General features: G+C 36.3%; 6 protein-coding genes and 1 long non-coding RNA gene across 12 annotated transcripts; 4 read left to right on the top strand and 3 right to left on the bottom strand.

Annotated features, from left to right (window-relative positions):
* Positions 1-3,194: 3,194 nt before the first annotated feature.
* LOC128990562 (ER degradation-enhancing alpha-mannosidase-like protein 2) lies at positions 3,195-14,840 on the top strand. The gene is made up of 11 exons (XM_054412987.1): positions 3,195-3,364; positions 3,839-3,949; positions 4,279-4,464; positions 5,027-5,270; positions 5,783-5,933; positions 8,878-9,057; positions 9,857-10,022; positions 10,152-10,242; positions 10,549-10,741; positions 11,081-11,236; positions 11,330-14,840. The coding sequence occupies exons 1-11, from the start codon at positions 3,243-3,245 to the stop codon at positions 12,823-12,825; spliced, it is 3,096 nt and encodes a 1,031-aa protein (XP_054268962.1). The 5' UTR covers positions 3,195-3,242; the 3' UTR covers positions 12,826-14,840.
* Positions 14,841-15,624: 784 nt separating this feature from the next.
* On the bottom strand, positions 15,625-19,401 carry LOC128990811 (28S ribosomal protein S27, mitochondrial-like). The gene is made up of 2 exons (XM_054413399.1): positions 17,993-19,401; positions 15,625-16,059 (listed from the first exon to the last, which is right to left on the bottom strand). The coding sequence occupies exons 1-2, from the start codon at positions 19,088-19,090 to the stop codon at positions 15,721-15,723; spliced, it is 1,437 nt and encodes a 478-aa protein (XP_054269374.1). The 5' UTR covers positions 19,091-19,401; the 3' UTR covers positions 15,625-15,720.
* A 3,088-nt stretch (positions 19,402-22,489) lies between these two features.
* LOC128990169 (uncharacterized) lies at positions 22,490-26,136 on the top strand. Of its 5 annotated transcripts, none has more exons than XR_008490496.1 (4): positions 22,490-22,591; positions 23,620-23,739; positions 24,225-24,325; positions 25,980-26,136. It is a non-coding gene; the product is annotated as an uncharacterized LOC128990169 (long non-coding RNA). The 5 variants fall into 5 exon arrangements; XR_008490498.1 differs by having other exon boundaries at positions 22,552-22,585; XR_008490497.1 differs by lacking the exon at positions 22,490-22,591 and adding an exon at positions 22,745-22,831.
* A 3,789-nt stretch (positions 26,137-29,925) lies between these two features.
* LOC128990266 (LIM and senescent cell antigen-like-containing domain protein 1) lies at positions 29,926-55,380 on the top strand. 2 transcript variants are annotated; one of them, XM_054412581.1, is made up of 9 exons: positions 29,926-30,038; positions 41,090-41,138; positions 47,285-47,401; positions 47,954-48,066; positions 49,227-49,419; positions 51,549-51,690; positions 51,938-52,054; positions 52,674-52,815; positions 53,117-55,380. In XM_054412581.1, the coding sequence occupies exons 2-9, from the start codon at positions 41,131-41,133 to the stop codon at positions 53,314-53,316; spliced, it is 1,032 nt and encodes a 343-aa protein (XP_054268556.1). In that variant the 5' UTR covers positions 29,926-30,038; positions 41,090-41,130; the 3' UTR covers positions 53,317-55,380. The 2 variants fall into 2 exon arrangements, with proteins under 2 accessions (XP_054268556.1, XP_054268557.1); XM_054412582.1 differs by lacking the exons at positions 29,926-30,038; positions 41,090-41,138 and adding an exon at positions 46,408-46,560.
* A 33,733-nt stretch (positions 55,381-89,113) lies between these two features.
* LOC128989527 (uncharacterized) lies at positions 89,114-90,404 on the bottom strand. The gene has a single exon (XM_054411424.1). The coding sequence runs from the start codon at positions 90,332-90,334 to the stop codon at positions 89,114-89,116; it is 1,221 nt and encodes a 406-aa protein (XP_054267399.1). The 5' UTR covers positions 90,335-90,404.
* Positions 90,405-93,841: 3,437 nt separating this feature from the next.
* LOC128990111 (cadherin-99C-like) lies at positions 93,842-217,217 on the top strand. Its single transcript, XM_054412365.1, has 30 exons — positions 93,842-93,952; positions 126,290-126,328; positions 151,690-151,729; positions 174,301-174,373; positions 178,066-178,131; positions 183,122-183,300; positions 189,118-189,240; positions 194,496-194,759; positions 196,316-196,465; positions 200,162-200,380; positions 200,773-200,967; positions 201,593-201,730; positions 201,858-202,172; positions 203,006-203,158; positions 203,528-203,668; positions 203,830-204,114; positions 204,402-204,575; positions 205,725-205,934; positions 206,094-206,225; positions 206,577-206,693; positions 207,246-207,495; positions 208,002-208,150; positions 208,378-208,521; positions 211,890-212,114; positions 212,510-212,775; positions 213,145-213,369; positions 213,514-213,610; positions 213,950-214,082; positions 214,738-214,864; positions 215,661-217,217. Exons 3-30 carry the CDS (start codon positions 151,727-151,729, stop codon positions 215,791-215,793), a joined length of 4,686 nt encoding a protein of 1,561 aa, XP_054268340.1. The 5' UTR covers positions 93,842-93,952; positions 126,290-126,328; positions 151,690-151,726; the 3' UTR covers positions 215,794-217,217.
* Positions 217,218-218,487: 1,270 nt separating this feature from the next.
* Positions 218,488-220,891, bottom strand: LOC128989526 (uncharacterized). The gene is made up of 2 exons (XM_054411423.1): positions 220,567-220,891; positions 218,488-219,149 (listed from the first exon to the last, which is right to left on the bottom strand). Exons 1-2 carry the CDS (start codon positions 220,889-220,891, stop codon positions 218,503-218,505), a joined length of 972 nt encoding a protein of 323 aa, XP_054267398.1. The 3' UTR covers positions 218,488-218,502.
* Positions 220,892-231,819: the final 10,928 nt, after the last annotated feature.

The raw sequence follows: 231,819 nt of genomic DNA, 5'->3' as shown, positions 1-231,819 counted from the left end.
TGTCAATGATTATAGAAAAAAATATTTTATAACCATTGCTGTATCAACCTTCGGCTCTGCTTTGGATTTTTTAAAGCGTCTTAAGTTAATAATCTTAAGTGAAAATAATGTTATTGATATGTTTTCATAAAAAAACAGTATGAAAATTACAATGTATAGATTTTGTGTATGAATTTGGAGGCTACTTTAAATAAATTCTAACCGCTTCACATGTGTTAAAACTTAACATAACTTGCACATTACATTGTTTTTACATTTTATGTATATTTAGGTAAATCAAATTATTGTGTTTTGCTAAACCTATGATTAAATTAAACTAAAGAATATCATCAATAACTAAATTGTCGTTGATTTTTGTTTTCTAAAATCTGTTGTATATGTGTAACTATATTTAATTATCAAATGGTAATACAAAATACTCTTATTTTATCATAACATAGCTTTCAGTTCACATTTACTTTATTAAAGGCAATAACATTTTTATGAATTTAAATTTATTATTAAAATTTAATTATTAAATTTAAATTTAATGTTAATGAAATTTAGTAAAGGCAATGGACGATGGAACTGATTAAAAGAACTGGTTTGTATATTAAGTTGTTTGTTGATATTTTTGTATAGTAGAATCAGAGATGCAATGAAACATATACTGTATTTGCTATTACATTTTTTAGTCCTTGATGCTTTGATAATCATATTAATGCTAAATTATTTGTTTGAAATTTTTTATAGTACATATAGATATAGTTTCTTTAATATTTCAAAATACTGTATTGATAAGGCACAGCAATATTTATAAATTGTATAACAGCTGACTTAGTTTTGCTAATGATTTAATGTGAGTGGAAAAACTGAAGATGAAAGGATTTGTGATTTAATACTGTATAAAGAAGAGTGAAGAGTTTAATATAAAGATATTTAAATTTAATAATTAGTATTTTTGCAACTTCAAAATTGAAATTTAAAATGTCAATAATAAATTAAAAGATGTGTAGGCCTAATTGAGGGAGATGAAGGTAAATCTGGTAAATAATGTATGTCAATGTTTTACTCGAAGATTTGGTCAGTTTTTCTCATATCAGCCTAGACAAGATTTAAAATTAATCAAAACCAAAATGGTGGTATCCACTACTTACCAGATTTAAAAGTCATAACTTAAACGTTTCTATTAAGGCCAGCATAACAGTGAATTATGTTTCTAAAAGCGTTGGCGGATGTGTAACTATTATATGCAAGAGATAAAGATTAAAATGTTTCTATTTTGTGTCCTCTTCCCGTTGCAAAGCACGGGTACAACAGCTAGTATCATATATAAAATTCTCGTGTCACAGTGTTTGTCTGCAAACTCCTCCGGAACGACTTTACCGATCGTTATGAAATTTGGTGTGTAAATTCTGTAGGTATGCGAATCGGACGTAAACTATTTCCCGTTTCGAAATTCTTAAAAGGGCTTCGCCCCAGTGGCTCTGGAGTTTCCCATGTTAACCTTATGAGAAATGGAATTAATGAATCTTAACAGCTGTTTCAATTAAACAAGTTGGTTCTGTTCTACGAGCGCCAACCTAAAGGTGAGTGAGCGTAGCGAACGAGCTCCAACCCAAAGGTGAGTGAGCGTAGCGAACGAACTTCAACCTGGAGGCGAGTTAGCGTAGCGAACGAGCTAACCTGAAGGCAAGTGAGCGCAGCGAACGAGCTCCAACCCAAAGGTGAGTGAGCGTAGCGAACGAGCTCCAACCCAAAGGTGAGTGAGCGTAGCGAACGAACTTCAACCAGGACGTGATTGAGCGATGCGAACGAGATCATCTTGAAAATTAAACGTAACGGTACTTTCTTTCCATCGGTCTGTCTTAGGGGAAACCTATAACCATAGATTAAACATACTCCTCAAGCTATAACTTAGGCGATACGAAGTTCGCCGGGTCAGCTAGTATCATATAAATAATTTGTCTTTCAAACACTGCACAACACGTTTTTTTTAGATTAGGTTAAATCCAAACAATGATCGAAATGGGAAACGCTGTACCAGCTGATCGTAGTCGTAGTATCTTTAAGTGTTGCCAGCCTATTTCCTAGAGCACACGAATTACTTGTATAGTAAAAAGAACGCTGTTTTGTGTTTTTTGGTTGGAATACTGGTTTGCGACAAAGTAAAAGTGTGCGGCAAAATAAGTAGGCTAAATGCAGCAATTATAACCATCGATCTCTATCTCTATTATTACATAGAGATCGATACAATTAACAGCTTTCTGTACTATAATCAGTGCAAGGAACCCCACTTTCTCGGGTGACTGTAAAAAATGTGTTATTTTTATAGTTTTGTTTTCTTGTTTCAATTTTTGCATTGTTATTGTACCTATGTATTGATATTTCTCGTTGACTGATCTGTTATTGTTTCTATTTCTTGCATCGTTTGTTAAGCATATTCATAGACTAACCAACACAAGTAGACTTCTCATCCCATTGTAAATTTTGAAGCACGTTTTTCGTGTCTAGTTCATGTACGTGACACAAAGGCGTTAGTGTCGATGAAACTTTGTTTCCATTATTTTAGGGTTAATTTCTTGATTAATGCTTTACTGTTTGGTTATATAACTAGGGAACAAGTTATTGTTTATGATTATATCGTATTATTTGGTTAAACGAGGTTTTAAATGGCTGTAATAACGGGAAACAAATTGTAAACAAAACGCGACCTCTTCATAAACCGTACATGAACTAACAATAAAATTGTCTTCAGTTGTTCCATAAGGATGAGAAATCTACTAAGGGAGTATGTTTTATCTATGGCATATTGTTCTTTGCTTTCCTTGTGAAATTTTTGCACAGTTATCATGTCTATTTTGAATTGTGCATGTATAAATTGGAAATTTGCCGTTGAAATAAATTAAATGAAATGTGTAACACGAGCTCGAGTGCAGCAATGTACCACTTCCCCCAATAGTTACTCAAATAAACTATTCTTCGTATACTTCAATGTTTAATAATGTATTCCCAGCTTAGTGAATCCGGAAAAGATGTAGAATGTTTTCATAATCAATAGTAACACATAATTAATACTTGATCAAACTTGTTGAACAAGCTTCACTCAACGAACAGCTGGAGCTGATCTGCTGATGTTGACAAAAAAAAAACAAATGGCTAATCTGAAACGTCAAAGTTCCAAACACAACACAAACAGAACTATGTTTGTTTAGGTTATAAAGTAAAATAGCAAAATTAATTATAAATGTTAGTTTGTTACAATGTCAGTTTTAAAGTGGTTAGTTTTTCAATTACACCTTATAGTAATATTTCTAACTGTAATCAAACCAAATTTGGGATATGGAGGAAGGAAATACACCAAAGATGACTTAATAAAATTAAGGTGAGATTGCTATGAACCTAAGACCTATATACATTTTAACATATTCCTTCGACCTTGGTATGATCATTGTAGTTTTGATTATGTATGTTTATGTACTTATGCAACAACTTAATTTTTTGCCACTTTCCATGGCCTCCGTCTAGACCTTACTTAGACTCTAATAAATTTGTCTGAAAAAGTTTAATTTTTACCTTCCACTGTTTTCAAACTTAGCTTGTTTATCAAATTTGAGGAAACTAATATCATCACATCATAGAAAAAAATGCTTGGTGTAAGTCAGACCACGTTTGATGTGTTCATCACATAAATAGGTTATTTAGGCCTACGATTCAAAAAGTGGTGGCTATTTTTAGATACAATTTCCCTTGCGAAACCAACGGCCTTAGTTAATTGAATGGTTAATACGGGCAACGGGTCTACTTGTATTAACTTACTGCTACGAGTCATCTAACTGAATAAGTTGGTTTTTTTCAGGGAAGAAGTAAGAGAGATGTTCAACCACGCTTATTCAGGGTATTTGAAGTATGCCTACCCTTATGATGAACTCAGGCCTCTAACATGTGATGGTGTAGACACATGGGGAAGGTAATTATTAATTTGACGTAACTAATATGCCAGCTTAAAAAAATAACCCTACTTATTTCAAAAAAAAAGGTTAAGTAAGTTACTGGTAACTTACCGTAATTTAAAAAACTTGTCTCAATTTAGGTACCTAGGCCTAAAAGCCGAACAAAGGATAGTAAAATTATTAAGTAATCTGAGTACAGGTAATGTATGTAGAATTAATCTAACTTACTCAATCTCACCCGGGAACCAACCAAAGTCTTAATTTTAAAACAACTAATCCATAGGCCTACATTATCAATAATGCAAATAAGACACTAGAAAAAATTTTGATTTGTCTTTTCTTTCAGTTACTCATTAACGCTAATAGACGCACTAGACACTCTAGCAGTTATGGGCAACTACACAGAATTCCGCCGGGTGGTTGACATCGTTGTGTCAAACGCCAACTTTGATGCTAACATCAATGTTTCTGTGTTTGAGACAAACATTCGTATTGTTGGAGGACTGTTGAGTGCCCACTTACTGTCTCAAAGGTAAGTAGACCTAGTATTACACCTCTCAGCTCAATAGTTATCAGATAATATTTTAGAAAGTAGGTAGCCTAATGGTCATTATTGTAAACAGAAGTTAACTTAAGTCAAATTCACAGTATTTAAGTACGGTAACCTAAACCTTTTATCCTTTGTAGACCTATGACATTTTGGGGCTTTCCACAAAATCAGTGGAAACGGCTATCAGAAATGTTAGTTTTCCTACTTGCCAGGTGGTAGTAGGCTATATTAATTTTAATTTTAAAATCTGTGTGCTGCTGGTTTTTTTCCCAAGCAGGTGTCTTTTATTCAGAAACCTTTTAGGTTGGATGGTTACAAGACCAGAGTTTGGATAATCCTACATAAAATAACTTTTAAATATTAACACAAACAAATACTAAGTGTAACATATATTTCAAAAAGATACAAATTGATTAAATTTACAATAATTGGTTCTGATTCAAAAACTTTTGTCCGATGGTCTACTAAACTAAGCTTTTTAGTTGTGCTACTAACTTTTAGCCTAGATTTTCAAAATATCCGGCTTACAAAAATACTATTCCAGGGCAGGAGTAGACCTAGAGCCAGGATGGCCGTGCAATGGACCACTGCTGAGGTTGGCTGAAGACGTTGCTCGTAGGCTGATAGCAGCGTTCGACACAACCACAGGCATGCCGTACGGCACTGTCAACCTACGACACGGGGTGCCGCCGGGGGAGACCAGTGTAACCTGTACAGCTGCTGTGGGGACGTTCATCCTAGAGTTTGGCACTCTTTCTAGGCTCACTGGCGACCCTCTATATGAAGAGGTAAATTACCTTCAGATGTAATCTTTAAATCTTGGATACATGTGGCTAGAGATGAAATTCACTTCATGTAGTAACGTATGTTTAATTAGAACAAAGTGGAAAATCTAGGCCTTACAATCTGACGTTGGTAATCACTTTTTCTCACATCGTGGTCTGGGTATTTTAGATTACCGGTAATTGGGTTTGCTCAATCTCTGAAAATGTTTTGACGTCTGCCGACTCTATTGTAAGTAAAGATGGCGTTATAAGAGTTGTGGACATAAAAACAACCAAAGGTACATTCGGGCGCCTACTTACCAAGGTCGCAGTTCTTGGGGGGGGGGGGGAGAAAATGTAATAATCCATGCCTGCCTTTATTTTATTTTAATTGAACTAACATATGTTTTATTAAAATAAAGAAAAAAGGCAGGCATGGATTATTACAGATGGTAAGTGGTTTTTTGTACTTCTGGGTAGTTAAATTACCTGTATGGTGCTGATTCAGAAGTTATTTGACAACTTATCTGTCGCAGGTAGCCATGAATGCTCTCCATGCTTTGTACAACCACCGGTCATCCATCGGCCTGTATGGGAACCACATTGATGTGATGACTGGACGATGGACAGCTCAGGACTCAGGGATTGGAGCTGGTGTTGACTCCTACCTGGAGTATCTTGTAAAAGGTTAGCTTTTCAAGTTTTTTGATATAATATTATCTTCATGTTTTTAAATATGCTATAATCTCAGCTTTAGATAGAGTGTCCAACTTACTTCTTAAGAGTATACCTTACTGAGGCTCAATGTTCTAGTTTGAACTAAACTAATGTTTTTAAAACTCAAACTCATTATTATACTCTGGTGTAACCTCATAGAACACTACTTTTGTGTTGAGTAAAAACATTAGGTAGGCACCAGTTAGAAATTATGCTGTTTTATCACTTATGTTGATGTGTTTCTTTATACCTGATCAGGGAACACTTAGTCATGATATTTAATCTTAATACTAGTTAACCGCCCGTGCTCCGCCACGGGAATATTGTCAGCAAAAAAAAAAAAATAATTAACAAATACTGTTTATCTTTGTATTTTATTTAGGGGCTGTTTAATTTGTACATGAAATAGAACTGATAGTTTGCCTGTATAAACTATTTTATGTTAATCAAACCGATATATTATTTTAACCAAATGAATGTTTTATATTAATTCGAGTTTCATTTGAAAAATAAATAGTATACGAACTGGGCAATGCTGATAACCTAATAAGCAGCTATTTATGCTATTTAGATAATTTGCTCAAGTATATTCCTTTATTCGTAGTTTTTTTTTCATTAGGCTACATTTGTTTTATGGAATAAAGATAGTCACTTAGCCTACATGTAAATCACGCATCAGCAGTTGGTCGCATTTCACGAATCTTTGACCCATACTGTGAGTAAAAGCTGTGTTTACGTCGTATGTATAAAGTTGGGCATACTTTGTTCAATGTTAGAGGGTATTAACGATCCAATTTGATGGAAAAGGAGTTGTGGATTTTAAAACTATGTAGACTACCACTACCAGAAAGATGTTGATTCAAGTGAGACTTAGAACTGGCCATTTCAAATGCAGATTTGTATTATATTTTACTCAAATAGTTTTTTGTCTCTTTTGACCCTTAATACTTTTTTTATAGTCACTGTTGATAAGATTTTCCATAAACTCACAATGTTGATAAGGAGTTCATTTTACCTTCCCCTTGTGACAACATAAGGAAAAAATATTTGTGTCCCAGTTAGTCTGTTCTGACTCAAAATTCACAGAACCAGGCTACTGACAAATCCAATCTAACGACCCCAATTAAAAAAATTGGTATTTTTTAGAAGGGACTTCCAGAGCACATTTAACACCATCACTGCTCTTTACCTACTTAGTTCGATGGTTCACATTCCATACTCAAACTTAAACTCAATTACCACTTTCCTTCAGATCACTTTGCAGGAAAACTAAAACATTTTTGTGTCCCAGTTAGTCTGTTCTGACTCGAAATTCATAGATTTGAAGTAGTGACAAATCCAATCTAAGGGCCCCAATTCAAAAGAGTTGGTATTTTTTTGTAGGGACTTCCAGAGCACATTTAACACCAACACTGCTCTTTACCTTTTTAGTCCGATGGTTCTCTACATTTTTTTTCGTTCGGTATGTCTCTTTACGCCCGGTTAATGATTACCTTATACTTTTCACACCCTGGGGTTAATGATAAAGTTTTATAACGCTATAATGACCCGAGTCAACATTGCCATTAAACATCAAGTCGTCACATACTTCTTCGCCAGAACCGAATGGTAAGTCACGGTTTCTCAAGCAACTTCCCTGTGTACTTGAAAAAAATATTCACTGATATATTGTAGTTCCACGTATCCCAGCGTACTCGCCATCTCGAGAAGGTAAAGTTTGGTACCACTGAACGTCTAACACTGATCTTGAGTAAGATTCGTCACCTACTATAAAATGTTTGTATGTTTCCCACTCATTAGCAATTATATGTACAACTTGCAAGCGGATTTCCCCATGATTATTCTGGTGGCCGTACAAAATAAATTATATTGATCAAAACATTAAGTTTCCGTTCCCTACTATGGGTATTATTTCACATTCCATACTCAAACTTAAACTCAATTACCCCTTCAGATCACTTTGCAGGAAAACTAAAACATTTCAAAAATAAGTTAACAAATACACTTTCCTTGATCAAAGTCTTGTGTTTACAAATAGAAACTCCAGGTTTAATAATTGCATACTGAAAGTGAGGTTATAAAAATAATAACAAATGTCTGACAAACATTAAACAGCTGACAAATAATTTATAAACTGTGTATTATATTCTTCAATAAGAATTGTATTGACTCGACCTTTAAAGGGCTGTAGGTCGTAGCCCTTAGAAAAAACGTAAATTCTAAGGAAGTTCGGCAAATCTACACACTATCCCCTTTAATTTGAGACATAAATCTTGTAGATCGGTCCAGTAATTACTGAGAAAACAGTGTTACAACTGTGTATTAAATATATAGATTGTGGAGAAAACTAGAATTATCCCAGAGCACTCAACTCACAACATGGTTCAATGGCCATAACCTTGGCAGACTACCTCCATAGACTAACCAACACAAGTAGACTTCTCATCCCATTGTAAATTTTGAAGCACGTTTTTCGTGTCTAGTTTATGTACGTGACACATGGGCGCTAGTGTCGACGAAACTTTGTTTATATTATTTTAGGGTTAATTTCTTGATTTGTGCTTTACTGTTTGGTTCTATAACTAGGGGACAGGTTATTGTTTATGATTAGATCGTATTATTTGGTTGAACGAGGTTTTAAATGGCTGTAATAACGGGAAACAAATTGTAAACAAAACACGACCTCTACAGAAAACCGTACAGAACTAACAATAAAATTGTCTTCAGCTGTTCCATAAGGATGAGAAATCTACTAAGGGAGTATGTTTTATCTATGCTACCTCATAGAATCACTTGTGTATTATTATTATTTTTATATGTACAATTCGTGGTAATAACACTGGTGAATTTTTCTGATGGCTTTAAAACATTTTAAAGAGTACGGTACAGTAATTTAATGGCTCACTGTTAAAAGGTGCTCTGCTGGTTCAAAAGCCAGAACTGATGGCCATATTCAATGAAGGGCGAGTGGCCATTGACAAGTATCTCAAACACAACGATTGGTACTTGTGGGTCTCCATGCACAAAGGTCAAGTAACTCTACCGGTGTTCCAGTCTTTGGAAGCTTATTGGCCTGGAGTCCTTAGTCTTATAGGTGAGGAGGTTGTTTAACATATATCTTGGATTGCCAGTCCAGTACTTTACTTGCTCCTGTTTGAAATAGAGTCACGATGTTTCCAGATAAAGGCTCGAAACAGTCCTAGACTTACTTTATATTTCATTCTTAAAACATTTTTGATAGTTGAAATGCTGCATTACGTAATAATAGCCCAAAACACTGTTTAAGTGAAAATTTATCCAGGGGAGGAAATTGCTAGTGTGAGTGTACTGATTGCGTTAAAAAAATGAGCATTTAAACTTAAAAAAATATCCTTAATGTGAAGCTGGCGTGGTAGTTATATTGAAGGATTTTTTTACTTGAGTCCAGGGTACAAGTTCCACCAATCACAGAATGCTTTTAACGTGTTAATGCTGTGTATCCTGATAGTTCAGAGCCCATCTTATACTAAGTCTTGTAGGTTATTTAAAAAAAAAGATATAACTCTTAGGCAAAGATGAATTTGGTTTCAAATTCATTTCATAGCTTATTCTTTCTGTAAAGGAAGAGGAGCTAGATTACATTGGAAAAAGTCTAGTTAGGTTATCATAGCGCACACACAGAAAAGATGTAATGTTTTGTCATACTTGATAAAGTCTATCATGGGACGAAACATTGTGAGCTTCTGTGTCTTCTAAGTGTACAATAGTTTACCTGAACTTTGATTTTTATCCCTTCATTTATTATAAAAATCACAATCCTGGCCTAGAGTGTTTTGTAAAGATGTTATATTTGTAGGGCTACTATTTGAGAACTAGTCACAAGTTAACACACAAGTTTTATCCTCGTGTTTTAGGAGACATAAGCGGAGGTATGAAGTCGCTTCACAACTATCACCAGGTATGGAAGCAGTACGGTTTCACTCCGGAGTTCTACAACATCGCCCAAGGTCAGGTTGGCACCAACAGGGAGGCCTACCCTCTGCGACCCGAACTCATAGAGAGCACCATGTACTTGTATAGGTATGCCATCCTTATCTGACTCTATACTTACGTTTAATCATCACAAAGTAATTTCATGACTATCAGATTATCCACTGTACTTTTATATACCATCATTTGTGCTGGTTGTAATTATAATCTATTTCATAGGGCTACTAAAGACCCCTTCCTGCTGGATGTTGGCCTAGATATCTTACGGAGTATTCAACACAGCAGCCGAACCAAATGTGGATATGCTACGGTGAGTTCAAATGGATAGAAAGAAACATTTAAGACCTCCAGATTCCCTTTAACTAAAACAGGAATCAGCCTGTGTCTCAAATTGATTATTAATGAATTTTAGACAATCACAACCTTACTTGGCCTAACTAGATCCTGAGAGTAAAAGTAGGATTACCTTTTCTACAGGATGACCTTTACTTCAATTTATATAAAATAAAACAGACAAATTGTATAATATATTATTGCCTTTCTGCTAAAAATCTAATTATAAATCTTGGGGTAATTTAGCTTTAGGCCTACTAAATTTTTTCCAATATTTTTTCAGGTAAAAGACGTTAGAGACCACAGCTTAGAGAATAGGATGGAATCTTTTTTCCTGTCGGAGACAACAAAATACCTCTATTTGCTGTTTGACCCAGACAACTTCATACACAACAATGGACAGCAAGGGTCAGTGCACACACTGCCATCAGGGCGAGAATGCATCTTGGATGCTGGAGGATATATCTTCAACACTGGTAGTTAATTTTTTATTGTTTTTTTTTACTATCATCTCACCTCTAGCTTTTAGTTTTAGTTCAATTATCTATTAGACTTTGAAGCGGGTGTGCTTCAATGTAGAGCAAGATCATTTTTTGTACTGATTTTTGCTCATGCTGCAAGCTGTCTAAATCATATGGTTTTGAATTCTTTTAATATTGTGATAGTTTTTGAAATAGTAAATTAAAATAAATACTTATAGACGCTTTCTCTTTTAGTATTATAATATATATTTTTTTTTAATATAAATTTTCAATATTCAATTTAACCGCTAATTTGATCAAAATGTCAAAATTAAAATATATGATTTCTTGCAGAAGCTCATCCAATTGATCCAGGAGCATTACTGTGCTGCAGTGATAACAGTGAACCAAAGCGATACAACAGAGAAGCCGCTCGTGGCGAAAAACTTTCTTCCTTTGCAAAATTCAATCAAATGAAAGAACCACCCTCAGTCCCACAAAGCACTTCTGGTGAGTACAGTAAACCATTAATACAATTAAGCTCATAGGATTTGTAAAAACAAAATTATCTACTCTAACCTAACATTTGTTTGCCTTTTTCAGGAAACGATCGACAGGAAGTGGAAGATTTACCTTCAGCTTTTACGGATGACGAACCAGTCATTGAGAAAGGTGATGCCTATTTTAAGAAATTGAAGAAGAACAGAGCAGTGGATATTGTCACGATTCCTCCTCCCAACCCGGGAGAAGTGCAGCCTATAGTGGATGGAAAACAGAAAAGGTTGTCTCTAAATATGCTGCAGATGATTGAAACTCTGATCAACAACAACCTTGATAAACATCTCAAGCGAACTGCTTGGAGTCATGACCTGCTGAAGGAACTTGTAGACGTCATTGAACATGCCGAAGAAATCCTGAGTCGTAAAAAACGAGGTCTGGACGGAAAAGAAGTGATAGAAGACAACAAAGTTTCTGCTGAATCAAAAGAAGAGGATAGTGAATCTGTTAAAGAAAAGGTAGCAAAAGACCGTAATGCCAGTTCTGATAGTTCAAAGGATATTAATGAGGAAGGAGAACACATTGCAAACAGTAGTCATAGAAATAAGATTGTTAATAAAGGGGAAACCGAATTATTTGAAGGAAGTGAAGACTCAGAAGAATCTACTAGAACGAATGAAGAAAAGAAGGAGAAGGGATTGTTTGAGTTGGTGATGAGGCAGCAATTTAACAACATAAAAAAAGCCGTCTTAGCTGAGGCAGAGTTGATGATGCTTCATCTGACAAAATGCTTAGAGAATTTGGAGTTGACAAAAAGTTTGGATGAAGTTATCGACAGTCCTGAGATACGAATTCAGTTTCATACACAAAGGCTTGAAGTTACTGTCTTAGCAAACAATATGAAAAGATCTCTTGAGGAAACAAAAAAACTCCTAAATCAAGAAGGAGAAGACCAGAGTGTTACTATGGAGCTTTTTAAAAGGTTAATAGAATTGGTAGTCGATGGAAAAACAGTAAAAACATTTTTGGATGACTATAAGCAGTTTATGGACATAACAAAGAAGATAATTGAAATCGAGAAGGAAAAATACAATTTAGAAGACAAAAATGAAAATGAGTCCTCGGATAAGGAAAGTACAAGTATTGAAAATAATAATTTGGTCAAAGGAAACATTGAAACACTTTCTGTGGAAGAAAATACCATCAGCAACACTGACAAGGATGCTGTTGAGAATGACAACAAGGAGAATAGTTACATAAGTGATGAGGGTAAATTGTTGCACAATGATAATTGGAAAGCTGATGATATATCTTACCAAGTGGATGATAAGGATAGAAATGAACTAAGCTCCAAGAGTAATGATAGACCTTTGTTTACAGACAAGTTAAAAATAAAGACTGAAACTGTTGTGGGACTGCTTCCCAAATCACTTGTATCAAGTGATAGCAATTTTGATCCTCAGGTTTTATTAGAGCGGATACGTAACAATCCAAAGTATTACCGGAACTCGACATGGCCAATGCAGTATGACTTGTTGACCTGTCTACCTCAATCGTATTTTATAAAAATTATGTTGTCAGGAGAATTTTTCAGCGACTAAGCAAATATTTGTTCCTTAAATTGGTTCGGAGAAACACTCATGCTCTGTACTATTTTTACACTAAATCCAATAGGTGGAGTATGCCAAAGTAGTTGAAAATATTATGTCAATAGATACTTCTAAAAAGAAACCAACATTTAAATTTAATTCTGTTCAATTATCCTAGCCATGACCAAACTTTGTTTTCTTCAACAAATTTGTTTTAAGATTTTAATTTGGATTTTCAAGCTTGTATATTGTATGGTACTTTTCTTTTTTAATCTAATCAAACTACGCTCTTGAGCAATTCATTAAGATTTTTAAATCTCTATCAATAAAGAGGAAAATCTTTCAATTCAGTTTAAAAATGTATCAGAGATGATCACTAAAAACAGTCTAGTGCAATAAGCACAGTTTCAGCTTGACTTAGTTTACCGTCTAATGTGACTGTTGTATATAATAATAATGGGGTAACGAGCTGGTGTAGAGGTTAGAGCATGGGACTTTGGTGCCTGAGATCCCGGGTTCAAATCCCGCCAAGTCACCAATGGATTTTATCTAAGTGATAATGCCGCAAACCCTAGGTCTAGCCTGAAGTAATGTGAAAAACAATTCCGGGCTCGTGCCTAGCGTCTAAGACAAAAAATTTTTAGCCAATACTGGTTATAAGACACTTCAGAGAAAGGAGTGGATTTTCCATAATACACACCCAACATTTCCAATAATAGGTACTTTAGAAGGATCTAACACTTGGTTGTTCAATTCTAGAAAGGACCGTTCTGATTTTGAAGACAACTATACAGAAAGAATAAGTAGATAAACACTAAACAGGTAGGTAAAGTAACAACACAGCTGGCAGAGCCTCAATGATTTAGCAGTCGCTGTTTAAAAGCCATGCACATTGCACATATCCTATGTTGGTTTAGGGTGTTTTTTTTTTTGTTTTTTTTTATAGTAATGTTGGATGTTTGTAAAAGTTTCACTAACTGTATGTAGTGCTCAACTTTAAACCCTAAAACAGTTCTTTGACTGGTGACCAATGGTCTTTGGGGTCATTAGTTATGGTTTCTAAGAACAGGTCAACGTAAGGTAATATACAAGACTACGTTTGGCACTTTTCTCTAACAAAATCCCAAAAAATCCTTTGGTATTTAAATACACAAATGACCTCATTATATTTTGTTTATTTCAATAGCATGTAAAATGAATATTAATTGTATATTTTAGGGGTCTTCAAAGATGTATACAATCAAATGAAATTACTATTTTTTCATTAGAACTTGGCAGGCCCGTAGGTTGGAGACCCCTGGTAGGCTATATTTTGCCACAAGAGCCCCCATTGGCTCTTTCAGCCCGAGCTCAAATTTAACAACCAAGACGAGGCTAAAGATAGAGACTTTTTGCCCTTTTGATGAACTGTTTTGTGTCAGACTGCACTATTCATTATGCTAAATAATTCACGTAATGTAGATTCGTACATTGTTTACCTTTAAAAGGTAGCTTGGAAAATGGGCTTTTTTGTTTCCTCCTTTACAAACAGCTGTTACGCACGTACGCAGTGTGAAAACACATAAAAATATGAGCAGCATTAGATGTAATGAGGAATTCCACACGCAGTGAGTTTTCCGCAGAAGCGGGCATGTATCCGTTTTAATTCTGCTCAAATGTTTTGCGTGTTTTCACACTGCTTTCGTCCATGAAAAAAAGTACTTGGGGCTGTAGACTCATATAATAATTTAAGCACGTAAATGTATTATAATAATGTAATTTATTTTAGTTTTCTGTGCTTTGAATTTGTAGAAATACTATTTCTTCCTTGGGGCACAACCTAGTCATGATATAAGGTTTTTATTTTCTATTAATTATTTATAGTTTGATTTGTATTGAATTTATAATGTTAAAATTTTAATTATTTTATCTCTGTAATGTTGATAATGGATCGATACCAATTTACTGTGATACGATATTCTCAAAGTCTATGAAACTAGTTTTAAATCTGTTCAGTCATGTAATAAATAAGTCTCTTTTGTAACATCAAACCAAATCTGTTTTAACAAAACGATTTATCATTAATAAAACTTTATTACTGATTGAGTTATCATCATATCCTACTGTTTTATGTACGGTAAGTTAGAAAACAACTGTAAAATGTATTTTTGTTTAAAAAATTGATCAATAATTGGTATGTTTTTATTTTTGTGCAATTTTTTATAACCATAAGTTCAAAAACTTTTATTCTTTTTTGTAATACATTAACTTGTTTACATAGGGGTCATCTAGCTATTTTGTATAAATCATTTATGTATTGGTTAGGAAAGGCACTCCAGCACAGTAACTTTTAAAAGTAAAACTGTATTTTCTCTATTTCTGTAAGGCAGGAATCATTAAATTCATTGAGATGAATTCTTAAAGTAATGCTGACTTTTAAATAGGCTAGTGAAGCCGAGTTTACACTGAACTATTTGGCAAGCATTCTACCTTCCTAAAGGTAACTTGAAATACACTAGAGTCAGGTAACCTACCAGCTCTATTGGCCTGTGTAAAAACAGCCTTATAGACAGCTGATAAAATTAGCCTACCCTTAAGCAAGCAGTTAGTTGTTTTGTAATTTTGGCATTAGTCTAAGGTAGTAATACAACTGAGTGTTTAATGGGTATATTTAATGCTATTTGAAGATACTTGAAATTATGCAATTGTTAAATTAATAAACACCAACATGTTGGTCCGACATACTAACAAATTTTCTAAATTTTAGAACGTCAAGTTTTTGCTATTCTTATTGGCTTGCCGGACGTCCTGGAAATAGGATAGACAAAACTGTTAATAGTCAAGCAAATTTAATTTATTTATTTACAGTTTTGCTTAAAAAGATACCTACTTTTCAGTACAAAAGATATAGGCCTACACAGTACTAAACTATTTTGTTTTCACTAACTTCAGAGGGATATTGTCGTCAAAATAATCTTCAATTGTTGGTTCTGGGGGTATTGGCTTGTTCCATTTTTCAATTTTCTTCGGAGGCTGCAGAGCTTCTTTGATCTTCTGGTTTCTCTCTTCCTCTTCAGCTCTTTTCTTTTCTTTCTCTTCAATAATTAAGTCCAACTTAGGTTCATTTTCAAAAAAGAAAAGCTCCTCCTCTTTCTCTTGCAAGAGCTGCTTTTGCCGTTGCACCTCTGCTAGTTGTTTTTCCCTGTTTATTTTTTCAACTTGTTCTATTAACAGCCTTTCTCTTAGTCTCTCCCACTCTTTATAGGCCTAAAAAATACAAATAATTTTGGTGGGTAAGTTGATACTGATAATGAAATTTATCATTTAATAACAAAATGGAGTCAACTTTGATACTACGGAAAACTCTTCTATGACCTAAGTAACAATACATACTATTGAGTAGCGATACTTTGGAGAAAATTTATACCCAAGTTGCATAGAAACTAATCTGATGATCTTGACAACCCTGTGAGCAACCCTAGGGGCAAACAAAATTTTTATCTAAAGGCCTATCTATATATTAATAGGCAAGTATGTTTCTTTAAAACCTCTTTTCTCAGTTCATGTGCATTGCAGGGAAAACTTATGCATAATAAAGATATTTTCATGTAGGCCTAGATGAGCAGAATTCCTTTAATAAATTCAAATTGACTCAAAATAAGCACAAAAATGAATTCAAAACTCAAAAAAGTGGACACGGGCCTTATGGGTTACTATGCTGGTGACAAAATAACAACAAAAATCAAAACAAATGGAAGAAATTCCAATCACATGATGTATACAGCTTGGGGTGAATATAGAGAAGTCTGTACATTACATATTTTTAGTTGAGTTTTCTATAAAACGAACCTCTTTCTTGGACAACCTCTTCTATAAAATAAATGCCAATGGCCAAGTTCTAAAAAGAAACTACTAGAACTCTGAACCTTCAACAGTTATAAAGTCCACTGCCTTTTCCAGCTAACTACCTTGCTAGCATAATGACTGAGATCTATGCTGTGAATTAGGTGGGAAAAATTAAATAACTTATTGTATTCAACAGTTTAACAAGTTTAATTTACAATTTCCAATGTTATGATGTGGATTGATAAAGGTTGTCCATGCAACACTTAATGCATCAATCCAAGTGCCATGTTCTTTAAATACTGGTCTGACTAACTATGTTTAGGGAAATCTATGCTCCCTCCAAGCAGTCTCTGAATCGTGTTTTGTGATTAGATTTCTGAGGTTTGAGGTGTTCTATTGAAATCTATTGCCAGAAGAATTGAGAAAAGTATTTGAACCTAGAAAATGAGCGTAGGACAGTTGGGTGGTGGTTGTAAGCATTCGTGCAATAGTGAAAATGTTTTGCATGATGGCTTCAGTCATTCACTGGATCAGTTTGGTTTGAGGGAGTAACCAAAGTTAAGTGCGGTTCGAGGTGTACCTGAACGATGAGACTATCAATTTAGGGACATCTCTACGACCAGCTAACTAAAGACAACGATAACCCTGGTAATCTTAATCATACCAATTTTTATGCATCCGCAACTTAATTAGGCTGTGTAATAAATTAAAAAAATAATATTCTCGTCCTCATCATGCAAATGTGTAGGGTACGGCTTTTCTGTGAACTTCTTGAGACACTTAGGGTATAATTGCTTTTTGTATAAACACTTTTCTGCATGTAAGTTACACACCTGTCACATGGAAGCAGATTAATAGGGGTGATTCATACTTGGTGAGGGCATCAATTTTCTCTTAAATACTTATTGGCTACTGTAGCGAGACTAATCGTCGCATGGAGGATGGAACCAGATAAAATAGTAGGCTAGTGAGTGCAGATTAAAGAACACAACACGGGTGTTAGATTTTGACTTGATTTACCTAAGCAACCCTATACCGGTAAAATTAAAAAAAAATTTACTTAGGCCAAGGTCTCAGTATTGAATTCCAGGTAAAGAAGAGGCTGTTTACAAACTCAGCTCCCTTCTGGTTTACTTAAAAGTTAAGAGTTTGTAAGGTAGGCTAGCAGAAAAAAATAATAAAATGTTATTGCCATAATCCTTTAATATTTGTGAGCAATATTATTACTTTACATCCATATATAGAGTACATATAGAGTAGGCCTAGTTATATAATATAATAATGTAGGCTATAAAATAATTTAAAATACTATGGTTAGCCTAATTATTTTTATACAGTAAAAAGTTTAACTTACGTCCAATTGTTTATCAATCTCTACTTTTTCATGCTTTGAAGTAAGTTCCTTGATTGTTGACTCCAACTCTTCCAAGAGGTTTCTTTTATTGACTTGAGTGTCGGTAAAAGACGTATTCAAAATCTCTTTCAATCTATTAACAGATGCTTTAAATGATTCATCTTTACTTTCAGTTTTGGATTTCTCTTCTAATATCCTATTTGCCAGGGCTAGCCCTTCCTCGTAAACTAAATCTGATTCTTTTGACGATGAGAGTGCAGTAATGTAACTGGTTGCTTCATCAAACTTTTCATGCAAGATCAAGCCAAGAAGTTTGTAAGTTTTTCCAACACAACTGTCTATACCTGATCCAATATACGTCATTGTCTTCCCTATCAAGTGATGAGGTTCTACAAGATCAAAGTTGTCGTCGAAATAGGGATTACGAAGAAACCTAACTCTAACCTTAACAACTTCGTCTTCATCCTCTTCCTCCTCCCCTTTCTGTCCATCCTCAGCATCTTTCCACGGAATAGGGTTTTCCAAATACTTGTGACAAGAATACAGTGAATAATACTTTAACAATGGATTTGAAATCTCTTCCTGTAGCATGCCTAAAATACTAACTTTGGCAGCGTCCCTGAAATTCTGAGCTTTGACAAAAGAGTCAATCATGAACAAACTACAATAGTCATCTGGAAATACACCATAGTTGAGTCTGTCATCGAGGACTCTCATCAAATCCTGAGTTTTATTCCATTCCATGTACAATCGAACAATAGCATGATGAGTTGAGGGCAACATATTAACTGCCTCTGGACTCAATCTCAACTTATAGAGGACATCCTCTATTTCATCAAAATAGGAATCATCGTTTACAGCATTTACAAAAAGATCGATATCCAAAGCACTAGCATAAGCAAAATGTTGAAATTGGTTATCCAGTTCATAAAACATATCACTCACATTGATTCTTTTGAGAATAGGGGATTGCAATCTTTCCTTCCACACATTATCCAGTTTATAAGATTCTGACAAAAACAGCCTAATTTGAGGAACTTTGAAGACACTATTACGGCACAATAGGTTTTTTGATATGTGGGGAAGTAGTTTCCACATTATAAAAGATATTGCGGTCACAATTATCACAAGATACACAGTGAAAGTCTTCTCAATGAATCTACAAAGCAATGTATCTATTCCAAATTACATGGTTAAAAGAATGGGTTAAGTTTCTTTTCTTTATCAACCAAACCAATTTGATATACAATCTGCCAATCTCTGTTGAACATAAGCCCAACTTAACCTAACCTTAATGCATTAGGCAAAACAGAGGTACAATTATTATTTTTATACCACTAAACAAATATTATATTTGGTAACTGTAAAACTGTTAAAATGGGTAGGCCTGCCCAAAACCTTCTGATACTGTTAGGCAGTGTTCCCAGATTGGCCGGAGTCAAATATCGTACACGCGGTCCTAAATTATCGTATTTCAGGCAAAATTATCGTACAATTTTAAATAACCATCGTAACTGGCTTGAGTATTGATGTTATCAATAAATACCTAATAGACTTATATATTTTTTTGTTATAAATCTTAAAATTGCCATAAAACCAAATTATTTTTAGTTTTGCACGATGTAATAATCATAGTAACTGAAATTATGTGAATACAGGCAATATAATACTCTAATGCTGTACCTACCCAGCAACCTAAACACAAACACTACACCTGTATTTTCCTATTTTCCTTCCACCATTCTTATTCCATTTATTCTATGCTCTGTGCATGCACTACGCCAATAATCACGGCCGCCTTTAACTACAGGCGGCGGCCTGGTAGAATTGGCAACATCGCAGTGGTGTTGTTCAGTGACAGACGTCCCATAAGCCAAACATTGCAGACAGGTGACATCATCTCATTAATTCGCACTTTATTGATTTAATTTTTAATTTATGAACATACATTTATTAAAATATTGAAAATAAAACATACAGAATTGAAAATTGAAACATTATGAATTAAAATCTATATCTGTACATTTTTAAGCGGAGTCAATATTGTCATAGTCCAGTAATCATTCTTTCGTAAATACACAAATACCATTAGTTGCTTCCAAAAAAATCAGCTGTTACAACATCACTTGCGACGTTGCCAGTTCGAAGGCCGCGGCCCAATAATTCGCCAATTGGGCGAGATTATGTACGGAAGGTCTATTCTTATGGTAACAGACTTTCCCGCGGTGTAGGGGAAGCAGAAGAAGCGAAGAAGCAGAAGCATTCAAGCAGAAGTTCAGAAGCACATATAATGGAAATGTTTTCCTTTTAATTTTTTTAATAACAGTTAACTTATAGGTTTCATAAGATTGATTTTTTTATGTATTGATTTTTATATCCCATCTCTAATAAATTCTGAGTTTTGATTTAAAACAGCAAAAATGTTTCCGAATTACTTGGTATAACCTCCCAAACCAATTTTGTAAAAGAGTACTTCAATTGCCCAAATTATCGTACAAATAGCATTATCGTACGGTGACGTATCGTACATAGTACGGGAGGCTAAATTATCGTACAAAACGATAATTATCGTACGTCTGAGAACACTGCTGTTAGGGCTCAGGGCTCAGCAATAAATAATATTCAATCGGAAGTCAAATCAAAATTTTAGCACTAGCACATAGCACAGCACTGCAGACGAAAATTTCTTCTTGTTTTCGTTTCGCCTCTTCTTCTTGTGTTTGTGTGTTCAGCCACGGCCTCCTTTAACTACAGGCCGCGGCGTTCGAAGTGGCAACACCGCATCGGATGGCTGGATGGCTAAGCTACGCTTCACCACAACACCAGTGAACGCTCGCGCTCGCGCCGCGGAGGATTGGAACAAGCACGCGAATTATCTATTAATTTAGATGTTTTATATCTGTTAACACTGATGTGTAGGAAAAGGAGTAAATAATTATGTGAGGCTTTCGTGTCAATGCAAGAATGTAATACAATATTTATTAAAACCTTTTACGGTACATTGAACATGATTGAACGTATAAGTAGGCGCATGATTGTAGTTTTCTTCCGTCTCTTCTACGTATTTACTCTATATGATTTATTAATTGTTAAACACTTAAAATGTAAATCCTATCTGCAATGTTATTTAGTTACAGCTTCTGTGTAAGCTATTGTTTTATCATTGGAATGATGACGTTTACTATACAAAGTAAAAATTAACAAAAGCAATAAATAAAGTTATTTTATTCAAGAAAGGATTGACATTTTTCAATGGTTACATTGGCTATTATTTTGGTCTTTTTTACTTTCGTGTAGATATTTAAAAAATATTGCTCATTCTCAAAATAATTTTTGATACTATTTCCTTCAAATTATTTATTCCAAAAATTCAAACAGTTTCAGCTATTTCTAAAATATCGATATCTGACATAAAAACCACTAGTCACTAAAAACCAGCCAACACAGAAGAACAACTGCACGCTAATTATAGGTACAGGTTGTCGCTAATTTTAGTTATTCGCTAATTCCACCTAATTCAATGAAGATGGTGGTCGCCACGCCACTATTGGTTGATGAGCGCTAAATTAAAAGTTTTCGGTAGCCCCAACTTCCGATTGTCTGTTGCAAGAATATTATCAATGGATTAGTTATTATAATGGTTTATTTCTCATAATACTACATAATAACGTGTAAATAAAACACTTACTTAAAATTCATAATAAACTACAGCAAAATTATTAAAACTAAAAGGAAAAGGCATTTTTGTTTTAGGCTACGGTATTTAATTATGAAGACATTAAGTCGTGCAGTATTTGATACAAAAGTAATATTCTTGTGGATAACCAAAAGGCATATTAAAATGCTTGAAATAATTCAGTTGGCCTACATTAATTAATTATTAGCTATGCGATACTACAATACAGTTGCGAGCAGCGCTACTCGCCGCGCCGTGCCATAAAACTGAGATTTGGTCACTCTGTTCAACCCAAAATTTTAACAAAACTAAGCATGATAGAAAGAAAAGTTAAATACAAAAATTAAAGTATATTTAATTATCTACAACTTTCTCACAGACGAAACTTCTCTGACCAACAAACAAAAATTTTAGTAGGCGACTAACTTTTTCACTTCACTATTCCAAAAATTTTCTATTGTGTTAATTTTAAAAATATATATATGTACTACCAAATAAAATTTTAATTTTCAAAACCATACCATTGGCATGAAGGGTTTATTCCCTAGCTCTGTACAAAATTTCAAAATTTTATCTCAATTGTAAGGGTGTAAAAATGCAGTATATTTAAACCACGACCACTAGTTTCGTACTACCGTAATGGTGAAATGGCCGGGAGTTAATGCTCAGTGCGACGTTGCCAATTCTCGCTGGCCGCGGCCTGTAGTTAAAGGGGGCCGTGGTTCAGCTCCCGGTCGCAATGAGGGGAGGACTCGTAGTAGGACGATGACGTCATTAATTAGTTCAAATTTGTTCCACGGGCAGCACTCTAGTCAGGCAGCCGACACCGTTATGACGTCATCAACTTTACTTTTTTTTAGGCTTGGCTTGATGTTTTGTTGATGTTGATACATCGATCGGTGCAGCAGAAGACAAGAGTTGCAGTTGAGTATTTTAGTATTTTTATTATTATTGCAAGATTTCTGTTACTACTGACACTTACTTGTTATTTGCTACTTATTTATCAGTTAGGCATAGTTCATAGTTTGAATTGGCATTACAACAGTATTATTATTGCAAGATTTCTGTTACTAAGTTACTGACACTAACTTGTTATTTGCTACTTATTTATCAGTTAGGCATAGTGTTCATAGTTTGAATTGGCATTTGAAGGCATTACAACAGTAAGTTATTTAGAACTTTCAGCCTCATGAAGGTCTCATCACCTAAACAAGGTATTGCTGGAGCTGCCTGCTTTTTGCTGTCTTGTAATGCGGAGCCGATTCTAACAGTAGCGAAATTGTTAAAACTTTGTATTGTATTTTCGGAAATAAAGACAGTGCTTTATACAAACTGTCTTGAAGATAGGCAAATACTTACTTAGGCCTATTAAGTTACAACTTAGGTTTTAATCGTAGGCCTAACTGACGGATGTGGTTCAGATTTTATGAAATGCAAGTGGCTCGTCAAATGTTCTTTTATAAAATAAATTACCAGGGCCTAAAATTAAGAGTAGGCTCCGCAAAGTATATACACATTTAAATTGTTTCAGGTAACATATAGGGCACGAACACTTGTCGGTAAGTTAGCATAAAACAGTTTGATCGCAAGGGATGGATGAAGGATGAATAAATTGTATGACTAAGCCGATAGCGAGTTTGATCCAGGAAGCTCTGCGGGTGTCAGTATAAACTGGCTGTACGACAAAGTTACTGAAGTGGCTCATCCAACTATGTCTTAGTTAATGAATTAAAAATGGCTAGCCTACATGCATGTTTGGTTACATTAAGTCAAAGCATTATCTTGATCCATTTTAAGACTAAGTTAACTCACCTTTCACCTCTTTGAGACAAATGATATATGTTAACCCGATGAACTTGACCACCATTTTACCTAAAATTTATATGCCTCGACAAAAAAAAATCGATAACTTATGTTTAACTTACACTAAGTTATTATTGTCTTGTTACAGATTCCTTGAAGGTGGCTCAACAAAATGCAAGGCATCAAAAGTAACATCTGATCAGTACGGTTCAAGAAGAAACGAGTGTTGAATTCTGATCTTTGTTTTAAATCAAGATTACCTTATTTGGTAAGAACAGTTAATATATTATTTTGTAATCATATCCATGTGTGCATTAATGTCAATAGTGATAAGTCAACGGTAGTCTCTTGCTGGATCCCTTTTGGCTTAGCCAATCAAATACGAGATCACTGCAATGGTCAGAGCCGCTATCAATTTTTGCTGAAGCATCTGACAGTCGAGGCTTTCTTATAGTTTTATGTACCAACATGTATTTGGGAAAAATTAAATCATGTTTATTCCAGCTAGAGAAGATTTAATTTACCATTTTAATAAAATTGTAGGCTATTGCAAAGCTATCCTCTTAATGTTTCTTCAGGTAGTCACTCATCACATTCAAAAATATGTAGGCTGCCTATAGACTATAGAGGATCAAAGTAAATGTTTACCTAAATTTGTTAATGCCAACAACTTTTTTAGATTTATTTTTGATTTTATGATCTTAATCATAATTCAACCCATCACTAACAAATTTGTGTTATTTTTATGTTTAGACTCATGCATCTTCGGCTAAAGCGACAGACCCTGAGTTAGAGGCAGTTAATCAAAGACTGGCTCGGACAAGCCAAATCAAGAGGTCTGAGCCAAATACAAGGTAAGTCTTAGTAGTGGTAAGTGAGTAGGCTTAAAGCCTGGTTTACATGGGTAGAGTAGAGTTTCTAGTATAGTAACTCTACCCGTGTAAACACCCACTGGCGCCTAGTAGCTAGTATAGTAGATAGTAGGTGGTAGAGTAGAGTTACTAGCAACATGTGGCATAGTAGCTCTACTCTACTTCCCCCACCACTAGCGAAATTGTCACTCTCCTGCACACTATACTTGTGTAAATGAGATCCGCGGCAGTAGAGTAGAGTTTCTGATAGAGTGACACTGTCTTGTAACTGGTTTATAACACTCATTTTGGGAATGGAGGTGGAACAAACAGTTCACAAACTATCATCAACACTCTACTATGTGTGAACAGTCGCTTGCTTAAAATCGGTAGAGTGGACAAGAAAGTAGCTCTACTATAAACTCTACACTACCAACAACTCTACCCGTGTAAACCAGGCTTTAGTACAGTAGAACTTAGCTTATTCGAATTTCAGAGGAAAGAAAATATATTTCGAACTATGGGAAGTTTAAAATGTAAAGAGTTTGATTTATAGAGGTCAGAAAAATAAAATTTGAATTGTGGAGGTCCCAGTTTTAAGTGTGGAGTTTGAGAGAATGGAGACTAATGAACACATCTTGGGGGACGGATTGTCAGTTCATGTTTCAACAAAGATATTTTTTGTCTTACGGTAATGCAGTTCGAATTGTAGAGGTTGACTTCGAATTTTGGAAGTAACAGTTTTAATTATGGCAACAAAATTCAAATTGTAGAGGCTGTATTAAGCTTAAAACTACTTTGTACTACTTTGTACTATCGGTATATTATTTTTTTTAATTTTAGAGGCTTTGTGAGGGGAACAGACAAACATTTCTAATTATATAGGTTTTCGAATTACCGTAGCGAGGTTCTACTGTATAGGTACGGTTTATGACTAGGCATAGTGAAAAATATAACACTTAAGTTCCAGAACATAAAAAATTGACGATGAATGTTTTTTACAGAGTGAAAATTATTTCAAGTGTTGCAGTCAGAAGAGATGTGTCTATTCTGTTTCTTCCTCTCTAATATAGTTATTTGTGCAACTAGTGAGAAAAGGGAGCAATTGACTCACTCGAGAGAAATACTTACTCACGAGCCGTAGGCGAGTGTGGAATGGTTTCTCGAGTGAGGCAATTGCACTTTGCACTCGAGTTGTACATTATATTTTTCCTACAGTTACCATAAAACAAATAAATGGTAAAGAAACGTGACATATTTTTACACAGAAGTGAACTTTTAATATTACATTTAATGATACAACAGCTGACCAGCTGATTTACAGCCAGTGCTGCCAACGTATATTGCGCGCATATGACCTTGTCTGCATGTTACACGCTCACTATTTCGTGCCTTCACGTTGCAAATCTGGAGTGATTGAGACAAAGTAATTAGAGTGAGACAATGTTAACATTGTCTCACTGATGAGCGAATTGGCCACTTTGCTTTCTAAAATCAGTGAGAGAACATGCACATTGTTAGGTAACTGTAGGAAATATTTTGCCAACAGCCGATCAATTTGTCAATGTTTTAAATCTATGCCAGTCTACAGACCAAAAATATTGTTACAACAATGTACATTGCCATATTTGTACTATAGTTTTACAATTTTTTTTAGGAACAAATGGGACAATATTCCTGGTTCTGGAGCCAAGCAACACCCAACACTTGGAAACAAAGACCAAGAATAGTTATTTTTAATTTAACAATTTATTCTTTTACTTTACAAAATTAACACCTACATTTTAAAAGCTAGCTTTGGAAAATAAATATGTGTGTTTTATAAATAAAACTATATTTCAACAACTCTTTTGTTTCAATTGATTAATATTTACAATTTGTCCAAGGTAGGCCTATATTGCTATTTTTGGTTTAAGTAGTGAGAAAATATTAGTCTTAAGATATATTTATGTGACCCTATCAAGCATATCGAATGTATTGAGAGAATTAACTATCACTGTAGGTGGCACGATCAGACCTAGACCCGGGACTGATATACTTTTTCATTTTGATGTCCTTAGAGGCCAAAAAAACTATTCATTCAAATTGTTATATATATATAACAACTATAAATATGTCCGTGAACGTGATAACTCAAGTCATTTTGTCTGGTTTTGATGAAATTTGGCTTGAAGGTGTAGGGCAGGATAAACTTGAATGAGTTCCCGAACCAGCACGATCAGACTATGGGAACAGGGTGTTATGGGGTTTTTCTAATTTTTGACCCTCAAAACATAAAAATTCCCAATTCTTCTCTAAACCATTTTGAATAGCTTAAAAATATAAAAATAATTTAGTACATTAAAGTGTTTGTACAATTATTGGTAACGGAGAAAAAAAAAATTCAAAATTTCCTTTTTAATCTTTTGGAGGATACTGTAAGTAGCCTAAACTGTTTTACGTAGTTTGATTGCTTAATGCTTATGGATATATTTTGAGAAGAATCTGGCAAAATAGCAGGAATCCAATTGATAAACATTTTAATAGGTCATCTTAACATTTAAAGCAGTTGTTATATAATATCAATAATCACTGGTATGAGAAGTACATCAGTGAGAAGTACCCGATCTCTATCACCTATGGCGAAGCCTAAGATTATTCACTATGGGGAGTGGGTCACCGGAAGACTGTCCCCCGGACAACTACCCCCCCCCCCCCCCAAGCAGGTTCCTACGTCATGTTGACATCAGAGATCGGGAGGGGGGGGGAGTTTTCCAGTCACGGAAACACAAGTTTCGTTGTCAAACTGTTCTAATATCAAACGGAATTACCCAAATTAAAAATTACTATTACATAGCATCATATTTTGCTAAGGGGGTGGATAGCATTCCAGTCGCGAACACGGCTCCCATATTGGTAAGTTGGCAGATTTCGCGACGTCTTGTTTCACCGGGGGAGCCTGCATTTCCTGGTGAGTTATGAAACGACCTAAACTTTAAATTAACTTTTTTTTTTAAGTCTAATTGCCTGGGCCAAATGTAACACAGAGAAGCCTTTGCTCAATACTTTGAGGATGTGTTCAAATCAAATGCAGAAGTAAACAACGAGGAAGAGATATTTGAGTATTTGTAGTCTCCATTACAACTTGACTTCTCATTGCAGAAGTAAATATCATCGTAGGTGAAATCAATCATCGTCAACGATCTTCATTCTGACAAGGCTCCTGGTTACAACCTCATAACTGGCAAAATATTTATAGAGCTTCCACAAAAAGGAATTAAGTTTTTACCATGTTATTTAATACAATGTTAAGACTGGAATATGTACCAGCTCATTTCAAAACGGTACAATCAATTGTCATCCCAAATCCTGGGAAGCCTCTTTGAACAGGTAAAATCATACCGACCTAAGTCTTTTACCAGTAATTCCCAAGGTATTTGAACTGGGTTCCCACAAAAATATCTTAAGTGACGTGAGTGTATTAACAGAATTCCCTGACGGAATTCTGTTAATTTCCCTGACCACAGCACATTTTAGGTACTGTGAGTTCTCAATATTTAGGTATAAGCTTTGACTATTATCCAATAGACAATGGTATAAGGTAAGTATTTATCGTTTAAAAACTACTTATTTTTATTTAATACGGCCTCCGCCATTACACCTAATTTTAGTGAATTTTCCAAATGGGGAATAAGCTGTTACCGCAGGTCTCTTGATAAGACCTAGACCACCAACCGATTTACTTTTTTGTTTTGACAAATTTGTTTATTTCATATTAAGCGTTCAAGATTTGAATAAAAAACACTCATTTTATTTTCTGTAGCAACACACCAACCTATTGTAGTGCAGAGTGTGGGAACCCTTTGTGTCAGTTAGATTCAGGCCCACTTTTATAAACGGGCAGACTGCGCATATGCCCAGGGGCACCGGAGGTTTAGGGGTGCCCCCCAACCACCGCCCGCCCGCACTAGGAAAAAAGGGGGCGCTGCTTTTGGGTTTGACCAGAATTTCACTGACCCTTAACGCTGCCCTGGTTAGACTAATGTTTCGGCAATCCTAAAATGCTATGGGAAGGGAGGGAAGAGGGAATTAGGTCCACGAGGTAGGAAGGGGAAAAGGAAGTAGTGAAGGCTAGCAGTGCAGAGTGGGAACCGTTTGTGGCAGTTACATTAAGGCCATGGAAGGAAGGGAGAAGGTCCACGACGTAGGAAGTGGTGAAGGAAGTAGTAAAGGTGCTGAGTGTGGGAACTGTTTGTGGCATTAAGATTAATGAATCGGCTATCCTAAAATGCCATGGGAAGGAAGGGAAACAGGTCCACGACGTAGGAAGAGCTGAAGGAAGTAGTAAAGGCTAACAGTGCAGTGTGTGGGAACATTTGTATTTTGTATTATATCCATAAACATTTTTTTATATTTATTGTTTCATTAAAAACCATGAAACATGATTGCTACACTCAACTGGTTTTCACTGCTATAAAAGCAAACCTAGTTTTCAAGTCGAGGCTTGCTTTTTATTAGAACATTAGATGCTAACTTACAGTATTTCCACAGACTATATCTGGCATCTTAGTTTCAGATCAATTCTGACCAAGTAGGCAAGGTTTTTAGATTTATCTATCGACTGATTTGTTAACAACTCAAATGAATAAGCTAGGCCTAAGTTAGATAGCCTTAATTCAAAGGCTTCGAGCTTGTTTTTTAATGTTAACCTAGTTTTTTTTTATTTTACTGGTTACAGCCAAGTAGTTATCAAAATTAATTGGGATAGCTCTAAGTGTAACCAACTAAAGTTACTGACTGGATGTTATTGAAATGAAATCGTTAGGCCCTAAGTTATGCATACATCATTTAAAATTTAAGGGTGTTTTGTCACAGTGTCATATCTTCACTAATGTAAATGTCCCACACCCACAGTTAAAATAGTTTTAAGGCCTAACTTACTTGAGTTTAAGAGCTAACTTAACTTATTAAATTAATTTACATCGATAAATTATGTTCACTTAATTACTTTCAAGAGTTAAACTGACGTTCTAACATCCACTTAACTTAATTAATCAAATTGTAGGCCTAATTATTACAAAAAACCTTATTGCAAGTAAATTAATGCTTCTTAACCTAACTCAACAGTTGACAAATCAAGTAGCAGACGAATTTGATTACGCCTGCTCTCTCCGCTCGCGAGTCGCGAGAAACGGTGACGTCATCATCTTCATCCCGAATCCGTCTGGCGCGCCGCTTGTGGAGCAAATTTGAACTAATTAATGACGTCATCGTCCTACTACGAGTCCTCCCCCCATCGCGACCGGTTCAGCTCCAGTCGGCCCGGGTCCACTAAGACTAAGACTACAGTATAAAAATGTTGTACAGGAACACAGACATAGAACCACTGATTATATATGTATATGGATTATATCATAGATAAAACATACTCCTCAGGGACTCTCAAGGATACTCCTTGAGGAGTATGTTTTTTTATAATTGACTTTATATCTACACAGTTTAGATGTAAAGTCAAAGTTATTATTATAGTAGGCCTACGATAACAACTTTTTATAGTCCCCACTACGGGCATGGCACTGCAATGTCACTCGTATACTAGTGGCTGTGGAGTGTGGAAACCTCAACAAATATAACCAAATATGGACTGCTGATGGGCGAGGTTTCATTCATTAATTCTTGGTAAAATAATTCTGTAACAGTGTTCAAGAATTTGTTGAATTTACTAATTTTTATGGAGGTGAGGTATATTAATTGCTTGTGTTTATAACTTTTAATCGCGTCTCCGCACGGGCATTTGTTTTAAAACTCCATTGATTTATAAGTTGTCATCCCAACTATTAATTTTAGGCCTACTGTTTGTACTGGGCCACTTTTTATTGTTGTCTCTATTAAATATTGGTTTTAGTTACAATAAATATAAGATTTAGTTTCACCCTAACCCATGGGGGAGTGCCCAAGAACCCCATTTCTGGGGTTTCAACTCATAGGCCTAATTTCTAATAAACTAAGTTAGATCCAAGCTTAGTAAACTTATGAGTCCAGTAAAAAAAACCCTGAATATAGGGCTTTAGGGGGGTTGCACTTTTTAGGATTGGTGTAGTTGGATTAGTTTACGTCCTACATTTACTATTATACATTAACTACCTGCTGATTATAAAATGAAACTGTTAACCAAATGATGACCTTAACCAAACTGCAGTAAGTCTGGATATTACCTGTGAATCCTGTGGTATAACTTACCAATTATTTTAATATTTCTAGGGACTATTAGCAACAATTGGACCTTGGGCCGCCTTCCCATAAGGGTCGAAGCCACGCTTACCTTAAGTCTTGTCCCTTCACACATGGTGGCTGTCGTACACTTAGTGACTGCAAACTTCTTGCTAAAAAGTACTTTGTTTTATGTCGTAGAATATGATTCATTCTCCAAGATAGAATTTAATATTTAGCTTTTTTCCTCGTCAGAGATTTTTTTTTTCTTAGTTGGTTTGCCAACAGATGCAGTAAGTTACCGTAAACTTAACGGCGTGGCGGCCTATCTAAATCTAATACCTTACCTACTTCGGATAACCTTGTACTCGTGACCCCAATTTTGCGCTCAGGCGCAGACCCAATTATCTTCACCCAATTATAACAGGGATTAACACGTTCACTGCGGGCATATCCGATCGGATACGGGCCGAGCGCTGTTCAGACGCTGCCGTAACCGATCGGATACGCTCGGCAATGCCTTTCGTATATCATCGTTTTTGCTCTAGCGTCGGTCGAAGGCAGACCAATTCCACGTTAGCGTGTAGTGGGTGACTTGCTTTTTGTTGTGTTGTAGGTTGGTGGTAAAATTTCCCCATAAAATCCCCGTCTGGCAAACTTAAAAATCAACTTGTTGTCCCGTCTTTCTCCCTCCAATTGGCAATACGATGGGACTGGCTACGTTCCAAGCAGTGCTGCTATATGTGAGTGTTTAGTGAACTACGTCGACTCTTGTTATAAAACAGGACATCACCGCACGTTATTTGCTATTCGTCATACCGAAATATGAGAGCCAAACACCCGGCAATCGGGTTTGTTCGACGCTGCGGGCTGCGCCGCTCTGAGGCTACGCCTGCCATTTGATGGCCCGCAGCGAACAAGTTAAACCCAAGGCTTCGCGAGTCCAATTAGACAAAACCCCGGGCCAAACAAATTAACTTGTTGGATTCACGAGTCGGGAGCGTTTCATTAAGTCCAAATTTCACAAAGTCCAACGGTTAAAGTAATAAATAAACAGAGCGTTTCATAAGGTCCAAATTTCATTAAGTCCAAAACAATAACATCCAAATAATCACCGTTTTACAATGTCCAAATTTCACAAAGTCCAATGTTAAAATATCAAATATACAGAGCACTTCACAATGTCCAAATTTGACAAAGTCCAATGTTAAGATATAAATCAAAAAAACAGAGCGCTTTAAAAACACATGGTCCAAATTTCATAAAGTCCTAAACTAGGCCTATAACATCCAACTAATCAGCGTTTCACAATGTCCAAATTTCACAAAGTCCAATGTTAAAATATCAAATAAACAGAGCGGTCAAAATTTTACAAGGTCCAACGGTACAGTCTGGGCCAGAAGTCTCTACAGTAGTTGCCCTGGTCAGATAGCAGGCACCGTCCGCCGACGCTTAACTAGGCTACTGATCATTTTAATGATTGAAGAACACTTAGCTGTTTGACTCAACTTTGTGTTAACACATAATGTGCAAATCAAATTTACATTTTTATATTTTTAATAGCTTTGATTCAAGCATTCAGCTGAGTTTCTTAACTGTTCCGTCTCTCAATTAAAAAGCGATTACATATATCGGAAGAGATATTTTTACCGATGAAAAATGTTTAAATATTTAAATATATTTTTTATAAGTAGGCCTATATTGTCTTATAGCTGTCAAAATGTCATGATGATTACATCGGTTTTATTTTTTTATATCAAATGTCAAAATAGCCCGTTGTTAGAAAAGTGCCAAAAACCTTGAACTTAATTCATTCTACCCACTGAAAGAATGAGTTGAAACTACATCAAAAGGTAGAAAATAACACACATAAACGCTGAAATAAATTTTTATGAATAGGATTTAACTCATATGTAGGCCTAGACATCATATTGTATTTTTTGTATACTGCAAGTATAGCCTATGTCAATATAAGCTGAAACTCGAGTATTAACACTTTTTTACTTGACATCAGTCTCGTTTTCTCTTTGCAACTTAATGTTGCTAGTTCAATAATGTTAAAGTTTTGACAACACAATAATTTATATTTGGATTTGCCTTTTCAGTGGAGAGCTAAGGATTGTAAGTTATAGTCCTACCTTTTATTTACCAAAATGCGTAATCACAAGCAAAGGAGTCTGTGACTTTCGTATAAAATATTAAGGTACCTATGAAGTTGTTGTTGCTGTTGTATAACGATTATTACATAAAATTCTAATAGGAAATAGTGTTCAAATGTAAATAATTCAACGGTTATTAGACAGGTACACTACCTTTTTATAGTTTTTAGATTCTTTTTTAGTTTGTCCAATAATCGTCTACATGACCACTACTAGGTCTGGCTAGTTTTTGCGCGAAGTTTTCAGCGACCGCCGCTTTCCAATTACGATATGACGGAAAAAGAAATTACGATACTTTGCTGTAGAGGGGGTAAATACCAAACTACTTTACACTCTTTACAATGCATCTACGTACCCACAATGATGTTTTGTGATGTGCGGCTACAACACTAGATCGTGTAGTGCCTACATGCCGAACCGAACCACGGCAACCTCTGCAGCGACTTCTGGCCGAGAATGTACCGTTGGACCTTGTGAAACGCTCTGTTTATTTGATATTTTAACGTTGGACTTTGTGAAATTTGGACATTGTGAAACTGAAACAGTGATTATTTGAATGTTATAGTTTTGGACTTTGTGAAATTTGGACCTTGTAAAACGCTCTATTTATTTGATATTTTAACGTTAGACTTTGTGAAATTTGTACATTGTAAAACGGTGATTATTTGAAAGTTATAGTTTTCGACTTTATGAAATTTGGACCTTGTGAAACGCTCTGTTTATTAATATTTTAACCGTTGGACTTTATGATATTTTGACTTTATGAACCTCACACCACGAGTCATGGTTTAGCACAAATAAGAAAATCTCGGTCGAAATAACAACGGTTTTGGACTTAAACCCACTGGGGGGCAGGGTTAATTTGACATGTCGGGATTATCTCATTTGCTCGTTTTTTTTTTTTTTTTTTTTTTTGTTAGCATAAAGAATGATTAGAATTCGCCATTAAATTCTGTACAATTTCATAATTGCACAATTTTACTTAATTTCCCTCAAAATAATATTTTTTTTTTCATTTTTTTTTTACTAGCCTACTGATTGTGAAAAACATGCAAAACATCGTAAAAAGTTTCTGTTGTCACATTTTAATTAATTACTTTTTAAAAATAACTTAGTTAATAGCTTAACATATTTATATAAATTTAAATTGCAATTAAGTTTATTACTTAGGTTTCATTTAGCACTTTTGCACACTTTATTTCAGGCGAATAATTGCAAAATAAAAATGGTTCCAACAAACACTATTGTTGGGTTTTGTCTAAGAGTTAAAGACCTTTTTATCTAAAAATTTCTTAATATTTGTCATATCGAATTTTACAATAAATTGCTTCAATTTGCTGAGACAAAAGATAAATTCTATAGTTAAACATTCAAAACGTTGTGGTACAACAACAAAAAAAAAAAAATTATAACCTGTTTTCTTGCACCTAAGATCTCTCATGCTTAAACCTGTTTAAGTAAACCTCAGCACAGAAAACATACTTACCTACAGTACCCAGAATGCTATCTGGACGTCGAACGTGATGTCGCCGCAACCGCCGCCGCCAACGTCGCAGGACAACACGACTACAAATACAACAATACGTACACGATCTCAGAGTGCCAGTGACTATCAGGCTTTGGACAAAAAACTTGATTTTATCATCGCACAGCTTGGTGAGGTCAAGTCTGACAGTTCATCAATTAAAGAGGACATAGTTGGTCTAAAGAATGAGCTTCAACAATTTAAGGAAGATGTAACCCGTAGTACAGATATGTGTTTTGAAGAGATAAATTGTGTCAAAACTGGTTTACTTAACACTGATGCTAAATCATTGATACATGATCAGGAAATTGATAGATTGAAGTCGGAAAATAAAAAATTGCAACAGGATCTTGGCGTTATGAAAAAAAGAATGAACGCTGCTGAGCAATACTCCAGGAGCAACTGTCTGGAAATACAAGGAGTTCCGGAAACACCGCATGAAGATATAATGGGCATAATTATTCGTATTGCATCGGTACTCGGTATTCGCCTCCAACCTTCATGTATAGACGCTGTTCACCGCCTAGCGCCAAACAGAAATGAAAATATGCCGAGAAACATAATTGTTAAGTTTTGCCGTAGAATAGATATGGAGGCAATGCGTCGGAAGGCTATGATTAAAAGGGGATTTTCTGCCTCTAATCTTGGCTTTACCAGTGATAATATAGTTTATATAAATCTGGCAATGACTCGTGAAACTCGAATTTTGTGGTCAGACACGCGTAAGTTTAAAGATGAGAATAATTACAAATACGCGTGGATAACGAGCAGTGGGAAGATATTTCTCCGGAGAACTGATAACAGTCGGCCTATTTTGATTGAAGATAAGACAGATTTACCCCGCAGCACACGACCTTCGAAATCACCTGTCCAGTTAACTGCACCTGCCTCTGAAATTGACAACTCGAACATTGCCGCTTCCACTGATGCCGCCTCCAACATTGCCGCCTCCACCGATGCCACCACCACCGATGCCGCCTCCAACATTGCCGCCTCCAATATTGCCGCCTCCACCGATGCCACCACCACAGATGCCGCCTCCAACATTGCCGCCTCCACAGATACTACTTCAAACATTGCCGCCTCCACCGGTTCCACCTCCAATATTGACGCCTCCAATATTGCCGCCTCCAACAACGCCGCCTCCAACAACGCCGCCTCCACCGAAGTCGCCTCAAATGTTGTCGTCTCTCTGCCTGGGAAAACTGCTATCGCCCACTAATGGATAACTTCAGTACAGTATCTACTCACAAAAAGGTCTGTTGTGATAATGTTTATTGCTGTGTTGTTTATTTACAATGGATCCTAAATTTACTAGTCCCTATCGCTATGTTTGGTGTAACTAATTGTTCTAAACTTTTGATTGTATTTATATTACTGTTAAGTTTGTTAATTTATTTTATAGCTGTTATTATTAAATTGTTTAATAAGTCTTATTGCACCAATGTCAGTTTTTAACAGTTTTAATAGTGTAAATATTTATTACCAGAACGTTAGGGGCTTGAGAACAAAAATCCTACCGTTTAGATTAGCTGTTGTTGAGCATAGTTTTGACATAATTGCAATCACAGAAACCTGGCTAAATGAATCCATTTATAGTTCTGAATTGTTTCCTCCTGGCTATAATGTTTACAGGAAAGATAGAGAGGGAGATAATGTTGTGGGTGGGGGAGTATTGCTTGCTGTTAATGATCAAATTAAAGTAAGTCGGTTACATGTTTTAGAGAATAGTGGGGAAAATATTTGGTTGAAAATTACTTTTTCTGTTAATAAGTCAATTATCTTGGGCCTAGTTTATTTCCCTCCGCACTCTGGTCCTTCAGTTTATAAAGCATTTTTTGATAAACTCGAAGCTTATGATCTTAACAATCAACAAATTATTATTATAGGGGACTTCAATTTGCATATTTATGGCACTAATTTTAATTTGCTGTCTGGTGATAATACATGTAGACAACTTATGTTTTTTTGCGAGTTGCACGGCCTTGAGTTGAAAAATGATATACTTAACTGTAATGATAGAACCCTAGACTTAGTATTAACAAATATTAACAATTTATGTGTGCATGAAGAATCTCCATTTGGTCGAATTGATAGTTATCATCCACCACTGGGCATTGAATTTCAATTGGTGTATAATAAAGTTGATTATAATGATCCTAGCGGAAAACCTAAGTCGTATAATTTTAATAAAGTAGATTACTTGAAGCTTTACAATTCAATCAGAAGTATCAAGTGGGAATCAGTTTTACAATGTTCTAATGTTGATTTAGCTGTAGATAAGTTCTATTCATTGTTATACTCTGTTTTTGATAGCCTTGTTCCTCTGCATGTTAAAAAGAAACGCAAATATCCACCATGGTTCTCTATTCATTCGATTCAATTAATAAAAAATAAGGAAAAAATAAGAAGGAAATTGAAGAAAAACAATATTCCATTTCATTTTTATGATGATTACAAAGACCTGCGCACTCAGTCCAAACGTAGTATTAAACAAGATTATTTAAATTATATGTGTGATATCGAAAATAGTATTATAAAAAATCCGAATTCTTTCTGGGGAATTGTAAAGAGGCTGAGGTCGAGCAATAATAGTTCCGCAACAATGACACTGGACGGGGAGGAGGTGGAGGGGGGTGAAGCGATAGCCCAGGCATTTGCCACTTATTTCCAATCAGTGTACGTACCTTCCAATCTTGATAGTGAGGAGTTATGTCGTCAGGCAGTTTGTTCTCCAGTACATAATTATATTGACGAATTCACTTTGCATGATATATCTGAAGATGAATTGATTTCGGCTTTTAAGAAGCTCAAGACAAAACGTTCTTCTGGTCCGGATGGCATACCTTCGTACATCTTCAAAGGCTGTGCTGAATTGTTAGTTCCACCTTTATTAAAGATTTTTAATCTTTCTATTAGCAATTCATATTTTCCTGATCGCTGGAAACGCACGAAGGTTGTCCCTATTCACAAGAAAGGAAAGAAAAACGACCTAAAGAATCACAGACCTGTTGCCATTTTATCAACCCCAGCGAAAATTTTGGAATCCTTGTTGTACAATAGAATATTTCTTCATATAAAAAACTACATCACTCCTTTTCAGCATGGTTTTTTCCCGGGTCGTTCCATAAATACCAACCTTCTTAATTTTTCTAATTTCTGCATATCTTCTTTAGATAGGGGAGGTCAGATTGACGTTATTTACACAGATTTTGAAAAAGCGTTTGATACAGTCAGTCATTTGATCCTTTTGTCTAAACTGAATTATTACGGGTTTTCTTACGATGTACTAAAATTTTTCTCCACTTATTTATTTAATAGAAAGCAATATGTCGTATTCCAAGGCTATTATTCTAATAAATTCATTGTTTCATCTGGTGTTCCGCAGGGTTCTAATTTAGGTCCTCTACTTTTCACAATTTTTATTAACGACATTGTTGAATGTATTCATCATAGTAAAGTTCTTCTATATGCTGATGATTTAAAAGTCTTCAAAGAAATAAACACTGTTAATGACTGTATACTTCTTCAGGAAGACCTAGATCGTTTAGTAGGCTGGAGTAATAAGGGCTTAAAATTTCATCCAGATAAATGTGCTGTCGTGAGGTACACAAGACGTATGCAGAATATCATTAATTTTCGCTACTCAATGAATGGTGCTGTCCTTCAGTCTCTTTCTAAAACCAAAGATCTTGGAATTACAATTGATGACAAGTTTTCGTATGCAGATCATATTGCTGAATCCTGTAAGATGGCTTATCGTAACTTGGGTTTTATAATCAGATCTGGGAATTTCCTGAAAGGCATATATGGACTCAAGCTACTATATTTCTCCCTGGTTAGGTCTAGACTTGAATTCGGTTCAATAGTGTGGTATCCACATCATGCTTATCTCATTGAGATGATAGAACAAATCCAAATAAAATTCCTACGGTATCTATTTTTCAAAAGATTCGGCTATTTCACATATGACATATCATATCCTATATTACTGGATCTGTTCGAAATGAAGAGCTTAAAGAGTCGTCGGGATGTACTAATGCTGACATTTCTCCACAAATTGGTCAATGGAAAAGTTGATGATAGCGAGATCTTATCGCTGTTATCTTTCCTCGTGCCTCGTCCCTCGTCCAGAGTCCGTGTTTTCTTTGCTCCTACATTCGCCCGGACTTGCCTGGGTGCCCAGTCTCCTGCCAATGTTTTAATGAGGCTTTATAATACATTACCCCAGGGTATTGATTTATTCAACTCGACCCTAGCCTCTTACAGAAATCAGTTGTTGAATGATAATTTATTTTAAGAATAATTTCATAGTACCATGGCTATAGTCTCAATTCAATTTGTTGTCTTTCAATTTAATTTAAGTTGCTCATTTTCTGTTGTTGTTGTACTGTTGTTTATGTAAAGTGTAATTTATTTAATATTGTGTTGTTGCCTACATGATGAAGAAAAGACATTTTGACACGTGTTCACACAAAGTATATGCTGTATTATGAGTATTTGTACTATGCTGCAATGTAATTGGACGTAAGTCTGTATTGTAGCATTTAAATAAATAAATAAATAAATAAATAAATAAATGCTAACCGCATGGTAAAAAGTGTTAAGTACTTATATGAGAGCTTTTCCTGTTAATTCGTAGGCAGCGTCACCATCGTTGCTATGCTGGTGGCGCTGCCACGAATTGACAGGCAAAGCTCTCTCCGAGTACTTAACACTTTTTACCATGCATTAAGCATTCTGGGTTATGGTAGTATGTTTTCTGTGACCCGAGTGAAACAAGGTGTCTAGACATGCTGATGAAATATTGTAGCTTTGTAGTTTTTACATGTAGTTTTGCCATCAATCAAAAAAACTTCGGAATTCCATCAGGGCTCTGCCCCAGTGGCCTTCATAGTTCCCATGTTATTCTTAGAGAGAAAATGTTTGTTAACATTTGAACAGATGAATACTTTGTAATTGACACTAATATTTGAAACAGCTGGTTGTACTAAAATTGGAGATATTTAGGATTTATTAGATTACCGTAGTTGAAAAGATTGATGTTTCTTTTAGATCAGTTTTGTATTTGCACAAAATCAAAACATAACAAAAAAAAACTTTTGAAATAATGGAGACTATAAGACGTCGACCAGGACGGCCAGGCCAATAGGAGGAGGACGACGAAATTTAACTGGTAGACGCGAACGAAATACAAAAAATACTATTGTCGTTGATAGCCAAATACAGCAACCACCCTTCTGTGTTGGGTTTAAGTATACTCTCCAACAGCTGCCTGAAGATTACGTACATTCAATTTTGGACTGTAGGATAATCGCTGCCTATAAGCTGTTAATTTTGGAATACAAGGAAATCGGAAACAGAAGAGAGGAGATATTAGATGAGTGGCAAATGCGTTGGGAGCAGAGTGTTTTAAACGTTTTAGGCCTATAGATAATCTTTTGGATATATACCTAACATCAGAAAGAGACTGGAACAAGATTGGGAGATGGGCCATTATGAAACACAGTTTGCCACAGGACATGGAAAATTTTAAGATGGATTTGTGGAGATTTAACCTGGTGGAAGAGGAAGTATGTAGATGTAAAGAAATAAAAACCACGAGCCATGTATTTATAAGTTTTCCACTTCAGGAGACAAGTAGGAGAACAGGAATAAGTCTTGGATAAGATAGGTCTAGAGATGAGAAAATAAAACATGATGAGTGACAAGGAAACAATTGAGACGTTTAGAAAAGTAGTTAGGGAAATAGGAAAAACCACTGATACATACAGCCTTTTAAATTAAAAAAAAGAAACAAAGAAAAACCAAGAAAGAAAAGGAATGAAAACTTTTCCATGAAGGGGAGAGGAAAGGTTAGAGCGAATCTCAATGTTTCCTATCGCTCAGGGCGGTATGGGGAAGGGAGTCGTGCTGTTAGGCTTTTGGACACATAATGTGTCTGGACGAGGATTGAAAGTAAAAAGAAAGAAGATTTTCATGGTGAATTGGCCTGGCAAATAAGTCCCAGGGGTGGTGGTGGGAACGAGGAGTTTGCTACAAAAATTTACTGACTTGGCTGAAATTAAATATTTACTGTGCCCGAGTATTTCCATAATCTTTTAAAGTCATCAGAAACTATGACTGTTATTCGTTTTATCATATCGCCTGTAATAGTTAACAATTGCTCGAATTCGAGCAACAGGTACCGTACACTAGTTACGTCTTATATTATTACTTAATTACATATGAGGGCATCCCAACTCTTATAAATGTTCCTCCAACTTTATTTTTTAAACAAATTACTGATACATAAAAGATAATCACAAATCTTTTAAAAGAACAGTATGATATAACAGTATGATATAAAGTATTATTTAAAAATAATTGGTGATCAAATTTTAGTTAGTTGGTGATTGATTGGTTGATGTGTTTGGTTTGTGGTTGTTAGTGATTACCAAGATTTGTTCAAACAAATTTTATTTAAGTAGGCTACTGGCACAATTGTATTTTCCCCATTCAATGACATGTACTCAGTAAAAGTGTATTTTTCATAATTCAAGGAATAATCCAGTAACTTAACACTTACTCTACAACCTTTTATACAATATCAGTTAACACCCTGTATAATTATAATAATTTATGAACCAATCATAATAATGTATGTTCCAACAAAAATCCCCTGTTAATCCCTGCTGTTGAGCGACGGCCAGCGTTGGTCTCGGCTAACACTCTATATTGTTAACCCATTTTTTGGCCGTCCGTTAAAATTGGCCGAAATCAATGATAACCGCTGGCCACGAAACCCCATACTCGTAAACTGCCTCTAAATCTCATAGCTGAGGTCTTATTTATTTCTTAATTTTCATTAATGAACATAACTCTAACATATCTCAATAGTACAATTGTTTTCAGGTTATCTTCCTATCACAGTTGGAGCCATTTTAGTGTGACAAATGCCAGGGTAAGCTAATTACTTTTGCTACCTATTTTGATATTTTATCTATCACTAATATTTTATTAGAGAGCTACTAGAGAGGTACCATAGCCTAAAAATAAAAATTCATTAGGATCGATATTATTTTTAATGTTTCTATGTTTTTCATGGTGACAAATTATCTCAATTGTTCAAACGTTATAAAGTAAAAAATTTAAACATAGGCCTAATTCATTTTCCAATTATGTTTTTCTCTAGGATTTTTTTAAACTTTATTATTAATTTAAAAAGCTATAAAATCACTAAAATGTGGCCTACTGCCAGGAATATAATTCATTTCCTAATTGTTAAAACCTATATGTTGCAATGAATATAAACCCTTAAAGAAGCTTTATATGCTTTAAAATGCTTGATAGACATGTGGTGATCCAACAAATCCATACAGATAATCACGATGGAACCTCTCTATGTCGACCTAATTGAATAAAACATGGAACTGCCGCTGAGTTGCAACGACTAAATCATAATTTTTTTTTAAATGTCTCGATAACAACCGCATGTAGCTCATACGACCACTGCTCTATGACTCCAAAAAATGGCATTGTATATAGACAAATGAATTAAAGGTTAAAATACCTGCTTGTCGCCTTGTGGTCCAAAGTATTGTCCTAGTGGATTATGTACATTTCGGCGCGAGCGCCATCGTCGGATCCGTATAAGAACTGTTAACACCAAACTTCCCTGAAGAGGTGCGTAAAATGTTCACAACACAAAACACACATAAAAACCGGTCGACCGTTAACTAACATTTTGTGTTGTGAACATTTTACGCACCTCTTCAGGCAAGTTTAGTGTTAACAGTTCTTATACGGATCCGACGATGGCGCTCGTGCCGAAATGTACATAATCCACTAGGACAATACTTTGGACCAGAAGGCGACAAGCAGGTATTTAACCTTTTATTTATTTGTCAATCAATTGGTCCGGAAACACCACAACAAAATATAATTGTATATAGGTTTTCCAACGAGTCTACTCCCACCACCCTCAGAAGACCTGTCGCTGAACAGTGCGCTGCAGAAAATGGATCGGTTTTTTTGCCGCACCCTGTAGTTATCTTGGTTGTACTGAAAGTTTTTATTTATTTATTTATTTATTTGTATTTTTTACCTACATTTGGTAACATAAAAAAACCATCCAAACTTTTATAAATATCTATATATATACTAGCTGACCCGGCGAACTTCGTATCGCCTAAGTTATAGGTTTCCCCTAAGACAGACCGATGGAAAGAAAGTACCGTTACGTTTAATTTTCAAGATGATCTCGTTCGCATCGCTCAATCACGTCCTGGTTGAAGTTCGTTTGCTACGCTCACTCACCTTTGGGTTGGAGCTCGTTCGCTACGCTCACTCACCTTTAGGTTGGAGCTCGTTCGCTGCGCTCACTTGCCTTCAGGTTAGCTCGTTCGCTACGCTCACTCGCCTCCAGGTTGAAGTTCGTTCGCTACGCTCACTCACCTTTTGGTTGCAAATTAGCTGTTGTCATAAATGTAAAAGAAATAATAGTGCTGCACCCTGTTGGTAATCCTTGTAACTTAATGCTATTGAACATCATAGAACAGAACCAACTTGTTTAATTGAAACAGCTGTTAAGATTCATTAATTCCATTTCTCATAAGGTTAACATGGGAAACTCCAGAGCCACTGGGGCGGAGCCCTTTTAAGAATTTCGAAACGGGAAATAGTTTACGTCCGATTCGCATACCTACAGAATTTACACACCAAATTTCATAACGATCGGTGAAGTCGTTCCGGAGGAGTTTGCAGACAAACACTGTGACACGAGAATTTTATATCCTTATATATAATTCTGTAAGACAAAATCTTTACCAGAAAATTGTGGACGTCTGGTAAGTGGCAGAAAAGTGGGAGGGGTCTTAAATTAAAGGTCTTGACCCCAGGGACTCGGGAAAAATAGCAGAATTCCCATAAAGTTAATAGAAAACGAGATATAACGTAAAATATCCACCATAAAAAAGCATGGGGACTGAAAAACTACTGAAAATTTATTTGTAATGTTTACATTTATTCCGAAAGTCAATGTGTTTCAAAATGAAATGTATTCGTTTAATTTTTTGGTTTCCGTTTTTAAAATGAGTGAAGTAACTAGACAGGGTAGGGGAAGACCTGCAAAACGTGGAAGAGTATCCAGGAATTCAACTAACACAAGAAACGCTGAAAGAGAACGTCATGTAAGGCCTAAATATGAAAATCCACAAGCTGGTTTACAACCTGCCTTCTGAAGAACGCTGGAAAAGGAGTTGAGTGTTTTTTCTCACAATCTATTAGGTCCTCCTAGCACTTGCATGCATTGTGGCGCATTATTCGCAGAGGAGGCCACAAATGGACATTTCGATGCATGTTGCCATGGACTATTTAACATGCCACAACCACAATTAAATTACGAACTAAAAGTCATGTTTTTATGATTCTAACTTCATAAAAAGTATAAGGCAATACAACCGTGCAATGGCTTTTGCGTCGCTTTCCGCTACACATAAAGAGATTCCAGGGAAATGGGCCTTCCTGTTTTAAAATTCAGGGACAAATTCATAGATATATTTCTGACTTACTACCGCGAAATGGGGAGTTGCCTTCATAATATGGACAATTGTGTCTAAATTAGGGGCTATGGCCCCTACAGGCCACTAGTATTAGATAATAGGCAAAGCCCTCACTGACTGACTGACTGACTCACTCATCACTAATTCTCCCACTTCTCATTTACCTAGGAGGCTGAAATTTGGTACACTGATTCTTTAGGCATTAAATAGGAAAACTAAGTTGTTTTTATTCTGATCGAACTCTCGGGCTCTGCCCCAGTGGCTCTGGAGTTTCCCATGTTAACCTTATGAGTACTCATATTTAAATGGAATTTATGCATCTTAACAGCTGTTTCAATTAAACAAGTTGGTTCTGTTCTATGAAGTGCAATAGCAAGGATTACCAACAGGGTGCAGCACTATTATTTTTCTTTAATTTATGACAACAGCTAATTTGCAACCAAAAGGTGAGTGAGCGTAGCGAACGAACTTCAACCTGGAGGCGAGTTAGTGTAGCGAACGAGCTAACCTGAAGGCAAGTGAGCGCAGTGAGCGAGCTTCAACCTAAAGGTGAGTGAGCGTAGCGAATGAACTTCAACCAGGACGTGAGTGAGCGTAGCGAACGAACTTCAACCAGGACGTGATTGAGCCATGCGAACGAGCTCACTTAAAAAGTAAAACGGGGCAAAGCCCTATATCTATAAAAAAAAGGAACTATGTATGTATGTATGTGTGTGTGTGTGTGTGTGTGTGTGTGTGTGTATATACGTTATGGACTCCGAAACCGCTCGACAGATTGTAATGAAACCTTCAGGCATTATGAAGCATCTTTCAAGGATGGTTCGAGTGAAGTTTGGTGCAGATCCGTGAAAAGGGCTCTGCCCCAGAGTGTTTTAAGTGGGCCAATGTCAGACTTTTTGATCTATAATGTTTAGAAATAAATATAATTTAAAAGCAGATGTTTACTTTCACCAACTGTTTTGTAGGTTTGAATAATCACAACATTCTTTATTAGCATTAGTGATGATTTGAAATAGTGCCACAGTGTTTCTACAGATTGCAGCACAGAAAACTATTTTACTTTTGAATAAGTCCAAATGTATTAAACCCCAATCGCATCACACCTGTGCACCTAACAACGTTTAAATTCTCCAATGTTAAATATTAAAACATAAAAACCTTTATCAAAGTACTGTACTGTATAATAAACAATAAAAGGGATGACTTTTAACAATTTTTGACAACAGCTAATTTGCAACCAAAAGGTGAGTGAGCGTAGCGAACGAACATCAACCTGGAGGCGAGTAAGCGTAGCTAACGAGCTAACCTGAAAACAAGTGAGCGCAGCGAACGATTTCCAACCTGATGGTGAGTGAGCGTAGCGAACGAACTTCAACCAGGACGCGATTGAGCCATGCAAAAACTTATGAAGTTAAGCGGGGCAAAGCCCGCGGGTACAGCTAGTATTATAGCCTATATTTATAGGCCTATTTTTATTTCAGTTCTAGAAAAAAAGGTTTTATCAAAATATTTGCAAAAATAAAAAAGTTATATCTTAGCCATTTTATATAAGCATTGCGTTTTAGTACAAAATGGCCTCAGCCGTTCTCGATTATAGGAATGATAAAATGCTGGCGACAAAAGGGTTTTAAGCCGACTCTTTATCTCACTCTCTCTCACTCAGTCAGCTGACTTGGCTACGCACTCACATTAGTCTACCTAGCATCGGTTGCGGGAACTATCCGAAATTCAAATATCCCCAGACTGAAATTTAACAAAGGCGTTGTGCTTCTTATAGGTTTTGTAAATCATTAGTGTAGGTCACTGATAAGATATAATGGATGCTACATATTACAAATTTGAATTAGAATGGTTAGGCCTATTTTGTATTTTAGGCCTAAAGGTATATTTAATAAATTTTTCTATTGAAAACGTCTGTGACATTGCCATAACCTTGATGACTAAGCAACTTTATTGAAAATTATTTTGAAGGTTATCAAGTGATTGGCTCAGAGTAACTGGTTTTTGCCTAGACACAAGCCATGCAGTTGAAGGTGGCTTTGAAATAGAGAAACATCTATTGATCTGTGTTTTGTCTGATTATACAAGTTATAACTTAAAACCCTATTGAAAATTATGTTCAACTTAATTGTTGGTGAATTCACCTATCATTAGTGTCCTCTCCAGATCAATGAATCAGTGTTGTAAAACACATGAATAATACCATTTTTTTATAATCACTAAAACATATTTAAAAAGTATTTAAAATCACTAAACAAACTTATCAAAACAAAATTTATTTTGATTTATTGAAACACTTGTGAAAAATATTCAACACATGTAATAAATAGAGAACAGAAGAAAATAACTGTGCCCAGCTATATGGAGAGACTAACTGTCAACTTCTATTTGAGACCGTGAGTAAACAGTTGATAAGAACGACAGTTATAGCTCTGTGAGGGAAGGGAGGGGAGGCTACTGATCACAACTCTTACTTCAGTTTGTTCTGATAACTCGTGATAACTAAACTGTCGCAACTGACTTTCATTACAAGTCAAGTAGTGAGTCATCAGCTGCATTTAGCTTATAACATCAAGTGTGTAGTGAAATGTCAGAGACACAGAGAGATCCAGATTTGAGTCCAGAACCAGTGGAACTCCTAGGGTTGCCACATAGCAAGCTTTATCTGAGAAGGAGGAAGGATCATGATGATGATTACGAGGACATTGATGAGGTGTCACCTTTGCCTTCGCCTCCTTTTAAGCCTGCTTCAAAGCCGAGAGTGTTTTTCCGAGAGAATAAGGATGAATTTAACTGGAGGGGGGAAAATAAAAATGTTCCTAGGTAGGCCTATAAAAATTTTCATTTAAATATTAGTATATTTGATAGGCCTATCTATATTATTACATAGTAGCCGAAAGTTTTAAATAAATATTTTCTAAAACAACAGCTTTCCCGAAAGTTTTTAGTAGTAAAATAAATCTTTTACAGTAGTTTTAGTTTCAGGTAGGCCTAGCTATACATGGTTACGATTTTATGTGATTTTGCATATTAGGAAAATTGAAAATATACGATGTAAGTATCTTCTAAAATTAAGTTCATGAAGCTTTCTTTACAGTTAGAGGTGGTAGTAACAGATTCTTAATATGTTACGCCTATATTGATTAAAATCTTATGTTTGAGTGTAATCTAACTTGGCTGTGACCAACTTTAAAGAGCAATGATACATTCTTGGAATGTACTAATTTGTATAATGATTATTAAATTATTTTGCCACATTATAAATCGTTTTTTACCACCCTCATTAACAACCAGTAATGATGTTCAATAGTTAATAGTTTAGTTGAAACTACTTACATGTACCACTAATACCCCTATATTAGACAAAGAGGAATCAAGTTGACTCTCACATAAATTAGTTACTAGTTGCTAGACAGGCAGTTGACTGGTGCTCTCCAATTGACTCTGTTTTGAATGTTGTAATTAGATGCCAACTCATCAGCAAACTGGCAATTATTGTTGCTACAGTATCATGAGTCAGCTGCTAACATGTTTCCCTCTCTTGCAGTGTGACCAGTAACATGAACGTGGGCAACATGTTCTGTTCCCGCTGCGGGGATGGATTTGAGCCCCATGAGAAGATTGTCAATTCCAACGGTGAACTGTGGCACACTCAGTGTTTTGTGTAAGTTGTTAAAGTTACTAATTGTGTAGATTACTTAACTTTGATTTTCTAAGGTTGCCCCTTTCAAGTCAACTCTCAGTTGATTTTTATATGGATTTCCTACATGAACTCAGATCCTAGCAAAGTTAAAAATTAAAATCCTCGAATAATCTTTAGTTTGCAGTCTAGAACCATGCCACTCCGCATGTGTTAGAGTCATTATTTGAAATTGTTGTACCGTACATTGTTCAATTTTTTTCTGTTTTCATTATTTTACGAAAGTTTTTAAATAAATCTTAAAACATAAACAAAAACAAAAATTGTATAGAACCCCTGAAAACAGTACAAGCAATTTTCATAAGACTTTGAAAAAATGTTCTAAACTATTCAAAACTGTAATATTGTCATTTAAAAGTACTTCCACATTTTTGAAATCCTATTATTTTATAAGCGTTCTTTACTGAAAGCTCAATTAAAACCTTGAGTAATTACCAACAAAAAATGGAATAGGCTATGGACTTAACTAGATGTATTTAGTTTTCACTCAATAACATTATATTTGTTGTTTTATAGTTGTGCCCAGTGCTTCCGTCCATTCCCAGATGGGACGTTCTATGAGTTTGAAGGGAGGAAGTATTGTGAGCACGACTTCCACGTACTCTTTGCTCCATGCTGTGCCAAATGTGGTCAGTACTTTTTAATTGGTCTGTTAACATTTTTAATGCTTTTTAAAACAACGACCAATACATTTTTTTGTATTTTATCTATAACAAACTTTATTTTAGAAAAAAAATGATTCTTTGTGACACGCTTCTTATTTTTTTAGTGTGGTCAAGCATGTAACAGATGCTCTGTATTTTTATCTGATAAAAAAGTGTAGGGAGTCTTGTAATATATGTTCTGATCTTAAAGGTAAAAAATTGATGAATATTTAAATTTATTGCTTACTTTTAGCTTTTGGCCTCATTAATACAGATCTCCTACTATAGCAAGTTCAGTTTGGTCTAAGTTTGTGTTGGAGATTGTATATGTTAGGAATCTTTGTGTATTAAATCAATTGGTACTGGTAGTAAGCTGTAGATATCAGTAACATTTTGTGATAAGTCTCAACTAGAGATATGTGCAAGAAGCTCAATTGTTGAGCCTAGCCTACTAGTTCGAACTCCAAGCTGGAGCCAAGGTAATCGGGATCTCAGATGTTGATATAATATTAACTCAATAACATTTTGCCTTAATAATAATAATAATAATAATAATCTCTTTATTGCTTTTTGACAATTATACATTGTATAGCAAACGTCAGTCAGTACAAAAAATGCAACAAATAAGATAAAATATAATATGTAGCTGTGTAAACTAAGATCGGAAATTGGGTAGGTAGGCTATTTATTTATAGAATCTATATATTTAATTTAGGAGAGGGTGATGATGTATGAGGATAATTTAATAACAGGGTTTTGCAGCGATCACAGAAGATGATGATGTTTTTTCCATGAGTGTGAGAATTGTCCAAGATTGTTTTGCGATGGCAAAGTCGACGATGAATTTTCCATGAGCATAGGATTTCTCCAGGATTTTTCTGTGATCACCGAAAACTTTAATGATATATTTCCGTGGCCAATGATGCATATTGCACTAAATTTATGATTACCAAATTAATATGGTACAAATAGGTATGTAAGTTTGAATTGCTTTTTTAGAGAAAAGATTATTGAGAAAATAATTTTGTGGTATTACATAGAATTAATTAATTAAAAAAGCTCGGATTGAAAAAAGGTTAACGTTCAATAATTTTCCCGAAGCTCAAAACTCGCACACTTCTAGTCTCAACAACATCTATTTCCAGGAGAGTTTGTGATCGGCCGGGTGATTAAGGCCATGAACGCCAACTGGCATCCGCGTTGTTTCCGCTGTGAGGAGTGCAGCAAGGAGTTGGCAGACCTGGGCTTCATCAGACACCAAGGTCAGGCTCTATGTCATGACTGTCGTGCTAGGGCTAGGGCTACTGGCTACGGCCGCTACACCTGCCACAAGTGTCAGTAAGTATCCTGCCGCAGTGTTGCAGCTATAAACATTCAAATATTTATCACATTATTAATGTGACAGGATTCTTTAATTTAAGGAGAGAAATCAATTCCTGAGGCTGTGAATTTTCTTAAGCCTAAATGAAGTTACATTTTATTTTAAACGCACAAGCAGTGGCGTAACAGCAGACCCCGCGGTGCGGGGGGGCCCGCGAGGTTTAGGGGCCCGCGAGGTTAAGATACCCTTTTCTCATAAAACCGTCCGTAAAACCGATCCTTTGTTCACAAATGTTTTTCTCTCCTGACAAATTATAAATAAAAAAACGATGTGTTGGTAGATACTTTTATTCTGCCAAATCTACTAAAGTTTTATCTTTTAATTAACAATATTGTTAACGAAACGCCAACGCTCACTACGATCACCCGACGATGTGTATTGTCAGTGTGGTTGTGTAGCTTCATGCTAGCGCTAGGAGCTGTGTGCCGGGCCTGCCTGCCGGCCTGCCGCCGCACCGTGGCGACACACACTCGGAGCCAGCCCCTCCGCCTCCCCCCTCCCCCACTAACCGCTCACGTGTACTCAGCTGACCGTAGATCACCTGATTTTGGAGATCCATTCCATGCGGATTGCGAGTGACTCGTCAGTAGTGCATGTCGCGAGAGTTTCTCAATCAGGTGGCATGTCATTAAATTGGGCTAATTTAGTGAAGCACTAACATTTACAGTTGGGACCACGAAAGTTTGCAGTTGGCGGCAGCCAATCACAAGACTAGTGCGACGTTGCCATATCGCCCTTTGACGACACTAATTAAAATACTAAATAACATTTTTTAAACAGCTGGTATTATTCGATTTGGCAACACCGCACTGCCCTCATTGGCTCATTTGAAGTCAAATGGTAAATATGCTACTCCCTCAACTGCAAACTTTCGTGGTCCCGACTCAAATTATAGTTGGAAGCTTGGTTGAGTTTAGTAATGAATGTGAATGGTGGAGTAATGGAGTAGCCCATATATATTAATCACGGACATAACTCCCAAGTTTATTATCACTGTGACAGTGACAAAATATAAAATATGTTTCAAGGACGACTCTGGTCGTGTGGTTGAAGAATAGGTAAATACTTGATATTGCTAGAGACCATCCTCTGCCAGTCTGATCGTGTAGGCCGTATGCCTGCCGTCACCTACGTCATGTGATAGTTGTGGTGTGGTGATGGTTGTGGTATATAGTGCTGTGGTGGGGAATGGGAGGGGTAGTAGGGGGCCCACAGACATATTTGCGGGGGGGCCCGGGGAAATACTGTTACGCCACTGCGCACAAGAAATATCTTAGAGGCTTGATTACACAAGGGTGGGTTTACGAGACTAGCTGGAGAGCAAAAATAGCAGGTTTTTAGCTGTTACATCATGCAACTCCCACTACTAACCAAATTCTCTGTCATTATTAAGACTAATGCTACCTGTTCAATTTGCACTGGCAATTGTGATTGTACTTGGATAGTTTTAGAGTTTAGTCAGCTCAAAATCCGATGAGTGGTGTGTAAAGTTCATAGCAGAGTCAACTTTCTGAGGTTTGACAGAAAAGCTATCATCCTAGTGCAGCGAGTACACTGGGTATCTTTCAATTTTGGGGTCATAGCTCTACAATAAGCTAATTTTTGTTGAGAGTTAAAACTTAACACTGGATTAGAACCTTGGTTTTCACATTTTAGAAACAGTTCTTGTAGTTTTAGTGTCATTGTGTACATCTTATCATAAAATTGTTTTTTTAAATAATTTAATTTCGCAAAATTTTGAGATGAGCTAAAGTGATCAGTTAAAACTTGTGTAAGTAATTTGGAAAGAACTTAATATCAGAATGCCTCGGGAACATTCTTGGATTGAGCTGTTGGTTTAGAAAAAGAGCAGTTTTACCTTAAAAACACAAAAATAAATGCTAAATAAGGGAAATAAAAACAAAAAAATATACTACAGTAGGCTATGGTAGGTAGGTATTAAAGGTATGTTACATTGTTTGTCCCTGCTTTTATACTTTAAGATTTAATATTTTGGTTACTTGTACAGTATTGCAACATATCCCATGTGAAGTTTTTTTAGTCACTAGACTATTTTGTGATACAATTTGTTTGTTTTTTGTTATAGTGGTATGATTGATGACAAGCCTCTCCGTTTCCGTGGTGAGGTCTACCACCCTTACCACTTCAACTGTGCAGCGTGTGGGGTGGAGCTCAACTCTGACGCCAGAGAGGTCAAGAGTCGTCCTGGCTTCACTGCTAATGATATGGTTGGTGCCTAAACTAGTTAAATTTGCCAAGGCCTCTTTTTAATTGTGAAGCTCGCCCAAGTGGTTGACATAATTTAGATTAAGTATTTCTTTTGGTTCCTGATTCAAAGGCTGTCAACACTGAGGCACCAATGTCGTGCTTGTTATGTTATGTATTTGGTTTTTTTAATGTTCAGAGGTAGTTTCTACTGAAGTTACTTTGTGTTAAATTGTTATTGCTGTGTTAATTGCTATGCTTTGTTGACAGAATGAGCTGTATTGTCTGCGCTGCCATGACAAGATGGGTATCCCTATCTGTGGTGCTTGTCGTCGGCCGATAGAAGAGCGAGTTGTCACTGCTCTTGGCAAACACTGGCATGTTGAGGTGTGAAGATGTTCTAGAAATATTTAAAACCATGTTGTAAATTTGTAATAAGTAAAACAACAAAGACCACAGGCATGAACAAGGATTAATTACTTTTATGTTCGTGTGTAGACGAAACATAAGTCTATGAAATTAAGTTGCTTATAACATTTTTTCAAGTATTTTTGACCTGAAAATACAAAAGCACAAATGTACAAAAAATAAATTTACCATAGCTGTTCCTTGTTCAATTTTAACTCAAGCTGGTTTGATCTCAAAAAACTTTAGTCTCCCTAATTAAGTGTAGAGTTCTAGTGATCTTGACTAAAGAAGCATTCATTACACAAACTTAAAAGTAAACAAGTAGTTAGCACAAAAATACCCACAACAATCAACCCTTAGTTTAAAAATACCTACCATAATTCTACGGAATGAGTAAATTTTAATGAAACAATGTTCAAAGTCTTTGTGTCTTCTTAAAGGTTATCCATTGTAGAAACACTCCCAAGACACTGTAGTATGAAGTCAAACAAGTACAAATTGCTATCCCACTATCATTTTGGTAAAATTTTATTAAAAGAAAATGATAATACCTTGTGGTTCCTTAAGCTGGTTTATTTGATTTAAACGTGTGTTCCAGCACTTTGTGTGTGCCAAATGTGAGAAGCCATTCTTGGGACATCGTCACTATGAGAAGAAAGGGTTGGCATACTGTGAGACCCACTACCATCAGCTGTTTGGTAACTTGTGTTTTGTGTGCAATCAAGTCATTCAGGGAGATGGTAAGTATTCATTTTAACAGTTCAATATTTGTATTGTATTTTCTATATTTGTAAGAAACATCATTGGGTTGTACATCAAAGATTGTGCAAACATCATTGAGCACATGTGGTTTACTCTTGATAATGTCTCCAGATAGCCGAACGTTTTATAGCTAAACTAAGCTGTAAAAAGTAGAGATAAAGACATTTGAATGAAGTCTGTCAAGGTGTATACCTGGCCTGTATTTTGACATTTCGTATCACATTAGGTTTACGTTGCATTTGTGAATGTATGGTCATTTTTCTCCTTTTCCATTTGCAGTATTCACAGCCCTCAACAAGGCGTGGTGTGTTCACCACTTCGCCTGCTCTGTTTGCGATCAAAAGATGAATCAGAAGACCAAGTTTTACGAAATCGATTTGAAGCCAGTCTGTAAGAAGTGTTACGACAAGTTCCCCGGGGAGTTCCGTCGTCGTCTGCGTAAAGCTCATGAGGCCACACCGAAGAAAACAACTCCATAACATCAACATCAGCCGGCCTGTTTATTCTGCAGGCACTGCAAGGATTGTTAACCTCGTATACCAAGGAAAACAAAATAACTTTGTTCCACAGGAACCTTTCAACATTCACAACAGAAGTAAGATATCCTTCATATTTGTTGGGTATGTAAATGATTTTTGAAGTCTATTGTCCTTTTTATTGAAAGGGTAATGTGGAACAAAGTATGTTTAATAAAAAATGAACTAACAGTATTTAAACATTAGAGTTAGTTGTAACAAGTGAAGTGTGTTCAGCTTTTATCGCTATATAATGAAGTTGCCTTGCATATTTATTTAGTTGATGGGATTGTGGTTACAGAATTTTGATTGTTGTAATTTAAGTTGTCATTAAGAACTTGGGTTAATTCACTTGAAGTAAATATCATTGATAACCTTAAAGACGAAAGTGGTTCTGAAAAGCAGTTTCACTGAGAAACGCTTGATAAATAAAGGAATTTTTAGTTATTTATTTGATTTATTTAACAGTGGCTGATATTTTATTTATGACTATCTAAGACCATCGCAAAGGATATGACCTCTCTTTGATGTTATTTTGACAACTTGACCTGCTCGCACAATGTGTTTTACATCATCTGGAGTGGTGAGGGAGGGGGGATTAAATTGAAATATGTTATACTTTTCCCCTACAATACTTGGGATATACTAAGTAGCAAATATTGATTATCAGGATCTAGTAGGTTATCCTCAATGATCCTCCCAACACAATTGTTCCGCTTGGATAGGTATTTCAGACTGTTTTCATTTATACACGATTTATTAACACATGGTGCCTGTTGTATTATTGTTAGCTATATTGCTAGAAAACACTGTTTTATTTATTGTTATGAAAGTTAAAGAAACATTCTTGACACCAGTACTTAAACTAAACTTCAACTAATAGCCATTCTCAAATTGTAATACTAGGCCTAATGTTATTATATGGATATATTGTATTTAGATTAAAATGTCTATTGAACATAAGCTCCACATTTAATTGTTCCTTATTGAAGAAAGATAAATCAAATGTGTTATTTACTGTAGAACTTTTATTGTTATAAATGATAGATTGATAGTCTGGTTAACACTGCCTTCCTAGAAATGTGTCTTAGTCACTTAGTCAGTGTCAAATAAATTAAATAAAAAAAAACCTTATTGAATACAGTTATTGCTATAGTAGTAATATTATATACAGTTATTAGTCTAAGAGGTTTAACCGGTTTTAAGAATATAGAGTATTTATCTAGCTGTTTCCCTATTCTTTACCATTATAGCCTACCATGTTTAATGTATGATATTTTATAATGAATGGCCTAGTTTTTATGAAGTTGTTATTTTTGTTCTCTGAATATATTTATCAAAAACTAATACGTTATATTTTGCATACAAGTCTAAATGTAGACTAAAACACTACTGGAAACTTCCAAAAGTGTTCTTAGCCTACACATTACATCAATCATGAGTCTTGGTACAGATATTCAAACCTTTGACTTACTAGTATTTAAAAATCCTCTATCAGTGGCAAGACACTGTTGTCTTGCTACTGATAGAGAATTTATAAATACTAGTTAGTCAAAGGTTTGAATATTGTAGCATAATTTGGTCACCCTATTTTGAGCCCAAATTTGATTTGGTAATTACTGACATATTTTTTAAGTTGACAATTTTTTTACTTTTGATCTTTACATAGTTAAACAAAATTGAGGTTAAAAAATATTACTTTATACTTTATATATTTACTAACCTAGAAAATGTGTTATAATATTTATTGTGAATTTACTGTAAGCTACAACTTGATGAATTTGGAAAATATATGATAATTTTTACAGGGATATTTATTATACAATTTGTTATTTGGAACAAGAGGTTATAGTTAATTAGTTAACATGTGCTGTACGGTAACAAATACTCTTTAATGCAATGGTACATAAGAGTGTTATTGAAAGCCCAAAGTAGCTAAGTGTGTTGTGCACAAACTGTTATAACTAATAATTTATTGTCTTTTAATTATTATACTAAAATAAGCATAAATAAAATACTGACCATGTATATTGTTGTTTTATAAACCCCATGATACATTTAAGGATAACATTAAATTGAGTTACTTGCCTTGTTCAGGAATATACATACATTTTAAAATATATTTTAATTAAAATAAACAATTATGAACTGTTATACCTGTGATTCACAACGGGAAGAGCCCAGCCATGCAAATATATTACTGCTCTTTAGATAGGCTGTATGAAATAGTTACATTTATTATTCATTCTAGAAACAACAAACAATACTTAATTATCTCTTGATGTAAATAACTCATGTAGTTAACTCCGTTAAGGGAAGGTACAGTTGTGTTAGTATTTTTTTTTTAGTATACTCTATATGGCTATTTTTGGCCTCAATACATCCAATATATCAATACATTCAGTATCCAGTTGGAACCCTTTCTCACGCCGAAGAGCCTTTTTTTGAATTATCAACAGATTGGTAGTAGTAGTAGACCTCCCAGTAACACCATGCTAATTATCAATTATTGCAGTAATCCATGCTGACTGTTGTCAACTTCAAATGAGCTTCAACAGAATGTCCAAAACCAAGCTCTTAAAGGCCATAGAGATTGCAGATAAAAATAAAATTATTACGTGATGTAACTCTTTAAGTCAGTGGGATCACCAGATTTAGACACCGGAACAAAATTACCAGAGGCATTGAGGGAATTTCTCACATGAGAGAGAGCATTGTTAACTCATTGAAGAGGCGCAGTCAAAATATCACAGCAACAAAGAAGGAGGAATTTGACCAGGGTCAGCATTCTATTAGGGATGCAACTGAGATCTTGCGCTTTTGATTTCATCTGTGGTGAAATTAAGTGTGCTGATCAAATTATTGGTCGGAGTATCAAAAACAGGTGCCTTTTGTACTTTGGAGTGATTGAGTGACATTATTTGTGAATCATTTCTTACGCAGAGAGCAGAGGCATTATTGAGACAATTATGATCAATGTGCACACTGCAGAATCGATTGAAATATCCTTTGAATTTTGTAAGTCTATTTTTAACGATTTGTATTATTAAATCAAAAAATTAAATTGTTTAAAATCAAAATGCTACCTCTGCAGGCATACAAACATAATACCAGACCTGTACAACCTAAGAATTATAGCTTGATAGAACTAGAAATTCCATCCCCACGTTAAGTTGTCACCATAATAGTTTGTTAATCCAAATTGACGGATGTTGCTGAATTGAGCCACGACAGAGTGTGCTGATTTCAATAAATTATTTTTTACAAAAAATTATAATATTATTATTAATAAAATAAATACATATTTATAAAATAAATAAAATTATTGTATATTGGCCTTGTTGAATTTGTAAATTTCATGTTTCATGTTGTCCATACATTTCATTACAAAAAATTATGCCAACTTTTTTATTAAGTCAAACTGATATGACTGACGTCTTAGCTAATTGCTAAAATATATTTTTATGCCATATTGCTTTTTCAGTAACAAAAACAATGACAGAAAATAGCATTTTAGACTGTGGCGCATTCTATGAGTAATTCATTCAACTACTGTACCTTCTACTTAACCATCGATGTAGTCTAACGATATAGTTAGATTATAATACATCGATGATTTTAACCAGAAATAGGATTTGTACTACTGGTCCATGGATGGGATTTCTACTTAGTAGTGTCCACAAGTCTTTGAGTGAAAACTAAATACTGATGGTTAACATGTTCGGTTCCATGAGAACTAGAATTTGAATTTTGGAGAAATTTGTGAAAATCACATGACCATGCAAAACTAAACTACCTCAACATAATATCGATGCCACGAATACTAGAAAAAACCTACGGTACACAAATAATGGTTCGGTTGCGTGAAACTAAAGTGTATTTTAAATTATGGTTTTAATTTAATTTGACTTTGAACACATTACAATAATGGAAACTAATAAAATAAATGTAACATAACAGTTCTTATAACCAATTTTATAGCTACTAACTGTTCGGGTGAAAGAACAAGTACAGACAATTACTTATATTCAACAAAAAACGTTCCGATCCAGGTCTCCGACCACATTGCATTGCAACAGTTTCACAACCGTTGCAGTTGTGCCTCTAATTTTATAATCACAGTGGCCGACTTTTTGCTCGAACGGGAGCGGAACAATAAACTTTTTCCGCCGTTGATTATGGAGTTCGACAGTTTAAGTGATCCTGCTAAATCACATTAGCCGTTGACTAATCGTACATTTGAATTCGAAATTCCCAATGAGTTAGACTTCCATAAATACAACGCCTACAGGTGGTCAGTGCTGTATCAAGATTTGCAAATGTTTTTAACTCGATCATATCGGACTGAATTTGATTTGGAGTTTTAAAATGGTCCACCGTGCCGGATGTTAGTTTGTCTCCACTCCTTGTTTTCCGTGTGTTACACAGTAATTACCCAGTAGGTGGCAATGACACACCCAACCGCTACTGGAATACTTGTACACCCATTAATCTCCGTAGGATGATTTATTTTTTTAGTTCTAATCGTCATTTTTATAGCCAGCAGAACATATAGGGGTACAATTTATTTTTAATGGCCAGACTGTTTAATGTAAAGCACTCGTTGTAAATGATATCTGTAACATAACTTGTGCCTGTTTTGCAATTATGCGCAATTAAAACGGCGATAAATTAATAATTTGCCATGCGCCGTTACTGTTGACAGTGTATCAATGGCGTTGGTGAAAATCCTTGAGCGGTAACAATATATGACAATTCCTGTACCTGGCAGGCTATTGCTCAGAATAGTCATTTGCATCCATTTTTCATGTATTTGTGTATGATTTAATGCATCGAGAGTCTTCGTTAAGCGTGGAAATTTTATACAAGAGGTTAAGTTACCCTTATTCCGTTTAAGTCCCTAATCCTTCGTTATTAAGGCAACCGGTTACGATGCCTTTTATTGTCAAGCGGGACGTAAAATCGCTCCTAGGAGGTCGTCATGAGTCTTGAAAAATAAGTAACACATATACACGTAAGATTACATAACACAAAAGGGCAAAATGCATGGCCACACAAACTAATTTACAACCCGGTGGCGGTTACAGGGTGTAAGTCTAGACGTGGAAATGTCAAAAAAATTTTGTCTTTAGTATAATCACAGACACTAATTGGTTATATAGTACGCTAAGTTAAGATTTTTCTCTTGTGAAATGAAATCAAGTTTTCACAAAAACCTTAAAAGTAATATTACACAACATATTTTTCTAGAATCCTTCATGCTTTTTCAAGAGCCAATTTTACTATTAACGTTCCCCGCACCCGAAATTTCGGTATTCGTCTCGCCTGGAATCAATTAATAGTACTAATTGCGGAACAAATCGTTAGTAAACCTGTCTCAGTGGACAAACCAACACCACCAACACATGCCCACTAACGGGTCAACATTAACCCTTTAACGATCGACCGCCGCATTCGATTCGCCGTTAAATTGGTTGTAGGAATGCCGTAATGAAGTTATTCTCCGTCAGCAATAACTAGAACGGGCGATAAAATCTAAGATCGTATCCGGGAAATATCGCGTCCCCTGTATGTAAATCACCTACGAACGGGAATGTTCGATACCCCACAGTACACCGGCTATTTGCATAGAGTACAAAAGTGTCCGAACGCGAATGCAAATGGACACTATTAAAGATGAAGTTTATGCGTGTTTGGACCTCGGATTCGGTTTTAACGATTATATCCGAAATTTACGGCCAGTCCTTAAGAGCTACTAATGATTTTTGTCGATAAGGTCGCGCGGTGTTTCTGGTCCGATCTTATCGAGTTTCCCTCGTTGGGTTTGTACAAATTGCGTTATCTGTTTCGAGATCCTTGTTAGTCCGGGAAAATATTGAACGAGTTACATAAAATACACATCCTTGTTATGGCTCACCTACACTTTAAGGTTTAGACCCCTTGAATTTCAAGATACAGGTCAAAAAGAGCCTTGCTAATTCCACCGCAGTAAAATGCGAGTTTTAATTTTCACTAAAGAAAATAATATTTAGCATCAAATTTTAACGTCAGATGAAACAGTTTTTATGCACATGTTTGTTTAAGACTATCAGCCATTACTCTTACATTTTATTGGCAAATACATGCCATCGTATTCAGCAAATACATGCCATCGTATTCAGTAGATGTGGTATCAACTACGCATAGATGCGGTATCAACTACGCATCTTTCACGGCTAACGAACGTTCAGTTAATTACAGAGAAGAGTCGTCTATTTGCAAACCAAATCCATTCTAGAGGAGTTGTTGAGGTTACTACACATAAACAAGGGACTAAAGGACCAAGTCCGCAGGCCATCCGAGGGGACTGCTTGCTGTAGTCTAGAGGTCACGGGTTCAATTACCGGGATAACACGTATCTGATTGATTTTTGGGAAGTTTAAACATTCATGCACTCTATACTAATACTACACAATAATTGTCCTTCATCATTAGGCTTTTAATAAATGAGAATTTTTATATCAGCCGCGGTTTTTCGATACGGACGAAATGAGCCACTACACCACAAACCCCGATGGCTACACTTCGTATCTTTGCGGTAATGGTGTTTCCCTCAAGAGAAGAGAGTGACGTTTCGGCATGACAGCTGACAGCCAATACTGTAAATATAATGCTCTCGTCCGTATCGAAAAACCTCAGCTGAAATCAAAATTGTTCATCCTGCACATAGAACCAGCTGATTTTCCTCTGAAACAAAGCAATCATTTGAAATTTCACTCATAGACCGCAATATACTCACGCTGGAAGTGTATGCGTTGAATATCAGATCAATCCATCGGGGAAATTGAAAAAAAAAACTATCTGAAGAAAAACAGTTCATCAGAGAGTAAGTGTTTCAGCTAAAACTTAGGTCCGGAACCAAATATTAAACAAGGCAGATCTGATTAAACGACACAACGAAGAAACGTTATACATTTTTGGAGTGTTCCCCCCAAAGCGCAAGTAAAGCCACCGAGGTCACAGAAAACGCTGACATTTATCAACTAATTCCACCATAAACACGTGATAATTCAAGGAGTAAATTCTACGTTATATTGTGAGAAAGTCTTCGTGTAATGCAATAAAGAAAGCGCATATTGCAAACTTACGTAGGTAATAGATGCGTGCGTGAAAGTAATAAGCAAACTTAACTTACTGCTGCGCAATGTGTATTAGTGTTCAGCAAAGAGGTTCCCACGTAGTGCATTGCCTTGATAGTACAAGAGGATTTAGGAAGATTTAACCTTGAGATCACTTCGCTCGTCATGGTTTTAAAGTGATTCTATTATTTTTGGCAACAATTCGTTTTGCAACTCTTTACTACGAATTAACGTGTGTTAACATTATACTCCGGTTCAAATGAAATCCTGAATAAATTGTAAACTTTGAATAAAATGAATTTTTAATAAACATGTGGTTCGGATTCCACTATAAACTGTAGGTCCCTTAGCTGTATGGGCTATCAATTAACGGCTGTGTCTAAGGAATGTGTCAGCCTTATAGTCACTAACAAGACTACAAGATCGCGCCACTCATCCTATACACTCATCCTTCATCATATTTGGGTTAAAATACGCACATAGTGACGTACCCATCTTAAATAATAAATAATTGATAATTGAATTGATGGACATAATCCATACATTTTTAAACACACAGTCGAATGAAATCGCCATATACCACAATTAACATTGATTTCACATGAAGTTTCTTGCAATTAATTAACTTACTGAAAGTAATATACAAAAAAATCTGGTATACGTTTTTAAATATACAAGTGGATAAAATAACTATTTTTCTATGACTTTAATTTATTGAGCGTCGGTAAAATGGTTTTACTATAAAACAAATATACTAGAATAAAGAATGCAGGATCAGTTTTAAGTTACACCTTGGTAAAATGAACATTTATTTTGTCCTTAATCTAATCAGTACCATGAGTTTGGTAAGTTATTTAACTAAAACTAAAAACACAGACATGCACACGGTATCCTACAGTATGAAGCATATTCGAATACGTTTGTAGCACAATGACAATGTGAGCAAGACTACAGCTCGACATTGACCAACTACAATAAGGCATGATAGGGTAATAAAACAGCACTGAAATACAACAAATCATTCGAGTACAATTGCTTACTGAACTGTGAACTTGCGAAACTCTATTTAGTGAATAAAACATGCAAGTTAACGTTGGCAATACTGCAATACAGCAATACAGCCTCGTCGCCCCGGGGTAGAACGTGAACGCTGTGATATCTTTATTAGAGAAGGGATCCTAAACTGATTGTTTGTCGGTGTAAATTTGTCCAAGACACGATAAATCACGAGTTTTAATGTTGTAAAACTATTCCAGATGAACACACAGCTACGAGGGAACAAACTGGTCTTGGACTATGAAATACTGTAGCAGACCAGCTCTAGCGAGACGCGGTTCAGAGTGTGCGCGTACTGAGTGATTTTAAATTATGAAAACTGGAAACTATTACTGATTAAATTGCAACTTTTAGGTGTGACTAGCTGATACTACGGAATCAATAGCGGTAGGTCTTGCTGGAAATAAAAAGAAAATGTGATAAAATATAATGAAATTTCAACAAAATTAATAACAATATTAACACAAAGCCATTTACTCAAAATCACCCTGTAAAAATTTGCTTGATCCTTGCATACTGCGTGCACTAAAACATAAGCAAAGTTTATATCCAAGGTTAGAAGTACTTTAAAAAAGTTGAATCACACTTAAAAGACTTTTTTAAATCTTGCTCCGACAACTCCAAACCGGGGTTTATTAACCATTCGCAATGCGAACTGTTCAACAATTTTGATCTTTATTACATAAGGCCACATTTAACCGCGTTTCAGGAAACTGTACACTAGGAGAGGGTTAAAAAAAGCTGAGTTTTGCAAACTAAACAAACAATAAAACAGTTTTAAATATGATATTTCATTTCACAGGTTTCGTAAAAGTCCATGTTTCTTCCAACAGTTCATAAATTCACTTTTCTTCTGCGTATATATTTTCAAAACCACCATTTTCCTTTTATTGTAGGCAAAAATATAATTATGTCTTGATAAATTTACAAGACTTTATTTGTGGTATTTAATCTATGGTCAGATAAAATCGTTCCCATCAAAATCTACCATATATTAAAGCAATTATTTTTGATAACAGCACACTCTAAAGAATTTTTGCTAAAACAACTCCAATTTTGTGCAATGCAGTATATATTTTACAAGTATACAATGTTGGTTTTATTTTTGTGGTAGAAATTGAGATAGTTTTTGAAAATATTATTTAGCATCTAGCTTTGTCAATCAGTTCAAAATATTTTTAAAACATCTCACAAACAGTTGTCAAAAATCCATGACCCATATACATATTAAATTACAGAAAATTGGAAAGTAAAGTTTTTAGATCTCACTATTAAACATTAACTCTCATCAGTATACATATGTTTTTAGATTAGTTGTTCTTTATGGTGTTTGGCCTGGTGCTCTATACAATCTCTGAAATCCAAATCCTCGAACTTCCTAAAGGAAGTAAGAGGATGATAATGTGTATTAACAACTTAGAATATCATTCACTTTTGCCCACATCACTTGGAGTATCAGGAATAAAACCAAGAAACACGTTTTAAACCTATTACCGTTAACGTCTCCATTGAAAGATTCAGTACTTGCCTATTTTTACCATTTAATTTCTTATCAGTGTCAAACATCGTCCCACAAGGCACAACTTGTACCAAACCACAGTGAAACATACAGACACCACTGAGCCTTTCTCTTAAACGAGATTAACAGGAAACACTGACTGAAATGTGGAACAATTGACTACGAAGGTGAAATCAAACGTAAAGGCGGTGAAGTCGTTGCAGCAAAAACAACGATAACACAATCCGAGGACCATACAATCCAACGCTTAATGATACAATCAAGTCCGTTTTTGGAGATCAGATAGCAGAGTGAAGGTGGTTTGGAAAATCACCTAAAAACTCCTTTACTGCAGTGCCCTACTTGTGTATGAAAACTGAGCAACTGTTATGGCGAGAGTGGTCCCCGGCTCGTAATACAAGTGCAGACGATGACAGTTTCAACAGATGGCTATTACATTTCGTCTACACTGAAGTCTAGGGTTTAGTTAGAGCGATGGTCAATAAAAGTGCATTTATCAACAAGACTGTTACGTAAATGCTATTCAATTCCGTTGTTAAATTTGGTCTAGATGTAATCTAATCAATAGCACTTAAACAAGAGTTTTATGTAATGCTGTTAAATTGTGTGCTGATTTTTATTCCAGAGAAATGTTCACTAAGAAATTAATCAGCAAGATTGTTGCGTAATGATGGTACATTTCTTATTTATTTAAGTCCAGAGGTACTTTTAATACAAAGACAGTACTTAACCTAAAAAACAGTGACATAATAAATAAATGGAATGACTGCTTCAGTATCCCAAAATCAAATACAAAATATATTAAAACCTCCATTGCGTTGGTGAATACAAAATAAAGCAAATAAAAAACTAAAACAGGACTTGCTCTGGCTGAGGATGGCGTAAGGCACCCCAAACCTCAAAAAACTCAGGATAAACCAGATCTAGAGCCTGCGGACCTCCTTGGTTTATGTCGCCGTATCCACTATAACTCGACTTGGACTGGATTTGGATTGCAAATGGACTCTCCTCAGTCTTCACTACAATTAAGTGAAGGAGGTTCGTTAACGGTGAGTTATGAAATCAGGTTCACTTCGAAGCTTTTAGGCAACTTTTGTCTAGAATGTAAGGAGTTGATTTATTTGTACATGGGAAGCTATTGATCTGTTTAAGACAAATACCCAAATCGTATATTTTCCAAGTATCACACTTACAGAACTTTTTATATCGATTTACTTAAACATATTTTCTCCTTACACACAGTTGGATCTACTGTATTACAAATTAGAACCCATGTAATGTGTATCTTTCAAAATATTTTCTCGTGATTAATAAGTTACTGAGCATAGGTTATAGGCCAGTAGAGTGTAGAAATGTGCACGGTACAATGCATTTGAAAAACTATTACCTTTTAGCCGACTTAAGGTTTATATCCAGGCACTTACTGTATATTACATCAAAAGTTAAGATTGGAGTTCTTATTGTCTGCCTAGTGTACACCGTGAGACTTATACAGATACAGATTTTTCTTCACGAACATTAGTTGAATTCACTATTGAAGATTGAAGACACGAGGTCTTTGGACGATGTAGGAATAGGATACTCGATACGGAGGAAGGACCGTGTACGACAACCTACTCTGGGATTCAGGAAGTGACAGAGGATGTTTATGTAGATCTTGATATGATACTGGACGCTAATTATACGTTAAATATATACCATCCACGTGCTGTCGGGACGTTAGAAAGAATTACAGTTATTGTAGGCTAGAGATAGTAAACACTCCTTGCTAGGAAAAGCAGATATGGAGGAAATGCAAGTTAGTTTGAAAAAAATACCATGCAAGACGCTTAAAATGTTCTGTTTTGGTGGATGGGACACTAGTTGTTCTTCTCATTATGAAACTATTATTTAATTAGTTGAGAATTATTGCACGATTGTTATTGATCTGTTATTCTGTTTTTAAGTTGAACGATACTTGGGGTCTCCAGGAAGATTGGAGTGAACATCGGAACATATTTTTCGTTCAGTACGTGAATTATTGTTGTAATATTTGATTACTGTACGTTTTTTTTTTTGTATTTACTGTAAGAGGTTATTTATCAATATTAGTATTGTTCATGACACAACACAATGTTTAACAACACACAATGTGTTTAATTAACACAATGTGTTTAATTACAATGTGTTCACAATGTGTTTAAACACAATGTGTTTAACACTAATTTTCAGGATAGTACTGCGGATAGTCGTAGTACTAACTCGTGCGTACGTTAATCCACACCGGGGAGTATCGCATCCACAGTAGGCCTACATGCCTCAAAATATCCACAATTCGTAACCTCCTAGTAGTTGGATTACAGGACGACGCCACCCGTCCCAGTCAACATTACTAAAACGTTAATTTCACTAACTGAATTCCTTACTAACATTACTTTAAACTACAGTATCTCTAGTAGGTACCATTAAAATAATCACTTGACTTAACTCCCCCACAAATTGTGACTGAGGTTTATTGAATTAACGCATTGGTATGTTTTAACATACAAACTGTCCAATATCCTAGAGGACATGCGAGAGAAACTATCAAACCCGTGGGTGAATGTCTGCTAACTAACTAACCTCTAAACTAACCAGTTCTTGTGTCCAGCCCGCCAAAACCGCGGTCCGTGTAGGTATTCCCGTGGAATTTATCACTAGACCATGTGGGGTCGTCTGTTGCAAAGCATTTACATAAAATAAAAACCCGCTACTTCATATTTAACACCGCATTATACGCATATCTTCTTCTTTGTATCTCGGCGTATTGTAGCCATGTAATTTAATACACCAGTTTTCCAGCTGCGGTTTAACTATGGCAGGTGTTTTCCTTAGATTGAATATGAATACGTTTGTTCCTTTCACTACATTTTTTTTAATGTAGCACGTGCGTTAAGTAGGTGTTTTTTATATATTTTTAGATTTTTTGTCTAATTTGACTTTTAATTATGATTTTGACTGCTTACAGTCCATCTGGTAAAGTATACATTATTATTATATTATGAGATGGCAAGAAGAATAATCAACATCAAATGGATTTGCTATCTACAATTGGCTTTACTCATCTTCTTCATGCTCGGTTTGTAAAGTCCACACTTCAAATAACATTTCTCTGGTACTCTATAAAGCCAACTTCGTCCCCTTCGTCCCCCTCACAACACGCCTTTCTTTATATTCAGCGAATGTCTAGTTGCCCCATTGATTATTTCATAAACGAGATCTTTACAAAATAATATACAGGGTGTCCCATGAAGAGGTTTAAATGTTTATTTTATATTACTTGCCCATTTGTATACCGAACATTTTGAAACTTTGCACAATTTCTAAAGTAGGGTTTAAAGATTTTCTGGGAAAATTTCTGATTCCTAACCCTTGTAAAAACAAAATGGTGGCATATTGAACGAATAAAAACATTGAAAATGTTGTTTTAGGTTTTGTAAAATATTCGTATTGTAACATTCTAGGGAATTAAGGATTCTGTTCAGGAAACTAGCAACTAGGAAAACTTTTTCATAGCCTAGTGAAAAACCAAAAAGTAGAGTACATTATATATTATGGCCTATTCAAACCATGATCCATAATCAGTTTAAAAAATCATAAATTATTTTAATTTATTAATTTATTATAATTAGTCTTGTTAATAAAAAATTTTCAATATGTGACTATCTTGGTTCTATAAGAGCTAGGAAACTGAAATTTTCCATAAATATTTTTTAAACCTACTTTATAAATTGTGTACAATTTCAAAATGTTCCGTCTATAAATGAGCAAGAAATACAAAATAAAACTTTTAAACCTCTTCGTGAGACACCCTGTATACACTAAAATTCTATACCGCCAAAAAATGAAAGAAAATCAGTTTGGTGAATTTGCTAGGGTTTGCTTCTTAGGAACAAGCATTGTGGATAATTTTAAAACACTTTTTGGAGTACAAAACCCCCTGTAGTTTAATTACGGTTAGTGAACACGTACATAGATTTCCCACACTATTTTATGCCCCTTCACATCCTAGGACGTTAGTTTTCTAGTCCAGAACTGCTTTACACATTACCACAGGCTAGTACCTCAGAGTAATAAAAAAAATACTCTGAGCTAGTGCCAATACTAAAGGGTTACAACATTATCACATGGATAAAATCCCGGGATTAGCTGGATTTTAACCCGTGACTTCGAGCACCAGCTCGCTCCCTAGATTTCTAACACTGGTTGGCACGTTTATTCAAATTAGATAAAAAATAATCAATATATTACAAAGTTATTAAAATATATACTAGAAATACTATATAGCAATAAATTGCCCATCGTACAATATATTGATAGGTAAATTCGCTTGGAGATTATTCCCCCAATCCCCGAATTCCGTTCATCCAGCACTTATCGGTTTTTATCTCGTCAAACATCGATTCGTTGTAATTTTTACTGATCACTTTCGTCATTTCTCAGCAAGATAAGTGATTCAGAGAAGTGTTGAGCAACGGCTGACATTTGACTGCTTTGTTCTGCTGTGAATGGACGCCGAAGGTTGGCCCGATAATTGCCACTTGGTCTGTTTCACAACACAAAGACCACCGGTGGCCATCACTTTTACGCCGAGTGTCCGAGGAAAAATATTATTACCCGGAGAATAATCTGCGACCTGCGCACAGACCGCCGCGGGAGCTGAGCTGCAGTCAAATCGTCTCTTGATATTTTACATCACTCTTCAAACTATACGATTTAACACAACGCACAAGCACAAGGTAGAGTTTGTAAAGCATGCTTAATTTAGGATGTTATAGATAACATCCGCATAAAATTAATTAATTCAGTTAGGGCTCATGTTTGACTTATAATCACCAGTTGAGTATGGCCTAAAGAACACTGTCGCGTTCTAGATCCTGCCCCCAAATGAAGTCTCGACTGATGAACAATGGTCTCTATGAACCAGCATTTTGAAATGATTTGTTGAGATAAGTAAAATAGATAATATCTCCAGCCCCGGATTCTCTGAGTCATGTCAAATATAGATACAGATAATACCGGGCAAGAGGGTTGTAAACAACTTGGTGTTCGGCTTGAAAATAAATCTCGAGATTCTGAACTATTGGTCTCCAACAGGGACAACATGATGACAGTATAGCAAAATCATCTAAAACAACAAAGATTTACTCTTTACTTTTTCTTCATACATACAAGTAAACAATCTACAAAACACCCCTGCTTCAGTTAACTACTTTGAATTGTTATCTAAACGAAACATCCACGAATCAGTGTTAAAGGTCAAATGATAGTAAACGAAACATCCACAAATCAGTGTTAAATCTCATTTGATAATTAACCACAAGACGTAAATAAACTACACTGTTGCAGTCCTGACAAGTACAACGGAAATGCTCGCTCCTACTTTTTCACCACTCATCACTATCTTGTTCTCTTATCCGATGCCAAACCGCTAGGTTCTTACATCCGACGCGACAAGTGAGACAAAATCAAGAGTAAAAACTATAGATTTGCATACTCGCATGAATTAGCATATTTATAGGCTTCCTGTACACAGCACGAGTGTCCACGGGCAGTCATCAGGTGTCAATTAATTCCTGCCTAGAGATAGAGACATTCAGGGCACCAAGATGTATTACTTTGTTTGGCCAGACTTGCTTGCAACTTGTTATTATCTAGTATACAGTTTCCTTGCAGAACATGTGAGTCGGTCAGAGGATATCAAGAAGCTAACTACATAATGTATTTTAGAATTCGATTAAATCTGTAGGTTCCGACTGTCTGTGTCTAATGGTAAGAGCGAAGCAAGGACCAATGGTCCAAACCTAGATAAATTAAGACATTTCAACCTATTAAATCTTGTAATCTAGTAATCAACTGTGTATGAATACTAGTAATAGGTGAAGTTGTGGACACCGAAGTAATATCACAGTGACGACAGTACAACAATTGCAGACCGTTCACTGTTCTCACTCAAAAAAGCAGTCTAGAAGACTGTATTTTACATTTCCTCCCGGAATCAGTAGTCAATCAGTTTATAATTAACACAGTTCAAAAATGCGTTTATGAAAAATGATTGTGAAGTTATTAACTCGGATTCATGATAATGTATGTATGTATAATGAGGTATAGTGAACAATTGAGGTATGGTGGAAAAGTACTTTTGGCGCAGTTGAGTACAGTTGATCAGTAGTTAACCTTTCAATGTTATCTACTGATCAACTCTACATGTACCTGATGCGATGGTGTTTTAACACCGAAACATGCCCTGAATTGACATATTTTATTGAGCTGTGACGGGATTACGTAAGTAATTTAGTCCAACATCATGTCCAACAGCTCAGGGACTACTCACATGGATTTCAATTTTAAAAACTGATGGAACCGGATTTTTTTCAATATTTCTTTGCAATAGAAAAATTATTAAAAATCCCAAAATGTTTCAAACAAAATCAATACCAGTATTTATTATAACCTGAAAGATTTCTTGTAAACTAGGAAAATTGTACATGTACATCAAAACAACTGTATTACACTGCAGTCACAACACAAGTCGCACCCGATAGTTCACGGTAGGAGTATGACGCCGGCGGCCACGTTCTGCGCATGTGCTGTAATTGCGCTCAGTGACTCGCAGTTATCGAACACCGAATCGCGTCGTAAACATCGATATATCGATCGCAAAATCGTCGTATCGTGCATCAGGTAGTTAGCTCCCCAATAATGGTGCGGAATTTTATGACCGCAAGTAACCAGTGTAGTTAGGTTTTACGTACAACACCGTGGAACAAGAGGTGGAATTCTTATCGCAGAAGTTTGCGGATAAGTTATAACTTAGTTATATCTTTAGAAGTAGACACGCCATTGCAATTATAAAACTGTAGCTAATTTTAAACTAACCAAGGGGGGGATCGTATTTTGATTCTAGCTATGTTTGGTTGTATAAACTCAAAATTGGTTAACATGAGAAAAATGGTAAACAACCAACCACTACTTGTCCTCTGCATGACTCAAACGAAACTGACATTGAAATTGTCTTCAGGTGACCAATCAGATGATTTGACGATGACGATGATCATGATCATCATGATTATACGATCAATAAAATAACTTTATCTGTTTATATTTTTGTTGTACCACTAAAATAGTGATAACAAAATATTTTTGCGTTTTAAACACTGATTGTTATATTATTTTTTTCAACATAAATGTTCTTATTGCGTGGTATGCACGTTAACTTATTTATTGCAATTTCCATAAAAAAACTCGTCGGTCAAATCTTAAACCATACCTTTCATAAGATTCAAACGTAAAATATGAATACAATAACACATTTTGTATATAGGAAATAAAATATGAAACCCGGAGACGTAAGTCGTAGTAAGTACAACCTATGATCGTTTCCAACACAGGATATGCATTTCAACGGTGTACCACACACATAGCGGGTACATTTACATTACAAAGGTCCAGTACCATAAGTTTCCAGTAAACATAGTTATGACAGCCCGGCCATGTGTGCTGGTAACAGTATTACACTGGGTGTCGACATGAACTAGCAACTAGACCTCTAGACTTGACTAGTTATCTGGGATTTACATAATGTGTGAAACACCGTTATTATACCCAGAATGTTGTTAACATGTCGCGGAAAATTAGAAATATGCTAAGGAAATGTGGTAGGCAGCGTTATATTGATAAATTATTATATTATTAATGTTTATTGGAACAAAAATTACTGTATAGACGCATAAATAGTCATTCTAAGAATGTTTTAATATGTGAGATTTTCTTAAAGTAAAATCGAACTGTAAGGTAGTAGAATATGATTTAAAGCTAAACTTATGTGCTTAGTGTGAAGCGTCCAATAAGAAACTCCAATAATAAAGCTTTGCCACATGTCTATTAAAAATGCTGCCATGAGGAACGCTGGGTGCGATAAAATATACAATAATCATACTTCCGAACAATTAAACACATTTGTAGTAGCCATATTGCAAATACTATCAACGTGTCGTGAATTGGTATTACTCTAACACATAATACAAATACAATTATTTTTAACTTCTAACAGAAGCCTCTCCTTTAACCAATGGGGTTTCCTATTTCTCTTTCGCCGGTAACACCCAAAACACATGTCTTGGGTCGAAGTTTTCAAAATATAAGATTGTATATTTAATACCATACATTGACTACACAGTAAATAGCTGAAAAGAGTTCATCGTGCATTCAAAGAGAGTCTATCTTCCTCGAGTTAATTGATTAAACAAACAATATAACTGAACAATACAGTAGCTCAGCGTGTGGTAGAGAGGTTTGCTCTTGTTATTGTTGAGCTTGCCGATCACGTGACCGTTGAGCTATGGATGATGATGATGATGAGATCATCAGATGTCCTTGGTTACACCTAACCAGGGACAAGTGTCTGTCATCGGGCAAGAACTGATGAATGATGACCATTCAAGTTTAAAAAGACATAACATAAAACGTACTCATTGGCAATGGACACTGCATATCTAGTTTGTGTATGTTCACAATTTGTTAAGAAATCTATATTCAAAACTAAGAACGCTAGAAGGGTCTATCTACATACCCCTACAAAACTGTTTAACCTGAAAAAATACTTTAAAAAATTTTAAAAGACAAAATTTTAAACTATTTCATGAAAGAAAGACAGTTATTGAGTGGTTGAGGATCAATCTATTATTCAGAAATAAAAAAAAAATCATCGAAACTCTAGCAGTTAAAATTGAGTCGGGGATTTCTTTACAGAAAACATTCACTCACACTCACTTCACTCTACATATACCTTATTACTTACTTGATTGAGTGATCTTTTTTGCATGGAGCCCAAAAGTTTGCCTTAAACATAGCAAAACCATTCATTTCAATCCCCCACATAATCTGCACTGAAGCTTCAGTAATAAGAAGGAATATCTCCCACGAAGGTATCGCCTTTCTATGAGTCTGAGGTCCGAGGAGGGGCTTCGACTTGTATATTTATTGAGCAATTTAAGGCGGATTGCGCGGATCGTTGCGCTATTAACTGCGAGATCGGCCGCATTTCAGCGCATCGCAGCCTCGTGCAGCGTGCACAGCGCACTGCAGCTCCGGTAATGGTAATCTATATTTATTCGTGGTGAGTGGGCAGGAGCATGGCACGCAAGGTGGACACACTCACACGCACGCACACTCAATCAGGGATTCAAGGTACGGAGGAGGGATGTCCAACAATATGAAAATGGTGGAAGGTTCGGACTAATTTTAGGCACTACATGCAGACATCTCATCCTAATTTAAAATCTGAAGCCTATTTTTATGCCCGATAACAATATTGTTTTAATGTCGAATAAATTAGTTGTATTATTTAAGGGTTAAATTACTCGTTGACCTTTTGATCACACTCTCTGGGGTGATTATTATTTATTTAATGTACTGTTATAAGTGCTCGTAAATTACCGTGGAGTGAAATAGCAACAGATAAAAATAATATATCAAAGCCACAAGTTTTACCGGTCACACAAATACCCTAACGGTTTCTCCAGTTGACAGGAGGGAAGTCATTTATAGAGAAGCAGTTGTAGTAATATAAACTTGGGCGCTCACCCCAATGGAGACTTCAACAGGTGGCTGCACCGAAGTCGTCGCTTTTCACTGGTCTACGCTGATTATTTAAGTAACGGTGTATACCCTTTCTTCTTATACCTATAATATGTATAGGTTTATGGGTCTATTTGATGAACAAAGCGATTTTTTATTTTAAGTAAATAGCTATTACCAAATGTAAAGGGTTTTTAATGATTCGAAAAGATTCTTCTTCGTTAACAGGATAGCCTAGTTTGAGCGAAAGAGGAAATGAAAATTGATATCTTACAAGTTTAAAAAAAAAATCATTCTCGAGGGAATATATTGCTGGAACTGGAACGTTTCCATACCCAAGCGCCGAACCTCTTATCTCGGGTTTCTTGTAATGTTGGTGAAAAAAGGATTCTCTACTCATTCACGTGGATATCCGATATATTTAACAACTATATGAATCCAAGTCAGACGCTTCCAACTATAGATCCAACGGGTGGGCATTAATTGCGCCAACTGACCTGAGTAAGGTAGTCGAGTATTCCTGAATTGCGCCAACTACTCCAGGGAGCCACCCGATACGTTAATTAACTGCACCAAGTGGCGGCCCTCCTTGACTGTACTCAATTATACAGGTTAATGGATAGGTTAGGATACAACGTAAGTAAGAACATTCCTTCTGCAACTCACTACTACCTGGCTTGGACTTGGCGCAACTAAGGAACATTTTTGGGAACATTTGAGGGCTTGGCGCAATTAATGCACGACCAATCCAACAACCTGTTAATGTACATTATAAAAACTGCAAAACTCGAGTTACATAAGTGACTCATCCTCATCCCTAATGTGACTCTGTGACCTGCTCTGATGCAAGACGATCAATAGAAAGTGCTCTGGTGACAGTGGGACGAGGCTGGCGGGCAGGTGCGGCGTGTAGGAGTCCTGTGGGAGTCACGGGATAGAGTTGACCGCCCGGGATCATATCCGGTTGTCAGTACGACGCAGTTGAGTATTATATAGTCATTGAATCGTTCTAACAGAGCGGATTGCTTGTTTAGATCACATATGCAAACTGCGAAGTGCTAAAATTGCATTATTTCTCCGGTAGTAAATCAGTAAACTTGTATACTTCGTGAATTTTCAATCGCTTATTATAATCTTTGCACAAAACGGAATATATTTATTTTATAAATAAAATTAAAACTATACTTAAATCCACACTTAGTGTAAATCATATACCCAATCAATCCTTATATTTGCATGGGTCACTACAAGGATCACCCAAAAGTGACGATGAAAATAATCTGACATCAATTTTAGGTAGATTTTGTTAATATAACAGGAGGAGAAATATTGAGCTTACTTAAAAGTTTAATCAGGTTTTATCAGGATGTATAGAGTCATTATGCTATTCACGTGTTTTTTTATTTTTTTTATTTTCGTTATATAGTAGCTTGATCTGGTGGACGACCTCATTTTAAAAATTTAGCAATACACCTTTTTTCTCTTTTTAATGTTCTTACTTCAAAGAACCCTTCAAATCTGCAAGCATAATAACATTTACTGCAGGAGTTCCTTCTTAGTAAATGATAAATATATCGTCATAAAGATTAAGGGATTTTGTCAACGTATACACGGAATGCACAGTTGGTATATTCGAGCCCCCTTTTTCAAGTAAAGGGAGAACTTATGATGTGCTCTAATACGGCCCCCCACAAACTGCGCTAACTACAACTTACTTAAATACACAACTATGCTTTTATTTGTTTTATCATCGTGCATAACTGACCGACACATAATCTATCTTATTTGGGCACCTCATTGTCAGATACAATATTATAGCTATATCATAAAGCTATATAAATCAAGATACATTTTTTAAATTCAACAACATGAAAATCAATCGACCGACACAATAACTCAAACACGCCCACTTGTCAGTCTTAAGTATGCTCGGTCTAGTCGGAGTTATTATTTTGCACGATTCATAACTCGCAATTGAAACCGTAAAGTCTCTGCGCAACTACTGAGGTGCGCCTACCGCACCCGCGGCGCTGCCACACCGTTTACCGCATCTCGCGGATATTTGCGAGTCAACACGAGTTGTCGAGGTGTTCGTGAGTGTTCGCCGATCAGGAGTGTTCATCATTGTTCGCCAACACGTGAACACGACTCGACGTCCAATTTTCGAGCAGATAAATCCTCGCTAACCGGCGCGACCGAGGTAATTAACGGATCGGAAGTGTTTATCGAGTAATTGATTTCACTGAGGCGATATCAATCATTAATTACGACTCGGTAATAATCGGTTGTGCTGAGCCGATATGGCAACAGTCGGATGCGTGGTAATCGCAGGGTTTATCACGAACATAAACTGTGTGACTGCATTACGCCGCAGACGATCGTATCGCAGACATCGCAGATCGCAGACTCGGGATTCGCCGCAATTAACTATGTAATGCGCTCACCGGGCATTCCCGTTTTGAGAAATTGCTTATGATGCGGGAGTAATGTGGTGTTTGCGCACCGGCGTTCCGTACATATGAAAAAGTGTAATTAATAATTGTTGGTTGTTTTGTAAAATCGAGCCGAACAATGTTATCGAGTAAAATCATGTAGGGTGTAATAGATGATTCGCCACTGCTTTTTTAATGGGATCATCTCATAACTCCAAGGTTTCACAACTCCAAGTGATCATAACTCCAAAGTTTCATAAGTCCAAGAGATCATAACTCCAAATTATATTTAATCCAAAGTTTCACAACTACAAGTACCCGAAAAGGGATAATTTCATTACTCCAAGAAAAATATAAGCGCAAGTGATCATAACTCCAAAGTTTCATAAGTCCAAGTAAAATTAAACCAGAGTCTCATAACTCCAAAAGTTGAGTGGAGTCTCATATCTCCAAGTGGAATGTGTAGTACAGTCAGCGCCACAAGTTCCTGCGCTGTCCGCTCCGCTGTAATACTGTCAGCAGCCGTTGCCGCACCATTGTACAGTATCTATATACCTACCGTCGCCTGTCAAACGATTATGTAATTTTGTTATATACTTACAGATTAATTAATTGCTATACTTCTTACTTCTATGCTAAAGGGACTTTAACCTTTAACTACTCGCGCGGGTTTTACTAACGTATGTACTCGCGTGGGGTGTTTTTGACACCCCGTTATTACATTTTTGTTATAATTGTATTAACACTAATAATTGGTAAATAACATTTTTTGTTGTTATTTAAGTTTATTTTACTGTATACTGTTTCCAATATGAAAGAGTTATTTATTTTAAGTTATACAATGTAAATAATATATTTCTTTTACCAATTGTAATTTGTGTGTGTATTTGATCAACTTTTGCATATAAACCATTTGTTGTATTAAAAAATATGTATTTTGTCATTGAACTGTTTGATATTGAATAACTAGCATATGTACTATCCGGAAAATATATAATTTTTAAAAGATTATATTATGTCTGTGAATGGTAAAGGTATTATTTTTTCCTAAAATGTACTACTAAAAAACAGTTTTTAGGGGTGGGGGGATCGTAATACACACAAGTTTTGTGCAAACAAATTTATTTATATGTCAAAAACACTTGTTTGTTATCGAAATAAATGTAAATAAAAAATGTCCTTTCATTACTTTTAGAGTCTTTCGCAAAAAGAAAAAACATTACCTTATACAGGAACTTGTACTTTTTACGAAACGTTAACACTCACGTGGGGAGTTGAAAACACCCCATACTTGGTAATACACATGTATTACCAAGTGAACACTAGAGATCGCACGGGGACTTTGGATGAGAAACGTTCACAGTTTTAACTTTACATTTCAGGTAATTTACACTAGGTGTACAATGCAGTTGTCTGCTTGCAATATTGAGCAGATATCAGACATAATAATCAAATAATTTTCTAAAGTCAATGTTACATATGTTTCTCGTAAATGAAATGCATACTTGCAGTATCCAATCTCATTAGTATATATTTTGTTTCAAATGAATGAAATGTCTAATTTTAATGTATTGTCTACTTCAAAGTATATATGTTTCATCTGGTTCTCATAAATTAAATGTCTATTTGCAGTAGCAGTATCCTAAATCAATAGTACACCAGCTTCACAAAAATGAGAAATTTACTTGTAGTATCCAATGTCAATGGTCCATTTGGTTCACATAAATAAGATGCCTATTTGCGGCATTCAAAGTCAATGATACGTCGGGTTCACTTAAAGGAATTGTTTACTTGAAGTATACAAACTCAATGGTACATATCGTTCACATAAATAAATTGTCTACTTGCAGGATCCAAAGAAATGGTTAATTTGATTCCCATAAACGGAGTGCCGATTCGCAGTATATTAAGTCAATGTTACGTCTGGTTCACGTCAATGGAATGTCTACTTGCAGCATCTAAACTCAGTGGTATCTTCGGTTCATATTAATGGAAGTCCTAATTATTGCAGTACCTATTCTGCCTAAGTCTGCATTATTTAATTGTAAGTCTAGTTCACTGAAATGGAGAGCCTACTTGGAATTGCAAGTTAAATGGAAATATAACTCAATGGTAGGCTTATATTTGGTTAAAATGTAATGGATATTTAGATTATTTAAAGTCAAAGGTGTTTCAGCCTTATTCCGGCGACCATAATTATTGGTTGTTTTCATTTTGTAGTAAACTAGTTAACCGCCCGTGCTCCGCCACGGGAATATTACTGTTATTGTTTTTGAAATAATTTCTGTAATACCAGTACCTTGCAATTGCTCGAATTCGAGCAAAATGTACACTAGTTAGTATTGGTAACAGATTCCTTACTCTCATAAACATATGGTTTGACGCCACAAACAAATTAATTGGACAATCCGTTCTCTACAAATTATTTAAGTATCATCCACTTATTAGCGCTTGCAACATAAATAGCTCCATAATATCATATTTTAATTTGTCAAAAAAATGTAACAAAAAATGAACGGATGGTGTTTTTGGCCTCTAGGGATCTCAAAACAAAAATTAATTCGGTCCGGGTCCAGGTCTTACATGAGTACTACGGTAATAGCTTATTCCCTATATGGGAAATTAGCTAAAACACACAACTGATATTGCTTACATATGTTGTGTATACAATTAAGTGACTCTCAAGGCCCATAGAGTTTGGATGAAGAATTATGTGTTCCAACTAGGGAAACAAAGAGGTGTGTGGTCTCTGTTAAAATTTTTTTAACATTTGCCCGTCCACATAAGACTACAGATCTGTGCGTGTAACGTATCCAGCAAAGCAAGGGATGAGCCAGTACTACAGTACGAAGGTGAACAGTACTGATAAAATGTTTGCGGCAGTTAACAGAATCCTACTAATTTTACTATATACTTTCGATTATTATTACTATTATCTCTCTTGTGAGGTTTACAAAAATAAATTTCACTGGCTATTAGAATAGCCTGCATGAAATTATGTGTCTTAAATAAGATCCTTCTTGTGTCTGCTTATTTATTCTCCTTATTGGTATGACAAGTATTAGCTATATCTATATACAGGGTGTTTATAAAAAAACTTTACAACTTTAACATTCTCCCATTCATGATCCATGGGACATAAACGTTTCCTATTGACACCACATGAAAGGGCTGCTCAAAAAGTTTTAATCAGCTGGCAGTTCAATCAGCTGATGGCCTTACATTGTTGTTTGGTAAACAAAAACAAATAATTGAAAAGTCTCATTAGCATCGCAATGGAAGCACGAATCAAAGCGGAGTGTGTGGAGTGGTTCATTGAAACGAAATCTGATGTTGTTGTTCAACGGAGATTTCGGACAAGATATAATAGGAATCCTCCTTCAAGACCCACAATTAGGGCTTGGTACTATAAGTTTATGAACACTGGCAGTTTGAATCACAAGAGAGGAAACGGTCGACCCCGTGTAAGCGATGAAGATGTGCGGCGTGTTCAACAATCATTTGTGAACGACCCGAAAAAATCCACCAGATCTAAGAGAAGAACTTAAGAAGAATCTAAGAAGAACTAAGAGAAAGGATCAGGAGAGCGTTTGATGAAATAGATCATTCAATTTTGCGTCGTGTTTGGTCAGAACTGGAATGTCGACTTGATTTTTTGCGAGCAAACAACGGGAAACACATTGAAGTTAGGTAAACTTCTTATCATGTAAATAAAACTTGAGAAAATTTCCTAAATTTTAATTTTTGTTTCATAGCTGTAAGTGAAAAAATAAAGGTTTTATGATTGTTTAAAGTTGTAAAGTTTTTTTATAAACACCCTGTATTAATAGGCAAATATGTTTCTTTAAGGCCCTTTTCTCAGCTCGTGTGCATCGCAAGGAAAATCTACGCATACTGTTAGAAACATATTTTCCTGTAGATAAACAGAACAACTTAATAAATTTAAAAAATGATGAAAAATAAGTACGAAAACGAATTTAACATAAACAAAAAACTAACATTTGGATTATGAGTTAAAATTCTGGTGACGCAATAACAACGATAAATATACAGAAAATCAAAACAAATTGAAGACTGGTACACAATCATCACATGTTTGATTTTCAGCGCGGGATGAATATAGATAAGTTCATATTTTATTTGGATTGTGGTCGGGTTTTGACCACTGTACGACATCAATTCTTATGTTAAAGTACTTAACTCATTAAGGTACTTAAATAATACCTAAATGATAAATACCTTCTATTTAACTCAAATAAAACAATCTGGTATTAAGTATAGATGTATTTACTCAAAAACATATTTCTATGATAATTTAGTCTCGAAATCCAAATTTTTAGACCTATCTAAAGATTATATCCGCTTGTTTGGATCATACAAATCTAGATAGTATTTTGAAAATTGTAAATATGGTATTTTTTTTGTTAAACCCATTATGCAATATAGACATTTTGCGTACAATTTACTTTGCTAACATACACTCTCATATTTGTTACGGAATAAAGATTTATGAGGGAACAAGTAATTGTAACTATAATCAAATTTTATATTTACAAATGAATGCTACAAGATGAAACCTTAACGTGGATTAATCCTGTGTAAATTTTTTCCGAAAAATATGAGATGAAAAATAGTGGAAAAAAGGCCCTACGACTTATTTGCGTTGTGCATCACGAATATTATGTAGAAAAAATTTCGAAATTTCGTACATACAGCTGAAGAAGTTAAGACTAAATATTTTTCATAGTTTAGAAATTTTAAAACGTGAACTAATACTGTATTTCCTTAATATTGTTGTTGGAAGACGGCAATTGCTAAAATACCGTGCGCGTAAACTAATTCATTCATACCTCGTGGTGGTCATCTAAGTCGATTATTGGACAAACTAAAAGTCTTACGAAAAAATGTTGGGAACAAAAATTGAAGAACATCTTATTATCTATACTTTTCTCGCTGAAAGTTTTCATCTGACCAAAAAATAAAAAAAATCCTCGCTCACTTACTTTTTCATGTTTACATTGAACAACCTTTTCATATTTTCCATTATTAAACATTAATCATCTGCACGAACTAAATTGTATTTATATAGTATTAAACATCAGTTTACGCAGAATTTAAATATGTAAATTTCATCCTCTCACTATTTGTATTACAATTTAGACGAACTTGCAAAGCGTCAGGGAACGCACCACTTCGAATAGTCTCGCCAACATCGGAAACTCTCTTCCAGCATAGCATGTGTGTGTGTAATGGGTGCGTGTGTGTGTGCGTACGTTATCGTTTCCTGCACGGACTGTACCCATTGTCACTTGGAGTTATGAAACTTGGTGTTATGAACCCTTGGAGTTATGAAACTTGGACTTGTGGTCCTTGCAAATCTGTACGTTTGGAGTTATGAAATTTTGTATTTTAATTTACTTGGTTTTATTTTAACTTGGACTTATGAATCTTGGAGTTATGAACGCTTGGAGTTATGAAACTTGGTCTTATGATATTTTGGTTTTAATTTACTTGGACATAATTTTACTTGGAGTTATGAAATGTTGTATTTAAAAGTACTTGGAGTTATGAAAACTTGGAGTTATGAACCTCACCCTTTTTAATGTTATAGCCACTTCGTACATCTAAAGATGGATACTAGCATAACAACAATTCTGGTATGACTATGTAGCTATGGTAGCTATAAAGCTGAATGGTTGTGCAAATCGCTAATTAAATAGAAGATAACCGGTTCGATCATAAGAAGATCATAGCTGTTCTAAGCTTGATCAATAGACGCTTACTAGATTACTAGATGGTTTCATCATTGACTAAGGAAATAAAAGTTTCCGTTTTGTTTCCCTTGTCTGTGGTTTCATTAAAAAGCTGATCTTATCTATGGTCAGTAACAATACTACAATAGGAATCTCACACACACTCTTATCTTCCATTTTGTACTTGGGTTAAATTACGCCTCATTTGCGTCCTCATCTCATTGTAGTAATAAAACACATAACAAGTATGTACAGTACCCATAATTTGAACTGTAATAACAGTGTATTGTGAGAAGTCGTCTTCTGTAAAATTAAATCTTGCTGTATCACTAAAACCTTAAACCCTTAGAAAAATATGTTCCCTCTGCATTTTCTAATTATAAAGCGCAAAATGTGTTAAAAGCTAACCTTTTGACAAAGCCTTATGAGAGAACTAATAGTTTTTGCAGATAATAAATCTTAACAGGACATTCTGTCACCTGTGTATGAACATGTGATGTTCAGCAGAAACACTTCTCTTAATAATTGTTTATGCCACGCTGCCAAAGAGTAACCTGTTTGCATGCGATGTGCGACAGCTGTTGCATAGAAAAAATAAACGGCTGTAGTATGGTTTGAGCAAGAGGCGTCTACAAATTTTTCAGGTTTAGTTTAGCGATGATGTCAAGAACTCAACAAATGTTTCAATTCATTTTCATGAGATTGACACAGATTTATATTTTACCTCTATGTAAATGTTTTACTCTATATTTCAAGTTCAATGCTTTGATATGGCATGGCATATGAGAAGAAAATCTATATTTTAAAAGAACTAAACAAATAGGCTAGCTTAACCATAAAGCAATTATTATTATTAAATCAAAATTCAATTAGTAATATTTATCAATCATCTTAACTCCGATGGTTCATATATGTTTGTATCGGATTTTACAACTTGGAAATCTCTTTCAAAATAATTGTCTTTACGAAACAACATAAATCTAGACTACAATATGCCCTCTTGCAATATGGATTCAGACCACATGACAAAAATTGAATTCTTGCTGTAATCAGACAATCAACATAGCGGTGCAACAATATCGTGACGTAGGTATCATCACGGGGGCGCGATGGAGACCGGAAGAGGAAAGAGCGAGAGTTCATCCGGAAACACTTAACACTCACGCGCAACCGGAAGTAACTCAGGCTGGTCATTGTCATTGAAATACCAACAGGTGCGTTTTGTTTTCGTTCATAGATTGGCAAACGTTTACGAAAGTATGCCAGATTTTTGTTTAGTTATACATTTAATTTATTAAACGAACTAAACGATTTTTCAAATTTAAAATAACCTAACAAAAATACAAGAGATACTATAGGAGATTTGGGTTGGAATTGAATGAGAGATAATTTGGCTGAGGAAAACATTAAGGAAAAAATTAATGTTGCACGACTTTCTCACCCAAGAAAAAAGTTCCTGAGTGAAAAAAACTACAACAAGAAAAGTAGTCAACATCCTTCTGAAGAAACCAATCATAGAAACTAAATATTAAATTGTATTGTGAGTTTTATGTATGCTACCACAGATCAAAGAATCATTGCCTTATTCTGTGGTGGAATCAAATGCCTAGAATATTGTTTTTATTTTCATAAGTTAGTGTATCCTTCCATAATTTAACCAATGATCATTGTAATAAAAAACAGATAAGCATCGTGTTGACAAGGTGTTAAGCCTTCTTCACTACCTATTTATTTATCGAACACTTTCGTGAAGTTCAAATATTTTGATCTGTTTCCAAAAACATCAATTCCAGGTCGTATTGCTGTATTTTTAGTATGTGAAGAGCAACCAACGTTCCACTCGACCTTATTACCATTGAGTTTTAAATACTGAATTTAACATCTCGTCCACGGGTATATAGATAGACCAGCTGCAGCCAAATTGTATACAAAAGAACTGTTGAACAGCCATTCATACAGAATACTTCGATATTTGTAAATTTTAATAAAAGATGGCGTGGTTTGCATAGTTGTTTTTCACATTGGCTTGGTTAAAAAGTTGTAGTATTCATCAGAATTTGTTATATCAGTGCACTCTATCGTCGGCTTAATCCATACTTCCATATAACACTGGCCGCAGTTTTAACATTAGAATGTCGTGTATACTTCTATCAATAGTTACATTTTTAAAAAGTTCTCCATGATAATTAACTCAGTTCTACTCAAGAACTGTCCTTCACCAGCGTATTTTAATTAGTCCATAGCAATAGACAGCGCAAGGCTAGCGCATGCTCAGTGAAGTAGTGTCAGTCGTGAGTGCGCATGATCGGTGAGGTCAGAGGTTACACATTCACACATTCAGGTCAAGAGTGACACACCCTGGTCCAGATAGTACAAGGTGCAATTGTTACTGACACTGCCCGGCTTTTCAGAGGTTCTCACATGTAATTGCGTACTCTCGAGACAGTCGTGCATTAATTGCGCCCAAGAGTTCCTTAATTGCTAAGGCCTCAAAGGGTCCCAAATAATGTTTCTTAGTTGAGTCAAGACCAAGTCAGGTAGGGGTGAGTTGCCGGCAGAAGGAATCAATGCCCTTGTTTACATGTTATCCTAACTTATCCTAACCTAACCTAATCCAACCTAACTTAACCTATCCTAACCAAACCCAACCTAACCTAACCTACCCTAACCAAACCCAACCTAACCTAACCTACTCAATTATACATTCAAAGACGGCCGCCACTTGGTCCAGTTTCTGAACGTTTTGGGTGACTCCCTGGAGTAGTTGGCGCAATTCAGGAATACCCGACTACCTGACGCAGATCAGTTGGTACAATTAATGCCCGCCCCTCGTGACAAGGAATCATAAGTATTGCAGAAGATATTCCCTCACACGTCGCCAATCCTATATCTATAACAGCAGTGAGGGTCGACCCCCTGGTGTGCAGCGGCTGATATAACCTGCTACTTGCTGCCGCACCCTGGTCGTCGGCCACCAGTTGAGCACATCTAGATGTTCAGATATCTGCCGCCGTCATCTCCATCATGACATTATTTGAAGACTTTGCAAATAACACTATTACAGGTTGGGTAAGATTTTAAAGTTTTCAGGATTGAGATCGTATCTGTGTTGTAGGTAAAGTTCAAAATGCTTTTGAATAGTCTGCGGGTTGAGTTCAAAGGTTAGCTGTCGAGTCTGAAAAGCCAACCGTACAAAACTAAGATAACAGTATAAAGTAGTTAAATTTGTTCCTAATTACGTAACTATGTGCTATGGTGTATTCAGAAGTGTTTAGACCATTGTACACAAAACAATAAGTCGAATGTCTTTGTGTGTATGGTACCTTAATAGGCCTAATGTATCCTACACTCTAAACTATGTACTAAAGTGACTTCTTCCCACATAGGAGATAACATATTATACTAACACCATGCATTTACCAATTAGAAGTATGTACTTACATCATGTAGACTTACAAAACATAATTTGATAAATCTTCTATATATTCTTTACAACATCATCTGTTAAAACTTATAATGGTAAAACCTACCACTTAGGTTCACGAGATGACCTGATAGGTTTCCAACATAACATGCCTGAAACATATCCTTTTGCTAATATGCCATAGTCTGCTAGGCCTCATATCTTGGTACATGAGCAAGATGCTAGGCTTACAATCTTGGTACATATTACGAAATGCCTAGGAAAGATTCCTATCTTGGTACATTCCTAAGAAATCTTCTCTCTTGGTACAGGAGATACCTGGGTAAGCTTCTATCTTGGTACAGGGCACACCTAGTCTACCATATTCTGTCAGGCCACCTTGCTTGGTACACGACCTACCCAGGTAGCTTGTCTTGTACCCTCGCAGATGCGGGCGTACCTTCCCCAGGACCTCGTCTCCTCACAAGCTTTAGCACTTGTCTACTCCGAGGACATGCTCACGTCGGAGGATGTAAATTTCACAGCAGTGTTTAGGATACAGGGTTCTCACGATCGCGTGCTGTTGGGGAGTTAAATAAAAACGGAAGAGAAGCTTCCACGAGTGTGAAAGATTTGCTTGGCTTTACACATTTCATTGCTCTTCCTATGTAAGACTTTTGTTCAAAACTGTCTTGGCCAGAGAATACAACATTGGGAAATATATGTTGTATTTTTGTTGCTTTCAGGCTTGCAAATAGTACATACTATACAGACAAATACTTTGTGAAGTGCAATTTAAGCTTTTAACATTCAATATTTTCCATTTCAATGTGTTTCTCGGCTTGATAGACAATGGCTCTCGTAGTTCTTTAATTTACCTCATGTTTCAGACACAATATAAAAAGAATGTAAATCAACATTAATAATTAATTAAACTTGACACTCTCTAGCTATGAAAATTTTAGGTAAAACCCTTACTCGGTCGGGTAAAATTAGACAGTCCTCCCCTTCCAACTCTATAGGGCTCTAGAGGAGTATTTTATCTATACTGTACCCTGTACCTGTTTTAATACTGTATAAATACCCCCGCCGCAGCAAACCTGCAGACTAAGCGAATTTCAACTTGCCTGATTACATTTTTACTCAAATATTTAAAATAATTAAGCCATATTTATTCATAATATAAATAACTTTAGATTCAATGAGTGCTTAGGGTTGCTGCTACGGGGAAGGTAAAAAGTGTTTTTTGACCATACGTCAATAGTATAAGATGACATAAATAAATTTGCCAAATTTTATCAATATACATCCATAAACAAGTAAACTACAACAGTTTTCATTTTCTCCATAAGAATAACATAGGAATTTTTAATTACACTATTTTTGAATTTTCTCCGTTACCGTTAGGCACAAAACAGCGCTTCAATATACTAAATTATTTATTTTTTTAAGCTCTACAAAACAGTTTGAAAAGAAATTGCGAAATTTTTTGTTTTTAGGGTCAAAAATGGGAAAACCCCATTTTTACCCCATAAAACCCCCCATAAACCCCCGTTCCCATGGTCCGATTATGCTGGTTCGCGAACTCGTTCAAATAAACGTAGGTTTACACGTTTGTACCAAATTTCATCAAAATCGGATCATTTTTGCTCGAGTTATCGCGCTAACGGACACATATATATATATAAATATACTAGCAGTCATACCCGTCCTTCGTACGGGGTTGGCATATAAGTATAAAATGATTATTCCAGTTATATTCAAGCTTTGCGTTTGCAATGGGGGAGGACACAGTTTGATACATTTGTTTCTTTAAATTTACAGTATACTATAGTATGGCACATCTACAATAGTCATAATGTTCTACCACTTCACCTAAACAATAGATAAAAACAAATTATAAAAAAATTTGCTAAATATCACAAAATTATTTATGAAATAAAAAATAAATATAACTGTAAACAATCCTACTTTGACAGTTCTCATTGCTTATCACAGTTTTTTGCTGCTGCTTAGTTCAAATTAGCTGTTTTCATAAATGCAAAAAAATAATAGTGCTGCAACCTGTTGGTAAATCTTATAACTTTTTAATGCTTTTGTTTATCATAGAACCAACTTTTTCAGTTGAAACAGCTGACTAAATACTTTAATTCCCTTTAAATATGAATACTCATAAGGTTAACATGGGGAACTACAGAGCCACTGGGGCGGAGCCCGAAAGGATTTTTGAGATAAGAATATGCCTATATGTTAATCAGGAATGTGAGCTATCATCATGCCAAATTTCAGCCCAATCCGTCCAGTAGTTAATGCGTGATTGAACTTCAAACAAACAAACAAACAAACAAACACACAAACTTTCACATTTATAATATTAGTAAGATATATATATATAAATATATATATATATATAAATATATATATAAATATATATATATATAAATATATATATATATATATATGTATAAATATATATATATATATATATATATATATATATATATATATATATATATATATATATATATTAATTTGAACGGATGGTGTTTTTGGCCTCTAGGGACCTCAAAACGAAAAATTAAATCGGTCCCGGGTCCAGGTCTTACCATGAGTACTACGGTAATAGCTTATTCCCTATATGGGAAATTCGCTAATATAAAAACTAAAACCCTAACCAAGTGAATAAAAAGTTCACTAAACGTTCCGCCAAAGAATAACTTAATACGCTCGACCTGTGACTTTGATTAATTACATGTACCCATGTACCATGTACATCCAATGAATAAAGATAAACACTGTGCAACAAGAAATCACATAAAATTTGTGTTTAAGTTTGCATTAAGTAAGCAGTAATTTATTACCCATGAAGAAATTTAATGAATCTCACGCAACAACACAAATAAACATGTGTTTTTAACAACTCATATTCGAACCACGATACAAGATCGAATCCATATTGGAACTACTTTTCCATATCGAGTATATTCCTTGTGTGTTCGAGATTGAAAAAAATCACTTCCAGTGTCGCAGTTCTCGGTATCGTTGACAGATAATCAAAATGCAGTTTGAGACTAAAATATCCTTAGAAGGCAGTAGTCAAAGGGTCCGGTCGTTCGTGTCATTTGTACTGATTATTTATTCAATTGTTTCCATTCGACTCACGTCAAGCCAGGCTGGGACTGGGTCTGAGCTCTTCAAGTTACAAAGGAAGGTACGTAACTCCGGTCTAGTTTTAGAACAGTTTCTATATTTGCGACTTGAGTGTGAGTCATCCTGCACTAGTTTTGTTCGACAAACGATAAAAATACTTATTTGATTTATACTTAGTGTGCCATTTACTCATATGCATAATTTATATTTGTAATGTGATCACTATTGCTTTCCTTAGAGGAGTTCTCCAGCATAAAGAAAGTTCTCCTCCCCTGAAAACATATTTTAAAACTGTTCTGAATGTTTGTAAGAACAGCGGTATTCACACTGAAAAAATATTTTTGTTGAAATAGCCTACACAATAAAAATGGCTTAACTATTTTTTATAGTGTGTAGTAGGCTAACAAAAAATACAAAAATATGAAACGGCAAAAAAGTTGTCACCTACAGGCTACAGCAAATAAAAACTGATTTTTCACGTTTTTTAGACCATATTTCAATGTCATATATCTAAGAAACTATGCAAGATATTGCAATGCTCATGGTCTAACTTTGAAGATAATGATCTAATCTAAATATTTAGGTAGATTTATCATGGTAGCATTAGAGGTTTATAAAAAATCGTAGAGTAAACTTAAGACTTTTTTCAAGAAGACATCCATATATATAAAATTATGTTTCCAAGCAACATATTTACGTAAAAGTCTAATTCTACCTAAATATTTAATAAAAGATGTACTAAATAATATGGTGAAAATATGAACCCTCTATCTCAATTGGTTCTCAAGATATTTGTCGATTTTTGTCAGAAAATTTGTTGAAATTCAAAGTTTCGGAAAACCACGTTTGAAAGTAAAAATGTGAAATTTCGGACATTGACGTGTATGCAAAAAATGTTATTTTTTCATACTTAGGTTAAGATATAGGTCTTAGGGTACTATATATTTTCGTTCAGTAGGTTGTAAATGACGAAATCAGGCAAAAAGACTATTTTGAAAATTTCATGATTTTTCACTATTTTCAGTGATGAATCCCCTTACTAATCATATACTGTATAATCTAATGTGTATTAAAACCCCCGAGTTACAGCATTGCTAGATGCATTGTAGAGTAGGTAAACTCAATTGGTGATTGGCATGATTGGAACTCGGACCTACTGGATATAAATCCTCTGTTTAAACCAATAAACAACCCGTGAACCTGTTTTCCCCCAATATTCTACCTAATACATTGATTTTTGTTCGTGTATTGGTAATACGATGTAAAATCTTGATACTGTTTATAAATATTGTTCGCTGTACAGTAAACACTGCCTAATTTCAATATCAATGTTATGTAGGAGTCGAAAAATGATTATATTCCAATACTTTCTATTGGCTAAATAGCCTAAGTGTTTATGCGATAAAAAGTTTGTATTTTACATTAAAAAATACAAAGTTTATATTTGTGCTTTTTATTTTTCAGCTTGAATAAAGAAATTAAAATAGTACCATAATGTCATTTAGATTTGCAGTAGAGATTCTCAAGCGTTTTTACTTTTGACGTTTACCTATTATAATAGCCAATTTCCAAGCTATCTATTTTTAATACCTACCTCTCACACCACACAGGACAGATAATATCTTGAAGATAATGAACGTATTGTAATCAAAATATGAATACAAAATAATTGTCATACAAATAAACACACAAAATGTATTGGTAGTCTATAATTAATAATTTAAAATTTCCTGTTAAAAAGTTTTAATCAATCTGGCGCGATCTCTAACAGACAAATATGTTAGAGACAAAGCATCAGTCTCTCCTATGTTGGCGACGTTGATTTTCTTCACACAAGTGATGTATTGCAGGACAGACCACGCACTACATACAACATGTTTCATGGGATTTACCTTCATTTCATCGTATGCTTCAGAAGACCGCACGTATCCGCTGTAGTTCTCAACAATACACCGCTCAGCTTCTTCTATCTCTGTGCTGTTCTTTAGAAATCTCTGCAGTAGCAAACGGAGCTCGTTTTTACTCAGTCCGTAGTACTTCAACAGTCCGGGATAGTTGTCCAAAGCAGACTTGACCCTCGGCGAGTATGGAAGCCCCCCACGAAGTAAAGACCCTGTAATTATAACTCGGCTAACGTATTTCGATTCTATAATTCGATTATACATATCGATTGTAAAATTGTAAACTGAATCTCGGCAGTCTTCGGACACTGGTGCGTCTATAATAATGTCATAGTCGTCCACCAACACAACTAAGGGTGTTTTAAAATAGTTGTGCAATATTTCCGCTAATAATGTAAACCCCTTTTCAACATCTTCTTGCTTCATGTTTTCCAGTGAAGTTTCATTGAAATACTTTTCAAAATCATCTTTACAAATGTTTGTAGCTTTCCAAATTTCGTGGTTTTGTAATAAATATTTGTGTTGTAAAAATGTTTCGAGTAAAACTATTTTATACTTTTTAAGGAGAAAGTTAAATTTCGTAACTGTTTCTAAAGGCTTGTAAGAAATGAAAATGACTGGGTACTTTGCAAAATGTTCATCGAATAAATGTTTATATTGAAATATTTGCAATTTATTGGTTGAAAATGTTTCGTAATTAACTGAACTTTTACTACTCACTCTTCTTCCTTTTTCATCTACGTTGATTTCTAAAAACCGTCTAATCATGTCTAAGTTAGTAGATTTACCAAAGTGGGGGGCTGCAGAAATCTCTAGAAATGTTGACACTTTACTGTCCAAAAGTTCTTTTATCAATAGCGACTTATCGATGAAGAAATCACTTTTGGTCACCTCGGTAAAGTTACTAGAATCTGATGTGTAGAACTGAGCGACGCCACTTACAATAGTAGGCTCAGATGTGAGTTCATAAACAAAGTTCTGTGCGAAAAGTTCCTCTATTTCATCACAATTCGTAAACGTTACACTCACCACAAAAACTAAAACTTTTATCATAATGTGGTCTTCAGCTGGTTTTATTTTACAAGATTACTTTTGACGCGTGTAAAAAAGCACAAATATGAAATTGCAGTACCTCCACTAAACGTGTCTTGTAGTAATGTATCTGAAGAAACAAACACTAATTTGTGTTGTAACATCTCAACGCCGACTGAACTCTCCAAGATGAGATAAGATCAAATTTGTGATATGTGTAGTTTTACTGTGTGATTATGATTCATTACAATACGTCAATCAAATGACAATTAAATGGCGGAATGAACACATCACAATCAAAATAACACACGATATTTGTTTATAAATATTGTATATTGGTAGTGATCAATTATTGCAATTAGAAGTCCCATGCATAGAAGAAGTGTAATTTTAAATAATATCGTTGGGATTGTTAATTTTATATAGTATTTATCGAGTTTTAAGGATTATATTTAACTATTAACATTAGGTACCACATTTTCATTTTAAAATCTTTATTAAAACACAATTTCCTTGTCATATAATTTCGATGCACAGAAATTTAATTTCATTTACAGTTACACATTATTGCACTTGCGATTTATAAAATCCGTTATGTAAGGCACAACGTTTTTAATTTCTTTTGGTTTTGGATTTTCTTACAAAACGTGATTGGAAATGGTTGCAGTATTTGTAAACAATATTTAATGTAAACATATCCAGTGACAGCTAGAAAAAATAATCTTTATCCAAACAGCTGTTCGTACTTCATAGATGTCGTATTCTCCAAACAGATGAGTATTTCAAAATATGACGTATTATATTGTAAGCGTTAAGAGAAAACTTGACAAAAATTGCACAAAATTGGGGGTTTGAACGTCCGTTATTATATTTCAACAGTAGTGAGGTAATATTTTAATGGCTAAGGACACTCTCGCCAATCCAGTGAATACAAAAAGGCTATTTGAATCCCGATCGATGCTCTTTTTTTCAGGAGAAGGCCGCGTAAAATGCCTTCTGGGCCGTGACAGACAGAAATTGAGATAAGACTAGTTTCGGCTTGTATAAAACTATTGACTAAACGTAAAAATAACAATATATATATATAATTCTGAGCAATGAGCAGACTGAATTCTAATTTTCTTTATATACATTGTTGGGGTTATTAATTTTATGTAGTATTTATCGTGTCTTAGGGATTATATTTAACTATTAACATTGGGTACCACATTTTCAGTGTAAAATCTTTACTAAAATACAATTTACTTGACATATAATTTCCTAAGTTCCAGATTTAAGCACCGCCAAACCTGACAACGCCCAGACTAACAAGACACTCTAAGGGAAGTTCAGATAGATTTCTTCCGGCGAAACCAGTTGGCAGATTTTATATTTCATCAGCCGACAAGAAGGATAATACGCTGTAGACTGAAAACCCAGCACCACCAGCGACAGCAGAAGTCAACACAAATTAAATTTTCAAATAAAAATAAACAAGGGAAAATAAAAGATTAGATGCGGCTTGCCAGTAGAGACTAGGGAGATAACATCGGGACATAAATTTGCAAACCAACTCCTATTAAGTTGGCCGCCTAACACAGCCCGGCTCTCAGTGGTGATGGCTTATTTGTTAACAAACAGTAATGAAGGCATTCCATCGGACAGACCATGTTTTCGGGACAGTGATAAATAAATGATATTCCCTAAATCGAACCACTTTGGTGTTCAGCGAATTCGTGGGAATGTGAAAAAAAGTTATAATACTATGGATCGAAGTATAATCATTAAAATGCAAACGCGAGTAAAAATTATGTATTCTAAAACTGTAATCTTATGGAACTACTTATGGAAATAAGTAAACACGCACTACAAAAATAATAAAGTTTGCTGAAACCACGACTGATGATTTAGAGGCAGAGATGGGTCATATATTTAACAGTTCAGAAACATAACAATTCACCAGCATTTATAAAGCTCGGGAGTACAAGAGTTATCTATTATGGGACATTGCAGATAGATGCTAGCACACAGTTTAAAACTGAACTAAGAAGCCAAAGAGCTCTCTTTGAAATCCAAAGGTCGGTCCTGTGATAATGTTTGAACTTCTTCTAGATAGTACAAAGCTCGACCAAGCTCCTCATATCAACAAGATTTTTGATGAGTTATCTTAAAAGAATATTAGGAATCTTATGTTTCACCATACACTCACCATTAAATCATTTTAAATTAAAACAAGCTCTATTGGGCATGGTTATAAATTCATCAATCAATTATTGGAGGTTTAACTTTGCTACTCTGCTCTCCTATTTGACCTGCCACTCTGCAGATTGAGAGGCAGGTGATCGTGATCGGAGATGCTCTCATTTGACTTACATCTCTGCAGTTTGAGAGTACTTAATTGCTCGTCATCGGAGATGCTCTAATTTGACCTGCAACTCTGCAGTCTGAGAGTGCAACTGCTCATGATTGGAGATGCTCTAATTTGACCTGCAACTCTGCAGTTTAAGAACAAGTGCTCGTGATCGAAGATGCTCCCATTTGACTTGCATCTCTGCAGTTTGAGAGTACTTAATTGCTCGTCATCGGAGATGCTCTAATTTGACCTGCAACTCTGCAGTCTGAGAGTGCAAGTGCTCGTGATCAGAGATGCTCCCATTTGACTTGCATCTCTGCAGTCTGAGAGTGCAAGTGCTCGTGATCAGAGATGCTCCCATTTGACTTGCATCTCTGCAGTCTGAGAGTACAACTGCTCATGATTGGAGATGATCTAATTTGACCTGCAACTCTGTAGATTAAGAACAAGTGCTCGTCATCGGAGATGCTCCCACTTGACCTGCAAATCTGCAGTCTGAGTGTACAAGTGCTTGTGATCGGAGATGCTCCTATTGACCTGCAACTCTGCAGTTTGAGATTACAAATAATCCTCGTGATCGGAGATGCTCATATTTGACCTGCAATTCTGCAGTCTGAGAGTGCAAGTGCTCGTGATTGGAGATGCTCCCATTTGACCCGCAACTCTGCAGTTTGAGATTACAAATAATGCTCATGATTGGAGATGCTCTAATTTGACCTGCAACTCTGCAGATTAAGAACAAGTGCTCGTGATCGGAGATGCTCCCACTTGACCTGCAAATCTGCAGTCTGAGTGTACAAGTGCTTGTGATCGGAGATGCTCCTATTGACCTGCAACTCTGCAGTCTGAGATTACAAATAATGCTCGTGATCGGAGATGCTCCCACTTGACCTGCAAATCTGCAGTCTGAGTGTACAAGTGCTTGTGATCTGAGATGCTCCTATTGACCTGCAACTCTGCAGTTTGAGAGTGTAAGTGCTCGTGATCGGAGATGCTCCCATTTGACCCGCAACTCTGCAGTCTGAGAGTGCAAGTGCTCGTGATCGGAGATGCTCCCATTTGACCCGCAACTCTGCAGTGCGACGGCGGTGGCGGCCAAGGTCTGGCGGCGCACCTGTCGCGGTGTTTGCCCTCTCTCCCTCTCCCACCCCTCTCACTCTCTCCGTTACTGACTTCAGTTCACGTTCACAGTTCAGTGTCAGTAGTGCGTCTAGCAGGTAGTGCCGTGCGTTCGCGCCTCTTTTCTTATTGTGTATAACCTCTTCTCCCATATTTTGGATTACATTTAGTCGCATCCTTAATTTTTGGTAAGTGGACTTTTGCACTGACATTAGTTATGCCATTGCGCTTAAATTTTTATTTCTTTGCTGAATATATACAGGTATTTTTGTCGTGTATTTGATATCTTTTCGTTAGAGGAGTGGCGTCCTCTAACCGGTTGTGATGTGTTTTTATTTGAAGAGGTAGAGGAAAGTTTTATTTTGTAGGCCTATTATTTATTTTGGTTATTTATCGATTACTTTTGTACACGATAATAGGTACTTTATGATTCGAAGAATTGGAATACAGTACTACTGTTCATTATAATATTTAATTTTATTATTTATATGTGTACGGGTTTGTAAATTAAGCACTGCATTCTTATATGATTAACCTACATTTGTTATCTTTCAACTCGCCCTCTCTTGTTTCCATCTATTCTTGTTCTACTATTATAACATATTGTTATAATTGTTGCGGGAATTGATAAACGTCACGAATTAGCCGGCGAGGAAGCTAACAATTATTTACGCGGAGTATGTATGGTAATTAAAAAAATACTTATTTTAAAACTATTTAACTGTGTTAAGTTACTGTGATAAGTTATGTGCTTTGTACGATTCTAATCTGCTCCAGATTCTAACCTCAGTACTAAAAGATAATACGTATTAATGCAACAAGTGAGATTAGTTCTCACAATTATATTGTAGCCTGTGTTTACAGTCACTCATCGATGTCTTTAGTTTATCCATCGTCGTAATTTATGTTTTTTATTAATACACTATTGACCAAGAGGTCTAACCTAACCTAACCTAACCCGACTCAATTATGTTAGAGCCTGTTTTACTTCTAATAGGTATCTGTAATTTTGTTATACTTGATTGCTCCTCAGACATAGTTAGGAACTTAATTTTGAAACTATTATATTATGAAACTATAATATGAATGAAATGAATGAATGAATGAATGAAATGAAAACAGTGCTTTATTTTTGGTTGGCATAATTTTTTTGTGTACAGTACACTTTTAATTTAAAACTATAAATTCAATTCTGGACTAAAATCAAAAGTAAAAAGTCTGAAATCAACATTTTTAATTAAAGCAAATTAAACTAAAGAAATAAAATAGCTGGCTCACAGCCCAATATATGTTTTAGATACATATATACTCATATACACATACATGTACATACATACATATATATATACACACACACACATATAGGCTACACACACACACACATAAACATACAAATATAAAAAACAAATACCCCCACCAAAAAAAATCTTGTCAAAGTCAGTGAATTTTTCCTTGAATCTAATTCAGGAGATGAATATTTCAAATAATTTTTGTAAGTTAAATTCGATTATCAATCCCCACCTAAAATGCCAAGCTTCTTTTAAATACCCACCCAACGCGCGCCAATCCCTCCCATTCATAAAACTAAAATAATCTTCCCACTCCAATACGTGTTTAGAAAAATGCTTCTTTCTTATATTATGAAAACTGGCAAATTACAACACCGAACAATGTATCTTTAATCCTCTTGCTTATTAAAAAAATCGTTCGCGTTCTCTTTTTGTGTATGCGTAGGCCTACATCATAGAAACAACGAAGGGTCAGCCAACAATGCTACTCCACTTGCTAGACATTTTACCATGCAACCATGTAGCCTATCTACACGCTAGGCATGTGCCAAGCGACAGTGTACCTTGTCAACACCTGCTGAATACGACCGTGTATGTCATAGTCGCTTGACATATCGCGTGGCTCTTTGCCTGTTGAGTAACAAAGCGTTCAACTCGGTTCGTTAAACTCTGACTAGTTGCTTGAAAAAAGCATCTTGCTAAGCTGTTTGTGTAAGTTTTGTATAAGCGTGCTTAAATAAGCCTTTGAACTTACACTAGTCTAAGTGACATATAGGTGGAAACCACATTGGCGTTATCTACAATATATTGTAAATACTATGTCGCCTGAAGCGGCTTAGTTTGCTCGAAAACAGAAAACAGCTTCATTACAAAATTAGCGATAAATCCCTAATTGCATGTGAGTCAAGATATTATTATGTACTGTTCCTTCTGTATTATTACTGTTTTAAATTATGTTTTATTACTTTGGCCTCTAGGCCTAAAGATGCTTATGAGTTGTGTCTCTCCAGTAATATAGGAAAGTATCACATAGTCACTCAATTCGTTCAAGAGTGAGAACTAATCTCTCATTTAATTTATGTCTCTAAAATCGAAGTAAAAATAAATAAAATAAGCGATTTTAGGTTGCCACGCTTCACTAGGCCAGGTCATATTGCCAACCCCTTAAGTTTTGAAGCAAAAAACTCCTTTTTAAAATCAACCCTAGAGGAATAACATTCAATCGAACAATCCGTCTGTATCACTTTTGTTACATGTTAAAAGGCTAATTTCTTCACATAATTTTTGTTCCAAGGATCAGCAGGTAGATTTCGGGGCCGGCCGAAACATTGCTTTTGTTCCGCGGACATCTCTCTTGTTCCGCGAGAGAGGGGGTTAGACTCTCCATCCCCCAACTCCTCTCTTTCGCCCTCCTCCTAATTATTTCTTTCATGCGGGCTTTAAAACATTGATTTTCACCTGACAAAAATATCTGTAATTTAAATAACTTAACCTAACCCAACTTAACCTATGAAAGAAAGAATTAGGAGGAGAGAAAATAGAGGATTTGGGGAGGGAGAGTGCAGCCCCCTCTCTGGCGGAACAAGAGAGATGTCCGCGGAACAAAAGTGATGTTTCGGCCGATCCCGAAATCTACCTGCTGACCCCCGGAACAAAAGTGATGTGAAGAAATTAGCCTTCAACCGCGGAACAAAAGCAACACATGCTGCAATCCACCTAATTGTAACCGGACATAAGTCATATAAACAGGTTTAGTACGCAAGTCGATGTACCGTACCCGAGTTCGAGGAGCCCATATAGTTGGTACCGTAAACAATAGCCCATAGCTATGAGTACAGAGCTCAGTCGCTCAGTGTCTTTGTCTAACGGGTCTACACATTAGCCTAGATATGCGACAGGGACAAACCGTGGGCAGAGGGTAGACAAATACCTGCATATATGAAACATACAGCATTACGGCCGCGGTGAACGCACTTCACTTCATTCTGCATGTTATGGTTACGGGCTTTTGATACGAGTCATACGTTCTGTGTACTCGGGGACATTCTGGAGTACATTTGAATATCGGTGAGTGATTTGCAGTTGACAATATCAGTGAGAGAAATATATAATTTTCCTCGGAAGCAAAGCCAAAGTAAAATCTGTACAAATGATTTGTATCTTGGTAGGAATAGTAAAAAAAAATAAAATAAACAAATCCAAATTGTATATTTTATGATTTAATTGAAAAAAAAATTGAAATTTCGAGAAATAACTCGTTAGCAGTATACATTAACAATTACAGTAATTTCGATTGTACACTATTACTTCAGCATTTACAGTGGAGTTAGAAATAATTTATTTATTTTCTTTTATTCAAAACAATTGCATAAATTATACATTTAACAGCTCTCCGCATCACTGCATGTCTAGTTTTAACAGAACGCTCTTCATCAGCCGTTGTATATCAGTCATAGTCTTTGAGTGTAAACTTTGTATGTGTAACACAAAGTACATCTTCATCGTGAAGATATATGTCTATCCTTAAAATATATGAAGAAGGAACATTATTAAAACGCCTAACTTATTTTAAAACCTGAATGCAGATTTTGATCAATCGCTTTTAATTAGTGTAGAAGTATTAATACAGTATCAGCTATTTTTCAAAATTTTTAAAAGAATTCTTCTGTTTTTTCGACGGAGATTAAATTTTGCATTACACATTAACATAGTGGAAAAAGAAAAAATAGCTGAAAGTACAACATAAACAACCAAGTCCATCATAAATCCAAGGATACACATACAGTATACTGAAATGCAATTTATTCAACAAAAGAAATTAATTATCTAGCTTGCTGTACCTACAAAACCTCTTTATGTCTTACAAATACTAAAGTACTTGCGTGATCGGCGCGACAGACGTGTAAATAAGCTTTAAGATACGATCTCGATACAAAACACGTCCAGAATAAAGAGAGGAGTGACGCCGCCTGCTTCTCCCATTGTGTGGTCGTAATTGGCTCGAATTCGAGCATTCGATGGTGCATTGTCTGCTCGACATTGAAATGTCAGTCTGCGGTGACGCCACGGTCAAGGTTGCTGATAGCTGACTTGTACAACTACCTTTCGATTGTGGGTCGAAATCGAGCGATCAATTTCGGCCGATAAGGAGCTTATAAATGTCAGCTTCGCTAAACCCGATGTCAGGGTCAATCTTGCAGAATTTTGCTGACTTGAGTGGCTGCCCCAATGTTGCAATGTAGAGTTTGATTATTCGACTGTGAACTGACTTGAGCATTAAAATGCCAACAACAATCACCAATGTCACAAAATGTTAGTTGTTGGATGATGATCAAAGTTGTTAAATTCTTATTGTGATCAAAATTGAACCCTCTCCACTCACTGTACTGACATCTTAAGTGAAAGCTCGATTCCTCAGCAGAGTTTCTGTGAACTCTTTAGGATTTTAATGTGATAACTTTGAATCCGATGTTGTCATCTGTAGTTAATATGCAGTGAAAGCTCCTTTGCCGCCAGTTTGTCTCTCCTTTGTAGGTTATATTTGGCTCGGATTTCAACTGCTGTCAATTATCTTCTGCAGTACAATGTCTGCGTGCTGACGCCAGGGTCAAGGCTACTGACTGCTGACTTAGGCCGGTTTTATGCACCGCGACAGTCGCGAGTCGCGAATCGCGCCACGTCTTGCGGCTGACAAAAATGTCACGCGACAGCGACACTTTTTTGTCGCGTAAACTCACATCCGGTGGTGGGGGAATTAAAGAAATCAGTCTGTTCTCAATCCAATGTTGTGTGTTGTGTTTTGATGTAGAAGTGATTATTAAGTTGTTTAAATATAGACCCTGTAGTGTTGTACACGTTAATGACAAAACCCCAGTTATTTAAACAACACATACAATTTACAGTTGGGATTGGGTCAACCCTCTTAAAAATGTCATTACACAATATAATGATGTAATTTATATTACAAATAAAGAGTAAAGAACTCATTTATATACTAATTATTAACATTAATCAATATAAGTATATGGAGAATATACCACGTGGAGTATGAAAAATTCTACTGTCGCGCCGCGACTGTCGCGGTGCATAAACGTGCCCATTTGATCCAATAGAACTTGAACCGCGCGCGACACATTTTTTAAAGCTGCGATTCTAAAACCTGTCGCGGGTATTTAGAGTCGCTCCGCGGCAGTTTGTCGCTGTCGCGGTGCATAAATGCTCCCATTTAAAGGTGCATTGTCCCTGAAGCGACTCTTGCGATAGTAGCTGAGCGATAGTAGCTCAGCGATAGTAGTTGAGCACTGGTTAGCGTTGTTTCAAATGGGACCATTGTCCTTGACGCGACTGCGACTGGAGCGGCTAGCGGCTGAACACAGCGACTGTAGCGGGTCTGCTCTGAGGGCAGTCAGAGTCGCAGTCGCTGAGCGATTCGTGTTGTGTGTAGACTTGTTTTGCTCGTAATGTCTTCAAAGAAAACAAAACTGTTTTTTACCCATAAAGAAGATATCAGATATGTACGTAATATTAAATCGCTACTATTATAAATTATAAATGAAAATACTTTTTAAAAATGCAACGTTTTTAAACGCACTATAAAGTAAAAAATAATTTATAAATATGTGGGGAGAATAAATACTTGTAAGATTAAAAAAAAACGTGGGCGCATGCTGATTTACAATTATCTTTACCTATTGAACTATTATTATCTATTGCATGCACCCCACGTTTTTAGTTTTAAATATTTTAAGTATTTCCCTCCACATATTTATAAATTATTTTTACTTTTTAGTGCGTTTAAAAACGTGGCATTAAAAAAAAGGATTTTTATTTATAATTTATTTTCTACTTTTTAGTCTTTAATGTGTAAATATGTTAAATCTATTTTATATGGCCTGTTAATACATACCAAACCCTTATTATCTGAAGTCATATGTTTTATATTTCCTTTGAACTGCTTATTTTATATTTAGAATCTCTCGGGAGCAGAACCTGTACCTCTACCCAAGCTTTTCGAACTGTCGAATTTAAGTATTTACGGCTGACTTCAAAATGTAAACATGGAAAATTTGGAAGCCCATGGGGCTTAGCCCAAGGAAAATATGAAAATTAAATGTTATAGTATTACATTGTCATCCATTTGTGAGCTGTGTTCTCTAGTTTCATTTCTCTAGCTCGTCGGGAAGTTAGTTCTAAATTTATTGCAAAGTTTGTACCGGACAAAAAAGCGAGCTAGTAAAAACGTTTTAAAATTAGGAGGTGTCATGGCACTCATAGCACCAATTCACTCGAAAGTCAGCAAACTAATATACAGAATCGCTCTGGAACAATCGCTTCAGGGACAATGACATGGTTAGCTACTATCGCTGAGCTACTATCGCTGAGCTACTATCGCTCAGCTACTATCGCAAGAGTCGCTTCAGGGACAATGCACCTTAACTCAATAGAACTTGAGTCGCGCCGCGACACGCGACTCGCGACTGTCGCGGTGCATAAAACCAGCCTTATGTAACCCACCTCTCTACACAGATCGTGCTGATATGATGGACGTGGACGTGCCCTGCCTCCGTACCACGGATGCGGTTGAAATCTCAAAAGACACAAGCGTCTTTGTTTTCAGAGCTTGACTAAATATTCGTAAAACTACATATAATCTTCTAAGCCTTTGGATTCCTTAGGAGTTCCTTACGAGTTCCTTTTTGCGGTTTCCAATTTGTATTTTAAGTTGGTGATCCAGAATGTGAAACCAATCAGGAATGGCTTGGGATCTGCTCCGTTGCCTCCATAAAAAAAGGTTATGGCTTGTATTAACATACTTTACATTTTATTCGCCAAAAAAGTGTCATAGATAGGTTTTACAGAAAATGAATTCACAAAACACTCTTTTTAATCATGAAAAGCCCAAAGAATATTGTGATTTCAAACAGTTTATCTTTTTCTAGTACTTCGCTGAATTTTACTAAATAATAATATATCCATATAAATAGTTATTAGTTAATGAAAGGAACGATTCAAAATGACTTAACAGTAGTAGTAATCCGTATTACATTGATTTCACTGTAACTTACAATTTCTTGCAAATACCATACTGCATTTAAAAAACTTAGTATGTTGAAACAAACGTTTTACAAATTTCATCCCAAGCAGCTTGGTCTGTTTGAATGCAATATTTGCTTGCTTGAGCAAGGTCAGTCCGAGGCATCGAGGTTTTCGTGAAAACCAAAATTACAAGAGGTCACTCCGAGTACGTGCCGCCATCATTAGTGTAATGAGCGCAAAGATTGACGTGAAATGTCAAACAGCACGTGCGAATAGCCAGAAATTGGTGCCGAGGCTAGTGTACACTTATTTTGGTAACGTGCTTAAACTTTATCACAAAGGTATATTTGAGCAGAACATTAATTGTGGTTTATTGTGATGTTGTAGTCTGGTACTAAACTATTTAATTCTACTGTAGCTTTTAATCAGACGGGCTTGAATCGACAATCTTCCTACATTTAACATCACGTTTTCTACATTTAACATCACGTTTGATAAAGGATTCAGTGCTACGCAATCTAACAACTAGGCCTATTTAAATTTTTATTCCAAAGAAGTTACGATACTCGGGAATATATGCCCCATCTGGACTAGTCGAAGCCGTTTTGTATTCAATTTGGACTTATAAATGCCACTCACTAAGTTTGCTTCTGCTAAAACCCTATTTTATGTCTTAAGTATTCAATAATTTGATAATTGATGTGACATAACAGATGACATTGTTTACGAAAGTTTTAGTTATCCTTACTATGGTTTATGTATTCGTCAGAAATCAGTCATTAAAATCAAAACACTCTGTTGGTCAATTATTTTAACCTCTCGTTCTAAGCCTGGCTACAGTTTAATAACGTTTTTCTCCAACTGTCGCTTGAAATTATCATTCGTTTTTTAACATAGATAAGCTCACCTATCTTTTATACAGAAAAAAACAATGTCTATCGGTAAAAAATTAATATTTTGTAATCTGAAACGAAGATCAAGAAATCCGAAACATTGAATTTCTTATACGATTCAGCTGCCGACAAGAGTAGCTCCAGAACCTTTGGTAGCAGACTCCCACCTGCCGCGCAGGTAGCCTCATCTTCCCTTGCAATGGTCCCAGGTCTAGTCTAGCAGCCACCTGCAAGGGTGAGGCTCTAGATGAGACGGTCACGATCTCCCTTCAACCATAAACATAAATCTGATGAATAGACCCATTCTACAGGTCCTTCCAGAACTCATCTCCTGAGCTCCTTAGGAGTATTTTTTACAACGCATTCCTAATAAAATCTAGCCAAGGTTTTATACACGAGCAACCTAGGCGGAAACCTTAATAGTACAAAAGATTTATTGCAATTTCATTCATAAGATGCTCTCTCTAGTAACATTTGCAGGAAGTAAATCACAGAGCAAAGTTATCTTGTAGTTTGTAAATATTCTAGAAGACTGCCAAACGTGTATTATTGGTATTATGAAAATACTGTATTGCAGTGCAATTTTGTTTTGAGTAAACTCGCCAACTTCGTCAACAGAAGACCTTGCAACTCAGCAAGTTTTTTCCTCTCTATTTACTATTTACCCTTTACAAACATAAAGTTATATTGGCAGGAATTGTTTACATACATATACCACGTGACCGCCCATCTCACCTGGATGTCAGTTGCACCAGTGACGTAATATCTATCAGCTGATCATCAGATGACTACAGCGTCCCAGATCTCCCGTATCGTATCCCGAGTGTGCTACATATATACATACCACGTGACCACCTATCTCACGTGGATGTCAGGTGCACCAGTGACGTAACATCTATCAGCTGATCATCAGCTGACTACAGCGTCCCAGATCTCCCGTATCGTATCCCGAGTGTGCTACATATATACATACCACGTGACCACTTATCTCACCTGGATGTCAGGTGCACCAGTGACGTAACATCTATCAGCTGATCATCAGCTGACTACAGCGTCCCAGATCTCCCGTATCGTATCCCGAGTGTGCCCTAGATATACATACCACGTGACCACCTATTTCACCTGGATGTCAGGTGCACCAGTGACGTAACATCTATCAGCTGATCATCAGCTGACTACAGCGTCCCAGATCTCCCGTATCGTATCCCGAGTGTGCTACATATATACATACCACGTGACCACCTATCTCACGTGGATGTCAGGTGCACTAGTGACGTAACATCTATCAGTGTTCCAGATCTCCCGTATCGTATCCCGAGTGTGCTCCAGATATACATACCACGTGACCACCTATCTCACCTGGATGTCAGGTGCACCAGTGACGTAACATCTATCAGCTGATCATCAGCTGACTACAGCGTCCCAGATCTCCCGTATCGTATCCCGAGTGTGCTCCAGATATACATACCACGTGACCACCTATTTCACCTGGATGTCAGGTGCACCAGTGACGTAACATCTATCAGCTGATCATCAGCTGACTACAGTGTCCCAGATCTCCTGTATCGTATCCCGAGTGTGCTACATATATACATACCACGTGACCATCTATCTCACGTGGATGTCAGGTGCACTAGTGACGTAACATCTATCAGTGTTCCAGATCTCCCGTATCGTATCCCGAGTGTGCTCCAGATATACATACCACGTGACCACCTATCTCACCTGGATGTCAGGTGCACCAGTGACGTAACATATATCAGCTGATCATCAGCTGACTACAGTGTCCCAGATCTCCCGTATCGTATCCCGAGCGTGCTCCAGATATACATACCACGTGACCACCTCTGTTACATAACCACACTCACGTCCACTGTCTCTGTCACTGGCTCTCACGACTTATAAATTTCCTGAATCTTGAAACAGCTGTGTGTAACCTCTCTCTTTCTGTTTATGTTTCATGAGATTACAGAGTTTTATTACTCAAGTAATTTACAGTGTCGATGCACTCCCGAGATATGTGTGAATATCTTGGACATGTTGGTGGATGTGAACAGTTTTATGTGAGAACGTCAGTCTTTGTTTTTCAACATCTTGTCATGTGTTTGGTCTCACGAGCTTGTACAAGTGTGGTCTATTAATATTATTATTATTATACAAACAAACGTATCTTTACCTTATAATTTTTCAATTATTCATGCAATTACGTCCTTTGCGTCGAGGAATCAGGTTAAGAAATGCAAATATACAAGGGAGTTATAGTGTATCGAGGTAGTGAAAAAAATACTTACTACTATAAATTTTGTAGCAATTTTCAAATTTACATACCATTTTGATTTGCACATACACTACAGTGTTTAAGGCTTTAAATCAGATGTATGTTTGAGCCTACAGGAAGCGTATTTTGGTACTCCTCTCATTTTATTCTGTAGGAATATTACAGTACTCCAACTTTAAAAAAATCTGCAATTTTATCATATTTGCTCACGACATATACAGTTACACATAAATATTTAAGCTATTTCTACTGCTGTCACTCAAAACTGTGACGAAATAACGTGTTGTATTAGTACCAATTGACTCCACCTCGGAGTCCGCGACACAAAACCCAGACGGATGTCAAGAAGCTCCAAAGTAGGCTGAGGCAGCCTCTGACGGACCGTTACCAGCAGCCTGGCCTACTACAAGCCTCAGACCCGTCTGCCTACATACCACCACCACCGGCCTCCTTCAGCGCCGAAACTTACAAATCGCATCCATAAATATCTGTGATACGTCCGATGGAAATTTAATTACTAACGTCGATGAGTAAATGAAATGAAACGAAACTCGTCAGCAGTACATCAATAACAGGTTCACCCGGTCGCCCTTCGACGCCTGCGAATTGGAAACGTGTCATTTAATATGCTAATTTAATTAATTCACCTTATAATGTGTAAATATGCACGGTGACAAATGTGCTCTGGAATGTGGGGTATGATATAGTGAGGTCAGTTGATAAATGTCAAGTTCCCGCCGAATGTTGAAGACGCAATGTATATTATATTGTAATGATTGGTTTTCATGTAGATCTAGGTTAGTTGTCAAATGATATCTAGTATGATTTTCGGACTTTTCAGCACCGAAGTCTCTGCATCAAAGGAATACAGCCCATTTTAATCAGTGAAAGTTAGACATATTGTTTAACTCCATTGTACACTCAAGTTGCAAACATTCCCTTGCACTATGCACTCGTGCGTGTGATGCCATTTAAGAATAGATAGATTCACCTAGTACAGTATAATAGTTTCAATAAAACAGCATAACACACATCTATCATTCAACCAATTTAATCCCCGCAGCTTTCATATATCCCTCTCGTTTAGTTACTCTTATCTGTTTCGGAGCTCAGGTGTTCATTAGCCAACAACAAAGGTTTGTTTGATTTGACAATTTGTCCTTCAGTCAAGTCACTCTCGGACAATCACTCAGTTGTCTCAAGTGCTTCACACATCAATGGAGGTGGTAGAAGATAACAAACGAATATGAATGAGTCTATTAAGGTTTGATCGGACATTGTATTACACTATAGCTAGTTCTACTGAACAGTCAATAAAGGCCAACAGATCAATGAGGGCTGAACAGTCGCTTTAAAGGTTACAAGTGCTAATACACGGGACCAATTAATTACCTGTATTTGTATGTTTATCGATAAGTGACGGATGTGTTAGTACTGGAACGGGTGGCGTCGTCCTGTAATCCAGCTACTTGGAGGTCACGAATTGTGGATATTTATAGGCATGCACTGTGGATGCGATACTCCCTGGTGTGGATTAACGTCCGCACTAGTGAGTACTACGACTATCCAAAGTTGTATCCTCATCCTGATTATTAGACTAATTCGTTAATACCAAGGCAAAAATGTCGTTCGGATTCCACTATAAACTGTAGGTACCTTAGTTGCCATTAGCTGTATGGGCTATTAATTAACAGCTGTGTCTAAGGAATATGTCGGTACTAACAAGACTACAAGATCGCGCCACTCATCCTACACTCATCTCCATTCATACTTGGCTCAAAATACCTACTTTGTATGGTTGGCATTTCATTGAAAAGTATTAAAGTATAAAGTACATTATGCGCAAGTTACATTATGCGTTTGTTCGTGGTATAAAACATTTTAATGTATACTGTATCATCATCTCAAAACATCCAAAGCTATATGTACACATTAACATAGCCAACCTAAATCCTAATTAGATTGCAGTTATGACTCAGACCAGACCATCAGTAGATCATCACTGGGTTTTCCTACGATCTACAGTATTAGTAAAGGGAATTGTAAAATTAAAATTTCCTACTTCGTTTCTAGCATTATTCTAGAAGGCTGCGAATAGAATTAACCCACGATGATTTACCGTTTCAACCGTTCACAGTTCACGAACGTTCGAAACCCACAACACGATTCGTGTTGGGTTTAATGAATATTTATTCCTCAGTCAATCACGACCAATCGATGCTCGGGCTGGAAAAGCGGTGCAGTATGTCATGTCTACTCAATGCTAAAACACCCACGACTTGTTTCCCCCATACATTTTCACGGTGAAACTGTTTGATACCAGAAAATCAGATTGTATATAAATGAGAGATTTTTGAATACGAACAGAATGGACTATTTCTACTTAATTACCCATAACATAGAGAGTAGTGCTATCCAAATGCGCATTCCGATCAAAATGAGTGTAGAATGGTGTGAGATGATCTGCGTGGCGTTGTTAGTGACTAGGATGAACTTTTTCTTAACTAGGACCATTAATTAAACGCCTAATGATCATGGACTGATGTGTGAGTTGCGTCCAATTTCAAATCTTCAAAAAACGTACTGACTATTATCATCACTGACTCAGGGATCAGTATCGAACTTTTTGATTGTCAAGCGACCACCTTAACCACCCAACTACCGCGACTGGTCATATAAAGAGAAAAATACTTGTCTTATGTGCACTATTCAATAATCAATAACAACCTATCAAAACAAATAAATACTATTCCTACATCCTATTTGACTGCAAACTCAGCCAGAATATCCCGTTTCATGCAATAGGTTCCGAAGAAGGAAACATAACGCGGAGCTAAATATCCACTATCCAGACCGAGACTGAAACCACTTCCTAAACATAACTGCCGATAATCGTCTACGACACGACAAATTTCTCCACATTCCGGCCAGACAGGACTACTTGCACCTGTACTTTCTAATATACGGTCTCCTTACATCTGTTACAAGCTTGGCAAAACTTGCACCCCATCATTTGCATGTAGAATGTTTGCATGCGATCGTAAACATCAGACCTTCCTGTGGACTTCTTAGTTGGTCAGCTAGTTTCTGTGTAGGGTTTGACATGAATGGCTGACATAATTGACACGAATCAGGGCAAACCTTGAAATGTTGACCTAATAATGTACGGGTAATGTTTATTAAAATGCCTATGTTTGGTCTTGACAATTCTTAGGGTTGGAGAATAAATTGCTTGAGTTGTACGTTCTATTAGTGCGACTTACAATCATTATACTGTCTACTCCTTTTATCTATGATTATACTTAGAACTTTGTTTACCTCCTTCATTCCCATTTTAACTTCCAACCTACCTTATATGTAGAATCACATATCTAAAACGGGACATGTTTGATGTAATTTACTCAAGTCAAACATTCGGACCGTTATATGATCACTTAATGGCTGCGCTCTTAATCCTAAATTGATAGTTATTTTTGCCAATTGTAATTTGATTAATGATACCTCCCAAAGTCAGAATAACGTTCAGTAGTATAAATAAAGAGGGATTTTTTTTTAGTTATCTTAGTAGGTTTTGAGTTTGACAGCCCCTATACAAACAACTCCAAACGCAAGAGGCTTTGAGCGATAACTATACGCTTTGAGATACCAAAACAAGACTTAGACTTTTCCTGATGTGGAAATTAAACTTTTACAATCAACAAAAGCTATTGTTATGTTTAAACTTTGCCAATCCTGTCATCGGACTACAAATATAACTTTGCCAGTTACTTCTTACCTAAACCGTTTAGTCACTGAACTGTTACTCAGCTAACAGGCACAGGGAAGCTATTTATGTTAATCAAGCTCTATTAATAGAGTAACCAACCTGCGGCTGGGTTTGTCAAATTATCAGTCACCTTGTCTAGTGACCATTTATCACCTCGGTTATAGTTTGCGGCTTCAATGGACGATTAATCAGTGTGGTTGTCTTCGCTGGGGTCGCAGACTGGAGGCGTAGGCTACACAAACCACCCAACGCGAAGTCCCAATTTGCCTATCCTTAATTACCGCATCGATTTCAAGATAACACTTTGATTGAACCGGTTTCGAATTTCATTTGGTATCAAACTTAATGGCACTCAAGATGCGTTTCGTCTGCGTCACAGTGGCCTGGTCAACTGAGGATATTGAAGCTATAAAGATGATTTGAATAGGTAGCATTACCATATTTGTATTACATTCAACCTTCCCCGCTGATTATTTATTGGTAAGATCAAAATATGAAGGTATGATTGAAGTAAACATTGGCATCATCCTAGTCGATTAAGGACACGTTTCTGTAATGGAGACCTTCGTGGAGGCCAAGGCAAAAGACCACAGAACTACTAAATTATTTCGTTCGTAATCGTTGTATCTCATCATGCCGGTAAGGTGTAAGTACTTCATCTTATATTCATCCTTCTCTTATATATGCGTTTAAATGCGAACTTAGATGAGTCCCCACCCCATCTCAATTGGTATTGTATCAGCACCAATAACCTTCAGAAAGGTTATGTGGTTGAATCTTTATTTATTGATACAATTTTGGTCAAGTCAGAAAGTACAAAGACCATACTGAGAACGACTTATTTGAATTTCAACATCGTCATAGGCTATTCGTAGTGAAGCTATTTCAAACGACCGTCATTAAGAAGATCTACTGTGTCAACGAGCAAAACCTAGAAATTGAAGATGTCCTCCTTCATTAACCAGGGGAAAGGATGCTGACAGCATTAGATAACTTCTTGCTGATGTCTCCATCCCCTGGACAAAAACATGTGATGGAACCTCTATTGTCAACGTCGCCGTCGCCGAGAATTCTCCACGCATTCCTCAAAGATCCTCGGTCTGTAGTCTCATCTCTGGGGCTTGGCGAACTCATTTATCTCATGGTTTGACAGCCGGGGATCTCTGATTACCTGACCTCCCATCTTCACTGATTGCTCGCCCAGCTTTGCAAATTATGATTGCCTTTTTGAGGGAGGTGTGTTTTGATTGCGCAGAATAACCTAGACAATTTGTGCGGTTGAATACAGATTCAGGGCCCTTCGAAAGTGTTTAAAAGTCGAAAAACATGTTTATTATGAAGTAGCAAATGCTGCAGAGGTATAGTAGTAAGTAAATACACGGATAGTAGTAAGATTAAATAACTTAGCTCTAATATAAATGTAGCCTTTGTGTTGGACACAATACTAGCATAACCACACTTCTACTTACTGTACATGCTCTAGTAGATTCCACAAAAACCGCTGGTTAGCTATATCTGAATCTGACATGACGTAGTGCAACATTTGAGTTAAAGTAATGTTTAGTCATCAAATGATTTGTCAACTCTGAAGTCTGGGATCTAAATATCCAAATTTCTATAGCTTGACATTTTTTGCTCATGACATCATGGTTTTGGTTTGAGTCGGCGTCGTGATTGAATTCACCACAAAAACACCCACAACTGCCTTTATAGATAAAATAGCCAACTAGTTTCTTCCTAAGCCCTTAAACATGTCGCGATAACAATCTAAAGTCCGGGAGATCCCCCACCAAGAAGAAGAACGCCGCGTACTTGGTATTGGTGACAAATCAGGACGCACGTTTCCGTTTTCCATCCAAACGAGCAGTTTACTGTCCACGGCCATACGTATCCATTCGCTGCACAAGATCCGACCGTAACTCCTTATTAGCTGTAGGACGTTGGACCAAACCAACTAATCCTCTAATACCCAACTCGCTCACGTGCCGCGCTTCTTCTAATGGCCTATCTTGTTAGTTGGCGCATAAAAGTGGAAAAACTTCACCTATTATTGCTTTCACACTTTTTTGTGGTTTTTGTTTTTGCTGGTGTTGTATTGGTCCAGTTCAGGTGTGGGCATCAGTCTGAAACGGGGTTTAAAATGCTACTACAAACATAGAGTATGGTAGAATCTTTTAGGTTTTTACATAAAACTATATTACAAGCTATAGTTTGTATTTTTGGAGATGCATACTTGCATTGTCATATTTTTATTACTTAGTACCAATTTCAAAATAAAATTCATAACAGATCAAGAATACACTCCCTAAATATTATGACTAGAGGTAAGAGAATGTATTTATGTTAGGACTTTATCATTGTTTCCATGATTTCACACTTTCAGAAAATCAAGAATGCGGACAGTGATAACGCATTAACGACTCAAACAAACATTATCATAACGAGGTTCTTAATTTTCTACAAAGAATTTTAAAATATCCAGACAGTTAGTCAACTGTAAACACTGTAACAATCTTTTATCAGGTGTTTATCGTCGTCAGCATCTATCAGTTTATACACAACTTTTAACCGTTACTGTGATATATTTTTTTCATCATAGAAAAAAGTTAATGTTATGATAATGAATACGTCTTAAGTTATATTACAGACCCACAGCTCACTTTCCTTTTAGATCAAATCTCCCCTAACAAATAATGTTAATGGAAACTTTTGATTCTATAAGTATTGCATCGTGGTGTGTAACTCATTTGCTTATAATGAATGTTAAACATCTATAGATTGTTAGTAATCATACATACTTATCAAATAAATCGATATCCTGAATAATATGCAAAAAATGACTTGTTGAAGGTTAGCTAGATTAGCAAATTGGAAAATGTTTCTCGCTCATCGGTTGTGATCGTGGCTATCTTCAGTGAGCCGGCACGACTCTTGGGCCACTGTAATTTCTACAGCATTTACGTAACTTTTTACTAACCTTGATTCCTATATGTGATAAACCCTATTTAATATTACAATCTTAAAAAGCCTTCGGGAGTTTGTTTGCTTTTAGTTTTACAAGTTATGCAACGTATGAAAGGTTAAAACTAATCAGTTTTGTTAACACAACAGTTTTTCTTCATTTATTGTGTCTTGCATAAGGAAATTCCTTCAGTGGATCTAGCAAAATGCAGTTTTTTAACTACAGAAATGATCAACGGAAATTTACACATACATATTGTTTATTAGGTTCTTTACATTAAATTAATATCGTCTTTAACGATCCACAGGAATTTTGTCAAACCTGATTTGTTTTTGCTTATTTATTGAAATTCCTGATCTAAAAACATTAGGTTTTAACCAAACTTTTGGTTCAATAGTAGTTAAAAAACTTCTTCCCAGCTAACCATTTTTGAAATACATAGTTTGAGGTTAGATTTGTCGACAATTTCTCAATCCCGTGAAATTATCAAAAGAAAAATACATTTACCATAGGTTAAAAGTGTTGACGTCCTGAGTAAAAGAGAGCGTGGCTTACACATTACGTGAATGGCTTGTGCCTCGACAAGAAACAATTGTCGTTTGAAATTACAACGTAAAGGCGACGCTCTACAAAGCGGCACATCAAAGAAACCCAGCTCTCTCAGCACAACATTGTGCTACATGCAACTACAAGCGCGTGTCTAAATATGACTACTTAATAAACACAAACCTGATCAGGCCAGGAGCGGCGGATATCTCATTAAAGGGACCTCAGTTCCATCACGTAAGCGACTGGTTTAATGCGTACAAAAACTGTTTGACCATCGGAAGCGTCCAGACCACCGTGTAGTCGGACATACCTGCGTAGTGGTGTAAACATACGTGGAACACTCTGTTGTGTTGGCAATTGTGATTGATGGGTGGATATTGTAATAGGCTATGTGTAAAGAATTATATAATTTCTGCAGGTAAATATTAGACTAAATACTGGAGATATTTATTGAGCTAAATGAGAAGGCTGAGTAATTGGGAGAAGTTCTTGTGCTAAGCAAGAGATAGATCGGGGCTTAACACTGTTGCAAAACACTAGATTAACTCTTGGATAATAATGTGACTAAGTTATAGTAGAGGGGAGTTCAGTAGTAAGCTGCAAATTAACGTTTCCTAATTATATATTAGCACTTAAATAATTACCAATAACCGGGATGGATTTAAAAGGGAGCTATACTGTCACCAACCTCATGCTGTGATCTAATGGATTATTGTGACCCTTAAACATATAATGAAAACGTTCCATCTCACCTATCGTGTGTCTCGTTCATGTACATCATCTTTGTAACACCAACTTGCTATGAGCAGCCCATATAGATTCCAATACCCAGTACAAAAACATGATAAACCGGCATACAAGTAACCTTAAACCCCAGGAGCTACCAGCAGGAACTCATGACGCCCATGGCGTAACAGCGCTCATTCTTTGTGAGAAAGTGAAACCAGAAGGGCAGTCAGTGACGGTTTGATGGTTTGGATGGCGGATGTTCCAAGTTGAATGTCAGTGACACAAACAGATTGGGCGTTACGGTGAGTGAGTCTGGAACACTGACTCTACTGGGGCAATAACCGCGTCACTAACGTCACCAGACCGTTACGTATCTAACTACTATGTAATTATGGTGAAAGACTTTGTTAAATTATTTTGTGATTGCATGTCTTTAGTTTAGGTAAACAACGTTCGTGGTCCTCATTTTGGTTATCACATATGCCTAGACATGATGGTAACAATAGTTTACATACGAGTTTGAGGTGGGTGGTTTACCACTGAAACGATTCTATGTTGCACTGACTACACTTATCAACAAAGATTTGATCCCTTATAGGATTTTAACTGTCTGGCTAAAGAATCAAGTGAGAGTCGGTAACAAAGGTACGTAAAAATGCCACTTTATTCAACACTATTTTGGTCATTTTTGAGTTAAATTACCTCCCCCCCAGTTGAATCTCTTTCTCAATTAAGTATCAAATGATAAGTACATAACCGTACACAAACTGTTCTTAAAGTTGAGGTCGTCATAATGTTATTGGTTCATTGTTGTTATTTTCCTGGCAACCGTAGTAAATGTTACACACTGTTTTCTGTCACATTCCTAATATAATCGGTAGAACAAGTCTAACAGAATTATTATAAAACACAATCATCTACTGTGTACACATTTCAAAACTGATCAGGCAAAACTGCAAAGCATTTTAATTTCCAGATATTTTTAAGTTGTTACTCGTAGGACTTGTGTGAGAACGGTTCGGCTAAACTAATACAGATCTCAGCGGTCTGCCAATTATAACGACTCGTGAATCATTGGCTGCACGCCTTGGAACCCTAGCTGCTATATATCAATGCCGCAGTGCCATGGACCCGTTATGGTACACCGTTCACCTATATATAGTGTCACAAGTTCAGTGCATTCCATGGTGGAAAACAAATGATTCTGTGGATGGATTGGTTTTTAACACTCTAAATGATGAGGCTGTGAATCGTTCACTGTTTTGTGAGGTAAGTTTTTCAACGATGTCTGAAGATCAATTTGGTACTGTGTATTTCACAATACTGTATGTGCAAAACCAAGCATATTATTTGCCGAATAATCAAAAAGAAAACTTTGCAACTATTTATATTCTTTCAGGTGGAGAATGAACGCCTCTCTTGTTTGCCAACTCTTCAACTTAATAGGTTATTTTATAGATTTTTTCTGGGGTAATGATTGGCAAGTAAAGTTCAAGTTAGGCATCTGTCAAATTTATATTCTGTGGATAACTTACCATAATTGGTTATGGTAAGTTAACATAATTTATATTCCGTAGATCGGTATGAATCAACAAAAGATCGAATGTAGTAAAAATTTAAACATAACTTATCCATGTTCAGAAGTAATTTTATATAGTAATCGTATAGTGCACATGAATGTTGTTATTCGAGTATAAAATGATAGTCCCTTTTATACATCCGACATATAAATTCAAAACACTTGAATTTAAAAGATAGTTGTCCCACAACCAGTTACGTTTCATGTAACCGCCTGAAATAACAGGTTCAAACTTTCTGAATTCTATAAAATGTTTTATTTACAAGCGGAATTTACAATTTAATTACTGAGTGAGGAGAAAGGCTAGATGATTTACACTTGATAATAAGTGAGCGGATTGTTTAATTTGCATGCGCGCCTACGCCAAGGCCTGTTTCCTCCATCTCCTAATTTCTCTCTCGAATTTTTCGATTCCATAAATCATTTACACATTGCCAACCCGATTTGTATAGTTATAAATAATACCACGCCTCTGATTATACTACGAGTATAGTGTTTATTTTGTCATAATTTTCAAAGAACAGTCCACCATTATGATATTTACAGTCATTATGATACTTAGTATCGATGAAGATTTGGTAGCACAATAAAATTGATCGGTATTATTAACTAATAACTCATTACTGGGTCTCGATTAGGTTGACTGACTGTTGTACAATTTATATTTTTGTCAAGCATGACAATGTTTTACACAAAAATACTCTGTGTTAAATTTTGATCCTTTACAACATATCTCGGGAATTTAGTCCACATAATTATTTGATATGGGATACATTGATATGGGATTATTTAATATACCCTTACTTTGTACTTATCACTTTTTTCAACACCCCGAAAACCACACGATTCTTTTGTATTTTCCCAAAATGAAAACAACAGTGTTGTATTGTCCAGACTGTTGTGAATTCTCGAATACAGTTCCGAATTCAATTACCGACTAAATTACAAACAGCTGGTGAAAACCACCACCTCAGGGAGTCCCAGTGACAATGTCACCCACAATGGTGTATTGTCCGAATAATTACTTCTGACTTTCCCTTATTACCGGAGTCTCGGCGGCAAGTGCCGGAAACCAAATTGCAATTGCTGGGTTGCTAGGATAGTTCATTAGCCTAGATAGGAAGTGTCCTTAGGCGCTGAGTGCGGGACTCTAGTTGGTCAGTAGGACTGTGGGACTCTCGGACACAATTGTTGTCCTCTATGACTGTGGAAGTCTAGCGTTCTAGGACACTGTAATGTATATCCTTTGTGAACCTTACACATAATAAGCACTAATTGATTGTCCAAGTACTAAAGGGGTTGCAGTGCTCACCTTCATATCTGAATCTGAAAGTCCCTGGTTCGAACATAACAGGGTAGATTCTTGATACACGTTTCATTAGGTTAGCAAAGTGTGCTTTCTAATAGGACTAAAAGGTTGCATGATGAATAACTATGTGCAGATTCATGTTTAAGTTCAGACGAGTATACTTTTCATATATGGTGCTGAAGCTCGGTACCTCGGAAATTTCCATCAAAACCTTAAGACTTCAATATTTGAGCACATTTAGATGACAAAGTATTAACAGACGCTAAGATTATGCAGATGCAAGATTATTAGACGCTAAGACTATGTTTGATTGGTGTACACTCTCGATTTACGATTAAACCACGCATGAAGTTTCGTCTGTTCTACAGCAAGGTAAATGAATTCATCGTTCAACGCTCAAATTAAATGGTTCAATGATAAAATCTCCTCCTAAACACTAAGTTCCTCGTCTCGGCCCTATATCCAGACATGCAATGACCAGTTTATGATGGAATAAAACAAAACCGGAGATTTCTCAAGATAATATTTGACGGAACGTACCATTACGCTTAAATTTTAGAGGCATCCGTCGCGCGGAGGGTCTAGGTCTATGAGAGGGTCTGGAGGGTATAATTATTTTTGTGGAAGGGGGATGAAAAAACAAATGACCATGGCGCCCGGTCCTGAGTAGCGGCGGGTTGGATGCTGCGCTGGACCAAACAGTGGTTACAATATTTCAAACTAGAAACTATAATATTTGGAAAAGTTACTTGTTGGTCTTGTTATTGCCCTTTAACAATCTTTATTCAGGTCAACTTCATTAACATAACGATTTGCATGGATTTAAAGTATTTTAGTCTTTTATTTCTTGTTCTTGTGTGTTAATGTGATTCTAAGCCTTTAAAAAGATATATTTTCATACCAATAAAAGTTATCTGTTATCACAAACCACGATTACTAGAAAAATACCATTATGGATCATAAACATAAACAAAGTGACGTTTTTGGCCCGAAATTGCTTAAATGGAACTGCCAAAACATATGTTCAATGCTATTAGTATAGGATTCGGGCCAACAACGTCACTTTGTTTATGTTTATGATCAATACCGGTATTTTTCTAGTAATCGTGTCACAAACTAAAGCTATCCGAAAAATTCAAACGTTACCGGAAACGAAACCCTCCTCAAATCAGGCTGCAAAATGTTCATATTGGATGAGAAATATAGTCACAGCATCGAAATCCAATGGCGCTGCTCAAAGGTAAATAACCTTTTAGCTCGATCTATATGGACATTTACCGCCAAGTTGAGTAACACATTTGCAAGTAACACATTACCACGTTACTCATGCAGATGGATGGCTCGTGGCTCACGACGCATGCATGAGCATGAACTTCAGCATGAGCTTTAGCATGAGGCTATCGTGCATTAATTGGACCAAGGTGTTGATCCTGATCAGCGGCGCTCGTGACTGCGGCGACCGCGTAATAATGTGGTAATTTAATGTAACCATCGCACGGAACCGCACGGACGCACTATCTGGCTCAAGGTCACGGAAAATAGCTGTAGACAGGGTTGAATAAGTATGGTCAGTTAGAGGAGCTGTTATCACTGTATGTAATAGCACGTTTCGGAACCAGATTTAAATTTGTTCTTCAGGAGGAAATAATCTCCTCATCACCTTTAAATTTAAACACAACATGTTTTTCTACCACCTCAACTTAAAATTTTTGCCTATTTACGCTTTTATGTTTTTTTGCTACTACTCTTAGACACCCATAGTTTTCCTGACACACGTAAATATAGCTTTAGTATAGTATAGGTTAACACCCAGTTCATCATCATACCCCGAATATTTTTATGTGTGAAATGTTGTAAAAAATGACGGTATATTTCTTTAGTGGTCTAAGTTAGGTACAGGTTTATATGTGTTTGAGACTTCTACTCTATTATTGTACTTGGTGAACAGCCGCCATTATAAAGAATACAAACGACAAACGCACTCCCTGCCAGCATCAAGTAAGAATATTGATGATCCTAGACAAATGTCAAAGGTAGCGTTTAACATCCATTTAAACATAATCAACATACTTGCAGTGTTTGCATATAGATGTAAATGGGCATCCGTTATATTTTCTGCGGAATGGGTTTTCTTACACAACATACTCGACATTATTTATTACTGTAGCTTCAAGGATGGAAATATAAATAAAACAGAGAAATAGTGTACAATACAAAATGTTAAGTGAAACATTACAATTATTATTTCCTCAAATTGACTACACCAATCCTCCAATAATTTGAAAAGTTGGGTAGAAGTTGTTTTAGTGCATCATTGGGCTTTTTAATAAATAGTTCTGCATAAAAATAGCTGAACTTAAGATAATATCATAAGTAGAGAATTTCACTCCATTCTATACTCTCATTCAGGTCGTACAGTGTGTCAACGTCTTAATACATTAAGTGAACATCTGCAGAACTTTTTCTAACTGGTATACAGTTACCTGTTTCTAATTATAAATAGGAATTGAACTATTACAATAATAGTTTTTACAAATATAAAAATACTTTTACATTGCTAATACAGTGAAGGTAGGTCCTCTACCCACACATGTTGGCTACATGGTGTACTCTATTGCTCCAATGTCGCTTCCTACTACGCATGTTGCTATAGTAACGTACACCGCATTAAACACCTTACTAACTAATCGTGCCTCCGAAGGCCTTGTATTTAGAAAACAGTTCCGCTGTCATTACCAACTTGTCATTCGAAGATTCGTGGATCAGAAGTATACTGCGTGGAGACCTCGGAATTCTAAATACAAAATGACTGTAGTTATGGATTTGGTTCCTAGGGAAAGTGAGGGTCGTACTTCTCGCCAAATCTCCTCTATCAAGGACAAGTGTGCATCAGTTTATATCCACCATACCTAAGGCCTTGGAGGTGGAAAGATCGGCAAATGTCCAACTACTTTGGTGACATCAAGCTGATGACCTTGCTTTTATTTCATCTCGTGAGTGAATGGTGTCGTAATCGTAAAAACGACGCAGGAAAGGATAAGGTATAAAATAAATTAAACCAGTTTCATGTATTTACAATTTGAATGGTGGAAATGTTTTTCACCATACTGCAAGGAAAATTAGTAGTCTCCAACGATTAAATACTTATTGGCTATATTCCTGAAAATTTCAAGTTATTTCAAGAACTAAAGGAATTTATTTCGCGTTATAGTATGAGTTACACAAGAAACAAATGGGTTGCTGGTTTTGATATGACAAGTAATATTTTTTTTAAGAATTGTGTTTGCTTCGTTAAATTTTATTATGTAAACGATTCTAATGTCATGCACAAGAACTTAAATTTAAATATAAGATGTCCCGAAAATCATGTTCCTAAGTTTCATTTTCTGTGCATTCTCGGCTTTGACTCGTTCGTAAGTAAAATTGTCTTGGAATCAAAGTCTCGAAATGTAGAAGAAATGTGCATACAGTAATAAGATATCATTATCAGCATTGAAGGTTATACAACATTAATTGAATGTGGAGATTGACTAAGAACTGGAAACTGTCTATAGAGAATTCAAGTACTTGGGAGTAAGGATTAGTGTTATATAGTCAATGATTATAGCTCTCAAACAATTATCTTCCATACAATATATCCAACACTCCAGTTGAACGCCTGGTCTAAATTAGTACCTTTTATGTCAGTCACTACCCCCCTACACGGAAGGTAATGAAATTAGGAAAGACATTTTTATATACAGGACAAAAGCTTTATGTGCATTAGAAATCTCGCATATTCCATACAACTTTGTTACCAAATACAGTTATGTCTTCACAACAACCGCACAGGTATTCCTTAGAATCTTCCTTCGTAGGGGATCCGCACAACGGTAGCTCAATGTGTAGTCTCCTACAGCTGTCAGCGTAACTCTAGCGGTAGAAGACTTATGTCCAGAGGAAGTGTGGTCATCACGTCAGCAGCAGAGTGACGTAGGCCGGCTGAAGGCCACTGGCCGTAGGCTGAGCGTGGGGCGAGGACCTACAACCCGCGCATGTAACCCATACATCTACTTCAGCACCTGTACCTACCACTACTGGATTTGCATCTCAGGAAGCGACACAATTAGTTCTTTGTTGCGGAGTTTCAATTGACTTTTGCCGATCGTGAACAATTGCTATCTATGATTGTTTTAAGAATGAAACAGACGTCCCTTCTCTTTTAAACGTTTGGTTGAAAACGGCTGATGAGTATCCAATCAGGATGATTGGAACCCACGAGGAGGAACCAAGAAGATTGTTCGGGAAAGCAGCTTGGTGAATATCTCTCTGGACTCAAACCAAGAGTCAAAGAAAGACTGTGGGCTTCAGACAGTCATATCCCTTTCAAACGTCTAGGACAAGAGCATTTAGCCTCTTCAGCTCTGAGGCCATTACTATAAACAGTAATGAGAGGCACTTTCCAAGCTTTATTGGATTTTCGTACATTTATTGAAACTAACTCCTGTTTAAATTTCCTATGTAAAATTTTAAGGTACTAAATATAACACGCATTTTAAATTCGTTACAAATGTTTCCTATAAAACATTTTGAACCCGCCAACCACTAAAAGTCGTCACTAATATAGTCCTGAATATGATCTAAGACTCAATACAAAAACAAAGCTTTTATTGATGATATATAAGCAAATTTGGGTTACAAATTAATTTCCTACAAGGGATATTGCTAGATTGACGTTTTTACTAGAACCTCTTAGCGAATTTTGTTGAATGAGAAAAACTGCGTGATCATGACTTAGGTTCGAGACCATTCAGCTTTTTACTTTAGAGCCACCAGAAACAATTATAGATGAAACGACAAAACTCATACGTCTGGAAACTGTTTCAAACAATCCAGATTTCCATTCTATTGAAGATGAGTGTAAGACTTAATAAAAAGTTGAAAATTTGCATAAATTTCAAATTTTGCTCAACATGATCCTAATCCTTTTGGTACGAGGCGAACATTCAAATTTTGAAAGACATATGTTCCATACAGGTCCATAATTCCAAGATGCTCGACAGGTTCTACCTCACAAGTCTGCAAGCTCTAGCTCCATTCATCAAACAGCTAAATGCCAGTTGTACGGGCGTCGGCGTCGGCGCGGCAAAGACATGGACACTCCAGCACCTGTTGGTTATGTGTGCGACAGACGTTGCGACACGGACACTACTTTCTCTGCTGCGACATAAATAAAAGTATTTACCTTTACTTTTGTCCGGTGGTTCAAATGCAACCGAGTCTGCACTACACGACTCTTCGAGAAATCCCATTGAAATGGTTCCTTTGCTTGCGTCGAGTACTGCTCTGGAGATTCGTCTGGAGGTGAAAAACTTAAGTTGGTCCAAAGTTATACCAAAAAAATCAGTCATACTGATAGGGAATATTATAAAATAATTATTTTCTAGCTTCATAATGAATTGGTTGATTCACTTGGGATGATATTGGACTATCCGAATGTTGATGATACACCTCGAAATGTGACAGGCTGAGTCCAAGAGTAGTCGGTTCACTGGTGAAAAAATCGATAATCACCTGTGCCTTTAAGTATTCGCTCCTCAACTCAATGGTTTGTTTAGACACCTTGTTTATTTGTAAGTTCATCCTTTATCTAGAAAACCAAATAAGTTGGGTAACTCGGGGTAGCAGAACTTCATCTCTATTGGAACTCTCCCATGTACGGCCCTTCTAATGAGTATGGACGTATGCATTTCCTGAACGTAAATATTTCTAGACAATTTCCACTCTAATTATAACATTTTTATCTATTGGAATTTCTTCTATAGAATGTACTTCTTTCGAGTTCGATATAGGACCAGATCATAGTGTAGAACTACAGTCGCAGTTGGGCCCAAAGCGTGATCCACCTTTTCATCTTAAATTCTCTACGTGCGGATATTTTCCCTGGCTGCAATTATATGCGCACTTTTTATATATCGTCGGACACCCTATTGTTACGCGGGCCACGTAGTTATTACATGTAATTCATTCTGTGGTCCGCCTCCTCTATTACAATGAATTGTCCGGGCATGCATTACATTACAGTTCGGCTGTCGAACATTCGGTCTCACAGGTGGAGTGAGGAGCCAGCTGACTGCAACAATGCAAGCTGAAAAGGGAGAGTAGATTGTAAAAGAGAACATATCTTTTCCACCTCTTTATTTTGTGGTGAAGTTACAAAAAAAAGATATGAATAAAAAATATATCAATATAGTATTTAGATAAACTATACACAGCCTGTTAGTGTTTTTGAATTTGTTTTGTGCAGTATACAGCCAGTGGTGTTCTCGAATTCTATTCAAAGAGATTTTAAGAGTATAAATAATATGTTTTATCCTAATTAAAGCAGGTTAACTCTTACGAAACTGTATCAATTTACACTACTGACGAGCATGGGATACTCTATCGAGCACCGAAATGGGATTTTCATATAATTTTTATCACGATGAAAAAACTGAGCTAACCGGGAACTTCAGTTGTAACTTTGTTGATGTCAGGCATAGTATTGTTTGTGTAGCGAAAGTAATGTTTATGTCAGGTAAAGTCAGCTGACTACTACTTTTTTGGTGTATGGAAGTTGACGACTTTCGAAGATCTCAGCTGTATGGAAATGTACTATTTTCGAATACAGAGAATGAAAAGATTTTTTTTTAACTTGTGTCTAGTTTGAAATCAAATGAAACGCTTCAGTGACGAACTTAATACCTCACGGATCTTTTTTCATGCCATGGGCATGAGTTTTATTATACAGTATTGTGTTGATAGGTTTGTTAAAAATAGTATAAAACCAGATTTCTTCTTTTACAGGTAACCTCTAAAAAAAATCATAATACCACTTCATGGACGAAAACAAATTATTTTTGCAACCTATTAGTGCTTTATTTATTTTAAGAGGTTTAGTGCTTTGAGCAGTAAGTAAACGTTGTAGTAAACTCGAATAATGTGTTTCATAGGTCTTTTAGGCTAACTTTAGTGAGTTTTCTAAAAACTATTCCACAATCAAAACAATTTTGGGTTGGCTAGCTAGTGGATTATATAACACTGAATTCCAAAGAGGTGTTTGGGAGAAGTATACGAGTGGTCAATAAAAACCCAATATTCCTCCGAGGTTTGATGAAGGAGTCCTACCGGTTTGCTAGGAACGGCCAGTCGTAAGTGTTTGGCTCTTGGCGATTTCCTCTAAATGGTAAATATCCACCACTTTGTAAAAATTGCTTTATTAGAGATGTGAAAGTGAGTAATAACGTGTTGGAAATGTTTACCGTATAATCTATGAGGAAATGTCCTCGCGAGAATTCATATGATTGAAATCTTTATCTTCTAATTGTATCCATGTAAATGATGAGAAAACAGAAATTTCTTGTGTAACCCTTAAAATTACTGTTTATTACTCACGTTTAAACACATATACATCTAATATACCGTTTGACCATGATGATGTATGGTTCTCTATATAGGTGACTTTTTAGGTATGGGTTGCTCTTTCAGCCCTTCCTCACCAAATCAAGCCTGATAAACTAGACATGTCCATCGGCTGGAATCAATTGTAACAATCCACAAAACTAAAAAGAGGACACAAACTAAATAACCCTAAGAGTATGTTGTAATATTATCATCAGCTAGGTTCCATTCTGGACACGAAGATGCGGTGGGTTGCTGCCGACTCATGAATTATGTATGGATTATTAATTGATTTGTCGCCGTAGTCAGTGGGTGACTGGTCTTTGATCACGTTCTACAGCGGTTAGGTTACCAACATGGACCAACGCGAGCTTGCCTTCTGTATTGGGTTTCTGCATCTACATCTCGAGTAGAGAAACATCATCTGGAGCACGCAATCGCCAAACGCGCATCTTCTGAAACATCGTGGACTGAAAGTTTTAAGTATTTTTAACGACACTGCTTTGGGTTCGATTACGTAAAATGATAACACAATTTGAAGATATTTAACTAGGGTAGATAATCCATCGCATAGGGGACTAAGACGCTGTCAAATTGTCGGTTAACTGCATTGGGTTGGTCGGTATAAAAATGTCATACTTAACGATTGTCTGAAATAAATTTAATGTAAAAGTATATCAAAAGGAGTAAAGTTTTTGAGAGGTATATAACAGCTGCTGTGCAGAAGAAATTACGTTGGTGGTAGGTACCACATTTGCTGCAAGTTTATAATTTTCGGAAGTACAGTTTTTGGCCCAACGCGCCGTATACCACCTGGCTTCGTAAGAGAGAAGGTTGCTGACGACCTACCTTTCCCATCTGTTGCCAATGTTGTGAACCTGTGTTGATATTGGGTTACTGGTTTGATGCGAGCCACGCGTTCGTCGTCTTTCCATTAAATCTGAGGATAGTTTGCGAGTAAATACAGGACATACCACAATTTTTAGTTTGTCCCTATATGTGCTTAAAAAATTTTTTTAACTTTAGATCCACAGTTATACAAACTAGAAACTGTGTAGGGCAGAAAACCGTTTCTAGTGATGTGAATGTACCAATCGTGGATATTTACCTTGTACCTTTTTGTTTGAGAAAGTTGTTTTTGAATACATTCTTCATTAAATAGAATACGAAGGTCTAATGGGACGATAATAAACACATGCATAACATTGTGATAACTGCGATTAAATAAATTCACAAATAAGTTATTATTATACATACAATGATTTATTGCATTACTATACACACACATTTATAAAAAATACATGAAAATATCTTTGTTCTAATCACACTTTTCATTGGAAAGTTCGTCATGATTTGTTTGAAAAAATTTAAAGAACAACTAGAAAGCAAGTATAATATTTTAAGTCCAGAAAGTTAAAGCAGCAAATATGTCACAACTGAAACCATCCCTGCATTTAAATACATATCTAACGTTTGTACGATGGAGGAATCATATTTATTCCTTATTTAGCAGAATAATAAATTTGTCACGGAGACTTTCCAGAAGTCCCCTTAAAAGGAGGTCGATTGCGATACTGTATGTAAATCGGAGAAAATAACAACATCGTCGATCTAGCGGCATTCCTTTGCATTGCGGGAGCGATGGAGTAACTGTGCTGAACTTCAGCAGGAGATCAGCATTATTGGAAACGATCTCTGACTGCTTCCATATTTATTGGCCGTTCTAAATACAACCGTAACTACATTCCCATAGCAGTCAATCTTGCTTCTATTGAGATACCCTAGTGTAGTAGATTTTTCTTTACTGTTTGAGAAATGTGGAAATATAGAAATGGGTCGATAATTGATGTAATACACAAGGTCACCTTTTTCAGTAGGTAATCATTATTCAATGCTACATTATCTAATTATACTTAGTGTGTGGTTCTCATGTGACCACCAGCAAGTGAATGGACCACACACACTCAAGACGAGATAAAACTATCGCAGTATAGTATCCACTTTACACACGGGCCACGCCACTCTGTAACGGATATAGTGTGTGCTGCGGACCCTGGTGTCGGCGACAGCGTGGGACTTGAGGGGGACTTGTCGAACTTTATAGACAGCTCGAATAATTTACTATAGTTTCCATAATAATGGTTGTTTGGCTTATTCCAAACAATAACTATAAATAACATTAGGTGTTACATACGAATCGAGTGATCAGCAAACGCACTTAAGATATACCATTTCTAAGCAGCATTGACATATAAGTGAGGTTTAGGATGTGTGCGGTACGTACTTTTGTACCTTTGAAACTAAGACCACCATTATTTACAGAGAGAATAAGTTACTTATGATCTGCTTGGTACATTATAATCAATGAAGACTTTAGATACTTTACAAGTTCAGACTACAACCACTTAAATCAAACTCATGTAAGGTCAAACCTGTTTACAGTTTTGATGTGTGACTGAAATATAACGCCTTTGGTAATCCTCATACTAGCCAAAGGTATTCTAAATTGTCACTGTACTATCACTATATCTGACGAATCACTACATTACATTATTCAAAGTATATCGAATACAAAGTCGACCACAAGTGAGGAGATACAACGACACTCGTGAGACTCATCTCGAGAAACCTATAAAAACCAGTTGAAAGACAATCCTCGAGTCTGAGCCGCGCGTGGCTCTCCGACCGCAGCCGTCTACACTCTACAGGGACGGTGTTACCATACAATCATGTTACTATATGTTACAACGCTGTTACAATATGTTACAATCGTGTAACGATAGGTTATGATGTTATGACATGATACATTGCAATTGCGATATGGTAAACTATACTTTACCTACGACCGTTTCTTGTAGTAGACCTTTCAGTTCAGTTCTTGCAATTGAAAAGTTTCACATTTACTTTCATAAGAAGTTTTACTCATAACAACACTGGTAACGGACCTGAGTAGTGATTTTTAGCAATTATAACACTGTCGTAGATAAAGTATTGCACACAGCTCGCGTAAATAGTGTTAACGACACTCGTAGTAGTTTTTAAGGCACTTGCCAAAGTTCGTACCTTACAACGTGTACAATACAATGTTTAAATTTAAAAAGTTAAAATAACCTAATAACATTTGCAACATCTAATGTGTTAAACACGCCTACGTGTGTACTAATCCTATAGTTTAAATTAGCCCTGTCAATATAACGGTCCCTAATGTCCACCGAGTTTCCTCATTATCTATAAATAAACCGAAGTGAAAGCTGCTAAGTTACGACTCCTGGTTGTGGAGTCAACAACTCTGTGTGGTAAACACGTATTATAACACGGATTTATTTTAGCCGTGATAACATAGTAACTAATAGCTTAGCTTATTTTCGTGTAAAATAATGGATGGAATAAGGCTATAACAAACGATAAGCCATGCTAAACCTACCATGATACAGACTAACCAAAATACCATTCTGCATCATAAAGTGTCGAAGGTGTGTCAAGTAATTCACAAGTAGTGAAACATTCCAAACAGGATTAATTTTGTATAACTTTTAACATAACATGAACTTTTATAGTAAAAGTTGATATCTTCTTGTTAGTTTTTTGTTTATAACAATTGTTATAGTATATAGGGGGTTTTAAATGTTTGCACATAGCATTGTTGTAACATTGTAGTAACATTTTGTTACTAAAACTTTGAGCTGTAAACTTTATTGATGTATGTTTTGTTACAGATTCGATTGTGCCATGAGACCCATCTCAATTTTCTAATGGTAAGTTTAATATTTCATCATGTAGTATTACATACACAAGTGTCAAATATCAAATAGTCCAGCTGACAAACATTTTACACGTTGTTTTTTGGGGAGTTAGTTCTTTCATTTGATCTAATGCTTAAATGAGAACAAAAAGCGCTATTGAATTGGTATACTTGTATGATGTAGGAAAGTCTTGCAATAAATGTTCTTAATAGTTTTAGCATAATTAATTTTGATATGCAACGAATGAGCTATTATACTCACTTTTTGAACTATTACATTATTGATGTGTAGTGAAACTCATAAGCAACAAATAAATCAGACTCTTGACGTTAAACTCTTTCTCTTCATCACTTCTTAGATGGAGGATCGTACTCGATTGTTTATAGATGAAGCCAATTTTCGTACATCTTCTCTCTTAATCTTAGACACAAATGAGACGAAAGTGCACATAAATATATTGTATTCATCCATCATAATGATTTGATAATCAGGTTTAACTATTTAACCCTTCTCTTCTTCTCTTCATTGATATAAGATCTCACCAAATCGTTTATCGTCAAACACAACTTTCCAAACTCATTTTTAACAGTCACAAATAAGACGATAGTGCACATAAACATATTCTAATCATCCGTGAAGACTTGATTCTATTCTCCAACAGCACTTGTGATCGTTAACTGATCGATTACCTCTGTAAGTGTGTGGATAGAGTCATAAAAGAAGGGGGAAAGTCGGTGCCAACAAGTGCCGTAAAGATATCTACGTCGCCCACACTCTCCGTGGGAGTGGCTAAGAGCTCAATTTGAGCAGCTGAGCTCTCCTTAAAGGTCTATCGATCATTATCAAACGGCTGAATGGTCAAAATGAAAGGGCCAAATGCGTTGATTAAAAAGACAAACGCCTACACATTTTGTAGCTCAATTTGCACCATTGCACAAGTCCTCTAACATAAATTTCGATATTTTTGAGCCTCAACTAGCAAGATTACTCTTCTGATTTTCTAACTATTGGATAATTACCTAGGTATCTTCGTAGATTCGCATAAAACTATTAATTTAATTTTCTTTATAAAATCTTCTTTCACGTAATTAAACAGTGGTATGTACAAATAAGTTTTATGTTTATGATCAAGTTATTTGAAAAATAATCATAAACTGAGACGAGTTGAGGAACTTGTGGGAAGTTACGTTGGTACGTTTCTGCACAAAAACTCTTTTAAAATCCTGCAAAATAACAGTTATTTGGCGTCTTGATGTACTGTACATGAAACCCAATTAGGAAGAAGATATGTCAACAAATTGTTTAAACTACATAATTAAAGCTTAAAACCAGAGTATAGTTTTTCTACTCGTACGTAAATTTTCTTGAAATTCTAAATTGCATAACTTAGATTCCATCAAACTGTATTCTACATGGGAGTTATTATTGTATGAGTCTATAGGGAGTAGAATCATTACCTCTCAATAACATGGCTTGAATAAAACAAAATAAACCAAACTGAGACTTACATTTTCGTCTATCATGAGTTATCAATTAGTAGTGATAAGTGGGGGTCGAGTGTCAGACAAATTGGTACCTTGTAGTCCCAGTTTATGGGACGGCCTCCACTTAGAAACACGTCCCGAAGTCGACTTTCTATCTCGTATTTTGGCGGGTAAATTAACACCCGGACTGTGTTAAACGCGGGACTTGCTGTAGGGTGTGTATAAGCCGTAGTCGTCGATCTTTGCTTTTTGTGCCTTTCGAAAGCGGCCCTAAAGCGGAAGATAAGGAACAGTGTTCACAACAAAATTATCTTGCCTTCATATATTGTAGCTTGAAAAAAGAAGAGGAAATGAAAAAAAATATGCATTCTTTTTTTCGTACGGACAGAAGTTACAAAACCATCATTTGGGTGTTAGGAAATTGTTACACACATGTTACTGGTGTAATTCGAACAGTATACTTTCACAAAATAACAATAATGAAAAATTTGATTTCAGGGTACATGATGAATTCTTAGTTCGTAGGTTATGATTGCAAAAATGGAATATTAAAATGTGGACGATAAAACTTACATTTGAATAGTGAGCACCAGTCATATACCCATTACTTTTAAAAAGGTTAGTCGTATGTTCAGTATGATGATTGTTTTGTTACTACGTCTACATTTTAAGTAATACTTTAAAGAACCAATAGGTGTAGACAACAAATGCTCGCCGTCCACAAAAGTTCAAAATCAATTTAGGTTTGTGATATTTCTAGGGTACAAAACACCGGGTTTCTAAAAGAGAAGAGGAAAATAAACCCACAGCTGTGTCAACTCAACTTTTCTAGTTCTGGGTGCGGGCAGATATCATATCTTTACTGCTCTGGTTTGGGCACTTTCGAGGCGGCATCCTTTGCTAAACAGGGAACGGGAAAGTGGCTTAATGGACTGGAGATTGTGTGCTGACAATAATACTTACACAGGGAAATTAACAGTTACTTAATTGGACTGGCGACCTGAATCTGAAAAATTTGAATTAATTTTAATTTAGAAACCAATTACTTGAACAGAAGTGGATTATCTTCGAAAGTCAGAAATTGTAAGAAAAACGATTTGCAGCCTTCAATATGTGGAACCTATCAGAGCTTCCCTCGTTCATTGACTAATTTAAGGAAATATATTTTTGTATTTAACTGTTTAAACTAGGTAAACTGAGATAACTCCTTTCTGACTGGCGTAGCAATGATAAGATCTTTAGGTCGACCCTATGGTCCTTGTCCCTTACTATTAAGGGACAAGGACAAAATGAATCAATTCGGGTCAAAACTTAGGCAAGACTTGGAAAAAAATTATGCCAAATCATTTTTCACTATACAAACATTTGTTGAAAAGTTCGAAATTAACAACAAATTTAAACCTATGTTTAAACGGATAAACAATTAGTTAGGGTGTATACAAGGGCTTAAACTGAAGAACGTGCTAGAAATGTAATAATACTCACTATCCCGTTACCCGTAACGCAAACTCAACACCAAAGCTCCTTAGTAATCCACACAACATCATTCATTGTAATCCTCAGACCAACGCCTTGATGACCTCATTCTAATACTTTGTCGGTTACCGAGAAAAACCACCTCATAAAAACAAGAGAAAGTACATATAAACCCATGAAAGTTGTACGGCTGGTGCGACCGGTAAAGTAACTATGATAATCCTACAAGGTTCGCTCAAAGTGGGCTGAGCAGAGTTAAACCATTAGTTTGGAAACTGGGCAAATGATTGATTCGCAGGGTATAATATAAATTGTCTTGACTCGACGGGACTCCGTGTGAGGTGTAATGTTTCAAACAAGTCTGGGGTTGAGCAAGAACTGGACGTAGTGTGAAATAAAAGGTCCATTGGAACTCAGAGTGTTTCTTATCTTTTTAATGGCTTTAGGTATAGTTTAGAGTTATGGTACCACGGATTTTTAAGTTGTTGTGTCCTTATGTCTCCTTTACTTGTTGAAAGTTTAAATAGAGACTTCTATTTTTAAGAGGTAAGCTGTGTCTTTTAACCTTGCATTTGTCTATGTGGGCTTAAAAATTATGTACGTACACATGGGGAAGTAGTAAAGCAAGGAGTGAGGCGGAACAGTAAGAGAATGAACTGTACTACATTTCTTTTACGGAACCGGGACTCGAACCAAAGACATCGCTGGTATGTTCCACGGTCCATCACCATCTCACCCACAAAGAAATGAACAACCCTGTAGAAGGCCACCCCTAAATAAAAGGAGAGCTAAGAAAAAACTCGAATTCAATCTTCTTGGTTACGGTAGTGTTCTGATAGTCAAATATAGTGTGATCAATGAACCATCGCCAACAAGGTCCTGCAGCGGTTACTTAACCGTGATGCGTGACCTCAGCTTCCCGTAGGAAATATCTTGGTTACTGGGAACACACAGGTCGCCCCCTTCCCGGCTCATGCACTCAAACTGGGTTATGTAACCTGCATCGACTTATATCCTGCAAGTAAGCCTCTCAATGTAAAATAGTAAATATGAGTTGACAAGTGTCTCATGTCTAGCTAAGATTGGACACACTTCCATGGGTAAAATGTTTGTGCGCGTTACACTCCTCAATTATTGTTCCTTAGAAAAAGAAATGGATTATTTGGTAAACATATGTCTATGATAGGCGAGATAACAAGAAAAGGCTAGTAAAAACCAATCTTAAGTTTCTTATACTAAATTGAAACGTTCTTTAAAATCTTCCTCGTACAGTCAAAGAACGTCCATGAGGAATGAATGTAATGAAATGAAAATACTTTTTAGTCTACATTGAAGATCTCTTCCTACTAAAAATAATGTCAATTCAAACGACATGTACTCTTCACCCTCTAGTATTTCCATGGTTAATGCACAATCAATACATTTGTAGCTAATAATTTTCAGATTAGAAAGGTTAAATTAAAAACAGGTGTTATGTTGCGCTATTGCCAGCTTCAACAATGGCGAACCTGTTTAATAGAGTTTTGTGATTTCTTCCCGAGACCTTATTGCAAGAAAATCAGGAAACAACGTAAATATTAACCCAATGTGTGATTTATCATGCATTGATTGACATGTAACATTTGACCTCATTCCTTACGAATGACAAAATATTCGACACAAACATTATTAATGTGAGGCTTTATCTTGCCCAGTAATTGACATGCTATAATCAGACCTTGGAGATCAGCTGTTCAGCAATTAGCGTGATACGAGCAATCCACGCTAAGTCACGTGATGAAGGTATTGTTAAGCGGCTCGCCCGAGGACCACTGTGAACCAGTCTTGATTGCCGAGGTGCACTGTGAACCGGCCTTGATTATAGGCATTGAATATGTGAGCATTTGATATCTTGTGATTGTGTGCACCGGTCTACCACACGGTTGGTAATGGAGTGTATTTATGTTGAAAATTTATGTAAGAAAATTACGTTACTGGTTTGAGGGACTGGAAGGATTCTTCTTATCTTATAGTGAGAACCTTCATTGCTTGGGGAATCTACTCGATTAGTATAAAACAGATAGTTTTAGGAGTACGCTTGAGTGGACTATTCACAAGAAAGGCAGTAATGTAGCTTTGAATAGTCGTTTGATCAACTAAGGAAGGATGTGTAATTTTAGGAGTGACTTACGTATTGGTAGGCCTATTACTCATCTATACAACACGTTATACAACACATAAATGAGTCAAGTGAACAACCAGAATCCCGGAACCTTTTTTCGACTAGTTATCTTTCCACCTCTGTGCTCTCTGCTTTCCACAAATAAAACCTTTCTAGACCAACGCCTCTCTTGTCTGATGGTTCAAGCAGCAGTTCTTTCAACAATAAAAGGATTTAAGGAAATCTTTAAATTTCGACGATTTTATCTTTTTTGTTAGATGCCCTATTAAATAGAGCGTTTCTACGTTTAATAATCAGGTTCAATGAGTTTTGCAGCAATTTAATAACTTATGCAACATTGGTAATTCTGCTGGTTCAAAGGTTACTCGTAAAGTATAAACAATACTTGTTTAGTATTTGTTCCTACTTATTTTTAATGTTTGTTTACCTATTAGCATCAACTAATCGTGTAAGTGGAAAGCATTTACAAACGATTCTCTTATAACCAATCCAATTCCATACGTCACAAACACATTAATCCTAATCCCGGCTCAGGCATGATTGTGTCAGATGCTACAGAAAGGATTAGAAGCGTCCAGGAGAGGCGTCCCTCGTCTGTATCCAGGACTCCGGGACACAAAGGACTCCCAGGACACACAGGACAATGAGTAGATTACAGTTGGTCTGTCTGTATGCAAATAATCCTGACAGAAGGAGGTGAAGCTCTGGGAATTACAGCTGCGATTGCTGTCTCGTTAGTTGGTTGATTCGTATGAAGAAATCAACGAGTTATGATTACTATACTCAGTCGGTAATTACTGTTATTTACCAGTGAGATTGAAATTGTATTACTTGTTTTATTACGTCAGTAATGACTTTGTTTAGAGAAATATCCAAGGATTGCGATTGATTTATGTAGAGTAGAGAGTGTTATTCACAACACTCTGACATATCTTCTTCCTAATTGGGTTTCATGTACAGTACATCAAGACGCCAAATAACTGTTATTTTTTTTACATTATTATGAAAAAAGTTTGTTGACTATATATTTTCTTAAAAGTAGATTTCAAAAAACCAACGTCTTCTTAATTAGTATTGCACTCAGAATTAACAGCCAAATACCTTTCAAGAACCAAAACAATTACTAAACATTATACCTGATTGATAAAAGATAGTATGGAACTGTTTACACCGAAACTCTTTTGCATTTATCTCTGTTTCAACCTTCCCAGTTTGTAATTAAATTGAATAGAATTTATTTTATATTTTAATTAGTTGTAGATTCAACCGTATTTTGCATATTTCGTCCCATTAAATTAGTCATCAGTACACTTGTCTGTACCTATGTTAAAAAACTTCTACATAGTTTTTTTTTAATATGCTTAATGGAATTTTAAATATAAAATATAGAGAGACGTTGTATGACATTGCAGTTACTACTGCCAGCAGTTTGAATTTATTAGTCGTAAGAACAGATTAAATATTCACCCCCTATACTAATATTACCCTCACTCTGAACTGTAGCGATAATAAATTGGCTTCGACGTGGCACAACACTATAAAACCAATAATTATTCCATTACTTAGGGAAATGTGACCATTCAAAGAGAGTTTTTGTGTGTAGATATATGATTTTTACAACAAATCCCTGTATACAGGGTGTTTGTGAACTCTCTCGATAAAATTCACAGGATTATTCCTTGGGTTAATACATGAATATTTTACATTATAAACATGGGTCGCCGGAGCCTCGTTTTCCGTCTGTCTGTCTGTATGTGTTTTTTATAAATAACCTTATAACTCGAGTTTGAATCGAGGCACAAACTTTAAATTTGACACACATGTGTATTTTAACGTGGTACACAAACATGCAAAATTTCATTAAGTTGACTATAGCCGTTTCAAAATGGCGGCCATCTAAAATCTTTGACCTCAAATTACATGAAAACCACTAGAGTTACAAAAAAAAACAAAAAAAAAACACAAGAATGACAAAATGTAGGAAATTGTATGCCAAATCAAAAGAAACATAGATTTTAAAGATCGGACAACAAACAGCTGAGTTATTATTTTTTTTAATAATTAATAATTTCTTTGCTGGCTTCTAATTGTTATTGTTTATTCATTAAAATCATCTGATACAGAGTACATTACGTAACCTTAAACAGATCTCAATAGTTAAGGTAAAAATAGGACACTTAATACATTTACCATCTAGTAAAAAAAACTAAATGTTGTTGTTAGGGCAAACCAGCTGTCTTACATTGTTGTAACAATTTTGAAAGGATCAGATGATTTTAAAGAATAAACAATAACAATTAAAAACCAGTAAAGAAATTATTAATTATTTAAAAAATTAATAACTCGGCTGTTTGTTGTCCGATCTTTAAGATCTATGTGTCATTTGATTTGGCGTAAAATTTCCTACATTTTGTTATTCTTGTATTTCTTTTGTAACTCTAGTGGTTTTCATGTAATTTGAGGTCAAAGGTTTTAGATGGCCGCCATTTTGAAACGGCTATAGTCAACGAAATGAAGTTTTGCATGTTTGTGTACCACGTTAAAATACACAAGTGTGTCAAATTTAAAGTTTGTACCTCGATTCAAACTCGAGTTATAAGGTTATTTATAAAAAACACATACAGACAGACAGATGGGAAACGAGGCTTCAGCGACCCATGTTTATAATGTAAAATATTCATGTATTAACCCAAGGAATAATCCTGTGAATTTTTTCGAGAGAGTTCACAAACGCCCTACAGCATAACGGATGTTAAGGTTTTTTGACACACAACAGAACTTTCGGCCTCTCCTGACACCAGACTCACATTCCTCTGGACGGCTGAGGCTTGTTAACACTCGCGTACTCCAAAGTGGGCCGCACATTTGTCATGTGATGTGAAACTGACCTTAATTCACCGACAAATCGTCACCACCTCGGCTTGCGTCACCTGCCAAATTCTAGTGCTAATGCGCCACCAAACACTGCCCAACTTCTCGTCTAATTGCTCGTTATGATCCACGTTACCACTTTTTCCTCTCTTGCACAACTTTTACTCGTGTCCTTTTGTTGTGTCATTAATGAATTACCACTAATTATGCACTTTTTTCGCCGACTGGTTTGTACACTTGCGGCTTGATTAATCGAGATTTCCACTTTAAATCAATTCTCGGAACAGGTTTTAACTGCAACAAATTAAATGGCGAGAGGTCCATTTTTGAGATTTGCTTTTAGAATCGGTTGAGTTATATGTTGTGTTTCGATGTTTGATGATGTAAGAGCTAGACTTCGTCTTAAAAAGCTGCAGTTTAAAGAGAACTAAGTTGACCAATACGTTTTAATTTTGGAATAATGTAAAATGAAATTGTGTTATAATATTGCATACAATACACTGTAGTTTAAGCCCCCTTTACTTTTGCTGATTATGTAATCGAAAGAGAATGGTAAATTTTATACCTGTTGCGAATTATTTTAGCACTCTTAACTCTTATGCTGACACTACATGACTAATAAAACAAATTTAAACTTATTTTATTGATAACTGTAATATTTGATCACGACGCGCATTTATCTAATATTCAAGTTCGCTTAGTCCTATAAAACATTCATCATGATCCGTCATCAATGTGACTCAGTTTAGTGCATTCGATGAATACATTGGTTAACCGAAAAGTGGCCTTAAAATGAGAGTTGATGATGATACAATATTTATACTACCCTTTTTAAACAATCATGCGAATCCAGTTAACTGATCGAGGGGGTTTGAACCCTCGAACACATCTACAAAACGTTTCATCTACAACCTACGAGACGCACTCGCCTTTCTAATCCATGTAGATTAATATATCCCCGAAACGCTAGACCCGATACCAAATCCGGAACGAGATTCCATCGAACTATCGGACAGTAGTGTAAACGGTAGTGACCATAAAAATCGAACTGACCGTAAATATCGTAAGATGTGGCCAGTGTAGTGGGCCGGGTCCCCTGTGGGCTGACACTGTAGATATGTCAACAGATATAGACCAGTGGCAATATACAGATCACACCTGCGATACCCCACTTTCGCATGTTTATGGACGAACTGACACGATTTATGACGTCAAATCGTGGAGTGATACAGTTCGTGTGTGGTGAAATATACATCATAAAAGAAGACAAAAATAGTCAAACCTCACAACGTTGATCAATTCATTTTTACATAGAACTGTATGAAGTATTGGGTTTCTAATACAAATCACCATTAAAGAATTCAAAAAGAGTTTGTTGATTCAGTCTTGGAACAAAATACAACTTATTCTTGACATATTCAGCATATTTTTCTGAAGCGAATTGACGCTGGAAAACGTGATTAGAAATTTGGTGGTTTTTCATAAAATTAAGTTACTAGGAGTTTGCTAAAGTATTTACCTTTTTCCCCCTGAAAACCCAAGCACCATATAAAATTCCTCAGACAAAATGGCTTTGATGAATAACTCGGTTGATAAGTCTTGACAATTCTTAGACATCAGCTAAACGCTCTACTGCCCCTTCCAAACGCACCATTGGTAGGGGTGTTTTTAGATTGAACTGGTTTGTTTTAGTGTATCGTAAAAATAAAAATTGGCAACGATTTACAAAAGAGTTTTCCATTCTGTGTCACAGGCTAGACAGGTCCTCCTGAAATATACTATGTAAGGCTCGGATGGAAGAGTATGAAAAGTGTTTACGTGAGTTGCAGAATCTGCAAATCTCAAAACAGGCACTATTCTACGTTTTGCTCATCTTTTCTGTGTGTCCACAATAGAATTGTTTTTAATGTTTTTATATTTGTCGTACAAGTTGAGGGGAAACTAAATAAACACATGGATCACTAAATAGTCCATGTGGCTCATAGGATTAAAAGTCATTTGCTATATAATATAGTATTTACTTGTAACCACCTGATATCCAGCCATTTGATAAGTACTAGCCAAGGCCCAATCAACGCCCAATCAACTTGTAACCTTAAAGACACTTCCATTTTCTCTAAACACTCTCACCGACAATAATTAACAGTCGGTTTCCACTCCCACGACAGTATGAAGTTCGTGGAGGCAGTCACAATACAAGTCCGCCGGTGGCACAACACCACACATAAATTACCCGCCAGTTCAAAGGTCATATAGAGCAAGCCTCTAATTGAGAGTGTCGTCAGCGAGCAGAGAGCAGCGCGGCATCTCAGAGAAAGTCTCCGTATTCAGTCATTCGCGCGGATTTAGGACCCCACATGCCATTTCAGACATTTACATAAACGCTCGACACACTTTGCAAGATTCGCCATCCATGGGAAGATTTTGACCTTAGATTCGGAAGATTGAAACTCACTGAGTTTGCGAATTTTGTTGGGAATCGTTTTTGGGTGGGTCTTTGGGGTAATTTCCAAACGTGAAGCATACGTCAATGTTGATGTGGAGAGGATGAGCGGGATTAAAACCGTCCAATCAATAGCATCTACCTTGAGGTGATCGTGACGTTACGGTAGGTGATGATGGTATTGGGGCTCTAGAACTTAGCCCTCTTCCAGTGCATGGTTGAGATCACAACAGAGAGCCTAGAATAATAATTGCGAAAACGCACACCATAAAAGGATTGTGACACAAAACTCAAGTAAATATTATTGTTTTCCTTAACCAAACGTAATCATAGTTCCCACGGTAGCTTGGCCAATTACTCATAGATTAATGGCGCTGTAGGCCAAAGTAGTGTTTACAGCATATCCCGTTTTCATAAACCTTCCTTCAACTATTACACGTTACGCAATGTGTTGTGGCTTGAACTTACCTTCACTTGGGGTTTTGTCTTGTCTGCATGAGTGTTCAAAAGTGAGTGTTCTTTTTTTGAAACTTCGTCTCATCGTCTGAAGAGACATTCTGTGATCACGCCTACCCCTTTGTAAACACCAGCACAACAGCTTCAGTAGTTAATCTTTTTCCAAAACAGACAAGGAAGCATCAGTGAGGTGCGACCCAAGGCTAACAGTGACCACAAGTCCAAAATAGGAAGGCAGTCTTGGTCATACATCAACGTAGCCTTGCTGAAGTAATTGTATGTTGGTACAGCTACTTCAGACACATTACTGCGGTTGGTACCACTGTTTATGCCAGTATCACTGTCACGGTCTTCAACTTCTGGCTCTGATATTATATGGTTTTGATTATCCTGACAAATTGCTAGTTTATCTTTTATCTGATAGGACTACTTAATATTGCTGTTTAAAGAAATGTTTTCAAGTTGGTACCACTGTTTTAAATGCCAGTATCACTGTCACGGTATTCAACTTGTGGCTCTGATATCATATGGTTTTGATTTATCCTGACAAATTGCTCGTTAATATTTTATCTGGTATGACAACTTAATATCGCTGATTAAAGAAATGCTTTCAATAACTAAGGTTGGTACCACCACTGTTTATGCCAGATTTATTTTCAAGGTGTTCAAATTCTTTCTGATTAATAAGAATGTTGATTTGATTTACCCTGACAAATTTATTGTTGATCTTGCAGATATAAATATTTGATATTGCTCATTTCAAAAAGAGGTTTCAATTACTGAGGTTGGTATCACTAGTTTTGCAGGTTTAAATTCTATGTTGTCACAAAACACAAAACACTATAGTCTATAAAAGGTGTAGGGTAAACAACTCACACAAAGGTCTAGGGTAGGGTAAATTCTATGGTCTAGAACTTTTATTTGACGGATATTATGTTGTTTTGAATAATTTCGACATTTTGACATTTGGTATTGCTCATATGACGTAATCTATTCTCAGGATACGAAGTTGTAATCCATATATACTAGTCTGAACTTGTTAGTTTCCTGTACTGTTGTTGATCGTATCTTTTCCATAAATGCAGAATATTTCTTGTGCTTATTCTATATACGCATTTTATGTACCCTATAGAAATATTTTCAGGAAACCAACAGGAATAGCTTATTCGTTATGGGAAATTTTCTATGAACAGCTTATTTATTGACGCTCTACGTTGTGTGGTAGTTGATTTAAAATTAACATTTAAAAAGTTATGAATAAGTAAAATCTGTCCAGATGATAACTTATGGTAATTTTTAAATAATCACGCTAAACATAAAGTTTGACATGTAAGCACAGAAAACGTACTACGTTTTCTGTGATGTAAGCTGCAACAGCTGTTTACTTCCTGATGAAACGCATTACACTTGTCTTCGTGCCCGCATTGCACACTGTGATTTAGAATCAGCTGATAAGTCTCAGCACCTGGTTATTATCAGCTGTTCCACTTAGGTGAAACTGACAAGTCCTTGACAGTGCCCTTACCTCCTCCCCCTCCCAGATCTGGTCAACATACTCCACCGTGACTGATTTGAGAATTCAATCCTCGCTTCCAGGGTCAAAAAGTATCGCAGTAAGGCGTTCCCCGATATTCAAATTTCATTTTATCGACCGCGTCCCAAGGTTTATCGCGGTTTAAATGTCGGCAAGTGTTATTAGCCTCGCAGGACCGCCCAAACACTGTCCTTTCTCCCCGACACACAATGGATTTTCACCGGAAAATATCCTCGGGTTCACGAACTTGAAATTATTCTGATGAGAATAAGCTCACGCTTCAAAATACTTAGTGTAATATCTTTTAAGGTGTGGAGTATGGGACTGGTATGTTCACTGAACATCTTAGAAAGGTTTTAGGTCGTAAAAGTACCATATTGAGAATTAACATTTACAACATATTAAGTTATTCTTTTACATTTTTTTGCTGAACCATACTCATTCTTGTAAAGCCGATTGAATTCCCAATATCTTGACATAAAATGGCGTGAGAATTTACTATCAAACGAGGGAGAGAATTTACACTAAATAGATTGTATGCCCCAACGCCTAAAGCTTTTTAGCTCTTTTACGTGGGTTTATTCGTTCTTGTCAACTACAACAACTGCTCTTTGATTTTTAAAACGTAATCTAAGGCAAACTATAAAACAACAATTAGATGAATTATGATTGTCTTGGTAGAGGAGTGGTTAATTTAGTGTTGTAGAACAGTCATCGCTTATAAAAACAGTAAATACGGATCCGGGGTCGCCATGTGCTGGAGATTAGGGTTTGGACCATTACCCGACTAAAAACCTAAAATCACCAAAGACGTGGATAAAAAAATACTAACGAAATTTTAAAACCGTGATGGTTGACAGTTCACTAAATTGATGTCTTATTTGTCGTTAAGAAGACATACCTATGTTCTAATACGGTACAAAATACGACCATCCTTCATGTAGTTTACAATTTCCCAAACACAAGTACAGTCGCCAAATACATACCACCTTTACAGGGCGTGTCCTGAGTGATTCACATGGAAATGTAGTCCCCTGCGAGCTATACATACAATGTTGTGCCATGTATCCTGACATTCATTATTTAAGATGGTCGCAAAAATGGTTTCACATGGGTTCGAATGCATAATAGATCTGGGAGGCTATTGTTGTAGCCATGTGGGAAGTGGGAAGACTTTAGCATGCTGGGCGAGCAAGTGTTTTGACAACAGAACAAGAAGACACGGGACCAAACATCTTAACATTGCTACCGTCATAGGTGTTTGGCGCGGGTTCAACAATTGTTTTGAATAACTTTATCGTGTTCGGTCTGTGGAAACACCTTTGCTCGTAAAATGGCTCGATTTATATTTTTAATATTATTAGGCTGTTTTTGAATAAAAGTATTTGGCTCTCCAAAGAACATCGTGCTGCGAAGTTTATTCTGTGCAACGTACAGTCAAACATTGCATTTGAACTTTGTTTCCTTTATTTTATTTTTATATCCTTGTTTATTCAACTGTCCCTGTGTTCAAGTGTCCAGGTTGCAACAAATATTTATTTAAAACGAGTACTAAAAGAAAAATATATAACCTGCAGCAATAAACATGTACAAACAAATAGATTAGAGTTGCTGTGTATCAATACAACCACAACCAAAAACCAACGTCAATAACATAAAAAATAATGTCAATCATTGGCATGTTTTGGTGTTTAAAATATACTATGAGTAATCATTCCATAATTGCGTGAACCGATTCCTTAATTTCCTTTAGAATTTTTTAAGAAATCAGTTTCTCAGAATTGAACAGTTTAAACATACAATATCATAAATTTTCACATACACCAAGAAACCACTGTACAAAGTAACCAGCAGAGTGTTGACGAGACGGGTGGTCCAGCAACAGTTATCCACACCCGGTCATGTCAAACTTCACGAATTAGGGTTTGAGATATTTGTTGAATTGCCAATTGTTTGGATGAAGAATGGTCTGAGAAATATATCACCTCGCCACACCCAGCTCGGTGCCTTTGGCTGTTGGTTTTGGCGAAATGACCCATTGTTGATCTGGAAAGTCGCTAACTTGTCATCGTAATGTATTGGACTTGTGTACTTCAACGGGTTGTCCGCGACGAAACTTGAGACCCGACCAATTCAAACAACCACGTTGACCTTCACGACCTTGCCTCGATGGTCCATCAAATAATCAATATGGTTCACTCCTTTGTTGAGGATCAGTAATCATAGCTTTTTCCATACATTGTTTGTGTTTCCTAAGGGTCATAATTATTGTTTTATTAGTATAGTTAGCAAGGCTCATCAATAACTGTATTTTTTTTTTTAATATCATACGAGAACAAAGTTTAAATATCTCAGAACTGTAGTTTCAGGTAGCCTAATCCAAAAACTTGACTATGGGACAACAATTTTTTCCCGACAGAAACAATTCGCAGTAAAAATGCATACAATGCACTGTACTGATGGTATATTTGATCAAGTTGGATATACTTAATGTCTCTGATTATCATACTATTCACAGAGTTTTTTAACTTTACAAATTGTTTTCCTACACTATTTCTTTGTCTTTGGTAACGCTTTAAATTTTAAAACTCATAGCTCTGCAAACTTGGTCAAGACCTATTACCTGCCAGAAATTTTATACGATACATTTATTTCGAATGAGACAAATTTCTCGAAACGGTGAGAATATAATCAAGAAACTATCTTATCCTAACATAACCGTTCACCATACAAGTCCTAACCCAAAGTACATGCGATGTTTTTATGGTCAACAGCTTTTGACCACCGAACCACTTGGTCTTTTTATTTTATCTATTTTTCGCACTTCCCTCCATTAAGCGGTTTAATGGATTTATTAACTCCGTTATAATTACCCGTCTCCATTGTTTGCGCAAAATTTCAATTAGATCGTTTCGTCGGACAATGCGTCGCCCTGGGCGTCGTATTACAAGTCTACCACGGGATCATTATACCTTCTAGGGGCCTTTGTGGCCAACAATAGCTTTATTGGCGTATCGGCTTGCCTCTTTGATCGTGGCCAGTTTTTGTTGATTTTCGTTTAATAGAGGAACGCTGCACATAAAGTTGACGAGGATGGACACTAGACACATCAATGTGCCGTTAGACGGACCTTGACCAGTCGTAGCGCCTTAGCTGGCCAGCTCTGTACAGTATATAGTTGCATGTGCCGTGTAAAATCTTAATTTAACTCATAGCGTTTTCGTGGAGAGAAATAATATATTCTTTTTTGTGTAGTAAGAGACCTACTTGAAGGAGAACTTACGTTGTCGGGCATTGAACCACTGAGCGTCGAGGGTCGCTGAAGTAACACAGGTTTTACTATCACTGATGATTATCAAGATTTCTAACCGATCTGTAAAGTCCCTTGCTGAAACGACAAACGTTCCTTAATTAAAGGTAAAGCAATATTTTACTGAACATAATCCACGCCTACAGGTCACAGGTGTATGTTAAGGATTGCCAAAAGCAACATATCTAAATTATTCAAACCCCTAACCATTATAAACATGAACTAGTACGCCAGTACGCTAGGACAAGTATGTTTATAATACAATTCATCAAGCCTCGGACAAGTGCGGTAGGTTCGCCTCGCCCAAGGGAGTTTCTTACGACTGTTTTGCATCTAAATATGATTGGTCATGGTGATTTATCTGAATACCAGTTTAACCTTTGGAATGAAGCAATTTAAACTTGAAATATAGACAAGACCTCAACGAAAAAGGACGTTGAGCAAAATTTATGGTAATAGCTTTATTGAAACTGTTAATACACTAATTTAATTTGTAAAGTATCACTTGCCATTTCGCCCCCGGGTTATGTAACCATTTCAGGTTCGAGTACAAGCGGGAGTTACCAATATGAAACAGGTTGTGGGGTAATTTAACCGTATAACTCTATCAATTACACTTTAGTTTTACAGCACAACATTCATCCCCCCGCATTGTTTCACAATAGTTTAGTTCGTATATTTAGTATTGAGGACGGACCTTGCGAAAATATCTTGACACCAAATCCGGACGACGGACGGCGATTTAGGGCAGATTTTTATCCATGTTTGGCGCCACCTAGGTGTGGTAGTGTGCGATAATATCGGACTATAGCTTAAACATAGTCTCATCTTAGTCAACCCTTGAATACAGTATAGGGTACAAACATCTCTATTTGGCTCCTGTGTCAAACATAAAAATAATCGTAAATAATTTTTGACGACAATGAAGATTTGATTGAATTTCCGAACTAGTGTCCATCTCTTGTGAAGAAGTGAGTATTGCAGCAATGCCTAGCCAAGCACATTCAACAGGAGCAGTGCATTTTTTATTATTTTCGGAGCAGTGTCGTATAGTCTCTTAGCCTTTTCGGAGCAGGGTCCAAAGTCCTTATTATTTTTGGATCAGTAGGGCCTACCTTGGGGCCTCATTCTCTCCAGAGCAGTGCCATAGATTCTTACTCTTTTTGGAGCAGTTACTATAGGAGTAATGCTCTGCACCAGCAAATAACACTCTACTTCGATGTGAATAACAATTTGCCCTCGTGAAAAACCCTTGCACCGTGAAATAGACACTCACCCGATGCAAAATATCCTGTCGTCCCCACAATGAACTGTGTTCATTAGGCGAGTGGTAGGTGTATATTATACCGAGTCATTTATTTATCCGCCCCCTCGGTCGTGATCCGTGTGGGCGGGAGGCCGCGGGTTCGAGTCCGGCGTGTACTGCCGGCTCGTGGCCTGAAGATGCTATCTAAGATGCGTCTGACTCCGCGGAATTAGCATCTGCAATGTTGGCAATCATTTACCTCCAGTGTGACCAATCTTGTTCCGCACGATACCAGCCAATACAACGGATGATTACCCGCGCTTATTAATATCGCTCTTCTTCACTTTCACGTGCGCGCTTTGTTTTGTTAGTCCGCAAAGATTGTATTTGTGGATTTTGGAGGAAGTCATCTCCCTCAAAAAAGTTATTTTGTCTTTTAGAATATATGTTTTAATTCAATGTATGTTAAATAACAATCGGTTCTACATCTTTTAACGAGGAGAACTTTGTAAGTTGACCAAAGTCGTGTCATAAGTCCAAAGTGCAAACGGTAAATATACAGTTTTCATACTAATATTTTTGAGATTCATTTGTTATACCATAATTCATTTGGTTTATGTGAATGAGTCATTTTTGTGAATAAAATTGGTTTTTTTATCTTAATAATAACAACTTAACAGCATTTCCTTTAGTGAGCTTATTTCCCCTAGGTAGTTTGCTAGAGTCCTCTAATAACAGTAACGCCCTTCTTAACAACCGTTTTCAGGCGATAATAAAGTTTACATCATTATTAGAAGACTAGACTCATTCAGTTTGATCGTAAAAATAAATAGTCTTGTTTCTAGCAGACGATTAGCAGCTATTTTCTTGGTATAACCGATTCCCGATGTGCTGACCCACTAAGCCAGTCTCCGTGAAATACAGTAATTATTACCACTGTCCAGGTATTAGTATCCAAGTGGTGGCTGTAAACGCGTAGCATTTCAATTAAATGCTTAGTCTTAGTTCAATTGCTAGACAGTGGAGTATTAGACACTCATAAATCTACGTACAAAAAATACGAACCTCGGGAAATCTGGAAGAAGAAGAAATGCATTGTAAATTTTATAAATTGATTGATTAACCTCAAAATGTGTAAACATTTTTATGATCGATTCTCGAGAAGTTCGTATTTAAAAAATCCAAATTGGTTACACCCAACAAAGATTTCCGGGTTCTATTTTAAAAGTGAAATAGTTTTCTCTGATAATGTTAATGATTAATATTTCACTAACCGATCAATTATTAAATACAACCTTTGACTTACAACTTGAGACAGTAGTACAGTAGTACAATAGACAGAACTTTACAATAGTTCGAAAACAACGTGCTAGAACCATAGAACCATTCCATACCACCACTATACTATACCATCTGTATAGTATAGTAGTTAGTAGTAGTAGTACTATAATATACTCTTTCATTTCTTGTAATATTTTTTTCCATTAGATATAACAAATTTTAAGGGACAAGAGGTTAGAGCTGATTATCCAAAATACGCACTGACGTACTGAGCTCTCAAAATTCTGTTGTAACACTTTTGTGGGAGTCTGTAATTTAGATTTTCATTTTTTGCGGCAATTTCTGAATATATAAAATCAACACAAACAGTGGAATATTGTAAACTACAACGTCATATAATGTTAACAATGAACATAATCATGGAGACTAACAAGTCCGATATGAACAATGGGTCAGTATATTTCAAGAAAGTGAAATTGAGACATTCAAGCTCGAGTGAGAGAGAAAGAGACAGTGAGACAGTCACGGACGACTTCCTATCTAATCAACCTCCAGTTATCCGCACTCCCGTTCATCCGTCACCGCCTAAACAAGAGATTACCCTGTCTTCCTGGACACCACACCGGTGGTTAGACTGTACGTGCCAGATACCCCTACCAGTGTGTTGCGCTTGCGCTTGGTGTTCGGACGAGAAGTTGAGGAATGGTAATGATAAGTTAAAATCTAAGTTTGAAAATGTATCAATTGTAATTTTCTTTTAATATACAGTACTCCAAAGTATACCCCTCGAACTTTTATCGCACTCACCTAGTTACAATTCTCTTAATTTATTTACATTCAACATACCAAAATTTACTGGCCATTTTATTCATGTACGGTTTTTATTTTGAACTAGCTGAACTTACACATTACTCTACTTACGGAATCCACGTCTACAACTCGTATACAGGTTTGGTATTTTTACGTTAATACATTTAACAACTGTTACAGTTTTTTAAATGTGCAAGGGAATACTCTTCATGTTATTCCCATACTAACTAGAAATACGGTCCGAAGTCGCTTATGGGAATGAATGAAAACGTTTCCTCGCATACGAACTCCTATATACTATATATTAATAGACAAGCATGCTTTTTAAAACCTTTATTGTCAGTTCATGTGCAACGCAGGCAAAATGTATGCATATTACCTGTAGATGTAGAGAATACCTTTACAAATTAAAATAGGCTAAAAAATCAGGCTCTAAAAAAATATATATGCCTTATAGGTTGCTATGCTGCTGACGAAATATAAACAGAATCATTACAAATGAAAAAATTTCCAATCACATGTTTTCTTTACAGCGCTGGGTAAAAATATAGGAGTCTGTAAATATTCGTGGTCTGTACATTACATAATTTTTGTCGAATTTTCGACCACTGGACGACCTCTGGTGATATTAAACAGATTGTGTTTCCTCCAGTAAAATTCAATTAAACCAACAACGACATCGCTTCAGACTTTTCCACTGCTTGTTTCGACAATATTCAACAAGATGACAAGTCGCCACTGGTGGACATATTTACCGCAACAGACAGCAATTTTTATATGTTTAGACGTCGAAGGAGATGGTTTGCACCGTAGACAGTTCCCGTTGCAGGTCAAGGAGTTATTTTTGCCGTTTCATCCCCCAGACCTTGACACATCCGTAAACATCGTTAGAGGATCACGGTCACAGCTGTACAGTTACCTTTATAGGGACATAATCTTTACTGTGCAGTATTGCCTTTGTTGCTGGTCGTTTCCATCAATTATACTGTGTTTTAGAATATCTCATCCGGGTTAGTTAATATGTGATGCATCAGTACTACTAATTGTTAATAAAAGCCTATCTTTGCACCATACAAGTAGTACTTATTATTCTGAAACTGATGAAACACTGGCCAATAATTAATTATTTACATAAGTATTTTGCCTACATTTATAAATCTATTTCATCTACTTTAAACAGTTTAACATTAAAGTTGTCTACATTGTTTACTTATAATTGTCAATATGTTTCTGTTGTAGATAAATAATAGCTTTCTTCAAACGTGGCTTAGAAATTATGTAAGACGAGATTTAACGTAATAACCCTTAATTTACGATGTATTTTGAGCTTTTGGGAACCTGAAATTGCTGACAGGAGGTTACAACTTGGTTGATTTTCGGTTTATTTTTACCATACTATCTAGAGATTTTGCACCAATACTCTTTCGAAAATATATGCCATTTCAAAGCTAGTTAGAGTCTACTACTAAGACCTAAACATTATATTTTTACAGACTAGTTCGTGTGAACATAATTTTTAACAACAATTTTAATGTTGTTCAATGGTTTACTGCGGACATTTTCCATCACGAAAAAATTAATACACAACGTTTCGGGATCTGGAATCTGATCCCGTCCTCAGGTGAACAAAAATTAACTAACACATTACAACTAACAATACACAAACGCACGACCTAAGTTGGAATACACTACAGAGGGCAGCAGTCAAAAAGCTAAGTTTTTTGCACCTGAGGACGGGATCAGATTCCAGATCCCGAAACGTTGTTTATTAATTTTTACATTCGTAATGGAAAATGTCCGCAATAAACCTTTGAACAACATTAACTCACCATCACCAACAATGAACTTCAAAAAACTAATTTTAATGTGCACTGATTTAAAATATAGCCAATAAAATGAAGAAGTAATAGATGGGTCAAAGCATAAAAGATATTTAAAAAAAATGACTCAAATTTCTTTAGAGATTTAAGAGCTATAACATGTACATAAGCAACTGTATCAACAGACAAAATATTTTCTTGATTGTTTCTCCTTGATAAAGTTTCACAACAATCTCCAGGCCTTGACCTCGCCTCTAGGCTGTTGCTGATGCAGTGCTGAGTGTCAGAGTGCTGACGAGGTCCTCACATTGGCATTGCTGATGTAGACATTCAGCTCTGCCTTCGCATTTGCTGAATTGTACGTTTGAGCTATTGTTTCATCTGAAACCGTCCTAAAGATGAATGTACTGAACAACATATACTTACGCTTTTTTTTCTACATTATAAGGCTACTTTTCTAGCTACCCTGATTTAATTTAGATTAAAATTATACTAAGCAGCTGTCATCAAATAAATTTGATTTGGCGTGACGAAACACTAATAACCTACGACCGTATGACCGGTTCAGCCGGCTACCGTAGCGAATTACGGTCTAAGACCTTTTTGCGAGAACCACATAAAAGCCCAACCACAACGATAAATATTTTCATTACCAAGAAAAATGCGTCTAATTTACGATATTTTCAGTCTCCATCGCCATTACCAGTGTCGTAACTGGCGTCACTCCTTCAAGTCAAACTTATTTTACGTTTTTGCTCGCTCTAAAACGAGCGTCTACTGGAGTGCCCGATAAATTATAAAGAAGTGATAAAAGTTTGACGAAGGAGCCAGAGGTGAAAGGAGGCTTTGGGTGGGCGAAATATCGCTTGTAACCCACTCGCTCCGCTCCGATAATGAGAAGTACGAGCGAGTCGTGTTTATGGCACTTCTGATTGGACTGGACTGACTGTATTTGGATTTGGAAGCATTTATCGTGGACTGAAAACGGGTTGTGTGGAGATATTTTGTGAAATATGTGTAATGCTGGGATTTGTGTGGTTGAATAATGGTGCAGTAAACAGTGCATATACTCCAATATATAAGAGGTGACCCAGATTTTAAACACTCACACGATTTTATACTTTGATGTGTGTAGAAAATGCGTGTAGCATGGTTGAGCAAACAGTTCTTGTAATTATTACTGACACCATAACCATTCTCCTACAGAACTGAAATTGAACACCAGAAATAAATTGCCATGGTGCAAGATAAACTACGATATCATACTACGGAATGAATAGTAAAAACTCCTACAGAACGAATATTTTGCGAAACACTGTGGTCGAAGTGTCTACATATCAAACACGAAACCCCAGGAATACAAATTCATACGTTTGTGGATATCCACTCTTCCTACAGGAAATATCAGGAGTGAAGTATCCCTTTTGTCATACAGGAACTACCCGAAAACATTATCGTAACTTTGAGACTACGGACGAGTATGAATGCTCTCCTATTTTTCAAGGAAACTTTGACGATGTGAGTTTTTACATATCCTACAAGAAACATAAGGAAGGGTCCTATAAATTTTACAGAAAATACCAGAAAGGTGTTTTTGAAAATTAGGGGTGCGAGGGCACTCTACCTAGAGCTCTGAAGTACCTAGGTTTGATAGTGACCTCACCTCGTACAGGAAACAGTGGGAAAGAAATATCTATCCTACCGGAAAGAGCAGAACAAGACCAGGAATCACTGGGTTTATATCTCTACCAGGAAACACTAAGAAGAGTCGTGGTCATCGGAGAGGACGACTACGAGGGGAAAGTGCCTACTGAGACCAGTGGAATGCGTCGGTAAATTTATCAGCGTGATGACCCAGAAAGCTGCACAGGGGAAAGCAGGTGTGGCTTGAACCCGACAAGTGGCCAATTATATGGCGATTAAACCCTGGACCTCCTTACAAGCAGACGGGTTTATTTACGGATGTTCAAACTCTCTTGATTTATGAACTGCTTCTCTTGCATTTCTGATTGAAATTAAAAGTTTTGAAGACCACAGACGTATGGTATTGGATTGAGGAACATCTAACATGTTAGTTTATAATATCAATACTCTACTTTAAAGTAGTGGCAAAGTTTCTTGAGTTTCAATCAGAGTGTGTTGGAGTAGGTGTATTAGAGTACCATTATCACACATGCTGAGACGCTACAACGTGCACTCCCTGTGTTAAGTTAATGATCTTATTTCACACTGACAGAAATGTTTACGATTTAAATGTGGTTTTAGCACATATTTGCCAATCTGTCCCGTTGAGTAACTTAATGATTGACCTCTGAGTTGGATGAGTAACTTGCCACTTCAGGTTTCAGGATTACAGTTATATCAATGACTTTTCATCGAGTGCATTTTGCTGTTGGGGTACATTGGCTTACCCACCTTATTCCGAAGTTCACCGTATACTTATTATTTCAATGAAATAAGTCTAACCTAAATCACTAAAGCCCTGTATAGTAATAACTAGTTGATTAAGAATGATTTGAAATAATCCCGAAGACTTAATCTAAGTAAAAGTAACGTAGAGTGCATCTTTAATGCTATTCCTGAGCGAGACGCCTCTTTACAGTAAACATTACCAGTTTAGTGGTGGAATCCCCCATAATCCTCTGTGCAGTGTCGCCACTGGTAGACGATCATTTCCCGTAACGAACGACACCTTCGAGATCTGGCGGGAAGCCAGGCTCCACGCAAATTATTGGCGGGTTTTATACTTTATGTTCAACACGGGATAAATCGGCGACCAGACTACGTGATCCTCCTTGTTTATGCGCTCGAAGGCCTCAGGGTTCAATTCTGCAGTGAACACGCCGCTAAGTGTAACCAGTCGTGCAGTGTTGTCAGATTCAAGTCTGAGGTAATGTTACGTTATGGGCTAGGATTGAAGGGAACGTATCGAACTGATCGCATTAACTTGTTTATGAACAATTGCCATAAATTTTAAAATTTAAAGTTGATTTGTTGGACTAATTGCAGTAGGCCTATCCCATGAGAAGTAGCTTCATCGCCCTATGCAAACTTTTCCAAGTGCCCAATACTTTGATATACGTATTCAATTTTACAGACATTGTTATATAGGCTGTCACATTCTGTAATCATTATTCTATAGCAGTCAAAGAATATAACATTATTATACTTTGAATAATCCAGGCACATTCCTATACTAAAGAAACACAGAAATCGTAACACTTAAACATAACAACACGGGTAACAGACCAATGAGGTTCAAGGATTACGAGATAAGAGATAAAATTGTAATGATTCAAACTTCAACTAATCAGCTGGTCAGGCAAATTTAATTGTTGAGTGGTGCAATTAGTGTTTGGTACACTGTTTCTTTGCATTACTATTAGTGGTAATGAGAGATTATAAACGAAAACAAAACCTCTCCTAGAAGTTATGAGTAGTGGTTTTTAGTGTCTAAAACACTGTCGCATGTAAAGTAGTGTACGCAGCTCACGTAAATAGTGTTAACGACTAGTTGTTTCACTCCCAAAGCCGTAAGCAATTAAAACCACTCTAATCTCCAAGATTCGCTCATTCATCCGGAGACTTAAACGAAAGGGTTTACTAGTGATGTGTCTTCCACGACGCAATCCACCCAAAACAGTAACATTCCAGTAGTGTTATATAGTCAATGATTCCAGTAACAAACAGTCCAGTTGTCGTATTAAAACAACTTTTCAAGATACGATTCGCTCATTCATCCAGAGACTTGAACGAACGGGTTTACTGACTGCGTCTCTTCCATGACCCAATGCAACAGCCAGCCTTCGCAGATCTGCTAGCTAATGAACGAGTCTGCAATTTGCATCAGGAACGAATAACAGTAAAGAAGGAGGAACAGGGATGATAATGGAGGGTGCCTCAGGCAGAGGACGAGCCGAGGAATGCATTACAATAATTAGCATATGAAGTCTGAGTACAAGGTTGGCCTCGGTCAGTGTTCGATGTCTGCCCAGCCCTGAATGACAAGCTGTGTTTATGGGACCACTGGGACCATCACTGCTTTACTGCGGGACCAAGGCCGCCTGCAGCCGTCATTAGGGGTTTGGGCGATTCCACGCTTCCACACCCTAAACGTTTCTGCCTTTATTGCTTCCTCAAGCTCTCATAAGCAGTTCATTTTTATTCGGTTATGTTAAAAGTACCTAGATTATTAGGTTTGATATTTCGTAAATTTGTGACTTTTTCCTACAGGTAGCTGCAGTGATATCAAATGGGTTTTAGAACTATCTATTGTGGAAGTAAGAAGCTCTGGTGTATGGGAGAAGATATTGTTTGACAGATACAACTTTTTACGTGGATTACTACATTTATTTAGAATAACAAATGTTATGCATTTTCAAATATTTTATCGTAGGCTATGTAAGGTTTCCATACGAATAGTTTAAGCTTCTATGAACTCTATGTTTCATATTGAATTCTAATTCTGTTTATATTTTCAGAACTGATGGAGAAGACGTTCCTCTGAGCCGGATAAAAATGGTAAGCTTCAAGTTTTACTATATGTCACTTTGTGTTAATTAACGGTGTTTGGAACATATATCTATAAGTATTAATATATTGGTGTTTCTTATAAAAAAACTTGTTACAAAGGTCCCGCTAGTTAAGATCAGTAATTTTATCATGTAAGCCCAATGTTTTTATTCCGCCAGTCTTCAATGGTCAATGGAGCTCACATCACATTTTAAACTTAAATCCATTTATGTATGGTAAATTAAGATTCTTGGCGATAAAACGCTATATGATAAGACCCCTTCCCACTAAAAGCCAAGCCAAAATTTAAACTAAACTGTACTAATATATTAATCCGCATACGACACAAACCACCAAATGTAAATAGGCCTCCAATAAAGTGCCATCCGATTTACCAATGTACAAGCGTCAGCACTTCCTAAGGAATTTCCAACTTGTAAAATGCCATATACCAATAAAGCTGGTGAAAGCACTTAAGAAACGCGACCCACTTATCAAGCAGCTGCAGCATAGCGCATTACACGTACTGTGGCTTAATGTAATAATGTCGGGTAATTACATTAAGCCAAAGATGGCCTGAGGCGAGCAATTACAATAATCAGACCAAGAGGCTGCATGTAACATTTAATACTGTGTTATTAGAGGGGGAGGTCGTGTCAACGGCAAGATCTCGTGCGGTAAACTGTGACCGACTCCGAGTGTGGCGGTCTGCTCTTATATCGAGGTTATCCGTTGATGTTGGGTCTCAAGAAATATGTTAAGTATTGCTGAATAATATTATTTTGTCATTGAAGAAAATAAATTTTCGTTAAAATGTATGAATGACCTGGTCTTCCAACGTAGTAGCTTTTTCAGATTCAAAAGTAACCCATTTAGATCTGGGTTGTAATATTATGGACACCTAATTAACATAAAATTCTTGAACCTTTTTAGCTTGTAAAACAAACTTTTAAACAATGTGATGGTATTAGTATGGTTCATATTGTTTATTAGGCTATTCATAAAGGATTTTTCCAGCAAAGTGTGTATCCGTGTGACTCCATTTAAACTGAATCTTCGTGACCATACGTTAAAACTTGGTTAAGATCACTTTCTCAACGTTATTATTGAGAATGTTTTCAAGCAAACGATTAATGCAGGATAAGAGTAAAACACGTGTAAATTATCCGTGTTCCTTTGTTACTAACAAAAATCAGGCATTGTTCTGGTCAATATTGCTAAGGGACAATGATCAATAATAGCTAGGTTCAAGTTTCGATTGATCAACATGCTACTGAAGTTTCGATTGATCAACATGCTACTAACTTTTTCAGCATCGAACTGGCGACCTTTTATGAATCGAGTACAAGAGCAAAAAATAATTTACCAGCTTATCCTACGGTTGTGATTCGCCCTATGTATGTAGTGCAACAATGCAGCTTGTACTAGATATTTGAAACACTCTTTTCAAGAGACGATTCGCTCATTCTCGGGAACTTGAACGAACGTTTTACTGACGGCGTCTCTTCCATGACCCATGACATCACCATATGAAACCTTGAAAATATACGAACAATAAACGTAAGGGAGATAACCCCTACTTAACCAGGTGAAATTTTCGAATATATTGACGAAATACTGACTGTAACCCTTGGGTGTACGGAGTCATTGTTGCACACAGTTTATTTGCCTGATCCTGGCGCAGGACTCGTGCTGTTGTGAAGATCAGGACACTCTGGACCGGTTCTCTCCACTTCATTGATTCTGCTAACGCCGTCACCAGCGCTGCCAACTTGCCAACTACAAAATAAGGAAAATGTTTTAAAATCAGCTTATTTAAATTAATTAAGCCAGGCTTACCATAACAAAATCGTTACACCCAGACTTTAGTTGTTGAGCTCTTTTTAAAATTTTAATATTTAATATCAAACGGATTGGTCCTGATGGTGATCGGGTGTGACTAGTCGAAATTGTATGAATTTATCAAAATAGTGTTGTTATTATTGTAATTGTGTATAATGTTTAGTCTAGTGTTGGAAAATCTCTTTTCCTACAGTTACCTAACAATGTACATGTTCTCTCACTGATTTGAGAAAGCAAAGTGGCCAATTCGCTCATCAGTGAGACAATGTTAACATTGTCTCACTCTAATTACTTTGTCTCACTCCAGATTTGCAACGTGAAGGCACGAAATAGTGAGCGCGTAACATGCAGGCAACGTCGTATGCGCGCGAAATACGTTGGCAGCACTGGCTGTAAATCAGCTGGTCAGCTGTTGTACTGTTGTATTTGTCACTTCACATTAAATTGATTAAATGTTATATTAAAAGTTCACTTCTGTGTAAAAATAGGTTATGTAGTCACCAATTTATTTGTTTTATGGTAACTGTAGGAAAAGTATAATATGCAACTCGTGTTCAAAGTACAATTGCCTCACTCGAGAAACCATTCCTCACTCGCCTACGGCTCGTGAGTAAGGATTTCTCTCGAGTGAGTCAATTGCTCACTTTTCTCACTAGTTGCACAAATAACTATTTATTTCACTAGTATTATTCGTTATTAGTTTACATGGAAATATGACATCTATTAATTTCTTGTCACTTTCTTCTCGTAAAGAGTCTAAAGTTTTTGGGCTTTCAATGTTAAAAATTTATATCTGGATTTTTATTTTCTCGTTTCTCGACTTGAATTACATAGTTTTATATTTTGAATATCTTGATGGACCGTTCTCAGAACATTTGCAATATGTTGGTGAGTTAAGAGGCATTGACTATAAACAACATTTTGGACGAAGGAAATTGTTTATAACAATGGAAAATTGATGCATTCGACTTGAGGTAGTACAGCATGGTTTTATACACAAATTGTGATTCAAATAAACTTTCGAAGAGTACTGGATAGTAACAAGATAACGACTGATGTTTTCTCTCTTTGTCATTCATATAAATCTTTCAGAAACCCACTTAGTCCACGACTAAAATATTTGGTCAGTATTTTAAAATTAGATATTTATGTTTCAAAACACTTTTATGTATTAATTATCAGCTATTTTAACGACGTCTCCGGACAACGCCAACAGATAAGTCGTACAGAACGAATGGTTTATTTTTTATTTTCACGAGCACAAGAGACTGGCGGGTTTTATTGGGCCAAATTGGCAAAGTTAAAAGCCTCGGTGTAGCTTGTAAAACGTAATTATCTTACAAACGTGTCCGGACGATTCGGCGCCATCAAAGCTCTTGTCAATAAACTGTTAATGCATCTCTGGAGCTGCGAATGCGGTCGCGTTTTAGAGTTAATTGCCTCTGAAACCTCCGACAAAGAACCTGAGTACAATGGGCAAAAGCGTTCTTTACCACGGTAATATAGTGGATGTGGGATATGATTTTGAAGACCCATGTTGAGTTATATGCCTCTGGCTATTGGTGAATACAACAGCATACAAAGGTCGGTGGTTATGCTATGTTTACTACAGATGGATCAAATATTTTGTTAGATACATATTGTTGATGTATCTACCAAGGTTATAATCTATTTTATTGGAAAATATATTATTTAATTAAGTAAACGCGTAACAAAGATGAAGTGCTTACGTATATTTAGACAAAAGATAAACCATACATGTTGTAGTCTAATTCAAAAGTACTATATTAGTTATTGGTTTGATTTAGTTTCATATAATTGCTGCATGGTTGACTGGTTATGAGTCAATGCACTGGCATTCAGCCTACTTCTCGGACTAAACTACAGACATCAACTTACACGACTTAATTTGAAACCCAATTCATAATCTGCCAATCATTCCAAATTCGTAGAAGTCCAAAAACTGAGAGGATTTCTCGGCCACCCACAGAAGCGATCAAAAACGATTTCCTAAACAATTATACCAAAAGCAGCCCGGGAAAGGGGGGCGATAAATCAAGGATAATCTGTCTCAATCGCGCTCATTAATACGTAGGTAATGAATGATGTGGCTTGGAGGCCTGTCGCGGGATCTGCGTGTTCCGTGTTACATATATAATAGTGGATTGATACCACTGATTCATTCGCATAAATCTGTTATTAAGCAGAAGCCGACTTTGCTATGTAAATGCGCCCTTGGACGCATCCGCGCAGGTGTTTCAAGGGCGAGGCTATTACTTTCAGTCTTTCCAAAAACAAAGATTTATGTCGAGCTTAACACTGTGTTTATATTTTATCTGGTGACGGTTGCGTGTGGTTCTAGTAGTGTTAGTTGGCCTGTTAATCAACTCTAGGCGGGGCTCGGTGTGGCTATACTGTAGCGGCGAGATAGCTTACGTATAATGTGGAACAAAAAATACTTAGGGAAATATAACAGTTTGATCTCAATCCGTAATCATTTGTTAAACATTTTCCTAAAAGATATACCTGGGCATTTGATTCCCACCGCTGTTTTACCGATCTATCAGTGATAGGATAACTTCTGTAACGTCAATCAACTATCACATCACCTAAAAATAAGTGACAAAACACTTTTTTCTGAAGTGGACTCAGCAAGTGGCTCATTTAACTATGTTTATTTTCAGCAAATGATTTGCAGCTGGTCCATATAGATGGGATGTCTGCTTCATACAGAGTCAATATGTTTTTATGTAGGAGTAGGTAACAATTTTGAAAGATCTATGTGGTTCACGAAGCATTGACTCTGAGAAGTTGTGAAACGATCATAGTCATAAAATTATGATAAGTTAAACTAATTTCCAAATAAAAAATAAATCATCTGGTTGAAACTAAACAATTTGATGACTTTTATATCATCTGCAAGATAAAATAATTGTCCTGGGATAAATATAACAATCCAAGGGGTCAATACAATGCCTATCATTTCCCCCCGAAAACATTAATCTATTACATAATAATAATCATTTACACACCTAATATACAATATGTACACAACGGAGACGAAAAATACCAGGTCTGGACTCTAACGTAAAAGTTAAAAAAAGCTCATAACGGTTTGTATCACTTTTATTATAGACGTAAACGTAAATATCCCCCAGCTACCAGACCACCCAATGACCTATTGTATGCGACAAGTAATTGAGGAACCTATTCCGTGTAACGGTTACATGGTAGTAGGTTACGACGATGTAACTACTCTGATATTATCTGTTACCTGCCTGCAACCTGTAGCGTGCACGGTACCGCACACACGGTGTATTAATAACCAACTACTTTATGGCTGGTTGTGGCTAATTGAATGATTAAACTGTAAAGTGTGGTAATTACTCGGTAGTCGCCATTAGCACCACAGCACTACACTAGAGCAGCCCACAATGTCGAGTACTTTACACTGGTTGCTGCTAGAATTATGGAACACACTGTAGACATGTCGTGGGGCATTTATACTGGACAAGTAGTTAACTCGTGCGTGTGTGACATTAGTGCTCGCCATTCTACTAGTAACTTTGACTTTCAGTCAACCTATTTTGCTAGTTTTTTAATCATTCAAGCTTTTTTATAGTATTGGATAATACAAAACAATATTCGTTATTGGTTATAATTTACCAAAGTATGAAGTGCAGCACGTAAAGTATGGAATTTCTAACATTGATTGGCTATGAATAGTACAAAGTAAACTTATCATCCTACTGTATCGGTTAATCTGAAGCCCTTCTTATATTACTTACTTTAAAGTGAGTTTATGTCGACTACAATGTTGTCCTCTAATATAACGGACAACTAAATGTATCTATCTCATTCTAATTTGGAATTGTGATTTAATCTTCAGTCATAGGACCAGAGAACAATCACTACTTCACAATACATTGTTATATTTACTCACAATAGTTTTAAAATACTGTAGTCAATAATAACAAGAAACCAGTAAAATATGACAAAACTCCCGCTGCACAAGCCAAACTGAACTAACCTTAAACACTTCTTAATCCATAAAGAGGATAAATCAAGAAGATAGAAATATAAGGGAGTATATTTAATCCATGGAATTTAGATTATGGAATCTTCCGTAAAAAGGAAAATAAAGTATAACCTATGGTAAATAATAAAAAAAATAAATATAAACAATACGTCGATTGCAATGGTTGTTATTTCAAAGAGAGCATCTTTTCTACCACACAATGTTACACAATATTATTGCAAGTCGTCAAACTCGGGAAATAACATTTCCGTCGAAATATTTCACTCAAACCGCTCGTTCTGGTTAAGCCACAAACACTCGTTAAAAGTTACAGTCGACATAAGTTGTCCAGACATAAAAGCAGACTATGAAGACGTTATCTTAAGTTATCGCTGGTAATCTATGTAACCTATGTCAAACTTGGCGTTATTGTCGAGGATGCATCATATACTGCATTACGTTTTATTCTCTACTCTCGGGTGTATTCGATAATAGGTGTTTACACAGACTAGACGAAAACTCTATTAGGTTGGCTAAGTCGACATAAGTGACAATAACATGATAACGGTTATTAGTATAATCACAGATAAAAAATATAAAGCTGCTTCCACTCTTTAATCTTCGGTATAATATGTTATTAGGGTCGCTGTGGACACAAACAAAGTATTAAACAACGTAATTAATACAAGTGACTGGATAAAGCAATTGTTATTTGAATAAATATTGGGATAGGCATTCCTTCCTTGACTAAATCATTAGTTTCGTACATAGTAAGATTTTTTAATTCCATAGTTCATTTTCCTACTACTGGATATTGAAGATTTAAATAATAAAATAAACCTTGTTCAATATCATCTATCAATCATCTATTTGGTCATCTAACAATACCAAAGGTATTGAACAAGGTAACTGTTTATTTTATCTATATATTAATTTGAAACAGTTTTTCTTTGTCATAGCTATTTTGAGAGAACGGCTGGGTGTAGAAACTCGGTAGAGGTGTCTAAAGAAAGGTCTTGGTCTGTAGATGAGCCATCAAAAGAGAAAAATGGTGAATTCCCTTGGGGCTCTGCCCCAGTGGCCTTTAAATTCCCATCCCATGTTATTCTTATGGAGGAAAACGGGGTTTTTGTCACAGCTAATTTGAGAGAACGGCTGGGCGTAGAAACTTGGTAGGGGTCTCTAAAGAAAGGTCTTGGTCTGTAGATGAGCCATCAAAACAGGAACGAGGTAAATTCCCTTGGGGCTCTGCCCCAGAAGCCTTTAAAGTTGCCTCTTCAGATTTGTTTACATTACGACCATATGCATAATTCTACACTACTTTTTAATGAAACAGCTGTTAATATTTAAATTGTGATTTATTGAATTTGTCAAAATGAAGTACAGTATTTGCAATGGGTTTTTCTGATTGATAAATTGGATTTTCTTCTGCATCGTGTCATGTTTTGCAATATAATGTTCTATTCCCAAATCAGTGGAAAATCCTAATATCACAGTAACTCTTAAAATTATTTCTTTTGGAGTTAACTTATATCTATTGTATGGGTTGGTTTCTGCCTTTTTTACCACTTCTTGGAGATTGTACGTAGGTGATATTTGTTGGCATATTGCATCTGTAGACGAAACTTGGGTTGGTGTAATTATTACAATCGAAAAGAGCGAGAAATCCTGGACAATTTGATATGGGCTAAAAATAAAACTGAATTAACACTGTTATACATTTTTTGAGCAATCATTGAATTAATCGATTTGCAAACAATGGAATCATAGAAAAAGTCATAGAACACAACCAAGTAGAAGAATAGAAATATTTTTTTTTCATTTATAATCGTTGTCATAGACGACCTAATGCGGCTATGAGAGGGAAAAATTTGTAGAAAACACTAAAAAAACAAGATAAGCTTTTTGAAAAAATATAAGCTGAAAAAATATACTGTATTTACAAAAGATTTTGATTATATCTAACTGTTGTGTAGATCGTGAGTATTTCCATAAGCTTTGAGTCGCCTGTAATGCTTCGCAATTGCTCGAATTCGAGCAACAGGTACACTAGTTATTTTTAATTTCAAACGTATCGGTGTCGTTGAAAAAGTTATAGCCTAATTGATGAAATTTTAATTAAACGTGGTTCTGAATTGGTTGTTAGCTAGAAAATGTAAATACACCCTTTCAGTCCAATGCAAACTAGAATGTTCAGAACGAAGAGTCTTGCCTGAAGAAGCAACAAACTGTACATATAACTGCATAGGAGAGGGGTTTGACATGAAATGTCATTGCAGTTAAGATGCTAATGCATCTGTAGAGAAGCGACTGTTGTAAATACCGTAGACAAGTCAAGGCACTGTTTGTCGCTGCTAATAGTCCATTCATGTGTTTACTGGCCAACACTCACCTTGAGGTCTTCAGTGTTCTGTGTGAGGGAAACAAGGAATAATACTGAGCACCAGGTGTCTGCCAATAACGAACGATTAGTTTTACTGTACCACTTATTTTCTAGTCCAACTTGACTTTTATGACAAAAACGATCGAATGTTCTCGTTCCTTGCCTTATTGGTTCAGTGGTAAAATGTTGTGGAATGTATGGAAACAAATAAGCATTCCATTCCTAGACCTTATAAGCTGGTAACAAATCTCAATCGTTGTTCTTACCAAGTACAAACCCTTTTAGTGTATTGATTTCGACAGAAAGTCGAAGCTTTTAGTGTAGTTAAATAATGTTTAGTTGGTTAACAATGGTTGTAGTAAAGATGTAAATTGAAGTTAAGATTGATTTCGAATTTTGGTCTGTGCAAATACTAGCCTAAGGTAACGAATGTGTTGCTTCCATCCATCTTTGTTTGAGATAAACTACAGTTCACCCTAATCCTCTTCACTTGGAGTTGTTGTCAGAAAATAATCAGTAGTAGTGAGATATAAGGTTATACATCCCAAAAGATCTAAAAAAAAGGCAAAACATATTTCGCTTATGCAGTGTTGAAGATCTTTGTACAAGTTTTTATGAATTACCCTGTCAAACCCTATGTCATCATTGGCACTCTTCTCTCAAATACCCAAATACCTCCAGGTCTCTGACCCTCTTGAGGTCAAACCGACTAAAACAACCTGAGCGAAAGTCATTAAGCATTTATATATTCAGCTCACGGACACACTGCGGAAGTGCTATGGAATTATTCCGAATGACAGAGTAAGTTGGCCAAATTAAGAAATAATAAATGGGCTAGGAGTGGATGAGGTTCGACCGGTTGTAGAATGGACCCAGAGGGTCGGCGGGCTTCTTAATGTGTTTCTTGGTCTATTAAGTTAATAGTCTCGCGATGCTTGGACGTGGGAGCGTCAACCTGTTGTGGCGCGGGACAAGTTTAGCAGTTTTTTATTGTCTCATTTTGAAAAATTTTGGAATTTAAGATGCCGCTGTGCTTCAGAGATGTGGTTGTAGCTTAACTCCATGCCATTTTCTATTTTAAACCCTTATATGCCGCCATATGTTAATTACAAATACCAACGTCGTAAGTTTTCAACAAATAAGCATCAATATCCTATCTTCTTTCATGTATGGAAGAAAATGTAGAACGTTGATAATCAACATATCGCGTACATAAAATATTCAAGACAAAAGAAACTAATGTACGTTCCCTAGGGGGTTCCTTCCGTCCAATACGTATTTGATTATATGACACCTCTTTTCAGGAAAAGAAGTACTGTTACCTTTTCTGGAATTATAGTTTTGGAGTATCCAAACGCTGCTACACACGACTTTTAGTTATTTAAAACCCACGTACAATATAGGCCAATTATAGTTTGGGTCAGAAGTATGCATTTGTCTTTCCTGAAAAATAATTATTTGTCACCTGAAAGTGAACACACCTACAAAACCGTCATAAATCAGAACAGAATTACAGTGGTTTTGAACAGCAAAGTCATTCACAGATTAATCATTAACAATACTTTTCCCAAAATGGGTTGATTCATTTACACAATCTTCTTCATACTTAGTAGTCACATCACATACACGCAGTATATCACTTTTGTTGCAGACACTAGACATTACGACAAATGCATGTTGGTCTCGCAAGATGCATCTCCATTTCGCGACCGCAACCTCTGAGGTAATGGAAGACATTACGTGCTTCTCTCTGTTACGTATGTAGTCTCATCCAACCATCAACACGGCTACAAAGCAGACACATTTGATGCAATAGTTCAAGTTAACTTTCTATAACAATTAGGAACATGCTTGTCATTTCTTGCACTCTTTTTGTGTCTACAGGTTGCTGTGATTATTCAAGGAAACCATAAACTATAAAATTTGAAGATACGATTTTCCGATGATGATTGAAAAGGCTTTCATAAATTTGAAGCTTTCAGCAACGTAAGAACCATTCAACTCTGTAGCTTTTGTAAAAACTAACCTTCAACGGCAAATGCTTGACAATTCTTGTGCTACTCTCACAATCTCACAGGCTAGTTTGCTGTATCACAAACATCTTACACTACATGTGTTGAGGAAGCGATTTCTCCGATCTATATTGAAAATGTCTATATCAATCTAAAGCTTTGATCAACAGTAGTCTGCCCAGTATTTTTCCGCTTATAATCCAACCTTACCACATCAGACGCGCCGCGAGTAAACATTTACACGAGACGTCCATTATCCATGACCAGATGGCAGTTCTGGTCAGTTTTCACATCCATTAGGACATTTATCTGACCGCACTCGGCAGCCAGAGGTCAAACGGAGGCGATAAGTTGGAACTGTATCAAAGACAGCTCGAGGGCCTCAGCATTTCTCCGTGCTTTCTCCCACCTCAGCAGTCAGCAGCCTCCCGTCATTCATTCAACATCTGCTGCAGAGCGTGGAGGCGAACTTTAATATTTCGCAAGGTCACATAGTAAGGTTGTAGAGAATCAGTATCAGGCTTTACAGCTGACATTCGTAAACGCACTATGAAATAAACGATAATTAAGTTTACGCTTTGGTCGAAACCTTGCTGACGACGTAATATACCAGGGTTTGTATCGTTTTCTTACAAAGTGAAACCATTTCAATGGGGAATAACAATATAACAATCACAAAAGTCACCTTTTGCTTACTGATTTCTTTCTAATGACCGTTTTCGTAAAAAGGTTTTTTCTATTGTACATTTTCATATCCTTAGCAAATTTCCCTACTGGACAGAATGAAGATTAACTACTTTTCGAAGAAAAATTATCATTTGTTGGGTTAAATACTACAGATGGAGTTTCCTCAACGTTCAGTCTTAATCATTAAAAGTGGCTAGAATTCAAATAGAATATCAAAGCCATCTTTTTGACCGTACACATGAATGATTTTCAAACAGAAACAAGGGAAAATAACAAATCAAGTGTTAGTGTTGTGCTAATAGAAAACTAAACGTTGCTGCTATATTCGGCATTAATTTACGACAATTTGATTACGATTGCACGGCAGCTAGCAGTGTACAATAATTGATTGCCTACAGTGATTACAACACCGCAAAGCTCGGATTTCAAAGCCAACTGTGATGTATCATTTCAGCGACAATCAGTCAAGTCTTCGCCGTTCATCAAACGCGCGTCGACGTCGCTGCTTTCATCGCATTCCTCGGCGACGGAAGGAAAGTTAATAGATAAAGCTAACAGTCGACGACGAATACCTGTCAAGCTAATAGTGCTTGGCTTTCACCTGCAAATCAATCTAAATTACCCTTTCTTTTATGTTGCTTCAGTTCGATTGTGTTTTACTGGAGGTTTACCACGGTGAACGCGAAGTAAAGTGAGCGTGAGAGCGTTCAAGACAGAGGGATATGATTTTTACTAAAACAAATTTATGTCTAGTGTATCTGTTGTATAGAGTAGGTTATCTGTTGTAGGTTCTTATCGACAATGGGTTTAGCTTGTTGACAAACAAGTTTCAAAACTCGTCCCTATGAAAGATTTGTATATTTAACTGGAGCGTTAATACGTTTTATATATTCGTGAAATGTATCAATGGTTGGTCAAATATAGCTATAAATAGTGCAAATTATATTACGATTCGTTTTGTTTGTGCTTATGTAAATACCCCGAATACTAGAATAAACCCCGGCATGGATCATAAACATAAACAAATGACGTCGTTGGCTCGAATCATACTAATGGCATTTTTGGCAGTTCCATTTAAGCAATGTTATTGTTTATCCTCGAGCCAAAAACGTCATTTGCTTATGTTTATGATCCATATCGGTTCCTGTCAAGTATTCATGGTAAGTACCATTCTTCCAGCAATTTATACATAAAAAATATATTTTAGGACACAATTATACATATTCTACGATCTAGTTATAATCTGGCAATGAAAACACTCAATTATTTTAATACAAAATAAATTTAGTAAAACCTAAACTACAAAAGACTAGGTTTGGTTTTACAGTAATTCGACACCCACTTGTTTTCTGTGGCCCGAACAATAAGAATAACACTTCATATCATTATAAGATGTACTAAATAAACTATGCTTTGTCACAATGCCACCGATATCAACAGCAAATTCAGTTTCTTAAGTTTTGTGCCGTAAACCGGTTAACGTATAACCTCAGTTAATAGGTGAGTGCGGAGATTGATTTAGACTGCATCAAATTGCGAATAAAAAATTTAATTTTGATTTCCATGAAAATACTATGGTATGGTATAGTGATTGTTTTTTTCTCACTCTCAGCGCCACTGTTCCTGTACCACCCCGGGGCGAGAGCCTTGTCTCGACGATACAAAATCTTGTTCCCAACTCCTCAGGCCAATCTCAAAACCGATGTCGGTCTTTATAACCTACATTATATTCCAGAAACAGAGATAAAAAACCCATAACTTCTATGTTTTCTCAAAATTAGAGCCCCGTTTAGAACCCATTTGTATAAAAACTCCATCACGCACGAGCTTTGTAATTTCACACTAAGTTAAAACTTATGGTACTAAATATGTAGTTAATTATTGCTAAGGAAGTTGAACAGACAAAGTTTATGTTTGCATTGTTTTGTTTTGGCAATCTAGGTTTCTAGTGGTATTTGAGACTTAAAGTTATTACTTTTGACAACAGTATTACTAGACCTACTCTTCTTAACAAGTAAGATTTAAAAAATAAAAGCACAAAAAGGTGAAAACGGGATCAACAGAGGAACTTTTGAATTTAATATTATTTCCATTATTGACACAACTGCACCTGATCTTGTTAAATATAAATTATCATCACAATGTCTATTCATTAATGTTACACTTCTGATCTCTTTTGAATAAATTGCATAGCTTGAGATTTTACAACTCGGATTTTAGTTATTTGTTATGAAAATTTATTAACAATCAAGCAAAATATTGAAAATCCTTACTTAACTTCATTGTGATATGGATTAACGAACGAGGGTTTTACTCATATTTATATCAAGTTTTTGGACAAAATATCTGCTTAATTTTGAAAAACATACTGTCTTCGTTTTATTTTCAACTCTTCTAAATATTAACCGTGGAAACCGTGCCTGTTCCAGCTTATGTGGTCATATATGTGGTATTGCAACTTTATTTGATCATTTTGAACCAATAGAAATGTGTTACGTGCAATGAGAAGTTGAAAGTCTTTAGTAATCCAACGATGTATATACTGCTCATATATCGTTCCAAAAATTCCAACAAATATCAAGAGGCTGCTTTTGAAGGAATGGTCAAAGGTTTTTACACATAATCATTTGTTCATAATCCACTAATTTACTATTTGTAAGTGAAGCGCTCAACAAATATCCAATACTATTGTTACCACACGAGACGTTCCCGTAGTGAATCAAACTCCATCACACACTATCTAGAAACGGTCACGGCCAAATCAGCCTTGAATATGTATGAGACGAGATTGTTTTCTAAGTGATTACAAAGAAAACACCTGGAGGCGGCCGTAATGATAATATCATAAACTGGACCCGGACATCGGGATCTTCGGACTCTGACCTCTGCGACCTTGCTAAAAACCTCAGTAAATAAACATTAACAACGGTGAAGACCCCGTGGACATCCAACGACCGTGTCTGTTCTACAATTAGTAACCAAATCTCCCAACCCTTGTTGGACCGGCTCATTATGTAAATTTTCTCGTGTTCTAATTCCGTATGAGCATTTCTCTTTGTATTTGAATGCTTGTTGGATTTTAAATGATTTTCGACGTTACAGTTTCCATTTATAAAGTTAGGGAAATAGAGGGATTAATGGTAAAGATCAACGCTTAAATTGACAGACTGTGAAATATCACGCAATTGTGTTCGTAGGAGAAGACGTTAAGTGGAAGGTGCTCAATGAGATTATATCTAATTTGTAATCGGAGTTTGAGAGGATTCTAGTATTAAATGTTCAATTTTATTAGTCAATTTTATCACTTGCATATCTTGAAATGACCAAGAATGTTCACAGCAGATAGAAGAAGCTGTCAAACTCAAACAACACTGTTGAAGATACTATCAACACGCTAATTATCAGTTAAGATACTATCACTAATTAGCTTGCTTCAAAATGTTCAACAAGCAATTAAATTTGCAGTTAATGCACTGTTGTCCGAAACGTTTGTTTTATTCCCTACAAGATGGCAATTTAAGAGCTGCATGTTTATGACAACAGAATGACCATGATAATGATCTGATCTGACCAGCGCTATCACTACATCTACGTCGCGAAAAGCTCGGTGAAATGGATTTACATACAATAACTCGGTCTAATTAAGTGCGATGACGTCAGAGACTGGACTAATGGAACGGTGGTTCTGAGAAGTGGGTGGCGGAGGGATAACCAGCCAGTTCTCACGATGAGGAACGGAGGAATGGACTGGGACAGGAACAGATTAATCGGATCAAGGGAAGCAATCGCATGCACGATGGACTATTTGTGAGAAGACTATTTGTTCTTCTTCTATCTGCTGCGAACATTCTTGGACAGTTCAAGATATGCAAGTGATAAAATTGATTAATAAAATTGAACATTTAATACTTGAATTCTCTGTGTGAGATTGGATTATTTTGATAGGGGTTTTAAGTGGATATAGTCTCTAAATATTTTATAGCACACGTTAAGGGATACGTTTGAATACAAACAACATTATAGTGGTCTGGCATGACATGTTTGGAGCCAGTTTTAGTGTACAAATGAGAGTAGTGGGATTCAGGCAACCATGAAGTGCGATGATGTAAATTTTTGCTCTTTGTGAAATTTGCCATAATCTTTACCAAGGTAAATTAAAAGTACTTTATTACAGGGGACAGATAATTATAGGATCTACCATAGTACAGTATAACTTAGGGAGGAAACAATATTATTGACTGTATTCTCTGAGGATCTTTTCAAACATGTCCTTCTGAAAAAATGCCATATCTGGTCAATATATTGCAGGAAAAAACCAAAGTATTCAAAAGTCAAAACAAATTTCAATAGAACACTTTCTTTAGAGCCCGAGTAAGAAGGTTTCATTATATTTCATCATAAACTACATAAGTACACTAAGCCGCAATCTTCACTCTGACATAACCTACTTGGGGCGGCACATCTCCCTCCAATTCTGACGCACGCTGAGGCATTCCCGCCATTTCCTGCGGTCGTGAGAGACGAGCTGCGGAAATGCCCGAGGGGTTCAGGTGCGAGACCTTGACAGTATGCAGATAGAGCTATTGGACACCAGAACAACACCTTCGCTTATCACTTATCACAGGCGGTGGCGGTGCTGATAATGAATAGGTTCAGCAGCGGCGTGCATTAGCCACTATCAGATCCACGCTGACCAATTAAACTGCGGCTGCTGACTGCTGATGTATTGCGTATTGCTGCCTCTGCTGATATTGTTTTCTAATGCACTGATTACGTCACCATTGTTTCCTTCGGGGTTTATTGAATTGTGTTTCTTTGTTTTGTTTCTCTCCGATCTGGTGGCGTCTGAGATGTAGACATTCTGATACTTGACGATACAGCTGATGTTAGAAGCTATATAGTAAAATTTTTGAGGGTAACTACCCTCAAAAATAACGATAAACTTATCGTGATTTTGATGCGTACAGTAAAACTTACGTTATCGATCATCAAAGCTGTTTTGACTGTAACCTCATAAATAATTCTTACAATATTAGCTTTTACGAATGCAGGGGATACTTTCTTCGTGGTGTTGATATGGAACCTTCAAAAATCTCTCAATTCACATATTGCATACAGTTTTAGCTATACAAATTATCTTTGGGAGATTGTTTACGTTGATAGTGAGATTACTTAAAATTATTTTAGAAGTGTAGCTGTGTCTTTAGAGGTTTTTTTTATCAAATTGATTGATTCGTTCACGATACACTCAAAAACGCAGAGTCAAATAAATCTGTTGACATAAATACCATTGCCATGTCACTATCTAGTTCTGCACAACTCGTAGATTTTACATCAATTACTAAATTCTATATCCTGTAGCAATGAAGAGTCTCTCAATATTCGTCTGTGGAAGGTATCTTCCTCAGATCCCTCCTAACTTTGTATTCCACGACTCCAATGTTCCCACTTGACTCTGGATATTCAAGAATGCGCATTGCAAAGTAAACGCTGCTGTAGCTTCAGAGTTCAAAAGTAAAGCTCGACTGTACTCGGTCTACCGGTACATAGAGTATAAAGGGATTAGCTATTCATCTATTGTACGGCAGCTTACTCTGTGCACGACTGTCTGTAGTCTAATTGTCGTTAATCTTTGCATTGTCTTTGTTTTCCGTGACACTCAGACCTCGCCTTCTGGTAGATTCAGCTTTCTAGGAAACAAGTCTCGTTAGTCACATGTAGCTTTCCTTCTGTATGAACTGTTGAAAGCCAGGAAGTAATACCAGGAGTTGTACGTCATATAGGTTTATGTCCCTTTCCGTTGATACTACGGCAGCTTTTAGGACAATAAACAAAACCCCTATTTTTTCACATATAAATAAGTTTTGATTTGATGTCTGAGACGCCAACATACTAAGATTTCTATTTTAAGTCGAAGAGGTCGAATGATGGAGGTTTAATGAATGGTATGACGACTTTGTTACTGATAAGTTGATCCTTTAGCCAAAGACATGAAATGCTTATGTAGTAGTCTGATCAATACAGACCAGACTAATGGAGTATGCAATCGATTCCGTAAAATTTTCTACAAGATTTTGCCTGTGACATGCCATTTCACTACCTACGCAAATTTTACTGTTACCACCAGTTTCCTGGTGCTTTTTCGATTCCACTTACTCATTCCCAAATGCCCAATTGCCCATGTTAGTTGGCCAGAGTTCATTGTGTCACAGACTGCAGGAAGCTGCTATAGGGAACTATGGACGTCCGGGATGAACATACCGAGCTATCTGTGGCTGTAATCAATAACACTCATTAATAGGTGTATGGGTCTATGACACATATTCCGGTTGATCGTGATTCGAAGTGGATGTTGCGTATGCTGCTGTAAAGACCTAAGCCAATATTTTTAGAATACAAAAAGTTTTAGTGAAGTAGTACGTAAATGTATACCTACCAATATGTGGGCAAGCTAATCATCCAAAATTCCTTGACAGATTTACTGAAATGATTTCCCCTCATATATTTCCATCTATACCCTATCTACTTTACTTTCGCAACACATCCCCTTAAGGAACGTCTAGTAGAACCACATAGACCTGAGGTAAACGCAACATTGTCACATTGACCAATACATCTACCCAAGATCACATCAGATCACATACAATACCGCTTTCTACCTGTGGGCAGCAGGCAGGATATACGCCCAGGATAAACCCTAACGGATGGTAAAGCAGCCAGTCCTTATAGGAGGCTGATAAGCAATAATGACCACCTTACCAATGCATCGTAACTACCATAGAATGTCCAGGTGATTAATACCAGCTAATACTCAGGAGATAGCGGGGTCACGTGATACCTTGTGACCTTGACTATCTGATTAGATAAAGGCGAGAAACGTAAACCTGGAAACTTACTGAAGAGGAGAATCGCCTGTCACACGCTCTGTCGTGGTTCTGGGCTCTAATTGAAGTTTACGACTTGTTTTGATAGTGTTGGCTGTTATAGGATGTAATTTCTTGTAAATAGTTAGTTAATTTGGTTTCTGTTGGTAGGTTTCCTAACATGGCACCTGCACGTCTCACGAGCCTGTGAATGTAATACGCGTTGTACTTATCGTAAATAATTAAATTACATTTATTTCACTTTATAAAACTTATAACTTATAGTGCGTGAGAATAAATGACCTTAGCACACAGTTGCCAAAAAATTTTACAATAGCATGAAAGTACTGTCGATTAAGTACTAATTAGGTCTTCCAATCAATTTATTGCTCGAATTCGAAGTGTTGGTGGTGTGGTCATGAAAGAATCAATTCATATACTAGTTGCCAATTGTTATTGGTCTATTAGTTAATGAGACTTTGAACAGGTTGATGTTATATGTTAAGAATACATAGGTTTGGAAGGCTACCTTAATATTGTGCAGGAAGTAAATAGACAAAAAATAAGTTCGAAAAAGATAACTTTTTAAAATAATCTTTTTATTCGAAAATTGTCTGAAACAACCTTAACTCCAACCACAAAATCTTTGACGTTGTTAACATCAACGTAGTTAACCAGGAAAATCCTTGTTAATGTCCACGACTGTATATTAAATAAGACGTCATAAAGCGGCCTCCTACTCAACTGTGTAATTGTAAATGGAAACATCCCCAGACAATGACAAACCATTGTAATAACAGGTGACAAATGTTCGCCACTGCCACGACACAGCAGATGCTATCAAGATACAAGGACATGAGCAGATATCGTGATCGTGATGGCAGTGATACCTTGGCAGGTGTAGCACTGGTATCCGTGATGGATCTCAGATAATGCAATTGCGGCTCGCTAAGTGTTAAGGATAATGGTTTGTAATAAGCACTGCCTGCAGGATTATAAACATTTCTGTATTGTTTTTGCCAGAGACATTTTTTATGTGGTAAGTGAATTAACCAAATCCTGGTCCTGATACAGTGGATCCTCAATGATAATACTCCTAATAGCAGATCACCCTTGATAATAAGTGTAATTTTCTAATACTCTTGAATTAGTGTAACCTTTACTCACATGTTATAGCAAAACCTCGATAAGAAGTCTACTTTGATGACAAGTGGTTTTATTATCCCATTAGAAACTTGCTGTGGAGGTTCTACTTTACTACCTTCGTCCTCCTGTTGTTATAATTAATAGTCCAACGAAAAATTACATCTAGGTTCAGAATTGATGCGGCTCGGGATATAACCACCAAGCTTCGAATTTGAAGGTGGAATTGCATACTTATAACGAATTCATGTTCTTATATAGCAGTTTAAAGAATTATCTTAAATTATTCTACTTTTTAGCCTACCGCTAGAGTACTTAAAATACAGTGCTTGTTAGAAGGAGAAGCAAAGTTTTCAATGAAAAAGAACTTGAAAATCGTTGAATCAACGGACTTTTTGGTTTGAAGGAGCGAAGTAATATATTCGGCGATAGGATATCCGTAAATTCAGTCGTATTTGATTACATCGCTGACTGTAAAACCTATATCGCATTACATTTTCAATTAATAAATTTATGTTGGGGGAATTGGAATTCAAAACGAATAGTGTCTATCATCCACAAATAATACGCTTGATTCTGATTTTTTAACCATCTCAATGATGTAATTTATGCCTTTAGGATACCGCAGAAAAAAATAGTTTTATTTCTCTTACCCATGCCTGAACGAAATATGCTTGGGAACATAACGCATGTAGAAGAGAGGATGGATGGTGTGAGAGGGGGGGAGGCGGGAGTGTCGGAGCGATGAAGGATCGTCCAAGTGGTCGCTTCTGAACGCAAATTTGGCTCGAAACTGAGACCGAGGGACATCGACCTCGGGCTACTAAAACAGGTCTTGGACACTGGACACGCGGAAGCGGTCATCGGGCATCCGACGTGACGATGATTGGGAGGTCTGGGACTGACGGGCGGCTCAGTGGTCCAGAGAACATGGTAAATGGATCACGTGGTTTGTCAATGAAGCGGTTAGATGGGTGGGTAGGTTCTCAGAAGGTAGATTGATGATGTGTACAAGTTTGATATAGTCTACAACTTGGTGCTTGTTCCAACAGTGAGTTCATGGTGAAATGTTTCACTTAGTCGATAGAACCAAATAATATGGCTTATTCAACAAATTGTTGATTTGTATAAGTTTTAAAACAGCAATCATTGAAAAAGGGATTTTAAGATAAAGCATCAAATCAAATATCCTGTATTAAGGTACAGTTTTGTACACTGAATACTAAATTAAATCAAAATCTGTTTGATTTCAAAAATTTTTACAATACATATACATTAGAAATACGAAAGAATAGTCTCGCATAGGCCATCCAACACCAGTGCGCAGAATCTAAATCGTAGATATAAATCATTGCCCTACGCAGACCTTGTACCTTTGAAGGGAGCCCGGATAGCTCAGACGAATGTTAAATATAATGCATACAAATATATCTCCATAATACTGAAGTGCTATTGGGGGAAATATGGTATGGAAATTAATAAATGCTTAAGTTTTCAAATTAAAACCCCATTAAAATCTTTAGACGTTTATATTTTGATTAATTCACTTCATCAAACAATACCATCATAACCAAATATTAACAGCACCGTAGTGTTGAACCCCGACATAAGATTGGTTTATTTGGAACTTTAAATTTAGATAAATTCACGATATCTAGCTCATGATAACCAAGTATCGACTCCTTACATAACACGCATTACTAGCATGTACCTACCAAGACATTACTAGTAACCTCTAAACAGTGCCTATTCGTTTCATTACGTAATGCTTTAACGACCATTTCAACCTTAACCTTGACAGCTACAACCAGATCATCTCACATTCCCCTGTTCCTGTTCCATTCTAAACCATTTCAATTCCACTTGTCCGCTTGTTCCGCGCACGTACAACTCGATTGTGTTTCGATTCTATCTTTTATATAGAGTTATAAATTGGACTGCTGTGAGGTCCAGTTTTAATTTCTCAATTTACAGCCGAATAAAGTGAGTGGTAAGATCTGATGGAGGTAATTATATAAATAAAGATATCGTAAAGACCGGACCACCCCATTGTTGTCTTGATAAAGTGCTTGGAAATAATTACAGTTGTTTCGACCATCTGGTATTAAATGTCTCTGCAGAACGCCCTTCCTGCGTTACTCGTTCAACAGGGTCGCAATTCGCAATGGTTGTAATGTGTGTTTAGGCTAACTATACCTGCGTGCATCTGATAAAAAGTTCTTGATGGCATGAAATTATTCTCCTGAAAATCGTTTTCAATTGTCACAAGGCCTATCATACACACATTAAGAAGGTAGAATAATAAGCAGAAAACTTATATTTTACTTAGCATAATGTGACTTTGTAACAGTTAAAAATGTGAGGATAGATAAAATTACCTTACTATACATACTGTATATATAACATTTAACGTGTTTTTATGGTATAACTGGGGTAAGACTTATACCGGGATCAATATATCTTTTTGTTTAAGGCTAATCTGGAACCAAAACGACAGCTTGTTAAAACTTTTAATAGATGTACTCACATTCTTGATAACTATTTTAAAATGTCTTTGATTTAATTAAATTTGGATGGAATTGTGTTTGAATGGACTTGCGAATGCATTAATATCCTCCTCTCTTGCCCTAATGGTTGGTAGATAATTAATTTATGTTTGTTCCACGTAGGAGAATTTAATCGTTGAGAATTTAGTCTACTAAATTGCTGTTACTTTGTAGTTTTTTTATATTTTTTATGTAAGTGAAATTGTATGGTCGCAACACGTTATGCGCGCGTGAGATAAATAAATATTATCCAACTGGAATAACATAAATGCTACAAACAAACCAAAAAAGGACCAACACATAAACATAACATAACAAAACATAAAATAAACACTCTCGTAACATTTTAATATTCCTGACTAATCGTCGTTTCTTGAATAGGGCCAATGCAATAACCAAAATAACGATATAAAACCGGAAATTCTACCTTTAAATTTCAAGAAATCCCAATAGATTGAAAGTTGTCACAGTGAAGCAACATGGCCATGGGCCAGTTTGTGATCAGGCGACACTTTTAGCCCCCCCCCAACCCCCACACAGCGGGTCATTAATGTGACATTTGAGTCCGTCACCTCACCGCAGTTTAGGTCCCGGTTTCGATTTTGAAACTGGGCGTTGCTGGACGGTCGTGTCAAATTACTCCCGTTGACGCTCAAGTCTAACATTATTCCGATTCTGAAGATAAATGCTTAAAAATACGCTAGACGTGAAATACACATCCGTCTTTATTTGACTAAGCAGTACAAAGAACCTTGTCCAATATAATTTGTAAGGCTGACGAATGTAGTTGTAGTTCGAATGGACTTTGAATGACAAATACCAATGTTGTACGAATATATAAACGTTTCTAACATCAAAAAGACTTTGGACGAAATATTTTGATCTGGGTTTAAAATGTTGCTATAAGTTAAGGGAAGAAGTTTAGGGAAAACACTGTTAGACGTGTCCTGTACATGTACAGTCCACCAAACACTACACAGCACAACCATACTACAAATTATCTTAACGCATAAATTTATCAAAACTTGTCAATTGATATTTTAGTTGCAATGTGTTTTATATTATATTTATAACTGAATGTTTCAGGGCGAGATGGTGCGAGCGTCTCTGTGGTTGCTGTGTTCCTTATGTCTTGTCGCCCAAGCCTTCGCCAAAGCTGGTGAGTTATTCAAATTATTCACTATCAACTAATTTTACATCTGAATATAATGGTTTCTACTGCTTGTCTCTGTCTTTAGTCTCCAAATCGATGACCACGGTATTTGTATGTACCATGTGTCTTGTTTAAGCAATACTAAAACATTTTGTGAGTTTAAAGTCCATGATTGGGAAGGATAAATTATTAAGGAGGTTAATTATTAGAAGTTTCCGTATCTCCCGAATCGTATTGTAACAAACACCTGTAGTAAATATCCATTTAGTTTATCCGATGATTAAACAAGAAAATTGGGAGCAGTGCGTCGGGAAGCATATGTGAAGATCATGCTGGACTCAAGTGATCAAGGACCTTCTGATTTTTATTTTTGTGGCTTGTATGTTACAAATCTCCCAAGGACAGCTGTTTTATCAGATATAGTGGTTTTTTGAAGAGTAGTGTTCACGATTTCAATTTAAGAGGTGATTAAGGTAAATTTAAGAAACGAGAAAATAATTGTTTTCGAATTAATCATATATTTCTGTATCATTGGACAGGTGTGTTCTTGTTGGTCACCCCAAGCACCTGAGTAGGGACATGCGTGCCACTAATCATGCCTCCTACAGCCAGCAATCCGACCTGTTATATTATAGTACAAGTTTTGTGTCCTCCGGGGCAAAAGTCTCGTGATAGACAATCGTCGCAACACGCACAGATACAAGAACCGTTACATTCAACCGTTAACGATCTGGTTTGGAATAGTTATCTTGTTATATTTTTAATCGGGTCTTTTCATGTTGATGGATTTTAGCCAAGGATTTTTTTTACCAGAAAACATTATGATTTAGGTAGGCCTAGCAAAAAGATGTTTTAAGCAATCGTATTACTTAAAAAACGCAATTTTTAGCAAACGATTTAAGTGAAAGAGTTAGGTTGTAGCAGTAAAGAAAAATATATTTTAACGGTTAGGCTACAATTAAAAGTACCTAAAAGTACAAAAATACGTTAAATAACACTTGTAACTTGTGTTATTGTCAACCGTGTTATTTGACGTATTTTTGTAAGGTAATTTAATGCTGATCAAGAAGTAATTTAATGAAAAGGATACATATTAAATATGAAGTGAAATATATCGAAACACTCTATTTAAAACCTCCCCCTTATTATGTACAGAATTTTAAAACCAGACAATAATACAACGTCTATGTACAAACGAAGTTAACAAATCGATTTAGAAAGTCCCAAAACCCTAACTTTCTCTCCCTTATTCATCAAAAATTATTCAAAAGCGTCACCGCATCGCTAAAATACCACATTGTTTGCATACGCAATGAAATGCAAACAAGCAATCAGCCAAAGAAAACGCTTCGTTCATCAACAATAGCCAGACTAGCTCGCGGCGCGTCGTAGGCTCAAGCGTTACAAATTATCAAACAGTCAAATGAGTTAGCGGGGTAATATTTCCCTTGTAGAGGAGTCGAGCAAATGGCCAACCATTTATTGTATAATGAGGTAATAATGGGCAGTTGGGAGGCCATTACAGTGATGTATGGTACAGGGTTGTCGCTGTGCAGCTCAACTACAGTCGTTAGTCAAGAATACCCTCTGTAGCTAGACTTGAATGTTTTTTTAGTTTGTGAAGTAATGGTTGTACTAGGGAACTTAAAGTACACGCACATAAGTAATATGAAGTAGCTTTCTAACAAAACGTGTTTAAGAGGCAGATAAATTCGCATTCAACTGGCTGTGTAGTCATTTTTAACAAAGTGTTTATGCAGTCGTACTCCGCGTACTTAGAAATGTTGTTTAGTTAATTTATAACTGCAACTAAGTACCGTGACGGTCCTGATGTACGAAATGGTATTTATGGGTTTGCACTTTTTCTTTCACCCCAATAAAGGTATTGTAACTTTCTGGTCGTTTGTTATATTTTTGTGATGTTTTTATCAGTGATTAGACGTAGTTAGATTCAAGTCAAGTTACGTTTGCGAATATTTCAAGTCGTATTATATTTAAATATGTAATCATATTGGAGACAGTATGTCATGTGGAAACAGCAAAGCATCTTATTTCTGCTATGAGATAGGTCTAAATATAATTTTCTATGTTTTGCGTCTGTAACTAAACGTATTAGCATTGAATATATGTATTAGACACCTAGCTCTCACAGCTTCGCATGTGAACATCCAGGACAATACTATACTGGTCATAGCTGTTGCTTTTTGGCAGATTACTATTTAAAACCTGACCATGATTAGTTTATAAAATTTTAAAATATTTTATCCATACTACGACTCACCAATACAACTTTTAACAAAATGACTCATTTAACCATTTGGTCCATAATTCCTCACTCGTGGTCTCCGTGAACTTCAACCAGATCACAAACAGACCTGCAAGTTTGAATTTACTACTGTGCTCATCTTTTAAACCACAATTTAACAGCCACACAATACTAAGATAATTGGATACGAATTCACCTCTTAGATTTTTCTATATCCAAACCAAACGGTCACACAACAAACAGAACTGTAAATTTTAAGGCTCTAGTGGTTTTCATATATCAAAATCCAACGGCCACACACATTGACCGGACAAGACGAGGCTTATGCTTGCACAAACACAACTTATTATCACTCGTTTGTCGAGGCCAGTGAAAGAATAGCACTGGTGAGACCAGGTTGTTTGTACTTGGTCAACATTCGAGTGGTCGGCGCATCTATAAACAAAGCACGACCACAGTTCTGGCTCCACTCGGCGCTGCGGGCCCATACAGACTATGTAATCCGTTATGTTTCCATCCAAGAGTGCGACTGTGAAGCTTATATACTTATGTATTAATCTATTCATATCAACTGATACACCAATTACAACTATTACATGTTCAAGGACACAAGAGCCAAGCAATGTTAATAGCATTACAAATAACAATATCAATAAGCATTGATAAAACAGCATTGCATGAAAACTAACAACAACAAAACATCAACGTAATCAAATACAGAAAATAGCAAGAAAAAAGTATTGAATTCCTAACAACAAAATATTTAATATTATTAAGGGGTCTAGAAAAAGTGCGAGATAAATACTTTGAACGCAACAACAAGATAAACTATTTCGACCAGATGTAAAAATAATAACTAAGTGATAAGAATAAAAATAGGATCGATGAATCTATGAAACAATTAGGTCCCTCGCCCACTATACGATTTCGGTCGTACGACACTGTGACGGAACGACAACATTCCAACAGTGAACCATTGGATCTTATGAGCGCTCGCCCTGGTGCAGTCGTTACGAGTCGGCCTATAAATGAGATTAGGAGTAACAATCAAACAAACTACACGAAGCGATAAAAAAGACTAACAAACACAATGTCAGAAGTATATAACTTTTACAATTGTAGTTTACAATTGATATAATAAAAGTTCATGCATAATAATTTACCTCATTGTTTGATGGATGGATTCATATCTATACTTGCTAATAATGTCACCTGTGATAATCGAGAGAATTTAATTGATTATTGTATTAAAATCATTTTTGTATAGTTATTTGATAGCCAAATAAAAAAAAAATATGTACGCAAAGAAAGAATGGTATGTTGGCTATGTTTTTGTACGATGAGCCTTTTTGGCTAGCACCTTATAATTTTTCATTTTCTGGGTGTAAAAATATATTTATCAACTAATATATTGGTTTCTCTTCTGTTGCAGGACTTTGCGAAGTGGAGGGTGGCCACTCAAATATCATCCTGGACATCGAAGAGAGCAGAGGAACACGTGAGTTTATTATTTAAAACTACATCTTTTAGTTATTAATTTGCTCTTCGTTGAGTTCACGCCTCCAGTCATACCGACCGTTGAAGTCTCCGGTGACTTAAATGTTCTGAGACTCGCGCAAAACGCTTACCTGATTACTGAAGGTTTGACTATTGTATACATCATAGTTGCACATACTGTATAAATTATAATAATTTCAAATTGGTTCTTTTGTGTTTAAATACAAAGTAAGTTGTTTTGTGGTCAGCTACATAGACTACAAATAGTTTCGATAGCATATAAGTATTTTCCTTTATGAACAAACTGTTCATAACAACAAACTGTATTAAAAAAAATGTAGTTTGACAGTGACCAATTCCGTTTACTGATATTTACTCAATCTAAGCACCCATATGGCCTAGAGGATTAGGTATTAAATATTACTTTATTGTCATTGGTGATTCGAAGTTAAAAAATCATATTTCTTCAAATAAGCAAGTAATGTTTGGTAATAGTCACACACCTTCATCATAGTTTTGTCAAACTCGTTCTATTTTCTAGGCTAGAATTGCACACCAGACAACAAAATGTCGGTCTGTTCCTAGCTTAGTCTTATTGCGAGTTCGATTCCAGTATATTCACAAAACGTCAAGGGGGTTGGACCACTTTCCAAAGGGATTTAATTTTTTTTAACTTCTATATACTTCTGGCATTGAAAATAAAAAAAAACCAATAAATGAATACGTTTGGTTGGGAACGTCGAATCATGGTCTTTGGCAGATGACTACGTCTCTGAACTGGTGAAGATAGTGACCAATGATTGTAGCATTCACTTTTGGATACTGAAGAATAGTTCTATCAATAGACAAAGGTTGTAGTTTGCCCAAAGATAGATTGCTGCAACGTATCCGAAACGTCAACAACTAGCTTCGCTAATTAACGACGCGGTTTATGTCCCTAAGACCAACATTGACAGTTCATTCTAACCTTGGAAGCAAATCAAACTAGTTGATAATGTCTAGCTCAGTACAGCTCATAACTCGCTATGCCAATGCTCAAGTTCATCTTACACCTTCATATCCTGATTCCCATGTTCAAGCTAATCTCACATCTACATATCCTGATCCCCATGTTCAAGTTCATCTCACATCTCCATATCCGCAAGTTCAAGCTGCTCTGGACTACTTGAACAGTCCGAGGCGCGGTGTCGGTGTCCTGTTGTATTAACGGTAGATTATTTACACTGTCTGTTCTCACGGAGTCTGAACAATATCGCCAATTACTCGTTCACTCGCTCACTCTGGACCGGTCCTGTGTAATGAAGCTGCGGAGTTCTACAAACATCTCGGACCTGATACACTCCTCCAGTCACCCTCAATACGCTGCCGCTATACTACAGACACTGCGATCATACGAGAACGTGTACATTGATAGATGTAATCTCTCGCTTCTTTATACGACATTAGATAGGTAGCTGCGTGTATATAGTGCTCATCTATATCATGAGAAAAGTCTGTAGCATTTTATGTTTGAGAACTGGACCAAACTGTCCTTGGTCATGGGGGTATTCCAATGGCTTAAAGACTTCATGATCTTACTCGGTAACAAAGTTGTCATGTCATCCATTTAAATCTCATCCTTCACTCACCTTCTCCTTGTGTGTTGGTGTAGTATGAACTTTATCAAATAGTTCAGCTGGGAACCGATTTTAAACGTTAAGTAGTAGTAATTGGACACGATTTTAGTACTACAAGTAGGAGTACATAAAATCTCGTATGCTTGTCTAAATCTTGGCTTGTTTTAGACCAAAAACACAATTTTTACTAATTACAGTTCCTTAAATCAGCGTATCTTGAACAGGTTACCCAACCCTGCTGAAATCGATTGCCTAACATTGTGAACAGTTGTTCAAACATTCTATCTTCTGCAATAAAATCGAATGCAAACACGCCCTCCTGAACTTGAAAACCAGGAACAGAATCAAACCTTACGATCAAGGACCTGACCAGAAAAGGTAATCTTGGTAAATTCGGCCACAATCACGGAGAGAGAGGCTTTAGGCGTCGTGGGTGGAGATGATAATTGCAACTCTCCGGTTTCTGGAAACAATTAATTGCGGCCCGCGAGCCGGGGGCTGGGCCGAGATTTGGTGGTCACTCCCCCAACAGCGTCTATCTGGACCTGGGAATGCGTGTGGTCTGATCAGCGGCGGCGATGGAGTCGATGCGTGAACTGCTGGGTTGAAACTATTTGATGCATGCCTTGAAAAACCCAACATAAAAATATATATTTTTACTGCCGAAAATTTACCTTTGTGATGATAATTTAGTTGGGAAGAGCCTAAGTATATAAATTTGACTCACTTTGATGTCCACCAAGACACCACCTCTTCAAATAGTATCAAGTTGTCTTCAAGTAACTCATGAGGACATAATAATCATAACTTTGTATACTCTCAAAATCATAACAATTACATTTTCTCTTGTACAACAGATCAAAAGGAAGACAGAGAAGATATTTTTCCCTGAACAAAACCTTGTCTTACTTTAAACTCGTAACAAACAGGGAAAGTAAAAAGTTGATTTATCGTGGCACATGTAATTTTTTTAACTAATAGAACGCCTCTATCATAATAAAATAGTATCAAAAACTATTAATGATGGCATTGTGCCATAGTAAACTAGTTTTTTAAACTAAGCTCTGTTGTTTCTAGTAAACCTCAGCAAGGATATAAACAATCGAAAGAATCAAATGATTGCAGATACATCACAGCTACAAGTGCCACTTGCCGCAGATCTTATCTGCATAGTTTACTTCTAACAATGGATTGCCAACCCTGAACTTATCCTTGACGTTGGACTGTCCAATATTAATTCGATAAAGTTTAGGGCCACCGAAGCTGTTATTACAGTGGCGTGTTCTGCATACATTAATCAGCTCCAGATTTAGATCACTATCGTTCCTTACGCTTCAAGGGTTATTAAAAGAGACCAGGGATTTTATCGCTTTAATTTCGAATCGGAATCGACTTGTTCTAAAATTTAATGAGACACCCTTATTCCGCTGATAGAACTCGATCATTAAGACGTTAATTCCGAGCGAATTTTGTAATCTAAAAGTGTGAATTGGATTAAACGAGTTGTGGCTGTTGCTCCTCCCACTACGGGCTAATTACTCCTTTACTTTTATTTTTGGCAAAAAGTGGCAGGTGATTAACTAGTGATTACATTTTTGAGTAATGAATATTTGGCAGTTGTTGATGTAATTTAATAATTATAGCTACTCTTTTGCGAAGTAGACATTCCGTTCACAAGTTGACGGTACTGTAAAATAACTTATTTATAGTTACATCAATTTTATTTTTTCGCCAAATTTGTTTTCCAGCCAACAAAAGTACGATTACTTTTAAGTGCAATGGATACAAAGATTTAGTATTGTAAGTGTTTATCAATATTTTCTGTTAACTTGTGTACAACGTAAAAACAAACTAAATAAAAAATTTTTGCAGCCACAAGCCTTTTAGATGAAGAGGGTTTCCTTGGCTAATCTCCTGGATTGATTAGAAACACTTAATAGTACCAACTTATCGAATATACCATTTCCACACTCCAATTTAAAGCTAATTTCTCAATCTAAGCTTAAACGATGTTTACAATCACGTGCTTAGCGCCAGATACATGTATCTAAATGATCATCTAAACAGCCAAGACAACACCGTCTCTAATGGAACAGAACGTAAAGTAGATCTCGGCAGCACAGTTAACACAGAACAATCTGTAGTGTCAATGGTACTACAGTACTTGTACGCGCCTAAAAAGGCACACAGCCCCATGTAAATGTGATATGTCGGTGCCAACAACAATACAAAATACAAGCACGGCAGTGTGAGCTAACGGTGTTGGATTGATTGTCAATTGTTGAGGGGTCACGGCCTACTTATGTCTGCATACATACGCACACAGACACACACACACGCACGTGCCAACTCACTTTATATACGTGGGAGTTGCCCGTATCATTTCTGCTGCTCTTCAAACCACCGCAAATTGACAGGTCTGACAAATGCCCCACTATGTTTCCACCAATTATTTCAATTTGTTCAGACTGAACTCCCTGACCGGGATGGATAATGCAGCCCACAACATTCCCCTGCTGTGTTTGCATCTATCTATGAATAATTCCTGATAGACTAATGCTTGTGATTGCCCCGTAGCTGTATTGGTTTGTTTTACGATCAATTACTTTATGTATTATTTTGGTTTAACTGTGTGTTATTCACTGTGTGTTATATTTTCTCAGCAAAATCTTAATCAGCAATCAAATTTATATGTATATTTTTTATAATCGCGTTAAAATTTGAGAATTCAAATAAGAGCTTCTGAAATTCTTTTAATTTATCAAAATATCTTTGTCCCTGGCTTGTTGATAAATTTCATAATTGGCCTTCAACCTTTATCATATGTACTAAATCCTATATGTCTTGTAGTAAAATGTTGTAATCATGTAAAAATAGTGTTCCATTTTCACAAAAATTACGTGTAATGGTAATGTTTCTTCGGAAAGTCTCTCTAATATTGTTTCGTCGACCAACATTTTCATAATTCTTATGACAGATTTATGAACCTGCTTCTTGATTGTATACCTATGTTTTAAAATACTTTTACTAACAACATTGACTAATGACAGAAAACTAAATTATTTTTGTGTGATAAACAAACGATATCAAATTCTAGTTGTTATTTACCATTACAGTATTAGGGTTCCCCAAATACCTTTTTTTTGTACGTAAATGGCTTAAAACAAGTAATTCTTGGTTACTGAGGTGCCAACTAGTTTCAGTACCTTCTTTGAACCACCTTAGGGCCTACGAGGGTATAATCTAACTGCAACTAATTGCAAACAAATTAACCTTAGATTACTTTATGCAGGGAATCATACTATACACATTATAAATAACACTTTATAATATCATATTTGCAGTCGATATCAAAAGATGTATGGTGTTTTGCAGAGATCAGCCAAGAGACGATGCCCCGGGACCTCCCTGTGGTAGGAGACCCCTTCTCTGACATCGCCCTGGACCTGGTGTTCCCCAAGGGGAAGGCTGTGTTCATCCTGAATGGCAAGAAGCTCCAACTGCTCATGCCTCTAGACAGGGACAGGGATAATCTCTCACACATTGTATTTCAGGTGAGTTCACCAACTCTTTTAACTTTTGCACTTTACTTTTAGTCTGCAGATTGTTGAAATATTGCTGTATTGCTCCACACTCTACAGGCTTAGCGGGACGAATAATATTTTTGAATAAACGCTGAAGTGTTGCTGCCGGTTGAAGTGAAAAAATAGTGGCCGTAGTTTACAGTTAACATCAGGAAGTTTATGCAACCGATTTTTGGTTGGCTAATACACTGGACACGAGTGCTCATTTTGTGCCGACGTACATTTTGTTCGATCATTTACTCTATATTGGCAACGGAACATAAGATTTATACAAACCTCCCGCAGGTGCCTATACACCCTACACGTTCCTTCTCTTCAACGTACAGATTAAAGAAATTACATACCATTCTAATGTCTAAGTCTACTTTCTTTAATTTTTGCTTCAACTAACAGCGCCACCAATACTAAAAAAATCTAAATTACCATACTCCACTGTGTACCTTTATCTATACATTTACCGTTTTTATTGTAGGTAATTAAACGTAACATAGTGTTTGATTAATATAATTTTGCCAGTTTGTTTAATTAACTTGAAAAAATGTGTGCCAAACGAGGTAATATTTCAATTATATACTATTTATTTTATATTTCCGCTAATATTCTCTTCAACACAACACAATAGTATACTTTTATCAACGGAATAAAATTATTTTTTTTGTGTGCTAAGAAAGAGGGAAAACTAAATGTTTATATCACAAAGTGTAACGTAGTTCTTTACATCGTTGAGTGTAACATTTTCTAATGTTGAGATTCACTTTCAAAAAGTTAATACAAGATTACTAACCTTAGAACTATTAACGAATTTCCCTATAGGGAGTAGCTATTTTATAGTTACAATATAACAGTAATTCGTCTCAAATATTTTTACTTGTTATATATAAGTTGGATAAACGTAGTAGCATTTATCAGAAATCCATCCTAGATTTATCTGACAACGCATGAGACTACGAATATTTTGGATGAGAGCTATGAAATACGAAGAGAGTCCTAAAGAAACATAGAGATAAATTACAAAATCATATAATTAAAATAATTGACAGAGTTTATTTTTTATTTCGAAAAAAATAAGATATTGTAACCTCCGATATACTAGACTCTCAAATATTGTTTAAACTTTACATGTTAGTTGATGTTGGGTCATTTATAAGGTTTTGACTCGAATTACTTATCCCTTTAAACTTTTGAAAACTTAAATATTCAAATGTCAAATTTTCATTTTCAATCTATCTAAATCTCATACACAAAAACTCCATGTAAAAGAACCATGTATTCATTGCTTATTAGTATTACTCAACTGTCATCTAGCAATTTATAGCTGCATGGATAAACACAGGCCGCGCCTTGAATGGAGAAAGTCGCAAGTTGGATTATTACAAGTAGATACGTGACGCTGATAACCAATGGCTTCTCTAATTTGACTATTTAAATTCAGCACACATTCAAAAATAATAATCTCGCTGTGAGGTGGTGCATATTAAAGTTTTAAATCACAAACAAATCGATCAAAGTCTGTATTATTAATCAAAATTCAATCAGCAAGTGTTTATGTTGTTATAGTTTAGTTGACGGGGAAGATTGTTAACTCAAGGGATAGCAAATTATCTTTACTTTGTTCAAGTTACTAAGTGAGGATATTACATTGATAATCATTTATCTGAAACAACGAAGAACATATTTAACTGTTAAAATCTTTGGCGCCAACTCTCTCGCGCCACTCATCCTTCACTCATCTCCATTTCATACTTGGCTTAAAATACCTACACTTGTATGGTAGCAATTTCAGAATAAAGTTTTTGAAGTAAAGTAAAGTAAAAAAAAGTATTTAGGAGAAATGGTCTAATGTCGCTCGACGTAAGGGGGACACGAAAATATTCTAACATATACAGTGTTTATATTAATTTCATAAGACATATTTGAGCTGCAAAAAGTGTTATTACATTGTTCCAATAGAGTATAAATATTTAAATATTATCCAAGCTATTGCTACCACAATAAACTAACATGTGTTCTGAATTAATTTAAAATAATTGTGTATAAATCAACACTTTTTCAACGAAAGTAGACAACCATACAAAATAGATTATTTATATGCGCTCCATGCTAAATTTATTAGGATCATTATTAGAGAAAGCGCATTCTTACAATGTGTGAAACAAAATTTTGCAATAACTTGTAATAAGATTTCACCCTCGTCAAAGCAGAAACTTGTTTAGTCAATATGTCCAGTCAACTAATGACACCCTATTGTAAGGAAAATTAGTTTTATTTCCAAACATCCTTCGTTTAACGCTTATTCGGTGCTGAAAGCGTGTAATTTATTCGGATATCTCCAGCTGAGGCTCGGCACAAGCAATTACATCAAATGAAGCGTGTAAAGGCTCGCAACGCGGGTAATTCGATAATTACTAAGGACTCCATCAGGTCGACGTTATTTCAACTTTCGTAACTTGCGGTTGGTTCTGCTTGTAAATAAGGAAAGGTCGAACTACTTGGCGAAAAGTTCAGCTCCGGTTATATTTAAGGCTGGATGTTACCGGGACTATTCGTAGCTTTTTGAAAGTAGAACCCCGAAGTCCGTTGTTGACATTTTATCTAACACAGATTTAAATATTTATATCTGTGAGATGGAAGCCCACTTTGTCGGGCGACTGTAGAAAATATACATTTTCCACACGTTGGTTGGATTCTTCATAATAAACTCCGATCAGATTGATTAATTAGTTATTTCATTTTATGAAATCAAATCAATTGAATTAACCATCAACCACATAAGTAAATTAGAAATTTCAATTAACACAGTTTGCCATTTATGTGGAAGTATTTCCAGTTGTGTAGGTTTGTAATTACAATCACCCACCGCGGGAGATGTACTGCCGTTGCCATTAGTTGTATGTGAGGTTTACATAACTCTGACATACACAGGAATTACTCAAAACCAGTTCCCAACAGTTTACGTAACGCTGGTGTGTTTAGAGCACAAATCATCCTGTAGGCCTCGTAGAATATAAATACTATGTTTGTGTAAACAATTAATTAGGATACTTTAATAATAGATTCATTAAATAAATAAATAAAAACTTGATCATAGGGAACAGTACATACTGTACATCTCGTGTGTATACGTTCAAAGATACAGAGATAAAACATGTTTAATAGAATGCAAAATGATGTAAGATCCTAAAACGATTGTATCTGTTCCTATTAAATTCTGTAATACTTCATAGAAGGAACCAGCAGATTATGCTGGAATTACTCGTGTGTCCACTATGTTAATATAAAAAGAATACCTTCTTGGCCAGCAACGTACGTGTTATTAAATTACATTAAAAAAAACGTCTAATAACACTCGTAATAATATATTTACACTTATACTGTTGACACACAAGACAGTAAAATACTGAAGGTGGGTAAGTGGTGATCGATTTCCATTGGACACTCCAATCATCATCAGAACCAATAGGCGAACGTATATCTTTTAGTTTTTTTCAAGTAAACAGAATATTGTTGACTAATTTGCTTTGATCAAAGAGTTAATTTAATGAGATAGAATTTTTTTTAAAAGGTTGCTTGTATATAAAATTGCATGTATATTAAATGTAGGATATTTTATTCCGAAACGTGTGATTTGGATATACCGGGAACCAATAATTGTATATATTTATGCTCGATGTGGAATCATTGTGGTAAAATATTAAACTCGTGTGTGAAAAATTTAAGAAGCGTAACCTTTGTTTCATGATTACTGGTTGATTTCTGATCTCACATTTAAGTTAATTCTTAACTAACATTTACCAGAACTCTATTGATAGGTTTGCCTAAACTCTCAGACAGTAACATGGGATGAAGTCAATTAAGTGAATTGTTGTAGACTACATTAACTATTAACTTAAGGGATTATAAAGTTATTATTAGAAAGCGAACAAAGTCAATAAATTTATTTCGCAATTGAAGAGAAAGATAGAGAGAGTTTAAATGTTCCACTCCAAGGCACGAATGTCAACTCATATTCTTATCCCACGATAATTCTTAATAATAAACAAGTTGCAGGCGGAAGCAGTTAAAAGAGCGTGATATCATCAAGTGATCTTTCATACATTCAACAACCTAATAACATGCGACTCCCACGGTCGTATCTCGCTCGTATCTGCGACACCGTGGGCCTACTTGATTAGCAATATTAATTACTGTCTTGTTTAATTAGATCGTACTAATTACTTTATTATTAAACTGCCTACATGTGGTTATTTCTATTTAAAATCAACAGGGATCAATAAACCCTCATTGGTCTCGTGAGTAATTTAGGTGTAATCAAGTGGGTTTGGAAATGACATTATTGTCAATAGATTTAGGAGTATATTTTATGCCTTAAAGTATTTAATAGAAATAGGATGTTAGTACTAGGCTGTACGGCATTGAATATTCAATTTTAATACTTAACAATAAAGTGTACATAATTTAATAACATAGGAACTGTTTTCTTTTAGAAAAATTTATTAGTTGCCACAAAAAAAGATGTATGAAACATTTGGATTTCAATGTACCCTAGTATATACATAGTATATCACATCGTCATAATTTACATGTGAAACTAATACTGAGAAAACAGTTCAGTATTTAGGATTTTTTTATTTCATTAGACGTTGTTTTAAAGCAGCGATATGGCTTCAAGAACATTGACGAGATCATATACAAGCCAATAAGTAAATTTTTCAGAGACACCGCAATTCAATTTCAACTAAATGACTAAATATATTTGGTCAACATCTATAAAAACTTGTGGATGTTTATAGGATTTTTGGTTTTTTAACGTATCTCTACATTTATTTTTTACTCAATCGATGTCTTCGGCATTTCCATAGTATCCACTTAGTTGTTTGGCCTATTTGAGTTTTTTTTTTTCTATAACTATTAAAATCACTAAATATACAAGTACGTATTTCAGTAATAAGAGTTTACAAATTTAAAGAATTTGTTTAGCACTACAGAACCTACGGCATATTTCCAACCATCTTCGTTAAAATAGTTACTTTAATGTACTTTGGAGCTAAAATATTACGAGAAAGCGTTGATGGCAGATGGCAATAAAAGACGAAGTAAGGTTTACCATGGAATGTTATTGGCTATAAAGATACTTCAGGCCATCCACAGTTGTTTATAACACCCGAATCCAGACCGCTTTTAAAATTAAGCAATAAAAAAGTGATAAAAGCACTTTTTGCGAAAGCATTAAAATCCTGAAACTTGAGAGTGGTGATGACATTTCACATTTGATGCTTCTACTTAAAGTTTCACTTCATTTGGTACTAAATCTAGCTAATTTATCTTATTAGTCAGGTTTTAAGCATTGTAAACAAAGGTGGTAAATTTTAAAATAGTGTTTGTAGAGATTATTTATTTTTACCGTTGAGTGTTGGATACTTTTTAGTTTATTATCGTTTTGAGCTCCGAAATCCTTCAAGCAATGCATGTGATATGCTTACGAACTGAAAATGTGTTTTCTGGGTTAACTGTAAGTTTTGGTTTCAAAAGACAAATATTGTTTAAGCTTTTTGTTTGTTTTAAAATGGTCCCTATTGTTTTTTAAAATTGATCTTTTATTGACTGGCTCCAGCGAAACACCTTTTTAGCAGATAGCAGGTTGAAAAAACTTCACAATTTACATATCACCCCATTCTGTAAACTAATTCTTCACAGATTTGCTCATCGTTGAGTTAGTTACTCAATGTAATTATGATAATGGTGAAACACTCATACAGTTAAGTTTACGGTATACTCCCCCTGTTGCAGCTGACCTGCACTGTCAAGTCGTCCAACAAGAAGAGGACCATCCCCGTCATCGTGAGAGTGTCCGATGTCAACGACAATCCTCCTATGTTCCTGCACGAACCGTACGAGACCACCGTCTCAGAGGTGAGGATCTGCTGTAAATCTCGCACGAGTCATATCTAATGTGTCATCCATATCCACATATCCTTTACTCTATCCGTTTATCTAAAAAAAAACTCCAAATTTTGACACGACTACTGTATTGCCAACTCGTGAAAGGCAGGATACTATAATAAACTAGTATAACAATTTGGATTATTTAGTTTCTGGTTTGAAATACTGTATGATGAAGTTTTTATTGCACGAGATATAACGAACATTCGTTATTATTGTGTGTACGCGTTGCTTCTACTCGTTCAAACCATCGCGGACAGAGATAGTTTGGCGAAGAAAAGTCTCGATTCTTCTTCAGCACAAATTTAAACTCTAACAGAAACCCAGTAAATAAAGTTTGAGACACACAACCAAATATCTCAAGCTCAGTAGCAGTGGCGATTCCATTATCAGCATTCTCAGCTGCACCTGACACTGTCCCCAGGCAACCGAGGACAAACGGAGGACCAAGAGAATTTATGGCCTTTAATTGCAAGGATCTAGTGACCGGCACATATCAGCTGATCGGCGGCGATATAGTCCCTTCAGATGCGGCGATATCGCGGCGCAATTTATAAAGGAACTGTTGTCAGGGTGGATCTAGAGCTGGATAGCAACAATATCATCCCCTGATAGCATCGGCTGTCGACACTGCTGCGAGGCTAGCGTCATGACGATGGGCGAGGCTAGCTTGCCATTTGTCTTGGCTCTTCTAGCCTCCAGCCGCTCTCTGGTCTCTGCTCTGGTTCTGGTTCTGGTTGTGGTAGATCGCAGACTGAGATACTCCTTGTTTATGTCTTATGTCACTCGCCTCTAGCGTCCGTCGTTGCAGTTGCCGCGGTTGTGTAAGTGGTGACTGGTGAGTGCCATTACTTCATTGGAATATGTCTATAAATGACCATTTTTTCTTGAAACAACCCTGCAACATATGATCACTGAAGCTTAGCAAACCTCTAGAATGTGTTGTTGTTCACAGGCTCTGGTGCCTACAACCATACAACTCGTGCTCTAGTGTCAGAATATTTGGTTACAAATGAAATTTTCAGAGGCAATACATTGTTGCTTACTGATTTCCCTTAATATTTTACAAAGAGTTTTTCTAGCTCTCTGACACCATGTTTGGTGGAGCCTTTACCTTTACTTCTTTCTTTCTGCATACCAAGACTACTAGACCAAATTACCAGACGCCCAAAAGGCAATAAATGAAAACAAATTCAATTTCATCATAAACAATATCACATTGCATTGAAGCACCCTTGTGTTTTATTTATTCAAACACTATTAAAGCTTGGTCATCTAAAATTAATCATACCATTAACATTAAAACACTATACATTACCCAAAGAGGATATCTCTAAAGGTTACGCGGCAGGTTGATGCAGTCTTCTGCGGCAAAGCGTTATTTACTGCTCGTGACAAATTGGTAATCCTCCTTCTTTAGGAGGTGCTGTGACTTTTATCGTTCTTGTAAAATACGGTGGTTTATAACTTAATGCTGATGTAATATATTTCTCGAGGTTAGCTTGAAGCAAGTTTTAGATAATTCAGTACTTAAAACATATTCTAAATATTGATGAAGTGCTACAGCATGCATAGATGAGGATGACCAATAATTAAAATCCTGAAGAACTGAAAGCGAGAGAATGTTTACGCATCTTTTGTAACCTCTCAACACTTTATAGGACTCTTCAGTTTGGAACCTTTGTACACATTACTTCGGGCTAGAACTAGAAGAACGTGATAGCATCACATAGCTTGCCTTTAGTCTTTGGTGATTTGTGAAATTTGATCCCGGGACCTCGGGGTTTGAAGACCCGTGATCTACCACAGATAAACTCACTCCCTAGTGTTTACACCACTAGCACTTATTTAAATTCGGCTTTAGAACATGCTCGTGCAACCAATTAATCAAAATCAGAATGCAACGTGTGCGGTAGTAATTCCGAAATAATATCCTCCGCTGGTATTAACATTGATTATAGGTTGTTTAACAGCGGTCAAAAAAGAAATGGAAGCAGCACGACGGGCAGTAACAAAAACTAATGTCCACTAGGTGGCTTTGGACTCCAAGGCTAGCCGAGTGCGTCTGCGTAGTCAAGTCACTAATGGCGTACTGCCGAGTAGCCAATAGCAATCAGCCTATCATAAAACGCGTGCGAACACCGTGTAAAGTAGGACCGGCGAGGCACGCCCTCTAATTATATTAGTACGCTTCCAATACCTGTCTGTCAACTGGAAAGCTTCTTGACAACTGAGCTGCACTAATGGCTGATTAAAATCATCTAGTAATGAGATAATTTGTTTTGACAGTCGTTTCATTGCCAAGAAATAAAGAAAACCAGATTTGAGTGATTTTGGTTGTATTTGTTGTACTAAACCTAACCTAACCTAACATAAAAAAAAAACATAATATGTGTGTTTTGGACCGCTTTCTTCTAACTAACAGCGTTATGTGTACACTCTACAAGACATCCTGCCTAAAGCGTAGACTACAAGAAACGAGGAAGGTTTTATAAACTATCTCAATTAAAGAGTGTACGGATTATATATTTCCGTTGGAACAAGGCATTGCAGAATATTTGCGTAATGGTGCGGTGTTTATTTATTATTTATTTGTCCAAACGAAATTAATTCGTTGTCGATTCGGAAAGTACTTCTTAGACCTTTTTAGGTTAATGTCAATGAGTATTTACAATGAAAAAATACTACATATTTCAATAGAATAATTGATTGAATAGTTCACCATAGTGGGGGTTTTCAATCTGTGAGAGTGATGATATCAGAGTCATCACCGTTCTTTAAAGTCTTTGCGCGACGGCCGATTTGTAGCGAAGTCATCAGCATTCCACCATATAAACGTAGATAATTGCTCCAGCTTTCCTCACCTTTCACATGATTGTTACCCCATAACTAGCGCCACTATAATCGTTAGCACAAAATGCCAATTCCCAGCACGAGGAAGATTCTGCATGATTCAAATACTTCATATTATCAGGAATCCTGTAAATTGACTTGACGGCTACGTGGGTACGGGTTGAGGATTGTATGAGAATCTGCGGTGAAAGTATCATCTAGCTGCAGGATTCGAGAAGTAATTTTTGTGTCAACGTTTAGGTACTTACTCTATGGATATGTAATCATTAGTAGACGATGAACCTCGAGAAGGATATTAGAGCAATGCGCATGCGTCACCGCGCCTGCCTAATGCAAGCAGTGGTACCAAACTAACCTCACCACCTGTCAGTGCCAGGACTACCAACCGTCGCCATTCTCCTGTCCATGTAACGCCATCTAGTGTCGATACTGTATGCAAACTCAGCCACTAGATAAACACCACGGTAATCACAGAATCACTCTTAGCAGATCGTAATCGCGATTGGTATTCTTGGCCTCACGGATTAGAGTTTACTTAGTCTTGGAACGTATAATCCTTTATATCCAGAATGCAGATAGAGATGACTGATTCATATTAATACAGTAGTACTAAGCCGTTGATTATATTCTAGAACTACGTTTTTTCCCCAGCAAATTCGAACCCTCACAGATAATAACTCTTATCTTTTACAGACTACAGTTAAACAAAGCCATACATTATTTTTGGAGTACGTGAACAATCGTTTTACGCCTATCGTCAGATTGGTAAAAGTGACTTAATTTTAGTGATGACGTCAATAATACATTTTATGTCATGTCATAGAACGATATAAAATGGATTATCGACATTGATGAGACAAAAACTTCCAAAGAAACTTCATAAATTGGCCTACTAACACAATACAAAAAATTCTTCTTCGTAGTTATTGCATAAAAATTGTTTTAGTTTATCTTTCATCACCAAGGAGCCAGAAGCCAATATGTGCCCCGGTGTGAGTGTGCGAGTTCCCGCGCAAGCATGCGAGTGTAAAGCTCAGCAGCCAAATCTAATGGCCCCATCTCACCTTTAATGATTCACCGTCTTCCGACTCAGTGCCAATGGAATCTCATCCCTCCCAGTACGGCCCCAGCAGCCGACCGCAACTCATAATTTGGGCGCCAAACGACATCATCTCTGCCACTGTAGGAACAGAGTTCTTTGTGGAAATGTCCCAGAAGCCACATGAAGTTTTCTTCAGTGTTGGATTTGATTTTATCACAACTTAAGACAATGTATTGAAATCATTGCCTAGTACTAATAGCACTCGTTTTCTTCTTTATTTTCGTACTTGTTTTGTTAACATTGATGGTAAGGAAACATAGCTTTTGAACGATGCAAAATCCATTTTCAAGTTAATATGTGACATTTCCCCCAACATCGATAAAATAACTGAAAAGGTTCCCTTATAAAGTTTCGATTGCAATTTTTGTCAAAGTCTTCTATCACAGAGGTTATTTGGTCATTGTGGAGGTTGTTCTTAGGATTAGGAAAAATTTACTTTGGATGATTGTGGTGCTTCTCTTGGAGTGTTTGTGGTATCAAAGGAAAGTTGGAGGACTGCTTCGTTTTCAATTAATTATTAGTACAAAAATGATTCTAACCTGGAAGAATTTTGTTTATAGATATAGATAAATAGGTATAGGTTGATTGTTTCATGTACTCAAAGTTTTTGAGGCCAATATGAAAGTGGTGGATTGTCTCATTGTGCCAAAACACGGCATACAAGATCCAAAGCCAGTTCGGCATGATGCAGTTGTGCCACATGTATGGGGAATGGAGTGGTGGTCTGTGGCAGGACGGCCGTTGACTCTGCTCTTTAATACATGAGAGAGAGACCTGTTTGTGTCCACAGTTTAATGAACACTCTACATTTACACGCCCGGACATCGAAACTGCATCTCTAATCACAACACTTATACCTCTGTGAGGAAATATTTAATCATGTTTTTCGCAGGACGTACGCTCTAGCTATTACTGTGGTTGGTTCAAAGAGCAATGGGTCTGTAGGGTGAAGGCCAAAGAAGGTAAAGTTTATGGTTATGAGTCTATATTTTACCATTAAACTTGTAGGTACCAGTAATCAAGCCTCTAGCTGTTTTCTAATTTTTTTTATGAGTAGAGGGACTGCTCTGGAATGGCTTTTGAGACAGAGGATTTGAGTGCCTATAGACCGTTCACAAAATTTAGTCGGTTAAATGGGACGTTTTCCTGGGTTCCCCCCAATTTTTATAGCTAAATGTACTAATCAGCTGGCAGGTATTGTTCTGCATCGAACTATAATCCCAAATAATACAGTTAACATTAACTTTGTTAATAAACAAATTTTTTTCAGCTTACACCAGTAGGCACCACAGTCTACCAAGGTCTTAGAGCCAATGACTTGGATGCTGGAGTGAATGGCCTGGTGGAGTACTCCATCATCCCCGGTGACGGGCGAGGAGTTGGGACAGACCAGGGGGTGGGCAGGAGCAGAGTCACTGTGGCTGACGGGTACGGCTACTTCGCCATCAACCTTCCTCATCAGGGACAAGTCACTGTCAACAGGAGTCTGGACTATGAGAAGACCCAGAGATACCTCCTCACCGTGGTGGCTACTGTGAGTATATCTGGAGCAGGGTGAAACACTGTTACCAGAGTTACGTTGGTTTAGTCATTGAAGCGCTTCTCATCCTTAAGCTCGAAGGTAAAATCTCTACTCTGGAGTTCTTGAGTTTTGGGATTAACTCGGAAAATCACACACGCGATATGCCCTGAAGTTGAAGGCAAAATCACTATCCTGGATTTTATGAGTCTCTTTTCTTGAGTCCTGGAGTCTAGTCCCATGGTTTGGATTTATTTACATTTAATTAAGACTATATAAGCTGTAAGTTCTCAAAAAGAGGAAAAAACTAGATCTCTTAGACAAAGAAACTGTCTCTGTTTTGATGGTTTTCCTCCATTTTTGGTAAAAACAAGAAAAGTTATTTGAATGTAGGGACGAGATTACAATATCCGATTACTTTATGTGTTGATGTGTAACCAAAAAACCCCCTTAATTGCACCAATCTGTGATGGTTAACACAAATTCAATCATGTTTATAACAATTGTCAACATTCCGTTGTACATAGTGTACAATTTATTCTTCAAATTATATTTTCTCCTTAAAAAATTTGAATCCATACCCAACCGCAATGTTACACACTCGACCAGCAAAAAACAAGAATTCCAAACCACAATCAATTTAAAGACTAATAACACCGCCAATAGTTCCTCAGTTTTTTCACACTTAGGATTTAGCCAGTTAGATGCATATCTCCCAACGCCTGGGGATAATCCTGCCGACCGAACCGACAATTACATTGATGAGATGCAGGTTTGAAGGTCAGCGTTTAGCCACAGGTGTCTGGCTAGACTGCTTGACTCTTGCTTGCGCAACCGCCCCAATTAATCTTTTGTGCAGCTTTTTATAATACATTTCAATTGATAAAGAGTCTCGGCCGCACCTACCTTGTCAAGCTACCCACCTGTCTCACACTTCATTCACAATGCTCTGGTTTCTGGATTAAATTAGCCTAAGCCTTTTATTAATGGTGAAGAGGACTTAACTAGCACTTTGTGATTATCGTGTGCTATTTTCTTGCTTCTAGTTGTGTATTTTCTTGGTTTTTGTATACAGTTGTTGTCCTTGTATACATCCTTTCTTATGTATACAAAGCATTTTTTAGGATTTTATCTATAAGACAAGATGAATTTCTTGGCTCTGCTTTCAGCACGTATTTGCTATCCTCCATCCTCGGTAATGTATGTTATTGTTAATACATATTTAAACTGCAATGGACACTTGATAATCCGTCCAACATTTGATGGTATGCTATATAAAATAAACCATTGGGAGGTGTCTGTATAGTCATGGATTTTATTCATGTTTTGTAAGCACATTTTATTCATAAAACTTAAACTGATTCATTTCCCCTGATAGTTGTCAAGTGCATAGACTTTGTAAGTTGAGTTTTTTTATCAGATTGGTTGATTTCAGGTCTTTTCCAGTATTCCGATGTTTTCAGTGATCCAACAGCCGTCTGGTCCTGTAGATGTTGGATTATCCGGAGCAAACTGTAGTTGATGAGTTTAAATTTTCTATTTCGAATATTACAAGTTGTTGCTTTGTACAGGACCGTGCCAGGAATCAGTCAGAGAGATTCTCCGCCACAACCACCCTCACTATCAATGTCAGAGATGACGATGATCAAGATCCTTCATTCATCTATCAAGGCTGCATGCTACTGGACGGATCCTGCATCAATCCGGAGTACTACGCCACTGTAAGTGCATCATAGTTTTATTAGAAAATAATAAATTGTTATATATATTGATACTTTTGTTTAGTTTACAGTAAAGTTAGTAGTTCCTCTCAAAATATGCTGAATACAAAACTCCGGTGTTCTCATCAAACAAACATTCCTTTGTCTAGAAAAAATTTTAATTGACACATGAAATACTCTTTAGCTTAAAATATTGCACAGTTGCATAAACCAATTATGACCACAGTTGGTAATCACTTTTCAATCAAACTAATTTTAACCAAATAAAACTATCTATTTGTGAAATTTATATTATGACAAAATAATGTAGTTCATCACACAGCCCAAAAGTACCTTCTCTCTAGCCTTGCTATTCGTGTTTGCCTTAGTCCTTAAACTCGAGCTTCTGTCAAAAAGAGGAGGTATACAGTATTCATTTTTATCAATAAAATTACAAGATATTGAAGTACCTTTATTTTTGGAGCTGAACAGTGGCGTAACAAATTTGTACGGGCCCCCCTGCAAACTTATTTTTTGGGCCCCCCCTCTCATGAGTTATTTTTAGACCACCGATACAACATAATCAAACGCTCTCTCCCTTCCCCCTCCCCCCAGAGTTATTTTTGGACCACCGATACAATGAGCAAACAGATTAATCATAAAAAGAGTGGTAAATAAATAATAAAAAAAAATATTAAATTACGAATTTTAATATTAAATTATGGGCTATGTTCCATACAAGTATTAAGTATTTCAGTCGTGGTTTGATGAAAGTGTTACATCACTTCATCATTATATCAATATTAGTGATTGTAAATAGTTTTGAAATCAAATTTTAAAAACCCTTTTTCCATCGTCTATCAGAATGTTTATACTGTATCAAGGAGGTTAAAAATTTTACATTTAATTTATCACACATGTTATCAATTTGTTAATTACAAGGCAAAAATGTGGTTCGAATTCCCCTATTAACCCCCTTAGGCCCCTTAGTTGCCTTTAGATGTATTGGCTATTAATTAACATCTGTGTCTAAGGAATATGTCGGCCTTAGTCCCTTTCAAAACTAAAAGGTTGGGCCACTCATCCTACACTCATCTCCATTAATTCTTGGCTTAAAAATACCTACATTGGTATGGTCACCATTTCAAAGTAAAGTATTAAAGGCAATCAATCAATTATTTAAGATGGGGACGCCACTATGTGCGTATTTTAACCCAAATATGAATGAAGGATGAGAAAGTGTTAATTTATTAGGTTAGTTTAATCTTTTACACTAAAAGCTGGTTAATTTAATAGATTAACGTACTTTTATCACAGGCTAAAATAGCCTATTGCATTTTATATTTTATCTTTGTATGGATTTCAAGCGTCTTATTATGTTGTGTTTATCTTACAACAAATGTCTTTAGTATTGGTTAATTGTGAGGTAAAATAAGATATGGGCTAACAAACACAGTCAGCAGAGTACCAGTATATTGTATTTAACAAAATACAATCAATATTAGAACAAAACTAAAATGTAAAATAATACAATATTAAAAGCCCCATCCAACGTTCATGACTACAGGCTCCAAAGTAACAAAATGTTTGCAGACGACTTAAGCAGTGTACGAAATCACCGAGAAGTAAAATATTTCTCGGTGACGAAAGTAAGATTGCATAATAATCAAAAACCCATAAGCACTTTAAATTTGTTACCCTAGTTCGTTATCACTGAAGAGGCCTAACGAAATTAAACGATAACTGATAACAACAAATTATTAATAACATCAATGTTATTACTTGTTCAATACAATTATTGAATGATTTATAATACATTTAAATAAGAATGAACTCCAATTTTTCGGCCCCCACTCGTCTCACGGGCCTCTCTGCTCGCCGTTTCCCGCTCACCGGTTTGCGGGCCCCCTCAGCTCCCGGGCCCCCCCGCATCGCGGGCCCTGCGGGCCCTTCTGTTACGCCACTGGAGCTGAATGACTAAGATAATTTATTGATTTATTCATTTAGTCGTAGGATCAGCTCTGGGGCTAGGAAATATGGATTTTAGCAAGAAAAGTAAAAGTCAACTACTGAAGATTTTTTTGTTATGAAGGCTTAAAAATGTTGCTCAATAACTTGTGTGCTAATCATTGCAAACATTTGTATTTGATCAAGGATATAACCACACTAATACAGGCCCACTTTTATAAACGGGCAGACTGGGCATATGCCCAGGGGCGCCGGTGGTTGGGGGGCGCCCGAGGGGCGCCCTGCACCACCGCCCGCACTAGGGAAAAAAGGGTTTTATCAGCCGGGATTTCAAAAATAAAATGGGTGATTTCAACTTGTAGTCAAGTGATTTTCCCTTATTGCAAAAGTAAATAAATACAACAAAATTAAAAATACTCGACTTTCAGGTTATACCTCGTGTAGTCAGGGAAAGGTAGGCAGCAGTGTGAACCGGGTGCACTCACTATACTATCAGAGGCTGGGAGGCCTGCATGGTGGAAGGAAAATACATAGGTGTGCTAATTCCCGTCGTATGCTGACGTCACTCAGATTGCAAACACCATTTTACCATTAAAAAATTGTAAAAACAATAACAATCAAATCAAAACAAATATATACTTATATGGCAATACATCAGCTGATTTTTTGTTTGCAATTTGGGTGACATCAGCAAATTACGGGAATAGCACGTAGGCCAGCTGTAGTTGTAGTCTACGGGCCTACGGTTGACTTGCACCTCCTCTCCCTCCCAGTCCCACCCCCATCCCCACAAGTCACAACTTAACTACCAACTACCGCGCTGCGCCAGTCCAGTCCAGTACACTTCTGTGCCCGTGGACGGGTTGCTACTAGCCGAACTAAAACATACGGGTGCCGGCTATTTTCATTGCTGGGGGTAGGAGTGCTCTCTAGGCCTGAGGGGTGAGTGAGTAGAAAGACACAAATGTTTTCACAAAAGTACCCCCGCCAACCCCATCGCCTAGACTCAACCAGATCTGGTCGCGCGCACAGAAACTTTGGCCGAACTGTACTCCTCAGTAGTAGTCAGTAGGTTGTGTTTGTGTTGTGCCTGCTGCACAGTCGTCAAATCAGTCACAACACAACCTAAACTGTGACAGTCACTAGTCAGTGTTGACACTCACACTGCAGTTAGTGAACCAGTAATATATAAATAGAGAAGTGTTGATACAAGTAAGTAGGCCTATAAACAGTGAAAAATGCATAAACCTAGTGGAGCCGAGAGCCGCAAGTGGTTGGCTCAAAGAAAACAAACTCAAGAAGCAGTTTTAAAGAAAGTTAAATGTATTAACCAGTATTTCCACTGATACGGAATTGAAAACTCCCTCTCGAAACATAGTAGAATCTCGTTCAATACGTGTGTGTAATGCAATGAACTGCACACTGTACTGTACAGTAATCAAATCACTGCGTAGTGCAATAAAGCTGCTGGCGTAGGCCAAGAGGCATTCGCATGGCGACTACTGTCAAGTTCATTGCACTCACCCCAACCCCCAACCCACCTGCTGTGAATTTCGGCGAATATATATATATAAAGGGGGCGCTGCTTTTGGGTTTGCCCAGGGCGCCACTGACTCTTAACGCGGCCCTGCACTAATAGAAGTTTCACTGACAAGATTCTTTTGTTTAGTCAATTCATTCAATACAAACTGTCATTTGTACTGCTAGAGGACATGTTAAGGTTCCTGATGTTTCATATCCAATCACCAGGTATCCAGTGGCGTGCTGGCTGGTATCCTAGGCATCTCTCCTGAGAAGATCCAAGCAGTGGACATGGACTCCATCAACTCCCCGATCTCCTACAGCTTCCTCTCTGGAGTTCCTAGCTCTTACCGGGAGTTCTTCGAGATTAACCCTTCTACTGGAGCTGTGAGGCAGATAAAACCTGTTGACACTACTGTAGCCAAAAAGTTTGAGATTATTGTTAAGGTAAGGTACTTGTTTGTAAAAGAATTAATAAATTGTTTAGTTTGTTTTTGTTCCTGAAAAAACACACTAGGTGTCAAGAAGATTATTTTAGACCACTCATTTTAGTATTATCTTAGGAATTACGTAGAGTCCAGAAATTGTGAATGGTAACCTAATAAACTATCGTTACAATTTTATATTAACATTTAATAAAAAAAATTTAAATAAAAAAATACCTTTGTCAACAACTTTATGGCATGGAGGTACCGTAGCTAACTCACTCAATGAAAGATATTTTTTTAGTATATGCAATAGCTGGGACCAATAGACATTCACAGAATGTTTAGGTAAAAGGTTATCATAGGCGCCTTACTAAAGCAAAACGTAAGTGCTAACGTTTAATAATGGTTCAGGCTGAAGAGATGTCGGAGAGTCGAAGGTTCACCACAGCCAAGTTGTTCATCACAGTGAAGCCAGTGGACAGCAGCCCTCCCAGGATATCTGCTTCCGCTGTGGAGGGGTTTGTGGATGAGAACACAGCAGTCGGGACCAAAGTGTTGGATGTGGATGGCAACCCTATAGTACTCACTGTCACTGACACAGACTTGGTATGTTAAACCGCTCAAGTGTCAACACTAAACATTTTTAAGTTTTTAACTCATATAGGTATATTGTTAGGCCTATATCCAAAATTAAACTTAGTTTGCTTCTATACCCAAGGCTGTCATAGAATTATAAGTGCTTATAGTGAAAAGTAATGTTTAAATAGCAGGAGTTAATCAAATTCGAAATGTAAAATAATGTAATGAAGGATTTTTTTGGAAAGTAGCAGAGTCAGCTAGCTGGAGGAAATAAAAGGTGGGGGGGGGGGGTTATACATATACACAAAACATAAAAAAACACAGTGATTTTATCTAGTTTATGACTCTTATAGAAAGAAGACTGATAACAATATGTATACCATAGTGGTTTTAGAATATGTAACTATTCAGAAATATTCTATGTATTGAATAGCTATAATCAAGAAATTTATTTTAGATTGGCTTGGACTTTAAGTGATGGTTAATAAACTTACTGGTATCTTTACTAAAGTATCCCCATACTAAACATTGTAAACCATACTCTACCAACCACACATAAAATATAACATCTTTTCATTTTGAGCATTATTACTTTACTCATTATCTATATTTGTATTGTTTCGTAAAATTATATACTTTTTATATGTTTCAGGGACCTGAAGATCCAAAACCCTTGTATTCATTTGAGCTTACAACGACTTTCTTCCAAATTGACGAAGAGGGAACTTTGACTGTTGCAGAAGAAAATTTGGACAGGGACCCACCGAGTCCTGGAAAATTTCGTTTTCAGGTAAACATGAACGAGATAACAATATTTTTGTGTTCTTATCTATGGTATTTAGGAAATGTGTAAATTTAACATACTTCTGTCATTCCTGTGTTTGTTTACGTAAGATAAAACAATTCTTGTTTCCTAGGTGGTAGCACGAGAGAAGATGGGCAATGCAGCCAGTGCTCCAATGACCATCACAGTGGCTCTGAATGACGTTAACGATAACGCCCCGAGATTACCAATGATTCCCCCAATCACAGTGCAGGCTGGCGAGGGGAGAAGAGAGATCGTAAAGGTGGTAGCAACTGATAATGACCTAGGAGAGAACGCAGAGATAACCTACAGCATCTATCATGTGTCCAACAACGGCAGAAATAGGTTCAAGATTGACCCTCAGACCGGTGCTATTGAGGCAATCGGGAAACTCAATGCTGCAGAGCAATACAGCATCACTGTACAGGTTAGCTGTGGTTGTTTACTGTGGTGAAAGTAGTGAGAAAAGCGGATTTGATAGTCTTCATTATGATGGACTGTAGTGTTTTTTGATCAAAGTAATCAATTTAGAATCAAAATTTAGATGGGCGTTTGAGAGGATTTAAATATTTATATGTCTGATATCCCAGTATTGTACTTTACTACTTTACTTTAGTGAATTAATACCACAACGATTCCTTTTGACATGACTATTTGAATAATGCAGTCAAACTTATCGATATTTTATTCTGAACTTGATTAAAATCTCCCAACAACTCATCCATGCTTCCATAACTTACATAATAACCGAATTACCTTTACTAAATAACTTGTAGCTCCTAGTTGAGGCTTAGGGCATTTACCACTTTCATCTAACTTGGTTTCCAGTAGGGCCCGTACCTCCCTGCTTGTACCTTTTCCCTACATCTTCTGTTATTTATTTTCTTTTAATACTCCTGTTTTTTCTTTGTCTTCCTCTCCATCAATGTTCCTGAAGGTTACAGTCCAGAACCTTATTTTAAGTCACCTTTCTCTTTCCGTTTAGGGTGTGAATATTCCCTGTCATTTCCTCCTTTTTACTCGCTGTTTCTTGATAAAATCTATACAGAAGTTAGAGCTAAGTACTCATTTTACAAAAGCAAAATTTATGGATTAATTACTCGTATTTTTAATAAACCTTATTTTTAATACTGAAAAATATTGCTGCTCTGAACCAAAACTTCAAATCTTCTGCCATAAGGATCGTTGTGGTTCAGATAATTTATTACTGTGCTACCTAACACGTATAGATAGTGATAGTTATTTGTGTTTGCGTCGTAGGCCACTGACCATGGAGGCAAGTACAGTCAGACCATTGTAGAGGTGACTGTAGTCCCAGGACCCAACACTCGCAGTCCTGTGTTCCAGCAGTCAGTCTATCAAGTGACAGTCAGTGAGGGAGCGCCCATCAACTCTACAGTGGCTACAATAGTTGTGAGTAAACAGCTGATTGGATAATGTTTGGTTGGATGTAATGTTATGATGGGAATAGTTTGGTCCCCAATATCTTGTAAAAAGAATTCAGCAAGTTGATATACTTTTGGAGTTGGGGTTTTTACCTCTAAAGTCCTTAGTGATATTCTAAATTAAAATATTAAGGTTGTTTGTACTTAAGATATATCCAACAAGCTCTCGCTGTACCGAAGGGAGATGTATCAAATCACTGTGGAACTGTGAATTAATTGTGTTCTACTATGATTTCTGTTGAAAAAAGGGGTTATAACTCCAAACCTCTTTACATCAAAATATTTCTTGCCCATAATATCAACAGTGCTAGTATTAATATGAAACTGTAATGTTCAGGCAACCGACCCAGAAAATGACCCTGTCTCATACTCTATCATCTCTGGAAACGATCTGAGACAGTTTGGGATTGATGACAAAACGGGAGTTCTGAGTGTGATCCGTAGACTCGACAGAGAAGACTTGACGAGATATGAACTGGTATGTTGTGATTATTTTTGGATCCATCTGATAAAAATATGACATTGTTGTATGAAAGGGAAAGACGAAAATGGTTGTGAACTAATGCTACTGTTCTTCAGGTCATGAAATAAAAAAGTCACTAAAAATATCATTGATCTAATAAATGTTTGTAATTTCAGCTGATCAAAGCCGAGGATGAAGGAGGTCTGTCGAGCACAGCGACGGTCAACATTGTTGTCAGTGACATCAATGACAAGAACCCAGAGTTTGTCGGGTTGCCATACGAGTTTACAGTACAGGAGGGCATAGCAGGGGCGGCCGTAGGGCAAGTCAAGGCTACCGATTCAGACGAGGGCATCAACGCACAAGTATCGTACTCTCTACCTCACGACGTTCCTTTCCTTATAGATGAAACAACCGGGGAGATAAAAACAAGAGCTGCTCTGGACTATGAGACAACTAGGGTGAGTAACCTGTCTTATAAAACTATTGCTGTTGCTGTACAAACAGAGATCTTTAGATACTCTCTTCTGTTAGATACAGCAAATGTCAAAATTCAAAGAAAAAAAACAAATTCTTCTTTATAGTTGCAAAAAAATTGCTGTTTCTTTACAATCATATTTAATGAGCAGTGTATGAATAGATAAAAACCAAAAACGTATATTCTTATTTCGATAAACCTATTTAAAATCAATATTTTTCCTACTTTAAAATTTAAGTACAGATTAAATACCATTTTGCTGAATTGCAGGAATACAGGTTTGTGGTGACTGCCAAAGATGGAGCCTCAGAACCTAGGATAGCCACTGCAACCGTGGTCGTCTTTGTTACTGATATTGAAGATGAGGCTCCGATATTCCACCTCACCTCCTACGAGGCTTCTGTTCCTGAAAATGTACCAAATTTTATGGTCACCCATGTTGTGGTTAGTATTGAGTTACATGCAGGTTTATTCATAGGTATATTCTGAAATGAAAATACTCTAAACACAACATTAAGCACAGTGATAGTTTGAAACTTCTGCGACAGTTTTCAAGTTCGATAAGAGTAATAATATGATAGTTTTGACATCATAAGATGTGGAATTGCCCCTGAACTGGTTTATAACTAATATAATGGTTTAATTACCTTCAGTCTCCAGTTCAAAGTAAGTCGATTAATGCGACCTAGGTTTCAGCACGACATTGTGCCATCATCAGGCTTCCAGTCGAAAATGTTCAGTCCATTGGACGTCGTTTAGTAAAACTATATACAGTTCACAAGACACAAACACATACACATTCATACACACTACTAAACGACGTCCAATGGACTGAACATTTTCAACTGGAAGCCTGATGATGGCACAACGTCGTGCTGAAACCTAGGTCGCATTAATCGACTTACTTTGAACTGGAGACTGAAGGTAATTAAACCATTATATTAGTAATAATATGACCTTGATCCTTGGTATTATCCTTCACTATCCTTCAAATAATTTCCACTTCAATAAATTGTGCTTAGAATAAAACAAAAGAAGTTAAACATCAATCAGCATATTATTCTGTAAGATAAGTTCTTAAAAAAAAGGATATTCTTATTAATAGAGACGAGAGGTCGTCCAGTGGTCGAAACTCGACCAAAAATATGTAATGTACTCACTTATCTATTTTCACCCCACACTGTAAATAAAACATGTGATTGGAGTTTCCTCCATTTGTTTTGATTTTCTGTTTATATTTCGTTATTATTTCGTAACCAGCATAGCAACGCATAAGATCCATGTTAATTTTTTCAAATTTTTAAACTCATTTTTTGTGCTTATCTTTGAGCCTATTTAAATTTATAAAGGGATTCTGCACACCTACAGGAAAATAGCTTTCCAACGGTATGCGTAGATTTTCCCTACGATGCACACGAGCTGAGAAAAAAGGTTTTAAAGAAACATGCTTGCCTATTAATATATAGATAGATAGGGAGGTCCTGGGATGCCATTGCACTACATATTCCATGAAACACTTGTCCTTACTACGTATGGTTGATTGTGAGTAAACAGTTATCATCACCTTGTAAAATTATTATTTTTTCCTTGAAGGCTGCAGACCCAGATACAAAGAAGCAGATAACCTATGTGATCCGCCAAGGCCCCACCGATCTGTTCACCATTGATCCTCAGCTAGGAGTAATCCGCACACTGCAGGGGCTGGACTATGAGAGGGAGAGCCAACACACCCTGGTGGTCGGGACCAAGGAGAACATGGGCAACAAGCCTGGGGCCACCACCAAAGTGACCATCTACGTGCAGGTGATTATGAGATTCAACATATGATCTAGGGTAATCAGTAGGGTACTGCATGTAAGCCAAAAATACAGTTTTCTGAATATGTAAAAGTATTTAAGCACAGAACAAAATGATTTAGATGAATAACCTTCGATTAACTGGGTATTACTTGTACTCTTGTAGGACCGCAATGACATTCCGCCAGTGTTTCTCACGCTACCACGTCCCATCACCTTGGACGACGAGGTCGCCATCAGCACTCACGTCACCACTGTCACTGCTACAGACTCTGATGGCACAGCCCCTGGCAACAAGGTGGGTGAATATGAGACCAAATCAGTTCAAGATGTGAATCAGTGTGTTGCTCCTAGTATGTAGGGAGTGAAATGTATGTCATTGAAAGTTATATCAAGTATTCTGAAATTTCACCGGCAAATGTACCTATGAGTTTTTTGGAGTTACATAAGCCGCGTTTACTTGAGGCCCGTAGAGCAGACAGGTTACTTGTTTATAAAGTATTTCAAACTACTTGAGTAACCTGTCCACCAACTGGCCCTGTGTAAACGCAGCTACAATAGTAAGTACATGCTGTTCAAATGTATCATCGTGTAAAACATTTAATTTGAATGTTACGTTGAAGATTTACTGTTACTTTTATATTTACAGGTTCGTTATGAGATTGTTGGTCGAGGCAAGGCTCCAAGATATTTCCAGATTGATTCTGACTCTGGCGATATCCATGTGAGAGATGATTTGAGAAAGGAAACTGACAACGAATATCAGGTAATATGAACATGATGAAAACTCAACAGTTTTGTTGGATATATAACTCTGTTGTTGATTTGTGTAGATCAAGGTAATTTTCATATGGCTACAAACTATTTTACAAGGGAAATCAAAATTGTTACTAGACCCTGACCTGCAGGTTGTTCTATAATGTTAAGCATGTACACTTTCACATTATACTATTGTGACTTTGTAATATCTGTTTTAGCACTCTACATAACAGGAAAAAATTCTTTGCCTTCTTTCAAAATGATTCCTTTTAAATTACTAGTCAAATCATCATCTTGTCAAACACCTTTAACCAAATAATCGAGTTTGTAAAAATCTTTCATAACTGTATTTGCTCATCAGGTTAGCAAAGGAACTCAAGAAAGTTTGAGTAATATTCTTCTTAAAACAACACAGTATACAAAAAATATTAATAAGCCAAGCTGACTCTTATCTCACTGCATCAATGAAACGTGTATTTATATTTAACCAACTGTTTCGACTTACAACTCCATGAAGTGACTTTGAAACTTGTAATGCAACACAACCCTCTATCACCAGGTGGACGTAAGAGCCTACGACCTTGGGGATCCTCAACTCTCTTCTATCATCTCGGTGCCGGTGTTCATCCGTCACGTTGCCACAGTTCCTCCTGACATTGGACTCGGGTTCTCTGACGACCTCTACACCCTGGAGGTTCCGGAAGACACTCCCTCAGGAGCCTTGGTCAAGGTGTTCAACGTGATCCACGGCAGAGTACAGTCTCACACAGTGCCCTTCCGGTGCTCCATCACCAGTGGTAATGAAGTCGGTAAGTTTTTAACTTAACAATCTGGTTTGGTAAGTGTTTGTAGCTTTTAAGGTATTGATTAGCACGGATTCAGGAACTTTGCCTTGGATTTTAGTGGTTATTCAGTCAAAAGTTTGAAGACACATAGTATAGTCCTCTTAACAGTTTCACTACCCCGGATTATTTTGAAAGTAACTAACTGTTGACCTGTTCTTTCTACGCAGGTAATTAAAATTAATAACCATCCCCAATGATACCAATACAACTTCCAAGCAATGTTGGACAGAAGTTTCTGTGATATTTTTAAATTCCCATCCACCCAAGGGCTTCATATAGTAATCTTTGGTGTAAAATTTTATCTTGCAGAAAAAACAGCATCATAGAAACAAAATTTGAAAAAAAATTCATTAAGGGCAAAGAAGACGAACTCCAGCGCTAAAAACAGAGTGCTTGATCTTATTTTTATTTTATAAATAAATTTCTGTGGAAATTCACTTTAAGCAATTTCACATTTCTGTTCTTTGCAGGCATGTTTAAAATTGACATAACAGAGGACCGAAACTGTGAACTGAGACTGGCTGGCAAGGTGGACCATGAGAAGCAGCCAGAATATGTATTGAAATTGCAGCTGGATACTTTGGCAGGACTGAGTAACCCTTCACGCACTGCTACCACGGTAAGAAACATACAAAATGTATTAAAAAATACAATGTCTGGCCTATAAAAATGTTTCCACAAAAGTTTTAAGTTTAGTGTCACTCAATAGCATTGTTCAAGAAATTTGTATTTTATGCTAGGATCTTATAGCAGAATTTTACCTTACAATTCAAATTTGTAGCATACAATTGCTTTGGTAAATGAAGTGATATATGTAAATGTATTAATATGTCACACTACTTTCAGGTTAAGATTCATGTTCAAGATCTAAACGACAATCCTCCTCAGTTCATCTATCCAGAAACAAGCAAACGGTTCAAGAAAAAGAAATATTACGGAGCAGTTGCAAAAGATCGAAAAGAAATTGGTGGATCAGTATTGCAAGTAAAGGTAAACAATTACAGACACATTTTTAAACAAATGGTTTTACATAAATATAGGCTAACTTCATTCACTAGAATATCACAGACCTTGTTACCTTTCTCTGGCTCCAGATTGGGTAGTGAGATTAATTTATCCAGTGGCGCACCCAGGAGGGGGCTTTGGGGGCTTAAGGCCCCCCCAATGACCTAGGGTTAACTTTTTTCAATGGCCAGGAGTCAGCAGTATATACATAAATGTTTCAGAATGTAATTTTTAAAATATCATTAACTTTAAAACTATTCTTACAACAGGATTTAAATTAAATACAGCAAGGAGTACGCGTTTTGTAACGAGTATTTTTTAGGCCTATGCAGACAGATAGAGACAGAACGGCTTACCCGTCTGTCTCCATAGTGTAGTGATTGTCAATGCTACTGCCACTGCCTGGGCACTGCCTCAGCCTACATGCTCCCGTGCCGTTGCCATTAGCGACCAGCGCTAGGCTAGACTAGTGCCGCTAGTTACTCCAATGCTCACTTGACCTTGACGTGCTCGCACTATGTGCTGTTTTGTTGATATCGTTGAATTTTGGATTTTTTCCCCGAACAAGACCCCGAACCGAGCAGGGAGAAGGGAGAAGGGAGGTAAAAATCTGTAGTGTTATCGCAAGTTATATTAAAATATAGTTTTAATAAGACAAATACTTTATTAGGTAGCTTTTTACAATAAACCAGATTCAGAATGTTTACCAACAAAAACTTAACAAATAATATTCTAACACCATATGTTTTCAAACACATATGAATAACAACACATCTCCCCTTTAAAGATCGAACCTCCGGGTAGGTTTGAATTGTCTTGTTGATCTTCTTAGATTCGCTAAAGGATTTGTCTGCGATGGTTCTGATCTTCTCAGGTTTTCTGAGGGACTGGTCTGCAGTGCTGGGTGATCAGAAGGCATAGTAGTGCTAAATCTTTGCAGTGATCTTCTGTTCCTCCGCAAACAACCATCTTGCGTTTGAATTATATAGGATCGAGGTGCAGGATGTTTGTTTTATATAGTTCCTTCTTGATTCCTGTCCTTTATATGGACTTGAGCTCCATCAGGTAGAGTAGGCAATTCTGTGGCTCTATGTCTTTAGTCAAAATAAATCTTTTGACGATCAATTCTTGCTTCTTCCTTTTCCCTTAACTTTTCAGTGTCTACCAGATAGGGTATTAGTTGATCAGACATTATCGGAACATAAGTGCGGATCCTTCTCCCGAAAAGTAATTCCGCTGGACTTTTCCCATTTTCCAGAGGGGTTATGCTCTTAACATAAGTAGCATTTTGTAAAAAGACATATAGAGCCACAGAATTGCCTACTCTACCTGATGGAGCTCAAGTCCATATAAAGGACAGGAATCAAGAAGGAACTATATTAAACAAACATCCTGCACCTCGATCCTATATAATTCAAACGCAAGATGGTTGTTTGCGGAGGAACAGAAGATCACTGCATTCATTTGTAGTTTTTCAGATAAACTTTTGTCTCTAATCGCTACAACAAGTTGATCTCGTATAGCCTCATCTTTATAAGAAGCAGGAAAATCGCATCTAGAAGCCATCTTTTCCATTTAGACCAGCTTTCTCCTTTAAAATCAAAATGTTCTGGGGTAGGAACACTAAAACTTTTCATCTTCATGTACTGTATATTGCTAAAACAATAAAAAGCCCGCTGCCACCATGTAGTGTTATCGCAAGTTATATTAAAATATAGTTTTAATAAGACAAATACTTTATTAGGTAGCTTTTTACAATATAAACCAGATTCAGAATGTTTACCAACAAAAACTAAACAAATAATATTCTAACACCATATGTTTTCAAACACATATGAATAACAACACAAAATCTGCAAATTTTCAATCCGAACATTTCCCCTAACAAGACCAAGACCAGACAAGTTCTACCGAGCCCCCGAGCGCGGTAAAAGGGAGTTTAGAGAGAGATGGAGAGCGTGTGTGAGTGAGAGCGCGTAGGCGGCAATAATAAAACAGTAATAAAACATGAAATAACATGTTACAGAATGATAGTTTCGATTGACATTTTAACATGTTACATTTTAAAATGTAAACAATTTTTATTTTTATATTAATTTTGTATTAATTAAAGTATAACATCAATTACTTAATTTAAGTTAAACATCATTGGTATCATTGATTTAATGGTTTCAACTTGTAAAATACATTTTCAACCTTGACCAAACACACAACAAAATTACAACATAAATGTCCATAATATATAACGGCAAAATATTACCCAACATTTATTTATTTTAGCAATTAAAGAGTTTAATTGCCATATTAAATTAGAACTATCAACGCTAGCGCAGGCGGCTGCTCGGTGCGGCGCTCGCGACGATGTACGGGGCAAAAATATACCGTGACACACTATCGTACATCACTCCGTACATCGGACCGATCTTTTCTTTGATCTTTCGCCAAAAAACCGCCTCCAGAGCGCTCGTCTCCCTGCTCGGCCTGATGTCTGGTTCGCCGTCTGAATCGGTGTGGTGTACGGACCCGTGACAAACTATCGAACATGCTCCCTTCGACCTCCCTTCTCCCGTGTCCCTGCTCGGTTCGGGGTCTTGTTCGGGAAAAAGATCGATAGTCTGTCACCGTCTTTAACGTATTCGCACGAAAATCCCGCACTCTGCTACGTCTCGTGCGGTAATTGTCACGCTCGCACGGTAAACACCACTTACCGGGCTAGTAACGTAATACTATTTTGTAGCTGAAGTTAACAAAAACAGCTGATACAGATTATTTTACTGTCATATTTTTGATTTACGTGTATTTATTTACATTTACACTGCTAAAATTATAATTGTATTATTTATTTCTTAAATACCAATATTGTTTTTTGTGTAAAACTCAAAATCACATGTAAATTAATCAGATAGTTGGTTTTAGCTTACTAAATTACCTGATGGCAATGTAATATCCATTCCTTTATTCCAATATAGTAATACTACTAATACTAAAAACATCCAAAAATCCGATCAAAAAAATCTCTTTTATTTGTCCCTAAATAGCCTAAAAACTTGGATTTACAGGTATAATTTTCAGCAATTTCCCGGGGGAGGACCCCCGCACCCTCCACCTACCCACAAAAACTACAAGCTATACTATTCTGATGGATACTAAGGTATACGAGAGGCTTCAAAAGAAAAGAAGTGTTGAAAATTAAATTAATCTGTTTTCTAGTGCATTACATGAATTACGACAAACTCTAGTAAAATATTTTCCTGTGTTCACCTAGATTTACAAACAAGCCAGAGTAAATATGTTTTCTCTTCCTACTGCGATATGCTTCCACTATAAGATATTCATCCTCTATCCTTTACCAGGCACAAGACAAGGACAGTGGTGGTCTGGGCCAGGTGGAGTATAAACTCGTCCCGGATGAGTTGAACATCGCAGATTACTTCGCCATAGACTCCAGCTCCGGACTCATCCGGACCAAGAGAGTCCTGGACTTCCCTGAAGAAAAGCTCCCTCTGAGATTGACTGTGGAGGCAAGGGATAACCCTGCTGACCCTCAGGACTCCAATGCCGTCCAGACGGAAGTTGTTGTGAGTAAAAAATTATCAACAGTACTGCAATGAAGATGATAGATTAGTTGGGTTTAACAGTTTTTCAGTGTAGTGACTGGTAAGGTTTGATTAACGAAAACTATTTTTAAATTTTCTCATAAGCTGCTTTCTTTGTTTTTAGAAGTGACAAATGTTTACTCTTAATGATGGATGAATCGCTTTATCTTTTGTTATTAAAGGATGGATGACAGATATGCACATATTAGTTGTAGATATTGAGGACTGAAAGCAGGTATTTTTGCGGATCCGGTTGACCGCCACAAGACCAATCTAACCGATTGGGGAAGGGTGAAAACCTACTAGGCATATTTCTTTTTGTCTAGCATTTTTTTAAATTTCCATTCATTGTTTTACATAATTTGTTTTTTCCACAGATCAACCTAATAGAAGAGGGTAGTCGCATGGTGATGGTGATAGAAGGCAAGGGAGCAGGCGAGGTGCAGGGGTGGGGGGAGAGACTGGTGGGTCTGTTGGAGGGAGTGGGGGGAGTGATGGTGGGAGTTGAGCGTGTTGCCGCACGTCAGTGGAGTAAAGACAACATCACATTGGAGACTGACCAGGCATCCACTGACTTGTGGTTCTACACTGTGGACCCATCCACAGAGAAGATACTGGCCAGGAACAGCACTCTGGTGAAGAGGTGAGCCACATCATTCAATCATTCAACACAGATATTGCCTACATCACGTTGTGGTGTATTATTGTGTTCTTACTTTAGGATCCTGGGGGGAAAAAGAGGGTAAAAGGCTACTTTTGTATGGCCACTAATTCAGCTACCCAACTAAAAGACCTTAACTGAAACTATATTACCATCCGCTGGCACAATGTATCGTGTTATCAGAGCACCTGGTCAACTAGAATTAAACGTTCTCCTCTGCGATAGGAATTTCCGCACAGTGCTTGTCGTTTTGGCTCTTCCTTGCTCGTCATAGGTACATTTCCGACACAAAATACCAAAGTGTGTTTCCTCTATACCTTGATAAATATTTCAAGTCTCTCTCTTCCCCAGGTCACTTCTGAGCCCGGAAGCGCTCACCAACATCACCGAGGAGGTGTCTATGGTGCTGCAGGTGCCAGTCACCACCATACAAGCGCCTGTCACCGTGACACCTGTGCGTACTGCTGTAGTGGCTGTACAATGGGAGGTGTTCCCTTACGCTCTCATCATCATTGCTGCACTCATCCTTATATTGGGCACTACTGGCATCATCTACATCTGTATATCCTGGTCTAGGTGGGTGAAGATTGACGTTAGCTTTGTACTTTTTTTGTAAATAATGAAACAGGTCAAATTTGTTCTTTTACTTTTTGTCATCAATTAACCTTTTTGAATAATTATCCAATCTTAGATAACTCAAGTGTAACTTCTATGTTTCAGATACAAAGCTTACAAAGACAGGATGAACAGGGTGTATGTTGTTCCTAGATATGATCCAGTGTATGTAGAGCCGAACCTCAAGGAGTATGAGACTCAGGTTAGTTATATGACCAAATTGTGACTCTATGGTAAGCTTATCTCTACATACAGACTACACAGCACAAATCCTTTCATTTGGATTATGTTTTGTTCGGACTTTCGATGGCTTGAATAGCACAAAACAGTTAGCCAAATTAATGTATGTGTTGAAAATAATTCCGAAAGCCAAGAAATAAATGTTAAAAATGTATGACAAGTAGAATGTTCAGAATCAGAGAGTTTCCTGACTTGACCATTTTATCTGACTTGGTCCAGAACCCAACGGGACATTCTACTGTAGGTAGGTACCCCATAGTTGTGTTGTGCATAAAATTAAAAACAAATTATTTGCTTACAGGTGTTGCAAATGAGTGTGCCAGTGGACGACAACGAGAGTTACAATGATCTCCAGCTAGACTTTAGCCGGAAAAACCACGCTTTTACCTTAGACAATGTGAGCTACATAACCAAAGATAATGGTGACAGCATAGGTGGGTTTCAAAACTAAACCTTGTATTGAACAGACTTGATTAGATCATAGATACACCCAAAGTCCCCTATTTTATAATAGCTCCTTATAACTTATAACTCATTATAACACTCTTCTATAACAACTTCATAAGTAAATCATCATTGGCAATATTTGAAAAAAATACCCGCCAAGCTATGCAAGTGTCCATAGCTATATATGTTAACTATATGTTGTTATGAAAAAACATTCATTATTTTCCGAACTCCCGTTGTGAGGATTTTTAGTAATCTAGGTGTCTTTTGATTTAAAAGCTTTTATAGACAGGTACAAAAAAAGTAACAAAAGGGAAACACAATTTGGATTTTTTTTACTCTTAAATGAGTTAGTATAGTCAGTCATGAGCAAAGTAAAATAGCTGGAAAAGATGAAAAGTTAATTTTGTTCTTTGATAAAATTCATTGTTTGAGTATATAAATATTGTTGTCTAAAATAACCTTAAATAAAAATAGAGTAACACTTTGCTAAATGAGTGACACCCAGAATGGTAATACATGTAAAAACAATCCTTTTTACAAAAAAATATTTTGATTGATTGACGCATGAACATAACAACGCATAACAATTGACGCATGAAAATTTTACAACCCTTCCTTGACATTACCTGTTATTCACAGGCCAGCAGAGCCCAGTCAGTTCTGACGCTGCCACCACCACCAGAGCGTCCAGTCTGATAGGGCGACACGACAACGTCAACAACAACAACATACACAACCCGGGCATCATCAACCCCGTGTATGACAAGTGAGTGTTGTTAAACAACTGACACCTCGTACAGAGCAGGGTTTAGTAAACTAAGTTCACAATCTAATGTAGGCCATTTTGATGAAGTAAAATAATACAAAGGTTTTGTAAAGGTATATTCTGGATTTGATTACCATTCAACCCTATAATATTGAATTCTGTTTCTTGTTAAATAATGAAAATGATACGCATATACTGGAATATTGTAGAGTACTTTGACACAAAAGCTGTGATCGACAATTTTGAGGTTGGGTTCCTTTTCACAATGCTACACTCGCAGTCATTATTGTTATCCTATTCCATGTAATTAAATCTAAGTGAAAACCCCACACTACACTGCTCAAAAAGCACTGACACAGCGAGATAAAAAATGTTCAATCCAAAAACAAATTGTAACAAAATGACGTACAAAACTGGCACTACTTGCGGCTACAATAACAACGCTCCCCCCCCCCCCCCACGAATCTTGGGCTCACACCGAGGCAATGTTAGTGAGGGGAGCGCAGCGCTACATTTATAGTCGGTTGCGTGCAGTGCTAGTGCTTAAGGTACTACAATTGTAGTAGCCCGCAGCTAATGTCTAGTTTGTTATGGAAACAACAAATTCTAGTTATAAAAATGGATTGTATTTTATAAACTACATATTTCTAACCTTGATTCATATTAACACTGTATTAAAATGTAAAAACTCCCACAAACCGGTACACCATACTATTATTTTCCTAAATAGCTTATGTTAGTAACAAACAGAAGAGTTATTTGTGCTTAAAAATAAAAATTTGTTTTAAATCACCAGGTCGGATGACGAGAGGGGGCTGAATAGCTCAACCAACGAGAACGTTACCTTCCGAGAAAAGAAAGATTACTCCCACCTGGGCTTCAACTATCTCATCGACAGATCACCCATCGAGACCACCACCGAGTTATAGTGTTCAACAGATACACTAAGTGACAGTGACTCTGTTAGACATAAGTGAACCTAAGTCTTAGATTACTTACACGATCGAATATGCTCAAAGACAGTTAAATAATGACTCACACATGCCATAACACTTTAAGGTTGTACTTGTCATAGTGTGAATATTGCGAACGAATGATTGACTATTTAAATGTGAAAAATGTGATTGTATATATGTGCCAGAGATGCTTAAATAATGTGAATGATTAAGGTCCATAAAATATAATATACCGTCCGATATTGTCTATACTATGTTCATGAATATAATTAGGTCACCCTGCATTTTCGTTGACGTCCATTTGTAGAAAATTTGCATTTTATATTTTAGAACCCTAAGCCAATGTATGAAAAATACCCATTTTAACAAATTTGCAAGTGATTTCCCAAAAGTTGATTGGTAAAAATATTTTTTTCTAAAAAAAAAAATACAATGAAGTCCCCACTACATATTTTTTTACATTTAGATCATAATTTCATTTCTATTTATTTAAGAATTTATTTTAAAATCGGTTCATTGAATTATAATGAGGATTAAATTTCCTTGCTACCTTAAGCTAGACATCATAACTAATGGAGGCGTTTCAACGGTTTGCGAAACGGGTTGCGTTCAGAAACAAGCTCGCCCCAATTAAAATAAAAATTTAACGAATTGTGTGCAAGATGTATTGTTGTAAATATATTGTTTATCTTTATTTCTTAGGAGAGCAGTTTGTTTTATAAATAGCTCAATGCAAGTTTGTAACTGTTTGCTCAATATTTTCCGTCCATAATTGTAAGAACACTTTGTAACAAACCCTTGTATCAAATTTTTGTATACAAAATTACTAGTAATCGTTTATATTTTTAATGCAAAATAGTGTAGTTTTACATGCAATTACCAACTAAGAATTTACACTATATATTTTCCTGAGCGAACCACTGACGTAATTTAATTAATTTTTTTCTCTTTTTAGTTTTAATTTTTTACCGTGCGGCCATAATGTACTTAAAAACTGTAGTTATGAAAAATTAAGCATAACAAACAGTTGAGGGTTATATATTTTAATCAGTTTGGGCTATTAAAGGTGCCAAATGATAAAGATTATTTAGTGTAACGAGACTGACTTAACGCATTTACAAACCTGTTCACAATGATTGTATTGTTATACAATTATCGACACTAATCATACAATAATAATTGCTGATTCTATCAGCTGACTTTGATATCCTAGTCATATTGACTTTTATAGTTTTAATAGAATATGTAATTGATTCAATGTTGTTTTATATTGTATAGATTTATTACTTAGAGCTATTTAAAATGTTTATATTTTGTTAATTTGTAAATAGAGAATAAATTTAGTTTATAACTAAGATGATTTACACATGTTTATTGTGCACTGTAAACTGGGCATTCCTTCCATCATTGAATGAGATGCTCTGTGAAATAAATATTTGTAATTAAACTACGGTATTGTTTATTAATTTGCCAACTTTTAAACATTTGCCACATATTTCAATTATAATTATATTTTTGAAACATTTTTATTAGGGTCTCATTTAGTGTACCAAACCAAAAGCAAAAACGATCATAAATTTGCTACGGTAAGTTCTCAAGAAGAAATAATTATTTTTAATTATTCATAATAGGCTTAGATTTAAGAAATAATGACAGTAACTGTGATAAAAAAAAACATTGTGTCTCTTTCATTCATTTATCAAAGTTGCATGATTAGAGTAGAGATTGGTTTGACATATTTACAGCAGAAACAAAATCTTATTTAAATAGAGGGACTTCTGGTTTTATTTCGTATTTAGATACCAAGTGAATTCCTTCTTTTGAAACTTCAAAGGGAAGGTGAGTGCAGTTGTGTAGATTGATATAAGAAAGTGCTTTGCTTGGTATTAGTCCTGATATGGAAATTGAGTAAAAGTAATGAGACTATTATATGGCCTGGGATACAGAAATGTCATCTGATCAGCTGTTCTGGCTTTGGATACAATCATTGCATCCTTCTAATTCATAAAAGGAACTAGCCTGAACATGGCCACAGTTTACTATCATAATTATTATTCTTAAAGATTGATTAAATATAGGAAAACCGAGTATTGTAAACTAAAAGTTACAATAAATTAATAAAATAAGAAATAGATTTAAAATGTTTAAATATTCCAAGTTCCTTGTTTGGATTGATGATTTTTAAGAGTCCTAATTCTCCTACATAGGCTACACATTGCTGCATAATGATGCTTAGTTTCCATGAAAGGTTTCTCAAATCAACCCCTTCTCAAATTAATAGGTCAATATAATTGGTAAATAACATTTAAACATGTATATACTGGTAGTATTGGATTAAAACAAAAATAATTTATTTGTTTGGATCCAATCCTAGTTTTGCTAATCTAACACATTATTTTTACAAACCAAGTAAATAAAGTGTACTAAATGTTCATTGTTCATGGTATAATTACAGTGTATCTGCATCGTGTAGATAAAGCATTTGGTTACTATTTAACTTTGATTGGTTATTGAAAAATAAAAATGTGGATACTGTATTACATTTTATTAACAGAGCTGTACAGAATTAAAAAAATACTTATTCATACCTAATTCTAATAAAAAGAAAAATATGTAATTTTTTTGTAATAAAGGTAAACATTTTATATGATCAATTTAAAGAAGGCTCTGGATGCTTTAAAGTTAACAACTACTATCACTCTGAGAGTTCCACGATTTGCGGTTGCGGAGGGATGGGGGTGTTCTCGGGGTATCGTAGTACAGTTGGGATTGCTGAGATGGTCCTGAATTTGAAAAGAGTTGATTGACAAGTGGTTGTGATGGGGGACACTGTTGTTGAGTTGATTGTTGCGCTTGGGCTATTACTGCTATGATATTAGATCGTAACTGTAACTTGTTTTGTGGGGGAACCTTTTTAATTTCCGATAATAATGATAAAAGGAAAAGCTTGTCTTCATCATCATTGTCATTCTGGAGGGCTTTTTTCAAGAGTACAGTAAATAGTTCGTTATCACTATTATTTCTGTATTCCCTCTTCCTGACTGGCTTCGGTTCCACAAAAGAAGTGTCAAGTGGCGATTGCGTATCAGAGCAATCTGAGGGAAGAGCGTCTGGATCCTCTTCTTCGACATTATCATCTTCCCCAGCCTCCTCTGCAGCCATACTGCTCTCCGTTTTCTTTGGTACTGCCTCCAAAAATCTGAGTTGATCAAAGTGAACATATTGTTTCCTGCTTGCTGCTCTCGAACCACTTTTTTCGTTTTTTTTCCTAAGCAGCTCACGAGTATAGCAGCTGCGAACACCCTTCCATTTCTTTTGCACGATCGTAACTGAAAAAGGTTTTTATTAGAAAAATTACATAGGTATTAGGATTGTTTTTCTTTATTATAAATGCACACTTAATCGGGTAACCCGAAGTAATTGGAACCGAATGCTGATCAAATTAGCTCATTGTTCAAATTAGGAAAAATAATTTAAGTAATCGAGAAGGACGCAGTTAACGTATCCGCAGTGTGTAATATGAACAAGTAATACACAAAAACCAGTGACAATTGTCCATCTAAAAAAAGAATGTACAAGTTCAAAATAACTACACATCCGTCACCCGCCACTCTCCCTGGAACAAGGTCAAAAGTAAAAAACACTGAATTACAACAAAACCTTTATCTAGCCTGCTTTTGGTTCTTCAATTTGTATAGAAGGATATTCAATTAGTCTATGGCCATAGACTTATGGGTCCCCATAAGTATCTATTTGTACAAGAAAACTACCGGTACCGGTATCTTTAAAAATCATAATTAGTGGGTAGACGCATATTGAACACAGTGCATCCATTGATACACAGTAGACATACTACTTGAATGTTAAGATGTTATCATAAAAAAAAATTGTTGATGTATGTTGTTTGTGATGTAGGCTACCGTTAATTGTCTGTCAAATATGCAAGGCTACCTATTTGGAAACGTGCTAAGCCAATATTTTTCCAGAAACAACAGAAAAATTTTGGCTTGAAACCTCTCTCTGCTGAAGATACTTTAGAAAACAAACTTCCCTCATCACTGCTTACGGTGTAAACATGAGTTGTAAAACCTGAGGCGAGAGGATAACTATATTTTAACCTAAAAAGCTATTTCTTGTTCTTTTATCGATAGATTAATCTTTTTTGACCTTTTGGATCTTACGGAAAATTTTCAGACTCAATATTAAAGGAAAGCGCTTTTTCCAAAACTAGCAAACAAAATCAACAAGTTGATAATTCCTGAACCACAGCAATCATGTAGGCCTACTGGTAAATGTCGATCTTAAGTTGAGTGAATACCTTGTTAAAATAATGTAGGTAGGCTACACTCCATAATTTATTGTCGCTAGTCGAGCGTAGTAAGCAGGTACCATCAAAGAAAGGAAGATAGGTAACAAAGTAAGGGACAGATTTGCAGATAAGTGATGAAAGTGCATTCTTCTATGGCAAATAAAGCGGATTTAAGAGTCATTGCAGCCTATGCGTTCTAACTTGTAACAATTGGAAACAACAACACAAATTTCTACTATCACAGTATACTAGATATTTGCATCAAAATTACACTGGTGTTCAAAAAAATATTTTTGGCCGATAAATAACTCTTCAGCCGCTGTTTGAAACTGTCCAAGATGGCCGCCATCCTCCTCGTGAGTGGAATTTCATTTTGATACCTTAAAGACTTAATATAGTAATGTAAATATTGTAAATGATGTCTTAAAGTTACTCACCCAAAATGTTCTTCTCCTCAGTGGGTTTGTTTTCAAATTCGGGTATAAAATGAGCCAGAATCTCGTTCCACGCATTCAGTTTATCAATCTTATTTGCATAACCTTTTACTCTGTAGTCCCAAATAGAAGGTCGCTTCTCTATTTCATGGATGAGATCCTCGACGGTTGTATTTGTATCTATAACTTGTGTTAGTCTCTTCAACTGCTCCTCTTGCTTCTTTGCAAAAGTTTCTTTCTTCTCTCTAGTTCCCGGTTTGTGAGTTGAGGTGTCATCACTGGCATATACTGTCTCAACAATTGGTACGTCACTATCGGCACTCCACATTGTTTAACTAATGAAAATCAACGCCAGGCAAGCATAAACCGTTAATAAAGCCACTGATTATACAAAATACCTAATACAGCATTACAGCAATATGAACATGAGAATAACAGCACGTCAGATTTGATTCAAATCACGAGGGAGACTGTGGCCGTGGGGTGGGTTCTTTTGTTAGGTTTTGAGCGGATGCGCACGCAGCTAGTGGCGTCACTGTGACTGTGAGAGTGAGACCAGCAGACCACGTGACCACGACTAACGGGCTCCATACTGCAATGCCCCCCGCCCCCGCCTGTCTGGCCACTAAAATGGTGGCGACACCTGCTGCCGACAGTGCCGACGTACAGTCCGTCAGTCCGTGTACGTACAGTCACTCCTGGCAACTTCACGGACCACTGTATCGATGGCGCTCTTATCACCCCGCGGCCAAGGTACCATTTGAGTAGAATATAGAGTGGATGCTCCGGCTTCTCTTTATTCTATATTTACGAATACGATAACAATGCAATAACGAATGCAATAACATAACTTATATTAGTAAATATGTACATTCACACTAGGCTTCAAAGGTGTCCCAGGTTACAATCACCACTAAAAGTAGCCTTTAAAAACCCAATTTTCATCAACTGTTTTTTTCTCTTGTTTACGGCTGTGGTTTAACATTAAACTTAGCGATCAACTGTAAAATTAGAATTCAAGTTTTTTAAACCGTTATAAAGAAAGTTGGTCATCATTGAATCTTTGAAGAGGAGCTATTTTAATTCTGCTAAAAACGGGTTGAGTTTCAAAAATTTTGGACAGCATTTTTCATCACGAAGTGTAGCGTTCTCTCATTCTCAAACGCAAAACGCCACTATGAATGTCAAGGCAGTGGCGTCATTTCACCAAATCCTTGGGGGGGGGGGCAAACACTGGGGGCACGGAATACCCCCAGCAAACGGGGGGGGGGGTCCGGGGGTCCTCCCCCGGAAAATGTAGCAGTTTAGAAACAAAAAAGAGAGGTTTAAGCTAATATTAATTGTCAAAAGCACTTCGAATAAAAACAAAATTATGAGTAAAATTTATATAAATTTAGGCAGAAAATTAATGAAACTAACAATAATTGACAACAGACAGAAACATAATAATATGTTGGTAAGTTATTCATCTAAGAAACGTGATCAATAGTTTCATGGTGTATTAATATTATTTTTTTATTAGATTTATTCAAATTAATATATAGATATGACCAAATTCTCTTGTACAACATTTAAACCTATAGCAATGAATACGGTTGTATTCACAGCCTATAGTTTATAACAGTTTAATTTGGTTTTTAAATAAAACACAAGTATTTAAGTACCTATTTAAAAGCAAATCAAATTTTGTTTTCAATAAAATAATTTGACACAATTAATTTGACTGAGACACTCAAAAATAATATTTTTGTTTCAAATTACTGTAGGAGAATAGGTAAGATTTTTGTCTGCCGTGCTTTTTAGGATTTGACAGGATAAAAAATTTGTATATTAGCTAGTACAGCATATTTTTTTCTCTAGCCCAGGAACCACGGGGGCAAATGCCCCCCTGCCACCCCCCAAATGACGCCCCTGTGTCAAGGAAACACAAACACTAATACACTTCAAAGAGCAAAGCTGCACTAATTGCATCGACTCCAGGGTGGCGCATTGGAATGCAAGAGATAATAACAGAGTATTACAGAGGGGGGGGGGCTGATAAAGGGCAAGCGACTGGGAGCGGTAGATCTGCATAATACAGTAGCGACATGTGCTTCTGGTCATGACGTCATGATGTCAGGCACACGTGACGAGGTAGTTACGTTACACCCACACCCAGACACCATCGCAACGTAACGGTAGCAATAGTACGTAATGCGCTGGGTGTGGGTGAGCAGGAATTGCCATGGCTGAGATATACAGCTTGTGTAAGGATAGAGAATAGATTGGAAGCTGAAAGACGTGTAGATAGTATATGACAGAAAACAAAAACTGCTCAGGAATAACGTACAAAGCATTTTGACACATACTTTACCAAACTCTTAACCTCTTTGTGTGCCGAACTTGAACCGAGGGGTATTGCTGACGAATTAAACAGAGGCGATAATGCAAGTTTCGTTGAGAATTTTACTCGTATAGGTAATATTGTTACCGGTATATCATGTTTTTATTGTATGTCGTACTAGATAGAGTCCATTATTAGTTTAAATAAAACCTTAACATTTCTATTTAAAATAAAATTTTCAAAGAGACTGGTTTTTGTTCAATTCACAAAGTAGTCATGTGTTCAATTGTTTGAATTGAAATATAATCAATTAGTTAGTTAAGTTTGTGAACAAAACAAACTCAATTCTTCTACTGAAATAAATTTTAGATTTAGTTGTTGAATTTAATTACTAAAATCGTTTGTGTTATCACAAATCGTGATTAATATTAAGGGCTATCATTGTACAAAGTGTTAAACTTTGTTTCTTCATGTTGTTAGTCTCCAGATGACTGGTACAGTATTTACAATACTGTACATATTTACAAACCAAATCCAAATTTTGCTACGTTCCGCGATCCAATGACTAACAATATTCGCAGCTCGCAACAATGCTGGTCAACAGCTGATATGTTAATTATTAACACGAGTTTGCTATTGAGTGTGCTTTATTGTAGATATTTTCAATATTGATTGTTCGTCTGCAAGAAAATTATAGTTAATTATATTAAGAATGAATAAAATGGGACGTTTACGAGAAATTGGCTTTATAACTAAATTAAACGTGGCAAAATTGAAAATGGAGATTGTTTACACGTGTAAAACAAATAAGGTATTTTTTATAGGTTAACTAGAGCTCCAAATTATTAGTTTGATTTAAACATAATTGTAGCCTATTTGGACTTATTATAAATGTGATTCAGTATAAAAACTAAACTAAAGTGTTAACCGTGTTTTCTATTAATTTATTCGTAGTAATTAAACCAAATTAATATTTCACTCGTGTTCAGGGAACGAAGGATTTGATGGTTAACTTACCTTTGTATCAATTGCGATTTGCAAATCTAACTAAATAAGCTGTAAACAGTAAATCATCGTTTAGCAAGACTTTAGTATTGTTGTTCAAGAATGCAACTAAAGCAACAATAAGGCAATCGGCCTTGCGTTGAGTGCCATAGAGCAATAAATACACGGCTTGTAACAAAGAGATAAGATCAGGACTTGAGGTGTCATTCAGGCGTTACTGTACAAACCATACAAACGGCTACATGGAAAAGTTGTTCACAGAAAGCCGCTTAAAACTCTATATGTTAATTTAGGCTCCAAACTTTTATCTAATAAGAAAAGTATTTTCACGGTCTAAATAACTGTAATCAAGTCAATAATCATGTGTATAAGTATAATGGAATTTATGTTCCTTGAATTGGATTGGAGTTAATGAACAAGAAATTTGATTTGTACGAACACCCAGTGAGCAAAAAGCCGTTAACACCCAGAAATCATTGGCGAAATATGAAGAAAACTACTTCTGGAGCCGGACCCTGCAGTGACACTACATGGGTGGTATAGAATAAATCAAAACATGTATTATTACTTACCTGATCAGTGATGGTTCGCATAGCAAGAAACTGGTGCGACTTATAATGTAATTGGGTAATCTGATTTTGAATGAAACGTTGGAAGATTCAAGACCAATACGGATGGCGTAGAACTTTTTGCAGAGGCCAAAACTATTATTCTGGTTTTAGGGGCAGAATAAGCATGGTAAAGGGTGTAAAATCCGAAGTTTGAAAATACTCGTATACCAAATACAAGCTGGGGCCCTTTTTATGAAATAAAATTATCAAACAAAAAACCAAATATATATTTGAACTTCTTTCAATTGGTCAACCACATTACTTGAGAAATATTGTACCACAAAATATTATGTAAAGCTAAAGACAAAATTTATAGTGACTCAACTGGGTATCCTTGGTAAATTCCTAATTGGAGAATAAACCAACAGAATTTCGATCACCTACGTTTAACATACAATTCTACTGAGTGCATTTCCACTACAGTTAAAACGTTCTCGCTACCAGACCATGGTAAGTGACATACCAGAACCTCCCACATACGGTGGGAGTGTTTACCGCACTACGGCATGCGGCAATGGTAGATATACCACAGAAGTGCCGCACGCGGAGTAGCGGGTCGTGCGCCACACTTTCCCACACAAATGCATCACTATCACTGACATTTCCTATCTGATCTAGACTTACCTCAGGAAAATGCGGAACAGCCGAGGAAAGAGAGTTGGACAAAGCTTTTACTAATATTATTTAACGAAGCGCATGAACGCATGTATTTTATGCCATAGTTAACCCATATCTCAACTTAGTAAATGTAAAGTGACTAAAACGATTCAAATCAAACTCTGTTAAAAAAAAAAAACATCAGTTTTTATAAAATATTAAAAATACATGTATAAAAATACTCCAAGTGCATACAGTGATTTTCAATAGTGATTTTATGGGTTTTCCCATGGACAGATTTTTGGCATCTTTTAGTATATGTCACTCTGCACGCCCAACACTACAAAATAAAACCATAAAACGTTTTTCTTAAAAAAATTTTAAGGTCATGTCCTATATCTCTGACTAATAATGAGCGTCTATACGTTTATTATGTTAAATATTTTGTATATTCTTTTTGCTCTAGAGCATCAAACCAACAAAGGAACACTCTTTATCAAAATTTGTTTCTTTATTGGCATAACATTTGTTTTTAACGCTTACAGTGTTTTGCAGTTAACTTTTTTAACTAAATTATACAATAAATACATTGTGAATCTTCTTGTGTGACTTCAAAAGCACCTTTCTGTTTCCGACATCATCTAGAACCCATGATATTGAATACAAGTTATTCATTTTAGAGTTTTAGACATTCTAGTCGACATACAGTCGATGTCCAATAGAAGGTGTTTGTTGTAGAGCACAACGACTACGCCCCAAGTCCAACAATGAATACCACCAACTTCCAATGTACCGTTGATAAATTCTGATACTTCTACTTATAGGTCTCTGTTTATCTTGCACCTTACCACACGGTATTATGCTAATTGTTTCTATTACTATGTGCATGAAGTTGCCTTTCTCTAGCAATTTGATTATTATCTACGTTAAACCAATTTCTTTGCTATTGCCATTCTATTACTGTTGTTGACCTGGGACATGTTGTATATGGAATATATTGCTGTTGTAGACCTGGGACGTGTTATATATTGAATATATTGCTGTTGTTGACCCGGGACATGTTGTATATTGAATATATTGCTGTTGTAGACCTGGGACATGTTATATATTGAATACATTGCTGTTGTTGGCCTGGGACATGTTGTATATTGAATATATTGCTGTTGTAGACCTGGGACGTGTTATATATTGAATATATTGCTGTTGTTGACCCGGGACATGTTGTATATTGAATATATTGCTGTTGTAGACCTGGGACATGTTATATATTGAATACATTGCTGTTGTTGGCCTGGGACATGTTGTATATTGAATATATTGCTGTTGTTGACCCAGGACATGTTATATATTGAATATATTGCTGTTGTTGACCCAGGACATGTTGTATATTAAATATATTTCTGTTGTTGACCTGGGACATGTTGTATATTGAATATATTGCTGTTGTTGACCTGGGACATGTTGTATATTGAATATATTACTGTTGTTGACCCAGGACATGTTATACATTGAATATATTGCTGTTGTTGACATGGGACATGTTGTATATTAAATATATTTCTGTTGTTGACCTAGGACATGTTGTATATCGAATATATTGCTGTTGTTGACCTGGGACATGTTGTATATTGAATATATTGCTGTTGGTGACCTGGAACATGTTGTATATTTTACAGATAAAATATTGAAGAAAGGTCGTCGTCGTCTGCGGGTGAGGAACCAATGATGCTGGTAATTTTATTGTAAAAATTGGTATATAAAATAAGTGTAAATATATTATTACAAGTGTTGTATGTTGAATATATTGCTGTTGTTGACCTGGGACATGTTGTATATTGAATATATTACTGTTGTTGACCTGGAACATGTTGTATATTTAATATATTGCTGTTGATGACCTGGAACATGTTGTATATTGAATGTTGGTTTGGTTTGGTGACCTGGGACATCTTGTTTTATTGAATATATCCAACGTGTTGAGTTGCATTCTGTGTTGTATTTTGAAATGAGTCGAAAAGAAATGAATCAGATAAAAATGCAATCCATTTAATAACTTGCAGTAAAAATTTAACGTTCAAAGTTTTTCAATATCGATTCAATATCACATAGTCAGAAAACACTTGCTCCTACTACTATAATATATTACGTATTCCTCAGTTTAGGTAGGCGTAGGCATGGTGGAAGTAAATTTACTTATTTACTTCCACCATGGGCGTAGGCACATAGTCCACTACATTACGATTAACCAAAACCGACACTTTTAAGGCAACCTCGTAGTGAACCGGTTGTAAGTTATGAATGGGAGTCGACGTCATTCACAAGTTTGTAGAATTGTGTGGGAGGGCAGCTGATCTACAGTCTCCTAGTATATATAACTAATCCTGCGTCACATTCGTACAAACTGACAAACCGACAAGGTCAAATACTTTCACTGCCGCACCTTCAGGCAGATTTGAGAATAAAACGCCGCTTACTGGAGATTATATCTGTGTGCAGACCCGCAAATGTGGCGTTTTGCCTTACACAGCACTTTTTATAAGTCAGGATTATGTTATAATTTAGCCTTGTTACTTTGTACTCGTGACCTTGTTTGTAGGCTATGCCACTTCACCTTAATCACTTAATCACGTTTTTTACTAACACACACTCTTTTGTGTCTGAGGGTGAATATAGGCGAGAGCGTGAAGCCTAACCACTTTAGAAGACATTTTATAATTTTAAACGGTTGCCATCTCAGAGATTAATTTGAAAATTGTCCATCACGATCAGTAAAACGCAAAGTTTTCCAAACGTTTCGGGACCTGGAATCTGGTTCCGTACTTAGGTGAGAAAGTCAACTCGCCATCATCAAAATTAACTTAAACCAAAGAAAATGTTGATATTGAAAGAAGGTACTCATGATTTTTAGATTAATTTTAGGCCGTTGAACTTTTAAGCCTCTAAAGCTAACGAGATAGCAAGTTTTAGACCTTTATTTAAGAATTCCATGCATAGTTAGATTTATTTTGACTACTTGGATTTAAAATAATAATTGCTAAAACTCTATAGTAAGGCTTTAAAGTCAATGCTAATATTTTGTGCGAATAAATCTCAAAGCACCATATCGTCCATATCTAATTGAAGAATACCATGGTAATACACAATTTCCTACTCATATCGCATATGAAAGTACTGTATACCACCAGGTAAAATACATTTTTCTTTTAATTTTTTTTTCTACAAAAAGTGTTATTTTAATAACCTCTTCGGAGAAAGCTCCGTCATATCGAATGGACCTTGACATATACTTAATATGATATACTAATGTTCCTTTTGACCTGATGGTTATTTATTGTTTTGGGAAATTCATTCTCTTGTACACGTAAGTCTATAAACAGTCTACTGAGTTGTAACTTCTGGTTTGATCTTAGAGTTATGTTCTTCTTCTCTTAGTCTTTAGTTATGTTAATATCAACAGCTAGGTTATTAATACGTTCAGCTTTAAAATCAGATTCCCTGATTGAATTAAATCCAAAGAGTAAATTAATATATTTTTTTACATTACAACTCAATTATAGAGTGTACTTTTGTAAGTAGTCAGTTTATTTTGCATTGATTTGTAAACTTAGATTTTATTTTGAACAATGAAACCAATTTATGTAAAAACAGTATTAAGATTATACTATTTGTTTATCCTAATAAATATGGCATCACGCACTTACACCTAAACATAATGAATAAACACTCTATAAATTGACCAGCCGACGTCTGTCAACTATTACAACGAACTGTATGGGGTAATACATTTTGATTTGACTGTAATTTATTTAATAATGATGAATGGTTCAAGTGAGTGCCAAATGCAGCGTGAAGGGTGAAAGTTCGGTGTGATATTTGTTGATTTATTTGACCCTGAAGCTCTACCTCGGGCCAACACGAGGACATTAAGTGGAACCTTCGGTTAGTACATAGCTTGTTACCTCCGCAGCAAGCTTCACTTAACAGTGTAGCTGAACACAGCATGCATGCTATACGTACTGGGAAATTAAGTGGAACCTTCGGTTAGTACATAGCTTGTTACCTCCGCAGCAAGCTTCACTCAACACTGTAGCTGAACACAGCATGCATGCTATACGTACTGGGAAATTAAGTGGAACCTTCGGTTAGTACATAGCTTGTTACCTCCGTAGCAAGCTTCACTCAACACTGTAGCTGAACACAGCATGCATGCTATACGTACTGGGCCATTAAGTGGAACCTTCGGTTAGTACATAGCTTGTTACCTCCGCAGCAAGCTTCACTTAACACTGTAGCTGAACACAGCATGCATGCTATACGTACTGGGCCATTAAGTGGAACCTTCGGTTAGTACATAGCTTGTTACCTCCGCAGCAAGCTTCACTTAACACTGTAGCTGAACACAGCATGCATGCTATACGTGCTGGGCCATTAAGTGGAACCTTCGGTTAGTACATAGCTTGTTACCTCCGCAGCAAGCTTCACTTAACACTGTAGCTGAACACAGCATGCATGCTATACGTACTGGGCCATTAAGTGGAACCTTCGGTTAGTACATAGCTTGTTACCTCCGCAGCAAGCTTCACTTAACACTGTAGCTGAACACAGCATGCATGCTATACGTACTGGGCCATTAAGTGGAACCTTCGGTTAGTACATAGCTTGTTACCTCCGCAGCAAGCTTCACTTAACACTGTAGCTGAACACAGCATGCATGCTATACGTACTGGGCCATTAAGTGGAACCTTCGGTTAGTACATAGCTTGTTACCTCCGTAGCAAGCTTCACTCAACACTGTAGCTGAACACAGCATGCATGCTATACGTACTGGGCCATTAAGTGGAACCTTCGGTTAGTACATAGCTTGTTACCTCCGCAGCAAGCTTCACTCAACACTGTAGCTGAACACAGCATGCATGCTATACGTACTGGGGCATTAAGTGGAACCTTCGGTTAGTACATAGCTTGTTACCTCCGCAGCAAGCTTCACTTAACAGTGTAGCTGAACACAGCATGCATGCTATACGTACTGGGCCATTAAGTGGAACCTTCGGTTAGTACATAGCTTGTTACCTCCGCAGCAAGCTTCACTCAACACTGTAGCTGAACACAGCATGCATGCTATACGTACTGGGCCATTAAGTGGAACCTTCGGTTAGTACATAGCTTGTTACCTCCGCAGCAAGCTTCATTCAACACTGTAGCTGAACACAGCATGCATGCTATACGTACTGGGCCATTAAGTGGAACCTTCGGTTAGTACATAGCTTGTTACCTCCGCAGCAAGCTTCATTCAACACTGTAGCTGAACACAGCATGCATGCTATACGTACTGGGCCATTAAGTGGAACCTTCGGTTAGTACATAGCTTGTTACCTCCGCAGCAAGCTTCATTTAACACTGTAGCTGAACACAGCATGCATGCTATACGTACTGGGCCATTAAGTGGAACCTTCGGTTAGTACATAGCTTGTTACCTCCGCAGCAAGCTTCACTCAACACTGTAGCTGAACACAGCATATAAATGGTATAGGTACGTGGTCATTTTAGGAAGAAAATATAGTGAAATCGGAAGAATTGGGAAACACAATTCAATTTTTTTATTTTTCTGTTGTTTGGATCTTTTCTTAGTTTACGTTGCTGTTGACCTCGTTAATCGCGCACTTTTTCAAGATGGCTTGGTTGGAACTTAAAAGTAAATCGACAAATCGACAGACCAGGTCCAGATCTTACGAATTCAAACCATTTTAAGAACGATATCGATATTAAAGCAACTAATTATTCCTCCTGTTTAGAATAATGTACCGGGGGGCCGAGCCCTGGCAAAGAAGTTAACAAAGTTATTTCGATTTTAAAATCAATATAAAGGAAACTCACGTTTTTAACAACAAATTTGGGCTTTTACTATTTAAGTTCCATTGGAATTTCAATTTTTTAGGAATGCAGCTGTTCAAATTATGTAAACTATAAAAAAAAGTGCATAAAAATTGTAAAAGCTACCATTAAAATAAGAGTGAAACATTGAGTTGACGCCTGTGCACCAACACGGAACATTGATCAACACTGACTTGCTCTATGGATGTTATGAATTTAATTGGCAAGAAATTGTTATGCTAATTTTGCGTGGCTTGAACCAAATAACGTATCTAGAACGCATTTTAACAACCATGCGTTATATTTAGAGGTTTATAAAAGTATGAATCAAATTTAAACACAATAAAATTACCAGTTACTGTAGCGGTTGTAAGGTAATATTACGTTTATTTCTGCTACTGACAACAATGAGGTTGAACAGTATGATAACAATCATCACTTTCTTATCCATCTTGGCATCAGACTTCACGGTTGCTGCCCAGGTGGGAAAGGAAATGTTTAGCATTCTTCTCTGCGACGATCTTGAGACCTAGTCTTTCACAAAATGAAACACATATTTTGGATGGTTTAAGTCGATTGTAAATATTCTGACGGGATGTTTTGTGGCTAACAACTGTGTTAGGATGCATTTTTAGATAAAAACATAAAACATAATATTTACATGTAACAAAACGTACCCTTGTAAAACTAGTGTAATTTTTTGACTTTGAAAATATACTTTAAAATGGGTTTTCAAAATTTCATTCATTTTTAATGTTTTAAAAATATGTGTGTTTTAGTCAATATTCACACTACATATAGCAAAATCATTTTTTAGTAGTTGACATATACTTATTTGTCAAATTAAAT

Source organism: Macrosteles quadrilineatus, unplaced genomic scaffold, assembly GCF_028750875.1.
Source record: "Macrosteles quadrilineatus isolate MER2022 unplaced genomic scaffold, UCM_ALF_1.0 Scaffold_3__2_contigs__length_128488019, whole genome shotgun sequence".
Classification (NCBI taxonomy): domain Eukaryota; kingdom Metazoa; phylum Arthropoda; class Insecta; order Hemiptera; family Cicadellidae; genus Macrosteles; species Macrosteles quadrilineatus.
Note: the sequence above shows the minus strand (reverse complement) of the source record. Positions and strands in the feature narration are given on the sequence as shown.

What these genes read in the sequence shown, in the direction of transcription:
- LOC128990266 (XM_054412581.1), top strand. An exon ending in TGGCACACTCAGTGTTTTGT is followed by an intron (nt 47,402 to 47,953) that starts GTAAGTTGTTAA and finishes GTTGTTTTATAG; the next exon opens with TTGTGCCCAGTGCTTCCGTC. An exon ending in TACACCTGCCACAAGTGTCA is followed by an intron (nt 49,420 to 51,548) that starts GTAAGTATCCTG and finishes TTTTTGTTATAG; the next exon opens with TGGTATGATTGATGACAAGC.
- LOC128989527 (XM_054411424.1), bottom strand. Translation starts at nt 90,334, where the DNA reads ATGATAAAAGTTTTAGTTTTTGTGGTGAGTGTAACGTTTACGAATTGT.
- LOC128989526 (XM_054411423.1), bottom strand. Translation starts at nt 220,891, where the DNA reads ATGTGGAGTGCCGATAGTGACGTACCAATTGTTGAGACAGTATATGCC. An exon ending in TGAGGAGAAGAACATTTTGG is followed by an intron (nt 219,150 to 220,566) that starts GTGAGTAACTTT and finishes AACCTTTTTCAG; the next exon opens with TTACGATCGTGCAAAAGAAA.
- LOC128990111 (XM_054412365.1), top strand. An exon ending in CTACAGTGGCTACAATAGTT is followed by an intron (nt 203,159 to 203,527) that starts GTGAGTAAACAG and finishes TGTAATGTTCAG; the next exon opens with GCAACCGACCCAGAAAATGA. An exon ending in GCACAGCCCCTGGCAACAAG is followed by an intron (nt 206,226 to 206,576) that starts GTGGGTGAATAT and finishes TTATATTTACAG; the next exon opens with GTTCGTTATGAGATTGTTGG.
- LOC128990811 (XM_054413399.1), bottom strand. Translation starts at nt 19,090, where the DNA reads ATGTGGAAACTACTTCCCCACATATCAAAAAACCTATTGTGCCGTAAT. An exon ending in AGATTGATAAACAATTGGAC is followed by an intron (nt 16,060 to 17,992) that starts GTAAGTTAAACT and finishes TGTATTTTTTAG; the next exon opens with GCCTATAAAGAGTGGGAGAG.
- LOC128990562 (XM_054412987.1), top strand. Translation starts at nt 3,243, where the DNA reads ATGTCAGTTTTAAAGTGGTTAGTTTTTCAATTACACCTTATAGTAATA. An exon ending in TGGAGTCCTTAGTCTTATAG is followed by an intron (nt 9,058 to 9,856) that starts GTGAGGAGGTTG and finishes CTCGTGTTTTAG; the next exon opens with GAGACATAAGCGGAGGTATG. An exon ending in AGCACCATGTACTTGTATAG is followed by an intron (nt 10,023 to 10,151) that starts GTATGCCATCCT and finishes TCTATTTCATAG; the next exon opens with GGCTACTAAAGACCCCTTCC.